Source organism: Camponotus floridanus, unplaced genomic scaffold (assembly GCF_003227725.1).
Source record: "Camponotus floridanus strain SB8 unplaced genomic scaffold, Cflo_v7.5 scaffold6, whole genome shotgun sequence".
Lineage (NCBI taxonomy): Eukaryota > Metazoa > Arthropoda > Insecta > Hymenoptera > Formicidae > Camponotus > Camponotus floridanus.
This window is the reverse complement of record NW_020229769.1, coordinates 194,375-434,808: the sequence shown is the minus strand read 5'-3', so window position 1 is coordinate 434,808 and position 240,434 is coordinate 194,375. Positions and strand designations below refer to the sequence as shown.

The following is a 240,434-nucleotide window of genomic DNA, read 5'->3' as shown; positions in this document are numbered from 1 at the left end:
TAAACATACTCATTGACTGATTTTGCTCGATTTGTCTTCTATACCGTAAAAATTATAAGTAGATATAAGATTTAGTATACTTTAACTGCAACTTCTTTCCTTTTGATTCTTGTGTAATAATATGCAAGTGTTATGCCGATAAATGCTTTTTGTAATTTTTAGATCATTAAGTGTACATATACAGAATGTATCAAAAGGTAAGATCAATCAGTGAAAGAAAATGTATATATGTGTGTGTGTGTGTGTGTGTGTGTGTACATTAATTGAAAAAATATATATATTGTCTATCGAATTTGATTATTATCTTACGCAAAGTATAAACATTTATTAGCATTATAATTTCCGTAATTTGAGACATTGTATTATATTATAATACAAATTCTGTAGAATAAAATTCCAGTATGGAAACATTGATATATTTTTATGAAATATCTTTATTATTATTTATAGAGCTATTAAGCGAGATTATAAAACTTCGATTTGCGCGCTTAATGTACAACCTTGAAAAAAGTCGCAAAAAGTATGTATAATAGCGTCTTATTTTCTAAATTATACGAACATTATTTCATAATGAGCATCGTTTTTATCGTAATAAATCTGATGTAAACAGGAAAAAACGTCAAGAATATGTAAAATACTTTTTTTTAGGAAACAAAGACATTTATAAATCATATTAAATGTCTCTAATGTGTGTATATTCATCGAAATAAAATAAATTTATATGAATTATAAAATAAATTTAGATGAAATAAAAAATGTATATTATTATTATTATTATTATGCTATATGAATGTAAAAAAAAGTAAAACAAAAATGGACGGTTAAAATAAATTTCTGTCATATATATATATATATATATATATATATATATATATATATATATATATATATCATACTATTGATTTAATATGAAATTTTCTGCGAAATATCGAATCATAACAAGTTTTAATACAATAAAAAATAAAGAAATAATAATAATAATGAAATGATCGATGTTAATATCGATTATTTTTCGTTGTATTTACAAGCTCACGTCGAAAATTATAATACAAGCGAATCGAAGATCTGGCGAGGAGATTATATTCGAGCATTGTATAATTAACAATTACATTTTTATATATACGAAAAGATAAAATATAATTAGAACATACATAAAGGATTTTCTTACCTCGCATATAATCTCCAACGAATATTTTTCTGATGATCCTTTTGATTTTTTAATTTATCGAATTCTGCAAGAACTATAGATCATCATTTCGTCTATATAGATCCGTGATACATATTTCATAACATAAGTTCTTTTGGATTCGATTTTTGTGTCCTATTTTAATGCAGCGATAGCTAAAGCACAATTTGAAATTTAAGTAACGTTTAAATTTGAATGGGGGAAGACAATGTCCTCTATGTGTACTACACTGTTGTTTGTTTTGTTTCCGCGTAGGATCAATCTGATATTGTCCTTAGAATTTAAGACGTTCATAGAGATTACAGCGAAATTCTGTGCCTTAGAAGTCTGTGAAATTATTCAGGTGAATTATTTTATATTTTTCTAATCTATTATAATAAAAAATCTAGCATCTCGAGAAACTAGATAATGACGATCTATATCGATTTATACTCGCGAAATTTTCCAGATACACGTGACAAATTCTTTTTCATCCTACTATAGTATATAAATTTTTAGTAGTTTTATTATGTGTCAAATATTAATATATTCTATATCTATATAGGATATCAATGCAATTCTGCAAATAATTGCTTCATATAATCCAATAATCTCAAGTTATGTCATATAAAAGATAGACTTATGTGACTATCTTTCAAATTATGTAACTTTAAATAATATATAATTCTACCTATCTATCTTTGTGTTTCAGTGCTTTTAGATTTCACCCATAAACATGGAATCAGAATATGTAATAGAAGGCAATGCAAGGATCATCGCAAAAAATATGCCAAATTCTAGTGCGTCAAAATGTATTTGTTATAGACCGCATTCCAACATTATATGCAATGGCTGTGGATTTTGGACAAAAGGCAGAGTAAGATATTGTTGTCCTGAACATCCAAAGGTCAGAATAATATTGCTTTAACATTTCTCTTTTTTCTTTTCGTTGAATTCTCTTGAAAGTAAATTTTTATTCTCTGAAAGTAATTTTTTCAATTTACTGAAGATAACAACATTTAAAAAATAGTATTTTTAATATTTTAATTATTAATAGTAATTTTTTGTATTTTATTTTACAGATTGTTTTTCTATATGATTATGCTCAATGTCCACGCTGTAAAAGTTACGATTTCATGCTCACAGAGATCTAAACAAACATTCCATTTCTATCAGGCTAATTAGAGTTATAGGTTTGTTAAAGATAAATATATATAGATAAGTTTCAATAGTTACCAAAAACTATTCACTTTAAGTAAGTTTACAAAGTTTAATAATATAGTAGTTAATATAGCACATAGGTATAGTACTCAGTTAATATAGATAATATAACATCTAAATATAGTACTCAATACAGTAATTAATATAGATATATGAAAAATAGATATATTAAAATACTGTGATGATAGGTTTATTTCAACTTTCAGACCAAAGTATATTTTTATATATCTGTAATAGAGAGATAGTACTGAGAGTTACAATATATATATTGACGTATCTGCTTAGAGTAACTGTCAAAATGTTTAATGTATAAACACTAATAGTAGTGTTCATATTTTTCATAGTAATTAAGAAAATATATTGTGTGATATGATTATAATATAATATTACTACTAATATATAATGCTTAATAATTTGTATTATTATTATTTAAAAAAACTGATACATATTACTTTATATATTACAAATATTACAAGTATTTTTAAATATACTATAAATTTTGACATTTAAACATTTTGACAGTAGACTCGAATAAGAGCAAATGTATTGTGATAAGAATGATTGATAGCTTATTCTTAAAGAGCCTAGTTTTCTTTTTAAAGCTTTAATATTTGATCTATATCAAAAAAGCTCAAGACTGACAAGCGTGAAGTAATGTAACTAACAAGTATATAATATAAGAGCAGTTTGAAACAAAAATAAAAGTATAACTTCATACATGATTGTATGCCATTTATGTATTAAATAAAATATTAATTATATTTAAAAATAAAAGGTTTTTCTTGTTCAAATTATATCCTTAAAGAAAAATTTTTTCATAAAATGCACAGTCTTTATATATTATTTGTTATATGCATGTAAGTGAAAAATTAATTATAAACTTTATAATATAATTATATAATTATAGTATATATAATTATAGTATTGCATTATTTTTCTTAGTTTATTTTTTGATTATTTATATATGTATCATTGATATTGTACTTATGGCTGGATATATTTCGAAAATATTTTTTGGACTTTGAAAATTTATATAAATACATAAATTTCGTACATAAACGAAAATATAAGATGTTTTATAAATAAAGATTTACTATACTTTCTTTAACCTCTATCATAAATCCCGCCAAATATGTCAACTCATATGTTGAGCATTTCATTGGTCAACTTGTACAACCTTTTTACGTCATGTGCCAATCAATGAAGCCTCGTGGACCATTCATTGTAAATAGTAACCGTCATTTCTGAATGCGCAGTTAAAAAGTGAATGAAACTTCATAAATACATAACCAAAAACTTAAAAAGAGCAGAATTCTTTGAAGTTCCGGTAATATTTAATTTTTCTAGAAATAAGTTATATTTTATCATTATATTTTCCATTTAACTCTCTTAAATCTTTAAAATATTAATAATATTACAATATAAATTGACACATCGTATCATGTGATATTTATATAAAAATGTTTTTATAAGAATATTTTACACAATAGTTCTTTATATTTAAATTTTTTGTAGATATATATCTATATATATATTGTAATATTTATAAATATTTTCCATTTTTGTAAATATTTATCAAGCACTTTATTTGAATAACTGGAAAATAATAGGAAATTAAATTGTATGATAGCAAAAATGGCATTCAATATACAAGATTCCAATATGGATAATGAAGAAGATTTACAAGCAAGTCAATGGTATGGAGTAAGAGAAGCTACATTGTTTCTTGTCGATGCCACACACAGAATGTTTGAAGTAGAAAAGAACCAAACTCAGCCAGAAACCGAACGCAGCTACATTCAAAAATTTTTCAAGGTTTGATACACTACAAGTTATTTTTATTAATGACTCGTATTTAAAAAAATAATTATCATTAATCATAATTCTTGCAGCTATATAAGCAGATTCTTCGACAGAAACTTGCATGGAGTATGCAAGATTGGATGGGTGTAGTATTATTTGGTACTGAAGAAAGCGATGCAAATTCAAGCTGGAAACACATTCAAAATTTGCAAGAATTACGAGTTGTTACCTTGGATGACTTACAACGAATCAGAAAATTAAGTAAGGATATTTACAGCCAAGCAGTATATGTAATGTGTTTTAATAATATCACCTATACAATTTTTATCTAATAATTTTATGAATTTCCAATAATTCTCATAGCTAAAAGTGGCATGAAGGGCTATCAGAGTATTAAATCTGAGGATGCTTATCCACTTCACGACGCATTGACATACGCAATCGATATTTTTTTGAAGATAAAAACAGTTCTTACTAAACGCAGGATAGTTCTGATCACTTCTCATGTTGCCAAACTAGCGGATGACGAAAAGCATCGCATCAGATCAACGGCAGCATCTTTGAAGGACTTGGATATTAAATTATATGTAATTGGTTTGGGGAAGAATTGGATACAGGATCAATTCTACAAAGATTTAGAAATTCTATCGAGAAAAACGGATGTAGATGTTTATAGAATGACATCATTGGTAGATTTAGTGCAACAGATTAAAGCACCTTCCAAAAACATTGCACGTTTATGCCTCAAGATAAGCGACGATTTGGAACTTGATTTGGTTGTCCGTACTCTGGGCAGGTAAAGCTTCATATTAATAAGAATAATATAATTTTTATAACACACATCATTATATAATTCTATAGATAACACTGTGAACATTATTTTACAGGAAACGTAGATGCTTACGAACAAAGCCACTAAGTAAAGCTACTAATCAAGTTTTATCGAGATCGACATATTTTAAGGGTGAAGATTCCAATGATGAGGTAATACTTCATGCATAATATGTATCTTAAACATTTTGCTGATTATATATATTGAATATATACCTTGCATTTTTTAATTCTTATTATTATTTTAAGTTATTTAATTAGCTGGATTAATTACAGGAGAATAGTGACAATGAAGAATCTAATTTACCTTTTATGATACCAGAAGAAGTGAACTGGGAAACTAAGGAGTTAATTGGAAATAGAAAATTACGTTTTACACCAAAAGAACGTTCTCGTATGAAGCATATACATCCACCAGCCATCAAGATAATCGGCACAAGACCTATACCCGACGATCTCTTTAGATATCACGTTAAACGGAAATATTTCATCAGAGCGGATTACAGTAGCAGTCGTAAAGGTAAAGCACATAAAATATATGAAGATTTTATGTTTCTTTATACACAATTTTATGTTTTTTTATACACAATAATACATTCAATTTTTATATTGCAACGTTTATTTTATAAAATTCAATTCTTTTGTTTCTTTTTTCCAGATAATCTATTGTTCTTCGGCGCTTTATTGAATAAATGCGCCACTAAAGGAAAAATGATTGTTTGTATGTTCACATTGCGGATGAATACTCAAACTAATCTCTGCTATATGATTCCAAATGCTGATTTAGGCGGCTTTTTCTTATCAAAAATTGCATATAAAGGTATATTTTATTATATTATGTAATAATACACTATGGCTTAAGATGTTTCATATTAATGAATATAATTCACACTCTAGGAGACATTGGAGATAAAAGTGAAGCATTGCATCATTATGATGCACAAAATTGGGTAACTGATGAAGAAGTGATATTATGGAAAAAGACAATTGACAAGCTCAATATGGATTACCATCCCTGCAAATTTAGATCTTACAAATTGGAATGTCAAATACAAATAGTAGAAAAGTTAGCTCTAGATAAGGAACCTGGTCCTCCGCCAATTGATTCAATCGAACAGTCATGTAAGTAATATTAATATTATAATATATATATTAACAAATTGAAAAAATGTATAAAAAAAGGAAAAAAATACAAATCAAGAGAAAATCACTATTCCTAGATACAAAAACAAATTTATATCAAATTATATAAGTTTGTTTATAAATTATTTATAAAGTAACTATAATATACTTTGCAGTTGAGGCAACTCGTAAGAAAACAGCAGATTTAATGTCCGAATTTAAGGATATGTATCCTAATATAAACAAATCTGATGGTCCACCAAAAGCAAAAAGAGCTAAAAAGAGTAAGAAGGAAACATCATAATTATTGTACATAATTATGTGGAATAGCATTCTATAATGAAAGTAACATGATAATATATTTTAAAGAGAATTTACATTTCTACAAAACAAATGATTATATATATATATATATATATATATATATATATATATATATATATATATATATATGGCAAAGAAAAGCTTTTTAAAATAAATGTTGTTTGGTAAATATACAAAAGAAGAAAATATTGTTATTTTTAAGATATAGCTTATATTTTATTTGACAAAATATTGTGGCAAAAGTTGTCTACAAAAATTATATAAGTTAAATTCCTGTTTCTTTTAATAAAGTAGTTGGGAACAAGGAGACACATTGATATTACATTGATATTACATTATTTTATTGTTGTCAGTCTTAGACTTTATGTAGGCACTTAATAAAGGCATTTTAGACATTAATCTGTGATTGATGCAATGTATACTGTAAAAATATGTTGAGCACAGATTAAAAACTAGTATTATTATAATCTTTTAATAAAAATTTTGCATGTTTTTTCTATTATTTGAAACTATTGTCAAATTGCTTTACTAAATTATTTTTATCTTATAATAATACTAGTTTGCTAATTCTTGGTATCCTTGGTAAATTATTTAATAATTATTTTGATAATTTAAATATACATATGAATTTATATAACAATATTTTCTTTTACATATATAAAAATATATTATTTTATTCAAATCTATTATGAAGAAAAAGGCATGTGTAAATTCCTCTATATATAATATAAAATATAATATGAAAAATTTTATATAATTTGAAAATTTTATGTAAAATGTATCCTCTTAATCAACTATTAAGGCCAAAAATTGATTTCACGCTTCTCTAACAATTTTAGACATATAGAATAATTTAAAAATTGCTTAAACCTTATACAATCATGAATATATTTACCGTTACATTAAACCAAGCAATTAGAGGGAGACAAATGTGATTCTCTCACTCATGTTCTCGTTTCAAGCACGCAGGTTTAAAGTAGGATACAGGTGCTTTTCTCACGAAAGGGATTAGACTTTTGCGATGAAAAGCCCAGCAGCAAGCAATCCTCTTGCTCATGCTCTGTGATGTACTTCATAATGTCTTCGACAGCCTTGCTCACCGTGATCCGTTTCAGAGCGGCTTCGCGGCGCAGCTGCTCCGTCACAAGACGCTGCTGTTGCAAATTCGTGATCACCATGTCCATAACAGCTGTGTATGTGCAACAGAAATGAGAGAATCTCTGTGCAAATTTCGTGACAACAGAAAACAAAAGGGGAGAAAAATACACCACAAATTTAAAGGCTACCTGGACGTCCGATGCTGAAACCTTACTTTCGCAGATCGCAAATCTAGGCCTCAACAATTCGATCCTCTTCTTTGTCACGAAAAGCCACTCGTTGACTTTTTTTCTGTCCACGTTCTTTGCTTCAGCCACAATTTTATGAAGATTTAATCTTAAATCTTTCCTGTATGCCAATCCCTCAAGGCAATCTCGCACTTGACGATTACGTCGCATTACATGACGCGATGATTGGCTGACTAATGCATCTTTGTAAAATTCTGCTCCTTTTGTCATGGGCTGCGGTCAAGGAGACCCTGAAAATGCTTTGAAGTGTTTGATTGACCAATCAAGATAAGATATCTTTACTCCTTTTATCCTGATTGATTAATCAAACGCTCCAAAGCATCTTCAGCGTTTGATTGACCAATCATTAAAGATATTTCTACTCCTTTTATCCTGATTGGTCAATCAAACGCTCTAAAGCATCTTCAGCGTCTCATTGATCGCAACCCTGATTAGTCAATTGAAAGCTGTCTTACTTCACGAGTAGGATTTTCGAACGCATCCGAATGGATTCGTTTGAAGTAGCGTCATGCAAGCTAGCCTTAAGAAATTTTGCCGGTGTAAAAATCCCCTAGCTGGAGAACATCGAGAAAAATCGTGGCTGTTTCGCTCCGGACCCGGACCGTGTTATCGTTGTGAAGAGACGACTCAATTTTTAACGTTTCGAAAATGGCTATGCACATACCGAAAGCGCCTGGCATAGCGCAGATGCTCAAGGAGGGGACCCGCGTAAGTGCCATTTTATCACAATATTCGCATGCACGCAACGAATTGTCGCACGAATGATGATGCCTGTTCTCGGAAAGGATATACGAGAAAGGGATCGTATATTCTTGCCTTTTATGGACATTTTGATATATCCTCTCATTTTTGACTCGAGATTTAGAGTTTTGTGCACAAAATGCAATCAATCTTAAATTATGCCGGAAATATATCACATTTTTTTTCTTAAATCAGATTTGATCATTTTATAATAAAAAGATAATAAAAAATTAATAATAATAATAAATTAATAATAAAAATTATCTGATAATTAATCGTTTAACGCTTCAATGAGTTTGTTATTTTGTACTTTCAGTGCTTTTCGGGCCTGGATGAAGCAGTCTACAGAAATATTACAGCCTGTAAACAATTTGCAGATACTGTAAGAAGCGCATACGGTCCTAATGGGATGAATAAGATGATCATTAATCATATTGAAAAACTGTTTGTAACTAATGATGCAGCGACGATTATCAATGAGTTAGAAGTGGAGCATCCAGCTGCAAAGTTGTTGGTTTTTGCATCAAAAATGCAGGAAGCTGAAGTAGGAGATGGAACAAACTTTGTTATTATCTTTGCTGGAGCTTTGCTTCATGCTGCGGAAGAATTGCTTCGTTTAGTAAGTTAATTTTATTTAATGTTTTTTTATACTTTCATATCACTACAAATATATATATATATATATATATATATATATATATATATATATATATGTGTGTGTGTAAAATATTTTATATATATATTATATAAAATATATTAATAAAATATAAGTCTTATATAAAGTATTATATAAAGTTTATTTGTATTCTTATACTTGGGAATATGCTCTAACCATAAATCCAACTATAAATCCGTTAATTTTATCCATTAATCCGTTAATTTTATCTTGTATAAGAAAAATTTATAATTAATACAAGTAATTTTTATATTCTGTTTTTCTAATTGTAGGGAATAACAACTTCAGAGATTGTTGAAGGTTATGAAAGTGCCTTGAACAAAGCACTCGAAATTTTGCCAACATTAGTTGTTCACGAAGTAAAGGATGTACATTCCGAAGACCAAGTGAGGAAGGGGATCAGGACTGCTATTATGAGCAAACAATATGGAAATGAGGATATTCTCGCTTCTCTTGTTACTCAAGCTTGCGTTTCGATTTTACCAGAGAAAACAACATTCAATGTCGATAATGTACGGGTTTGCAAAATACTCGGAGGTGGTTTGAACAATTCCCAAGTTATCCAAGGCATGGTGTTTAAGCGTCATGTAGAAGGAGAAGTCGCAAGAAAAACCAATGCAAAGATCGCGGTTTATACTTGTGCCGTGGACATCACACAGACTGAGACTAAGGGTACTGTGCTGATAAAGACAGCCGATGAGCTTTTGAAATTCTCGCGCGGCGAGGAATCATTTCTGGAAAATCAAATCAAATCAATTGCTGATAGCGGCGCCGAGGTAGTAGTGTCAGGCGGAAAATTTGGAAGCATGGTCTTACACTATATGAACAAATACAATCTGATGGCTGTTCGTATCCCGAGCAAGTTTGATATCAGACGACTTTGCAAAACTGTCGGTGCCACCGCGCTTTCGAAGCTGGTACATTTATTTGATTTAATCATATCTTCTTTAAATAGATATATTGCTTTTTCGCATGCAATAAATTTGTATTTAAAATATAATGGAAAAAAACTATAATTTTCTTTTAAAGATACCTCCATCAAAAGAAGAGTTGGGATATGCCGATACGGTACACATAGACGAATTGGGAGACACTATAGTGGTAGTGTTCAAACTGGATGGAAAGGAAAGTCGCGTCAGTACTGTGCTCGTGCGTGGTTCCACCGAGAATTACATGGACGATATCGAACGCGCGATCGATGACGGTGTCAATACCTTCAAGGGCATCACGAAAGACGGTAGATTTGTCCCGGGGGCGGGTGCCACGGAACTCGAGCTTGCCGCGCAGTTGGCGTTATACGCGGACACGTTACCCGGCCTAGAACAGTACGCAGCGCGCAAATTTGCCACTGCCTTGGAGATATTCTCTAAGACGCTGGCTGAGAGCAGCGGTGTTCATGCTTCTGAGCTTCTGTCAAAGTTATATGCAGCCCACAAGGAGGGAAAGAAGAATTACGGTTTCGATATCGATGTAAGTTCTTATTTTTTCTATTCGATAATCATCTTCAGATAATATATTTGTTTCAAATATGCGGCTGTTATTTCTCGTTTGATTTAACATTTATGGATGATTATTTGAACTGGATATATAATATTCTTTTTTTCAAATAACATATATGTAAATTGTATATCGTTAGGGTGAAGGTGCAGCTTTGATCGATACCGTCGAGGCAGGAATCCTGGATCTATATTTGACAAAGCAATGGGCGATGAAATATGCGGTCGGTGCAGCGTGCACAGTTCTCAAAGTAGATCAAATTATTATGGCAAAGCGGGCAGGCGGCCCAAAGGTTCCATCGGGAGGCGGTCGTGATGAAGATGATTAATAAAACAAATCATAAAATTTTACGTTTAATTTATAACATTATTTGTATTTACAAGTTTCAATATATTTGAAATTCGATGAAAGAGTAGAATGATGAATACTCTTTTGATACTTAATTGTAAAGAAGATTATATATTTCCTATCACCGATCCGGGAATGGAAATTTCTAAATTTTCCATTCAATATATCTGCTGACTTCTATAAGAATATTAAAAATAAACTTATTAGATATATACCCTTTCTCCTTCTTTATTTATCTCTATTAAAATCCTAATAAAATGGAGTATAGAGTAGGTTTTTTATTTACTTTCTCTACTAAAATCTTAATAAATCTTAATAAAATAGAGTAAAATAATAGAAATAAAAACAAAGAAACAAAAAATTACAACTATATCATATATTGACCGCGTTCAATCAAACTACTCAATTATCTTGTCAAAATCTGACATTGACTCTAAAAGTAAGAGCTAATTACAAGTTACATTCAATTATTAGTAAATGATTTGTTCTGCTAAACGCGTCCATTAGCTCAGGTACCTCGGGTTCGCCAAACCCGTATCAGAAAGAGGACTTTAGATTCGAAAGCGCAAATATCGTTTGGGTACTTGGCTTCCCCTTCAGGATAAACCTTCCAGGTACTGAGTCCTCCCACCTACGTCAAGGTGTACCCATTGGGAGGGGAGAGAGGCCTGACTATGAAGGTGCAATTTCATTGACGCTAGAAACCAGCGGCAAATTAAAATCACTATACTTTCTCTAGTATGGCGTCAATAAAATAAAGTTCAAACAGTTTCAACTTTTTCAGTGTGTAAAGCGGCCTTTTCATTGACGCTACTTTTTAGCGTCAATGAAATTGCACCTTAACAGTTGGCAGCCCTACGAGATAGGCTGTGCAGCACTGCGCGTATATAAAATAAATTTGAAATCGCTTCTAGTCTAACCATCTTCACGCGATCGACTTTATTTGAATTGCACGGCATCGCATCGAATTATGATGCGGCGCCGATTTGTTCGAACGTAATTCGGGACATCGCGATGCTGTATAAGCGTCGAATGAGCACGAATTGTCACGCAAATATGATAAATCACATCTACTCACCGTTCGCCGGCTGTTCCACAGGCCGCTCCACTCGCTCGCCTCGGGACGTCCCATTCCGATCTTGATGCACACGATATCATCAACGCGAACGCGCGACACTTTATTCGGCACTTCCGATATTCGCTCGCATCCGATAATCATCATCAAGGGCGCAAATAACGCGACGCGACTTCGCTCCATCTTCGCGATCGCGCTATCACTGAACTGTGAAAAATAGCTGTCGCGCACTTTCACCGACATATTATGAAAGTCGCGCGATCATCCTTGGACACTTTCGACGCTCTTTCACTCGCGATATTCGTTTAAAAACGGTTAAAAGACGCGAAAAATGCGGACGTACGACGATCCGTGTAACTGCGTATAACTCCGATTCACGTATGACGCGTATGACGTAGCAATCACGCGCTAACATGGCGGCCGAACCAGTGCGCATTCATTTCTGCGCACTGGTTCGGCCGCCATGTTAGCGCGTGTTGCTACGTCATACGCGTCACTGCTACGTCATACGCGTCATACGTGAATCGGAATCATACGCAGTTACACGGATCGTCGTACGTCCGCATTTTTCGCGTCTTTTAACCGTTTTTAAACGAATGTCGCGAGTGAAGTGTCCAAGGATGATCGCGTGACTTTCATAATATGTCGGTGAAAGTGCGCGACAGCTATTTTTCACAGTTCAGTGATAGCGCGATCGCGAAGATGGAGCGAAGTCGCGTCGCGTTATTTGCGCCCTTGATGATGATTATCGGATGCGAGCGAATATCGGGAGTGCCGAATAAAGTGTCGCGCGTTCGCGTTGATGATATCGTGTGAGTTTGTGTGCATCAAGATCGGAATGGGACGTCCCGAGGCGAGCGAGTGGAGCGGCCTGTGGAACAGCCGGTGAATGGTGAGTAGATTTGATTTATCATATTTGCGTGACAATTCGTGCTCATTCGACGCTTATACAGCATCGCGATGTCCCGAATTACGTTCGAACAAATCGGCGCCGCATCATAATTTGATGCGATGCCGTGCAATTCAAATAAAGTCGATCGCGTGAAGATGGTTAGGCTAGAAGCGATTTCAAATTTATTTTATATACGCGCAGTGCTGCACAGCCTATCTCGTAGGGCTGCCAATTAAGGTGCAATTTCATTGACGCTAAAAAGTAGCATCAATGAAAAGGCCGCTTTACACACTGAAAAAGTTGAAACTGTTTGAACTTTATTTTATTGACGCCATATCTAGAGAAAGTCTAGTGATTTTAATTTGCCGCTGGTTTCTAGCGTCAATGAAATTGCACCTTGAATGAGAGATGTCATGGCTCATGGCTTTCAGGTGATCCTCTAAAGTCAGTAGATATAGTGACTTTAAGGAATCACTAGAGATAGCGTGTTTTATATGGTACTTTTGCCGCTTTCTACCGCCTACCGCATTCCGTTTATTATAGATCCATTCGTTATTTATTAAAGAAAAGTAATTTATAGTGCAATTGTTATAATGTTTCGTAAAGTATGTATAACCACGTGCGAATAAGATGTAAAATCATTTCTAATCAAAGCATAAATTTCAATTTTACGTGTGGTATGTTTTTAGGTTACTTTAGGAATGCGCAGTCAAATTGGTCGATTAAACAATATGCGATACTCGTCGCAAAATTTTTATCAAGAAGTAAATGATACGACGAAAGTAGAAAAGAGTAAGTATATAATTGCGTCAGAGATTTATTCGATAGATATTTAAGTGTAGTTTGTATATTCTATTTTAAATCATCTCTAACAGAATAAAGTTTATTAACAAGCGTGATTTTTTCTTCTCCTTTTACAAATAAAATATAGAAATTTGTATCCAATAACACTATTTCTAAGTGCAATTTTTTTATTTTACTTGTAGGTATAAATAATGTAACCTTACTTGGAAGGGTTGGAGCAGATCCACAGAAACGTGGAAGCTCGGAACATCCAGTTATAATATTCTCTCTTGCAACACATACAAATTATAAATATGAAACAGGTAACAATTTATATAACTCTAGAAATAAAGAATATTACGTATTAATAATTTATAATTATATTATTTATCTACTTTTTTTTAAGGTAATTATATGCAAAAAACAGAGTGGCATAAAGTATGTGTCTTTAAACCTAATTTAAGGGATGCTGTATATAGCTATTTAAAAAAGGGCCAGCGAGTAATGGTAAATGGTAGGATAAGTTATAGTGAATTTAAAGATGAAGAAGGAAATCCGCGTCCCAGTACAGCTATTATAGCAGATGATGTAATATTTTTCCAATAACAAGCCTTTGATATATCAATATATATTTTAATTTGTTAATAAAATTGATATAAAAATGTACATCTCCTGTCTTGTAATGTCTATATAATTATTTAATTTGATAACGAAAATGTGAGTTGTGCTTGTATAATTTTATAAATTTTGAACATCAAAAATTTTGAAATTAATCACTGTTGGTGCAATTCTCAAAAATTATGTTTATTAAAGCTACATTTATGAGAATTAACACAAAGAATTCAAAATATTAGCGTTCAAATAATAAATTTTAAATACATTATACATGTATATAATAATTTTAAATATATTTTCCATGAAAAGAGTTTATTTTTAGCAGGTTATATTTTGGATTTGAGAGAGAAAGTTATAAGAGAATAGTACACACATATTCTTAATAACTAAATAAGTCTATATTTACACATCCATTTCATATATATTCTTCGTATAACAACTTATATAATAAAACAGCCCTAATTTCTAGGATTTTACATGTTTTATTTTATACACGCGAAACGATATATAAACTTTTTCAACCTTAGATGCATCTTAGAGATGCATTGCTTTGAATATAGTATTATCTGTCTTCATAATATGCTGTTATATAACGTATATATATATATTTATTTATTCATTTATACATAAACTGCCATTTTTTTCTCTGACAATTTGTTCACATGAAAATTATTTACACGACTGTAAACAAAAGAGATGTATAGGTACTAATAATATATTAACATAAAATTTGTCATATTCAAGACTAGTAATAACTTAGACGTATTGCATTAAATTATTCATATATACATCACAATTGTTTGAAAAGAAATCAGTAAATTGTTTTGCAATAGTATTCACAAATATCTGTTTAATAATTCTAAATGCAAAATATATAGGAATAGTTAAAAGATAAATAAGTTATATTTTAAATTTGTAAATTATATACTTTAAGTAGTATAAATTATGTACCAAATATAAATCGAATAAAATACAAAATAATATACACAATATGAAATACACAATATGATTATATATATATAATTTTATATTGTGTGTGTGTATGTATATATTGCTTTCTTTATATTATTTTAACCTATTTGTATTTATATGATTTATATTATATAAATTTATAAGTTATATTATTTATCTTTTAACTACATATATAATTTTTTACAAACTGCATTTAAAGCTATTAGCAGATGTGTATGGACACAATTCCAAAATAATATTGCTGGTTTTTTTATATTAACAATTATGATGCACGAACAACTTAATATATGCGTTTTTTATATTAATAGTCAAATGTGATTAATTTCATATGTTAAAGTATTATTAGTGCCTACTATACACGTATATATCTTTCTCTTATCTCGATAACATCACGCAGCTCCTTCAGATAGACGCCTTGTTTAGATATGCACATCCGTTTCATCTAAATAATAATACCTATTTAACTTGCAATGCTTTTTTTGCGTTCTATAATATAGAGATCACAGAATACAAGAAGCCGAATATATTTCTTAATATGTCATTTAGTCATACGTTTAACGAAACTTACTTTTTCTCTCTCTCTCTCTCTTTCTCTTGCATTCATACTTCAATTCTCTCATACTTTCTCAGTTTTATATTCTCAAGTGCAAAAATACAATTAGTAATTTTCTTAAAATTTGTTTTTCTAATTGTATACGTCTCATTTTCTCACGATTTATTTCGCAGACAATCCTTGAATAAAGGGTCGTGGAATGTGAAGCCACAATCGCAACAAACATAGAAATTTCGAATATAAATTTTGATAGTAAAATATATATATGTATATATACTTTTTTTCTATAGATAAATTTATATACTCTAACTCTGGCCCCGAATTTCCATAAAATTCTTTCGCTATTCTTCTAATAATCCTCTTATATCTTTTATTCGCATTTACAATTCATTAGTTAAATTTATTAGTTCAGTTATGTACATCTACAATGCATAATCGATTATACAGCATTACAATGCGTTTATTTCATATAATGCATATATCGAGCGCGAGTGATACAATAGTTGGTTCCAAAATCGTGATATACCGAGTTTTTTTTGAACGATTGATTAAATATATATATATAACTAAATATCGTTCACTTATTAAACGGCAAATATTCTTGGCACAAATACGTCAAAGTAACGGAGAACCGTTTCAACGCACAAGAGCTTGAGGAAATCCAGTTAAATCTTCCTTCTGGGACTCGTTTTACAGAGTCGACATACATAAAAAATCTTATTGAATCTGCCATGGAAAGATTTTGTCAAGCTCTTTATAACTCTTTGAAAACTTCATGGAAACGTTTGTAACGTAATTTTTCTGTGATGAATTTACACGAATGTCTCAAATCAAATAGTCTCTCTCTCTCTTTGGGATCGACCTTATTCGCGGACTAAGTTTCACCAAAAATAAAGTCACATCACAGAACACAAGCTTAAAATTAAAAAAAGAAAAAGAGAGACGTTAAAGAAAGGAAAGACCTGGTAACAGTTCTCCCTCTGGCATTCTTTGTACATTGAATCATTGTTTGTATGTATGCTGTTAAGCACACCTAAATTCGTACACATCTTGTCGTTGTAAAAGCGGAAAGGAAATTGCCCGACAATTCGCATGGGTAGTTCCCAGTTACGAGGGAAGCGAAAAAGGAGGGTAGGGCGGAATATCCGCAAAGATTCAGCTTCAGATATCGAAGCGTCTATCATTATATCCGGCGCACAACGATTCAACGCGAATCCGTGTGAGGACGGAGAGCGAATTTCGTTATCCGATTTGCACCGTGAGAGGTGATATTGGCAAAACGTGCTTTCTTCTCGCGTTCCTTATCACATTCACACGACGTCACGACGAAAATGGAGAATATTCTTGTGTGATTGCAACTTTGAATTGTCGTCGACAGATAACGAAAAGTATAGCGAATCTAATTTCTTGAGCCCTCAAGGATCATCTTTGGAACGTCAATGTGCCTCTGTGAATTGGATAAACGAGAAAGTTCACTCGTCTATTCTGACGGATATTCTCAAGAAAGTCTTGTACATACGAACCGTCGTGTTTCGAGAGTCTTTTAACTTAATATCGCGATTACATTCGACAAAATTCCGAGTCATTCTCATACTTCTTTCCATCAACCACCACTAATTACCTCGATTAGACCTCATTATTATCTTGTTCTTCAGATTCAGAAGCCTTGTCGATGAGTTTCACTTTTCGGATTCCATCCATTCTCTGTTGTCTTGAAGACTTTTGCGTCTTCGTGCAGATATCTTCTTCTGATCAACAAATCGATGAATCGGACGGAGTGGATACTCACTCAATTTCCAATCTCACCCTGCAATCTGTCGATCGGTTATCGATATGGACGCCTCTGTTACGTGAAGTTCGTTTCATCGGTCCCAGTCTGTCGCGGCACGATTAACGATTACGCGCGATCATAGCTTTCCTGCCATCGCTAAGTCCCGCGTCACTTCCTCTCTTCCGGTTCCTGATTGGTCTTAACGAGATTATACGCGTGACTTCTGTACTTGGCAGGTGGATCGTGCAGTGGCAAGGGCTGTTGCTGCTCGCTCGATGGCGGATTCATACTGGACATCGAGAGATCCGTCGGCATATCCGCTTCCGGTTCCGTCTCGGGACTTCCGGAAAGAGTCCCTTCTTCTTCTGGTTCCGATTTTATTCGCATTTGATGGCGCAATGATGATATATTCTTGATGTTTTTCAATTCAACTGAGTTACGCAGAAATCTGCAAAAAATAAACACCATCGTAACTTTTTATCTGAAAACGAAACAATTTTGATATATTATAAACGTGAAATTTATTTGTATATAAAATTACTACTGTAATAGTAGCAGCTAGAATAAATTTTAATATTTTTACTTTGTTAAATCTCGATTCGAAATTAGTAAATCGTCATATCTATTACTAATGTGTCACTTTATCGCGATTATTTTATATACATGGTGTCTAATTATTTATTATAATAAATACTCACTGGTAACAATGTCGTTCGCCTTGAACTTTTCTAAGTATGTTCACACGATAATAATAACGTAAAGCTCTGCTCATCTTATCGTAATTCATAGAAAGATGATTTTTTTGGATACCCCAGAGCCGTGCCAGACCCGGCGGATCGACAATTTTGAAAACGCCGGTGTCCCGGCTCTTCCACGCGATGAAATTGTGGTATCGTTGCTGAGGGTCATTCAGTAACTGCTGAAGAAAGTCCCAGAGCAATCTTCCATCTAAACAAAACGGTGAAAATTGCTACAAATAAATATAATACTACTATAAATAAATATCGTAAAGCAACATGTCACTTTTTGAAAAATTTTATACTCATTAAAGTGTATATACACACAATATATCAATTAACACGCACACATATTCAAGTAGATAACTAAAAAAATTGTAAATGTGTCTACAAAATATTTTAAAGATTGACACATCTTTAGAAATTTCTATGACGTTTGTGCATTGTCCGAAAAGCAACGACTTACTAATACGATTAATATAAGCTAAACTAATAAACTAAGATAATAGACTAATAAAAAACGTCACGAATACTAACTGGTGTTAGGTTCTGACGAGTCGCTGGGGAAGAACTCTCTGGCCGCATTGGCACTAGTCGATCGGAAAGTACCGGGTGTCAACGGCATCAATTGCGATGATAATGTCGGACTCGGCTGATCCTTGACGCTCACCTCGCTAAGCCTCTGCGCCGTCAAGGCGGTCGGCGTGGGCGGCGGACTGCTATTACCGCTCGACACCTGGTGATTGTTGTCCTCGTCCGAATCACTCTTGTAGACCTGCGTCTGATTCGCGTCGGTCGCGTGACTGGGCGAGCCCGATTGACTGTCCACGGACGGCGCCGGTGACAGCGTCACCGAATTGGCCGACATCAGGGACGCGAGATTCTGGGCATATGCCGGCGTCTCCGTCCACGTGGGTGTGGGCGGATGCGAAAGCGGACTCAGCGGATACGCGGACGGCCTGGTCGGCGTCACCGGGCTGCTCGGCAGACACCTCTGTAACTGGCTGTAATCGCGCACCAGCATGCTGAGGACGTTGTGCAGGACGTCACCGGCGCTTGGACACCTCTCGCCCATATCGGCCTTCGTCAGCAAGCATAGCGCCTTGCCGTTCATCTGGAACACCTCCATGTCGAACGGCGGCAGATCGAATTCTTGCTCGGCCCATCGCAGAAACGCCGCCACATCTTCCCGCGACCATAGTCTAGGATCGGACACTGAAAAGAGAGAAGATATCATTAGTAAATTCATCTCGAAAGAGTCATAACAAAAATTCTATCTATGATCGAAAATCTCCTATCAAAATTAAATATTAATTTTATAAGCTTTCAAAGAGAACGTTGTTGATTGCGACAACACTTACCTAGACTCGTTGGTAGATGAGTCTTGAAATCTAGAAAGGGATTGGGCGGTGGGTGCGACGTGGGCGGAAAATTTAGCGGGAACCCATAACCCTGACAATGAGTTCGCCAGAACAGCTCCGTATTGAAAGGCAACGCTCTACCCGGTGGCAGCCGGGAATCCATTCCGGTCATTCCGCCTGCGGCGGAAGCTACCGGCGATAGCGGAATTGATGGCAACAATTTCATAACACGCCTTCACTGCCGGTGGCTTCTGCAACAGAAGAAACGATCGGATTTATTAATTAATAGGTTCTCGATTTGAGAAAATCGTGTGATTTAGGCAAACCTCAATAATCGCAATAAAGAATAAAAAATCGATTATATATAATTATAATATCGATCATATATATAATTATCGCGCTTTTATGAGCTAATTAGCTAAGTTATTTCGATATCATCTGTATATCATTTTTTATCAAAATTAATCATGACTTCATTAAATTCCACATGCTGCAACGTCATGCTTTACAACCGCTCATAAGTACGTAACGCAAGGAAGGAAAAGTACAGAATTATTTCGGCGCGAAAGTGATCTCTCGATATTTATCCACGATACCATGGACAAGATGCGACAGTGACGTAAAGTGCAATCTTCCGTACATGTCGAAAATTGATCTCTAACGTATAGCGTTCTGTATCTCGTCTAAGCCGGTGACGTAACGATCGCTCGCTTCCCCTCGATGTACAATGACGGAAGATAATAGCTCCAGATTACACGCTGGTTCCTTACGAGACGCGGACGCGAGCGAGGGAACGCGTGCAGAAGGGACCAGACTCGCCGGAAGAGAGGAGAGAAGCGTCGCGACGGCGACGAGGCGTCGGTTCGCAGACTATCATCGACTATTAGCATAGAATGTGAGGGCATAAGCATGAAAGCCGGCAGGAAACGCAGATTTACATAACGCATTTCCATCGACGTCGACGTAGCTATTTCCGTTCCCGACATCGGCTGGCGAAGATCCGACAGGCTGAGCGAAACTTCGCTCGACGACGCGAAACTCTTAAGCCCAAAGCGAGTTGCGCTGTTCATCTCGAAATCTGTTCGGTTAATTGCTTCCGAAAGTTTAGTCCGCCGTCGCTTATAACACCTCGGAATTACGAGCGTACCCGAATCTTAGTCGAGAATATTCCTACTTCGAGGGATCCAGCTTCAAAATTTCAGACCGAATCATCCTGTATGTAAAGTTTATATCGGTTAGTAGGTAGGATAAGAACAACATATCTTGCGGTATGCAATAAAGTTTGCTATAACGGAAGGTTGCAAAAACGAATCGTTATGTTAGAGCATAATAAAAAGAGCTTAATTTGCTATAAAATAGCATAGTTTCCTTACCTCGCTAATGATATTATTTATATGATAATGATTTATATGATATTCATATGCTTGTAATCCTTGTCTAACCAATAAATAATTATTAAAGAGTTGGAGCGATTGCGGTTAATATCGCATATAATAATTTGTTTCGCATTAACTCATAACGGAACAAAAAATTGATTTAATATATCTCTCAACAAGTGGAAATAAAAAATTTTTATTACGTTCGTATCATCGATTTTTATCTACATATAACTATCATTAAAATGGAACATTGTTAATCTACATATTTAGTGTCATCGTTGTTTGACTAATTTGAAGCCATCTTATTTCCTGTACTTTAGAAGAAAACACAACAATTACAAATAGATGCAAAATATCTTCATTTTAATCAAGTTTTTTTTTAAATTTTTATCTATATGTGTTTATTATATCAACTTTAATAAATGTCGGTATAAAATACAGGTATAAAATATAAATATAAAAAACTACGAGCGTAAAGGCGATTATATTAAATCTTCACTGAAAAAAGTTGTTTTTAAATTTTTCCGGAAATAGCCGAATTGTTATTTGGCTCTTTTTAGTCGGAATTGGCAATCGGATGTCGGTATATTTTCAGCAAAAATCTCGTTTATTTAACGCTAAAAAATAATCGCAAGAGGCTCTCAGCGATGTTCGAGAAAAGAGAGACAGAGAGAGAGACAGAAGGAGAGAAGTACCCTGAGGGAAGAAGGCAGAAACCTCGGCATGCGAAGGTCGATGTGCCGTTGTCTCGCACCAGGAAATCCTGGTCTCTTCGGTCTTTTCTCCCCTCCCCCTCTGTTCCTCTTTAAACTGCGAATGGCCTTATACTCAGGTGCTCCTTTCAGTTAGTGATTTTTGCTCGACTAATTAAAACAGCTACTTGAAGCTCGGTATCAAAGAATAAATTCGAGGATCTTCCTTCGCGTCTAAATTTATATCGCGTCTACTTAATATTATTTCTGTGTGTTTTTCAGAGACTTTGCCCCGAAATTTTTGTAAAAACGTCTAGAAGATAGATGTCTTGATCTTTAAATAACTTTAGATTGTTAAATCTTGGAAAAATTTCCCAGAGAGACTTAAAAAAAATGACCCATGAATATGCAAGTTTATGAGAGCGATTTAAAAAATCGAAGATTTAAGAAATAAAATATTTCGAATTTTTGCGATCTCACTCGAGATTAATTTAACGTATCGAGGTACATTTCCAAGAAATAATGAAAGCGATAATATTATGCGAGACACTTTCCTTTCTCTTTCTTTCATTTAGATAAAAAGAAAAATTAATTTTCTTCTTAATAAGAAAACACAGAATCTTGCGATTCGTTTTATGTATTTGTCGCGTTTTTTTTAGCGATAAGAAAGGAGTCGATTGCTTCGCGATTGAATCACGATAGAAGCAAAGTATTGCAACTCTGTTCGCGATTTCCGGTGCGCGATTGAAGGACGGAAACGCGTTCGATCGCGACGAGGAGACGTCGAGATTTCCGCATCGTCTATTTTTACATCACATTACGATGTGATGGTCGTTTAAGAAAACGTGTAAGGAAATCTTTTAAAAACTTGAAGCGTTTCTTTTCTTTGCTAGTTTTCCTTCATTGATCCTTTTCCTTTCTTCCTTATAATAATTATCAATATAAATGAATGGATTAAATAAATTAGTAGAGCAAACAACGAAGAAAGAGAGAGATTTTACATCTTTATATCTTTCTTTCTTTTTTTCATTCTCCTCTTTCCTTTTTATATTTCTTTTGTACAAGATTTTCTTCTTTCTTTCCCTCTTCTTATACTTCATTCTGTTATTTCCTCTTTTCATTTTTTTTGATCTAATAAACTTCATGATGTAAGGATTGCAATGACCTTGATTGCACATCTTGTTTACGATCGATCTTGCCGTCTTTATGACCGGATTTCCCGACGCGAAAAAGCTCTCAGCAAATCATCGCAAATGTGTTTACATTTCGTTGCAAAGCATCGCGTGTCGGGTAGCTTGGAAACGAGCGCGATAATCATTCATGTATAGAGATAGTGTTGTAATTCAATAGTGATTGTCACTCGTCACATTTAATTCAGATGGGCCCGCGTGTTAGCTCGTAAACATTATTAAGAGTGGACCTTTATTTTTCCGGAGGGCATAAATTTCCCACGTGATAACTGAAAAAATAAGTGTTGGAATATTTAAGTGCCCTAAAATGTATCGTTATACGAGAACGTCATTTTATCAGCTGTATTAATGTCTCATCTCAAGATATATAAAGGTAGAAGTATTAAAACTAACAATGCAAGCACTTAATAATTTAATTATTATTGCGTGGTAATATCTTTCTCAATCTAAAAATTACACGTACAGCTACGAGAGGTAACTAGAATGTAGAGTCCCAATGTTTCCGAGAAGTGGATATGTAAATTGGAGATTTCATTGACATTGTAAATAACGCTATTTAAACGACACTCACATACATACACACATATTCACGACTTATTTCTCGTGTCATTAAATTAGCAGCTTTTTCCTGCATTCCTGCGATATGACGCGATTTTAAATCGTGCTAATCGCGATTGAAATGCGTAAGAACGTTACGTGACATTCCGAAACATAATCTGCCTATAAAATGTCATTAACTGGCAACGTTAAGACGGTTTCGAAAAGTACGGTCAATGGGGAATATAAAAAAAATGAAAACCTTTTCCATCGTGGGCGACTATTTAATTTCCTTGCGTCAAACGCAACGCGTTTCATAGGGACCGTAATCAGCTGATGGGATGGTAAAGGATCCGCGTGATTAGACTTTGTCTATCTCGTCGCGTCTCCTTCTGCATCGTCGTCGTCGTCTCCTTAATGTCAGAGGTTCGTTATGCCTTATTCATATCGGCCTGTTGGCAAGCATACGACTGGTTGCGTAACACGCGCATGAAGAAACGACATGTGCGATTTGTTAAGATTAATACGCATACGCACGTACGTATATACGTATATTCGTCCCGCAATATCGCCCAGCCATCATTGTTGCGCGATTCGAGACGAATGATGATCTGACGATGACTCCGACTCTTCCGATGCATGCGCTCCGAAATCTTGGGCTGCGCGCGCGATAAAAGCGAAGCACACTGGGGGAAAATTAAATGTATACAAAATAAACTAATTTACATGTAAAAGAAAATTTGCAAACGTATACAAACAGTGCGCACGTATTTATGGACACGGTCGAGTATTAATAAATCAATTTAATAAATATACTTGTTCTCTTTATATTTGTTTACAAGTTATTTATCGAGGGTGCTTTTCTTATCGATATAGAGTGTGTTTATCGGTATCTAACTTATATTTATAACTGCGCATTAAAGTCACTCTTCACTTTTTCTAAACGACACAAAGATCCATACAAAGGGAGGAAAGAATCTAAATAAAGCATTAATGGACTCGATTGCGGGCGCAGAATTCCGAAGGAACGAATAAATGCCGCGATGATGAGTCGATGATGAGTCGATCGTGCTCGCAAGAAGTCACGGCCTGGAAAGTGTAATCACCTCGGCCGACCATCATCGTTTGACGGCTCCTCGACGGATCGAAAAGGAAGTAGGTAAGTACGCGCATCCGCGCAGCAAAACACATCCGCAGACACGCAAACAGACACGCAACGGATTTAACGGCGTTTCGCAACGTCGTCGGGAGGAAAAGAAGCGCATGAATAGCGAGGGTAATTCGCAAGGCGAGCTTTAATTCGCCTCGCCAACGACGATTAATGTGCATTAATAATACGATGCTGCGCGATAACGATCGCTCTCGCCGATTACGCGATTGATCGTTATTCCTTAGAACGACCTGTATGCATATCGATAATTTAGCGCGAACGACGCCGATGTACGTGTGTCACGCTCTCGACGCGATATAATAATCGCCGGCAAAAAATAATCGCTCGGATTAATCGTTTATTCGGAAAGCGAGTCTAATTGCGAACGATGGTTATTGAAATGGATGGACTTAGATAGCGAACAATAATTCTATCAACATAATATATCGTGATTGCCACTTAATGTGTAACGAATAGAATCATAAGAAATTACGTGCAGCTATTGACGCGATTCAATGTATCGATATTTAAGATATCTCGGTATAAAGCGTACATGTTTATTAAAAATGTCATTTTTTTTAAATTGTTTTTCTTTTGTTATCGTATCTTATTAGTAATTGCGTGGACACGTACATCACATGTAGATAACGTCCGGCAAAGAATGTTGCATGGCAATACAGTAATATCTATATATATTTTATTACAATTAGTTCATTTACATTGAGTAAAAATAACTCTATTAATCTATTTACAATTCGAGTAAAAATAACGAATACGAATGTATACCTAAGGCAATCGCGATATGTCTATCGCAACCTTGTACGTATATGTGTGAGTGGGTGGGTGTGACATCTGAAAATACAACCAGGAAGCGCGGTACGTACAAGGAGGTATGCGTACGCGTGGAATCGGTCCGCGTTTGGTGGGAGGAGGAAACAGGAAGATCCTTGGCGTGCGTTCGCGCGCGCGAACCAGGATTTAAGATTTATCATATATAATGCTCAGGAACGCGCGAAGGGGAACTTTTATCTCCTCTTTCTCTCTCTATCAAACACTCGTGGCGTTTCTTCCTCTTCGCAATATACCCTTCCGGGTTCCTTCACTTCCTGTCTCTTTCTCTTTCGTTCCCGAATCTCTCCTTCTCTCTCTCGCTCGCTCGCTCGCGCGCACACGTGGCCACTTTATCGGTTACCGTCTTTGTCGAGCCGATGTCAAGGTATACCACGTATATTAGTATGCGTGAGTCATTAAATACGGATGTATATACTCTAGACGTGTGTAAACCGAAGCGGTAATTAGCGGACGTTGTAATAGTGATAGGTCTTGAAACAATTTCCTCTTTCATTTTTTTACAATTCTTTATCTCACATAGTTGACATCTATCAACGTTCTTTCGCTTTATCTTTGTTATTTTTCTTTTTCATGTTTATTTTTGGATTAAAGAAATGGACATATATATATTTTCGTTTTTTAAATATTCAATTCTCCATTCCTGACATATATTTATCCATTTCAAATCTGTCATTATTATTTCCTTATACGTATAATTCATTTAAAGTCCACTATTTTATCACTAATTTTCTTTATATTACATTCTAAAATTGTATGATTCAATTCATACTAGAGATATATTGCATATATTGTAATATAATACTTTTAAATGCAGAATTGGCAAAATTAGATTTAAATTTTCTTAAATTTCTTAGATAAAATCTGGAAAAAATCGGCAAAAATTAATTTTTTTATTAAAATGAATAAAAAGACCTTTTTTATCGAATTGCCGCGAGAGTTACAATCAATGATCAATTGACATGAGTGTTTTATAATTTAAATTTTATCCAAATTAAAATTATAATAGGAATTAGCAATTGACATAATAAATAATTTTTTATTAGAAAATGTTGAAAAATAAGCGGAAAATTAAAGATATAACTATATTGATAAACATTTTTAATTGTGTTACTATTTTGTTATTAACGAAAAAAAATTTAATAACATTTATATCTCCAGTTTCTATTTAAAAAATTTTAATATTAATTTGAATTAAAAAAGATTTTATTATTACATTGATTTCATTTTTTTAACTATAATGATTTTTTAAACTAATATCATTTATTAATTATAGCAAAAATATCTTTTTGCATGTAAATATGATACATATTAGTTATTTTTATAGCTTTTGCAGGTTTATTCCATTGGATAAAGTCCGGGACGATAAAAACCGAAATTTACCCCTCTTTCCACTCACTAGACTTTTCTGGCCAACCCTGTTTAAATGTCAACATCCATTGTTTGCTGTCGCAATCGATCTGTCACTCGCGCGCTAGATGTTACTTTGCAGATAACGATGAGTTGTTGATAACATGGCTTCCGGCATCGCCCTGTTTTCATTCGGAATATATCTGCTGTCTTTATAAAATAAATTTGTACGTGTCATATAACATCAATCAACAACAAAATTGGAATTCGATTGAATGGCATTTATATTAAAATTTCGATTCCTTTCCTAATTGACAAGAACTAAAAAGAATGTGTATTGTTGATATCAAATGATATTTCATATCAATGCATATAATGAATGAATCCATTGGAAAACGAAAAGAAAAAGACGTTGACAGTTTTCGTTTCTCTAAAGAGTTTGGAAAACTCGCAGTTTTCTCGTAAAAACTTCCACTCTCTCTTTTCGCGAAGTTCGAATATCAACATATTCTCGCAGATGTGATTGTACGAAGATGAATCGCAATAAGGAAATGCATTCGTGATGCATGACACGTTTTACCAACGTCTCGACGCAGATGACGCCATTGACCCGCCTCTTGACGCACGATTCGTAAGGAAGACAAAAATCATTCGCTATCTCTTTATATTATTTATACAGATAATCGAATAATCTTATCGCGAACGTCTTTCGAACTTTATCGAACAGTGCAAGGACCAGCGAGCCGTGATCGCATTGTCCGCGCAGATTTAAATGTCAAAGATACATGGAAGATCCTTCTCTTTCACAATGTTTCTGTGAAACGAGTATATTATAACAGGTATTTTATTTTTATTTTAACCATAAAGAGCACGTTGTTGAACAGGATATTTACGATATTCCGCTCGTAGCGTGACTGGCATTATCTCGTCTCTTTTCCGGTTTTTGACTTCTAAATTTTTTGAGTGCATTTTCGAAATAATCATAATACGAAGACAGGTCTTTATTAACCATTAATTAACCATTAATTAACGGTGAATGATAAAAAAGAGGAAACACGAGCGCGATATCTCGTCGATCTCCGCGTATCATCGGCGATCCACTGGTGCGTCGCGAGTTACGCACCGACCGCGTAATCGTGCATTATGCGTGCCGGGGGCGTAAATATCGCGGACCTCGGGCTGGACTCTGGAGCGGACAGAGATCAGTCGGAGAAAGTCGAAAGGTGCAACGGAACAAACATGCAACCAATCGCTACCGGTAGGATTCCGTCTCCTTTTATTCCTTATTGTCCGTTTCCTTCTTTTATCGACCTCTCCCTTCACATTCGATACGATAAATATGCCTACATTCCTACGGATATATCGGTTTATATGAACGTTAACTCTTTCAGGACAAAGAGATATAAAATGTGTCGACATGTTGAAATAGTGCTGTTCAATCGAGATACTCTACGTATATTTTTATTGATTAGATTTCACCGATTTGTTCTATACAAGTTGAAAATAACGATTTTACAAAAGGATTAATAAAACAATAATATCTCTCCTTTATTTAATAAATATTTTAGAATATTTTAGAATATTTTAATAATGATTTTTTTATTTTTCTTTCTTTTTTTTTTACTTTTTGACTTATGTAGAAATAAATTCGCAGAGATTATCGCAGGACAAGTTTGTCGATCTTCTAGCGGCGATTATATAAATGATTCATTAAAGATTTGGATACGACACCTGTTGCACTATAAAATTACGTTATTTGTGAAGTTGACTCGTAAACCGTAGATTTTATCAAAAAATCGAAAAAAAAAGATTAGATAGTGTTACGTATTCAATGATAAGAGTTCAGGAAATTACGACAAACAACAATAGACTCCGAGTATCTAAAAGATTCAACGTCTAGGAATTTGTTCTTGATGAATGCTTACTTCACCAACTTCCTGATGACTTTGCGACAACGTGACGCAAAGCGCTAAGCTTGCGACGATCGAGAATACTTGGGTTCGCCGACCAGCTCAAGGTCGCGTGGGAAACCATTCGTTAGACAACTTTTCAATTCCAAGTTCGATCGAGTAACCCCATACCTTCTGAACTTTCAAACTAATGAATGTCGCAATGGCATAAACATGGCGCCAACCCTTCTTCTTTCCTCTCTCGCTTTTTTTTTTCTGCACCCGGATACAGTTAAGGTCATGCGTGAAATGACGACGGTGATAATCAGATAGGCTTCTTTATCTAATCAGAAATCCAAATAACACACTTTCCTGTCACTTCGAGAAGCGATAACATCCGCGTTTCTTCACGGTAGCGACGAGAAATTGTCTTCGCAATAAGCGAATAAAATATTTAAAATTTTTGTAATTTATCAGTCATTTAAAAATCTTTCAAACGAAAATACTGTACGAAAAAAGATAATTACGCAATTTAAAAAAAAACCAATTACAATTTTCTGAAAATATGCTAAATTGTATTTCTCGAGCATGAACAATAAAAAATCTACTCCATATATTGTCACGTTTTTTTTTTTCGTTAATATGTCAAACGCATTTCTTGATATTCTTGACTCCAGCGGACCCTTTATGACGCGTTTCCAAAGATTTATGCATGTTTGACGCACGGAAAGTGTCAAGAAACGTGTATTATCGGCGTATGCTTATCTCGAGCCCGTGCATTTCGCGCAAAACATGAGATGATTTAATCATACGCGGTGCGCCTCGAAACGGAAGCGAATCTTCGCGATCGAAAGATCGCGGCCGGTCTGCTCAAGGTTTTTATCGCCGCTTTCATAACGCAAACGTGCCGTTCTGACACGAAAACCGCGAGATATCTCCGCGGATCGCGACGTTATCGAGATTGGCCGCTTCCCGGAGAAATCGGCGGGATTATATCGTTTATTAAATAAAGATAACGATGGATGTTGAAGCCACGCTCGAGACAAATCGCGTCAAAAAATGCAAATTCTTCAATGACATTTAGAAACATTAATTACATTATTGCGCTTTTATTCTAAAGAATATTTAATCTGTAATGTCGGCAATATTCGCGATAAGATATCAAATTTTTGCAGAGAGAAAAAATCGATCGGTGCGATTTCTCGAGAAATCTATAACAGCTGATTCAAAAAATAATAAATAATCTTCAATATATCTCTGTAAATGTATGATGTAAAATCGTATCTCTTTAGAATTTTGACGATATTTTCTCAGAAAATACCATGATGATAAATCGTACGAGGATTATTTTTTCGTCTTGTATTTTCGGAACGCGTATACGCAATTTGCGTGAATCCGAAGATGCGAGACGCTCGATTTCGGCGCCCGGTGACTTCGGAAATTTTGAAGGTTACGGGAGCAAAAGCGACAAATTACAGATGCGCAGTCGGTGTTTATTGACCGATTTGCCATGTTTGTTTGCAGGATTCCTTAGCGGCCTCGATTTTCCAACATGTTTCATGGCGGCACGATGACGAACGCCGCGAGAGCAACTGTGCTAATAACAAAAGAGATATCGGACGGTAGTTTCTTCGACAAATTTCACCTTCCTTCCGATCGTATATTTTTCAATCCTTCCATTTACTTACTTTTACAAACAAAGGTGAGTTCGTGTAATCTATGTGTCTATCTATCCATTGCCATGGATCTTTCAACTGAATTCGTCGAGGAGTTTTCATGATCGAGATTCTATTGATATTTTCAACTTTCTATATAATCGATTATATAGAATCTTAATCTCGATAATACGAACATTTTTATAGAATATCTTATGTCGACTAACGAATATAGAATTATTTGTGACGATACTTACATCTTATAGAAAAAATCTCTTTATGTATCTATTAAAAAGAATGTACGTAAAAAAAATATATATTGAAAAATAAATTTACAATTTTAAATTTTCTCTTTTATTTTTTATCTTTATATATTCTTAGTGTCATAAGATAATTTAAAAAATTTATTATATATGTATCACTCTATGCATGTATTTTTGGGTCCTCTTTTTTGCGCCTAATTATATATTTCATTATCATATGAATAAGTTACGAAATATTCGATATCGCAGCAATGTTTCACCATATGCATGCGCATAATTTCGCTTACGATGCACATACGTGAGTTCGCAGATAAACCTTTATCGACAAGAAAAGATATCATGTTTTTAAATATGGAAAATCATTTTAATTTCGCAAATGCTTGCCGATTTGCATGATATGGCATCTTCGAAACATTCGGAAGAAAATCGTGTCGCTCTTATTCGTTCATAATTCATGATTCATTGTATAATTTCGATTGCGTAAATAATCTCTATTTTCGAATCTAGAGATTTTTGAAGACTCGTTACAAAATCTCAATAATCGAAAAAAGATACGCGGACATGAAATAATAGCGTTCGATCGAAAAGTGATTTTTGTTTGTAATGACGTTTGTAATCCCGTCTGCGATAACCCGGACTTGTGAGTCGCAGAAATCTCGACGGAGCGCATAAAAGGCTTCGGAAAAATCGCGATTACGACGCTCCGCGGAATTGAATCGCATGTGATTGCCTGACCCGGCGCGACTTAATTAAATACCATCGGGACGACCGTCGACGAACAGTACAAGATGATGTACAATATTGTACACAATGCTAATATGCTACTAATATAATGAAAAATTATAAAATTTTAGAATCTCGCAATTTTTGCGTACCTTTAAAAAAAATTTGATAAATCGACAAATAATTAAATCAGTTGACAAATTATAATTGAACATAAAATGGATACATTTTTGTAAAATAAAAATATTTATTGCAGTGAATCCTTAAAATAAATATCGATAGAACAATATTTTTTGCAGGTTTTTACATGTAATGTCTATTTTTTGTGTATTTTTATTTCGTATATTGCGTTGTATTTACGTATAAGGTATGTCCCGACTGGAATATAACCGATAATTATCGAATTATCGAAGATTAATACTTGAAATTTCGTACACTAGTTGCTCAGCTGCATGAGGTAATGCGCCGAGATAATTTTCAAAAAGATGGGTAAATAAAACTTGAGTAAATAAAACTAAATAAGAAATGAGCGCGAATCGAAGGGATGCCAGTTGTGTCGTCAAATATCGCCAAATATTTTCTTTCTCGTGACGCGCAATATATCTTAAAGATTTCTCGCACATGAATAAAAATAAAAGCGAAAGAAATCGAGGTTAAATTTATCAATTCATTTTTTTATCTTGTAACATATGCAAGACTTATGAAATTTCTTAAGTAATCCGATAAGTTTTAAGAGCATAATTTTATGGAAATTTTTCGATTTCTCATAAAATTTTTAGTATTACAAATTAAAAAACTATAGATTAGATATTATTAATAAAGTGTTTTTCTCTTACAAATGAATTATATTATATTCTATTATAATTAATTATATATTTTCCTGATATTTAATTAAAAATATGTAATTGTCAAGATAAAAAATTTTAAATTGCTGACATTTTTTATGAAATTTATTTGATTAGAAAAAGATCAATTTTTCAAATTTGATCAAAAGATATTTCACATTATTGATGAAACATGATTCCATATTTATTTGATTATCAGTCAATTATTTATTTTACAACATTTTTTTTCTCTCTTTCTCTCATTCTTTCTCTTGCGCGTATTTATATTTAATTTTATTTAACTTTTAAAAGCTAATCTCTCTCTCATATATCTAGGATACTTTTTGTCTTATCGTAAAAGTTGTCTTTTTTTTCGAAGACACGAGACAAAAAATAGCATCTGTAGAATTATCGAATCACCATTCTTTTCTTTCAACTTTTCCTTTATTCGGTTAGAAAATGTTTAGCCAAAATAAGATTTTTATAAGCAAGCAAAATAAAACCGAAGACGAAAATACGAGACATCGAATCTAATGACTATGGTTGTTACTGTCATTTTGATGTATCGAACAAAACATAGAGAACTCAACTCACTAGTTCACCTTGGCAAAAATATAGCATATTTAATATTTCCTTCTTTGTTTCTTGATTTTATAAGCAATTCTGTTTCCTCCCTTGTAACATTTAAAGCTTTCCTAGACTTTTACCTCAGATTTCCCCTTTTTCTAACCGTCATTTTTCAAAACTTCCGTGACTGTTGCTACAATGATCGAATCTTGATGATACGAGCGGAAAGAGAGCGAACGGTATGGATGTAGCTTAACCGTATAGCCTGTTCGTTCGACCGATAAAACGACTCGACTCGACGACGTGTCAGTGACCCTCTCTCGTTCACCACCCTCTCCCTCCTCCCGCTTCCCGCCTTAAGCTTCTTTCCTTCGTGTCCTCAACACTCATCGCTGTCGTTCCCTCCGGCTCCGTTTCCTTCTCTTACTTCCTACTTACAGTTTCGGGGCACCTGTCCACTAATGTTGACATATCAAGTACACTTCGAGATATATTTATTTGATAGAAAGGTCGTACGTGCGATAAATAAAAAATAATGATTGCTCTTCAACTCAGCTTTTCATCAACTTCAAGGGCTTATATTTAAATCTATGATTTTTATTCGTAAAATTGCAGTCTAAAAAATTGTTTAAATAAATTTTTCTATTTTTTTCGTAAAATATCCAGATAAAATATATCGCATTTTTCTTCCCGGTGCTCTATTACCTATTCTTTACAATCATATTTTTAGCTAAAGTTTCTTTAATTGATTATTTCAACATGCAAGTATGTATTTGTGCAACCGAATCACAAACGCGAGCAGTATTCCAAAATGAGAAAATGTCGAGCTTAAATTCCGGGTTCTTATGTAGCGAACGCGTGCACCGTGGCAACTACGATAAATTGCATTGCAATTACGCACGATCGCCGGCAGGTAAGTAGGTAGACATATAAAATCACATGCCGGCGATTACATCGGCAACACCTGTTTCATACGTGTCTGATATTCATCCGTACTCTATGATATTCATCTACTTTGCGCCCTGACTCAAATTTCGGTTTTTACCTAATTTTTATTTATATTAATCTTAATTCAAGATCGTCAAGATTGCAATTTGTTTTCGCGCGTGAAAAAAAAATCTACAGCTCGCTCGTTATCTAAAACTCGTTTCCTCAAGGAAATGATTATTATTAGTTCTGCGACATTACCACACATCGCATATATATCATATTAATGCGATAAACTTGCGTGATTGTGCGATATAAATATCGCTGCACAAACTTATCGCGTGGTAATTTTGTCACTTGCGTTGATAGCTCTCGCTTCTTTTTCGACGATAAAAATGCGCATCACGCCTGTATCTTGCGGATCTCGTCCAAAACGGAAACGATCGCGCTTTCGAGCGAGTGCGTTGCTCGTTTCGAAGATCTCGTGGCAGATACGTCCTGGAACTGGATCTACGTCGCCTCGAGCAGTGTTCCATTTGTAGGTTCGCCGCCAACGATTCGCGTAACGCACTCGCACGAAAGCGAGTTCGATTGAAAGATACACATCGGCACGCATATAGCAATTCAAGTGAGAAACGATCTTTAATAATTAGCGTTTGAATGGCGGGTGAAATTTCCAAAATTACATACTCGAAGTTACATCTCGCGCGACGATCTCTTTTCGAATCTGACATTATTCTTGGATTATCGCGGATTTATCGCGCATGAGTTGCAACCATCTATAGTGGTGTACCAAGAATACTAAAGCAGCCTCCCTCCCTGGGTGTGACGAGAGATCGACAACCTGTTACGCGTTGTTGAGAACCCCTGGCGTTGCGAAGTACAAAGAGAGCAGCGTGAGGTTTCCAATGCACGTGCATGCAAGTAACGCCGACCGGAAGTCGATAAAAAGTCTGCTTTACCCTCGTGTCTCGGCATCGGCTTCTCTCGTCATGGGAAACAGCCTCCTTTTTCTCCTATCTCTTAGAAGGGAGGTTCTTCCGTCTCTCTTTTTTACATTTTCTGCATTTATCTCTCTCTCTCTCTCTCTCTCTCTCTCTCTTTCTTCCGCTCTCTACTACTCTAGTGGTTCAGTAAAACACGAGAGGATTTATCGTCTCCTTTATTCTCTTCATCTCTCATCTTCCATCTTTCTTACAATTCTTCTATGAGACCCTTTTTTCTAGACAAGCTATTCTTTTTCCAGATCAACTCGTATAATAAATAACAAAAAAATCATTTTTTTTCGAATTATAGCTACTTTAAAAAGATTATTACATTATCTCGTATAAAATTGTCTTTTGTCCCTTATAATACCTGTCATGGTAAATAATGCTTAGAAAATCAAATAATCGCGCATATTCTTTTCTTTAAAATCTCAAAATGACAGATAACCTATTTTAAATAGATTGACACTAAATCATATTTTCATATTTCTATCAGGAAAAATGGCAAAGAAATTTCGTTATCTTTATTTTATAAAAGAAAGGATTTTATAAAACATTTCAAATTAGGTACAAGAAAATTAAATGTTCATAAACTCTATCTTTTGTGAAATTTTTAGACAATCTTACGATATAAATATGTATACTGTATAAATTGTCACACAACATTCAATATTATTTCCATCTTATTCCATATCGAGATTCTATTTTTTCCTTATTTAATAAAATGCCATTTTTAAGTATTCTGATAATTTATAATTATTATATTTAATTTAATAAAATAAATAAAATAAATATTCATAAATATTTGGAAGTTTTGATACAATGAGAGATAGAAGAGCTCTTTCATAGCATCTCCTTCGCTATTCATCTCTTGGCAGTTAAAGCATATCTACAGAAAAAAAGGAAGAAGAGGAGAAACTCTAAAGTGGTCATAAGTTCACTTCCGAGAACTTAAATGCAAACATATGCATCCATGGTGAGGAGCTCTTCGAAGTGAAGCGAGAAAGAGAGAAAAAGAGACGTGTTTGTATAACGTGTCGACAAAATACACTCTCTTCGGTTGCCTTTAATGATGAATACATTGAATATACATTACACTCGGTAATAATAAACTTGTAATTATTAGCCGCGAATTTTCCCCAAATTAATATTTTGGCGTTCAATATTTTGCAGTAATTGTTAAATAAGTTATTTTATTAATAGAACCAATTATTGGTACATTTATAAATTCGCGAAATATTACAAGAATAAATGTTTACAATCAAAATATTTCAAAAATAAATTTTTATAGTTTAATTATTGCCTTAAAATTATGGGCTCAAATGTTGGATAATTCTGTTTAATAAATTTGTGCCAGATAGAATCAGGCTTCTGGTCAGTTTAAAGTCAGTTAAAAGGGTCATGTAACTTAATAATTTCTTATCAATAATTTTGAATAGATATCTTGAATAGATATCATAGAAAAGATTATGTTATTAATAAAAAATTTAAGATGAAAAAAGATTTTACAATGCATACATTTTATTATTCTGCTTAGCGGATCATTTCTTTTTTAAATTCTTAAAATAGATAAATCTTCTTTTATTAAAAAAGACATTGTGCTATTTTCCTTTGTATCTCCAGTTCACTACTGTTAAAAATTTTGATTATTCATGCACATTATTTAAACTGCTTTTTCTTTTTCTTTAAACTTATTTATTTTTCTTTTATAACATCGCTTTCAAATTCGCAACAATACGAACTTATTACAGAACTTGTAAGAAAAGGATATTTATATCTTTTCTTATCGCACATATATATGTATCATTCGAATGTGCTAAGTTAAGCGATATTAACATGCGTTCCGAATTTATCGAGTTTACTGGCTCATAGGAGATCCACCTCTAGGTCGCTAAATCGAGATCTCGAGAATTGCGCGTACGGGTCGCGGGGGACGTTCGCGGCTAATAAAAGCCAAGGGAGTTGCGCTCTTACACGGCCGGTGTGTACCAGGAACGCGGATCTGCGTCTGGCAGCGTGTATAAATACGCCACTAGGAAGTGCTTGCCAGCAGGAAGCGTCCGCTGGCCCGATGAGAAACAATAGTCGCGACGCGACGACCGCCCACTCTCGAGTCGCGCTAAAATCGACCGAAATTCTCGCCTGCCCCGTTGCTCCGTTTTATTTAACGACCGCATGTTTTAACTGCGCCCATTTTACTTCTTCTCGCGTGACGTGAAAAATCATGTCGTTGGTCACGCGTGAGGTCGCCGACTCGAAATGTCACCGCACAGGTAAAAATGCAAGAAAATTAATTTCAAAAATAGTAATATAATCTTGCTGCTTGATTCTCGTTGGCTTAATCTTTTTAATCAACTCGACACATTTTTTTCATACAATGTATGATGTGGTTCAACGAAATCTGCGACGAGGGTTGAAAAGATTTGGAATATCCGCGATCTGATTGCGCGATCCTCCGCTCATATGGCTGATGTCGTATTGCTTTCGCAGAGTTTAACGAGAAATATGACGCTACGATACTTCATGCATGTGCGACACTTCTTACTGCGCGCTTGTTCGCGCAATACAACGGGCATGCTTATTGTCAGTCTAATGCACGACTTACACAGACCAAAAGTAATTAGTATGCTAAACTATTTTCTCGGGCGTATATATCGACCCGACGACGCGGATAGCGGAAAGTTTTACGTCAGCCGTATGAATAAACGATGGCCGGCACATCAAAATAGATTCGCGTAAAATTATTCAGTAGGCCACGTGACCGACCGGCCCCGGTATTAATCGATATTATACAAGCATTGAGGGGACATGCCGGATCGACAGTCGCTTTACGCGAGGGAGGGATTATTTAGAGCGCAAAATGAGACGCCCCTTTAAAGCTAGGGAACGAAGTGTCCCACTCGTTCTTCTCTTCTCTTCAAGTTGAAATAATATATTTTCTATTTTATTGGCGACATTCTATTTTACTGGCGAACCAATTATAATTATTTCCATGCAATTTGTTTGATTTCGATATTGCGTCAATTAGTATTTAATTCGATGGAGAGAAAAATCTAATTTTATTAATTATTTAAATAAATCGCGAAAAGTAAATTTTATTAAAGCTAAGAAGATCCTAATTTTATTAATTGTTTAATAAATTAATTATTTAGATAAATAATCGCGAAAAATAAATTTTATTAAAGATTATAGTTTTAAAATTAATTTAGTGAATCTTTCGAAAGAATAGCTTCTAATTAGAGCTAAAAAGATAGATCTTACAAGTAGCCAAAGAAGATAACGAGTAAACGAGGTCACGAGATCACTTCTCGCGGAAGTGTTATTTTCATCGTCTGGGAAACACTGTCCTAGACGTTATGTAAGGACCGCATTACGTGGATCCACGCATTGTTAATGCGTGTGTCGCTACTTTGCCCGTGAGATTGCAAATCGTTAAGTAACATCGATATTATAAATCTGCGAAGAACCGGGGTTTGGCAACAAAAAACTAAATAACCGTAAGAGAAACTGTGATGGACATATATTTTTAGCAGCGATACTTTTTCTTTTTAATTAGTAAAATGTGACTTCAAAATTGACAGCAAATAAAAGATATATCGAGAGATGTTAAAATTAAAATACTCAATAATCTTGAACATGTAATATATAATTTTGCGTCGGGTATTTTTTTCGATATGATAATTTTAAAACATTTGTATTTTTCCGCTTTATAAACATTAATATATTAAAATTTATTATTAAATACATAAAATTAATATTAATACATTAATATTAATGCGCTATTCTCATGATAATTATAAATTGTATGAATATGGGAGAGAAATATTACAAATATTAATTATACATTAATCTTCTCTGGTTCTGCTTTTCATTAGTTTATTATCACATATTTTCTCTTAATTATCATGCATCGATGTTGCATAATATCGATATGTAAAACAATATCAACGATCATCGATACGAACGAAGCATCGATACAATTTATCACGAAGAAAAATCTACCCGGTGATGTCAAGCTTATTAAATTCAAATGTCTCTGGCTCGTGCAAAGAAACCGGTAGAGATACGTCGTCGGCGCCAATATAAATATATCGAAGAGGAAACATGCGACTACAATAATAGAACCGTCAGAGAATTACGCGTCGCGAAAACGCGACGAGAGAGGAAACACGGCGACGACAACTGCTGGTTGCGACGAAGGCAACAAATACGACTCGAGGCCCGAGCGACGACATTACGAGCGTTGATTCGGTTCAACGGAAAAATGTTCCTAATAGTCAGGGAAGGACGATTGGCCGTCCGGTTATTTATTGTAATGGAATAATGCGATTGTAAGTGCGTGCTGGCTGGCCGCGACCGTATCGTCTCGCCGCCACCCATTCTGATAAAAGCCACCCATCTCGTCGTGTTGCAATGACGATAGGACGTTTCTGCTTGTCAGTGAAATATATGCGGATCAATATATAGATGCGAATAAATTAAAAAATAAAAAAAAACCGCATGGAATTAGTAATAAAAGCTAATCAAAGTCGAGGAAAAAAAAATATGAATGATAAAGATCACATGTAGAATTACGATTCTATTTTACATACATGTATCTATAAATTGTAGTTAAATATATATTATCGATAAATTGGATATTTTCCTCCTTCTCGATAAATTAAATGTTTTTTTCTTCTCCTCGACATTACATCAAATATAAAAAAATATATATACAATAGAAAAAATAAAAAAGAATAGAAAATAAAAAAAGAACAAGAAAGGACAGGAAATTAATTAACTCAAAGTTTTGTTGTTTCCGCGAAAAGATTGACGTTACTAATAATATAAAATATATCGATATATTATTATTTATTTATTTAAAAAACCTAGCAATACTCTTTGTGCTCTCTTGCTTTTTCGCCAACGTGGCACGTAAGATGATTTACATCTTGAAAACTGTTATTACACGGCATTCAATATTCGAGCGGAGTTTCACCCACTTTCGCTGTAATTATCACACAGCGGGGGACGGTCGTTCGGGTAAACCACTGAGTGTCCCGATCGAGTGTTCCGTCCGCCAGTTGTAGATAACTCGATACGCGAGGTGAGAATAAAACAAGCCTCACGAATTCTGCGTGAGGTCCACGAGGGACCAGCGAGGGAAGGCTAGGAAGGAGAAGGAAAGAGGAGGCTATCGTCGTCTCTTGTCCCGGATCCGACTCGTAATAATAGTTATTTCGACGGTGAGGAATGCCAGAGTGCGCGCGAGTGTGCACTGTATGCGTGAAACACGAGAAGAGAAGGACGAAGAGAGGGATAGGAAGAGAAGATGATAGAAGGAGAGAGAGAAAGAGAGAAAGAAAAATGCGATCGAGCATAGAATATTAAGTTTTCAGAGACCTTGAAAGGACAATCACTTCCCATGTAATAGATTTTAAAATAGTATATAATGTAAAAGTTGCAGTATTTATGTAAATTTCCTTTTAATGAATTTGGATAAAATTAATAAAAATATTTGTTAGGCATGTGAGATAAATTATAACGTGATGCCAAATATAAATATTTCGGCAGTAAAAGGATTAAATTGCGATTATCAAGTGCGGAAAAAACGCACTCGAATAAAATTACATTCAGAGAATCCAAATGGGAGAATTTTTTATTTTTGTCGTTTCCGCGTAAAAATATCGGAACAAGTGTGTCGGATTTAAAAGCATTCTATCGTTCTTTGTAGCTTTCAAAATGTTCCATAGCGGAGAAAAATTTTGCGGATGATAAAGGCGCGAAAAACTCTCGAGGAGAATTTTTGCGACGCAATTCTCAAAGCGAATCGTTGTGTAACTTCTTTCCTCAATCCCTTCCTCGTTGAGAATAATATCTCTCTTCCGTGATATTCTACGACATCCTGGAAACTAGTCACGGAAGTCTTCTTCCTATAAAATATTTCCTTTCGCTAATGGTAGCGATCGTATTATTTACTGAAAATATTGTTCCTTGAAATTCATTCAACATTATTCCCCACGATTTAATCGTAATAACGGTTTAAAAATTTAATTTCCAGTTGTAAAGGATCTTAGATGTTGGATGCAATTATTTTGTATGACTTTTAATAAGCTTTATTGCATGGTAATATGTTAAATCATATTTGTCAATCAAAAAACGATTATATATTAATTTTATAAAAATTTCTTTTCCGTGATAAATATCATTTAATTTTTTATTACAAGATTATTTCGATAAAGAAATTCACGATATTCTGCTTTTAAATCAAAATTATATTTTTTTTTATTAACTTTGACTTTTTAATATTTTTTTCAACATCTTATTCAATTTATTCTTAATATTCATATATATTTTTTATTTTTAGCTTCCTTTAAAAAAATTTCTATTTGATTTTATCAAGTGCTTTTTCACGCACACTGAGGATCAACATCATATGACCAGAGGGCATTCCAAAGTCTCCGCATAAGTCGCTATAAATTCTTTCCGGTTAACGGAAAGAAGAGACGCTTCTTTTTTTTAAGCCTAAAGCGATCAAAAAAAGAAGCAGCGACGTCAAGAGGAAGAGGCTCACAAATTTTCGTCTTCCATCTCTTTTTCTCTCTGCTTTATTTCTTTCTCTCTTTAAAAGAATTCCCGGAAAAAAGAATCAGAACTGAACAGAGAAAGAAGATGGAAGGACCGGATATCATCCATCGTATCGTGGTATCCTCTTATTGAGTTTCTTCGATGGAAGGAGAAAAAAAGGGGAAGATAAGAAGAAAAAAAGATGGAAGGTCCGCGATTAGTCTAGTCAAAATGTCAAAAAACCTGTTTTTTTAGGTTGACACATATGCGTATGTGACATAACAGCAAAGAATATTGTTATAAACAAAAATCATAAATTTTTTTCGATAAATTTAGCTGCACAAAAATTGTAAATTATTTCTTTACTGTTGCAAAATAACAAATATTATATTAAGTATTTTCTGGCTACAGCTGTTAAAGAAATTAAATATCCTGAGAGATAGCATGCGCATGTACACGAAAACGTTTTTGTATTCTGTGATGCAAAACTTAAAGATAAAGTATATAATCTGACGGAAATCTCTAAAGTATATAAGCTAAACTATATCATCTGATGGAAAGTTAACTCCATAAGGAAACAAAGTGATCCGCTCTGACAGTAAACAAACAACGATAAAAAGAAGAAAGTGCAATATTTTTTGGGATAAATTTTGAATCGAATATAAAAATTGCGACTTTATCGAATTTTAATAAATTTTAAAGTGCGCAAAAATCATCTCAAGTTTCAACGAGTTTCAAAATGTAAATATTGCAAGAATAACAAAGTGTCGTAGACAAAAAGTTTGTGAAACTTGGAATCATCAATAAACATGTTATATCTACATAAAGATAATTTCCGTCAGACAAAAATACTTCTACTTTGTATTACACTAAAAAAAGAAGAATGCTGTCAAGATATTTAACAAAAAAATTAAAAAAAGAATTTTTTACCGTCAAAATATTTTAATGAAAAATTAAAAAATTGCGTCGTATACAAATAATTTTTCTAATATCACGGGAATTAATCCGAAACTCGTCACAAAGAATCCGTCGATAAAATTTAGCGCGCAAATAGTGAGACACCCTATATAAATGTATCCGTTACGTAGCACAGGTGGACGATAAAAAGACATAAAAGAGTAATTAGAGAAACAGGATACCTACAGAGAGACGAAGATGGATGAGCAGGAGACGAGGAAGGAGAGTGGAACAGAGATGAGAGAATAAAAATGCAAAAAAGGAAGAGAAACATGTGAAGAGAAGAGGAAGAAGAGAGATGAGAAGAATGAAGCCTGAGGCGATCGCGCGAGGTGGAGATCCTCCGCTCGCTGCCTCCCAAGAGAGCAGAAAAAGAGAAGGAGAGGTCCAAGGTCCGCGCTTCCGGTCCGGATACCGACCGGTTCTCCCGTTCTCGAGATACAAACGAGGAAGAGGAGAAAGAGGAGAAGGAAGAGAGAGAAGAAAGAGAGATAAAAGGATCTATCTTCCTGCTCCAGCGCGAAAATTCGCATCGCTCAAAATCTACGCGAGCAGTTTTTAATGGCATTTTTATATCACTTTCTAATATCCTGAAAAATATTATATACATATGAATATATACACTGAGAAAAAAGTTATCTTGATTAAATACATTTAGTGAAATATTTTTTTATTTGGCATATTTAAATATTTAATGTGATATATTTCGATTAAATTATATTTCAATTAAAGACACGGATAGCTAAGTGCATTTTTTCTCAATATACGCATATTCGCCTAAATTTTGCACGATACGGAGATTTAAAAAAATATACTCTTCGTTTTATATCATTACATAAGAGAATATTCGAAAGATTATATAGGAATTAAAAAAATACAATGGAATGCGACAAAGATAGATCATTAAACATAATCTTGGCGCAACTTGAAACCGATACTTCTACACTATTCAATTGAATGACACGCTTGCAATTTCGAATAACACGACTAACGATTTAAATGCAATTAAATGAGATTGAAAATCATCGCTTGTCACGTATAAAGATAAAACATTGCTCGCATGAAACGCGTGAAAATCATATCATATCCATGTGCAAGCAACGATATATGTATGTACAATTCCTGTTTACGATTTGCACGCGTGTAAATGACTCGTTCGTTTTTTTTGATAACTTTAATATTAATCAAAAATATATCAATTGAAAATATCCTCTTTGTATCTTTCCCCTGGCTTTGCACATTCTAATTTTATCTTAGGTTTATCACACTGATTTTAATTCTTGAAATTTAGTTTATATCTACTTCGAAAGGTGAAAATTATTTGCGATACTCACTGTCAGCTGATTGTCATCGCCGATAAATGATTATCGACCGACAACGATGACAGAAACGACTAAAATACACTAGGGATTTGCGATAATCGATCAACACGTGACAAACATTGATTATCTCTTGCATAATAACGATTCTTCAAAGAGAAAGACGAGATAAAAATACAAATACACATATTTTAGACAATCTCTAAAAATCTTTCTCAATAAGAAACAAATTGATTATCGAAATCGAAGATTCTGATCCGGAAATTGCTAACATGATGATAAATTAAGAGAAATTTGTAATAAGTTTGTTCTCTCTCTCTCTCTTTCTCTCTTTTTCTCAAGTTTTATAAATTTATAAATTTCTGCTCACAATAGAATCCGAGAGTTAATTACTTGGGAATGAAATGCATAATTTGCGCATGATTTCGCATGTTCCATTTTGTTCGCATGTGCAAGAAAAAGTGTAATCTGGTTATGAATATAAGATTAGGACTTCCCGGAATCGCGCGCACGACACGTTATCCAACTTTGTTCTACTCATTTTATTTCATCACCATTGTATTTATCTCATAGACTATCATTCGTATTTTTATACGCGATATATTTCCTTCGAGAATTGTAACTTTCCTCTCTTTCTCTTTTCACAATATCTTATTCATAAATATTTTTAATAAATTACTGATTTTTAAAAATTACCCAATTTTTAATGAAATACTATAAAGCATTTAATGAAATGCTGTAGAGCAATTTATAGAAATTATAATTATAATTATCATCGAAATATTCAACCTTAAGCATACACAAAAAATTTATTGCACCCTGCCTACTTTCAAAATATTATTTTTTATTGTCAAATGACAATGGTTGTTCATATATAGATCGTCATTGAATGATAGTAAGTTGCGCGATAAATCTCGCTTAAAATAAATAGAAAAAACGCAATTACGAAATAGTGAGACTGACTTTGGTCAAGGTTGAAGAATTTTCTTCGATCGAGTCGACTAAGAAAGTCTCGTCCACGATCTTGGCGATCAATAGAGCCTTGTATGGAGGAGCAGCTCCGGAGAAATTTCCATGCCTTTCTTCCGCCCTTGACCCCCCCCTTCTTTCCTTCCCGCCTGCGCCCTCAATAGCCCACGGTAGTGCTTCCTCCTTTACTTCCGGACTCTTCCGGCGAGACTCGATGCGAATTATGTTAGAAAGGCTTTCTTCTCTCCCTCTCCCTTTTCCCCCGGCCACCTTCTTCCGCTCTATATACCCGTCTTTCGCAGCCAACCTCTCATTTTCCTCTATTCATCCTTTTCCCAACACCCTCTTATCAACATCGACTTCGTCGAACCCTTCGCCGGTCGTTTCCTCTCAACGTTATAGAAAACGAGACTAAAGCCGCTGGCTTCGAATCATTAGCGATTTTTTTCGCGATTTTTATTAAATGACGCTTTAAAATCACTTAAAATTCTGTGGTTTGTGCATAATTCTTTCAACATATTTTATGATTATAGTTAATTATTAATTAATAATATTATTAATATAGTTAGTTAATAATATTATTATAATTAATTTTAACAAACCGATAATCGCTATAACAATAATAAAAATAAAATAAAAATATAGAAAAAGAAAAAATGAAAATGATAAATTAAAATATTGTTAATATGCCTTGCCATATTAATTGAGATAATATTTTTTTCCGATACTTTTACGATTCAGAGAAAGCGCGATACTGCTGATACACCTCTGTGTATCACAGCGGTGATTCGAGCAATTCCGATAATTCGTCGTCTCCTTTATAAATGTTAATGTTCCGCCGACGCGACTTTACTTATAAACCGAGGAGGTCTTCGTGTGCGTTTCTCTATCCATGCTTCCGGGTGACAGGTCTTCCAACAGGACGGAGTCGCGCATTCAAAAGACCGTCCTCTCTCGCGTCTCGGTCACGAATTATTGTCTCGTTTCTGCTCGGCATTCTCCTTTGGAAATTCCACGTTTTTTCGGCACTCGTGTCAGACTCGAAAGCGTATTGTCCATTTGGCACTTTACCTTCCTATATTCTTTCTCTGTCTTTCTATATATCTTATAAATATTTATATATTAATATATTTTTTTCGTGAAAATAATTACTCTAAAAGTGAGATTAAAAATACAAAATTTCAGCAAGAGAGAGATTCAAGCATATTAAATATTTTACAAATAACATAATTCTAATTTTTTGTAGCATGAGATACTCTACGAACCAAAAATAATTAATAATAGTTGAATTTTATTTTATTTTTGCCGTCAGCAGATCGTCTTACTAACTTTTTTAGCGCGTATCGTGAAATTTTGCTGAATTTTGTTTTGGAATTTGATGCATTCACAGCACGAACGTAACTCAAGCGAGTGTGCGAATCAAATCACCAAGTACATATCCATCTATTTATTAATTTAATAATAAATCAATCAATGTGACATCGTCACACATCGCGATCTATATGTTACAACTGGCAAAGGTTCTAATGTAACTATGGGATTAATGTACATGTTTCTATGCTTCGTATTCTGACGTACGTGTAATTTCTAGTAGAAAAATTAACGCTATTAATAATACAGATAAATTCTTAATTATAATTTGTAATTATTCAAATATGCCTCCTTATGCAAATCAAAATTAAAGGAGCTATTTCTTCTGCGATATATAATATGTAATTATTACTTAAATTCGAAATATCTTTAAATATACCTATAACTTTTACATGCAAGTCATCTTTTCAATTATAAACTTGTAATTAAATATTTTAAAGCAGACTTATAGTATTCCAGAATATTAACAAAAATGAAGCATCCTGTCAATACTACATGTATGTCTCACTCATTAGCTATAAATAAAATGATATATACATGATTAAAATAGCTACTAAATGCTTATCTATTTCGGTCAGTCTTAGCTGTCTCGCCATAATATGATACTAATTCTGTATTTTATCCTTTATTTAATTTTCATACCTTGTTTTGTGGGGGAAAAAAATTAAATAAAGATCTATATATATAATAAATACAACCAAAAATATGTCAATATAGCTTAATAGGAGTGATAATAGGAAAATGTGTGTTTCTTGTAAGAGATATCGTCAAATTTAAAGGAGAATTGTGATTCTGTGCGCGAAGCGAACGAACTTCCGGTTTTGTCGTTTGAGCTTCCACCCGCACAGCGTGTCTCTTTTTTTCTTTCTTTCGCTCTTTCTCTCTCGTCTTCTGCCAAGATGGCAGCTCGGGTTGCAGCCGCAATGCAATACGCGTGTATTTGTATCCGACGATGACGACGACGCATCGTATCAAAGTTAAGAATACGACGACGGCCACCCGGACGAGAGAGGGGATTAGGCAACCGCCCGTTCGCCACACTCTTTGTAACCCGTGCATACAGATAATAACCTATGCATATATCGCAGTCGTCTGCCAGCCAGCAGCAATGGCGTCATCACCGGATACCACCGGTGACCAGCGGATATCTTCGTGTCAGCCCGATAGGAATCATCGCGTGGAATCGACAACAAATGACTCCGCGATTTCTCACGCAAATATACCACGTTACAATTTATGTTAAATTCATATACGTTCCTTTGGCTTTGAATTGTTAACCCGAATCGTCCCTAACGTATACTTTAATACATCATTGCGTATTGTCAAGGCACACTTGAAGTGAAGTTGATTGATAAAAAATTAATACACGATCTTACATACGTTAAAAAACTAATAAACATAATTAATAAAAATATATTTCGTGCTACTTGAAGAATTTAAAAAAGAAAAAGATTTGCTTCAGATCTCAGATATCTATGCTGTTTATTTATTAACACGATTAATAATGTTATTAATAATTATATTTCGATCGCGTGATCTCTTGACAGATGTTTTGACAAATGAAATGTCACGTATTTTCCCGAACAGACGTCAGCTGATTACGCCAATGAGCGAGACTCCACGCTTTGTCTTCTTACTATCTACTTACGGAGTTTGTAAACATCTCCACGGCGAGATTCTTCTCGTAGAGAAGATTTAATTGCGCGCGTCTTGTCGGCTGCCGTTCCGCGGTTTCGCAATGAGGAAGTATCGCAGAAAGGATCCGCATTAATCAGAAATCAATCCGCGTCTCGATCGGACAAAGGAGAAAAGCGTAGTTCCGACTCGCGCTTACCGAGGCGAGAAACCGAGAGGATTCTCTCTCATTTATTTAGGAAAAATTTCAATTTTTCATTCTCTCTCATATTTAATTTATTTAGGAAATTTTTTTCCTAGAAATAAATCTCTCGTTATCTGCTTTCGTCGTAAGATTGATTGAAGTAATCACGCGATAATGTACGTAATAAATGTAACGTCATTTTTTTAATGACATTAAAATTAACAGTCGTTATTTTTTTCAAAGATTTATTAGTGAAAAGAATAAACGCGACGTAAATTTTCGCTATCCAATCGATTAAAAGGAAGGAAAAATGGAAAATTTAAATTTCCATTTAAATATTGCATTTTAATATAACATTACAAATATTTCAATAATAATTTTTTTCAACAGAAAACGAGAAATTATCTAAAACTAGAAAGAATTTACTTTTATGAGCAAGAATCAATATTGTCGTAAACAAACGCACATGTTGAAGAATCTATCATAATTCTCTCTTTTAATATATTTTAACACGTATTTCGTGATAGAAATCATATCCAATACAGTTTTTAGGCGAATTCAGGCTTCGATAGCGTGCGCAAACATATAATCCTCATGTACATCTTGATAACGTAACGCAACAATCTCGTTGGCGTGGAAAGCTGAACTCGTCAAAATTACAGCGATTTCGATCTTTGATTCATAACAGCTTTACGGAGGCACGAGCTGCAAATTTGAGGAGGAAAAAGAGAACCAGTTTCGCACAAGGCTCGTGGAAATCTTGCGAAAGCCGCGAGCGGACAGGTATTACGCGCGCGAGTTCGTCCGCTCGCTCGCTCGTTATATAAATGATAACGCGCAACTTCCTCAATAACGATTAAGAAATACGAACGGTTCCTACCGGGCTGGTTTACGTAAAACATTTCCTTATGTGATTGCGGATCGGGTCCCTTCGATTATATCGCGAATAGGGTGATAGAGGCGCCTTAGGCAGGTCTTTTTTATTCCGATAGACATCGCCCGAAGATCCATTTAAAACAAAATCCGAGCGATTGTGGGTCCGTGAATATTTTTCAATATCCGCGAGATATATTTGAAATTCGCGTTTACTTCATTTTTTGCGTAATATGTGCATGTGCGTGATATCTACTCTCACATATATTCGAAATATTTTAATCTTCGGCAAAAAAGATAAAAAAACGTCTATAAAAAAATGTTTCACTATCTGCTTGTATTTAAAATATGTGTGTATGTGTAAAAATCCAAAGCTAAAATCTAAAAATCTAAACATTTCGCGAGAAAATAGCTTTTTAATTTATATTCGTATAAATATATAAAGAAGACGTTTAAAGTTTACATAAATCATGTCGCGCAGGCTATCCTACCAGGAAGCAATTTCAGAAGTAGTTTAAGTATCTTAAAAGAGTAGCCTAAGCACCTCAACTCTCGCCATATGTCAAACATAATTATATACTACACACAACTACGTCTAATTATATATAATCGCACAAATGGCATTTAAAATTGCATCAAGATATGCCACCAATAATCTCCAATTAGCATTTTAAAGTTACCCCTTATACGACGAGATATAATAAATTGCTTTAGTAATATCGAGATTACATATTTATAATTTTGTATTCGTTATGTTGTTTTATATTTCATATATTTATTTTATTTCATTCATTATTTTATATCTCTTACGTTATTAGTATTGTTATATATGTCATGCAGATTTTCGAGAGAAACATTTAATCAATAAAATACGATCTCCCGAGTGATTTCGTTTTATTCGCAACAGAGAATTCGCAATAATAGTCGATTCATTTTGCTCTTATCGAGCCTCCGATGCGTTTACCCTCCGTTTCCAAAGAGACAACAGTCGGCGGACGCGCTTATATTTGCTTACAGCGATGTTTCGCATAACAAAGTCGCGGCCAAGAGGCGGCGATTGACGTCAGCGGTCCGTGTTAATTGGATTCCGCACGACCGGTTATTAACATCGCCGAGCGGATTAAAGCGAGGTCGGGCTTTTAGCGGATTTCCGGGTTCCGCGCCGGAATTAACTCTTCGGATCGTAACGAGCCGCGCGCGCTTCGCTCCGAATCTCTCGAGAGAGATTCGCGGCAACGAGGAGAATCGAGGGAGAACGGAAAATTGACCAGCATCATCGAGTGCTGACCTCTCGAGACTGACGCGGATGCGGGTAAAAACAAGAATAAATTATACATACGAGGATGGATCGTGTCGACATGAGGAAAAGTTTGCGATTAAATTAGAAATTATATAGATAACGATATGCGAAAAAAAAATGATTTGTCAAATTATACGCACTCGAAATGTAAATTGTCAATACGATTAAAAAGGTCTGTTCATGTAAATTTTTTGAACCTCGAGTCCTATTTTTTATTATTAAATGTGTCTATTAGACATATCTATTTGACATATTCATTTTATGTTTTTTTTTTGACATATATATATTTTGACATCCATTTGAAAGTAACAGAGGTAAACAAATCCATTCTTCTTCGTGAAATGAGAATAAAAATATGAGTTAATGCTCCGGACATAATTTATGTTTATAAAAAAATAATTCCGCATTCAATACTATTCAGTGAGATATTTCGCGCTTATGTAAACAATGTCGAAATAACAAGTCAAGCATCGCGAAATCACGTCTCGCGAAAAGAGAAATTACATAATTAAAAAAAAGATTATATAAAAATCACACAAAATGAGGAACCATTTTACAAATTACTCAACTGTCAGATTTAAAAAACCGATCGACTGTATTAAATTCGACTTATGTCCATCCATCGCTAACCTAAGACGCGATAAGAACGATAAGTTTTATTGTAAATTTTCGTAAATCGTGCTCATATATACATAAATACAAAGTTCGCGAATCGCCGACTCCTTATAATTCCGGGAAGAGAAAAAAGAAACGACGTTTCTACGAAACGCGACGGCGGCAGCGGCGACGACGACAACACTACACAACGACATAAACGTCAGTTTGTTTACAACCGAAGGATCGGAAGAATCGTGCGCGGACGCACATATACATACAAACACACACACACACACATGCACGCACTGCAACATCGCGACGTGGCTCGAGACATGGATTACGCGGAAAAAATATGCGTATAATTTACCTTGGGTCGCTGTCTCCGCTTCGATTCGTCCCACTGTCAGTCGTGATGTCTCGTCGATAAAATCCTTTGCCAAAGTCCAGCTGTAATATCACTGGCCGTCGTCGCCGTCGTTCAACCCGACACAAAACGTTTTGACGTTCATCGGACGGCGAATCGTCGCCGTTCCTCGTGCCACGCACGGGGCGACATGCGGCGCGTAATCAGGTCGCGGCGGGCGACATCCGCGCGCGCGAGAGAGAGAGAGATAGACGGCGATAGACAGGCACCGTCCCCCGCGCACGAAACTTTTCGCCGCGGCGGCGCGAACACGTGAGAGGGATTATCTCGCGGTCGCGAGATAGAGGCGACGGCGCTCCTCGTTACGTATCACAGAAGAGAACGGGAGAGAATCCTCGGTCGTTAGCACTCGTCGCGCACTTGTGTGTCACTTCGTCTTTGATCGCGGCGGCACTTGTCTCGTTTCCACCTATCTTCACCGAACTGAAGTCGGCCGATGTACAGACGTGACGCGAAGATCGGAGAAGGTCGAGGCGCGGACGAAGCGATCGCTTCCGACTCGTTGGTGCGGCAACGCGCGGCAATTGCGGTACGACTGCGAGGCGGCTGTCAACTACACATCCCAGACACCGTCGCGCGTTCCGAGGTCAGCGAGCGACTGAGCCCGCAGCTATAGGAAACACAGAGTGGAAGGTTGCCGCCAGACTCGCGCATTCCCCCCTCCCAGCGCCCCTGCGCAGTGACGGAGCGCGAGCGAGACGGCGCGCACTTCGGGGCGAGCAGTCATTGGTAACGGCGCTCGGCCAATCGCGTGCCGGCGTTAGCGACGGCGCCAGCGGAAATAATCGAACCGTTGTCATGGCGATTGAGTGGGGAAGATCACCGCGGAGTCGCGGCGCGCAAAAGTGGTGAGAGAGAGAAAAAAGATATTCCTGCCGACTTCCTCGTAGCTTCCTCGTAATCGCGATCGTGATTGTCGTCGAGTTAACCCCGGCCGATCGTTTCCACATGCGCGCAACGTGCAACAGCTTGATGGAAGCAGCCGAGACAGTAGCCTAACGGACCCTGGACTTTCGATCGACATGCATTTGTTAGGTAAATATTCCTGGAATTTTATGCAATATTCTTGCGCATAAATGTTCACGTACAAAGGTGAAATAAAAGAAAATGTAACGAAATAACATATTTATACATGCTGAATCTTTTTCCCGGGCAAAGAATTACGTAATCATGTAAAAATGTACGTAATTATTTATGAAGATATATTTTTGATTATAAGAGGGCAAATATCACGAGCGCCATCTATGGTTCATAGATCACGGAAAAAGTAAGAAGGTTAACTGCTTCCGCATTGTATTTTTTAGAAAAAATAAATTTTGCGAATAGATTACGAGGCATAGTTTATAAACTTGCTCGAGAAAAGATTGCTTATATACAAATTATATATATGTAAAATATATTACATAAAATCTAATCGTTTCTCAAATTTTTCCTTTTTCTAAAAAAAAATATACAACGGCAATTAATCTTCATATTATTTTTTATCGATCTATGATAAATAGCGCATGCTATTAATATTTTCGTTCATTATAAGAACCTAATTTTTTTCTATATATTCATATATATAATTGCATATGAATTATTACATCTTTGCCGGATTTTTAATTAAAAAATTCAACATTATAAGATACAAATACATCTGCGGATCTAAACGATCTTTTAAAAATACATTTCTTATCTGTGTTTACTAATATTTATATTTTTATTTTAATTTTTCTTCTTATTATCAGTATTTTCTATTATATTTTATTATGCGATTTAATTACGCAAAAATAAGCCACATGATTCTTACAACATCATATAATGGATAGAACCGATGCACATATCATTCTTTAAATTTCTTGCGTGAAGTTAGATTAACGCTATAGCAAAAATTATACTCGGCTAATTAATCGTGAAATAAGATACTTAATCGGACGGGAAATAATTGAATAGTGATTATAGATTAATCGCGTAAGCAATAATAAATTAATATATTAGTTGTCTGTCTTTCTCTAAAATGTAATACATATTATAAGATAGATTGAATAAACAAATTTTCGTCGCTAATGAAAATAAAATTTATGACTTTTTATAAAAAAAGCTGTGTCTTTAAAATAGGCGGCCTCTGCGATAATTGAATTTCCAAATTGAATTATTAATATGATCAATATCTACATTCCATCTTATGTAAACAGATAATAATCCATGGCCAAAATGCAGATCATCGGGCTTTTGCGATATAAAAAGCGATCGCCGTATCAATAACGTTGTATCAACAATAAAAACTCGAATGCAAATATCGGACGTCGCGAAATTTTAATGTTGCTGCTTGTTAAAATTATTTCAGAAAATAAAGATGAGAACAAATGTCTCGATGAGATGCTGTAAAATTATACGCTACTATTTGGAATAATTTTAAATTGTTTTTATTTCAGCTTTTTTGTTCGATAATCGCGCTTTTTGTGAATATGTTCCCTCTTCTATACGTTTTATTATTTACACAGTATGTATAATAGCGCGATGATTGACAACCGGTTATTTTACGTTTCCTTTGCGAAACATAATGAAATGCGTAAATTCAAACTTTGCGAAAAAAGGGATATTAAATTATGAGAGAAAACGCTTATAAGACAACACTTGTAGAGAAATATAAAAGAGAGAATTGAATAAAAGATATCATAAGCGAGATATAAAAATTTTTAATTAATTGGAATATTTATTATTTGCTGTATGATACGGAATAATAATAATCTCTAATATTATTATCTACTATTACTATTAAAACTAATTGTAAGAATACTATGAAATTGATATTAAAACATTTACAATACTTTTATGCTGTCCAATAGCAAAACATAATTAGTACAAGACTTTGCATATTAAATAATTAAATAATTTTTTCCAAATTATCTGCTAAAAGTTTTTTTTTTTCATCTTTAACGACATGAAGTTCCGTATTATTAGCAAAGAACTGTCAAAAAAACGAAAAGATACATGGTCTTGCTTCGATAAATTTCAACCGTGTTGTTGTTGACCTGGTCGAACTCATTAATTCACTATAATCTCAAGCAAACAAGTCCTTCTCTCGTTCTCGTCCCTCCCTTCCGCCTCCCATCAATGGTTCCGCTACCGTCGCTGTTCCCTGGCTTATCTTAATCGCGGCAAAACGCGAAAAGTTGTGTCAATATATCGCCACGCGCAATGCACGTGGTCTGGTCTGCGAGCGATTTCTATCCTCCCTTTATCATATTTTATATTACGATATTAGATAAAATCATCGATTTATATCCGGATAAGATTCTTTAATCGGTTCGGGGGGGGGGGGGATGAATTTTTATTTTCCTTAATTAAAATCATTGGTGATGATACAACTTCCGAGTTTAATCACGAATAAGGAATATTTATTGAATTCAATTTCTAGGAAATCTTATTTGAGAAACGGAAATAAAATGATTGTTCATTTCATATTCTATATATATAACCGTATTACCAGATAGTTAATCAGTATTAAACCTTGACCTTGCCACGATAACAAGTCTAATTTTCGGCTCGAACGAGTGTTATCGAATCTGTTTTGTCTTTTTTTTTTATATATATATATAAATCGCGCAATGCAATTTAGTCAAACTGAAATTATCAGACTCGAATAAACATCCTGAATTATTACCAAGAAAAAACGAAACCGATCAAAATATCATTCTTCTTTTTTATTAATATATGCAAAGTTGATGAATCAACATGTATTTACATATGAATTTTAATGTTTAATATTCGCAATCAAAGGTAACTTCCTAAATTAATCACAGGTCATTGCTTACACACGAGTTATTATGAATAATTGAATCACTTAAAAACATTTTCCAAAGTTCAGTAAAATATCGATAAGTGTTTCGAAAAAAATAGAAGTTGAATTTTATTGTATTTTTAATCGATTTATTTAATTTTATTACGTTGTACAACATGTAGTTTTTGATTTTTATTTGCGTTTTAATGATGCAAATTATATTCAAATTATATTCAAAATTTATATATTTCTTCTTCGAGAAAAAACAAGAATATACGCGGCTGTTTCAGACATGTCTAAAATTCCTACGTTCTCGTGTACGCGCGAATCCATCCCTACTTATACTTACTAAGGCGCGGCGAATGAAGAAAGATCGTCATTGTGGTTAAAAACAGCCGGTTCGGCGCGCGATGCGCCCAAGCATTCCTTGAAAAAAAGCGCGCCAAACACCATGATCATCGGCATCACAGGCCATACAATCGACCGGTACTCATATAAGCCGAGGTCCAAGACAGGTAAAACAGGTTTGTAGGCGTCCTCTGAGAGCTACCTGCACAGTGCTCTTCTTCAAGGGTCTCCTTCCACCAAAGCCCGATCTACTTCTCTCTTCCCTTCTCTTTGGGATCTCTGCTTCCTTCCCGCTCCCTTGATGGCCGCCCACAATCGAGTCCCTGGTTCCTGCGGAAGGGATTGACGAAACAGGAACCTCAAAGGCGAGAGAATGGGAAAGAACTTGTGTGTAGGAATATATATGTGCATCTATGCGCAAACTGTGTTTCTCTCGCGCATTTATTTACAAGACTTCCTCGAAGACTAGGCACTTAATTTTAAAGTAAAAGCGCAGTAAAGTAAAGTAAAGTAAAAAAAAGTAAAGTAAATAATAAAAATAAAAGTATGAGAGATTTTCGCTCTCTTTCTCTCTCATCAAACTTTGAAACTTTAGTAGTTTCCAAAAAATGCGCGCTAAATTTTTAAAATTTTACTTTTTAACGCGATAGGCGAGAAGAATAAAAATATCTAACAATAATTAAACTTTCAATTGCAATATTTCTCGAATATTATGTATTTAATTTCCGAAAACATTTTGTATTGAAAGAGATTTATTTTAAAACTTGCTTATTAACAAGATATCTTAGAGAAAATAAGATCACTTAGAGGAAAAATATTTTAAACGTATTGCAATATAGATTTTATGAAAATTTTGGAAATAAAACATTAATGAACAAAATAATTCTTCGTTTTATTCTTTTTAAAAATAATATATATTAAAATTTTATTTTTTTAATAAAAAAAGAATAAAATAAAAGATTATTTCATTAATGTTTTATTTTGAGAAATTATATATGATATAGATATAAAGAAATTTATCCTAATTTATTTACGATTTACGTCAAACTTTTGACAGTTTACATGTATGCAAAGTACCCGAAAGAAAAAAACGCGCGCGTGATTTTACTCTGCTGTGATTATACAGTTCAAACATAAAATAATTGTGTTTGTATAAATGCAAGAATGAAAATAATCTATAGCTTTTTTCTAAATATGAATCTACAAAGAAACAAATCACAAGTTTAGAGTTAAAATTGTCAAAAAAAGGACTATATTTTAATATAATTTATCATGTTATTGTTATGATATTTAGAAATGTTTTATTTTCTTAAAAATTATATAAATATATTATTAAATTTTTACAATCTATATAAAATTTCTCTGTGATAAAGTTTAAAGTTAATAAGATTTCCATGATTAAACTCATTGGACATTGTTAAAAGGCTATGTTAAATTATTAAAAATCATGCGCATCTACTGAATACAATAATTTTAATTATTTACATATATGTATATCCAAGATGGCAAAAGATAAAAAATTTCAGCATTTATTATATTTAATCATTTTATAGTTGTGACAAATTATGTTAAAATAATCCTTTTTTAAAACTTTAATTTCAAATTTCTTAAAATTATAATATAATAAAGCATTGTGACTTAACAACCGTAGACAGCAGTCGGGAATAAAAATCTATAAAAAATAATTATCTTTCTGTTCTTTTTTTTATTGAGCCATATTATTGATTAATTGCAATTATTTTCGACTGACTGGTAATTATTCTTCGTTAAAATTCGATGAATTCTTGATTTGGTTTATATAATTTATGAAATTTTCTGAAAAAAGAATCCGTTTCTTAAGGATCGATACATTATGTGACATGATTTAAATCTGCCTTTTCAAAAGGCTAAAGGAAGAATGCAGATATAGACATGTTTGCCGCTAGGAAAGTCTACTCTTTGAAGCGTTTTTAAATAAAAAGTTTTTTGGAATTCTTTTTTTTAAGAATATACTTGTCTTTTATATGAAGCCTTTTATGTAAAATTATATATATATATATATATATATATATATATATATATATATTTATATATAAAATATTTAAATTCTCTCTTATTTAAAACGTTTACAAATATTTGTTTTCTATTTGATTGCCTTTATATTATATTGATTGACTGAAAGATAGAAATATTAAAAATAAGCATGCGAAAGATTAGATAGTCAAGTACCATAGTTTTCTAGTTTTGTTTGATTTTAAAAGTATATTTAAAGTATCGATTTTTCGTACGTTAATGTTTGTACGTTAATATTGAAAGCTGTAATTTCTGCGATTTTTTATATTTCTCCTTAGATTAAAATATAATAAAATATTCGCAAAAGATGTATCTATATAAATATGACAAAATTGGAAAACAATTTTTAATGCAACAATTTACAATTTTTAATTCTTTATGCTAATACCTCAAGCGTAAACTCTTGAATTTACCCATATAAAATTTACAAAATATGAAAATTTACAAAATATATTTTATGTATTTTATGTTAAACAATCTTAGCTTAATTATTATTTTAAATTATACAATATATACTACAAGATATATCTCTTGACGTGTCATTCTTTTATTTTTTTTTAGTTCTTCTATTATATTTAGCATTTAAAAAGATCTGATGTTTCAAATTTTCAGGCAAAAACTGATCTTATACCATATTTCCTTCCTTTGGTATAGTCACCGCAGGGAAGAAAGAACCATTTAACATTAAACCTTTTGACTAGTCATAAGGGTCCCCATAAGTCCCCATAAAAATTTAGGACCTGGCCTTAAGTCTATTCTTATTCTTAGATTGAAGAAACAGAAAAATGTTTGGTTTCTAATCTTACTTCTTTTCGAAATGTACTACAATGATTAATGTCACGCTTTTGCTAACAATAAATATACAAGAAAAATATATAGCAAAATTGGATACAATATAAAAATTTTAGAAAAATTCGAGAAGAAAGGGATGAAGGAGAGAAAAACAAAAAGTAATCTGACCTTCTTTTGTGTGTCAAAATCTGCATATGTTATGCGAGAGCATAGTAAGCAAAAATACGAAACATTTTCACATAGTATTTATACATATGTCTGTATATATGTGTGTTTATATACTATATATTAAGAATTATAATCTTAATTATATTTTAAAAATATCAAACCATTTACTATTTTCATAACTTGGAGACTTTATGTTTATAATCGCTCTTTAGAAAAGTATCAATACATCAAAAACCCTTAATAAAAACATAATCAGTTTCATGATCGGTCCGAACAAGAGAAGTTAATTTCCGGTAGAATTATATCGGTCGAGATTCAATATATTCGATAGTTATATTTCATTAATGTATAATCAACAGCACAACCAACTCTGATCTAATTCCATCAAAATTACATTTATTAATTTATAGTCATTATTATTTATAGTCTTTGATTATTCACATTACAAAAACTCAGACATTGATACATATTTAATTGTTTACTCGTCGGAATTACAAATGAAATCACTAAAATGTGGCTGCTGTGCAAATAGCTACAACTTTGTAATGCCCCGTTGTTCCTCTTGACAAGGGATACGAAACAGACAAGAGGAGCATAAGAATTGGAATATCTCCGTTCTTCGCGATGTTACGCGATTGCTGCACGGCGTTGCTGCTGTTTATTGCTGCGACTGCCGGAGCATCGAACGCTGTCAGCGGTTTAGTAATCTGGCGGCGGCAACGCTGGCGTAATCCGGGGAATTTCTCGCGCTAGGCGAAGGAAGGAAATTGCGTTGCCCAATTAGAAATCGCGGGAGACCGCAGAAAGAACGGACCAGAGAAAGGGGGAAGAGGAGGCGGCGGGTGGCAGAAGGGTGAGGGAGGGTTGGAGTAAATCGGGCGAGAGGGAACGAAACGGGGACGCGGCGCCTCGTGTATTTAACCCTAATCTGGCCAATCCCGTTTTCCAGCCGAAAGGAAGACCGCGGCAATGTTTGCTGGAATAATCATTTAATGAAAGTCGCGTCGTTGTGTGTCGTAACGATAATTATATAATAGAAGCGAAGATTTTAGATTTCGAGTGAATTGGAGCGTCGGTTGCACGAACGTCGGTTAGATTACTCAAGTCTTACTTAATAATTCACTTTTCACTTATTAATATTGTATAATTGTTATATTATTTTTCAGTTATACGATTTGCTTAAATTTAACTAAACCTGAAACTAACATTTGAAGAAATTCTCTCAGAACATTGCATATGTATGTGGAATTAATAACGATAAAGCAAATGAAAATAAATTTAATAATTTTTCTCACCGAGAAAGATATATATATATACGTCCGGATTTCCGGATTGAGAGACCGGATAACAGTTTCCTCTTTCTCGTCGGTTCACTGCTCGTATGCGGCAGAAATCACTTTCTGCGACTCGGTGCGGATTCGCGACAAGATGCAAGAGAAAAAGAGGAGCGTAAAAAATATCGGAGATAATATCCGTGCGTTGATTATTATTAAACGTCACTAGTCCGCGTGGATGTCCGCGCTTTTTTCCACGAGCGTGATATAAAAAGGCAGCGCTCGTCCCCGCTGCCACGTAGAATCGCGTCGTTTCTACGAGCGACGATATAAAAAGAGTCCCTTTGCGAGTGATCCTTGCGGATGATCGAGGATTAATAACGACAGGATGAACTTTAACACGCAGCTAGCATTTATCCCGCGGGCGGTTATCATCGGAGCGAAAGAGGGCGAAGCGAGAGTCGGCGGCTCGACTCTCCTCTCGAAAGGCCAGGCCACAAGTAAAGATCGATGGATCGATAGATCACGGTATCTGTGTGTATAGTCCTGCGAGTTTCTTCTCCTCTCCCATCTCTCTGCGTTCGTTAACCGATGCTCCTAGGTGTCGTTTGACGCGAGGATTATTATTTATCGTTCTGTGCGCTTTAGAAATTAATCAGAACTGCGCGAAGCGTGAGAGAGACTGAAAAACTGACCCGCGAAATTGACGTGCCATTTTTGTTAGCCATTTTTACCTCTGATACGAGAGATTTTTACGTTAAATTGCTCTCTCGCGACATTTTTATGAAAATTAAAATTGTAAGTAAAAAATAGTGTTTGTATAATTTAAAAATTAATTACATATATCGGAATTAAAAAGAATATTTTTATTTTGTATTGAATATTATTCTATTCTTTTAAGGATTTATAAACGTCATAGTAGAAACTTTAATGATATTTCTTTACGTTGTTTCTTTAGGAAACAATGGCAAGGATAATAATTTATAATTTTACATGTAATTAAGATCTTTTCATTGTCATCGATTTATCAAAAAATGATTATTTCCATTGATTATTCCTAGATTATTTTTAGATACTAGAATCGTCACGCAATCTTATGCGAATTAATGAGGATGAAAGCTTTAATAAAAGTAATATTGTTCTGAAATTTTTGCATACACGTTTTGTGAGAATTCACTAAAGTCTAAAAGTCGGATCGATACAATTTCCGGTGGAAATATATCACGAGGATTTATGATGGCGTACGCTGATTTACCGTGTCTCGTGTTAATCGGGATATTCTCCCACCGATCGCGGAAGAGATCGCGGGGAGATCCGCGATTTATAGTAGACCTACATTGATTTTACAACCTGATGCACGCGCTTTCGCGGGTCTTGCATCGTTTCCTCATTTAAATTCGCAACCATCTTTCGTTGATATAAAGGATTTAATTATTTATTTTTAAATAAACGAAAAATAATTTAGCTATCATTTATTGTGGTTCTTTCACGATAAAAAATGCGTAAATATCTCTTGTGAAACACATTTATTCACAGTATTATGCGTAAATATCTCTTGTGAAACACACTGATTCACAGTATTAAAGAATAGTCAAAGAAAGCCGATTGAAAAATATGGATGGCTACATAATTCCTTCTCACTTGCACATTTTACACCGTAATTTTTCCCGTGTATACGGTTTACGTAATTTTGATACATGCTCGGTTTGCGCTATCGGTGCTGATAATATAAAACCGAGATTATACACAGCAGAGAAAGTGTCTCCTCCGCCTTAAGGCGCGTTCACACGCGCTTCAAACACCGTGGCGAATGGCGCGGTTCGCTCGCGGGCGCGTAAACGCACTTATATAATCGATTACGGTAATAGCCGGAGTTATGGCAATCTCCGGGCATAGCCGCGACAGCCAGGCAGGCAGGCAGGCAGGCAGGTAACCCAATTCCGCGTTGACCGGACATACTGGTGCTCGAGAGAAAAGCACATCGAGCGAAGGCGGCCAGCTACTCTCGTGGGATATTACCTTCATCGAACTGAGACGCGATCCGGTGCTACCGGATTCCTTTAATTCCGGGTGCGATATTGGTCTCCGAAGATCGTTTCCGCAACATTTTGAATCCGCCTAGATTTCGCTTTAAGTTCGCAATTGTCAAAATTTGGCGAATTAAATATTATATTTGTGTCCCATTATTTAACATATGATTATTTAACGTATGATTATTTAACGTATTATTCACACACACACACACACACGCGCGCATAGGGTGTATATCTTTTTTAAAATATAAAATCGCGAGCTCGATTATTTTATTCGCAGAATAACGCGAAACCCTCCAGCGCTTTTCCGATACGCGCAAAAACGCCCACGTGTGCGCAAAGCAGCGGGAAATAAGTAAAACCGCGGAGTATAATTACGCAACAAGTCAGGCGCAGGTCGAGATGTTTCTAACAAAGCCGTTTATTTTCCGCAGTACTTAATAATATATGAGAATCACGAGTGAGAAAGAAAAAGAGAGAGAGAAAAGAGAATGAAGAACATTTTACGTCATATTTCCTTCATACATGCACACATACACACATATATTGTATAATATTCTACTTTATAATAGTACAAAACTATGTCAATTTTTATAGCTGATAAAAATGAATATTTAATAATATTTAAATTATATGATATAAAATTTTAAAAAATATTTAAAACAAAGACATATTTATTTAATTATTAAACAACATTTAATATGTGAAAATTTTCTGTAGTTTCTAAAGTCCATTCAATACCGATAAGACAACATATTTTTTGCATGTAATTTTATTGTAGAAACTATCACAAGTCATACAAGCGCTAAAATAACGTTTGAAAATCATTAAAAGAAAGAATGAATCATATTTTATAGATTATATATAATCCAAAAGTTTAGTTAAAGTTTCTATTATTTAAGATAGAATAGAAATTCGCGTAATAAACTAATAAAATACATAAATATAGAGAAACTTTGGTAATAAAATCTTAGTTAGTTATAAACAAGACAAGTGTAGCTCATGACAATCAAAAAAATTAGTTTTAATATTGGAAAGCATTTTTTTCTTTCCATATATTATTTACAATAATACTTATTCGTTATAATATTAATTATGCTCTATTGTACACATTTATAAAAGCATGCACAATAAAAATATTTAAATAAATCTTCTATTAAATGCTCGAATAAATCTGCATTAAATCAGAGATAAAAAAATTATCAGATTTTATCTCGATAAATCAAGTTGAATGAGTAAGTCATAAACTATTTTCGAAAATAAATTAGGTAAAAAGGATTTAAATGCGAATCCGCGAAGCAGCAAATTCGTTTAATCGAGTCCATGTTCCCGTTCCAATTAGGCAAGCGCGAAATTAATATTTGGAATGGCTTCTGGTGTCACTTAAACGTAGTACATAGTGATCCACGATAACGATCGAATGTTGTACAACATTGCGCCCCAATAAGTTAGGAAATAACGTTTCCGCGCTGGAAACGTCAAGAACATTATTTTCACGGGGTATATCATGTCCGAGAATCTGCCTTAATCCCAGTAATAATCGTGCGGTAAAAGCGAGCATCGCGAACGAGAAACGGTGGAAAGCGAGCCTAATGAGGACGATATGCAATTTATTGCACCGGCACGTCACGGCGCCATCGCTAAAAAAGGAATGTGATAGAGGAGAAGTAGAGGAAGTTGAGAGAACCGATAGAGATGTAAAGTAAAGATACTTGAATTGTTTCGGAAATTGAAATTTCGCTCAGAACAATTAAGCGCAAATAATAAGGGAAAAATATAAATTATACATTGCCTATTAATAGAGAAAAATAAGCATAAATTAATATTTTGATGGTCATAAAAAATATAAAATAAGAAAAGAAAGAAGGATATAAAAATTAAAAGTAAATAATGTAAAAAATAATTTTGTGTAAAAATAAACATAGTAAACTGATGTGCTGTTATAATTAAAATTTTATTATACTTCCTTACCACACAAAACTAAATAATTTAAATGTCTATCTTTCTCTCTTTTTCTTCGAAGATTTTGATTAATTTTTTTGTGACTCAAGGCTAACTGACTATTTAAAAGAGAAGCAAATAAAAACAAAGCAAAACAGGATGAGAAGGGAGAGTGAGAGATGAACGAGAAAAAAGAATGAAAAGAGCGACGTTGTAAGTAATCGGGGGAAACACGTGGTATATTATCACTGTGGTAATCATGGGCTTATTATGGCTGTCGAGCCAACAAGAACATAGTCTACGAGCGCGTCGATTAGCCTAACTGCGAATCGTTCTCGACAGCGGCAGCGCGCCTCGAGACAGCTAATTTGTGTAATCGAGATGAAAAAAGGGGAAAAAAGGAAACATCATACGCGCGCAACGCGCATTTGACTAAGTGTTGTATATCGTTAAAACGTTTACTTTATTTTGTCATGCGCTTGCAAGTAAATGTTCATCAGTCGATTAGATTAAGTCGCGACACGTGTCATACATACTAAAATAGTCGAATATTGTATTTTTTTCATCTCTTATTTATTCATTATTTCCTTTCTTCACTCTTTCTCCCATTACTTTTGGAATTTATTATATTATTTTTAAATTTATTACTAAAATAATACATTATTAGTGTTTTTTTTCATATTATTATTCTATGAAACTTATGTTTGCAATGTTTAAAAAGTTTTTCTGAGCTTAACAAGCTGTGAAATATCTGCAAATTAATCGCAAGTCGTTTCCTTTATCATTGACGTATTCATGAATTGATTTATCAGTTCATTTTAGCAGCTCTAATTTTTAATGGCAATAATGTTCAATCCTTTCTGAGAATCGATGAAAGAGCAAATAACAAAAATAACTGGCACGGCCTCATCAATGTCGTGGTCGTTGTCGTCTAAGCAGTATTTAGAATCACCCATGGTAAGGGACTATCGCCAATCTATTTGCGCGTTTCTGAGCGTCTCGGAATTTTGGACGGCGGAAATTAAGCGGCGGTATCGTCGCGCAAATTAAATTCCTACGCGCGCCGATCGGCCCAATAGCCAGTCTCTATTCGCGACCGAATATACATTTAATTCGTGTCTCGCTTATATTGATCGTCAGACGATTCGTCGTCAATTGTGGCCGGAATTTCCTTCGAGGAAGAAGCCACGTCCCATGATTTAAAACATTTGTCAGCTGTTGATTTAATATTCGAAGTTTGTCGCGATATCTTATTCCCACAATGATACCAATTAATTCGCGCGACATTGTTAATCTCTACTTTAAGAGAGGATGAAAGATGAATAACCTCACGAGAGAATTCCAGAAAGCTTTCCAAAAAACTTTCCGTATTTTTATCTCGCTATTAATAATTGCTTATTAATATTAATTTTTTATAATTTAAGAGAGAACGAAAAATGAGTAATCTCACGAGAGAATTGCAGAAAGCTTTCCAAAAAACTTTCCGTATTTTTATCTCGTTATTAATAATTACTTATTAATATTAATTTTTTATAGTTTAATTAATTAAGTTTTTATATTTTAAGAGAGGACGAAAAATGAGTAACCTCACAAGAGAATTCCAGAAAGCTTTCGGGAAAGCTTTCTGGAATTCTCTTGTGAGATATTTTTATCTCGCTATTAATAATTGCTTATTAATATTAATTTTTTATAGGTCTCGGACGTTCCGTTTAATCAAACCGGCTGTGGCAAAAAGTTCCTCCTCATCATCGATCGAAGTTCATGTTTCTTCCTTCCCGGCTTTATCATGACGGTGAGTAATTCGTCGAATCTGCTTATGTGTCTCTCTCATTTCTCGCAATCGGTTTTCAGTGTCAGTCGTATAGTTCCGCGGAAATTTTGCACGTGTTTGCATAACATTATCAAGCAATTCATCAATGTATCCGGATGTGGAATTAACAAATTGTCACGCGCGCGTGTCATTATTTCACACTTGTTATTAAGTAAAGGAAACTTGCTAAGTGTCGCCTATTCGACATACGATGATTTGCCGAACGTAATATCTCTCTGTAATTCCATTAATTTGGATTATTTTCCGTCTTTTGAAGATTTCAGACGGACACCAAACAAGAGATATCGATACCTCTAAAATGTCGCAATTACAAATTCAGATACAAATATTTTGCACAATATTTATTATCTTTGCAGACTCTTCGTACGTATCACCGATACGTATTATCGAATATCTTCTTAACCACTGATATTTTTGACAAATTTCGTATCGATATTTTTCAAGGGATTACGATGCTAAGTTTGCATTAATATCATTTATTTAATGACAAGTTATATCTATATTAAGATACAGCTTAATTTGCAATCAAACGCAAAACAGGATTATGTTATCTGTTTACGCGTTTAAAACTCCATTTATCTTTTAAATGCTTGTAAAATATTAATACATTAAAATATTAATACATTCAAACATTGATACGGTGCAACGTATGATAATTTTTCTCGGATTATGCCAAGTGCTAAGCTTTCTAGATTTCTTCTGGATTTTTGTTATTTGACTTTCATGATTTTTGAGGAAAATTATAACTTGTTAGACAAAATATTATTATCGATCAGGGGAATCATTAACTTATAGATCTTTATTTATATCGAGAACTCATTTTTCGAGCATCCTCCTTCATTCTAACATTCTTACGACGCGAAAAGACGCTTATGCGTTCCCGATGAAGGGGATGCCACGAAAATTTCCTCGCGTCTGCGGCCGATTCGATTTTCAAAAGCCCGTCACGTAAGACGAGAACCAGACGAAGTTAGGCAACAAGTGGGAGATGGGACGACAGGAAAAAGAGTCAGGCAGGCAAGCAAGCGAGCGAGCTTCGCCCTCACGACCCTCGTTGAAGTTTCTCCTCTCTCCTGTCGGCTTTTGTTACGGCCTATAGCAACTTTGACGACTACCCCAACTTACTCTCCTAACCCCGCCGCATCTTCTCCCGCGTCATTTTTCATCCCACTGTTCGAACATCGTTATATCCTAACAATATACAACGGATATCCCTCCGAATGTCGAATGTAATTATTGCAAGAATCTTGGAAGAGAACGGCTAATAGCGACTTAATTAGAAGGGTCTACAAGCATTCAATTTCTTATGAAGGAAAATTATTTTTTTTTGGCAGGCAAACAAAAATAATTATTTCACGAGTTGTACACTAATTTAAAGATTACGGAGACATCTTCTTTAAAAAATAATTTCTATCTTAATTAGTGTTTATTCAATTTTTGAATAATAATTTTCATAAATTTTGATGATGATTTTTTCATAACCATAATCAGTGTCAGCTGTGCTTTATGACTTCGATATTTTACGATTATTATCTCGATGCGATTTCGTGTTACAAAGTAAACATGAAAACATTCGGTAATATTCTATTCGATGAACACTTGGGTATGTTTTTGGTGGATATAAAATTTCCATATAAAATCAGTAATGCAACTCACGATAGAATTTATATCTGTAAATATTTGCATTTTGGACGGAACCACTTCCCAGACAATTCTGTTTGATGTAGATTCAAATAAGTGCCAGACACATCAATTCTGAAGTTTTGCATTTCGACCGATGAGTCTCGTATGAATTTTTCTTGCTCATTTTATCAGTGACAACCGGACGAAGAATGTCAAAGAATGTCACTAGACACATCTTAATACGAAAGAAATAAACGATCGCTCTTAAATTATCAAATACAAGGAAAATGAGACCAAAGTTCGAATCGAATTTAAAGAATTTTGTGTCCAGAAAGCAAGATATGAAATTTGCGCAAGATACAGCAAAATTATATTTATTCATCTACAAGTTATTTATATCATAAATCAAAATGTTCCTGTTTAATTATCAGGAACTGCAAAAACTGTCAGACCGAGAATCCACTGAATATTTGATCGAAGAAATTTCTCTCCTACGTATCTGCATCAAAGACAAGACTACAGTTTAAAAACGAACATAATTATAAAGAATAGAAGAATAATATATAATTTATAAAGCTAAAAAAGGATATTAAATTAACTATAAATTCTTTTCATTCTATACGATTTATATCGGCGTTTTCGATCCATGGTAATCGGAACGGACGCGTGCATCCCGCCGATTGTGTGTCGAAAAGTGATGACGAGACCTTTACTGGAATCCGGTCTTTTCCTCTCTCTCTCTTTTTTTTTCTTTACCTCTCGCCCCTCGGCAATGCATCGCGGCCGAAGGAAGAGCAGCCTCTTCTCGAGAGCGATTACGCCACCACGTGCACCTCTCGCCGCTCAGGCCGCGCGGCTTGTGCCACGCCACAGAAGCCATCTCGGAAGCCGAGAAGGATATACAAGGTAGAAAGGACGGAGAGTGGAGAACGCCGACGATGACGGCGGCAACGAGGCAAGGAGCGCGGGGGAGCGCGGAGAAGAGTATTCCAACCGTCGTCCCGGATGTGCAGCATCATTACACGGCATTCTTCGGCGATGCAGGCGTCCGGGATCTCTCTCTCTCTCTCTCTCTCTCTCTCTCTCTCTCTCTCTCTCTTTCTCTTTCTCTTTCTCTCTCTCTCTCTCTCTCTCTTTTTCTCATCTCCGCGACTTACATGAACATGGAAACGCGCGTAAGTGGACTGCCCACACGGAAAGGGTGAAGAGATAGGGACGAGATACCGGGGATGGCGAAAGGAGACTAGACATGAGATCAGACGCGCGAGATGAGGGAGCGATAATCCAATCACACTTGAATATTGAAAGGTCTAGGAATAATCTTATTGGAAGATCATATTCTTGCCAAACTTTGTAATATTAACATATAGATTTTTTTATATTATCTACAGTTTCTAATTTCAGGCTTTTTGATAACCTTTAATATTAAAGTTATATAGATAAATTTTTGAACACGTTATCTTATGACACCGTCGAATATTTCAGCGCGTTATTCTTTGAATGGTTCAAATATTGCCGATTATGATTTTTTTATAAATAGACATTAAATACGTAATTTGCGTGCCAATTAAAATATCCAATTATACTTTTACGACGTAAATGCACGCGCTGAATATCTTGGGCAAGTGTGTCGTATTACCGGGAGTCGAATTACCGATTAAGGAGAAGACCGCGTTCCAGGAAACTATTGCTTCCTCGATTACTATGCGAAAGGCGACATTAGTGTCACGTAGCGTTCGCCCGTTTTCCGGGATGCGGGAAGATCCCTCGATCATTTATGCAAATTAACATTTTCCCGCTTCGGACACGGACGAGATCGCGGTTGAACGCTAAGCAACGATTTGCCGAAGCGTAACACGAGCCGTTTAAAAGTCTCTCGCGAAGAGACGACGCGTATGTCATATCTTCAGAATGTTTCTTAAATAGGATGCATAAGAAATAAACCGTCTCTTGTTCTTGTGTCGTTCTTTAAATTTGAGTTTTTTAAATTATACGCACGCGTTCGGAAAAATCTCAAATATTTATAATACAACTTATTAATTCTGTTGCTGGCATATTAAATTACTTTTTTCGTAATTCTTTAGGAGCAAAGGATCATATTCAAGAATTTTTAACCTTTTTAATTTTTCTCACTTTTGTTCATAATCAATAAATCTTTATATAAAATCATCTCGCTATCATTGGCCAATTAAATAGCGAAGTAACTTTTAATCATCACCAACAAATTGCATAAAAGAGGAAAAGAATCTAAAATAATGATTAACTTTTATTTAACATTTTTTAATTTTTGATACATTTATATAAAAAAAAAACACTTTTAATTCCCATGTTATAAGTATGAGATATCTCGTTGACGATATTGGATCGCGAGATAACTCACCTGTATTACATTTGATGTTACAAATTCTTGGTCTTTAATGAAAAAAAAAGTCTTTGCCTCTTTTATCCTTAATATACCTTAAAAATACTAAGAATTTGGCCCGATTATTAGTCAGCGTTATATTAATAATAGTCAAATCATCGAGGGTCTTTGAGATCTTCTTCCCGAAAAATGTGAAAAATTTCCTTCGAGGCCCGGTTCCAAATCGCCGGACAAACCCATTGGACGCATTCGATCTCCCAAACGAGTCGTCCTCGCGTCCCACGGGGCTGGAGGGAGAAGGTAAGTGGCCTAAGAGAGGTAGCGGAGTGTGTCGCTTCCACAGGCGTGCAACGCGCGCACGTTGTACGCATAACGCACACGTACGCATACACACCCACGCCCTAGCGAACGGCGGTCGTCGTAGTACACTCGGCTTGGAATCAGTGGCTCGTACGAACTCTTACGAAGAAGATGGAGAGAGAAAGAGAGAATCGGATAGGAAGACGAGAACGAGCGGAACTGAGGTCCGCAGAGCTTCCTTTCCTTCGGACATGCCTGGCTGCCTCCTCGTCCTCTCCCACAGATTACGACCGACTTCACCTCTGCCTCTCCGACCCCCGCGCATCTCGTCGACAAACATACATACGTACTCTTTCCTTTCTTCTCCTCTCTTTTAGCATAATATACTTGAGTGTATATTATTTTTATCTTCTTAATTAATTTTGTTGTTAATCGTGGGATTCGTGTGAGAGTATGGAAATATCTTTCAATGGGAAAGGGGTTTAAAAACAAAATTTCAGGAAAGGGATTTAAAAACAAAGTTTCTGCTTGACGATGATTGAATGGAATTGTTTCCCTTTAGAAAAATTTCTTGTTTATTAATTCCTTACTTGTTTAATCTTTTGACAACTTAATTTTTTATTTGAAAATTTATAGGAAATTTGTACGTGAAAGTTATTAAGAAATTAAAATGAGAAATTATGCAAATAATAAATTAAATGTATTATACATATATATTATATGATTTTATATTTTATTTTTTACCTTCAATCTTAATTTTAAAAAATATTTTTTACATAGGACTTTTATTAATATTTCTATTAAAAAAATCCAAAAATCTTGAGACCTTTGAGCCAAGTTTATTTTCGCGCGCGTGTGTTACTAGTATTACAAATTTTCTTCGAAATGAAAAATCCTCAATTATTATATTTATATATTTTTTTATCAGTGTAACTCTTTTTCAAATTTATTCCAAATAACAAATCGCTTTTTTCTTTCTTTCTCTTTTTCGATTTCTTTTTTACACTTGCTTGTCGATGACACGAGAAAGCACGATTGCTAACATCGAGCGCGTAGCGATGACAATGATCGCGAGACTATTAAGAACGTCCCGGTCTCGAAAGGAGGAACTACGTTGGACGCACCTACTTCCGGGACGCGCCATGCCTCGTCGCACCTTCACCTGCGAAGTACCCGTTTCGCGGGCCAGGCCGTGAAGGATCCTCAGATATATCCGGTGACTGTCATACATAAGAATCTTGATTGCACTATAAAAAGAGCTAATCGAGTCGTTAGGCAACACGCCGATGTCAAAATCACATTTTTCTCATTTTAACAAATATAGTTTTGCAAACATATTCGACATAAATAATGGCTTTTATTGTATTATTTAAGAATATATTTTATACATCTATAGTAACGATTTATCGGATTAGATCGAAATTTCCTCCAAATATTCAGTTGTCTATCGAATAAAAAATTAATGAAAGCAAGGACTTCTTCAAATCATACTATATATTTAGATTCTAAATATGCAGGTATATTTTGTAATTTTATTTATGAATATACACATCATTTGTAGTCGCTGGAAGTTAAGAGCCTAGAGTTTAGAATTGGGAAATGAGATTCTGCATACACTCGTTATACGTGTTAAGCCTCTTAAAGCGTATAATAAGCTTGTCCGTACATTTATTGCACGTCGGGAATGGAGTAAGTGCGTGTATCTTTCCCATCATTGCGGCCGATCGGACGGCGAATTAATCGGCGAAGAAGTATGGGTGAGTCGCGACGAAAGTAACGGGGTGATCGTGAGTGGAAACGGATCGTGCGTGCCATACGATAATACGCGATCGGTACGCAACAATGGACTACCGCACTGCAGTGCTCGAAAGTGTCGCTGATGCAATCGGCAAGTTGTGACACGTACACGCATATGCCGCACAATACAACGCAACGTCGCCCGGGCACACATAAATCGCATACTTATCGCTCCCGTAAACAACCTTGAGAGAGAAAGAGAGAGAAAGAGAGAGAGAGAGGGGCACCGTAATGTGTAATGTATATATCGGGTTCAAAGATCACACAATCTCCATCATACCTACCACAAGTCGTTTGTGCTCCTATTACTCGACTTTGTTTCTAAAATCTAAGTTGGACGGGACGCTCTTAACTTATCCTTGTATCCTTGTCGACTGTCACAATTTTCTGAACCCATATATCTGTAAGGATTCCTTAGCTTGAAACTCTCGAGTAACAAACACAACAAGATCTCGTTGATTGATGCGAAGCCCGAGAAAGCCTACGTCAAACCCACCAGATGTGATGTTGTAACGTCACAACAGGAATATTGTGGTTGTCAAGGTTTCATACAAGAGAAAAATCGAATAAGTATGAAAAATTCAAGCTTAAAATGTTTTCACTCTTTTTCAATGAAAATATTAAAAAAAAGATGATAAAAGATAGGTCTTATAAAATTTATATACCTATTTTCTAATAAAATTAATGACACAAAAATGGTCATTTTCGCACGAAAGAACTTTCAAAAATATGAGAATATGCACACCATATTGAGCCATATTCGAGCCAGATGTCCTTTTTCAAATTTCTAGTAGAATTTACTAGCAAATTTATCGAGCGATAAATTTATCTGTTTTGCATAATATATTAGAACTAATGTTTCGTTTGATTTGAATTTTATAGCCGAGCGCTATTCCACAGTAGCGGACCTTTCGATTGAGAAAGAGTCGATATTACCTCGATACATAGTACACGATTTATTAATACACCGCATGGTGCATATCCCCGAAAGACAATAGCATTCTCAGCATGCCCCGCCCGACTCTCGTTTCGTGTTTAAATCGCGTGTCATGATCATATTAGACAAATTGAACTCAAGAACTCAGACAGTCGCATTTAGCACACTAATTATACGGTAAGAGAACGTCATTGCCACATATTCTCACCTTTATTTAGTGGTATTTAGCGGTAATCGCGACTTTCCGATTCCGAGTTTTTATACGAAGATTGTATATACTATAAGATAGTATGATAATATTAACATAAAATGAGAATTGTAATCTCTATTGACAAATAAAATTGTAATTGAATATTTATTATGTTCATTATACAATATTTTTTATTAAAAAATATAGTTAAAAACACAAAGGAAATTAAAAGTTTGTAAAAGATTTTTAAGATTAATACATATATTGTAATTATTAACATTACTAATATTACGTACTTTAATAAATAATCAATACATCAAGTAAATAAATAAATCAAATAAATAAATATTTGTCTTAATAATTTTAAAATTTAGGTATTTGACAATGAAATTTATGAAAAAAATTTTTTTTAGATTGAGGAAAAGATTGTTTACATACACAGACATAGAGAAAGAGATAGAGAGAGAGAGAGAGAAGCTAAAAGAAAGGAATGTGTATGTAACTTTATGAAGGCGAGTGAGACGTAGAGTGATTAATGTTCTCGTTTGACGTTTTGCCACATTTGCAATTCAAATTAGATGTTCCATACAGGGTGTCCCGGAACCAAACGGGTCGATTCGATCGCAAAAACTTGACACCAAGGCAAGAAAAATGTCGGTTGCTTCATTATCAAATGGTTAGTAGGAATAAAATTATTTAATATTGAAGTCAATAAATCTCAGACTAACAATAAGATTCATACATGAAAATAACATAATTTTTCTTTGATGTTCACTTTTGTTATCTCTTTCTACTTACAAGAATTTATTTTTAAATTTCGAGAACATAAAAGTCATTTTTTTAAATTTTAATTTTTTAATTTTTTCATAAAATAACTTTTACATTTATATATGTATTATATAAATTGTCGGAATAGGAAATGTCAAAATTAAAAAATTTTCTCTAGTACTTTTATTAAAGAAAGCGATATCTTTCACAGGTAATTTATGACAAAATGCAGGTTGATGGTATCGTATACATATATTTACGACGTTTCAAGCGAAAAAGGGTTAATCGATCGCCGACTCATCGCGTGCACGCGTCTCACCTTTAGCGCGAGTATACTTTCTCCCACAATCGATTCTGTAAGCTACCTGTTTAACATGTGATAATTAGGTTTTTTCACCACGTATTGCGCAGTACGCCCCCCCGGGAAGAATCCGTTTATGGCGGTACGCGAACGGTGATGTAAAGTTATCGACGAGCGGTCGCCGTCGATCGCGGAAGAAGAAAACTTTGGGCAACTACGTCACATCATCGCGTCCCAGTCTTTACCGAGTTCCTGCACTCCGTGCAGTTAGATAACAGCAGGAAGCCGACTCGGTTGCATAATACAGACGTTGCGCAATCGATACCTTCACCTTATGCACGCCTTATGTCGTCGTGTCGAGAGAGAAAATCCGTTTTGAAGGAAAGGGGATGGTGCGGGATAATGGAGGGAAATACGTATTTTAGAATAGAATTTCATGCAAAATTCAACTTTGCACCGCGATCCTATCTGATGGTTATTAATTAACGAATAAAGGACGCAGGTGAATGAAAGAGAGAAAAATTGAATGATTTAATATTATTTAACCATATGAAAAGTATAACGCGCAAAATAATTATTAATTTTTGTTGTATTTTGTATAACATTAGAAAATTAATTAATCGCCAAATGTAATAAAGTGGCACTGATTTTTATTGACAAGTGAAAAACATCCTCAAAAATATTTCTGTTCTATTAACTACATGTGTATCTTGTAGCTAGCGATTTTTATGCTTCAAACGAACGGATCTTAATTCGCTCTACGACTTCAATTCAGCCAATTGTTGGTCCAGTTATAAATCAAATAGAATTTATTTTTTCTTATAGCGTATTTATCGTGAAATCGCTGCTACCGTTAACTGTATTCGAGAGAGCTCTTATATTTTAATATATATTTCATTTATATGTTTATCTGTTACAGTCAACAGGATAGATTTTAATTTAATATTTAAATGGAAAATAACAGCGAGATACCAGGTGACCGATGGAATGACCAGAATAAATATCTATACTTTGCTTAAAATTCCACTCGTTCTTGACCACTGTACACTCGCGTAAACTAACAAACATTGTAACAGTGACTGCCCTGAATTTTTGATATGAATTTCTACCATGCTCGCGTACGGTTCGATTTATCGTCGCTTTCGTCGACTTAAAATAATACTAGGTGACTCTCAATCGGAAATCCAGATTGCATAAAATTACTTAGATTTTGAATAATAGATTTTCCTGTAAATATTCTTTTTGAATCACACATTAACTAAGAGAAAGAAGCGACGCGGTGAATAAAAATTGATTTTTGAAAAAGGAATCCAATAAAGTACAATACGTATTGTATAAGTAAATATACGTTGAAGATCATTTTATAAAAGAGAAGGATAAATTTTCCGGGTATGAAAGCACAATCCTTTCTCGCGATTGCAACTCGACAACTGGTGTCACACCCGAGCGAGCATTACTGATAGTGCTTTCTCTCTCGCACCGACGCGTCTCGAAGGTGGCACGTGGGCAGCTAGGCGTGTATCGATGTATTTCCGAGATACCGCATTGGAAAAGCCGAACGCGATGAAGTAATCGGTGCGAGAAACAGGGCAACACGCATGCGACATATAATAATAGATTTACGTTTCTTCTTTTTTTTTTTTTTTGTTAAGTGGAACAAGAGCTCCTACCTGGAGCAATTGACAATACAGGTGTCAAAAGTCAATCGCTCCTAATTAAAAAAAAAATGATTTTTTTCTTTCTCTTGCGTAATTAAAGATATAACAAACATCTATGAATCATTATAAACGTCGGAATAATGATGTGTTCGATAAATATACACATACGTGTGTAATAATTATTTATTATGTTCTTAAAAAAACATTGCAAATCTTTGGAAAAATCCTATGCAATTTATATAACACATATAAAGCATTTATGGAAGTATGTTGATCATCGCTAAGAAATCAACGTGCGATATAAAGAGCGCAAAAAGTCAGTAATAATGCAATCGTTTAAAATCATACACGTGATCGCCTCGGAAAATCTCCGCAGGAGCGGAAAAGAAGCTCGAACGCAAAAAACGATAGACGGGCGAGAAAAGAGGGGAAAAAAAGGAAGCAATCGCGCGGGTCAACAGCACACGTCGGGTGATATAAATCAACCTCTCGATTACGCAACGTTGATTTATCGTCGGTGTTGGACGCGCTCATTAGACGTCTCCTCTCTCTTTCTGTCACGTGTGTTGTGCGACGTTCGCAAGTCGCGAACGCATGTATCTGTGTAAATATCGGTTAGTATACGGAATGCATATCGGTGTGTGGATAATTTGCGTGTTGACAGCTAATCGGCGCTATAATATTACCGCGAATAAAAGAAGACTATCAATGGACTCAAATCAGCGTTGTTTATCTAGCGTTCGTTCCGGCGAGCGAACAGTTCGTCGGATAAATTTCCGCATTTAATCGTCATAAGCATGCAATAAGAAATTCGCGAGTGATTATGTAATGGAATTAATATCTGGAATAATAACGAAAAAACGCTGATTGTTTCCATAAAATATATAATATATAACATAAACATGAATATCCTAGTAATATATATCTCATATTTTTCTCACAAGTATTTTTTAGTAATTATGTAATAATGAGAAATAATAGAAATTTTCGATTAAACATTTTAGAGAGTCGAAATATATAATATAATCAAAAGTAGAGAATGATAAAATGATGAAACGTGATGAAATCGCAATATTTAAAAAAAAATTATTTTTAGGTAATAAAATATTTTGTCGAAAAATGATATTCGGCCGCAAGATTGTAATTCCTTGCGTTGTGTTCCTCACACGCATATTAACGCACTTGTTGGAACGAAGTTACAAATAGCCCCGTTGGTTTATGTCTAGCATCGTGTCTAGAATCTGCGAAATGGTTTCTATTTCGGTTCGGCTATTCGTGAGAGAGACGAGAAGCGCTTGTTTGATTTTACTCAAGATTCGTGGCAACGTCCTATTATGTTGCACACATATATTTAATTAATCACGCGCGACATACACCGAATTATACGAGACAAGCGGTGTCATATGATTGTCAAAGCTTGTAAAAATAACCGGTATACGTATACTATTTTTCTCGTCGGGTGTTTCCGCACGCGAGATTGTATTTCTATTCTCATTCCGGCATCTCGTCGTGTTTTCCGAGCGCTCGCGGAAGTTCGCTGCCGGCATTTCCTTTCTATTTTCTACGGTACGTATATATCTGTACATTGTTTCGGAAACTCCTCGGTATTATGCATCCGATACTTGGCAACTGAAAAATCTCTTTGTAAATCTTGCTGCAGAGATCTTGCCGATGTACCAACTCGAAACACCGTCGATGATTTTAGACGTCCCCATCGAAACATGTATTATGAATATAATATTTTTCGTATTTTAAGAAGATGTAAGATATTTTCTCTCGACAATGCATGTATTTTTAAAAGAAGACTCGCACAAATCGCTTTAATTTAAATATATAATAAATTTACATATATAATTTAAATATATAATTTAATAATTATATATGTAATAATTTAATAATTTAAATATATAATTTAAATATATTTTTATACACAAAGAGACTTGTAACAAAGCTAACTCTAAAAGAAACGAACTCGTCAATGAAATCAAATCGTGTAAAAATTAAAATATAATTGCCGAAGATTTTTCCTTTAATTACTTTTTCGCGTGTAATTTTATCGCGTTAGCAGTGCAAATTTAGAAGCACAGGCTGGTGGACACCTATCTACTAACGAATCGCACGTAATAGCGCGAGTATCGATTAATAGGCGAAAAGCGCATGAGAAGCATTAGCGCGGAGTAACGTCGAGGCCGAGTACCGGTTGTAACGGTACGTTACTGTATTGTGCATTATCTATAAATTGCGTTTCTCACTGGTGTGTATGTACGTGCATAGACACCGCGTTTTTCTTCAGCCTTGAGAACGCCGCGGGTCCGTTATGCACACGCGCGCTTATCCGAGACTCGATCGTTATTACTGCCGGTATGAAAGTGCGAGTCCATAGTGAAAAGTATGACACGCTAATGACATAAGACCCCGGACCGGACGGAGAGGGACTCAGGAAATTAACGCGCAGTTAATTAATTCCGTGCTACGAAAGCCGGGAATGTATTGTTTCGAAATGTTAACGGTACGTCCGACAGTTCCGTCTTTCTTGATATCGCCGATACCTGTACATGTTAGGTATGCGTGTGTAAGAATTTCGCCTCTCAGATTTGCAAATATCGCAATGCCGGTATTTATGGGGGAAAAAAGAGAAAGAGAGATATCTATTCAGTTTTCAAAAGAATTTATCGATACATTTAGACATCTTTTTTTAAAGTGCAAATGAGAAAGCTTCCAATTTTTCCCAGTTCTAAGCTTTTTAGAACTAATTTATAATTGAACATTATTTTTTTCATATAATTTAAATCTCATTAAATTTACGAGAATACATTTTAAATTTAAAAACAATTTAAAAATTTATTAATAAGAAATGTGTATACTTTAATGGAAAATAATTAGATATTAAAGGAATTTGATAGAGCTCGAAAGAAATGTATAATTTCGAATATAATTTTCCTGCGAAATCAAGTCTGATTCGAATAAAAATCTAAATTTATTCCTTTCAAATATTTTAATCTTTCTTCATTAACTCCACATGTTTGCCCAGCATGCAAACGTGAACAACCATCATTCTATTTCCAGCTCGACTTTTACTATTCGCGATTGAAAAAGCGACACCATTGGTGCAACCTGTCCCGTTGATTTGTTACGCACTCGATAAGACCCTATCGAACTCGTGTGGAGAAAGTGGGCTTAAATAATAATAATGCAGGCGCAGTTTTTTAAACAAATGCATCGCTTATGCATTACGTCAGGGGTGCAATCGCACACATACTATAATACATCTGTGGAAGCGTGGGAGCTGCGTTGGATCGCTGAGTATGAGTACGATTTCCTCTCACGACGGCATAGCCACGTTTCATCTCGCCGTTTATAAATAAGGCGACCTCTCTTTCTCTCTGTCTCCGTCTCTCTCTTTCTTTCTCCATCTCTCTCCTTCCGAAGCGATAAACGGAGATGGAAGAGAAGGAGGAGGAAGAGAGGTACGCGCTGCTCAGTTCCGGCTTCCAGTCGCCCGAGTCTCTATTAATACTCGATCCCCTTTAGTCTCCGCGTTCTCTCCCTCCTCCTTCTCTCTTTCACCTCGCGTTCGCCGATCCGTTACTCAATCCTTCTGTCTTCCCGCCACTTCGCGCGCGCTTCTCCCATCGGCGATTCCCAAAGAAATTACACGCTCGACAGGCCTGTTCTGAACGAGATTCTGTTTTAGGTCTTGGTCACGCCGAACAAAGGGACCTGGATATCAATTTTTTTTCCCTCTTCTAATATATTGTTCTCTATAATTTTTGTGAGCATTACTCGGAACTATGAACTGTCAAGTCTCATCCAACTTTAAAGTATGAAAATCGAAAGATGCGAATGATTTAGGTTTAAACAAAAAATGACAGAAGAAATTTATTTAATAAAAAATTCATATTTTAATTTAAAATAGAGGAGAGAATACTATTATATATATATATATATATATATATATATATATATAATTTTATTATTAATATTTTATAATACTGAGTAATATCTAAAAAAGAAGGAGACTCAACGGTACTCTCCTAATATTGCTGGAAACTTTCCTTTGCGGTGTCCGATAGAGGTTTAGGGAAACGCATAATCGGGGCTTATGGTCCAACGCACGCACGTACGCACGCACGTACGTACGTCGTCCTGCTGTATAGATAACACTGTTATTCGACACCATTGTAACCAACAGGCATTTGCGTGCGACAGGAATGTCCACGGTCACGTCTAATCACGGTTAATCGGTATTCTAATCACGCGGCCGCAACCAAATCGAGATAATCGATCGCGGTCAACGTAGCGATCCCGCACTTGGAGCACTTGATGCGAGTACTCGCGAACAAAGCATCATAATGTAATTAAATGATTATCATTAGCTACGGGCATCGAATAATTTTCTCCTCCGTGATCCATGGTATAAACACTGCGGTACAACTGCCATATGCTCGTCGCTTGGAAGTCATTGCAAAACAGAGAATCATGAATTGAGAGCATTATTTTTCGGATATAAAAATATATATAGATAATATTTTTGATAATTTCGTTATTTATATTAATTTAATTTGTTTCGTTTGTGTACTACTTTAACAATTTGTCTTTAACAACTATGGATATTTATTTTATTTTACACTAAATTAATTAAATAATTTATTTTAAAAACCTTATTTATTTAATTAAATATTTTTTTATTTTGTTTATAATATTACATATCGAATATGTAATCTCTTATGATTTTTATAATCTACAATTCTTTTTACTGCTATGTTATATCATTAATATATAACACGTAGTTAGTATAATTAAACAGAAGTTCACCTCTATCTTTAGAATTAGAAAAGAATATATTATCATTGTAAATAGTATTGCAATATGTATTACGTGGAATTTAAAATAATATTGAAGAAATTTTAACTGTGGCAAGTGAATAAAAATATACTAGCAAAGTAATCATCTACAGTGCATGTGTGTGTCAAACTATAGCTTTAAATTAAATAATGTCGTTGATGCCACTTGTCTCTAATCTTGAACATTAGAGCTATCCCGCTATTTCTCATCGCTTTACTCTAACAATATTGAAGTATGTTATAATAATATAATGAAGGAAACTGCTGACATCCCAAATATTGATATAAAATTTACATATACACGAATGTTATGATCGCGCATCGTGATATGAAAACAACATTGTCCTAATTTGAGAATGATATGCATAAATATATTTCGTCGCTTGATGGGAAACTTTGCAAAATGACGTCGATTATGATGGAGATAATAAAGTGTGAAAAATGTGCTTATTATAGGACTAAAAGGAAATAAATCACAGGTACCTGATAGTAAATTACGGCTGATTTATGGATTATTAGGATGTCAATAAACTAGTCTTCTCAAATTAACCTTTTCTCTATTAAAGTTTATGTTTCATAGATAAACGAGACAATTTAATTTTAGAAATAACAAATAAAAATTTAAGTCGTAAAATGTCTTTTCTCATAGTTTTATTCTCATAGTTTTATCATCTAACTTATTCCTTCTCTCACTTTTTTCTAGCACTTATGCAATACTAATTTACGGAAATAGTTTATTATAAAATCGTGTGCGCACTAATCAATAAAAGATAATGCACGATTTTGTGTAATATTCTCGACATTAATCGCACACGATGCGCACTTTGTTATATTATAACAGTAAAATAAAAACTGTGATCAAGAAGTTATGATATTCGAAAATCGCGAATTTACTCTATCTCACATTCTAACACAAGTATATATATATATATATATATATATAGATTAAAATATTAAAAATAAATATCCTCTGAGGACACGATATACGATAACATGTCATGTAACTATTTGCCTGATAGATTTTGATCGAATAAATTATATAAAATACATATTTTAATAAATTATTGATGCAGACACTGAATTTTTGTTATGCATTTGACAGATATCAAAATATGGCTCGTTAGATACAGCTATATTTACTAATTAAATGCGCTGCAATGTCGTTCCATTCCTATCCACAACATTTCCGTTAATGATCAAAAAATTCAGAAATGACTATCAACAATTTCTGATATCGTGTGATATTATATAATTCGATGCCAAGTTAAAACGCGATCGATTGCCAGAAAATATATAATATATAAAATAAATATATAAAATATATAATCGCAATTCTCAATATCATAAGCACATAGTATATATTTCCAACGCATGTATAAATTCTATGAAATATACTATTAATAAACATTGTCGATACCATTTCATTATTTGAATCAAATAATTGTCATCGAAATATTCTTACATCGCTTATAACGGGAATTAATTAATTAATTAATTACGAACTGATAAGCATATTAATTGTAATAAATTATAGGGATGATTGCGTTTGGCATCTTCCAATATTTTTTGCGATTGAAAAAGTAAGTAATATACGCAGAATATCTCACGACGTTATGTTTTCACTCAAGTTTTCTCGTTGCACACAACATTGTACGTATTTTCTCTCAGAATATATAATCGTGACAAATATTAGAAATCGCGCAACACGATTATTTTTTATAATTAATAAAAATTATTAATCTTTCACAATTAACTAACTCGCAATTAACGACTAAGTAAGCGTATCGAAGCGATTTATCAAAGCGATATCTCTTGCGATATTCGATTATTTGAAGTAGCAATTAAAGTGTGGTAAAAAATGCAAATTATAAAATATTATATCGCGACATTAAAATAGCTGATATTTTACATTATTCTTAAATATACTAGTATTTATATATATGTAATATATTTTGCGTCGCGATTCGAATTTTTGGATAATTTAAACGTAAGCAATTAATCATTTTCAGACTCTGTGTGTGAAATATATATTATATAAATATATACATATGTGTATATATATATAATTTTTCTCTATTGGCAATTAATTTAAAATTCAAGAAATATGAGAGAATAATATTTTATTCTATTTTGCAATATTTTGTTATTTCACGATAGCAACTAGCTGTAACATATTCAACATTTATTTTTTGTAACCTATAGTACTTACTATATATTGTAGATATGCAGTGGCCTTATTATCATTCACGTGGTTTGAGCGAAGTAAGAGTCGTTCTGGATCGTAGTATCTTTCTGAACACGATCGCGAAAAGACGCAATGATTCTCTCTATAATTAAAATAATTAGTGATTATCGGTCTATGCGTTAACTTTCGCGATGAACGGCGCATAAAGAGGATCGCGCAGTAATAACTATTTGATTTAAGTACCGAATTAATTCGAGTCACGTGTGATATCAGGCAGTGTCAGGACATTAATAATGATATAATTCATCAATAATTTTCTAATTGAGAAAGTGCATAATAATATGTAGAATTGAGTGATTAACGTAAGAAAAAATTGCTGTACATCATTCTGTTATTACCAATTAATTTGAGATTCAAAAAACATGAATTATATATATATTTCTTTCACAATTCTTAGAATTATTTTAAGATAATCATAACTATGTGCAACACATGTGCAATATGCTATATGTTTTCTGTATCCCATAGAGCGCACTATGTTTTGTGTATACACAGTCACCTTGTTGTCATTGGCACGAAGCTCGAGCAAGGTATGAGCCATTCTATGTGTCGCAGTATCTTTTAGAATGCAATCGCGAAAAGACTTTAAATTCTCTAGAATTAGATTCCTAGAATTAGATTAGATTCCCTACAATTATTAATTCACGCAATAATGACTATTTGATTCAAGTAACGAATTAATTCGATTTGCATGATGTCAGAATAAAATTACCAATATCTTCTTCGTATTTTTCGATCATTAATGAAACTTTGCGGACACAGGACACATCGATTTTGAATCGAGTATTATATTTGATTAATAAATATAGTCGTTATTAATCTTGCAATTTAATTTTTTTATAACTACCTAGAATTCGTTGTACATCATTGTAATTTATCAAAACATTATAATTCATGAGATTTACACTTAATCGAAATTTATCGTAATAGTCGTAAACCTGACAATATTTTCAAATATTACAGTCCGCAGAAATTTATATTTATATTAAATTGTGAATTTTACTACCCAATTCTCGAGTGGATTTGCTGATCGCAGGTTTTGCGTTATATTCTCCTATCGTAATATAACAAACTGTATACGTCGCGTGCTATTAATATCGGGAATATCGTGTGTAAAGAATCAAGCAATCATTGTATTTTGCATTATTTTATAATATCATTAGTATGCGCACGAATATAATTAACCGTATTTTTGCGAGTGAAAGTTATTTAAGTGCTACTAAGGAATAGCAAAGGATAAACTAGAGAGAAGGAGGAGGAGAATGCACATGATAATGGCGCAGCAACTCTGAGGCAAGCAATTTATTTAATTTTGTGATAAATATTTAATATGAACGCTTATTCTCCGATTTTTTTAACTTACATATTTTATAAGTTTCGAGACAACTTGAAGTTGAAAAAAGTTGTGAATCTTGTCTTATAATTTTATAAATTTTTTTTCTATAATTATAATTATATATTATTAAGAAAAAGCAATTGTAGCATTAATAAGATCATAATGCTCTAACAAAAATCAAAGAAAATAAAGATGCTTAATTGTTTTCATGTTTCTATCATCCATCTATTATTGTCGCCTAGTATTTTCACGCAGTTATTTATGAGTTATTTAATTATGCATTTTTCAAGACGAAGTAAAGTTCGTTCTCAGCGAAAGTCAAGGTGAAATGTACATGCGTAAACGCAGTAGGTTTTACCTTTCTGTGGAGGGTTCCTCTTCCGGAAAATATACCTAACTCAAACCTTCTAATTTACAACTAAAATTTGGTTTAAATTAGAAGTTAGGTTTGGGTTATTCCTTTCGAAAGTGAGGTCCTCCACAGGGGAGTGGAACCTACTGCGTTCACGCATGCACTTTGCAAGACAAAGCGAAATTCACTCTCAGCGAGGGTCAAGGTGAAATGTACATGCTTGGATTCCGCCCCTGCAGAGGAGGAAATGTACATAGTGTCTAAAAATTGCATATAATTCATGGAAATTCTTTTGTTAGTAACTTTTTAATACAAGCAATAACTAAAATCTTTTGAACATTACTCAGGATACTAGTCTTACAACATATGTCAACACGATACGATCTTGATGTTTTATTCTAAAGTTTTATCTTATATATGATAATTTTGTCAAATAAATTCCATGCAACCGTAGTCCTGAACATTGCATGTGTAACATGTTTTAATAAGAGTACCGAAAAATATTATAAAACGAGAATAAATTAACGGGAATGAATATTTCCAAACAAACATCAAGAATACCAAAAAAATATCACGTTATTATTATTATACGAAATATTACTTCAATAATGGGAACATGAGATAGTTTCGTTAAGTAAACTCTGTACGATATAAGAATTATTTATGAAATAATTATTTTTGACACTATTTTATAATTTGAATATATTTTTGTATGTGTTACAGTTCAATGCGTTGCATGGAGATTTCTGCCATCATATCGGTGAGTGAAACTCATTTAATCTCATTTATTTTACTGTGTCTCTGATTACCAATTAATAATATAATAAATATTTAATACTTATCACACATTGCATTAAAAATCTATTTCAAATATAATTCTAAAGAAGTAATATTTTAGCAATCTATTTAAAAATAATTTTATTAAAAAATATTATTCACAATACAAAAAATTGTAATAGTTAATTAAAACTGCATTAGCAAATGTTTTAGCATTTATATTAAAATATATATACATATAACCACAATATTTGACAAAAATATTACATTTCGTTATTTAGATTCGTTATTTAGATTTCGTTATTTAACTAATCACTCGAAGTCTTTTCGAATCTTATAGAAGTTTCTTAAGTTTTCAAAATATATCTTTTATAAATTTTAATCTGCAGACAGATCATAAAAAGGAAATTTTTTAAAATAAAATAAATTAAAAATATAGAAGGATTATGAGAAAGAGAGATGTAAGCTCTATTATATATAAAATAATCTTTTTGCAAAAATAACGTCAGCATTATCTAAACGAAAAATTATTGCTCTTTAGAGCATTGGTGAAGCTTTTAATCGAAACTGATGATATTTTCCTAACATTATTCAAGTTAACAAAAATTTAGTACCTCACACATATTTTATGGGGTTCCGAAAACACGCGGGTCGCACCTGAATGGTATGCCACGGTAACGGTGAAAGGCAAATAACACGAGTGCCTCCGAAGTCACATAGTTTCCGTCTAATAACAGTGGCAGCCATTGACTCGTTATTATAATTCTTTTAACGCGCGGATCTTATCCGCTTCTCGTCTATTACCATTTATTAGTCTGCCGCGTAATAGTTGTCGGCACGCAAAGAAGGCAGCCTTTCCTTCTCTCACTTTACGTAATGAGACCGATCTACGGACAGTCTGACAGGCTGATCACCGTTATTGTGCGATCTATTAATATAATACAAATCTATTGCGTTAAAATCGGATCTGTTTTATTCCTATTCACGAAATTAATCTCGCTAAACACCGCGAAAATTTTGCCGTCGTAGAATAGCATCGTGAATCCTCGCAATCCTCCAATAATCGTTTCCTGTCTTCTCTCTCCTGTTTAACGGACTCGCCTATTTTCATCGCGTTTTGTATTTATTGCCAGTTATGACATCTGTTCGATGCGGTACGGCATCTTGCCGATATCTCGAAATGCTGTTCGTTGTAAATAAGTTCCGCTGCACAAGCAGTTATCGTTCAGCGAGCAGTTAAAAAATTTCAAAATAATCGTGTAAATGTATTTAAGTTAATTATCTGGCAAATGCTTGATATGTCCTGATGCGTTCTTGAAGCTTGATTGTGACAGTTTTCAATTTTCTGCGCATATCGATTCTACGTAACACTAAGTCCCATCTGCTGCCAAGATTTGATATCGGCCAAATGGATGCATTGTTCTAACTGCGGCTACAATATAAGAGGATTGCATTGGATATTTGATTTATCTGGGATTAAATTTCGAAATTTGTCACGTGAGTCTTTTCAATTTTAGTATTAAACGAAACTAGATTTTCTGTCGACAAAAAATATTGTGATTGCACGAATTGTCAATTATATAGCTTTATTTTAAATTTTACATTTTCTTAAATATTGAACATTAATATTATATATCACAGACGGTGTATTTTTGAATGCGACGCAAAAAGGGTACATGCCATGTTATATTCGAAATAGCAAAGTTTACTGAAATATTAAATATTGGAAAATTTATGTCAGGTTACCAAACAATATTATTAAATAGACGATGTGAAATCAGAGGAAGGTCTAATTTTAAGAGATACATAAAAATTTTATAATTCTTTTTCTGAAAAAACGTGATTCACTTAACTTACAAATATTTAAATGATTTAAAACATACTTGTCAAATATGTACATGTTCTATATCTATCAAATCGGATTGTGAAGACTGTGAATCAGACGCTTCGTGACACTTTGATATTCACATTATCTTGAAAAGGAAAATGGGAAAGGGCAGACTTAGGATCAGTCAAACTCAAATCGAGTCGCAAGACGTTATTAATAGGCTTAATCGTACAGCGTGGGAACTGAACGAATCACTGCTGGAACTAATTGTCACGGGTGTGCTCGGTCAGGGTCGGTGAGCGACGGGATTTCGTCGCGGCCGGAAGTCTCCGCAAGCTTTTCGACGATGTCGAGGAAACCGCGCGCGCTATGACGAATAATATTATCGTGCATCGGCACGTCCGTTTCACGATATCTGACTCTCGTTAATCAGAAAGAAGTAGTTAGCGTACCCGAGATAGAGATCGCGTAGTGCAACTTGACGCTTGTTTGGACAAGAGACTGATTTTATCAATTTTGCAATTGCATAGCCAGCGACTTTGTGGGAGAAAAAGTCAAAAATAACATATCACCTTGCAGTGTCTTTACGTCTATGTTTTTAAAGTCATTTTATTAAAATAAAATATGCAACACGTGAAAATTTAATCAAGTCTGTAACTGCAATATAAATATTATTATATAAATTAATAAACTGTCCGCGATCAAGTATATTGATACTTGATTATGCACGAATCTTATCGATAATCGATTGTGGAATCTTGGTTGTAGAAAATTAATATGATATAATATCGATTAATATTATGATTATAAGTGTTGCAGACTATTATTAGGTAAAATATAGCAATATGCAAGTTTGATTTAAAAAACAAATGATTATTTTATGACATTAACAATAAATCCTTTACGATACGAGTAAAAAAGTAAGATTTATAGATTTGATTATAGACATGATAATTATATGCGCGAAATCACAGAAGAGTCTATAAAACTTTATTTTACCCGTACTTTAACATCATTTATATCGCAGAACGCTCAGAACGAGTTTCTTTTTTTTATGGTCGCTGCCATTCGTTGCGACGAATAATTTACCCATGAAGAGCATTCTCGAATTAACTCATGTTCCCACTTGCTTGCGACGAGCTCGCGCGAAACTATTTTCGCTCGGGTACACGCGCAGGAAGTAGCAACGATTTTCACAAGATGACGTAATTCGGCGCAATGAGTCCGACAATGAGCGTCGAAGAAACGGAGCTGATGCGAAGATTATACATACGAAGAAAAAGACGACGGCGCGAGCGGGGGAGGAAGTGACGCGCGCGGAATCACGCGGACTTACCGGAAATAATCTCATCGGAAAATAACGCGTTATTCACGCTGGCGTGTGCAAGCAACGGCGGATGCACCGTGCACTGGAGTGCGAGTGCGAGTGCGTGTGCGTGTGCATCGCGTGACGTGTTCTTTTCTTCTTTCTTCGCAGTAACGACAGTTCTCCTTTTTTTACGCGTTCAACGTTTTAATGCGCTATTGCTCTTATGTAGTTAATAACGACGTAAATAATCGCCGGTAGCGTGACGGTAATAAATGACAGCTTATTTAGCCGTTATAAACTATGTTTTAATTAAATCATTTAAATTTTTCCCAGATGAGATAAAAGTGCTCCGTTCCATATTTTAAAGCCACAGTCAGGCGTACGTATAAATTCAATTATTAATTTTTAACATTCTGCCGAACTGTAAACTAAAATGTTAATTATAAATGTCCGAAAATAATATAAATGTAAATATTACTTTTATTTACACGCGCGTTATTACATTATAAATAAACGAGTAAAAAGTTTGTTCAATTCGTGCCGAATCAATCAAAATTCACAAAAGGTGAATAATATTATGAAACATCAATACAATTACACTAACGAAAAAAAAAAAGAAAAAGATTGAAAAATACGAATATACTTATATCAACCATCATCATCGACATCAATTTATCGTCATGATTGTCATTAAACGCTAACGACGAGTCATCGACGTTGGTTACTCAGCCCGCAATCGTGTGACTCTGACCAGTCCTTTTTTTTCTTCTTTTCGTGGATGGAATTTGAATGAAGAACTCGATTAACCGGCGTCCAAACTATTCCGGGAAGAAATTCCTGCGCACGAACGGAAGTCGGAATATCTTCGTTTGCCCGCGGCATCATCACGTTCGCCAGGTACACGAGGCTACACGCGTGCATTTACCGAGAAGCAAAGAATCGCGTTTGTAAAGAATGACAATTAAGACGATACTACCTTTCTCTGACAGGTGCGATTCGATTATCGAGTCTAATGAGTCAAGTCCTTGAGAAGCGAGAAACATCTTGTTCAAAAGTTTCGCAGCAAGAGCATATTCGCATTTTACTCAAGAGATCTTTAAACTTTGCTATAAAATTATGTAAACTAATGTAAATTATGATATCAAATCATATTATTATTGGCAATAGTTTTACGAGTGGCAATAATCATCAGACATTTTACGCTCGCACGTTAATAAATGATACGTTGAAATCATTGAACGTGTAATAAGCTTGGCAAAGTAAAACCGCGTAATTTTTTCATCGCACGCACGTTCCTCTTATTTCCGTCTCTTGGAATAAGCGCGAGCGAACGTCTCCCGAGGCCCTTTCCTCGTTTTCCCGTACTTGACGCAAAGTTCGACGCTATCTCGCCGCGACGCCCTTCTCCGGTCGTCGCCGCCGTCTCCGCCACCCCCGCTACGTTCCCTGGAAAGAGGAGAACTCTGGAAATCCTGGCGAGGAACGTCGGTTCCGGTGGGAGGCTGACGGCGGGGGTAGAAACTCCCGGGGGTGGAGGAGGAAGGGCGGCCTCCCCGGCTGGGAGGCATTTCATTTCCTTGGCGACTTCCGGCAAACGCGACGCTTCCGCCATATCGGGGCCGACGCCGACGCCACCGTCGACGTCGAGTCTGTTCGTGTTCCTGCGCTCCCTGGTTCCGGTTCCGGTACCCTCCCCCTCCGGTCCCGCCGTCGTCCTGGCTCGAGCTTCCACCCACGCCCCCGGGCGAACCGAGTCCTTCCGCTCCCTCTCTCCGACATTCTCCTTTCGCTTCCGTTCGTGCCACCCTTTCCGCCTCCCCCTCGCCACCCGGCACTACCCTCTTCCGCCGCCTGCGCCGGTAGCGTTCTTCCTTCCAACTCTCGTCTGCAACGCCCGTCCTGCCGTCGTTAACGTTACCAGTACTGTTACCGTTAATAGTGTCGTCGCTAATGCGGTCGCATTGAAAACGTATCGCTTAAAATACGATTCTTTCCGCGAACAAACGTCATAGGTATCGGTATTAGATATCAGTGGCAACCAGTCTGGTGACTTTTGCATGTTTTAATTATAAATTTGTTATTCGTTACACGGCATGTAATTGAAATAAATATTAAGTTATAGAACTTGGGAGTTAATAGAACTTGGCGGTTTAATTTGCAGTCGATTAATCACTGAATATATGATGTAAATGGCAGACATATTCCCTGATATTCAGTAAACCGAGATCATTTTAGTTTAGCATGTCTAAAATTAATGTTTACATTGAATCTTTATATAGTCTAATATGTCTAAAAATAATCCTTATATTTATTTATAAGAAGATACTTAAATGATCTGAATTAAACACATCAAAGTCGTAGCAATCTCATCCCCTCGATAAGAGACTGGTGAAAGATTGATCGAGAAACTGTCTATATTTCACGGCAAGTTGTCCTTTCGAGACATCTCGATCGAATCGACAGTAGAAGAGGGGAGACTCTCGATCGATGTGCGTCACGCGCGTTCGATTATTTCGAGATCCACTTAAGAGCTGTCGCCGGCGCTGACAAAAGCGCGGATATACCTCGCTCTTCTGTCCTGTTCTTCTCTCTGTCTCTTTCTATCTTTCGGCCGGTATTCTCTCCTGCGATATTTCGTGTAACGGGAGAAATTGGTATGCCCGCGCGTGTCGCGGGATTACGTATTCCCGATGAGAAACCGAGCGGTTCGTGCACTTACCCCGGATGTACGTGTACGCGAGGACGGGCTTTAAGCACCTGTCGCGCAGCGTCTTCCCGACTTCGCGATGCCAACGAACTCGCACGACGATACACTCGGAATACATTTCGTGTCGCGAACAGGGGCGCCTTTTTCCCGCCATAGTATATTCCCGGCTAGACATCGATGGTGGTGAAGTATCTTCCACGACAGAGAGCGTGATTGCCTTCCTAGAGCCTCTTCTTGGAGGAGCAAATCTCGAGCAAGTCTCCGTATATCTCAATTTGGAAGAGTATAAATATATTTTTCATCGCCAAATATGTGTAACTGTAAAATTAAGTGTGTGTGCCACCGCGCTATATTATCTGAATGAGAATTATTGTAGCAATATTTTTTTTTTAAATGATGTGAGAAGAATGTTTTGCGAAAAATAATAGGTCGTATAAATTAAATAAAAATGATATGCATCTCACACACATACACACGTATTATTTATGCTCATTCCGAATCTGCTCAATATAAAATATGTTGGCGATCTTGAAGATAATTTTCATGGACATATTAAATCATTATATTTTGTAAATATAAATTATGCATTTGTATTATATTATACACACACATATACACGTAAGAATGTGTCAGAAAATTAATTAGAAAATATATGTTACGCGTGAAAAAGGGAATACATTTAAACAAGATTCTACTGAGTGGTATAAGCGGCTTCGAATCGAGTAAATAAGGTTCCCTTCATGACGGAATTAACAAGATACGAAGCGATTAAATTATGTCGATACACGCATATGCGTATGCACGCGAAACGAACGGATGCAGTGGGAAATAAACGAGACAAACGAGAACCTGTCGCGAGAAAGTCGTTGTTTTTGTGAGAAGTTGGAGAAGTAATTATCGAGGGACGGCGAGAGCGCGCAAGAACGCACGTGTGTCGCATTCACCCTCGACTCGATGGAGGCAACCTTTCACACGGCCCGAGGAATATAAGTTTCCTCGAGAGTTTCTTCTCCATCCCTTCTCCAGTTCCATAGTGTCCTCCTCTGTAATTCGAGCGAGGGCGACGAGATTGAAGCGTTTATACCCCACGATTAAGAAGTTTCTTAATATTATTTTTTTTTTGCGTCATGTTGTCGATCTCTGTCAGAGTGCTTGCGAAATATCACTAGAGAACCGTATATTAGCGCTCTTTTTATCATCAAACTTTCGCGCGACAGTCGCAATTGCGATTGTATCGAACCTCGATTTTAATATTAGTAGATTTTTGAGCGAATCTATGATTAGACGAATCGTTCTTTCTGATTAAATTATCCAAAAGAAATCTGTCGTCAAAATTAAGGATGGGGAAATTTCTGAAACACTTATTTATATTGTGTGTTTATTATTGGAGCTTGTACTCGCGTGTTGTACATTCTTATAAATATTTTATTCCGCGCCTTTTCATTCCATTAGTTTTTCTTAAATCGATTTCCCGTAAACACCGAGTGTCCTGAAACTTGTCGATCTAGGTGGAAATGAAACAGGGAGCAGCGTATATTTACTTTCGAGACTGAAAGGTTGTCACAGGTGCAAAGAAAGGAACCATCCTCTAGAAGAGGAAACCTTTCAAAAATGTTGGGAGGATTCTTCCGACCCTTTGCAGGAACATTGAGTACGTTTAAATTCCAGCGAATCACTGGAACAGGTATCCCTTCTCGTACGGTCGACGGTCTGGAATTTCTCGATCGAAACACAATGCAAAGATCACATCACCGGTTACATTGCCGTCATTTTTTTTCTGAAGAGATTGAAATATATTAAGGGGAAAAAAACATAGTTATAAAAAATAATCTCTTGTATTCAACAAAAATATTTAATAAGAGGATTGTTATTCTTGTTTTATTGTAATTAAATTGATACGTAATAATATAATAAAAAAATTAATAAATCCCTTTTAAAATATATAAATAGATTTGTAAAGAAATGAGATCTTTCTTAAAGTATCAATTCTTAAAATTATTAGTCATAATTCATACATGTGTTAGTCATAATTCTTACAAGTGGTTATACATGCAATTGATTATTTTTTAAGGTAATTATTTTTAATTTTAGTGACACATAAGTAAAAAGAATATATATAAAACTTGCTATAATTAATAATCATGATCTGAGTTGATTGCCTATTAATATAGTTAACAAGTCTTATTAAAAAGTCTTATCAAAATTTATTAATTATTGAAAAATTTTTCTATTTATATTAATTATATTAATATAGAAATAAAATAATTTTCATGACAAATTTATTTAATTTATTCAAGAAAAATTATTTTACAAATCTACACTGTATCTATTTTTTCTTATGGACATAAATTCTGCATTATTCGGAAGATATCTAGAAAAACAGAAAAAGACTAATTTAAAGATGATGAAATCAATCTTTAGACACTATCGCAATAATCGACATACTTATCGAAGATAGTGAGATTTTTCTTTCATCGTGTTTACGTTAGTCATGTTTCGATAGGCGCAAAAACAGATCATTAAATTATATACAGCATAGTTATAGGCCAAAAGGGTCCCCCGACCGTCGAACATCGAAATCTGGAAAGTATTTTCCGATGATTTACGAGCAACGCATTATATTACTTGCCGGTCTGGTTTTTGAACAGCAAAGAAAGTCCCTTGAAATTTCGACCGGTACTCTCCGTGATGTTATGTCTCGAAACAACTGCCCTAACAGCAGTTAGAAAAGTTAACGGTCAGTCGTGAGTGATAAACGATCTTAAAGTTTTAAGACAGTGAATTGAACAAAAATAAGGTGTAAAAATTTTATGTTTTTCATTGTATCATCACATTATTATATATAAAAAAATACATTATTTTGGATATCAAAAGAAGCTATTTATTTGGAATTAATTTAGCCGATTAAATATTTCTTGATTACATACTTTGAGATCGAATTTTTTAAATAAAGATTGAAATACCATCTTTTCTTAATTAGAACATTCTCTCTGTACGTAAATAATTGCCTTCAATTAAGGTAAAAATTGAAGTAAAGTTTATTTAAAATAAGAAAAATTGTGCTAGAAGAATAATCGAAGATAAACACAAGTTTATAAAAAGTTTATTTAGGGAAACGATTCGCGAATATTCCTGCGAGATAGTTTCGCACGTGGCGGGCTTCGAAAGAGTGGCATTGAATTTTTCGCCGCGACAAGCGCGACATTCTATTTATCGAGACAAGAGAAAGCCAGGAGGGAAGGAGGAGGGTGGCTAACGCGGCAAGTGTATCGACCCTAAGTGCACAACCTGCGACACACTGAGATCAGGATACTTCCTTCCATGGGATCGCCCGTAAAAACGGAGGAGTTTTCCCGCTCTTCCCGAGAGGGGACGGTAGAGTAAACGTCACCCAACACTCTCGCAGGTCCCCAGGGTAGGTTAAACGGTATCATCCCCATATGGAAGGGTCCGCACCACGTCGTAAACCACACGGGGGCACCATCTGCGCACGTTTCAACGTCCCGCCACCGCCTTTTCCATGAACCTGTCCATGTTCGTAAAATGCGTTGACGACGACGAGGGACACGCATGACGTAATACGGATGCGTTCAGTAGCTCGCGCATGCATGGCAGATTTATCCATGCGTACCTAGTTTTCCCTAGTAATTTCCACGTGCAGAAATTTTAGAAGATCAGTCACAAAGACAAGAAAAATGTGATATTTAGTCAAATATATTTGCTAAATACGATAATATTTTTCATAAAAGAATTTTCTACTTATTTACTAGTATACTATCATATATATCTTTTGATCCTATAAATGACAAAACGGGATTTTGGGAATTTATAAAAAATTCATTTCTTTATTTTGATTTATTTTAGACAAATAGGACAAAATTTTATCTCTAACGAGTTAAGAAAATTTGGAGAGAATTGAAAAGAAATTATAAATTTTCGACGAATCTTACTCGTATGTGGAATCATATTACACTTACATGTGCTCTTTCAAACATGTATGCATGTGTAACTTTGCGACAGTCAGTCAACTCCAGGAGGTCCGATGCGTAGACAGGACGTTGCACGGGCTGCACTACACATGGGACCTCCCTGTGCGTTGTTGGAAAAAGGGCGTACAAAAACTACGATTTGTTTAAAGGCCGCTACTTCCTTCGAAGCACTTTACCCGATTTGTTGTCCTTTTTCTCCATGTATTTATATTTTATATTTTGTGATTTCTCGACGTCGTAATCTGTCGATTTTTCTCGTTATATATATCGCAAATTATATTAATTAATTATAATATAACCAACAATTTTCAAGAAAATTTACTTCTTAAATTTAATATATTATAGAAGAATAAATCTAACTTAATTCTATACAATTAATTTGAAATTTAATTTTGTTATTTCTTTGAATACACGGATTGCTGGATAATTTTGATGACGAATAGAATTAGGTGAACATGATTAAATGTGAACATATTTCGAAATAATTGTCCGACGCCCAGTTTCCTGTCTGCGGTCAGAATCCGCCGTGTCCCAAGTATATATTTTAATGTGATTCACGATTGCGGATCGCGATCGCCACTACTGTAACGATGGTTCACACCGACGCGATGTCTCAATCTTCTATTTATATGTCGTGCATAAGCGCTCTTCTCTTATATCTCACCAAATTTTATGGTGTTTAATCATCGCTCGACTCGTGTATTTGTTTTAATAAAGCATAATATTATTGCTGCACAACAATGTTATGTATAGCATACTGTAACAAATATACTAATCAAGAACAAATATAAAAGTATTTTTATATATCTAGGATAATTTTTCATCTAGAAATATTTTCATTTCTTTAAAAACAGAGTAAAAATTAAATAATTATTTAAGAAGATATGTGTGTACGTAACATCTTAAATACATTCTTTCCATTTAATTTCTATGTAACTATTAGTTTGCACACTAATCTGATCTTGCAAAAAAGCGTTTACAAGTTATTATCTCGCAGTATGTATTATACATGTATATGCATCGTGAGAAACATTGTTAATTATATGTATTCCTCTACTTTGATATTTTTATGCAAGACTATGTGTGATTTTTCCATAACTAAGAAATATCACATTATTAGAGAAAGTGGCGTAATTTTATCACGGTAGAGAAAAATTATTTTCCATTAGATCTTTCGGTGCGAATTGAATTGCGTGGAAACGTAACCATACCTCTCTCCCTCCGAAATCCAGTGACGAGATAATGGCAAAACGGAGAGAGACGCCGCACCGGTTTTTCAGCGGCCAGAAAGGGCGTAAGTCCGCCTCTGCCATGTGTTACGCGACACGTGGAGCGGGAGAGATGGTAAAAAAAAGCATCGCACACAGCGCGCACATACAGGGGGAGAGAAGGCAAAATGGATCGAGGGTGGCGCGAGAGGGGTTGAATTATAAAGATGAAAGCCGTTGTCAATAGGGAGGTCCACCGCCACCCTTCTCTTTATCCTCTTTTGCACCCTCCACCGCGAGGCCCCGCGTCCCCGCGTCTCTTTTCGTTCGTCTCTCTTCCTCTGTCTCTTTTCTATTACTCTCGCCGCGTCCGCTTCCACGGATAATAATGCGACCGCATCTCTGAAAACCGACCGGAACCGTCGTCGGTCGGATAGCGATGACTTTTCAGATCTGTCTACTAGAAGATAAGATACGCGCCGCGATAATCAAGCGCGGCTTGTAACTTTGCGATTGCTGGATCAACGTTTCGCTTTATACGCGAAATATTATCCCCCTCCTTCTATGATTTTACATGTATATATATATATGTCGAAGCCCGAATATCTTTTGCTCTCAAGCGGTCTCAAGTATATTAAAAAAGTAAAAATATAAAAATCAAATGATACAAATCGAATGAGAAGCAAAAGAAGGCTAGGTACCAAAGATGCAGATAATGGTGCGTGATATAATAATATATTATGATATGTGATTTCAAATTCCTTCACTTTTCCTATGTTAAATTGCAATCTTAAATTAAAGTAAACTCTAATTCCAATTTGATCTGGAGAATTTATTAATTAATAAACGCATTATATGACAAATTTATTTCTACAAATATATATAACTATTAATTCTTCTCATGTAATAAATTTTTTTTTCTAGTATGAAACTTAAAAGAGAGATTATCTCTGATATCGAATGACTCTTCTCTTTTATATAAAATTAAGATAAAATCGAGCAATAATGGATTAAAAAGAGTCGATGAGATGGACAACAAAATAGGCATAATGTAAGGCGATATTCTCGTTGAGAAATGACTCAACGAGATAATTCTTTTTATGATTTTTCCATCGCACGTTGATCCCAGCAATAGATCGAGCTGCAAAGACTGGTTCTTTCCGTGATGTTCGCGCGATCGTAGATCACAGAAGGATCTCGTTAAGATCGTCGCCATCGTTCCTCGACTACAAACGAATCTCGTTAGAGATCGTTGCCGCGAGGCCAAGTCTGTAATTCCTGGGCCGTAATTTCAGGGCCGCATCTGCCGCGCGCCTTCTCACGATGTGTATATATTTCCAAATTTCTCGTATATTTTTATATTTTTTTAAATTTAATTTGTTTCAAAGAATTGAGGGAAAATAATTAATAATTAATTTTCAAAGGCTGATACATCTAAGTTGAATTTGAAATTACTTTATTACTGCAAACGTTGAAAAATAACGAAATCACGCTCGTAAAAATCGACGCTTTAAATGGCTCAAATTCGAACATAATTCAACGCGAGAAATTGTGACAGTTATTTTAGGATAAAAAAAAACATATATAAAAAAGAAATAAATCTTTCCAAATCGATCCCTTGGTTGACGTTTGCGAGCCGACTCTAGGCGTCAATTTCGCGCGATTTATATTTTTTTTCCCGCCGATACAACAATAGCTAACTGCCCCTTTGAGGGCGCGGCGTGCGCAGGCGGGAGGAGAATCGGCCATCCGTTACAACCCTTGACACCCCAACCGACTCGGAAAACGAGACGCGGATCGCGAGTCGGATCGGTTCGCGACGCGCGTCTCGAAAATCGCCGTGTAATTCTGATTGTCGGTTCGGAGCCGGCCTGTGTTTTCCGGCTACGATGAGGGAGAGGAAGAATGCCTCTTCGGTGGCGGTATTGTGGCGGCGATTATGCATCGTGCGAGGACCCCCCTGTCTCGGGGGTGTGTGAGAGCGACCGGGTGCAGGCCGCGAATCCATGACGAATCCACCATGCGACGTTCGCCCTGCGCAGGGGATATTCGTGAAATCGCTAGTTGATCCGCGAGATTACGATGAAGGCAAGTCAAAAGCGAAGACCGTCATTTCCCTTCTCTGGAGGGTGCTATATAAGTATCGCGACGAATGTGTAACTAGAGCTTTTTCGCATTAATATCAAGTATTTACACATTCTTATAATCATAAATAAATTCAAAAACAGATTAAAATTAGATAATTAAATTAATATTTAGTGGATCTCTGATGTTTCTTGTCATTCGTTTGTATTGTAAAATTTAATTCGAAATAGAAAAAGAAATGAGAGATCGAATTAAATATTAAATATTTTAATTTTATTATTAAATTGGTTTAGTAATTTTTTTCATTTGCTATGCGATTATATTTTTTAATTGTTAGTATTATAAATAGTTTTTAAATATTAAATATTTCTCGAAGCATTTATTTAATTTTCGCTGGAATAAGATGGACAAAAGCAGAGTCTCTCTTCTTCGCAAAACAGTGAAGTAAAACAAGTTTAAAGATATCTTACCGTAAGTGCTTGCATCAAATGTACCATTGAGCGAAAACTGTATCGCCAGCTACGTCAATATTTAATTACTCGGAAAGTCAAATATACTGTCGGGGAAAAAGTTACCAGATCGTACTTGTATCGTCGTGGAAAGAGTCTGGCGAACTTCGTTAAGGAAAAGAGAGGACTCGCGTGGAGAAGAGGGAAGGAAAAAATAAGAGGAAAAAGAGGAAATGAACGACGCGGGTGAAATCTCGCGAGAGAGAATAATGACCCGTCGATCCGATCGACGATTATAAATTGCAGCACGCAGCTGGAACTATCGACGCCGTTGCTCGCATACGGATGGACGAACGATGTACCGGTGTCTTGCCGGATCGATCGATCAGCTGACCGTCATCATGGATCCATCGGCATTTCTTCTTTGTTATTAGACGAAAGATTTTGCGTGAATATCATTCAGCACAGTTTGCTGTAACGTTCTTAACGTTGAATAGGGGATGAATTCTGAAATGGAACGAGGTAATAGTTTGTTTTACTCGTTTTAGCAAGAAATCTTGTATTATTTCTTTTTATATTAGCATTATTAAAATATTAAACATTTTGTTGTCTAGAAAAAAAATACTTGGTTTCCTTCAATTATTAAGCATATGATTTATTTATTTATTCATTCCGTTCTCCTTTGAGAGACAGTATTCGATAGTTTGCAAAGAAGAGTTGAGAGAAAAGAAGTGTTGATCACACTTTAATGCGAAAAATAATTTATAGAAAGAATATAATTATGCATAGACTTTTTATTATCTCTTTGTAAGAAGAGAGAATTAGTAGTTGTATCTTTTTATAAAGTTACTTTTAACGGATTTAAGAGAAAGCGCGTGCTAATTGTCTTTTTACCACCCGCGGTCGACGTATAGGATGTTTACGTCGTGTGTACAAAAATCCCGTGAGACCCCGTTACCCTAATTAGCCAGTTGCATCTCGCGGTCAGAAGATGGTCGCGTCGCGTCGCGCCGGCTCGAAAAACGAGGAGGTGACTCGAGCGGAATCAAGCGTGCGAAGAGATCTCATTCGAAACAATTGCTGCCGGTCCATCAAGCTTCATCAGGGTGATTAGCGAACGACGTACCCCGCGGGTCGTCCCTTTAGATTAGCCACAGCGTGTCCTCCCGTTTCTCCCCCGCCTCCCCCTCTCGTCTTCCATCTGCGCCACGTCGCCGCCACGTCTCCACCTTCTCTCCTCGCCTTCGTCTTCTTCTCATTCTCATCTCGTGCGATCGTGCCGCTCGTTCCAGCCACCAATGAGCGTTGCATGTCGGTCAATGACACGCGCGAACACGCGGACAAAGTGGCACGGCGACGTCACGCAGAGGTTCCTTCTTCCAAGCCCATTCCTCCTTTTTTGTCTCAATATCACCATTGCCTTTTTAACGTCCGTAGTTTAAATTATCAATAGAAATGTCAAAATGAGAGGAAAAGAGGAAGAAAAACTTGCACACTTGTTTGAAATTATACTTCGGGAATCATCAAAATTCACCATACGATAACAAATTTATTGCGTCTTAATAAATTAATTAATTTAATTGCGCTGATATTTATGTGTATTGCAAAATACGCATTACATACAGAATTCCACGATTTATTTAATCATCCTAGATTGATTTAATAAAACTCGATAAGAGCTTATAAAACTCGAATTGAAATACGCGAAGATCGATCTAAGATTGATCTAAGAGAATGATCACATCTCATGCTGGATAGAAATCAATTGTACAATTATGTTATTATTTTTTGGAATAATAATCCGTAATTAGAGAACTGTGTTTGTGATTATCTATAAAACTAAAGACGCATGATACATTTAATTTAACTCGTTTCCTCAAATCATCTCAACTACTATCCGTTTAAGTTAATAACTGTGACTAGCGATGGTAAGATCGGAGGAAACGAAGATATCTTCCGCGTTTAAAAGCAATATAAGTTATTTATATGCATTCTTATTTTTGAACAACTTTTTTATTAATATGTCGTCTTATTCTGTCAATAACGTATTATTAAAGCAAACACATCCGTTTATATATTTCCTTTTCCATTTTTATTTCTATCCATTCGAGTACACATTTAAAATAACTCGATTACAATATACTTATATATGTAATATGCAACTTCAAATTCAACTTTCTTATAATCTTCTTAATATAAGACATAGCAGAATAATTTTCTTCTTTAAAATAAATTTAAATATATTTTTTTATACGCAGTCGATATACGCATATGTAGATAAACGTTTTCCAATTACTGTTTCCGTGAGAAATCAATGAGGAAAATAAAACAAGCATGTCTTCCTTAAAACGCACTGTTTTATTATTTTATTATTTCTTCTTATTTCAAAGAAAGCGAGAGAAAGAAAAAGAAAGTAAAATTCTGAGTCATTCTATAATAAAATGATTCTATACAGTTTTTTTCTTTTGCTGAAAATTTACTTCTTTTCTAGAATTTTATAATCATCAATAATTGCTAATAATTATAATGTATAATTATATAATTGTGGGAAGAAAATCTAATATAAAATATACTAAAAAATTTTATAAAATTTACGCAATATTTTTCAGCATTTAAAAAAAAAATGGTGCAACTTTCTTTAAAAATGAATCTTCCCAAAACCATAAGTAATAAAAAATTTTTCTTGAAGAATGCCACATTTTCATGAAAAAAATAATTATTTTCTTATTATTTATTCTTATATTACAGAGTGATTAAAATTTTCCGTTCGCAGAGTGATTCTTTATCATAGAAAAGCTTTTATATTAATTAATTCTGATGCATAGGTATTTATATTTATAATAATTTTAATACATCAAAATTTTAGATCGATTTCTCTATAGAAGAAAAGTTCTCACATTTTATAATATTATTCTAATATTATAAAATAATGTCGTTATTCAAGAAAAACATCAAAGGTGGAATTTCTTTGAAGAAACCTAAATTGAACTTTATGAGTTTGAAACATCGATTCTTGATGTGGGAAAAATCGCGGTTGCAACGGTCTAGTGATAGCTTTTCCTCTCTCCTTTATGAATGTTCTATAGAACTAGCCGCATTCTATTATGTGAATGCTATTTATCACCTATCAGCTGCTTCTAATTTTATATTTTGTTAGTATATTTAGCTGTAGTTATTTTTATTTTATGTATATTTCTTATATTTATTTCTGTTAAAATAATTATGATATATATAACTTTTGCGATGTACAGTTTTGCAAATAGATAATTCTGTTAACAAATTTTATTAATTAAATTTGTTAAATTTATAGAAATTTAAATAAATTAATTTATTTAAATATAAATTTCGCTGTATATACAATAAATGAAAAATATCTACTTAAGAAAATATAAAAGATTCTAGGTTTTTAATGATCTTTTGCTCAAAATATAATGCCGTTACAACGCGATGTCGTTTCTGGCGATGCTTTAAATGTCTATCGCGTAGACATTACCGATGCACCCCGATCGATTCTAGTGGTTCGATAGTGCGACGCGGTTGCTTCTCGACGGGAGCCCAGTTTCCTGGACCAATGACCACGCACGGGGGGAAATGGCAAAAAAATCCATGGGGTCTCTAGCGACTAGCCGGGAGTAGTCCCGACTACCCTGCTGCAGGATAAGCCGAGATTGATTCGGTCTTGCGAGTAGGAGGGGGACGAGGATCGGCACCCCCGGGGGACCGATCCCAGCTGCGCCAGGAATGACTAATACGTCAAACGCTCTCGGGGTACGCTCAGATTTAGGGGTGTAAGCGGGGGATGCAGTGAAGGGAGGGTGGATGCACCGCGCTCACTGAATCCGAGATCGACGGTTGAACGTTAAAACCTGCCACTCTTTTCTGAATTCTTGTTGTCGATGAAGTTTAGATCTTTTCGAGAATAAATATAAGCCAAGAAAAAATACTCTGGGAATCAAAGTGATTAAGAATATAATTTTACATATTACATACAAAATTCGTTTAATTTTATGATTATTAAAAAACAAAATTACTTCTGAAAAAATCCGGTGGATTTTTTCTATTAGTTCCATTTTATAATGCATATCAAACAAAAGTTTAAAAGATAAAGAATAAATACTTTCTTTAGAAAGGAAAATTACTTGTAAACTTATCAGGATGTAGCCGAAGCAGCGAAACCAAATCGCTTCTGTAGCATCCAAGTAGCAGTACTTTGGCAAGAAGAAAGATATCTATGCAAGAGCGGGCGTGATGCGCCATCGAATATATCAGACTAAGTGGGAACGTCTCTCCCCGGTCATTACTTCACCTCGTACTCGAGCGGATTCTGACTCCACGGGTTAATTCGACGGGATTGCGGTGACGGGGAACGAGAGAGAAGGAGGAAGAGGGAGGAGAGTGAGGGCAATCAAACGGCCGATTGACAGAGAAGAGAACTGGGAATATGTATGCATATATGAGCGACCGAGAGAGAAAGAGAGAGAACGAGACAGAGAGTTAGTTGCCTAGAGCGATCACGGGGAAAGGAGAGGAGTAGAGAGAGGTTTGCTCTCGAGATATGTGGGAGCCACTCGGTCTCCTCGTACACACAGATAGTTTCGAACGACTTTAATTGATTTTAGGGGACACGCGATCGTGCACGGGATGACAGTCGATCGTACTCGTTCTTGACCGTATGCGCTAGTAGATATTTTCAATGAGAGGTCCGATTGCTCCATATAACAGAGATCTTTTGCAGTAATAGCTAGATACATTTTGCGATCAAACTATAATTTATACTATCTTAGTTTCATCTATAACATCTATATTTTGGAATAGTCAGTTTTTAAATTATGTCTTGATTTCATTGGATAAAATTGAATAAATTTATGCTGTCTTAAAATTTGGAGAATTAATGCATAAGAAAAAAATTATAAGCCATTTTGAATATTATTTGTCAGGCTCTTTAACTCGATTTTTCGCAATTTTATTTCGATTACTCGATGATCGAGAATATATATTTATTTTTCTAAAAAAAAAATTAATTTCTTTTTCTTTTTATTTAAAAAATCTTATATTATCAACTCGAGAGTACACATTTTTTTATATCATCGAATCGCGGCACTTATCTTATCCGAGACATGATGAACGTGTATTATATTATCGATGCGAGGAGGGTTCCCGATTTCTCCAGAGACGCTCCAGAGCTCTGAATGGACAGCATCCAAAACTAGAACGGAAGCCGGTGCCCTATGCTTCTCCCCGCAATCGATATGAAGCGACGCGGACCGGACTTCCATCCCCTGGAAACGAGGTCGCGCGACTCCCAAAGGGTGACATAGGGGAAGAGAATGGGATGTCGAGGGGAAAGAGGGGACGGAAGGGGGCCCGATGAAGGTTCGACCGAGGGCTGAACTTGTTTGTCGGAAGCGGAGGTTCCCTGCTAATGCCCTGGTTAGTACTCCGGTTTCCTTTGTGCCACCCCACACGGACAACGGGATCGTCCACCCCGGACCATATCCCAGGTCGGTTTCATCCCCGCGCGCGTTCAAACCATGTGGTGCACCCTTCCGCGCGGCCACCATGGTAACACACCCCCGGTTCTATGCAATCTAAGTCCCGTCCACACGCCCTATTTAAGCGGACCACGTGCCGTCACCAGGGAACAGGGGGGAGGGTGAAAACTCACGAGAAGATCGATTTTTTTTTTAAATGTTACTTAGCACCCATAGTGTGTCTGAATAAATTATATAATTAAAAAATGATCTTAAAATGATACGTGCAACGTATTAAAAAATATTTAATATTTCTAACAATTAAAATGCGAAAAGATGTGTCTTTTATTATATTAATTTAAATTAACTTTTTTTCATTCCGTAGATATTATTTACATTATGATTGTATAATAAAGAAAATGATTGCAATTCGTTAATTTAAGATTAAATCATTGAGCTCATGCCGATTAATGCAAGTATGTGAAAAGATTATCTTGCATATTATTGTTTCGTTTTCCCAAAGAAAAGAATAAATAAATACATATAAATAAAAGGCACTTATGTCAACACTTATTCGTTCGATATTTATTTCATTATACTATATCGTCAATTTATACCTATTGTTTACAACGAAAGGAAAGAAAGAAAGAAAGGAAGAATATCATTTCGAAACAAGACACGCGTGACGCGGTTTCCCGAAGCTGGAAAAGGTCCTCCACCAAGAGGAACATCTTCCTTATCGCTGCTAGCCGCTCGGTATGCTATCCTCATTGTTCGCGAACGGGCCTTCGCACCGACGCGGCGCTTTACATGCCGCACCGAGCCACTCTAAATGATGAGATTTTCGCCGGCGGTCGAAAGAGACGGGGAAACTGAAGGGCCAGAAAGGAAATGGCAGGAGGGGGAAACGAGGGGCACCAAGCCGCATTAAAGTATTGCTCCGGTCCGCTTTTGCCACGGCTTTTGCGTCGCTTTTACGGTCGCGTGGAACAATGACGAATCCCCGACGTCTCATTGTGGCTACCCCCGACGGAGTCTGAGGAAAAGCGCAGGAAAGAGAGGAAAATGTTGAAAGGAATTCGACGGGGGTGAAGAAGAGAAGAGCGGCGGGGGAGAGGGGAGAATGCGCTGAAAGAGTTGGTGTACGCCTCGGGTGACGATCACTCGCCGCTGATTACATGGACCATTGTGCAAGGACAACGGCGTCGGCAGAACACGTAGAAGTGAAAGAGGAAAAGAGTACTTTTGCGCGCGAATCTTTGGGTCGGAAGAGCGGTAAAACGCGAGCAAAGGGATGAGCCTTCCTTACGAGATATTGTCGTTCGCGTAGATTAAAAAAATGCACGAGAACAGGTCGAGATGTAAATCTTGCACAGCGTAATATGTTTGATTAACAGGCCGATATGTTGTTGGATTAATATCTCGAAAATGCACAACGATTTTTTTATTCATTAATTGTGAATCGTTCATGTTTTCTCGCGAACTACGTCATTATAAATCTTACTGTCGAAATGTATTTACGTTTCGTTAATTCTTACGCATAATTTATTGGCTGATGATGTGACTTTATAAAGAAAAAATATGAAAATTACACGCGCGCGCGATTAGCTACGTAATTATTTGCTAGTATTATTAATATCTTCTGAAAAGATATGCTGCATTTCAAATGTGTAATTAATCAGCAAATTGTGGAATATTAAATGAAATTTTCGTCATAATAAATACATATGTTTTCTAGATTTATGCGATTGTAAGTAGATGCGAGTGAGTTTAATTTTTATAAATATGTCATCACGAGGATATATTGCAATCGATGGAATCTTCACGGCGATGTTACATATTAAAATGGCATCGATCGTCGAGCGATAGAAGGAAAAAAATCCTCGATCGAGGATCTTGATTAGGAGGGCGTGGTTTCCGGTATTTAGAGTGTTCCCCGATCCTCGACATGCGTATGCACTTGCGTAACGATGTGGAGGTGGACGGCAAAGACGACATCGACGACGACGACAACGACGATAGATGATGGACGATGGTATCGGCGACATGTTCTTACCGAGCGTGGGAACATTTATGATCGTCGCGTTATGCTAGCTCTCGAGTTAAAATTGGCCAAAGTTAATTAACTTTATCAGTCCGACAATTTTTGCTCGACTACCGGTAGATCAATAACGTCACGTTTTTCTCGTTCTGGAAAACCAGTGAGATTTCCGCCAGAAGTATCTGAGATATTCTGAGATGCAAATATAAAAAAATAGTGACTATAAAATAAAAAGCTATTGCGTTATCTGCAGTTGAGATCGGATAATGTTAATTAACTTTATATTGCGCTATGGCAACGGTAAATTGATATTACCAGCAAGCCGTTCCTGTCAAACTTCCATGAATAGATTGCTGAGATTTGAGATATTCCGAGGAAAATAAATATTGTAAATATCAATTTATATATTTATATTTATTAATACTGATTGATGTTAAATATAATGACGTATGATAATCCGTTGCATTCCGAAATATCGAGTTGAAATCGATCCATTTTATTTAATAATAAGATGCAAACGCATGTAATCAGTTATCAAACACTTAATATTACATAGTCTACATTTATCAAATTATTTTTATTTAATTAATAATTATTACGACTTTTTTTTCTAACATTAGTTTGCGCTTTAACATTTGTTATTTTTTTGTTCAATTTAGATTTTCTTTAAATTCCTATGAATTTTGCTCAAATCCTGCGAATAATAAATATAGTAGTAAACAATATGACATAGAATAATGCAAAGTATCATTTAATATATGATTTAATATATGATGATTTAATTTGCGAATAATTGCATAAGAAAGACAATTAGCTTAAAATTAGAATAATAAAAATTGTGTAAATTTATTTAGTAAAAATGTCACATACGTGTACAGATATAATTACTGTGTGTTTATTTTCATATTTATATATATGTTATTTCAATAAATTGTAGAGAAGATAGATCGGTCCATTTACAAGTGATATGCAAGAAGAAAATAATATTTTACTCGAGCGACACATTCTTAAAATAACCGCTCACGGATTAACTCGTGAAATAACTTCAATAACGATATCGGATATTGATCACACCTGGGAAAGCTAATACTAAGATAACTACCGCTATACCGATGTATCAAACGACAACATCGTGGCCATTCGTAAAACCAGTCGCGAATAAACCGGAAGCGAGGCCGGATTCTTAAGTGGAAACGCCATGATCCAGCGCCGGGCAGGTAGGACAGGTAAAACGGGTGGGGCTTCCGCCGCGAGATCATTGATCGCGATCGATCGCATCGATCATACGCCGGCAGTAAGAAACACACGATAAACCGGACGAGCCATCTCCGGCAACGCAAATATCGAATGTTGCTCGCTTCTCTCTGCGACGTCGCTCGCTGTTTCGTCTCGCGATCGTTACGGACGAAATCGTTACGCGATAAGAGCCGTTCGTAATCCAATTAAGAAAGCGCAAGCCGTGACGTAATCGAATCGCGAAGCGCTGCCGTTTACGTAAACATCGAACGCTCGGCTTTGTTTCCGCGCATCCAACATGCATAGATTCCGAGATAGTGAAACGCCAAATTCGTTACTTCCTTTGACGTGTTTCGCGATATCAAGAAGATGATAAGTCGCTCCGCCAGGTTACATGTGCGGTTTGTGTGCTTTCGATTGCAAGATTGTTTCTGTGCCAATAAGATCGTAACGCAATATGCAATCGAAAATTGCGCGACTGTTATATATAACTTTTACTTGCTTATATATATATATATATTGTATAAAATAAAAAGAATGTCAGTAACATTTGCACATTTCTAATTATCGCATAAGATAAATAATTATATTATTATTATTATTATTGTGCAACACCAATATAATTATTTATTTTTGAGTTGAATTATTAATGAATTTTATACATTATACATATATATAATCCATAAATTTAATTTAATTATATATATGTGTGTGTGTGTGTTTAATCGATATAATATTAGACACTTAAGTACTCAATTTTTAAAAATATTGGTTGGTATTTTAAGGAAACTTTGACTTCTCGAGGCCAGAGTACCCTGGGGAAAAGATTCGATATCATGTAACGGCTTCCTCCAACCAGGTGCCACTTCCTCGTTCCCGAGAATCTCGTATAAATACACCTGCACGCAGGTGGACGCGGAGTCAACGGGGAGAAAAAGGTGCGTCCGCCGTTATTATTCTGACACAGGCACAGGTGAAGAAGGATAAAAGTGCACAATGTACGACGCGACGAAATTTGCGCCTTTTGTATCCCGGAAGTCGTACGCATCGAAATTGAAAGCGGTATATATCGATATGGACCTTTTTTTATAATTGATATACCAAAGCATTTAAAAAACTTTTATCTAAAGTTATTTATTATATGCTTTCGTGCATTTCCGTCTTCTACTCTTTTCAATATATTTGTTAATCTATAAAAAAAAGTATGTGTAATAAAAAATTAATTATTGAATTAATTTTGGGATAATTAAGAGAATATATCCTATTCTACAGAATATATTCTATTTGCATCATCATCTCGATTAATTTAATTCAAAAAAATTATTCATTTATCAAGTGAATAAATTATGTGTAACATTTATTTCTGAATTATTATCTATACTATATGTATAATTTTATTTTGCTTGCACGAGAATATTTCTGCATTCAAGAATAAGCCGCGTGATTACATTGGTGAGTGCGAGGCGAGCGATAATGCCATTTCTCGGCATCTCCGAGAGGCGCGTGAAAGAGTGTGCCCTCATCTGCCTTTTGCAGGCGAACGCGGCGATGTACCGTACACGGGTTTAGGTCGATCGGCAGAAGCGTATAGGAATCCGGAAAGCGGGACCCCGGTGTCCCTCATATCCACGTCGCGGCCGAGGGTTGGCGGCGGAGGAGGGCATCGGGTACCGTTCTGTCCCTCTGGGTTCACCGGGTCGATTCTCCCGGTGTCTTCCTGGCAAAAAAGCCGCCCGTCACCACCACCGTTCCACGTTCGTCGTCGTCGTCGTCGTCGTCATCGTCATCATCGTGCGTCTCTTGGCTCTTCTCTCGCCTCTCGTCCGCCTCTTGGCCGCAGATTTTGCCCCTTGGCGTTTCTCTCCTCTCCTTTCTGATCCTTCCGAAGGAGACTCGCGTAGCACGAACGATTATGAATTCGTAATGAGAACGTGAGAAGAATACCAAATGACTTGCTGTTACGGTCGATCATGTTTCCAACGTGAAATCGGTTCTTAACTGCCGTACTCGCTTGTAACTCGTTTTCATGCATACCTGTGTCTTTTTACAAGTTACATAATACTTTATATAAAAACATGCGTCTTTTTTTTGTTTAATATAAATTTGCATATTATTTTTTTTTAACACAGATATTGAATTTATATTTGCAACATGTGCAACTCTGAAGTGCAATTTTATTATTAAATAAATTGCTTTAATTACTGTTTCAAATAGATTTCAAAATAAATGATATCGTGCAATTTATCTGAAATTAAAAAATATGGATTCGTTATTTATTTATGCATCTACAATTTGATCCAAAAATCTTTCAATATTCAAACACTTCTATTTTAAAAACATTCTTTTTACTAGGACTATCAATAAATTCAGAGGAGCTGCGCAATCTTTGAAAAATATTCTGCATACGTCGTATTTTAAACCGATCAGGATCGGAAAGTACGAAATATTCAACGGAAAAGAATTTCCGCATAGACGATGGAACTAATGGCGGCGACTCGAAAGCCTTACTTAGGAGGATCAGGGGAACGGGGGTCCCGGGTCATTCCAACGGTGTTTCCTCACCTCTCGCAGGACCGTTCGATTCCTATGCTCGGTGAAAGCAACGTACTCCCCGGTAATGACTTCCCCGGTCGACGATGTAACTATACCGTCCACCCGGCGCAGTAATGTCTGGTAACACCGGTAGTGTGGTTACTAGCAATCGTCGTTACGGGACTCCAGACGTACGTACGTAATGTTACCGGCGTGTTACCGAAAGAAGGATTTCTTATCCCTTGCCTCGCCTCGCTTCACCTTGCCTTGTCGCGATCATCGCGTTCTTTATTCGCCGCCAGCTTCCGTGAATCCTCACGACCTAGCCACGTCGCATCTGAGACTTCGTGAGAGTCGCAGATTTTTAGTATGATCAAAAGATCCGTTAGCCATATTCATTAGGCTATAATCGCCAGTTAACGAAGATTTCGTTATAGGAATCCTCACTATCTTGATTTCAAGTTGAAAAGTTTTGCTAATTTAATAGATTTTTATTGTCTGATATAAAACATACATCTATAAAATATTTAAAAATTAAGATATTCTTATGTAGCTGATTTTTTTTAAAATATTCGTCCTGAAAAATTTTTGAGATAATCAAAATTATATCAATTATAACGCGTTTCATAAATATTGAATATAGAAGCAAATAAAGATTTCTCACATGAAAATACCGTTAAATCGGCGTATATTGTGCTTATAGAAAATCGATGACCGAGTCATTTTTACCACAATATTGATTATCTAAAAGCAGCAGCTGGATGCTATTAAAATTACAGAAGAATCAAGACGCGTCATCTCGCAAACCGTGGACATTACTAGCGTCGACAAAAATCGAGCAGTATTTTAGCTGTGATCTATGCGCGATTAAAATATCTTGGCTAGACGGATATTTTCGTAAATATGGAACTGTCACTCTGCGTGAGCTTAATAAAATATCGCGTCTTAATTTTTAGTAAAAACTTGGATGATCAATACTAAATTATCAATGATCTATTTTCTGGACGGTCTGGTTAAAAAAAAAACAGAAGAAAAGATAGATTTATTTTATTTAACTGAAACAAAATCAAATAATGGTGATGGTAGAAAAATAAATTAGATTTTTAAAATACTAAATAAATAGAAACTTTTATGAGAAATATATATACATGAATACTTTTTTTAGAAATACGAGATATATGAACTCTTACATTTTTTTCTCACATATCGCAATGTGTTCTTTACGAATTGATCATCTCGCTCGGCGAGAGCGGCATCTTACCGGAAGTGGCCGCCACTCGATCTACCTTGTAGTACTCGGGAGAGACCACCACTACCACCATCATCATCATCATCACACCATTATCGCCATCTCAGAGAGACGGAAACAAGCGCGTAGCTTTTTACGCAGGTAGGAGCGACAAAGAAACGCACACCCGGGGTTCAGTGAAGTGAGGAGAGGGTCCGAGGAGACCCGAACAAAGTTGTGGGGGAGAGGGAAACGCCACGCGTGATCGAGTTACCTGGAGGAACTGGCGTGGCACAGGTGAGGTAAGGTTGGTACACGGACTTTGTATGTGTACGGGACAAAGAACCGCAAGAAATACCGATACCACCTTACTCTCTGGTTCTATAAAGACATTGTGACGCTTGAAAATCGAGCGTCGCCGAAGAGACGCTCGATGAAGTTATCGGTAAAGTTTTGTAAAATGCGATCGCTTCTCGCGAATATATCAGAGATTTGCGGATTTATCACGAGGGTTTAATTTGATGATACGTTTCAATTTAATCGTTAAGCTAATTGATGCTATTTTCAGTTCAATAAATGTAACGTGAAGAATCATTTTATATATTTATAATAATTTATTAATTATATAAATGAAATATTTTTAAGAAATTTTACCTGGGATATATTTTGTGAAAATTGAGAAATTAACAGCACGCGCGACACAAGCATTACTAGGTAAATTTAATTTAATAATATAAGAAGAGAGAAAGATATATTTATACCTGGCTGACTTTAATTTCATTTTCTAAAACTGGCGAGTCAATATAATTAAAATATAACGGATCGAAATGAGAGTAATGATACGAGACGATATATTTGTGCCGAGATTACGAACGTGCCTTTATTTATGAGCCTGCTGACACGCGAGCCGACGAAGACATCGATACATCGAAACGTTGATACCCTGATGGTGTTCCCTTCTGTGGTTTACATACCAGAGGGGTAGTCTTATATCGTGTCCATTATGTCGCGAAACCTTCGCCATACCGCGATTCAGTGAAACATTATTCTTCCAGAGCTGACAATCCTCGGTGCGATGGAATCTTGAATACTCGAGCGAAATTTGAACGAGTATTCATGCCTTTTTCAATTTTTTGACTTTTGTCAGACAACATAATTGTTTGCAATTTTATATTTTATTCTAAATATGTTTCAAGAGAAGGATATTAAATTAAAATCGTGCCAAGATAAGACTTTCTTTAATCAAAGGGTCTTCATTATTTTAATGCTCTAAAAGATTTTTTAATTTTAAACTTCGAAGAAGAAGAATTAATTTGCAATTGTCTCTATTTAATTTGAACTCTACGATTTTTCTCCTGAGAAAAGATTCAAATTGGATAAGAAAAGAATCTCATTACATATGAAGCATGTCCGCGCGGATAATCTTGTACAAGTAACACCCACGTTCCGTTATCATGTGCAGGACTCTCTGTATTTTTCGTCAGACAACCGAAGGCGGTGGCTCTCCTCGTTACCGATTCCGCGTATCCTGTACGAGCGTCGATCTCTTGTTGCACGCCTTCTCCTTGTTACGAGATCGCATGTACATACTTTGTTGTACCGTGTCCTTCTCGTCACGGCGCCGACAAAGGACCCTTCAATTTTCCCTCAATCACGTAGGAAATTCTTGTTGCGCGCCCGTCTCGCTTATATCTCTCATTGTACCGGATGCGCCTTTTGTGTACCGGGCACAATTATCGCCAGTTACATAAAGTCCCCCATACACACACACGCGATAAAGCCTTTCTTCTTTCGGACGCCCCAGCGTCCAACGAGATGCTCGTTGTTTCTTTTCGTGCCACATCACACTTTGTGAATTTTAGGCAACGTACGCGCTCTTCTTCTTCGTGCTTCTGATGAGATATGCATTGTCGACCGGAGGAATTCATGCCTGTCGCGAGACGATAAATATCACGTGTCAAACAGACGTCTTGACGCAGGATCATTAGGGCTACAAAGATACTTTAATCCTCGCGCAGATGGGCGCGTTATTGCACGAACGCTATCGGCCTCGCACTCGGGGCCCTTTAAAGTGTCTCTTGTTTAATGGCTGTTTACAAGTCTATATCTCTCGTGTGATTCGCGCTGCTCGAAAGTTTTTGAAAAATTCCTCTGGTTTCTGCGGCAACGAAAAGAGAGTTCGCTCTTTTAATAAATAAAATTTGATATCGCGTTCGAATTTGTTAATTAAATTTTATCGAGGCCCAATTCTTTCCCATTAATCGTGGACTCACATTCGAAGATTTCTTGAATAAAATATTCCTGAAATTAATTGATAAAAATATAGTTTTTAACCGATGAAAGCTCGAAACAAATTCAGCTTTTTAATTATGCTCGATTTATTTCAAAAACTCAATCGACATGCAAATCGAAATGACCGGTACTTTAGAACGGGTCGTCGGGAATGGAGGTTGGGAGGCGAGGAAAGAGCCAGAGAGCGAGCTTTAGCGGGGGCGGGAGTAAAGTATGCGATGAGAGAGGAGAGGAGGGACGGTCGCAAATTGTCTGAATTACGGGGTCGTGCGAGGCGCGTGGCGATGAAACTCGACATGCGCGTCGCACCTACGTCACCGATCGGTTCCGTTGCCGTCGCGACGGCGGCCGCGCGGCTCGGCGTCGCGACGCCGACACGCGTCGCGAGTCCCACGACGCGGAAACGCACGCGATTCCGTCGTCCTCGCGGAAACGCCGGACCTCGCGGGTCGCGCCGGCTCGGTCAAAACTTTCGCGGCAACCTCTAGATTGACGCGAACCGAGCCGAAATGATCTCAATTAGAGGAGTCTTCCTTCAACCGACGACGACGACTCGGACGTGTTTGGACGCGACATGCCGGGCTCGAAAGAGGTCGTCGCGTAATTGGGCGGGAAGTTATTTTCAAGCGGGTGCTCTCACACTCGACCCGAGATGCCTCGGTGGCTAGAAACGATCGGATGAAAGAGAAGCGAAGAGAGATGCGGAAAAGTGGATTTCCATCGAACAGACAAGTTTATTTCGGGTTATCGAATGTGAATATCAAAGTGGCGTAAATTTTGAAACTATATCTATATCGAAATTGTGAAATTATAGCCGTGTATCTCACTGCTTCCAGCAGTGTAAAGTACATACTAGGTATATATATTTGACATACATTAGGATATATCTATTCTATATTTAGATATTTTTCGAGTAATTGTGTATCTAGATCTACGAAACGTAACTAAAGTATTCTAATTGTTACAGTTTTTTCTCTTTAGTTTTATCTTTTCAATAATTTTAACGTTTTAATTTTAATATTTATTAGGATGCAGATACAAATGTAAAAAAATGCAAAGCCGAAAGATACGAATGGACTGTTAATTAAAAATTACGAAGTACTGTTAGATAATTACATGTTCCCGGCAAAGATGGTTCAGTGAGTTTACAAACATGGTTAACAAGCGGATGCGCAATTTATAGACGAATACACATGGTGGATGAGGGATATTGATCACAAGTTTTTTTTTAACTACACAAACTACGTGGTAAGATGCGAAACACGGAGAAAAGCGTCACAAGGATCGAGCTTTCGGCCCGTTTAGAAAGTAGGCTATCCTCTAATTGCAGTTAATTGCCCATTTGATGGCACTTGTCTATTCACTAGACTAGCGGTGGTTAAGCGAAGCCACTCGATGATTACATAATGGCTCTCGTGGCCAATCTCTCCAAACAAAATCTCGCGCCACAAAGCAACTCGTTTTAAATTTAACGAAAAAAGTTGTTTACCAGATTTACAAGTTTGCAGAACATCCTACACACTCGTTTTACATCTACCCGAGATTGCAAACTCTCTCTTCCGTTTTCTCTCTCGTGAATCTTCGTTGAATTTTCATACGAGTTTACAAAATCTGTCAACGACATGCGGCGGATTTAATTTCGCTTCAGCAAAAATGCAACGATTTGAGCGAAATTATATGATGTATTGAAGTATATTGACTGCAAATTGCACTAGCCAATCGGAAAATCTTGATTTTTAATAACGAAATCAAATATTAATTAAATTAATTTTAATAAGATGTTATTATAAAGTACAATAATCATCATTTATCGATCATTTCTTGCCTTGAATAAAAATCAAATGAAGGAAGGAACGTGTATTAAATTGATCTCTATCTTAATATATTTAAAATAACCAAGAAATGTGTGAAAGATAAACATTTAATTTTTTATAGGAAATAAATCACACATGTTCTTGTCGTGAATATACACGTTCTCCCTGTTAATATATCTCCGACCTTACAACGCTCGACCGCGGAATGTGAACTGACGTGCCGCAGCTCGGGTTAAATCGCGGGCCTTCATTGATTTTCGCCTCTCCAGGAGGGCGCCGGGGGTGTTAAAGCGCTACAGGCAGTTTTAGAAGCCGGAAGCAAGTTCTAGCCAACCCGGAAATTGCCTCGCGCGGTGGCCTCTGGCGCCGAGATAACCTTCGGAAAATTTCCACCGCTCCTCGTCTCTTTATTCGTTTGCTGTGCCTCTCCTTCTCTCTCTCATTTCCTTTATTTCTTTCTCTCTGCTCAACATGTACATAGATAAGATACCCTAGGGGTTCTAAGTTTCAAACGATTCGTGTTGAGATGATCGAAGCATCGCTTAATGAAGCAAATTTGCAGTATCTGTTATTACGAAAGAGATTTTTCCACCAAGATATTCTGTTTCCTATACAACGCGTTTAATAGAAGATTAAAAATAGACAAATAAACCATAGAATTTTGTAGACGGATCAATCTAGAATTAAAAGTACAACTTTTATCTTAGTAAAGATAATACAGTGATTTGCATCTCAAGAATAAAATTCAATTATGCAATGCAATTAAATTAATCAATGAAATAGTAAGATAAATTATATAGATAAATTTATTTTATCCTACATATGTTCATTTCACATATCGATAAAAATTTATCCAACAATCTTACATTTTTTATCTTTGAGAAGAAAAGAGCAAGGAAAACATATGTAGAAAATTTAAACGCAAATCATCCACTCTCGTTATCGGGGATTTAATCGGATGGATCAATCGGATTTTAATATCGCTGATTATAATCTCGGTAATTGATCAAACCAAATTCTCTTTATTCATACGAGAGAATCCCCATTTCGTGCTACCTTTCTTTCGGCCTTTCGATTTCTATCCTTCGCGTTCTTCTCGACCTCTTCTCTAGAGATTTTTCTGAGAATCGCGGTCGTTATCGAAAATGAAGTAGGGTTGATCAGGTAGACTCCAAACGAGGAAGGTGTGTCCGCACGAAATCCGCATTGCTCTTTCTGTGATTACTTCTTCTAGACAGGAGTTATATATATCTTCTATCAGAAAGATGCGATGAAAACGGGCGAGCAATTCATCATCGGAAGTTATTTGTATGAAACATTTAATACATGTACATCCTATATATTATATAAGAAACTAAAATTATTTTTTAAATTATATAGATGTTTTCAAAGTACTGTACATATTTAGTATCGGGAAACTTTCCGTTAGGTAACAAAATTAATAAAATAGATATTTAACAAACAATTATTAATAATTGACAATAGTCGATTAAATTATCAATTAAATATAATTATAATGCCCTTTCAATATTTATTAACATAAATTGAAGTAATTTGATTTTAATAACGTAGTTGCCAAGTTTTCCAAAGACGATTCTCGGTTGACATAAATCGTTTCTGAAATAAAGGGTGAGTTTATTCGACGGCGAGGGTAAACCGGGAAGAGGGAAGAGGGTAGGTGGGAGATTGAGAAAAGAACGAAGGTGGGAAGACAGAGGAGTGAGCGCGAAGCCCTTGTCGAGGAAGCTTTCAACCGTCCCTTGCTGTTCGTTCTCCAGGGATGCCGGAAATTGAGCAGAGTCCCTCGCGCTTCCTGCTTCCGCATACGTCATCGATTCACCCGTCGCCCCTTCCGCGCCCAACTTCCTCCACCTTCCTGCTACTCTCTCGGATACCTCCGGAGTCTGGATCCCTCTCTTTTCGTCGACGACCCTCCTCGTCGCCCGTGTCTTCGTCGCATTCGTATGAAAGCTTTAGCAACGACCGTCGGAACTTGGCAGGGATCGATAATCATGGCGACGGCGCCGTTCCCCGTTGGATTTTCACCTCCTAAGCTCACCGCCTCGTTTGCACGCAAACACCCCCGACGGGCAAACCCCTCTTTTCCCGCTCCCCCGAATGTGGTTTATGGCAGCGAGAGTACGCGCAACCACCTACGCCGAAATAACAGTATGAGATTTTATCCGAACGAATATCATCAGCTCGCGAGAAAGTTTGGGTAAACATCGTTGATTTCATCTTCGATTAGATAGGATTTCTTTTTCACTAAACTTAAAAGTATCAAAATCGTTCTCTCCCCATCATTGTAAATGTTAATGGCGAGAAAAGTACTTTTTTTATCCATTACAGAAGAGAAATTTGAAAAGAAATTGGGTCTCAGTTTCAAGTTTTATTTCCATTTATAAAAATTAGCAATTAATTTGCACAACTATGACTATGATTATGACATAACAATGTTTTAGCAGCACTACTTTATACTTTATCTATTAATAAATTAAGCTCTTCCAAAATTCAGAAATAATTCGAAAAGAGAATTTATAGATTTATATGCGTGTGTTAATAATTGAAAACTATTTTAATGCATTCTCTGTCGGAAAAGTTACTTATACCAGATGAAACTGCAACTGCCAGAGCTGCGGTTACCACGTTTTCTGTTGTACAAAATCGATCAAATAATATCGTTGCGATAATATCTTATCATGTAACTCATTTCTTTCGCAATCGCGCTGCTCCCAACGGAAGAAATCGACCGCACGATGCGATCGATTGGTCGTGAAATCGCAAGCAATTCGCTCAAGAAACCCGTACGCGGTACTTCCGGTATTTCCGTTTACGTCAAAGCTAGCTATAGCATCCTCTTTTTTAGCGTATAGACACACACACACACACACATGTATATATATTTCCTTGGTTCATTTTCTACCGGCGGCTCTCTTCCATCCTCTCTTCCTTCCATTTTCTCGGCTAACCTTCTTCCGGGTGCCACCCTATCCGTCGCGATCGCTCAAACCATCTGCCTTTGCGTCTGTATTCGTGTCTTTGTGTCTGTCGGAGTGTGGATGTATGCGTGCCGTCATACAATAGCGCGCAAATCTGCTTCAATACGAGACGGCGTGAAATCCTTGGAATATCACGACGGATTAAATTGAACACCTCTCCTGACGCAGCTACAATTACACAATTTACTTTAATTAACGCGCAGACGAAAAATATCGAAGCCACCTCACATAGCGATAAAATATCCATGTGATATTTATGTATAATTATTACAGGGAATAATATATAGCATGTATTTATGTTTACCAAGGGGAATACTTTAATTTTGTTCAATATTACGAGAGAGAAAATAATATCGGAGCTTTTTATATTTTTCTTTTAATATCTAATTTTAATATATATCTTTGATCTAGAGATCTAGAGATCATTTAATAACAAGAGACTTTTTAAACTTTATTTTAGACAATTTATAATTTGCAAAATTTTTGATATAGAATTCTACTTGTAATTTTATGTGTAATGCAAAAAATACATATGTAGATACCTAATCTAACACATATGAGAAAATAAATTATGCAAACGCATAAATTTATAAACAGATTTTTATCTTGAATTCTCGCAGAACGAACAGTGATTTTATTAATTCTAGGACATCTTGGATATATATCTGGGTATTAAATAAGGATCGATGCGATGTCTGCTTATTCCTCGTCCTCTCGCGAAACTTTTCGCGATTATACGTGCCACGCCAATGCACTCGCGCTCGTTTGCACACGCTTCGACCCGCGACTGGTCGCGCGCATATATAATACATACACGACGGGTAATCGATAATAAGTTAATGGTCACGTTCGTGGAGCGAATGTCGGGGCTATCCAATCGTACCGATGACAACTTCCGGTCACCGTAACGACCGTCCGACACGCGATAGCGATCGTGGGGACCCGCGGCTCTCGGCGAGAGATCGCTGGATTACCAAGACGAGCGACCGGTTGCTCCTGACGATGTAAAGTAGCGTTCCAATTGCATGCTGCAGCGTCAGTTTTGTACACAGTGTAATGTATATTCGAGGAAGAGATCTCTCCCGATTAATAGACTCGCTGTTGCGTTTATTGAATTAATTCACCGGCAAAGAAAAAATCATGTAGGTACCTCGAAGAATCTTAAAATTCACAAATTAATTTATTAATAAATTATAAAAGAAAGAATCGGACGAGAGACTAGAATTTTGAAAAGTTTCGCGATATTTTGCACGCCATAAGAATAATGTACAGACAAATTTATAATTTACAAATATTTTATTTAATTATATATATTACTCTGTTAAAATAGTGATAGATTTATTTGTGTTAAACCATATTTGATTTAATCACATAAATACAGCTTTAATAATAGATTAGTAGGAGCTACATAGTACATATAATCGTGGGTAGAGGATTAATTTTAGTACCACTTCCGATGTTTACTTAACGTCCGAGTAACGTAAACATCGCTAAGTGCAAGCAGCGATCCACTTTCGGTCAGGTGACTTTCTTCGCGGTTTCCTACCGTTCGGTATTACCAAAAGTGGTTATGCGCGAGCGAATGTAATGCTGTTTGAGGAGACGAGGATGAAGAAGAAGAAGAAACGGAGACCGGTACAGAGGCAAGAAGAAGAAAAACGATCGGAGGAAGAGAGGAGGACGTTCCGTTATCGTTCACCTCCGCATAACCGTACCTCCGTAACGGAGGGCGCGATCCCAGATCACCTCGTGTCTCCTCGCCGAGGAAGGCCAGGTCATCTAGCCGTAATCAGCGCGGACCGACCGTGTCCGTTGGCTTTTTTTCACCGCTGTCTGCCAATCTTAACTGTCCGTCTCTCTCTCTTTTTTTTTCCTTTCGAAGCGAATCGATTAACAATCGTAATAGCCGGTCGGCGCGCATCTCGAGTATATTTCTATTCGATGTAACAGAGAGGAAAAAAAAATAGAAAGAGAGAGGACCACATTCCTGATGATGACATTTTCCGAATCCCCGGGATGCCTTCGAAGGTGACCGATTCTCTTTAGCGCACGATTCGATTCGTTTCCTTTTGCACGAGCAGCGTTCGTGCGCAGAGATTACGGTACGCGTGATATTTCAATCGCTGGTTTCGAATAGTCCTGATCTCGCTGTTCTTACTGGAACTTTGCGGAACGTGTATGGTTCGAGTTACGAAACGAGAAAATACTTTATTTCCGTTCTAATGAGAATTTCTCCTCATTTTCGGTAAACTCGAGCGACTTTTGACTGTTTCGCTCGACGGCGAGAATCGAATTCGCGCTCTGCGTATTTGTTCCTAGATATATAAAATAGCGCAGGGAATATTAACGGAATGTCACAGAAAGCGTAAACAACTTGCTTCATTCATTTAACGTCTACTTTTCCTCAGAAATGACGATAATAAGAATAATTCAATTGTACGACGCTGTCAAGATATTTCGAAGACAGCGTGATAAAAATTGACATTATGGAATTTGGAAAAAATAAAAGGACGAGTTTTCTTGAAAAGTCTGCCTCTCGCGCTTGTACAAAAGATTCCTCTTCTGCAATACTATAAAACTTTACAAGTGACAATCATCCTCGGCGAGGTAATCGATGTCGTCGCACTCGAGATAGACACTATCGTTTCCGGCCGGTCGTCGTACGAGACGCGACACCCCCGCGATTGCTTTTATGTCCGCGTGTAACGGCTCTCCTCGTGACGTTCGTTTGGCTTCCGGGACAAGCGAGGGTCGCCGAAGACCCGGAAGTTCGTCCGACTCGGCGCATTAACCGGCCTCCCCGTCCCTCCTCTCCTCCTCTTATGCTCTCTCCCTTCTCTCGCACGACGAACGAAGGCGTTATAGCGCCTTTTAAGCCTTCGGGAATCCGTCGGCCTCTAGCACCCGGAAGTGGACGAGAAAACGATCCATAATACCAGACCTGGTACGCTCGTAACCCGAACGTTAAGGAATTTACCGCCGAAATTATTCTCAACCCGCAATTACGCGCGAGCGAGCCGCTTTTGGGCTGTACGCTTGTTCGGTGCACATGTGTATGTGTTCTGCCGATCGCGTTTTAACCTCTCGGGATACCCTGCATATCATGTACAATGCATTAACCGAGATAGCCAGTCGTTTCTCAAACGAGTCAAAGAACCGAACTGATACCTAATCTCGCTAGAAATAACCGCATTCTATAGATGTTTTTTAAACTCGGTCTTTCGATTCTTTGTATTTTTTCGAAGGAAAAGATTATTTGATAATATGCAAGAAAAAAAGAGAGTTCTTGTAATTAATAATAAATTTGACAAATAATAAGTGACATAAATTCGTAAATCTACGTGATGGCTTATAAAATAAATATTGTGTTCAGCCTGTGAAACAGATTTGAATAATTTTAATTTAAATATTGCACATCGGCGCAGTATAAAATTTTCAACGTTTTTTACATTTATCGAAAAATGACATTTTATTCAATCTTGAAATATCCTAGAAACGCTAAAAATTTTTTGTAATCGCAAAAATTTAAATTGATGCCATATCTTTTCTTTCACTTACAAATACAACAAAAAATAGAATGATTTTTTACACAATCTGTTTTTAAATATATATGCAGTCTGAAAATTACACAACAGTACTTTATTTTTGACGTTTATGGATTTCGTTAAATAAACTTTCGCAGACGCGACCTCTTTACCGGGCGTAGAACCGAATCGCGAAGTCGATTATCTGACTTCGAGGGTTTCTTGAACGAGTTATTTTCCTCCGCTCGGTAAATAAATCATGACAATAAGCGGTTGCTGCTATTAGAAGACAATTCAATGCAATGCGACATTAGGTAGTTTTAAATAGAAATCTATCATTAATGCCTCATCGTCAGAATCGATAGCCATTGTTATAATGAATAAGATAATAAGATCAAGAATATATGTATGTCTGTTTTTGACATATGCATTTTTTAGAATAATTTACAATTATCTCTCATTAATAAAAACAGTACATAAAATAGCGTAGCAATAGTTTGTTAAGCGAAAATCTATATTGTAAATTTTAAAAGTAAAATTAGAATATTGCTCCGAGATTTAAAATAGAATTTATTTTAAAAAAATTCCAGTTTGTTAGCTTTTATTTAATCTTTTGTAAAAAAGGATTGTGAAAAGAAATAACGTTCAATCGAATTTTCGTCCAACAAGAATTGACGTGAAATAGATAAATAAATCTATAGATAAAAGGAGTTTTTTATCTGTAGATAAAAGCAAGATTAAATACAAGGATTTTTTTGCATAAATATTTACTTCCTGAGAATCTTTAAATTTTTAATCATTTATGATTCTCAAAAACTGATGCCTATTTTTACTAATAAATAATCTCTGCCCTTCGAGTCGGCTCCTAGAATCCGTATATGGAAGGAAACACCGGTTACTCGGAACGGTATAAAAGTTGATTCGCGGACGATTCCGCAGATTGATCTTGCGCGACCCATGTGTCTAGAGAAACGAAGAATCCGTGACGCTTCCGCGGCGGCGAGCCGAGGAGTCGCGGTGTCGAAAGCCCGAGGAATCGGATTGGCTTACCTACTGGGGAATCCGCCAATCGTGGCGGATCCCGAAGACCTGGTCTTCACCGGGAAAAATCTTTAAGGTCGCTCCGCAGGAGGAACAGTTAGTCGATCTCGAAAGCCGTTATACCTCCCAATACCACTCGTCGACGGCGAGCCTTCGTGTTCGCTTCGGGGAACTTTCCTCGCAGGTGACCTTCGGCTCTCTGCATGCGAACCAGTCGGCGACTAGGCGCAGAATTCCGCACACATCGCTACCACTCAAATTTTCTCATAGTCGCGTACGTGCTGAGAATGTTCGGTTATGACTCGCGGGCGTTCGCGGCGCAATCGAACGGTACGCGATTGAAAGTAGCAAGTCTGCGAAATTCCGAATTTAATCTCGGAAAAAGATAAACGGATCATTGCGTGAAGAAAGAAGATCGATGACTGATTGGATGAACTTGCGGATACGTCTAATTTCGAGATGTCTTATTAAATTCATTTCCCATCATTAATTCGTGAAATTCTTACACCTTCACAAATCACAGAAATCTGAACGTTATGATATTCTTGTTTTACATTTCTTCAATAAGCCACGTCATGCAAGTTAATGATGTCTCATCTTCCTGAAAAGATTGCAAGAATGACGTCGCGTTGCTTTTCGATGTAAAAGTTCCTTTAATTCATAGGCAGCAAGACACAGGTTGTTAAGAAGTTGCAGGAGTCGTTGATTTTATTGATGAAGGACAACATCTGAGCATTCGACTGAGATTCGGATCCGCGATATCTTTTTATACGATCAAGTAAATATCGAGAGACTTTTATGCGTACTTTTTTGCGTGTATTTTTTTCCGTAAGAGATGAAGAGAGTGCAAGTAATCGAGAGAATCCATCGACTTTACTCGATACGACCTTCGAATTCCGCCAACGTCAGCAACGACCCTTTTCCTTTCGATATCCCCGTTAGAATTTATCGAGAGTTTATACACATTATATAAATCATGTACGCGAAAAATCTCATTTTAACAGTTACTTTCCTGTTGAGAACTTTTAACGCACGGCTTGTAATTGCATTATAGGCCAGTCAAGAAAATATCCCGTCGTTATTTAATGTCATTAATTGCAATGGATAATTATTTAACTTATAATGAATGTAAAAATACTAATATCGAATAAAATCTGATACGTAGGGATAAATAAATATAAGGGTAAATAAATATACCAGGGTAAATAAATATAATATAAATAAATATAAACAGGTTTTCTGTTATTAATTGACGGTTATCACAATCGCACATTTGGAAATTGCTATTTTTTGCAGTTCGTAATAACTATGGCAAATCGAAATTCGCGATACTCTGTTTTTATTTTAATGTTCTTGATGTTGTATGTTATAGCTAATCTGAAAGCAGTTGAAACATTTTTCTTTAATTCTTTTCGTTCTGCTGTTATATTAAATAAAAGGACATCTGAGATTTATTATTTATTTTTAAAGCAACGTAAAAGTTGATGGAAGTAGATGTAACAAGCGCGCAAGTCGATAAAATTGTGACAGAAATAACAATAAGATGAATACGAGATGTCATCGTATAAAAAAATTGACTGTGAGACGATGTCACGACTTATCGCATCATTCCATTAAATCTCGCCCGATCGTGAATGTCACGCGTTAATCGCCGGTTGCAGAACCGATAACCGTTGATAACACTATATGCAACGGTTCTTATCACCTTGATTCTCCTTCCAGTTCTTCGGTGCACTTCTATCGTCGTGCCCGAACATAAACATTCCTTTCCCGTATATATCCCAATGCGGGTTGAAGACCCGCGAACACCTTCAGACGTACCACATGAGAATTTGCGTCATCGATCACCGCAGTGTCTGCCAGTTTTTCTTATCGGTGGAATTAATTTGTACATCCTCATTTTATTTTTCTCTATTATTCAAGTATCTTTTTTCTCTCCCTCAGGATCGATAATAATACTATAATAATATAAAGATTAATAATAATAAAATACTAGATTAATAATAATAAAAATAAATAATTATACTATATAAATTCTATTATTAATATTTATTGAAGCCAGAGATACTTTGAATTATTGTTCTTTTTGTATCTCTCAGCGACGTAAGATTTTCACAATTACTTAAAAACACAATGAAAAAATTTCCTTGAAATTCTCATCGTGGAATAAATTTTCGGTACATCTGCATAATAGCTTCATAGAAAAATTAAATAAAAATTTCACACGAGTGTAGAAAAATAGATTTTCCCAACGTTTTATGCTTGTTTAAATTATCATAAGATTCGACAAACCGTCTGCATAAATCAAGGCGCAAGAGACAAATCCGCGTTTCGATGTTTTAAAGATTTAAAGCGCGATTTAAAGGACGAGAGGATTCACCTCGATGGATGGGGACAGTCGCGCACGAGCGCGTGGATAGAGACAGTCGTGGACGGACGAGTCGCGGGTCGCAAGTGGATAGTGGCACCTATGCACGGCCAGCGGCGGCCAAGTGACGCGGCCAAAGTACCTGTTACCGAGCGCGACCGGGCCGCGCTCAGGCGCCTCGGAGGAGAGGACTCCGGGCGTGGGAAGCTGCGTCGGCGTTACGTTATACGTCGGACAATTGGCCCTAACGCGCTAGACGCCGAGCCAATTAAGAGAGGAGAGGCCTCCTCTCTTCTCGTCGATGACGTCACGCAACGCGGCAACGATCGAGGATGCCGGCTCGTCTCACACGCGGATACGCGAAACGCTCCTTTCACTTTCCTCCAAGCGAGACCCGATAGGATTTTACGACTCTCTCACTGTCCTTCAGGGAGGAAGTTTCAACGATCGATGATATGCCGAGGATGAGTTTTCAATCGCGTGAAAATCCGGAAATTTCAAAGAAATATAAAAGAATTGAGAATTATATACCAATTTATATAAAAGAATTGGTTGTTTCCATCATGTGGAAAATTGAGGAATACACTTGTTATCACTTTCTCTATTGAGATCATTAGATTGAAGCGATCCTTTGTGCCCGCGTTGAATTGCTACTTGGAAATGCAAGATACGCACTTCGCTTCTGATAGGGATGCAACCCATAACTCTCTTACAGCACAATGAGGTAATTTTAATACGCCTTCGTGATTTGCGCTTCGTTATTAGCGCAGCGCGTATATACAACTGGATACACAAATGAATTGAAGGAAAAATAATTTCCCACCGGAGGGAGAAAAACTCGCGAACAAAGCGTCCTGCGTACAAAGGACGAAAGAGGGAAAAGATAAAATTCTAGCGTGCAAAAATGGGAAAAAAAGTCCTCTCGGGGAATTCCAGCGAGTTCCTTCCTGGTAGCCTCATCACCTCCCTCGGCCCTCGTTTCTTCCTGTAACGAGGAGAGGACGCGAGAGGGAGAGGATGGCGGTGGCAGAAAGAGAAGAAGGAGGGCCGGGCTCGCCTCGTGGGCGACTCGTGCGTTCCTAAACTGCATTCCAGCCTGCGTTGCCACGTCTCGTTTCACACATGCGAGCACACATATTTACGCAACATACGTACACACATGCTTGCGTACGTACAAAGGAGGACTCAAACCAGGAGCCGACTTTTGGGTGGGGGTGCATCGAGCTCGGCTCCTCGTAAATATTCCGGCCAATATATCCCTCCTTCTTCTCTCGCTCTCTTGTTCCGTTCCTCCTCGTCACCTCCCCGTGTCTCGCTCCTCTCCTTCCGTTTACCGTCCCGTTCTTTCTTTTTTCGCGTCGTCACGTCCGCGAAACTGCGCTCTGAACCGAGCCAATTTCGCGTCGTCTAACGCGAGTGAATTCTGAGACGCTTTTGAGTGGAAAAATTCGGAGCGCGACAAAAATGTCCCCGCGGCCTGTCCTCGGACGATTTTGCAAAAATTCCATCGTCGTTGCGTCGCGCGAATTTTGCCAGGCGACAGAGAAGCTACGCACGTTTGTCCTTTTGGAAAGTGTATAATAAATGTTACATAAGCATACTAGTAGACAATATTATGACAAATTAGGGATTTCTTCTTTCGGTGAATACAAGAAGCCGCTTTCTTTCACAGAAAAAAATGATTTAATGATTTAATGAATCTTCTCTTATAACATAATTAGTATTTTCTTATATTTCTTATATCAAAGAATCGTTTTATTATTAATCACCTTTAATATATTACATTATAGCAAGGTTTCACAGTTTTATCAAGAAAAAAAACGTAAAGAATAATTTGAATATATCGCAATATTTTTTGCAATATAATATATATGTTTGCAATTATTATTATGTATATAAAAAATAGAAGAAAATACGATTGCATGCAATACTTTCCTATTTGTCAGATAAAGACTTTTCGATACTTGCTTCGAAGTAATTTTCAACAGATTCGTACACAGTTTCCGCGTATATCTGTCGAAACTGAATTGCCACATATACTTAATGGATTTCGCCATCGCGGAAATATTTTGAAAGTCGATCGAGCGGAATTTTAATTGCGCCGGTTTTGTCTAGTCGAGACGCGCGAAGCTGAATTGGTCATATTTCCATAAGATTTGCATATGCGCTGTGTGTGCGAACAGAAGAGAAGTCAGCGATATCAAAAGGAAGCAAAATAAACTCGCAGATTGCCGGTAAACAAAAGTCTCTCTTCCTTCGCTGGTAAATCGCGATATTTCGCCGTATCTCAGATCACGGTATATTGAAAGCAAATATCCCTTCTGGTTAGAACCTTTTCCGTTTATTTGCTCCCCTCTCAGCGTATCAAATGTAAATGTTACTTTTTGATAAAGATCAAATCGTTTTTTTCCTGAAATTATAGCAACATAGAAGGCGATTTAATCTCTCGAATTCAGCGCGCAAGAGTGAGAGGAGAAACTCGTCCTTCCTTTTTCTTTTTCAATTGTGAAAAAACCTTGTCGGAGAAGGAGGGATTGTCGCGTTCGCTAATAAATTACGTTTCTTGATTGATTCGCTTCGCAAATGTGAAAGTTCTCGTTGTACTCGTAAGGAACGGCATTTTACGATTCCAAGGATACTATGGAGTGGCAAATGTCTAGCGCGATAATAATCGCAAACACAATCACGTGGTGTGAATCTACTTTCAACGCGCACGTGACGATGACGAATCCCTCGCGCGAATTATTATCCGAGATTCGCCGAGCGTGACAGGATTCGCAGAGACAAAGGCCGAAAGGCGAACGTGGTAAGTACCCGGTAACACGATGAGAAGCGTTTATCACAGGTTCGGAAGGAGGTGGGGCGATAGCGATGGACTCTAAAGTTTTCACGAACGATGAGGGGATTCGATCGATCCGATGATTTCAGCCTGTGTCGATGATGCTCCGAGGTATCGTGGCGATTTCGCGGCGGAAGAATTACTCGGATGGATGGCCGGAGGTCAGAGCGAGTCGCTCGGTCATCGCGCGAGAGGAGCCGTCGAGGATATTACTCGACGGAGAGTTCGTTACACACGAGCTGGCCCTCGGGGTAAAATTATGCCGGAAGAAGTCGGAATCTATCTTTTTTCCCCCCTGTCTCTTATGACTACGAACGCAAGTACCGATGATTGCGTTCGTTTCATTGCGCGAGTCTCGGAAAGAGCGGAACGTCAGTCTCGAAAAGCCCTCTTCTTCTTCTGCCTTTGAAGAGCCGAGGAGATGGTCTTGATTAAAATACAGACGCAAATTGCGCAAATTACGAGCGGGCAGGATTGAAAATATTGTTCACTTTGAACAAATATATATTATCTCATTTGAATGGAAAATCACGTCTTCTTTTATTTTATACCATTTTTGTGTATATTTGAGGCTATTTATTTTGTGTAACTTTATCATGTTTTTTTTGTATTATACGACACGTCGTTTGGTAACTTACTTAATTTATTCTATTAAAATTTTATTTTTGACGACACATACAAAGTTGGAAAAATCCTATGTGAATCAAACTGACGATTGACACGTTGAAAATTCTTGACACGATTTTAAACTAATCTCTTGACATCATTTTAAATTTAGTCTCATCTATTTCAGTTTATCCATCTATATCTATTTTGACGAAACGTTAATGGATCTCCTCTTCCATAAAAAAAAAAGAAACAAAAACTGAAATAATGGTAAAATGCATATGAAAAAAACACCACGAAATTGAGATTCAGTTCATTAGTTAATTAATTATTAATATCTTTAATATTAAATGTGTATGTATTCCAACTTAATATTTATCACTGTATTTAATATACACAAATACAATATAAAAATGCACCAATTGCACATCTTTGTATATAGCATCATATTTTTTGTTATGTTTATTCGTATGATTAAGACTTAAAGTTTGTCGTTGTTTTACCAGTGCTTCCATCTGTCTGCGAGCTTGAATGACTGGTCCTGGAAGAATCTCAATAGAGCGGAATATCAAAATAATTATTAACGCTATTATGACTAAAGCACATTTTCACGCTTGTTAAGAAAAAAGCTAATATTTCTACCTATCTACTGCAATTTTGATGCGCCTGCTTAAACACATTATCTGATAACGTACAGTTTTATAGCAGTCTTAAAGGATATGATTCAGGATTAAACAAAACGTTTCCTCGAATACAAAATAATACATGAAAGATAAATCAGATTATTACAAACCTTTCGTAATGTTTGAGACGAGTACATAAACATGCGTAAATAATCGTAAAATAGACTCGTTAGCATCTTTAGAGAATTAATGAGCAGGTTCCATAAAATTTCCAGTGTTTAATTACACCGCAATAACGATGTTCAGAGATAGCGCAAATTAAAGGGCACGATAATATCTATTCATAGCGTGCAGAGAGATTGATAGATAAAAAAGTTTATTGAAATCCATGGAATTCCGTGGGAGATTCGCGAATAAAAATTCCATAAGGCTCCCCTCGTAACAACAATAACGACGATAACGATGCGCGAGATTAACGAGAGATGCGAGAGATGTGCGTATGACGCACGGATCCCACGTGGCCACTCCACGGATTTGCTTCCGCGATCGCGCTACCGGTGGACTTAATCGATCTCACGATCTGAGATGACGCATCCACGGCCCGCATACGCGTCTGGCGTGTAAAGATCGACGGGTGGTTTTCGATAAGCCGACTTCTCCGGAACTGCGGATATTCGTCACGAGAAATCACCGTGCGTCGATTCCTTGATCGGTTCTCCGACGTGATGATCTCACCGCGTACGTGTGATCTCACTTCCTTTTTTAAATGCACGATTTCACACCGGATTTTTTCTCGCGACAAAATCTAATCGGCCACATCGTACACGCACGCTCACGATTATGCGTCGGGTTGTTGAGTACGCGGAGTCGTGTGTTTAACATTTATCATGTTTTTACTTGTGTGTAGGATATCGCAGTTTAATGTGTTAAGGCGTGTCGCGATTCGTTTTATCAAACGTTCGCGGAGTGACGGAGAGAAATTCTAGTATTTTTACATAATAACGACAAAAAATTGCAAATCGTATATAGTAATTGAAGCACTTTACACTACTTGAAAATAAGATAAGAATAAAGAGAGAGAAATTGTTTCTCATTTATAGAATTAAATATAGAATCTTTGATAGATATTTATACATTTTAAATGTGTTCTATACAAACAAGAATTATTATGCAAACATTCAAAATTTTTATAGCTTTATAAAAAAAAAGATTAAATTCATATTTGTGAAATTTCTTTCTCTCTAATTTTATTTTTTATTATTCTTTAAAAAAATGTTGATATTAAAATGACGTGTATTTAATTAACTTCCCTCTCTTCTCTTTGAAAAACTATATGATACAATTCACTCGCAACAACCTGTAAATCTTGACAAAATTCACAAGAGAATTTAATGTCATACATTTTTTAATATGCTGTATAGCTTCTCAAACGTTTTCTGTATACATATATATAAAATAAGTTAAAAGAAGTAATCTGAAAAAAGTGATTTTGATATCAAATAAAATTACATCTCTCACGCACAATTCCGCAAGTCCGATCAGTCCTTCCTCCCATCAGTCTCTAAGCCAGGATATTTTGTAGAGATCAATGAGACATTAGCACACTTTGCCTCTTGCTTGCGAGGTAGCAAGACATTCAATTAATTTTTATAATTTTATGAAACAAATTTCTATGTTATTTCGTACATTATTCTCTTTTAAAAGATGACGTTTATTTAGTAACTTCTCTCTCCTTTGATTCTCCAAGCCGGAATATCGCGTAGGCATCGGTGGCATTAGTAGGTCGAGCCTTCCGACGCACGCGGACGTGCGTGCGCGGGCGGTTTTGCGTCTTGGTGGTTGCGGGATGCACCGCAAGTGCATCAGAGTGCATGCGCCGTAACGCGGTCTGCGAGCCGCGGTCGACCGTCGACGTCGCGTCGGTCCTCCAACACTGTCGCGCGGCCAGTAGCGATCGCGCATAGCCGCCGCGACCGTTTATTTTGGATCTGCCGCGGGTTCGATGACCGACGACGGGACTCGCGGATGACGGGAGGAAGAAAGGCCGCTGTTCCCCGCGCGTGTGTGCACGCGCTCGCCCGTGAATAACCGCGTACAAGCGCGACGACTGGCATTCGTAATTGTCGTCCGGCAGCGCGGCGTCTTCGCGGCCATCTCCGAGTGCGAGGGAGACGTGGACGAAATTTCGCGGCTCGACGAACGTCCAGTGGACATCTTTTTTCGCAACGCGTGAATGCGATGAAGGATATCCTTCCTTTTGAATTTGAAATATTTTTAATAATATAGTCTAGCTGTCTTGGAATGTTATATTTCTCTAGAATAAAATTTCACTGTAACTTTTTGAATACAAAATAAAAAAAAAATATTTCTTGGTTTATTATTTTGAAAAGTACTTCTTTTCATCATCGCTTTGCGCTTAAGACATTTGCACGCGGTATTTCGTCCAACTCGAAACGAGATGTATCTTCTGGGAGAAGACACAGCCGGGGTCAAGGAAGGGTCCAACATTTTCTTGAAATCTCGAAACGAGATCTCTGCCGCCGGAATCGTTTCAGAGACGGTAATCGTCACCGATGATTTGAATGACCATGTAATTCGATGCCGCACATACAGGCTGGCGTTTGTTCAGGCTCGTCCTGACGTTCCCGCAGCTGCAACTGCGAAATTCAAGAACGGGCGACAGCGACACCACCGACATCGTCGCCGATGGGGGTTGCAGGGGGTGGCAATGACGAGACCTGGACCGGTGGGAAGACGAGAGAGGGTTCTTGCGGGGGTTAGGGAAGAGAAGAGAAGGAGAGGGGAAGGGGCACACGCACTTGCAAGTAACCCAACCGTTGGGAGCGAGACAGTTGGTAGTGAAAGAACAAGACGAGAAGAAAGAGCAGATGCCTCTCTGTTATTACAGGTTTCGTCTTTCGTAACGCTACACCTCCGAGAGTTCTCTATGAATCTTTCGGTATCCCCCGTATATCTTTCGCAGCGCGCCATTTCGCAGTGCCCTTTCTTCTGAATTGACCTAGTGTGTCGGACAAATTGAAGAAATGCTCCGAGAGATCTTTGCTATCGTTAGATTTCTTCGCGATTCCGATCTTTTTCATTCGATTTTATAAATATTATCATTTACAGCTTGAATTTTAATGTTCCTGAAAAAATTCTTTTCTTTTGATAAATTATTTCTATCGATAAAATTATTTGAAGTGTCTCTGAGATAATTAAATTAGATATTTTATGTAATAAGAATGTACAAATAAAGATACGAAATTTTGATTAAAATTGTCTAAGATGAAAAAATCGATACGATAAAAATGCGATAACGAGCGACTCTCATTCGATTCACGTAGCATCAGTATATCGAATATCAATCCAACTGATCAGTCTTGCGATAGCGGAATTTGTTAATCGACCTATCTCTCGCACCGCGTCTTTCTACATCGTGATAGTTCCGGTGGGCCAATGTAACGGAGCAGCTTTCCGTTTAATCTCCGATTCGTAGGCAACCGAGTATCGAACATTGAATTGCCTGGCCGATACCGATCGGACAAAAAGGATCAAGGAAGGGAGAATCGGAAGAGCGGCGAAGGGTATCGGGATTTCGTGGGCATTCAATATTTCGATCGACGGTGGATCGTGGCGGCCTTTGATCTTATGGTACACAGGCCGCCCACGTTTCTTGGTGTGCCTGTGTGTATCTTCATCTTCATTCAAGATGGCAGTTTTTTCTCGTCTCTCCGAATAGCCGAGCCGCCCGACCGCTCCGCCTCTCATCGATATCTCGGACGATCTACGAAGCCGAAAATATGAGCAGTGATCTATAAGTCGAGGAACCGATTCTATGGCTTAATGCCTTCCGCGGCCTTTCCCTTTGCCGAGAGTGCCGTTTTTCGAAGAAACATCGGTCAATATCCGAGAAAAGACTTCACAGCTACAAGAATTTTCAGGAGAGAGAGAAAAATTCAAATTCAAATGTAAATATTTAAAAAAAAATGAGAGAGAGAAATGCACTATACATTAAATAATAATATTTTTTCTGACATACATATATAGGATTTTATAAAAATTATAATAAATTTTTAGGAGAAAAAGAATATATGTTTTTTAAATTAAAAGAATAAAAAATTTAACATAAGCTTTATTTTTAATTCTTTCAATTTAATTTCTTTAACTTTTGCTAAGCAAGAATTCTTCTCGAATTTATCGAGAGATTTATCTGTTTTTATTAAATACTGTTTTTTTTTTACGCGAGCACATTTTTCTCACCAATTTTCATGACAATCAACCCGCGTCCTTTCATTCTCGATTATATCGTTAAAATCTCTCCGAGAGAAACTCGGGAACGTGACTCGGTAGATCGTGATTAACGTACCAGCGCGTCCTGCGGGTCCTTTAAGCCCTAGCGGTAGCGAGCTTCTTCGAGCATGTACCGGTTTCTGAAAGGATCGTAAATAATTTCTGGTCGCGGAATAGAGAAGTACGAAGCGTGGGACGGAGATAGACAACGAAGGGAGAGTAAACCGACAACACGCGGGAAAAGGAGCAAAGGATACGCGTCGAAACTAGGTCCTAGATCCCCCGACACGCCCACAGGATCTCCGCGATACAATCCTGTGTCGGGATAAGGTGGATTACCGTCTCTGGAATCTGCCTTGAATGCAGGTGTCCTAACACTAAACAACATTACCGACGAAGTACGTGGTATTTAGACACACTATAGATCGTTGGTCACAATACACCATAATATTATCACGCTTGATTGAAGAATATTGTCATCTAGTGGGCCAAATTTTTAAATGCTAATAGAATATATATAGTGTCTATAATTTACATAATTATACTACATTTAAACAAGAATAAAATTGATAAGATAAATATCCTATTATAGCAAATTCGAAAATATATTTTTTCCTAGGAAAACTCTTTTAAATTTAAGAAATTAAATTTTAAGTTTCATTTAAATGTTATTCTTATTTTTTATAATTATATTTTTAAATAAAAAAAAAAATATATATTAACTTTTCTTTATATAAAAATTAATCTTTTAAAAATTGATTGTATTAGTCAGGATATTATTATAATTGCTTGCTAAATATTTGAAAGCACAATATACAGGAAAATTGTAGAGTTAAAAATTGGGGGAGTAAATTTATCAAATACATAATGTTTCACAGATTTGTACATATTACAGGCGTATAAAGTTGAAAGATTACAGCCTGAGATTATATGATTTGAACCTACTTTGTACGATTAGCAGTACTCAATCGCCACGTTTTTCTCCGTCTTTTTCCGCGTGTTTATTTTGCGCGAAGCGCAGTTTACGTTGTCACGCGACTCGAAACGTACATCGCGCCGAACATCCTGTCAGTCTGACCGCCCGTTACATCCAGCTCTCGTCCTTGTTTTTCGCCGCGGCAACATCCGCGAAATTGACGTCTTCGTGAGTTTAAGACAGGCCGATAAGACCATGAAAAATGGAAAAACCTGTTCCTCTTCCTGTGTCGAGGATGAGACGGCGATCATTACATGCTCGAACGCACACAGGAGTCTCGAGCGCGGCGGATACCCACCTCCGTTCAAGTATCTCGGGTATACCTATCTACGGACAGAAGATACAAGCGGAATCTTGATGCGTCCGGAAGCGTGTACCGGATTCGTTTTATTTCTTGAGAGCGCTTTTTTGCGCCTCTCGCGCTATGCGGTTGGTCGGAGCCGATCGTTGGCCACGGTGCACAGAGAAGGTAATTTCCTGCAGTTTTCCGAGGGTGTTAGATAAGTTAAAAAGATGAAGGTAAAAAGATGGAGCGCGTAACTCGCTCTGCTTCCCGATATCGGTAAAATTCAATATTTGCGTCAATTATTAAAGTTTTTTCGTCCATGAAAATATGCGCGACATGCACATAAAATCAAATAAAAATGCAGTGAGTAATAAAATTTGAATTAAAACTAGCATCAAGAATGCGTATGCGAATATTCGCCGTGCAAATATTCTCGACAAATTTGCCAGCCTTTCAACGTCCCTCGTATGACAGGAAGTGAAACAGATAAAACGGAACGTTGAATCCAAGGCTAATCTCATACGAACCGACATCAATTGAACGTTCGCAGTAGATAATGATAAATCCACGCGCAACTTTCCCAGCTCCGATATAATCATTAGATTGCCGGCCAGCGGCGTCGAGCGCGATTACGCGATATTAAGCCACCGTTTCCAGTTCGCGGCAATTATTTATAGTCCCGCATCCCTCGCTGGCTTATCTGCATATCGTAAAATGTTGCCAGCGATCCAGTCAGAGACACTTAAACCCGGACCGGATGGCTTTCGCGAAACGGACATTGAAATACGTGAATCCGTGGGTGCACATGTATGCGTAAAGATGAAAATATATTTACGCGAAACGTCAAACCAAGGGAGCAACGGAGTATCTCGTAATTACACTTAGAGATGGTGAGAGACTCTTGAAAAACAACGCGGCGCATTAATTATGATTTCATGGGCTTTGAAGAGCGAGTTATAATTCATGCTACCTGTTGATAGTCTACTGAAATTTACCGAGCTGTTTGCGATTGTTGTCGCGAAGGAATGTTGAGCGGTTATTTTTGAACCGTTATTTTTTCGATGATACTTGACAACAGATACTTTATGAATTCTAAATCAACTCGATATTGTCATTTAAATGAAATTAATTAAATATTTGACATTATGTCAACACATAAAAATATGACTAACGTGGAACGTTTTTTATTTATCCAGCATAATTTTCATTTGGGACTATTTCTATAATTTCGATTACTCTTTTTTTTGTTGTAATAATGAATTCACCGAATGATTTACCACGCTTTGGTAACTCAAAAAATTAGATTCTAAAGATATGGTAAATATTGTAATAAATCAGATAGTATAGATATTATAATATTTCTTGTAAATTACATTTTAATTAATATTATTTTAATTATTATTAATTATCGCAACACTTTATTAATCTGTCATTACTTTGGCAATCTGAATTTTAAGACTACTAAAATGAATAAAAGTCGCATCATAGACGACACAGAGACTGAATTAATGAATGGCCGCAGTTATGCGAGCAAGTTATTCAAAGCGATTAAATCACGAAGGGAAATCGGGGTCGTTTCGAGGGAATATAGAGATATAACGAAAGCGTCTGTGCAGTTTTACGAGATTCTGCGCGGAGTTAATAAAATTGTGATAACGACGATCGCATTTATCAGAGTCAAGCGGCGATCTTATCAACACGCAATTCACGATGCGTAGTTATAAGAAAAAAAAATGAAAGATCACCCGCGAAACAGATTCGCTAATATCTATGCGCAAAACGCTCGATCTGATTTATTCGGCCTCATGAATTATTCAGAAAAATTAAAATAACTTAATGGACGCGGTTTTCATATAACTTGACTTGATATCGATCTATGAAAGTATCATTTATAAAGATAATTTACATGGATTACACTATATACGAACTCTTTATTGATCCAGATTAAAGATGAACAAATTTGTCGTTCTATTCCTCATTTATTTATTATGGATCGTTTCCATAATAAATTGACAAACTAAATTCTGCATATTATTTCTAATAAAATTTGCGTCAAATCGGATTCGACGATTGAAAATGCATCGATGTTTCATATAAATATTTTATCTGTGTGTATTTTTATACAAGTTTATATATATATATATCAGTACTTTTATATATTTATACAAATTTGTTTTTATTTGTATAATAATAATATTATACAATAGTAATAATATTTTATATATGTGGTTATATACGTGTATACGCATACACACAGACAAAGGCCTGCGCAAACGACTTAATATAAGAGGGAAACTTATTGTTCCTATCGCCTCGTTAATCGATGTCAGTTAGCAAAGCCGCTCCGCTTCAGGTGTAATCCAGCGGTTAGCCATCGTCTCGAGGAAAAAGGACGAGGTCGGCGCACCGCGCCTTCGGAGACGTACTGGCTAACGAATGAACCGACGTCGGGCGAACACGCTTTTCCCAGGGCGATTATAGTTCCTGAGCGACAACGTGCGGCCGCACGGTGGCGGCTTTAAAGTATCGTTACGTCGCGGCGACGGTCCTCGATTAAGAATCTCCGCCACCGCCGTCGCTGCATTCCGATCCTCCTTCTCCACTCTTCGTCAAGAGACCCAGCCGGCTTCCCTCGGAACGATCCAGGCGGATCCGGTATTACGAGAGCGCGCATTATCGCGCGTAACAGCTGATATCCGTCATCCAGCGCGATTAATAAACGCGAGACGACGACGCGTCTTTGACGCTCCAGGCGTTCAACTTGCTCCAATCAAGAAGAAGACATAGCGATTGCTTAGAGTAAAAGCAGATATAGTACCGTTTTCTCGTGAGAATTAATATTAAGTTGACTATGTGGTTTAACTAATTTTTTCTCCCTAATTTTCGAAAGAAAACTGGTTCGTTTATATTAAAATAAGGATAAAAAATTATTTATCTAAGGAAATTATCTGCGAATAGCGTTTAAAAGCTTGAGATCGACAACTTTAATCTATCAAAAATTCACTGATAACAAAGACTTTAATAATTTAAATGTCAAATATCTTCATTCGCAATCATTGTCGAGTCTTGCATTTTTAAATCGACGATTGCTCGACCAGAAATCACTTCTTCATCTTCTTCATTTTTATTGCTAATTAACCGCGATCTCGGGGAGAATCACCGCGGGCGCTGCATGCATAGTGAATCTCTGAGTTGAGGACCCTCTTTATATGACACGTGTAAAGTTTACCGGTCTACCTGCGACAGTATGTTTACGGCAACACCCGCAGGCGTATTTCTCCGAGGTGGAATTTATGCCTAAAAGGAAGCGCCGCGGTCGATCGGTCGGTGGCCGCAGATGCTCGGAGGGCTCCGACCGAGACGATCACTTCTAGTCGTCTCCTCGAGATTGACTGGGCGTTGGCTCCAGGCTCCATCCTGCTTCTCCTCGTGTAATCGGTTTTCTTCTCTCTCTCTTTCTCCAAGAAACAAATCTCCGTATCTAAACGAGCCGCACCGACCTGGCTCTTCCGCTTCCTTTTCGTGATCATTACCGATCTAGTTAGAGCAGAAGTTCTAGTACAGGATATTCGAATCGATATCGATATGTATTTATACATGCGGGATATTTAAGAAAAAAATAGGCAGATTATAATATCAATCGTTCTAATAAAAAAAAATTGTGGAGAATTTAGAAGAGAAGTGTCTTATTTCGAATAATCCTGTACTGATCTAAATTGAAATATCGTGTATGTGTGTGTGTGTGTGTGTGTGTGTGATAGTAAAAATAAAATTCGATATTGGAATATTTCGGATATTGAGATAGAGACTTTACTCTTTTTAAATTTTATTAAGCTTGAAGAAAGACTTAGTTCTCAATATTTATTCTGCAACTTTGCATGCGAATTTGGGTTATATTTTATTAACACTCACGAAGTATACTAGTGCTTGCAACAATCTTTGAGGAAAAGTATCAGCTCTGAATTTTGATTCGCGTAAAATATTCATCATGTTCTCTACGCATTGCCTTCGCTACTTTGCTATCCCTTTCGACCTTCGAAAGCGTCTCGCGCAGTTGCTGACGTTAAATTGATAAATCACCCCGGGAATTAGATACTGTCAAGTCGTCGAACAAACTGCTCGGGCGATTTACCGCTTAGATTAATCCTGCGAGTTTAAATAGGGGTTGACCTCGTCTTCTAGAAAGTATGAACGTTACTTTATGATCATTGCGAGTATCATAAAGGACGGGATAATTCTACTATATATACAAATATTTAATCAATCGTTTTACATATGACTAATAGAAAGAAATAGATTTGTCGATCGCTAACGAAACATTGTGTTATTGAAATATATTGCTTTTATATTGAAAAATATTGCTTTTAATAAAAGTAATAATAGAAATAATAAACTATAGATATAAGAGAAAAATCATAGACTGCATATACTGCACATGTTATGTAATTTTTTTCATTGCAAGTAATGTTTGCAATAATGCATTCCACAAAATAATTAAATTTCCGAAAATCACAAAATATATCAATAGATATCCAAATAATTTATAAAGGTTACATAAAGAATTGCTGCCCCGAGATGCATGAAAATTCTTTCAGTCGCAGGTATTTGATCATAATGCGGTCACGTGGCCGAAGCGTTTAGAAGAGGTTTCGAAGGTATATGCACCGTGAACTACCTATAGAAATCGTATCGCCTTCAGAATGGTTCTCTCCGGATCCAAGCAGGTGTTCCATCAGTATGAGAAAATCCGGCAAGATGATCTCTAAGATTAAAAAAAACTAACAAAAACGTTGTCTTAAATCAGACCTCGTATATTTCCGAATTTTAAGCACTCGCTGATAAAAAAAAATTGATAAGTATAAAACAATAATCAAGAAAAAAAAATAAACGCATTAATTTGAAATGTTGCAAAAGGAAGATGTCTATCCGATGCATCAGTATTTTTTATCGCGGGGAGAAAGAAGAGAAAGAGGGTGCGAAAAAAAGCGAACAAGCGAGGCAAACGTTGACGGGAACTTTGCGATTCGGCGAAATTACGTTTCCTTTGAAACGTGATTACGCCATAGAAATCGCGCCCTCAATGCGTCTCCTTCGCAGGACGTACTCGAAATTTCATCCCTGACACCCGGGCTGCTGCATACCGGGTAGCGCAGTTCTTTTTCCAGGGAGGATAGAGAGCTATGCAGACGACATTGCGTGCGACAGCGTAGTCGTGAATAGTGGCTCATTTGCATAAAGTTTCGCGTATAAATGGTAAGCCGTGAAGGGTGCGTGAAACGAGTCCGATATCCTTCGCGAACCAGATTCGCAAGATTAATGACAACGTGGGGTTAGCGAGCTTCGTCAAGCCCAGTGACTTGATATGGTTTGCGTAACCAGCTATAATCAGCGGGGAGTAAAGTATCAAGTAATTGGATATTTAGGAGCGTTTCCATCATTAGTAAGGCGATAATTTTGTGAAAATTCTCGAAAAATGCACATGTATCATTAATATAAAAAAAAATCATATATCATTTTCCTGATGAAATACTTTAGTTCGTCAATCAATTCTTAGTAATTCACACTTACTATTAAACTTTATTCTACCATCTATAATATAAATCCAAAAAAATGACGTGTCAAAAGTTATTTTGGGAGATACATAATATCTTGATATATGATTTTTGAGAATATCGTAAAACATAGATATAACATATTTATACACGAAATGTATAATTATTATTCGTTCACTATATTCATAATTAAATCAAATATTGCAAAAAAGTTAACGCAAAAATTATTTAATTTTTGCTAGAAATTTATCTTATTAAATTATATTCTATTTTAATTATCAGAATCTTTTACATATTCGATATTCGGATTTTTATAATTTATCCCCATTCTTCAAATTCTTTAAACTATATTTATATTTCGCATTTTAAAATATAAATCGTAGATTTCTACAAAAAAAATACGCTATAAAAAGATGCGACTATAAAAGATATAATTATGCTTCATCTTTTAAATGAAAAATTCGAGATTATTATTTCATATAATCTCAAGTATTAAAAATTAATATTTAGTAAAACATATTACAAATTAAATATCAGAATATATTTTATTATTTTATTATATATTAACCGCGCGTCTCTCTTTCAAGTAGCTCTTGCATAAATTACATCAACGAGACATAGACATTGGGGAGGAAGAGGAGAAGGGTGACTTTCGCCTGCCGAGTATCAAAATGCGATAAATCAGACGTATCTCACCCCGGGATGAGAGAAACCCTCTCTTCGTCCCTGCGTCATTGCGGGAATGCGCGAACCGACGGGGCGAAGAAGAGAGGTCGACGAGGGTCGTAAGCAGGGCCATCCCCGGTCGTGTGTCGGACAATGCGCCGAGCTCTCCCTCTCCCTTTCGCCCGCGTAAGCACCATCGGGTGAAAAAGCCTACGAGATCCCGCCGACCGCTTTCCCACGACTCCTCCTACGACCGTTACAGGTTTCCTTTCCAATCCCTTTTTTGCCTCCTCCTCGATCTTTCCTCTTTCCCCTCGCTGCACCGTCGGCCTTCTCTCCTGCTTCCCGTACAAGATTCGAGATGATCTTGTTCGTGCCACGAGACGCACGTGTGCGTACGCATCTCGTTGAACGAGGAAAAGGAGCCGGGGGATGAAGAGGAACGTCGAATTACGAAAGACTCGTTCGACACTTTACATGCGCCCAAACGGCAAAGGGTTGATGCTAATCGTACGTGACATTCAGGGATGATGGGAAGGAAATTTAGAGGAGAAAAGAGAGAGCAATTCTTGATAAATACGTTAATAACCAAATTAATTTTTTTTTTTCGTTACTTTATGTTACAAGTTTTAAACTTTTCATATTAGATTTTGCGACATAATTATCTTGGTATTTTACAATTATGAGTTTTCATGTGCAAGATATCGTTATGAGAATTAATTAATAATCTTCAACTTATTTCTGTGCCAAAAGTACCTGTAATTTAATATATTTAATATAAATTTAATATAATACAAATTCAGTCAGTCTTGTCAGTTTCATGTCTTTTCATGAAGGAAGAGTAATCCATTCACAAAAGTGACATCCATCCGAGATGTTCCTCGCGTAGAAAGAGCGAAAAGAAGTTACGAAGCTCCCGTGACACGCGACATTTCTGAATTTCAACAGCACGCCACTTATTGGACCACTTTCACTCTATTATCAACAAAGAGATTGTTATTATCGTCGGCGTCATTATTCTTCTTAAGGATCGATTAGGGCTCGCAGATGGGCGCCATCATGGAAATTGCTTCTACGAACTTTCTGGGACGCACGTGTGCGCTAATGGCAGTCTCTTTCATTTCTTCACGAATTCGTTCGAAGTTTCGAACGAAGGAGTCTTCGATACACGTAACTCGTAGCTAACGAGAGTGTTGTAGCCCGGAGCGGAATTTCGGTAAAGTACGATATTATCGTAAGTAAAGCATGATAATATCGTAACGTTAATAATGATTGTATCGTCAGATTTCGATGCGAGATAAATATTAAGAATACTTATCTTAATTCTTAATCAAATTTAACTCTTTTTTTTTTAATTTTATCAATACAGAGAGATATAATGAATTAATATACCTGTGCTTGCATATAATTTATATACATTTCATATCGAATTTATTATCAAGTAAAATAAAAAATCTCGTTTTTTACGAGTATTTATTATTAATAAATTTCTATTAATCAAATTATTGCTTATACAATAATTTAATTAATACGATTCAGGAAGAAAATTTCCAGTGTAAAAGAATCTCTCGTTTAAAATAGCTAGAATAATAATAGAAAGTGAAGAAATTAAAATTATGAATAATTTTAATAAATTGAAACAGCAATATAGAATTATTTGGACAATAGGATTTCCGGGGCTGACAGGGGTCAATGATTGCCGTTCAACGACGTGTTTATTACCAACGACCGCAGGTTTTCTCAAATTTTTAGGATCGCGGTCACAGGCAACATGCCCATTGGCAGGACGAAGCCAGCTACCTGGTCGCACGTCGTAACACACCGAAGAAATATACGGCAAGTGTTGCAAAGAAAAAAAAATTCTACAAGGGAGAGAAGCACCATGCGAGATAAAGGAAGGCACGGGGATGAAACGTGCCAGGATACATATATCCTAAGTGTCCTTTGTCCCTCCTGTGGCTTGCGCAAGAGAATTTTCTCACACAGGACTAGTCCCGCGAACGTTGCCCGACTCCAACAATAACAGGAACGAGAAAAACGGTCCTTTCCGAAAGCGTTATTGTCCTGCTTCTTCAGAAATCAGAGGATCGCCGTCTTTTATCCTCTTCCTCGCGTTTCCTACTCCACCCTCTTTTCGGCGACGATAAAACGCTCGTTGTTCGCGTCCGTACACATTGAATTTTTCTCGCGTTTCTTGCAATAAATTTCAAGAAATGATTCTCGCGGATTCGTACTTTGAGATTAGAGCTAAAAATCGAATATATGATTCGTACTTTGAGATGAGAGCTAAAAATCGAACATATGATCGATCTTAATGAACGAAACGAGCAACGGTTGAAATGAGTAGCCGCGAGGCGAGAAATAGCGAGAGGCAAATCAAACGACAAATCGCGAGAGCGTCGTGCTATTAGTATTTACGGAGAAAATGTCAGAGCGACAGCCGATCGCGGAATCTTCGCGCTTCCACCGCACCTTTAAGTCGTATTCACGTCCCTTACGTAACGCGATGAACTCTCGCGAAGCGTCCTTTCTCTTCCTTTCGACTATCTCCGTCCTTCGTCAGTGGCGTATGACGAAGAGACTGCGGTATCGGAAGAAACGGTATATCTCGCAAAAATTTATCTCGGAGATACGCTATCAGATAAGTTATTACGAATCTGCGAAAGCACCATAATATCACATCAAGTGTATATAATTAGTATCGTACACATTTATTATTTATTATTATATCGTTATATTTATAATTAAATCGGTTTAAAAAAATTAAAAAGAAATTATTTATTCGCTGCTTGATCATTACAATTGGTTTATTTTGTTATTTTTGATTTGATTTCTATTTTATATATTGTTTAAATGAGAATTTTTTTAAATATATTTCATTTTCGATTAATTTCGCGATCTCATATGAGAACATCAAATATAAAAAAGTATGGGAAAAGAACACTTCACATATCCTTTGAATCTAAAAAAAAACAGCTGATAAAAAAATATTTGACAGCTGATAAAACGCTCGAGTCAATTTCTCTGTCAAATCTCTGTCGTCTCCGTTGGATTCAAGATTCCTTATTCTACGCGGAAAAATCCGGCAATAAATGGAAGCGTTTTTCCCTATCGATTCTACGCCGTTGCACCGCGTTCTTTCGATTCTCCGGGTACCGTCTTCTCTCACCCACGATGCGGCTTGCGCAACTTTATTCTGTTACTTCACGAGCGGATTTGCTCGCACGAAGCTAACCTATTCCCCTTCCCCCCAGCTCTGTCGGGGCAGAGATCGGCGCGGGTGCTTTGCCGATGTTGGGTAATCCGACAGCAGCAAGAACATCTTAAAGGATGCATCCCGGATAGATTTATTGATAGCGCTATGTAGACGTGCCGTGTTCGACGTGCCTCGGATAGAGTCGCGACGCGATTGAGCAGCGTGAGTCGCTGCTTTTCGTGTTCCGATACGAAGAATCCGACAATGTAGCTGTCGCATTGTATAAAAGCATTGTATCACAGAAAGATGAAGACTTCATACGCGTTGAGAGCTTATACTCCTAATTCTCCAACGATTCATTACGTCTGACTTTTCTCGCTCTTAATTCCAAACATTTAATTGAGGTAGGATATTCTTGCACATGTGTGTATGATTAGATTTTTAATTTATTATATATATAATCAGATAAATTCGCTCATAAATTTCCCTTGATTTCTACAACTTTGATTATACAATCATCTCCACTGAGAAAAAAATGTTTAACTTGACTAAACCATTCAACTAAATTATTATTTTTTTAATTGAAATATTTAACTATCTAAATTAAATAATACATATTAAATCTAACGTAACATCTATTTAATTTAAATATTTATAACTTTTGTTCTCAGTGTACCTTTTCTAGTTTAAGGAGATACAAATACGCTTGCGAGATTGAAAATGTCAATTTCTTTCCGATGGCTGCTGATACATCGAAATGTGTAATTGAAAAACGCATCATTGATTCATTTTAATTTCGATGTCGTTAACACGATGACAATTATGCGAATGACGCGAGCAATGACGCGGGCGCATCCTTGCACACGGCATCCTTTCTCTTTCATCGCGCAGCTCGCCGGGAGGCGTAAACGGATCTTTCGGATCGATCGGGGGATATTCATACCAATCTCCGCGACCGGATTATTTCATAAGCGTTCCCGATACGGAAAAGTTCATCCTACCGCTTGCATGCTCGCGAGGCGATGCGGTTGCGTAAAAGTCAATTACGTCGAGGAAGAACGACGACGATGGAGCACGCGTAAAACCGGAAGTCGGCACCGCGAGACCACGAGAGAGACACAAAAGCTCGAGTGCGGATCGAGAGGCCACACGTGGCGCAACATCGTTCAAGTGACCTTCTTCTTCTTCGTTTTACCTCACGGAGGTCGTTCGTGACGATCTAATTCCTTTGAAAACGAGGAACGAGCGAACGCTCGTCTTTCACGGTATCCGCAGTCGTGGACGTAATTTTTCTTTGTAAACCGAAAAGTGTGGATAATTTTGTGTACGTGGAATTTTTAGATGTACAATTTAAAAAAATTGAAACTTTATATATATTTATGTATAATATTGAATTTTATTTCTCGAGATGATTTTTCAGAATAAACCTAGCGTTTCATGTTCGATTTTATACATTTTTTATCACACGTATACTTGTACTTTGAACTAAACGACAAAGTGCAAAACTGCAGGAACATAATTTTACGATCTGACGGATAAAGATTATTTCTCTTTCATCATTCACTAGATCGATATTTAATTACTGATATCCGATCTCTTTTTCTGTCTCTCTGTTTCCCTCTTTTTGGATTAATTCTGTACGCGAGTGTAGCGTTCGCGGTAGATTCAATTAAAGTTCGTTAGACCACTAATCGATTTTGCCGGAAAAGTCGTTGCTCGCGCGATTCGAGAGAGCCACATTTAACGAATTCGGAACGAAATATCTGTAATCGATGCAATTAGGACTTTAGACTGTAATTCGGTGCAGTCGACCTCGTTACAGACAAAAGACACGTTTTCGCTTATACAACACGTGGAGATAAATCGCTGGCGATGAATATCACCGCTAAATCAGAAATTTCTGATACTGGAAATTGCATACAGATGTTTTTGGATGGCTGTCATCTTTAATTACGAATCGGCAATTACGATTGTCTATAATAAGTAGAAATACAGTTTAAAGTCTTCTTTTGCAATTGATCTTAAATGTGATTTTTAAAAATTTTCGGAAATTTATTTGCTGAGATATTCCGTATTGATAAACAAATAGTTGTAAAAAAGACTGGTATATGAAATATTTAATCTTTGTTTTTTAATTTAAAAACACACCTAAAAAGACTCGGAAATTTTCGGAAATTTATTTATTGAGATATTCCGTATTGATAAATAAATAATTGTAAAAAAGACTGGTATTTGGAATATCTAATCTTTGTTTCTTAATTTAAAAAACACACTTAAGAAGACTCAATTTATGAAAGATTGAAGATTTCGCGAAGAAACATTTCGCGACACAACTGTAATAAGAATATTTACGCATCAACATACGCGTGTGGCTTCTAAGGCGGATTCAACACACTCATCATCGTCATTAGCAACAATCAATCATTATCATCATCATTATCGTGATCGCCGTCATCGCGCGGAGGCGACCTGGACCGATTCGCACGCCATCCACGCGCGGGGAAATACCGAAGGGGACGCGATCTTCTCATCCTCGCTGGCCGCAAATTACTCCTCAAACAGCCTCCTTCTGGATCCCCACCCCTACGTTCGCTTGCATCTCGCCTTTTTCGTCTTCTTCATTTTCAACGCATCCGGCTATTTGCGTTCCGTATCTCTCGCGCATCCTGGATTCGCATCCTTCGATTCCGTGGACCGTTTCGCGCATTCCTTATTATGCGGGAACGGAAATTACGAGATCGTCCTTTTTAAGAATTTTATTCCGATTAAATCGAAGCGATTATTTACAACAAGATCAAATAAGTCTAGATAATATCAGGCTACTGCAATCGTGACTAAATGAACAAATATTAGAAAGATCGTTTCAGTGATTTACGTCCAGTGACATCATTCGATGCATGTAAAAGTAAAACACAACTTGAATTTTTTATTTTCAAATTCTTGATATTTATTGACTTGATATTTATGGGGAAGTTAAAGAGATTAATACGGAAGAATCATTATATAGATAGCAAACAATAAAAGATTGCAACGCGAAAAAGTGGAGAACGCAGGATGCCGGAAGAGGAATAGGGAACGGGAAGAGATGAGGGAGAAAGAAAGAGAGGATAATTGGCGGGAGACGATTATATCTATGAACGACTACAAGCGCGCGATTACGTCAGACGTTGCTTAATATCTTTATGCGAACCGGTACTCGGCGAAGAGGTCTCGCGATTGCACCAGGTGTAGACACGAACTGGCGAACGAGAGTCGTGCCCGTCGTCTTCTCCTCGCCCCCTTCTCGAGAATCCGCGCACGTTTTCTCCGGATGAGTGAGAGAGATCGGCTAAAGGTTCGGCTTCTGCCTCGCGGTGCGCTCCGTGTATTCGTTCTCGGGACATTTATGCGAGAGAGGCGAGATGAATGCATCTCGTCGCGTAGGTGCCGTACGGATTTTATCCTTAAGCGACGTTACGTAAGATCAGCGTGATTAGATGCAATCCGAGGAGATCGACAAAAACGAAGCAAGTGCTAATTATTTTCATGGCGTGAAATTTTTTTGTCGTTATAGAAGGTACCTATTAGTGAAAAATACTTCGATCCATATCTAAAGTGCACATGTAGATTTTTGAAAATTCACGCATCTTTTTATTAAACGCATTTAATAATTCCAGTGTAGCAGAATTATTGTGTGTGTTTGAATAGATCGATATTTATAAATCAATTTTCTTCAACAAAAGTTTAATGTAATCCGACATTTACCATTTAGTTTATTGATTTTCAATACGTTATATAAATTCTGCAAATTTATAATTAAATTCTATTAAAGTAAAATCCATCTAAATTTTCCATCCGTGCGAATCTTTGATTGTTTATAATTGAAAGACGTCACGTCCGTTTAAATCGGCATCATGAGCGAGTCAAGAAATTTAAATTGACGAAATATTTGACGGGACGCTGATGTAATCATTATCAAGGGGGAGAATATGTCTGACGATAAGGAGAAAGGATGCGGTGGGAGATAAAATTCACGGCGGGATCGAGAGAGGAAGCAAAGTTTCTTCGGCTGACCCGGCGGAACGAGTTCGTTCACGCGTTCAATTGCACAAGTCCTCGCGCTTTCCTCGTGACATAATATTATTTAACCCAGAATAATACCGCCGCTCCTTGCGTAACGCGACCGCCGCGTGTTGGTATTTCGCGAGATTGGTGTGTATACGTGTGCGTTTAAAACCATCCCCTTCCCCCTGTCCCCTTCACGTTTCCCCCGCGATTCTTTTATTATATAAACCGACACACCACGCCTCGAGGAAGGGGCCCCTTCGGCGTCTCGCCAAAGGGGGAACTCGCCTCCCTTTCAGATATCAGGAAGTGTCGGGCGAGAGACAGCGATACGCCGCGAGAAAACTCGCGGTTTCTTTCGCTCTAGACTCGGATCGGATCGGCTTGGATCTAATTATAGAAATCGATTTATGTAACCGCGGGACAGGATTGAATTCTGCATATTTTGCCGCGTTCAGAAAGGGATCGATACGGTCAGATAAGATAAAATATTAGCCCGTAAAATATTAGCGTTTTCACAATTGAAGAAAATTTCCTCCCCTATTTTTCTCATTATTATATAGATAATGAAGAGAAAGATTCTCTTCTAATTGGTGCAAAAATATCTCTATTTTAATTAATTATAATTTTCATGCAATTTTACATGATTAATTCAGATATTAAGGTCTGAAAAAAAAATTGAAAAAACCAAATACATAAGATTCAATAATATTAATAGATGGAAGATTCTATGTCTGACATACATATATACATACACTTAAACCTTAGAAAGTGCGCGAAATAAAAATATTTCGTAATGGCAATATTGTGGCAGTAAATAACAGAATATAATAAGCAAGATGCAAAACGCTTGTTAAGTATACTCAAGATAATACCAGCGAGATCATATAGGTGCTTTTCACGTGAAAAGCAATACGTTGTAATCTCCATTCCGCTTCGGGATAAAGATTACGTCAAACGTGTCTGCGTGATGCAGAAATGTTTGACGATAGAAGCGCAAATAACTCGATAATACGGGAACAATCCTGGCAAAGGGTGTGCCACGCGCTAATTTCGATAAAAAGGGTCACGTCCTAAAAAATGGCGGCCCGAAGCGAGAGTTACGTTCAGACGCTTGAGACGTCAAGTTGTCTATCCCACTGTGTTCCCGAAGTAATTCCTGATATTAACGCGTTTATTCGCGTACACGACCGAACAACCGGCGTGACTTTGTAATGGTCGGTCGTATTGAGTTCTTTTAACACAGCCGGCAACAGGCTTGTCTGTATATTGCGCACAAAAGGATCCTGGATCCTTCCTTAGAACCCCCACGGCTGACACGCTCACCCTGCGATCTCTCAATAAGCTAACTAAAAATCATCGTGATTATAGCTTTCATATTATTAATTCGAAATTAATACAACTATATCTTTAATGTCTTGTTTAAAATTTATTTTACATTTTTTCTGTTCTGTTTCGAGAGTGATGAATATTATAATTCAACGATGATTAGAATAATAACGATTATTATATAACAAAATGCAAGAATGATACATTTTATTTTAAATATTGTATGCTATTGCAATTGTAATTCATATTAAAGAAAAGGCCATTGAAATTTCCTCAATAAGATGCTTAAAATCAATAAAAATATTATAATGCTATTGACATAATTATTATTTAAGAGTCATATAACGGGTAAAGATACTCGGTCTATATTGTTAGATAATCCCGGAAGGATTGCGTTAGGTTGTCGTGCTATCACGTAAGACTAGTCAAAAAACGAAGAAGAAAAATGAAGACCGAGAGCAAAGATACAACTAAAAAATGAATAAAAATCTTTGCATTTGATTCAGTTTCTATAGATTCGTTATTAAAAAGGTTTCTCTAACAGTTTATAATATCGGTAATAATTTCCGGCCTCTAGCCATCTAGTTATAAAGTCAACCAGAGATTCCTTGCATCATTCTTACATTATAAAATCTTAATACTAGAACAGCCAAGAACTCTTTCTCATAGAATGTTATTCATCTCGCTTCATCATATTCACATGAGTACACATCAAAGGGTATTCATGAGTTGATTAAAAATTGTTAATATTTGCCAAAAAAAGTACGAGACGAAATAAAAGAATTAAAAATAAAAACAAAAAACATACAAAATCTCGTAAAAAGATATGTATTAATTTAAACAATAGTTATGCATTAAATTAAAATTTACAGTTCTAACTTATTAAAATACTGTTTTTCAACGAAACTCTTCCATCCTCAATCATCAGTCATATCATATGGTATTTATTTCTCATTAACATTAGCTCTCTTTGGATTGTTGTGCGACCGGTGTGTGACCTTACGAAGATAAAAGACGGATTTTACGCGGAGGACCGAGCGTATCCCACAAGACATTAGTATTCCAGCGGGCGTGCATGCCTGGTTGTACGGTGCTAATACTGGCGAGGATACGTGCACGCGTGAGCAGCGTGCGTAAAGCTGTGCGTGCATCGCTAACACGATGCGTGACTCGCCGCGTGTGATTCGGCCCTAAAGGTCGGCGTGGCGATACGAAACGCACGTTTCACGTTACCGCGAACACCTCACGAATTTTCACGAAACTATAAAAGGTCTCTGAATAGAATGTTAAAAGAATAATAAATTGTTTAAATCAATATGAATAGTATAATTACAAGATTAAAAAGGAAAGTATGGTTTAAAATTGTTACTTTATTTATTAAAAAAAAATTCAATTTGGCTTTGCTTTATTTGTTAAATAATATCGTGTCGAATAAGTGCTCGTATCAATTATATTAATACGCGAATTATACTTTTCTCCTTAGATGAATTAGAGAATCTCAGTCAAAATTCCTTAGAAATGTAATTTATTTCGCGGTAAATTATATGCGAAATAAAATAGCTCGATACATAAAATAGTACGCTTGCACATCTCGCTCATATAATTAATATTATATACGCGAATTATACTTTTCTCCTTAGATGAATTAGAGAATCTATCAAAATTCCTTAGAAATGTAATTTATTTCGCGGTAATTATATGCGAAATAAAATAGCCCGATACATAAAATAGTACGCTTGCACATCTCGCTCATATAATTAATATTAAATACGCGAATTATACTTTTCTCCTTAGATGAATTATAAAAGAATCTTAGTCAAAATTCCTTAGGAATCTAATTTATTTCGCGGTAAATTATGTGAAATAAAATAGCGCGATACATGAAACAGTACGCTTGCACATCTCGCGCTCCTTTCATCCCTCGATGATCGATATGGCTAGGACTAGAAGAGATATTTATTCATTAGTCACGCGTAATAACGCGGTGCATCATGATGCTTGCGTCAGAATACGTCGTCGCGACCTTAAGAATCTAGTTTATTTCGTAATAAATTCCTCGCAAGCCGAGTCGAGCGAGCAAGCGAAGATGTACATATGTATGAACGGCGCAATGTGATTTGTGCCTCCTGCCGGTCCTAAAGGTCGAAGTGGAGGTGAGATGCAACGGTGCACGCTTCTTGTGCAACGGTCTTTTCTCAATTTACAGATTTCTGCGAGGATTTCTGCGCCACGAGACGCCCGCGGCGATCCTGCCGTGCAAACAGGTTGTAATACCTATTTTGTCGGAGGGCAAAGATCGTATGACAGAGATAGGACATGGGTGACTTCCTTAATTTAGAATCGCGCTAATATCGGCTCCCGAACTGCCAAATTTATCGCGTAACATACGATTCGGAATCGATAACGAAATCGTGACACGTTAGATGATATATTTACAGACACGTCATTATTCGATAATCTAATATAAATACGAATGGAAGCTCTTCAATCGATAGGATTTCCGCATTGGAGAACATTTACTACAGCGCAACTGATATCTATACCACGTAAGTGGAAATTCCGTGACTTGGAAATATAATCACTTAAAAAATGTAATAACGTAATAATATAATCACTTAAAAAATGTAATACAGAGCTTATGTTTATCATAAACTGTGTAACATATCTTGAATCAAATGAAAATTGAAATGAATTTTAATTCTGTAGAAATAAAATGAAAAATATCTCTTTAAATTACCTCAATTTTGAATAAAAAGTTAATCTCTTTTTTTTGTAATTCCAGTGATTTCCTAGTAATTTATAAATTCGCAGAATAGAATTTCTTTTTAATTTGCTCATTTTCCGCTCATTTTATTCTTGTAATCAAGTTGATTATATGCGAATCTTCTAAAGATGGAGGAAGCAAATTACCATCGAGTTAATATTTGTATTAAATAAAGCTAAAGCTCGAGTAGAATCCTAAGCATACTTAAATTATCGCGTTAATTTCAACCATGTCACAGCTTTTATTTATATTTTAATATTGTATATTTCTATTATCAAAATCAAAGAGATGTTATGTCAAGTAAAATTATTCTTGCTAATATGATTTTTTTTCATTTCGTGGTATATCGAAAAAAGTCAAATTAATGTCTCGAAAACAATTCTGACATATCTAATGTGTGCCGTTACAATTTAAATTGACTGGTATAAAGTTCAGCTGCGACAATTTGAATAGATAGAATTTAATTATTTGAAATATGTTACATCTCGAAATAATCTGATCGATACGTATAGACAGTTATTCTGGAATTTCTCTCTCGGTACGAGTAATTTAATATTAAATATCACGTTTGGCATACGAAGGAATCAAATCGTTGCTCTAATTTCAGTGAACTCGCTGGTTCATCATAGAGATGTACAGGAAAGATATCTTTGGCCAGATCGAATTTAAACCGTATAAGAAAATTATTATCAGAAATAAAATAGCGCGCTGTCCGATCGCGAATACTTGGATGAATTTGAAAAGATGACACAAAAGAAATAATAGCGTTTATCGAATCAAAGCTGAGAATAAAAATTACCTTTAAATACCTTTAATATACTTTAAGAAATAAAATATCTTTTTTTTCAACTGCGTATACGATATTGCAAAATAATATTTATAATATAACAAATGATAAAAAAAGAGTTGCGAAAAAATATGTATATATTTAAGGCGTATAAAATAATTTCGTTATGATGACGTTTGTTCACTTTAAAGAGGGTCTTTAAACGAATGGTCTTGCAATTACGTTGACGCAATCCCGAGGAGCGCACATTCCGGGGTTCGCTTTCTCTCATCTTTCGAACGATCGACTGGAACGTAGGATTTATCAAACGGGAACGCAACACAAAGGATCTTAATCCTTTCTTGCGACTGGTCTTCTCTCCGTTTTTCCTTCTTTCTTCCGTTTTTTTTTTCAGCTCGCACGTCATTTCAGGTGCACGACATCGCGCGATGCATGTCTTCCTCTGGATATGTGCACGCGTTACATAATATTGTATTAACAATGAAATTCTCGGTTTTCACAGTAAGGGTCTGGTAAAGTGCAGTGAATCGCCGAAACACATACAGATATGCAACGTGCTCGTTTTTGCGGTCGTATCATAAAAAAAGAAAAAACCGCGTTGCAAAACCGCATTTCCGGTCAGTCATGTTTTACATTTTGGTGTTAAAAAAAAAATAATAAAAAGGAGCAGATATTTCCGAATAATATCAAACAATTAATTTTGAATAATCGACATATCAGATTTAAGATCATTTTTTCACAAGTTCAAATGAAAAAATAATACGTAACACGTAAAACATTTCAGTCTTAATGTAATGCATATTTCAAATTTTTAGAATTTTTTTATTTCTCTTCTTAAATTTTCACAAAATAAATTCTGATACTTTTAAATATTGTTAAATATCTTATAGATATTTAATATCTTTTGAGAATTTTGAGTCATTTTTTTGATACATTTGAGATTCGATTCTATTCCTTAGAATCATTTTATTTTTATTTCTGCAACTTTTATTGTAAAAGAGAGCTACACATCTATGTTTAAAACTTCATCAATCTAAAATAAATATTGCTTACACAAAAAAAGATCCTTTAAATTTTACTTCCAATAATCTCTCGTTTCTTCTGTTAAAGGTGGATCGGGAACATCGCGGAACACGGGCCTGATTGTTGTTTCATTGCGAGCGGAGCACAGGCAGCACACGTAATGGACACGCCAAACGTATACCGGATGGGGATTGCCCCATGTTCCAAGTATTACAAGAGCGATCTTCTGCGTGCCGAGACTGTCGATGCGGCAAAGAGACCGTACATGGGACGTCCCACGTGAACCCTGCGTTTCTCGTTCGCCCAAGGTGTGGCGCCAAAGAATCCGGAGAACGACCTTAGACGCGACCTCGCCTAGGCTCGACAAAAGTCGCATGCACCCATAGTTTAGGTTTAGGCATAGAAAAGTGAGCGCAGTCTGTTAAGAACCATCTACATTCCGGTTGTCATCTTCCTTCGATCGATATAATCGTATAGCGTTGCACTATTGTAATATTGTAATTTGTTTTTCTTTAAATATCTTTTCATGTGCAAACGTCACGTATTTTAATCTTCCTTTATAAATAACAATATGCATAGAGTCTGTTACTTCATCAACAATAATAACAATGATAGAAAATGTAACGTTATTAGTAATGTATCGACCTGTCAATAACCCACTTTTGTCTCTTATTCAAATTTTATTTCGTATAAAACACGTTTAATAATAGTATTACTTTTTAGATCCTTCAGAGCAATATATATCTATTTTTTTATACGTATATCAAAACTGTAAAAATAATTGTGTGTTGTCTAGAGATTAATTTGGAAGCTTTAAGAATAAAAACCGATTGCGATTTAAATAATTCTTTATAAATATAATTTTTAATGAATTAAACCGACTCCGAGCATGTGATTATAATAAGACTGATTAGCGAGTGCGAATACTCGCTTTTTGCCACAGGACACGTTTCGGTCGCGTAGGCGATCGGCTCGTACAGAGTGTGGGTAGACGAGTTTACATCGCTCCGCATAACAGAGCCGGTGTGTCCTATAAGTGTATCGTCGAACGTAACAGGAAGTAACGCGGTGCGAATATTAACGAGCGTGCGCGGGCGCGCACAACGAAAGCGTTTACGGCTCGTTCTTCGCGCTGCCTTCGCGTTTTGCAACACGTGCACATGCACGCGCGCACTCTTGATGTTTTCGCACCGCGTTAGCCTTTCATGAAACGGACGCAAACAATATACGTAATGTCTCGTCTCGCCTGTACTTGTAACTTAAAAGCTTTAAAGATGAAGATAAATATGTCGTGAGAAAAATTATGTGCATTTAAAAAAATATTCTATAATAATATATATTTTTCTTCTATCCTTTTATCTTTTTTTTCTTCAAAGAAAATACTGTCACAGGATATTGATAGATATGAAAATCGTGGTTTGTAATTAGTAAAAAAAATATCTACAAAAACGTTAAAGTCCACATGTTTATGTTAGATTTTGTAGAATACCATATAAGTTTTAATTATATTTTTTTTAAATACATATTTAATTCAATTTTTAATCTGTCCCTTTCTCATTCTTTCTCTTTTTACCAATTATTATTAATTGGTATCATGCCTGTGTCATCATGTGATACAAAATAATCATTGAAATATTTATTAAAAAATATTACTGTATATATTAATGTATATATTCTAAGGATCATTTTGTAATTTGAAATAAAAATTTTGCATGTTTTTACAGGAATAAGAGCTGACTACCTTATAGTCTGTATTATCCAAAATTTGGATAGGAAAGGCAATATTTTAAAGTAGGTTTGAAATGGAATGTTTACAATCTACAGTATAAATGCACATAGAAGAAATAATTTTATAAGGAATCTTAATAAACCATATAATATTATTTTTACAACTTTTCAATAAACATTGTATCTGAATTTATCTAAAGTAAACAGCATTCCCCCACTTATATGTATATAAAATATAAGGTATATGAAAAAGCATATATAAATATGCATTACATTCACAATCATTATAAATACTGTGGATTTTATACTTGCTCAAGTGATTTATTACTCAGCTCCGCTTGAATTTATTTTGAAAAGGTGGTAAGTCCAAAATTCTAGCCGTGCCAAGCAGTACTAACACTGGAAGAATTATTTTTATATATATATATTGTTGATAAATGAAATTTATCTATATTTAACATTAAAATTTATCAAAATTTATTAATATTTGATTGAATTTTTTTTCAATACAAGCTGTTTTGAGTAATAAAATAATAATATATAATAGTTATGTAATGCAATAAGACTGTTTCTTCTTAGCTAAACTGGCTGCACTAGTTCAGAGTTTTATCTTTTTCTTTCCAATGTGAAGTAAAAAAGATAAACTCTGAACTGGTGCAGCCAGTTTAGCTGAAAGAGACAAATCCAATATTATACTTGCTTATATGGAAACATACCAGAGGCAATCGAATACATTGCTACTTTCCCCATTTGATTCTGATGCTGTTTGGAATGATGACAGACGTATAAACCAGCGGCGACAAGACCACCGCCACTCAATAGTCTACATTCGAGACAATCGCGATTTCTGTTGCTAACGATACTGTTTACTGTATGTATATTTGACATATTGAGCGATTTTAAACAGGAAAGTTTATACGAATTATATCTTATGAATGTTCGCAGAAACGTGATATCTCCTTCGTTTTTATGAAAATGTCTTGCTCCAATTTAAACTTAGCACATGAATTTATTTTGAGCCAGCACTATTGCAAAAGAGCATGACACTTTAAAGAGGTTAGGAGAGAAATTGTCGGCAAGTCACGGAATGTCTCATCTTGACCATGTATAGATATAGTGTCAACAATATTTTATTCAATAATCTATATTATAGATGCAATTAATAGCGAATAATTACATTTAAATTTACAAATTTGACAAAATCACTAGATTTAAAGAGCGAATCCTTTTCCTATTTCTACAACTATTCTTTGGTATTTTTATATTGTGCGCGTGCGCATTGGATAGAAGTCAGTCCGACCAATCAAAATTTAGCGCAATAGATACGTTCTCTGTGGACATCTGACGAGTTCTGTTATCAACTACGAAGGCAGGATCTATGAATATTTTCAGTGGGTAACATGTGTATAATTTCTAGTTGTGTTCCGTGTTATGTGTCGGTAATAATGAGTGCTGTAACGCACATAAAACGTTTATACATATAAATAAATTTATTAAATTTCTTATATAAATAAATTGTGTAGTCTCTCTCTCTACCTCTCTATTCTTAATATTATCTGTATTATATATTAATCATCGTCAACCATTGCCATCGCTGCTGCCATTTATTGTAATAATAATAATGGCAAACATCTTTTAAATATTAAACTTGTCAAATATTTGATTACTGTCACCACCAGAAGTGATGATTTTTATCACACCGACTTATATTTAACCTATCATTGAAAAAATGAAATATAAATATTCTAATTATCTGTTATTTATTTCTAAATATTAAATATTATAAATTTAATAGTTACACATACATTTTTAAAATTGAATTATAAAAGAATCTTTAATATATTCCAAAAGAAACGAAGAATGTTTTTTTATAATTTATACTTGTTTGATGAACAAGTGCAGCTATTAAATCTATACGATATTACTTTAATTCGTTTCAACTTTAATTTTACTTTCTTTTTCTGTTGATTTATATAAATATAATGTAATTACCTGCAAATATGCTGTCATTTTTGTGTGTTTACATTGGTGCAGAAACATTACGAGTACTATATTTACAGATATGTAACATCTGTATATTAAAAAAAGCACCAAAAATACAATGATGAAAAAAGATTAATATTGTAGACCAGTGTATCAATCAATAAGTATCAACCAATTATTCCATTGCTCCGTTTCATTAGATTTGCAATTTTCTTTTATAATATTATAAATAAGATAAAGATTTAGCCACGCTCCAAATAAATTTATACATCTTATGTATGTAATATTGCACATATTATAAGATAATATCGCAGTTGTAATAAGATACAATCCTGATAATGTAGTGATTTTTGGATCCTGAAAATAATGTAATTTGATTTATTTTTGAGAACTGCATGCAATACTTAAGAGCAAATTATTTCTGTGCCATGTATTACCTGCGTAAAATTCCTTGCACAGTATCATATTGTCTGTGATACATGAAAAGCTTCATCGATGAAATAATATGGTTGAATATGATTGAGATATAAAAAAAGTAATATAGTACTCGTAATGTTATTGTGGAATACATAAATATTTTGTATTTTAGTATGTAATTGAGATGAGAGACGACACTCATAATTACTTTAAAAATGTGCCCATAAATGTCATTTAACTTCAATACCTGCACATTCGTCAAATTAATACTATTACGTTAAATGCATCATCACAGTAGCTTGTTTTAATTAATTTAATCTAACTTAACCAATTATATTATATACTTCTCATTAAAACGTGTAAAACTGTACGACTGTTATGTCCCACATTTAATACGATAAAAAAATGTATTACACTAATGAAATTAAATATTATTTTTGAAAGCATGATAAAATTCACGCAGCATATGCTCATGTTTACATTCGACACACGACATAAAAGATATTGAGAGATTAGGTTAGGTTAGGTTAGATCAAAAAAATTATCGTTTAACAGTTGGCATCCCTACAAGATAAACTGCACAGCACTGCGCGCGCGTATATAAAATAAACTTCAAATGGCTTCTAGCCTAGCCATCTTCACGCGATCGACTTTATTTGAATTCGCATCGCGTCGCCTCGAATTATGATGCGGCGTCGATTTACCCGAACGTAATTCGGGACATCGCGATGCTGTATAAGTGACGAATGAGCACGAATTGTCACGCAAATATGATAAATCAAATCAACTCACCGTTCGCCGGCTGTTCCACAGGCTGCTCCATTCGCTCGCCTCGGGATGTCCCATTCCAATCTTGATGCACACAAACTCACACAATATCACCAACGCGAACGCACGACACTTTATTCGACACTCCCGATACTCGCTCGCATCCGATAATCATCGTCAAGGACGCGAAGAATGCGACGCGATTTCGCTCCATCTTCGCGACGACGCCATCACTAAATATCGCTGAATACTGTCCAAAACAGCGGTCGCGCACTTTCATTGACATAATATAACAGTCGCCCGATCATCCTTGGACACTCTCAACGCTCGTCCACTCGCGATATTCGTTTATTTACGGTTAAGAAACGCGAAAAATGCGGAGCTACGACGAACTGCGTATGACTCCGAGTCACGTATGACGTAGACAACGCCAAACTAACATGGCGGCCGGACCGGTGCGCAGTCGTTTCTGCGCATGGCCATTACTACGCTCAACGTCCGCGTAACTTTAATTTCCGAATTTATTGTCTACGAAATCTTTATCGAATCGCAGTCATTATAATTAAAAATTGAAACAGGAGATACAAAAAGGGATAAGAGAATTAATGATGTTATGATCTTTCGATCATTGATACTTATTATAATATTTCTTTAATAATATTATAATTAAATATATTTCGAACAATGCTTTAAATTTTCTCGATCCTTGTAATTTAAACAATTTAATCGAGAATCCATTAAAAAATTAATAATATTAAAAATTAATAATATTAAATGATAAGAATCCAAAATATTAAATAATTATAATTATTTCGATTGTTGCGATCTTTACGGACAATAATTATTATTTAAATACTTAGAGTCACAAATATATTTCATCCGTGTTACTTTATCGATCGACTTGACAATCTAAATATAATTTGGATTATGAGAGAACACGAAGTAAAACAATCGAATTATAGATACAAACAATTAGTATAACGAAAGGCTCCGTGATAAATTGTTTAATAAATAATCAATTTTAATCAATAAATTGTTTTATAGTATATAAAATATTTCGACAACGAATTATCAATAACATTATGTTCGACTTTAATGACATAAACAATAGCGTGTTATTGATATAATTTATACGTTATAGTTTTGCTATCATTTATTCGGTGATATTCAGGAAATAAAGTAACGATGGAAAATGCTTCGTATGTTAATTAATTGTTTAATAAATAATCGTTTAATTAATCTATAAATTGAAAAACTTCTACAATTTAATATTTTCATGTATAAAAGTATAAGTTATAGTACGTAAAATATTTCAGCAACGAATTATCGATAACACGTTGTTCGACTTTGGCAATATAAACAATAGCGCGCTATTGTTAATATGTACTGCTTTATTATCATTCGCACGGTGATACTCGAGCGATAAAGTAGAGGTGCGAAACGCTTCAAATATTGTCGAATTTTTTACAATAATTATTCTTCTTTTAATATTTATAATTAAGAATATTTCGTCCGATGCTTTATCATATAATTATGTGATGATTTAAATATATATAATTCGTCTGAGAACGCGCAGTAAAACGATCGAATGGCAAAATCGAATAATTATCGTAATGGAAAGGCATGTGATGTATATTAATCGTTTAATAAATAATTAATCTGTATGTACATATGTGTGTGACTTTAAAAATATACTTGTATATAAATTCAATTTTCGTATTGTACGTCATAGTACGCGTAAAATATTTCGGCCGCGAGGTCAATAACACGACGTTCGGCCTTGATGACGTAGCGCTGTATTGTTTTCATAGGCGAAGACCTTGTATCATTCGCACGGCGACATTCCAGTAGTAAAGTAGTGATACGGAACACTTCGTATTATTGAATTCTTTTTCTAACAGTGCGATCGCGATTAGTATTGAAATATAATTCGCTACGACTATTGTAGAGCGAATCTTCTTTACTTCTTTATCCCTTATATACGATATATTAATGTACGTTTCTCGTAATTATTTCGCGATCGGGAATGCCGTGCAAAAGTCTCGCGATCGTTTCTATAGTATATGACTAAATATAATTAATTGTTTGTTCGCGAGTGAATATGAGTGCTATGAGGAAACAGCAAAGGTGTATGTATTATTTTCAAAATAGCTATATTGCTTATTATATATATATATATATATATATATATATATATATATATGTTCAAGTACGTAAAATATTTCGATGACAAATATATTAAAAATAAATTAACTTATGATAAAGGTCATGAAAATGTATCGCAACCATATATCTTTATCGAATCGCAATCATTAATTACTGCGAATAAAAATTGAAAAAGGGAACATAAAAGGGGATAAAGAAATTAATTTGATTATGATCTTTCGATTATTGATGCTTATTATAATAATTTCTCTAACGATACTTATTAAAATTGAATAAATTTCGACCAATGCTTTAAATTTTCTTAATCGACAATCATTCATAGAATATTTCAACGACGTTTTATGACTTACGATCATTCGCACAGTAACCTTGAACAATAAAGTAGTGACGTTCCATATATTATCAAATTCTTTCTCTAACAATTATTTTGAACATTGCTTTATATAATAGATTATCTCTTATCTTTTATATTTTTATTTATCGTTTATATTTGCGAATTAAAATTTATATAGTATATTACAAAATTAATTATATACTATATTATATATAAAATTATATATAATATAATATAACCCTCCCATGGGGTACACCTTGTCGCGGTGGGAGGGCTTAGTACCTGGACGGTACCTTGAGGTTTATCTTAAATTTTCCAATTTCTGATAAATCTTAAAGTGCCTGAATGGGAAGCCAAGTACCCTTTCGCGTCGTCGATGCCATCAACGTGCCGCGGATGGCAAGCGCTTCGTTAACGCGTCGCGTTAGGTATATACATATTAGGGAGTGCCGTTAAAGGTATATACATATTAAGTATATACATCGCGCGATCAAATATAAAATTTTTAATCGCATCGAAATTGTGCGGGAGTGCCGCTCAGTATCGCGCGTAAAATAACGAAAATAGCGATATAAAAATATCGCTCGCGAGTGCGGGAGTGTCGCTAAAAGTATCGCGCGTCAACAATATGAGAGGAGGAGCAGGCCTAGGAGAGGCATCCTGCACCGGAAGAACAACCTAATGGTGAATATTATCATTTATATATTAATTGTTATAAATCGTTAACTTGTTATAAACGAATGATAATTCGATCTTATTATGTAAATAAATTGAAGAGAAAGATTTTTATAAAAGTCATATAAAATTTTCTATTTATAAAATAGTTTCAAAAATTTATAAAATTTTTCCGTAATACGTGTTTATCTGCTTATTATTTTACACATCGGATATAAAATTCTGCGTGATAAACATTTTTTAAAATATTAATTGCATTTTGTGAGCATTATTATAAATAAATTTTATATTTGTATGTTACAGACAACTAGCTTCGATAACAACAACTCTGCTGTTGCGCATCAATGTCGGTGAGTGAAAAAAACTTTTATTTAACTTTAAGGTAACGGATTCGTAGAGATTGAAGATGTAGATGTATATATAGATCGTAGATTGTAGATAAATCCGTTGCTTTAAAATGAATGAGCTAGGATGGATTAAATTAAATAAATTTTAATAAGTTTTTTCGAAATGTTTTGCATCTATTACAAAAATATATTGAAATATTAATTTAAAAAAGAAGAAATCAAGAAAAGATTTTTTTGTAAAGATTTTGTCTAATTAATTAAATTAAAATCAAATTCTCAATGTTAAAAAACTTGCTAGTAAATTAATTCAAGGTATAAATAATTATATGTAGAAACGACTAATTAAATTAATTTATTAAATAAAGAACATGCATTAACAATTTTATCAATTTTATTAATTCCTTATGCTAATTTATTCTTATAACGCGCATTTATTTTCTAATTCCTTATAGCTCATCCATCGTAGAATTTGTTTGTAGATACTGTTTTTAAACTTTACTTTAACTTATTATAAAGTCAAATGATTAATTAATTAAATAATTTATAATATGATAAAAATGATACACAAATTAATTTTATACACAAATTAATTTTATTACAAAATATAAAATATATAGAAATTTGTAGTAATTTGGCTTTATTTCAGTTAAAATAAAGTTATATTCACAAATATTTAACGAACGATCGTAAAATGGAACGATCGTTACTAAATGAGCGTAAATATTTCACGCTCATTTGCCAGTAATTATCCTGCAAAAGAAGGAGTGTTTATCTCCTTTTTCGATCTGATTAGAGATCGAGAAAAAAAATAGCCAGGATCAACGAAACATAGATTAAACTGACCTGAAAAGCACACGGTTAGGGTACGCGGTTAGGGTACGCGGTTAGGGTACGCGGTTAGGGTACGCGGTTAGGGCACGCGGTTAGGGCACGCGGTTAGGGCATGTAATTAGGGCGATAATTAAAGTATATACATAATTAGGTTAGGTGATGATTAGAAATAGGTTCCGCAAATCTTGAATAATTTTATTTAATTAGGAAGTAGGATTGTTAGGGCTATATTAAGTAAGATCATTAGAATTCTTCTTTTAATATTAGAGTTGTTAGGGCTATTAGGTAAAATTCAGTCTTTCTTTTAATATTCCAATAATCTTAGGAGTAAATTAAATTTATTTTAATTAAATTGAATTTATTTTATTTTTTTTAATATTGTAAAAATAAATATAACATGTTTTAAAATAAAAATGGTTTAAAAATGAAGTTTGAATTATCAAAATTATCTTCAGGAATATTAAAGAAATTGCATTATTATTAGCGTTTAATAAATATTTTAACATGTTATTTTATTTTAAAACTTAAAAATATATGTGTATCAAGTTAAATATTAAATTCAAATGTTAATGCTACCAATATCAAATTATTGATGTCATTAAATATTTGAATAAATTGAATATTATTATTTGACATTGATAGCATCATAAATTTGTAAATTGTAAATAGCTTTAATTGTATTTTAATTATAATTTAATATTGATATTTTAAATGTAAAATACAATATTTTAAATGTAAAATACAATTATGACTATAATTATATTATATAAAATTGTATTTACAATTGTAAATTATTACGTAAATTACACGAAAAATTATCGAATGAACATTGCATTGAAAGATTAGTATCTTTCGAAAAGAGATGGTATCTCTATACATAGAATATATATAGAGATACATAGAATATGTATATTTACAATTGTAAATTATTACGTAAATTACACGAAAAATTATCGAATGAACATTGCATTGAAAGATTAGTATCTTTCGAAAAGAGATGGTATCTCTATACATAGAATATATATAGAGATACATAGAATATGTATGTATGTAATTCCAATGTATATGTTTCATATAATACTTTAAATTAATATAGTTATTATTTTCAGAGAATAAAATATTAATTAATTAATCGATTGCATTTCTGATCGCTTTTTCGTTCGACATATATAAATATTTAGTTAATTAATCGAACAATCGTGCATCATTAATCAATTAATCGAAAAATTAATTGCATTCTGGCTCGCTTTTTTGGTCGGCATATATACATATTTCTAAAAATAATGCAGATGGTTCAGAACAAAGTTGTAGTCTCACACTATATATATCTCTCGTTGGTGATGTAGATCACTGTACACATTTTATGACAGTAGTTTCGCAGTCATCTGGAGATGCCGCCACTTTGATATTGAAATGACGCCGCAATTCAGAGTAAATGCGTCACTTCCGCCACTCATTTCGCGGCTTTTAACGCAAGTGTAACTTTTTCGTGATGTGTTTCGTAGTGTGAGCAACAATTTCTGATCTGGAAGAGAAGGATGTAGCATCAAAAACAAACGTAATAACGAGTAAGTATAAATTTTGTAAGAAATGAATGTAGAAGAAATTGTTTTTACATAGATTAAGAGGGTAGTTTTCGTAGGTAAGATGGGAATGCTCGGCGGCCAGAATAGCTTTCAAATTCGTGCAACTTCAATGGCAACTAAATTAAAATCAAGTAAGTTAATAGAAGTAAGTTAATAGAAAGTTTTAGAAATACATATAAAATGGAGAAAAAGGTTAGCGGCGTTTGACAAAAGTTAGTCAGCAATTTCTAATCATATAACTAATCATATTCTAATCATATAACCTATAAATACATACATATATATAAATACATACATATATATAATACGATAGCAAAAATTATACAGATTTTCTTAGCGTAGTTTTCAATCGCAATTTTATATTTTCCTGAGAAAAGTCACACATTATCACCTTTCAAAAAATCGCACAATTTAAGGAAAATTAACGATAAAATATCACACAATTTAAAAAAAATTAACGATAAAATGAACGAAAAGAGTTGAAATTTCCTTTACTCTCTGTTTACTTTCTGTTCCCCCTCGTCTCGAATATGTGTAAGCGAACAGAAATTAAATGCCTTTCAATATTTTATCTTCCCTATACATCCTCGCAATGCCAACAATTATCGTTAATTACCGTGAGATCGATACATACAGTTCGAGAAATTCCGTCTCATGAGATATCAGTCAAAGTACCCTTTAAGAAGACCTCCCCGGATGTTTCCCGCGCTATTCCTTGCCTCTTTGATTTTTTTACACTACTCTCTAACATAGATTTAATATCTCGCGTATATAATGTGGCTATTTATGTATATGTATGCGAGAGACCCTTCCACCCTCTCTCCGGAACGATGAAAGAAACGATCGTGTATGAAAGCATCTCGGTGCCCTTCGCGGAATGGAATTCAATTCGCGCTCGTCCGTACAGGCAAGGTTATTATTCAGCAAGGTGTACAAGGATACCTCGAATACGTCAGACTCGGGTCAGTCAATCGCACGTAAGAACCGACAAACAAGAGCTTTGTGCCATGGTGAGCTATTGTGTCCGGAATCATCGCGAGCTGTTTTCGTGGAATTAGAATACGTCTATGAATATCCGTAACAGTACATTTCGAACACGTTCTCCTAGGATTTGCATGTAAATTTAAGGTTGTCTTTGATTAACCGTACTCTCCTTTATGACAAAAGTTAATTTTGGCGTTCAATAGATTTTAATCTTAACCAAAACTGAAGTAGTTAGGATATTCAAAAGAAAGAATCCGTATTTTTTATATTAAGAAAGTCATTAGAAAATTTTCTTCTTGGCATGTTGTTTAGATGTAGAAAAAATACTACTAAATAGTCTTCAAATGAATCAAAAGTTTAAAGAGAATGCGCGCGCGCGATATTATAATATTCAATATTTGATTTCAATAAAATGAGAAAGGATAAAAAGGATTAAAATTGACAATATATAGTAACATTTTATTTAAAAAATTCTCCAGCAGATATATTCCACAAATATAATCGAGCTTCTTTGTTACAAATTCGATTTATCTCTCCTTTACGTCTTCTCGAGAATAGAACGTTTTCTTATTTTTAGATTCGCTCTTCTAATGTGGTTTCACGGTAATAAATCCAAGAGTGTGCGCGCATTTAAAAGCTCACCATTTTAAAAACACTTGTAATTCATGGTCGATAAGCATGAATGTATTTTCTTCTCCGGTCAAACCTACCGCATCGAGGATTCTCAGTCATTGGATAGCTCTCCCTTCGGGTCTCACGGGCGGTGGTGGTGTGCATTGCAGCCACCCCCGCAAATGCAGACCGTCGAATCTGCGTCGATAGAGCAGGAAGGATGAGAAAAAGAAGGAGAATATGAAAGAAGTGAGCGAGGAATAAGGGAGATCCTCCGCGTGCGCGGGAAGAGCGCGTAAAAATATTTCTCAGAAAGCCGAAAACTGAAATACGAGCTATGGCCGGACCTCTCTCTTCTTCTTCTTCGAGAGGGATACCAACGACCCTCTCTGTGACATCGGAGATTGCCGCCGTTTTGACCTCTCTCTTTTCCTGTTCACTGTCTTTCTCCATTTTTATTACTAATTATTCTTATCCATCGAATCCAAGGAATATGGCGTAAATCTTTATGTAATACGAGAGAAAATCATTAAGTATCATTGAAAAAAAAAAAATAAAAAGATTTTATACTCCACTTAAGGAAAGACACTTATTAAGTTAAGATGGATGTCGGATAGTTATGAATGAAATAAATTAGTTTCTGATTGTGACATTAGTTTCCGATTGTGACATTAGTTGTTGACACAGTTTAACAATCAATAAATTTGTGACATATTTAATGACCTTCTGTCGTATTCAGTGATTGAGATGGACATAATTTCTTTTTTTAATAGCTAGATATTTTTTTATATTAATAGTCGATTTAAAAAATTAATAAAAAAATCTCAGGATTGAATCACTCAATTTTCATTATTAGATTTATCAGATGCACCAAATTTCTTAGAAATCCGTTAGAGCTTAAACCATTTGTTCGCCTCTTGAGGCTTTCAAGCACTTTGAGGGTATTGTCGGCAAGCATCGTTCGAAAATCCGTAGATATTCTTAAAGAAAATCTTGGAGACACGTTGCACTTCAGTCAGGTTCCTCTCGTGCCTACCTGAAGATTCCCATAGGTTGAGAATTTCTAGTTGAATGGCGGGAGTAGTATTGAGACAGTGACCTGGTCCATAGGTAAACATATTCAAGGTTTTCAAGGAATGTATTGCCGTCTTTACATACTTCACGGTGTGTCCAGATCAAAACGAGTCGTGCACCTTGTAAAAATATTCTTCCACGAGCAAGTGGCTCTCATTATTCATCGCAATCATTAGCCATTTTCATAAGCATACTTATTATTAACTCGATCAATTGATTTGCGACGAATAGAAAATATTGAAACTTTTAATGAACGAAAGGAAAGAAAGATACATATTGTGTAGAAATATATTATATATAGTTTTACAAAATTTAATGATATTTCTTTTAACTATAGAGATGGAGAGAGTAAAAATAGAAATAAGTATAATTTATGGAATTTTAAAAATCCTGTAAAAAGAATTTAAAAGAATTTCCAATTGATATTTAACCATATTACTCCTTTTAATATTATTCATATATAAAACATAATTTACATTCAGTGGCATAATCAGAAAGAAATTTATAGACCGGTTCTCCGTACACTTTTTAAATATGCAAAAACGACAATGTAGTAATATTCCAATATTAATTAAAAATTCTTCTAAAAAAAAAAATCTCTTCGGGGAATCTTTAAAAATTTTATAAATTATACACGCATTTGTCTTGATCTCTTTTTCTCCGTTCATCATTAACTATCGTTAAAAGAAGTATCGATTAAATTTTTAAATTGCCACCATCATTTTTAAAAACCTAGCGCGTTTTTAAAGACCCAACCGTATCTGATCGTAATTGTATATACGCGCGACCTATTTCCCTTTCTTCTGTTGCGTACGCACTATCGCTGACTTATGATTATTGGTCATCGCTATGATACAAACACCAGCTTGTACAGTCGTAATGTGAGATACGCGCACTCGGTCTTACCTGCCTGCCTGCGCGATAAAGGAAACGCGTCGTGCGCGCGATAAGACGCTTCGAGCGACCAGGTGACAATCATTCGTTGCGTAGTAGTACACCGTATGTATGTAGTGCTTACGTTACGAGTACGAGGAGCGATAGCGCTATTTGTCGTACGCAACCAGCGGGAAGGAAACAGGCCACTATGAAACACCGTCGAGCGTGAGAAATCATTCATGCCGGCGACTAACATAGCTCTTTTCTATAAAGACTAGGTAAATTGGAAGAAATTAGGAGCGTAATTTATTTATCGCGTGCGGGAGGTCCGACTTAAACTTTTACTCTTGTTGCCATAAACTAAATAATTCTAACTTTGCATGATTAATCTTGAGTTAGCAATGTTATTGTTATGATCCGTGATATTGAAATATAACGTAATCAAGTAAATCACGAATTACTAATTAATAATATGTAATATTTTCATCAAAATATTTGGCAGGAATTGAATTTTTTTTGACAGATTTAGATGAGGAATGTAAAATTTATTTAATTAATATAAAAAATACATATTTCTTCAAATACACACACACAAACACACATACTGCACTGTATTTACAGACATATAATACGAGAAAATAAAAAGTACATGTTATATTGAAGATAAAGAGATCTCTGTCTTTTAGCTGTTCATAATAATTTTATCTCCTAATAAGGAGTTTAATTAGAGAATATTATAAATTTTAAAAAATCCTTAAAAATTCTTTTTAAATGAAATATAACCAATTTAATATAAAACAATGTAGCATATCATAAGACGAAAAGAAATATCGAAAGCGAATATCTCACTCGAAAATGCGAATATTTGAATAATATGATTAACGATGGTTTTAGCTTACAATTAGTTTGTCGGACTAAAATAGATTCTCTCTCCACAAATCGATCGGAAAAAATACTTCTCTCGGGTCCGAGGAAAAAAAACATGTTTCTCGATGGGCTTGAATATTTCGGGATCGGCATGTATTCGGTTACCGCACTTCGTCTGGTGAAATCCTGTTTGATCCCACGGTCGGACTGGAAGGAAGAAAGCCTCCGATTCGTACGTGATAAACGAAAAAACTTGCCGCGTAACTGCAGCACCTACGTGACACCCTGCTAAAGAGATTATCGGATTCCTCTCCACTTTCTGCTCTTTCCGCCTTCGCGTTCTCTACCTCAAGCATCAAAATATCGCCGAAATGAATGGATGCGGACCAAACTTCGCACAAACGGGCTCGTCGAGAAGTTCGACATGCGATTGAAAAAAATCCGAGAAATACCGCAGCAAAGAATAAAGAGACGGAAATAACGAAAAAAATATAGTTTTAATGTACTTTATCTTCGCATGAGCTTCAAATTTTCAAAAGAAGAATCAGTATTTGAAATGTATGTATAAAGAATTGTTTAATATATCAATCATCTATTATACTGTTAAATCGAAATTAATGAAAGAAATAAACGTGCGAAGCATTTTTATTCTAAAAATAATAAAAAAATTATTAAATTGCTTATTTAAAGATAAATTTATATATAAAATAAGAGTATATAGTTATTGGATTAAATATTACTTTAATTTAAAAATAAATATAAGAAGACACATTTTTATATATTTTATTTTTATAAATTTATAAAAATGTACAAAATATCTCTCGAGATATTTATATTATATATCGTTGCAAATCGAAATGTGTCAGCTGTTCTTTTTTCCGAATACTTTCCAAGTTTTAAATCTCTCGTGCTCGCTTTTCGCTCGCGTTGAAAACGAAATAGGGTGGGATTTTTCATGACGATCCCTTTTTCCTCGGCCTATTCACTGCGGTCTCGGACGCCCTACGGCTCGTTCGCGCTGTTCAAGATTCCGAAGCGTGCACGCGCCCCCCCGCATCGCCGGATTCCTGTAGATGCATCGGCGCGCCGCACCAAAACAATCGCCCTTGCATTCGGGGCACATCCTGACGGGACGATTTCGCAATTAAATTAATTGTCGACGTGGCGACCTTGCGACGTACCGATCGATAACCCGGAGAACCAACCCTCGCCGTGTTCGTGGCACTTATCGATACCATTACTCATTCGGTGTCGGATGCCCGATATCGTTTCGTTCATTCAAAAATACTTAATGACGAAAGCAAGATATTGATATTGCGGTGCAATCGAATTTCCGAGAATAAATCACCTTTATCGAAATGTCCTCTTCGAAAATTGACATTTTTCAAATTTTTTTTAAACAAGATTGTTTCATTTTCGGCTTAAAATAAAGTTCATAACGTGTAGATTACATGAATAACCATAAGTTTTTGAATGGACCGAGTTACGGTTTAATTTTTCCATTCTTATAAAAATTTTAATTTTTATCCTTATGAAAAATATTTAATCGGACATTGTCTCTGAATCAGTAATTTCGACAAATTTTAGGCAATAATTATTCGCACTTTTTCAAGCAATCTTTTTTTCATTTTCCTTCATCAAGGATTTCTTTTATATTTTTATTAGAATATAAACTTAGACTATTTATCAAACACAAATTTGTATAAACATTTCCCTCTTAAAAGAATTTACGAAATAGATCTCGATGTGCATTGAAAGATTTTCATCGTTTACTCAAATATTATTTTTATATCATGAAATTTTTAATAATTTTTACTAATATTGAAATTCCTAATGATTGCACCTAAAAGTCCTCTAATTGCACGATACGAATCCGATGAAAATAGCGAGAACGAAGAATGATTAGCGAGAAATCGTGCGACAGCAGCAAGCTTGTGCGAAACGTGGGATACCGCAAAGATGCGCTTGCACAAGAGGTCAACACACGTTCGTCCTAATCGCGCTTCTGTGATTACCAGAGACTCGAGAATCATGTTATCGTTAGTAGAATCATGTTACGACGTCAAGCGGTTAGTTTAGCGGCTTTCACGACGAATTTTTTCCTAGCGATTCAGGATTTGCAACCAGGGCAGGAGCGACTGGTTTAACCAGACTGGCCGCGACTGATTTCTAAATTGATCCTCTTGGCGTCCCGAGCTCTTTAAATGCAACGGGTTCAGTTTTCATTCTCGGCTCATAAGCTGCGACGAAGGATCGAATAATTATTTATCAAATATGCCAAGCATGATAGCCAAGCTTGCTTCGAAATCGTAACAAAGATTCAAGGAGAGAATTAATTTACTAAAAAAATGTCTCTCAAAGAACCGAAATATTAATTATTATATATACATATTATCAATAATTAGTAATTAATTATTATCACATATTTAACATAATTTCAAATATTTTAAAAATTGCTGTAGTTATATTCTTTTTATTTAAATGAAATATCACAAAACATTTATAAATCTATAACAATTAAGAAATTTAATCTAAAACATTTAAAGGAGATCATTTCTAAATTATAAACAATATAAAAATTGAAGAATTTTAATAATAATAAATAAATTAAAATGCAAATAGAGAGGCTTAATATAAATAAAATAAATAGGATAAATAAAAGAAGATAAATATTAAAGATTCCAAATAATTCCTTCTCTTGTATTAAAAAATTTTGAAAAGTTTATTCGATATTATTTTGTTTATAATTTAGATTAATTATATTAAAAATTATTACAATCCTTATTAAATAATGGTTAATTTCCATAACACGTCGATGTTGTGTTCCAAAATTCTTCAGCTCTTTACCCCTCCGGTTGTTGATTAACGACCACTATGGGAGGCGCGGGTATTCGGGTACAATGAACCCCCATTAAATCGCTAACATTGTAGCAGCGTCCGAAAGGGATTATTGAGCTCGCCGCGGACAAGATTGATCCCCGACCGGGCGAGGCATTCTTTTGGCAAAAAGCCGCGCGAAAAAGCGGCATTATCTGCGCGAGCGCAAACGCGAGCGTTCTGTAATGATGTTCGTCATGCCGATACTTCCTTGTAATTTTCAAGCAAACCACATACCCGTTTCTCGAACAACGGACATTAATATTTGCTTTAGAATTATTAACATTATCGCGAGTTTCGCAAGAATCTTTTGACGACTATCAAGTTCGTGTCAGTTTAGTTGAATGTGTATGATGCGGATCTTAAAATAAAATTTTCTCTACAATTTTTATAAATATAATTACGCAATTACTTAAGCATTTATCAGTCCTTTTTTTATTATTTCTTATTATATTAAAGAGCTTTTTTGTTCATTTTATTTAAGAATTAATAACGAAAACACTTGCGAAAGATCGATCGAAATCTATCATCAAGAAACACTCATTAAGTTTCGTCTGGCAAGATTGCCATTACTACGCGTTTCACTTTGTAAAACTTACACCTTGACACACCTGCACAGTAAGATTCTTCGCTGCAAATTCCGTGCAAATCGACATGCTTGCGATGTGCGTATATGTGTGTATGTACATAATAATTATAAAAATAGATAAGGGGCGTGTTTAGCGATGTCGAATCGTAAATATGCGTCGTTCCGCGAAAGATATGGGAAACGTGAAATTTTACGGAGCGGAATTTCAAACCGAACCTATCGTGTGATGCTGCAGGGCAAAATGATAATTTCGCACCCTTACACCATGCACATGATAAAAATGCCGAGAGAATGGTTTGCCTCGACCTTGGCTTTCTCGTCGTAAAGCTGACGTCCCAGGCATTGTGTCTCACAGAATAAAGTCTATCATTATCATTCTCTCTCTGAAAAAATTATAAAGAAATTATTAAAAATTTTTTTCTTCAATATTTGGAAACTGAGAGTGACTTAGAGCTATAGAGACAAAAATAGAAAAAGTGGAAAAAACTTTCTAATAATAGTTTATAACATTGGTCATTTGCATCTACCTCCAAGCGGTCTAAGGAAAGCTATCTAAGGAAATATTACGCCAGACTGAAAGAAACGGACGTTGTATATTGTTTATCTTACCTTTTCTGGAAATAGTCCGAATATTGTTAAGACGGCATGTCGCCGGCTATAAATAAAATATGATACTTTCACGCGCCGCGGATGTATTGCATGCAACATAACCGGATGACGTGACTCTGTCTGGGATACTTTGCAACAGAAATCGTGGTCTGATCTCACTCGACTTGTGAATGACAGCTCGCGACGATGGTGATGGTGTGCGGTGGTGATGGTGCATGATCATTGCATAGGACACGACAAAGGAGCTGGCTAATCGAACACACGTGCCGTATCTTTTGCGCCCGCGCGCCGAGAACTCCGTATTCTTTCTCGATCGCGCGATCAACAAACACACGTGCTCGTGCTTGCCAACGAATCGCGAATGTTTGTGAACATTCGATCGAGTGTTGGATACATAGTGACTTTCGTGAATAAAATGTTGTGAGAATGAATGAATGGATGAATGTTGCAATTTTTTTTTTATGAAGAATCGCCTCTCGCGCGATGGAACTTTGGTTTCCGAACTCGCGAGATGCAAATATTGCGAATTTATATTTATTATGCCAAGTAATAGGCATTTGCTAAAGTGTAGTTTTAATATAAGTTAGAAATAGATACACGTGTCTATGAAAATTGACGTGAGATTCCAGTGAGCAAAGATGAGAATCTTTTAGAAACTTTTAAGAATTGGATATTAAATACCTTATTAAATTTTATATCAAAATAAATATATTTTTTTATTCATGTCAATTTTTTTTAAATTAAAAAATAAATTTGTGTTATTCTTTTATTCTTGAATTCTTAAAGTTCTATATTTTTCTTCTTGGAGATTAATTTATTAAAATCTTTCGGTTTTTTAACTTGAACTTTGATTCGTAATTTGAGAGCTGTCAATATTTTAAGGCTTGTTAGGAATAAATTATTTTTGCCTTTGATATAATATTGTTGATTGATAATAAGATTGATGCAAATACATCAATAATATTTATATCAAGAATATTTATAAGAAACCGCATTGATTCATTAAAGCGATTGATAGAATGTGACGAAAGAAAAATAAAGAAACAATGTGTAATATTGACATGATTAAATGAAGTAACGAATGATTGTTGCAATGAAGGGAGGATGCCATAAACGGTACTGCACGCCTACGTCAGCCAGACAACCTCGAACGGTATACTCGCGGTCCAAGGTAATCATACGAAAAGTCGTACACTTATCAGGCCGTTTCCCACGCCCACGTATCTGATGCGAAGATTATTACGATGTGAGAAATATATTTATATGTACAAAGTTTATATTCTCCCGTCAATCTATTTCATACCTTATAAATCAAGATAAATTTGTTACACTTTTCTATTTAAATGCCTTGCATTATATTGAACAAAATAGAATTTTCATAAAAATTATTATGAAATAAGAATCGTAGGAATTTGCTGTTCTTAGGACTTTGGTGCATGTGATTAATATCGCAAAAATTAGTGCAGATTGATTTTAAAAATCTAAAAAAATTATTCTGACAAGAAAAGATTTGTTTATCGCGCAATATTTTTTTTATTTATTTATTTAGATTTATATTAAACATTCGTGGATTCATGTACGCACTGTCGCTCGCAACCGTTGTTCTTTCTCATCAATTTACAACAGACGCATCTTTGTAATTGGTATGCATTCTGCTTCACTCAATCTGTCTGGCACGCTAGTATCACATTGGTGACAACATTTGTTTCTTTCTTTCTTCTTCGTTTACATTTTTGAGCTATGAATATCCTGCCAAGTTAACGGATTTATCATTAGCATTTCAAATTTTTTGCGATTATATATATTTACATTTTTTTATATTATTTATTTGATAACGTGCAGAAAATACATTTCTCCCATTTTCGACAAGATTGTGATTTTTTACAAATCTTCTTCAATAAAAATATATAGACTTATGTAAATGATATTTATAAGCCACTTGTACAATTAACCTTTAACACGCAGTGCGTCAATCATGGAATTGCTCATATTTCTTGTATTTCTGTTGCGAATATTATTTATGAGCACTTACCTCTAAAATTTTTCAAGTCCTACATTATCTAATTTTAACATGTCGCTTTTCAACTAACAGTATTACGATTTTACATTTATTTACAATTAAAGAGTTTAATTCGAGAAAAGAGACGACAATAAAAAATCGCAATTAAAAAGTTAGATTAATTATTTTTCTTTAATAATCTAGAAAAATTCAGTAAACATTACAGAGTGAGAAAGATAAAAATTAGTTCGTTAAAATCAGATTTATAAATCGTATATGCTACAATTTTTCTTTTTATTATTCGCTACAATATACTTTCGAGCTTGACTCTCCTAGAATTTTTGCACATTTAGGGGAGGGGAGGAGTGCTGCCGGATTAATATGTTATTCGTTGCTCGCGCACATTCGTTGTCATTATATAACACCACATCTCTCGCATCCCTCCAGGAATGCGAGCTTCTCGCGTCTACCGGATCCGATGTCGGTTTGCTCTCTCTCTCTCCCTTCCTCTCTCTTCTTCTCTTTCTCCACCGGTTAATACCACGCGCCTCGTGTGTGGCACACGTGATTTACATGTGAGCCAGCGGCCGACGATGGTGCACGGCTTTGTGTGGAACCGAGCACGGACGCGAGCGTGTATAGGGGCCGGCGTCGTCCAGGCTTTTATACGTGGAAAAGGCGTTAGCCGGTGCAGGCAGGATGTTTTGGCGAGACTCGTAAAGGAATTGCCGGTGAAGGAAGAACAGTCCGTTACGAAGGACATGAGGAGAGACAGATATCGAAGAAGATGGGTGAGAGGACGGGGGACAGAGGGGGAAGAATGACCGTGCACAGTTTCGCGAATACCATCTCGGTCGTGCGATTTGCTTAGCAATCGCAATTAATAGCTCCCCGCGTCGGCTCAATGGCCGTCTTTGTTACAAATGCAAACCTTATTTGCAACTAAGACTTCATCTTTGCGAGATTTATAGAGATCTCGAGATCGTAGAGCGAAGATGGGGGAAAGCGGAAATTTATAAATCGGTATTTAATAAGTCTTCCGTCTCTCGATTTCAATCAAATGCATAAAACATTTTGAAGAAAACCGTGTATAATTCGAAAATTGCATTTTGTTAATTTTTTGATACGAAATAATAAATTGAAAGGATCTGTCTTTTTAATTGGAAAAAAATTAAATTCACGCGATAATGCTTCAAAACTTATTGTCTTGTCAGGTGTTTGGAATATCTATACGTTAATTTCGGGAAATTTTTAAAATTTTCTTTTTGCGAGATAATAAATTTTTAATTTTGATGATTTTCTTTTAAATAACATTTAAATCCATTACAGTGCCTCAGAAAATGTTTATTGAATTTCTGCCTTTCCGTGAGAAAATTGTCTCTCATTCCTTGTTCGCTTCTATTGTGAGAGATCGTGAAAAGCCGCAATTAGAAACGCACCGCGCAGCGCGGTGCATTTTACACGTGGACCATGATTTGCAACCGCGGTGCACGTGCAATCGGCATTACGTGCCGCGTCGCGTCGCGTCGCGGAATCCTCGTGCGAAAATCCTGCGCGTCGTATCGGCGTCTTTTTCCATGTCTTTTACCCCTTAGTATTCGCTCGCAAGAGATCGATAATGCGTTAATTACTAGGAAGAAAAGCGAGCGAGTGAGCGTTTCAAGAATAATTTTAATTAGCTATAAATTATAGGTAAATTAAAGACTTTAATGCAACTACTTTGTTCAATTTTTTTTATTCGATAATTATTTAAAATATTAAATGTTTTTTCATTATACGTAGAAACAGCGATACATTTTATTAACTCAGTAATATAAAATTAATAAATTAAATTATTCAAAATCACTCTTAAGCTGTTTTGTGTATGTATGTGTGTGTTCTACATTCTTTATTCTTATTCTAAAATGTTATATGCAGGATATTCCAAAATTCGTAACAAATTATTATTATTATATGACGATGAAATTTTGGAAAAATAAATAATATAAATATTTTAATTTGAGATAACACTTTAAAATAACACTTATAGCATATATTCAAATTTTATTTCTCGCGGGGGTGTCAAGTTGACGGAGATCCCGATATCAATGAATCAAAAAGATGATCCTTGACAGCATCTCTGTGGGAACGGTTCACTCGTTTCCTTCTCGATAGCGGGCCCAAGATTGTGCATGCGTTCGAGTCTCTTGGTTGCAAGTTGAAGGCCATACACACACATCTCGGCATGGTCCCTTGCGCTCACGAAAGTCCTTACGGGTAGCCGCCCGGGTTGCTCCTTGCCGGCCATTAGGCCGAGCAACGGCGGCGGAGACTCCATTCCTGTATAAAAAGCCCCCGCATACCAGACGTTCTCTCAATGAAATGAGAAGATGGTAAAGGGAGAGAGGGGGAGAGTAAGAGAGGCAGAAAGAGAGGCGGCGAGAAAGACAAAGGAGAGAATGGAGGAACGAGGAAGGGCAGTGGAATGACGGAAGAGAGATAGAGAGTCGCGAGAGGGAATGAGAGGGGTGAGGACGAAGGAACAGAAGAGGAGGGTAGATACGAAAGCGGGAAAGAGGAGCGAAAAGAAGATGAGAGATAAAAGAGACTGGGAAGATGTATGGGGAGGGAAGAAAGAAAGCGAGATGTATAAGAACAATTGTTGGAGAAAGTTGAAGAATAGGGAAAGATGAAATAAAAAGGAGAAGAATGAATTGTATCACGCGAATATGAGTTAATTTATCGAAATTTATGGGGTCTGAATAGCTCGGTCGTTAGATGAGCGAAAGACAGGGAGTTCGATTCCAGCGACTTTGCTCCGATATTTTTCTAGACCTATGCTTCTTTAAGAGAGTAGGGATATTTAAAATAAATCTTAAATAAGAGAGTTTACTTAAGTACTTGGTATACCGCACCAAGTAAAATTTGTATCCTGTGCATTATCACTTATTATTAATTTCAAAGAAAAATAATTTTCTTTTACCATCGGCATTTGGCTCTCAATTGCTATTGAGTGTTTTCCTCAAGAGAGTCGTTTTAATTTCTTAATGTATCGAGTAATATAATTTTTCATAAATTAAAAATATGTAGTTATATGAGTTCTATTATTAATTTTAAAATATTTACAAAATAAAAAAAAGTTCTTAGTTATATAATAATTTATATCAGAGTAAGAATTATGAAAGTATCATAAAAACTTTGAAAAAAGAATTAGTAAGTCAATTTTCATCTATAGGTCTTATATAATTCTCATTGCATACCTGAAGAGCATGTGTATAAAACTCAACATGTCCAAAAAATCAAAAATAAACATGGTTTTGAATTATTCTTGATTCACGTTTTTTTTATCTATTTTATGCAGAATATAAAAGATTATTATGAAATATTACTAAAAAAAATAAATACCGATGTTATATTACTAATTTAATCTGTAGAAATAAATCTCCTCTTCTTCTTATTAAACTATAAGAACTTGTTGAGTTGCATATATATGTCTCATCTGATTTCACTCGCGCATCTTTCAAAATATTTATTTATTCATAATACTTATAATTATAAATGATTGCATTTAATGTGCTAAATGAAGAAGAGAAATGACGCGATGATTCTCTCTGAACTCAATGAAAGTCATTTGATACATTTTCGCGGCAGTGATTAACGAAGCGGAACGACTCTTACGCTTCTGATTTGCAGACAATCCAGAAGTGCATTCCGGATCGTCCCTTCTTTTCCAATCTGAGGCCCTTTTACTTATGCGCTCGTTTTCGAAAGAATGTTGTCTGGTCGCGTATGTATGTATCGAGATACACCTGACTTGCGTGCCAACACCGGTTCAACAACCCGCAACCGTCCTCGACAATTCCTTTTTTTCTTTTTTTTTTTACACTTTCTGCTTGATCGGCGACGTGTAATTAAGCGACCGCGACCGATTAACCAAGTACAATTTTATGCTCATTAGGAATTGTACGAATAACAAATTTTAAGAATGTATAAACAAATTTAACCATATCAGATCTCTATACATTATACATAAATCTTACTAATAATTAATTTTTAATTTATCATTTTTTTATTAATTTATATATATGAAAAGTTTCAATGAAACTTTTCATGTATATAAATAGACATACGCCCACTAAATTTTATCAATACTGTGAAATGACATTATCAAATACATTTAAAAATTTGTATAATATATTTTTTTCTATTTTTCAATTTGTGAATTTTTATTAGAGACAGAGTGAGAATCTAATTTTTCATTTTATTTATATAATAAAATCTTTATTAATAATAATTTATAATATTTAAATAATAATATTTGTTTATTACATTTGTTAAAAATTAATAATTGGTGGTTATTAATATAAATCAAATGATTGTATATAGTAATTATATAGTAATTATATAGTAATTATAATTTATAATATAATTTATAATTGCAATTATAATTTATAATTTATAATATAATTTATAATATAATTTATAATTGCAATTATAATTTATAGTTATATAGTAATTATAATTTATAATTTATAATTTATATTATAGTAATTATATAGTAATTATATAGTAATTATAATTTATAATTGATATAATAATTATAATTAAACTTGTAATATCTTGACATCTCATAAGATTGCATTTGCAATGGAAAAAAAAATATTTAATTATGAAAGACTACGAGAATGCGCGATATAAATTGACATCTTATTCTTACTTCAACAATATTGAAACTCGTCGTTGACTCAAAAAGGGCGGAGTTATCACTTAGAGTAAATTCGCTTGCGAACGATCGCTCGTATCGCGACTCGACATGTGGCATTGTATCGACACGAGCACTGTCGCGAGCATGTAAGCGTACTCAGGGGAACAGCCTGAGTCTTACTTCGTAATGGTTTTCATATGTCGCTGATGCCGACAAATGACTTTTCAATTTAAAATAGTTATCGCTAAAAGCCAGAGAGTCTGGCTGGTTTCCTCCCCCTCGTTATGCATTATATTCACCGATCATCGAGCGAAATACCCATCGAATCGATGATAATATCGGCATGAATGGTAACGATCAACTTTTTCACGACAACAGAGCCCTGAATCAGCATTTAAATAATTTAATTTTATTTTCAGCCTATAAATTGCGATTTAACTTTAATTTTATATAGTATAGATTACAAAGTTTTACGAACAACGTATCATTAATATTCTTCGGAAAATTAATGCTGATCTTAGGCTGTTTTTAATAAAAGTCTTTCACTGCAGAACTAATTACGGCGCTCTTTAACAGATAATTTAATAAGACGGAGCACCTCGCGTGTTTCAATGATAAAATTAATATTACTTTGCAATTGAACAGTATGAGAATCACATAACTGAGAGAGTTTGCGCGGACGAAACGATAGCCGCGAGTCAATACAAACTTTATAGGAGGCTTATTTAAGGATAAAGTTTGATACGAGGATGCATAACATAATAAGTGTGATTAAAGAAATTTTAAAATAAATAAAAAATATTGATTCAGATCGATCTCGGTTAAAATTTACAAAGTAATAATAATATTTTCCTTTTACATCCAATATATCGATTATGTTTAATAAATTTATCATATAAAAAAATGATTAATTTTATAGAAAATTTAAATTTAAATTTAAATTTCGTAGCAAATAGGACCGCCAGATGCAGTAGTGCGAAAATTAACTTTTCGATGAAACTGATATACGGGATACAAATTTTCTTGAGTCATATATCAAGTATGTTGATTAAAAATTTCAATTCGAGATTTTTAATAAACTTCTCTTTATCTCCACCTGAAAAAATGTAGGAAAAAAATATCGGAGCTAAATGGATTTTTCGTTTGTCGGATAACTGCTCTTACTACTGACAATGAGTTATTCAGCCTCTACCCTAACATAAAATTTAATCCTTTTTTATAGAAAATAATGGAAGTTATAAAATTTAGTTGACACATCTCTCTACGTTCAACACTTAAAAGTCTTATTAATATCATTTACTATTGTCAATATACGTGTATAGGCACTTGTAATAAGACATGTTACTTTTTCACAATAAGAATAAGTCACCCCATAAAGTACTGGTATAATTAATTTCTTGACTGATTGTGCAAGTAGTGTGAGGGTAGTCATTGATGAAAAAGTAAAGTTTTACATCGAGAGGCGTTTCAGCCAGCGTACAACCCGCGTAAGCCGAATATTGCTGTCTATTATAAGCATTCGCTGCAATTTAAAATCTTGCGGAGCCGTTTGAATGCTGGCGTACAGTGATCCCCGGTGAGCAGGATGTGGTGCACCACAAAACTTTATTGCTCGTTAAATTGTAACTTACGCTTTACGCCCTGACGCATATAATCAGTATTATGTCCTTCTCCAAGTTTCTGAGCCGAATATTACGCGAGCGAATCATAAAGCCATTGTAAAGCGTGCTCCTCTTGTCCGCTACTGAAAGTATCTGACCACTTGCCACATATTTTGCGACGTTATCTCTGTAACAAATTTACAATGTTATTATATTATATTTGTATTTATTACATTGCAGCATATATTTCCGTAATTTGTTCTGATTAAGTAGCATAAACGAATTAATTTGCGATAGGCAACTTAGGCTCTTATTTCTCCTTGGAAAATTCAAAAATAGTCCAACTCGATTCTTTAAGAATTGAAAAAAATATTAATCTTGAAGCTGCAAGAGAAAAGAAAAATTAAATTTGAATTAATTTCTTCAAATTAGAAAAAGTTATTGTAGATTTTGTAGGCTTAAAATATTGTTGAACTTTCTACTTTTTACTTTATTTTATACATTTTTGTAATTTGTCAAATAATTTTAATATTGATGTGCATTTGACTTATAAATTCTGACTATGAAATTTCTCTCTCTTTCATCGGTAACAGAATTATTTTACTCAGATTATCAATTATGGAATCTTTGATTCAAATTTTTTTACTCTAGTCGAGAACTTGAATTATTGAATATGTACGATGCTAGTCAAAATTGACAGTCATTTAAACTTCTTCGGATGTATCATATATTGAGAAGAAAGTGAAGATTTTTACAAGAAAGAATGTTGCAATTTCCATCGAGCAGGCGTCATCGACCCGAACAGAAGAATAAGAATGCCAAGCCTAGGATATGCTCCTGCATGGCAAACAGATGTATTCACAGAAATCTTCACTTCCTCTGCAAATAAAATATACGCGTGTAGACGAGCGCCATAGTAGACACAGGCACATGGCGCAGGAAGTCCACAAGCATAACTTTGAACGATTCCACTTCTGACTAGGCGATCGCAAACGTTGTTCACCGCTTGCATAACTATCAGGGAAAACGCTACAACGTCAAAATGCAACGTGAATCGTTAGTTTGTAGACTTGACACAAAAAGGACTGCGTATCTCTCGCATATGCGCATAATTAGCTATTATTAGCTAGAAGTGCTGTCTTGAGGGATTTTTAGTTTTATATTACAAGTTTTATATTTTTATGTTTCATCAAATTTTTGTACAAGCCTAATACATATATTATTTTCGAAGTTATACATATATATGTATATGTAAAATTCCTTCCCTAAATTAAAAAAAAATAGGCATTTTAAAATTTGTTATTTATGATATACTTATAATTATTTTTACATTTAATATTTTAAATTTTTAATGATTTTGAGAATATATTAAAATGCATTACGCTTTTGACTATTTTCGTGTATTTTTCTAATTAATATGCGATATACAAAAGATAACGGAAGGCTTATTTACTGTAAAAACTGCGCATTTCTTCGTTTCTCTTTAAACCAACTGACGTCGCGCAACATGTGCTTCCGGTGTCATCGTGTTTCCTGCGAGGATAATCATGAAATTAGTGGTGTATCGGGTCATGAGTACGATAACCGCAGGGTGGAGACGAGGAAGTCGTCAAAGATCAAATCCAAGACACAGGGGCAGTCTTGTGTGACCCCTTCTCTGACCGAAAATACATCCGTATTCGTAGATTACGGGAAGGAAATTGAGCACTATGTCCACGAGACGAACTTCCGCTTGCGTAGATAACTTTCTAATAAAAGGGTTTCATCATTTTCTTATCATGTAATAGCGTCTTTAGTAGGAGAGGGTCTTTCACAATATTTATAGATATTCTTTAATAATCGTAATAATGTCTGAAAACTCTGAAAAATTGTTTCATTTATCGTAAATATATTTTTAACAATATCAAATATTTTTATCTAAAAAATAATTATTTTGTAGAACTTTATTGTCTCTTTTATATTTTCTCTCTCTTATGTATCTTTAAAGTCACATAAACGTTAAAAATGAGAAAATATCGAATCAATCCTAATAACTATTCATTCGCTCGCAAGAACTTTGATCGAACTATTCATCGAACAGACAATTTAATAACTCGTGAGCTGTCATTCTTAGATACGAACTTCCTTCTTCTCGATACCCCTTCTCTTTAAAAAGACAAGAGTCTTCAACGCAATAGCCCAGACTTCCGCAGGTAATGTAATAAATGACCTCGCCGCCTCTCCCCTATTCGCCATTTCCTCGGCGGAACAAAAAGACGGACATATAGTGCTTAACTATGCGCATACGAGAAACGATAAGCATCGAAGGAAAGGGGAATATTTCGCTTTCTGCAAGAGGATGCGCCCGGTATAATTCTAATGTCGGATTACAGAAAACATATTTTGGCACGTGACGATAAACCATTTACTTGAATTGACATAATAAATCAAAAATATATGAGTCAACAATTATTAAATCAGACGGTGAACGCACAATGTTTCTAAAAAAATTGCATCAATAGTTTAAAATTGTCTTAATTGTTCGATCATCTCATAATCCGCACAAGATTTCTAAATAATAATTGTACAATGACATGCAAATGAGAAAGAGACTTAAAATTAAAATTGCAAATGCAAATTAAATGCAAATAACAATTAAAAAGATAAGTCAATGCATTATAATCTGTATTAAAATTGTTTTCTTTCCTCATAATTAAAAGTGCACGATACAAAGTTGCAAGATCTTGAAACTCTATAAATTAATGGTACATCTCAAAAAATTAAAGTAAGAATATAGAAGTAAGAAGAATATAAATATATTTCATATATTTATATAAACATTATATATATATATATATATATATATATATATACATATACATAAAATTGGTAAAGCTTTACATTAACTTCACAGCATGAATTATTTTCATTTTGACATATGTATATTGTAGAAAGGGTACTTTCTGTTAACTATACCTCGAAATTCCTAACGAAACTAAAGAATAATCCGCAAAAAAATTTTAAAGCGTATTGTAGGAACACAATGATATGCAAAAGTAAACAAAAAAAATGTGACTACTAGATGGAATGAAAAGAATACAAGAATAACGAAAAGATACAAGAGAAAAAAGTATGAAAATTATGATTCGAAATCACAAATCGTAGGAACCAAAAGACAGCACCACAAATTTAAAGCGTGTATTATTTAAGAGAATATATTCTCTACAATATATATGTCAAAATAAAAATCAATTATAAATTATATATTTAATTCTCTTTTATGTTAATTTGGATTATTCATTACATGTAAAATTTGTTTAAAAATAGTACGGACTTTTTTTCTCTTCTTTACGATAATGAATATATATTCGAAAGAAACTGATATTTTTCCAATGCATTGTTTCTTTCTTAATACATCATTATTTTTTTTTACTTTTTAAAGGATTTTTAATATTTTTTAAAATATTTTTGTGTCATCACAAAAAGTAGCTTTCTCTAACTTCTTGTTTTCCTCAAGGATTTCGAGTCCTTGTAACGGTACGACATCATCCGTGGGAACTAAAATCGTTTTATGACACTACTATCCGCCCATTTGGTTTCTGTTTACATACTGTAGAAACAACAAAATTCTTAGAAACTTTTTCCTATCTTTAGCCAGACACGAAGGTAGAGCTTTTTTCTTTTTGAAAAGAAAATTTTTGACATAAATCTTCCGTGCAAGAAAGATTTATGTCAAAATAAGAAAAAACAGCGGATGATTGTCTTTTTACCTGCGTGATATAACCTGCGTGGTATCACATTGCTTTTAATGGAAATCATCCGTTACTACATCGTAAGAAGTTTCGGGTGACTTTCACTCTAATATTCCGTCATAAATTACTTGCAGGAATGCGTGGAGGGAACGATGTTTGCTTAATCTTAAAACTTCTCATCCAATCAAGCGAACATAACGCATTCGCAGGATCTGGTCGTGTATTACTTTCTGCAATCCTGACAAATCATATGCAATAACGCAACAATTATATAGAATGTTCGATAATGGGCATATGCATTTGATGAACGGATTCCTTATATCGAACACTGAATAACTTTTTTTTCACGAATGTAATCCGATATTCGTGCGTGAGTTTTCTGACGACAAACGAGACCGGATAAGATATCCGACTGGCCGACTTCCGACATTAAAAGAGAATCAAATTCATTATTCTAACGCGACACAAAGTTATCGTATGTTATACATGCACGTGTATAAACCATTGCGTCGGATTCTGAAGGAGGTGCTATAATAAAGGACACGAATCTCTCCCTCGGCGCTTTTTTTGTGACGCGCGCGATCGCAGAATTTGTGGCTTCAGAGAGATAAAAGACCGGAAGAAGAAAGTTCAATGCCTGATCGTCCCGAAGGACTCTCCCACGGTTCGGCAAGGAGTTCCTATCTGTTCGCAGTGATTTTTTTTTACGTGCCCTCCCTCCGCGCAAGTAGGTCATACGAGATTCACCTTCATCGAGCCCATCGACCAAGGAGTTTTCGTCATCCGGGTGTCACCTGGTGACTCCTCGACGTTCATCGACATCATCGCAGGAAGACCGTGAAGTACGTGGGAAAACTTTTTACCCCTCGGTTCGGTTCCTCGAAAGTTTTTTCGCGATTGCACGAGCATCTTTTTTAATATCAAGTCTCACATTTTAGATCGCTCTCTGTCCGTAAATAATTAAAGATAAACCAATCAGTGCAATAAATTAATCTGACACTCGGAGATTATAATATTAATTTTTCTTTTTAATAAATTAAAATTTTTTCTTGAAGCTAAATTAAAAATTTCAAAGATAGAGACTTCATTTTTTATTTCATTAAAAAATTAGCTTTGTAATGTGTATTGAAATTCTAATCATTTATTCATATTTCGCCACAGTGTAGAATTAATTCGTAATATCGATTTGATGGATGCAAGCATTCTTTGCTTGCAATTTCGAACGTCGCATTCGTGTCAGCACGAGTCGAATGAATTTTTATGCCACAATCTGCATATAATGATACGGTTTATTACACCGGATGTGGCACTCCCATAACGCGCGCGAATCTTTATCTAAATATTCGATTAAAGAGTGCGCCCAGGTTGCTCGAAAAGCGCAACCCTGTAGAAAGAAGGCGGACTTTATTATTGCCTGCCGGAAGTGACGTATTACTAGCCACCGAATTATCTCGTATAATACGTCAATATCCCGGCCGGAGGATTCTTTCTTAGTAAAGTACGCTGTTTCGAAATTGTCTTGTCAGGACCTCCTTCAACAGGATGAGAGCACCCGCGTATCGCTTTTAACGAAGTCGAACGACAGCTAAAAGCTCACGTCACTTGCTTCCGCTACTCGTAAATATTATAATAATATTTAATTTCACATTTTATGACGTCTCGGAGCATTTTTCGAAAGAAACATGTGCGATGTACGATTAACTAGCTTCCACCAGCTGCTTATGCGGTTCACGAAAAGGGTTCTTTTTCATTGTTTAATATAGACAGCGCAACTTATGCCTTCTAAAGATGGAGGAATTAATTTGAATGCGCCCCTTTCGTGCCTCGTAAAACTCGATTTTTAAGATTACAAAGTATATGGTAAACACAGGCGATATAATCGATAAATATGCGAACCGCATTGACATGGGGGTCGGAAGTCGCAAGACCACTTCGAAGCGCATATGTACTCATGGATTGGATGTCGCGTGCGAACCTCTTACAGGAACATACCGGCGCGATGCCACGATGAATAAAACCCCATGAGGGATAGAGATAAAGATATAGATACAGAAAGAGAAGGAGAGGAGTGGAGAAAGAAAGAAAGGGAGAATCAAGGCGACACAGAATCGTCTCTTCGGGTACCACGGGACGAGTCGATGCATTGCATCGGCACACAATGCCAGTTTCGCTCGTAATTGCGCATGGAGGTAGGCAGATGTGCATCACCGGCCCGCCCCTATATTTTAATGGGCCGCCGGTGAGAATCTTTTTTTCACTCACTATAATGACGCTCGCGCAGGTATGTAGTATGGGAATTCGAATTGCTGATAAAGCATCGATGAGTCAATCGCAATGAGAATAGGTGGCCAGATGTTGTTTTCCCCGTCGATTATTACAATTTAGTGACCGCGAGTTCAGTCGATATGCGCTAATTACATTATCTTATCGTTTCAGAGTGCAGGCACTCGGCACAGAAAAGATCGTAAATATATATAGGGTAACTCGGGAGGGGGGACACCATGCCCAACTTTGATAATGTTTTTATAATTACAAGCGAAAGAAAATAAAATAAATCGAAAGTATTATCGTCATTATATTTATATTTGATTGTAATAAAAAATTCGAATTCTTTTTAATTATTCTAATTCTTCCTAATTATTTTAATAGTAACAAAAAAATTTTAGTAACACTTTGACAATTAAATAGATTGGTGATACTCTTTATCAAAAAACTTAAAAAAATTAAGGATAAATGACATCTTATCCAACATGGCGTCTTCCCTCGAGTTATTCTACTCCACGTTAGCAGAAAATTACAAACTTTATCTGAAATACTATTAAAATATATATTTTAATTATAATGTATGGAAAAAATATTGAAATTATAATCTCAATTTTTGCTCGAAGCGAGCATTTGTAGAACGAAGGGCAACCATTATTATCGATCAAGAGTTCGATATCTCGATCCATTCCGATTCCGTTGGATAAACGAGAAGTAGTGCAATTGCTACACTTCTCTACACCGGTAAAACATGAAACCGCTTCGTTCGATGTGCGCGGATCCGTGCGGATCGTTTGATGAGTGCCGACCATAACAGCTCCTCACGTACAATCTAAGTCGGGTCAAACCGGACTGACAACCGTTCTGCCTGTGAACGGAAGACGCTCTGGCATAGCCAATGAATTCGTCTGCGACCGAATGGTAATGTTACTGCGTGCGGTCCTTATGTCGACGATAGAGAAAGGGAAAGGGAAGCGAGATAAGGACAGGAGAGAGACGAGGGGCGAAAGGTCGATGTAGGGAAAGAGAAGGGAAGAGAAAGCGAAGATAGAAGAAGGAAGAGAGAGAAGGGAAAAACGCGCTCGCGTCTCTCGTGAACGTGCGTGTGTAGTGCGCGTACGCACGCGTACGACACATCGTACGTGCGGTACCGTAGCATATACGACAGTTTGCAATTTATTGTCTGGACTTCAATTTGCCAAGTGAGTGGCCGTGGGCGCTACCGCCGCTTCCGACGGATATTCGGCGTCGAAAATTGCCAATTGTCTCAATGGAACTCGATTCGTATTGTGCACCAACGTTTATGCCGCAACTGCGTGCGCTCGCGCGCGCGCGCGAGCGCGCAAGCGAGCCTGCGTGCATGCACGCATGTATTATAACAATACGCGTGAGGTCCTTCGGTAAGCCGACGACGCCGCGGACCCCTCCGGCTTTCGCAGAAGCGTCAATCAGCGGGGATTTCTACGATAAGTCGTTTCTGCCGTCGCGCGCATAGCCGCCATGGCAAATTTATGTTGTGGAGGATGATTGCATTGACACAGGAGAGAAGGGTTGACTCCAAGGGAGGAGAAAAATTAAATTCAAATAAAAATTAGCTCAAAATGATAATTATAAAATTGGCGAGTAAAAGCCAAAGAGCGCGATAATTGGAGGGAAGAAAAAAAGAACACCATCTTTTTTTTATTTATTGACACATTTTAAAATATTCGTTTTCTAAAATATGTACATCAAATAAGAACATTTCGAACAAATTACTAAATTTTTCTTTTCTTGAAAAAAAGAAAGGTTAAACATTGACCAGAGAAAGAATTAGAAATATTATTTAGTTAAGGTTAACGAAAAATTATTATAATAATAATAAAATATGTTGACGCAGAAAAAGAGGGATTAATTTCACGGGAGAGAAAGAAGAATTATTAATTTCCTTATTTTTCTTCAACAAAGAAAGTTTAAATATTATCGAGAAAGAAAATTAGAAATATTATTTGATTATCATGATAAGAGGAGATTATTATAATATAAATAATAAAATGTGTATGTAATATAATGATAACGTTAATAATATATTTTGAAAAACAAATGCGAAAAATAAGAATTAAATATTTTTAAAATAACTATAGAGATTCGGAGATCGGACATCGTTTACAGAAAGATGTTGTATTATTGCAAATTTTGGTGCAATTTATATATATATACACTTTAGAAACTTTTAATTCAATCTATAAATAATTGCTGTTACATCCAAGTCTTCGAGCCAAAAGAATCGAACATTTCCGAGTGTACGTACGTATCCCTTGCCACGGTGAAACTGTAAGAAAGTAAAAAAAAGAATCGCTTGGTCACGAAATCGTACTGCCTATCTCTTAGACGATGCAAAGACGGCCGATTCTGCCGGCTGTTAATCCGCGCGATTCCATCGACTTATCCTCTCCCGATAGCGATTTACGTCTGGATCCCCCGTGTGCTGTCCATGTCGAAATTAGCTAGTCAGCGCCCAGATTGATGAGGCGAGGACCGCCTCGCCGACGTCGAGGTCTTATGATACGCGCGGATCAGGCCCCGTCCAATTAACCGCGGACATACTCGTCGAGGTGATATTCTTCGAGGGATTTCGTTCCCCGTGTCCTCGAATGACGTTGTCATCGTCATCGTGATCGTGTTCCCTCGAGATGTTTCCTCCCAGGATCCATCATATAAATAATACATTCTAGTGCGCATCTTAATGCAAATATAAATATTTACTGAAGAAACTACTAAGAAACCACTTAGATATCTATATAAGCATTTAAATAGATATTATATAGAAATATATATATATATATATATATATATATATATATATATATATATAAACTGTAAAATAAGAAAAATAGCACGCTGCAAATTTTGAATTTCGTCTATTAATTCTTTCGAATTAATTTTAGATTTTGATAGCAGTAATTGCATTTAATTGTATTTTTAATCACGTAAAATAATGCATATTTTTCGTTTATAATGAATGATTTGATTTATCTTATTTGATACTGTAGAGAAATCTTTTCTATTTCAATATATAAAATATATTTATAGATTAATATAGAAATTGTATATTTTAATATAGAAGTTTTTTCTATATATATATTTCATTTTTATCTTCTCTCTCTCTCTCTCTCTCTCTCTCTCTCTCTCTCTCATTTACTTGAAATTGCTTGCCCGCTTTCATGAATAAGCCGATAATCGCGCACGAAATTTTGATTCGAATGATGGAAGTGCCAATACGCAATGAAAGGGAAGATGCTCATGGAAGAAGAAAAAGAAGACGAAGAGAAGAAGAAAGAAAAAATGGCAGAAGAGAGTAGACGGTGGGAAGGAAGTGCCGGGAAGGATAAAAGGCAACACACACACACACACACACACACACACACACACACACACGTACAAAGCAGAAAGAAACGAGTACTACCGTCTGGTGGGTCTTTGTACTGATCGAGTCTCCATCTCTCTCTTTCTTCACGTCTTCCCCTTCTTCTCTTTCTCTTCATCTTTCCGAAAGCAGCGTCAGTAGGACAGGAACCGTCGCTGGATTGTCTGGGACCAAGCTGGACCAGCTCTTCTTCTCTTTCTCTTTCTTCCTCTCCGTGTAGTACGGTTAACGCGATGATAATGTCCGCGCTAGGACCAACAGGAGATGGGGTCGCGGGATTTCGATAGAATTCCTGGGTAATTCCGTTTGTGGTGAGGTTGCTTAAAAAAAGAAAAAGAGAGAGAGAGAAAGAGAACTCTCGAAAGATGTCTCTAAGAAGATAACGACCGCATGCAAAATCGCGTTTTGCATCGATGAATGTCCACAGAATCACCCCTTTTCTCATTATCTTCCTCATTCCCTGCAGAGCGCCTTCCTTTTCGTTTCTTGCGGCCCGATCGTCGATTTTAGAAATTTGGTAAATTCGTTAATGCCACAACGAAACGATCATGTGGTCGCCAAAAAACGCCAGTCTGAGGAGATTCATTATGAAATGTACAGGCGCCACCTCGACTTCCACGCACACTCTTCTAAACAGGAGCAAAGCCTTATTTGCGGTAATGCGAATGTCGGTCGAAGTGTATAAAAGATGCTCTTCGCGAAAATAAGCGCTCTCCGAGCCGAGGAACGATTAAGCGCAGCCAGCACGAAGCGATAATGATTACTTACTCGGGCAATCGGTGGAAGGAATGGAAGTCTAACTTGTTAATCACTGCTATTTGTACTTATAACAGGCAATATGCATATGTAATATAATATAGTAGTTGTATAATAGTACTTGAGAAATACTCATGACGTCAACAATTAATTTTCAAGACGAGAAAAATATTTAATATTTAATAATTTAAGCTGTAATAAGAGGCTCGTGAAAAATGCATCTAGATAGATTATAATCGATATTTATTTTTTACGTAATTATTGATCCTTTTATTATAGTGATTTATAAATATTCATCTTTTCTTCATAATTAGATCTGGAAACAAATATTGAGTTGTAGAAATAAAATGGAGTAGTTTTGTTTTTTATCGTAACAAATGCTTAAAAAAGTGCGGATAAAAAAAATTTAAGTATTTAATATTTGTGAAATTAAAAAATTTTTATATAAATAAGAACTTTTATAGAAAAAAAAGTTAATTAAAAGCTTGTACAAGATATCAAAATTTATTTCAAATTACATATATTATAGTTTCATACAAATTACATATATTATGGTTTCATATACATATGATTTTATACATAATATGTTTTTTGTTAAAAATATGAATACGCTACAGAAAAATTAAGGCTAAAAGTCAATTAAAAATAGTTATAAAACACACATATCACGAAAATAGTAAAATTGATCTCTTTTACAAATAGAGATGCGAACGCATTTAACGTGTGAAATGTTTTGATATGTACCATGGTACCATATGCATCCCAGGGATCGAAACAGGTCGCTCTTTTGGCATAACAGGCGGCTCGCATCCTGTATATTTTTATGAGGCCCTTCTGAGAATCGGAATGCATCGCGTGGGGCGAACAGCTGAGACCGAATGATAAGATGACGATGAAATCAGTTGCTGAGGTTTTAGTAGGATCGCTATCCCACTTATCGATTTCTCTTGTCAAAATGTATTTTCTCCATTTTATTCATGCATTTGTGCTAACATTTTAGATTATGTTAAAATGTTAGAACATCGATATATCATTTTTCTTCATTAAATAAAGCTACCCTATTTATATACATAATTAAGATATAATTATGGAAATATTTATTATTTTAAGTTATGTATCCATTTAATTATATTTATTTTGATGAGATTATCATGCAACCAATAATCTCATATGCATTTGACGTTAGAAAATAGAAGACTCGGCAATCTCTTCTCGAAGGAATTATAGATAGACGAGAGGATCGGGAAAACAATATATCTTAATTTAATCACTTATCTTAATTTCGATTCGCTTGTCATCGATGATTACGCCTGTTCTTTTAAAAACCGAAAAATGTTTACGTGCGTACTTCTTCGGTATTTATATGCACAATGATTTTATGGGATATGCACGCGTTATGCGGTAAGAACAAGTATTCCTTCGCGGCGGTAATGCCTTTTCGAAAAAGCTCTATAATTATGCTGTTCGTGTCGATATACTGCGTGACTTGAGGTTAGCCGGTGGCACCACAAAACGCTCTTTATTATACATGGCTACTCTTGGAAATGCTTCGTTATCACGAACATCGAGACTGTATCTTGCGCGAACACGCATTTACATCAAGTGCAAACACCAAAAATGAAAGGAACCTTGAAATTAAAGATTTGACGTTTTCGATTTAATCGCGTAATATGTTGAATGATTTTTTTACATTAGAGATATGTGCGTATATGGGAAGAATATTAGATATACTGAACATTTTAAAAATGATGTGGCACATAAGAGGAGAGAAAGAGAGAAAATATTGTCTGTTTTTTAATTATTTCTTGCGCTTAGAATTTTATTAATAAATTTGAAGTTTTTTCAGTAAGTATTGAACGATTGATGAATTTCTATATTCTTTGTATTATAATTTTTTTTAGGTATAACTGCAAAATTGATTTATAAAACTTATTTAAAGAGATTAAAATGTTTTTATTAATTAAATTACAATTTAAATTCAAGAGTTTTTAACTGTATTTTCAAAATTTTTATTAAAGTTTAAAGCAATGATTTTCCAAAGTGAGCGCTCCAAAATCGCCTTCTTAGAAGTGCTAGAAGATTAAGGAGGGGCACTAAATAATAAAAAGACAGCAGCAAAGACAGTAGCTGTATTTACAATGGAGCTATTTGAAATTCAAATATTTTTAAGTTACATATTTTCATAATTTTAATAGATAAATAAATCAGAATTAAATTAACAAAAATTTAAATTTTAACAAAACATATGTATTGCATATATGTGTTAAAGATCAATTTTTAAAATAGGAGAAGATCAGGTGTCCTGTCTAATTCCTGAGAAGAAGATATAAACTTTAACATATATTTATAGAAATATGTGACTTCTTAATTAATACATTATTTATATATCTACTTAATATTTTTGTGCAATTGTACTTTGTTTAAAAATAATTACTTGATTAATTTCTTATCTCATTTCTGACTACCTTTATAGAGGTATGCCGATAAAATATTTAAAATATCAAAAGGAAGGTATTAGTTGGAAGAAATTTAGGAATCGCTTTAAAGAATAGATTTATTTTGTTGAAAAATCTATAACTTAAACAATCGCCATATAAATAAAAGGAATTAGATGATAATGTTCCATTATTGTTTATATTCATAAGAAGGGCGCAACGAATACACTTGTATCTATCTATAGAAATAACGCGGTACAGGCATAAGAAATGAAGCTTGTGCTCGCACTTGGAATATCGAATTGCTCGCGCTCGATCAAACTTCAATCTCGTTTCTGTTAAACTACCTTGGCTTGGATTACGGACATTCGATATTAACATACGATCGCACGGTAGCGACCACGACAATGTAACCGTTTTGACACCTAGTTCCACCGATCGGGACGCCTTCGGCCGTGACTTCGGGCTCCGGTAATTACGGTAATTTAATTAGAAGTCATCTGGCGAGACGTCAGCCACGCGTATAGCACGTGCGCCTTATGCCATGTCTTATTGAAATAGCCTACTTTCCATTCGCGCCGGATTCGGAAAACGGACGGTCGCCTTATGTTCAAGACGGTTATCACCGCGGGACGTGCAGTCTGTCGCTCATTAGATGTTGTCTTGATGATATGCATTAACCAGCCGGGTATTATTTTGCAAAAATTAACTCTAAGATATATCAATTCTTTTTCCTTTTTATTTTTTTATTTTTTTCTAACTTCTTTTAGCACCTTTTTATATAAGTACACATTTGTATTTGTCTACCCTTTATCACGTTTTTGTGAAAAATCGAGAGATACTCTTTTATATGTGTAACCGAAAAGAAAATACTTTTGCTAAGAGCTTTATGTGTAACTAGAGAACTTTAATCTTCTTCTTTAAGGAGCGAAATTCTTGAATGTCGCTCTTTAAAGAAGAAGATTAAAGTTCTCCAGTTACACATACATACGAATGTATGAATTTACGTACGAAATTACTGTACTTATTGCCTTTGACACTTTTCTCTCTCAAAAGCCCTCGTGCGCACGCGTTTCTTATGTCTAGCACCTTCTTATCGACGAAAGCGAGAAAAGGGAGAGAGAAAACGGTTTGCGAGAAAGATGCAGAAGACGGTGTGCGCGTGCCGAAGCACACCTGCATATTAGAGTAGGGGGTTTAACACGGGGTACACACTTCGGGACACCTGGCGATCGTCTATCGTCTATAACGTAATAGTATTTCGTGATATAAGGAACGTGTGCGCGACAGGAGGGGAAGGAAAAAGAGAGAAGGGAAAAGAGAGGTGAAGGAAAACGAGCGAGCAGAAAAGAAGGCAGTGAAATAACGCGTGGTTAAACGCACCAGGGAACGCGAAGAGGGTGAGTAGTACGACGCAGTTGACGTCTCGAATCGATAAAATCGGCACTGTGAACGTAACGATCGTTCTCTGCTGAAATGCCCTCGCGGCACCTGGTCTTGGTCTCGAAGCAACGCTACGGGGAGGCTTGATTTCAGACCTCGAAAGTGACTTATGCAACGAGACTTTGCGTATTTGAAGACTCGACGAAAATAAATTCGCCGAATACGTAATCTCAGCTCACAAGTGGCTCTCCTTGAATCGTACAATTAAAACAAGCAAATCCGTATTTAAATTCTTTTTTAATATTTATTTTTCATCTAAAGAAATCCTTAGGTTAATATAAGAAAATGTTATTTTTATAAATATATAAACATGTATTTTATATATTTTAATTTTATTCATATTAAACTAAAATTTAATATCACTGCGATATTTAATGTTTAAAATTCAATATAATCTTTTTATTATAAAAAAAATCGCTTGAAATTCGGAAGCAAATATCGAATTTCTGAGATGGCCTATACAAACTGATCATTTACAATCTGCTGGCTGTGTGTGTCGCTTTTATTGAAGTATGGTCCGATAAATTTCTCGATCAAGAGTCACTCGTACGATATGGACTAACGGCGACAAAAGCGTGGAATAACAAAAGTCCGCGTAGCCCGTGCCCGCGAAATACAAAGGCCGATGGCAGCTGCCGATTTTATTCGAGATCGCCTTCTTGGGGTGAAATTGAAAGCTAAGAAAGTCTTTTGGGGTTTGAAAACGCGACGCTGATGATGAGTGTCGCGGATAGAATCGCGAATGCGCTCGCAATCTGTAATCGACGATCGGACATTAGCTATAAAAATCTAATCTACATGATTGAAACAATATTTTAGGAGACGTTTGTATCATAGATTTAATTGAATTTAATAAATTTCTTTAATAATAAATTTTTTTCTTGAAACAGTATATTTAATACATTATTTAATCATAATTATTCATAGCAATATTTAATTGTGGCAATAATTATATTTTATTTTGAAAATATAATCGAAACCAAATGTCGAAAAAATTGAGAATTGATCCATAGTTATATTTTGTTATTGTTGGACAAAAATAAATAAACGTCCGATTATATAATAGACAAAATTAATGTAAAATAATTAGAAAACATGCGCGGTAAACTGTCGCATATTGTACCTTAAGTCGTAGGTTTTTAAAGAGGCCCTGAAGGGGATGCATTGCATACGTCACAAGGACCGACTCTTTAAACTTCATGCTACGATTAATCGCCTAATTTGTATGACGATCTGTACTTGCCGCATGGCATATTGCGTACTTCAGCAAGGCGGACCTCCCTCTCCCCGCCAGGATACGTTACGCGTTCCAACCCCCTGGCTGCTGAAAAAATAATTTCAAACAAGTAGAAACCGACGGCGAAAGCGACAAGCCGAAAGACGTTACATATCGCATAAGGGTGATCCCTTAGCATGACAATAAGACATCTGCTTGGCACGAGCTCGTCGCGAAGGGTGCAAGCAAGTGGCAGCCAGCTCCGGCTAACCATCCTTAACGAAATCGGGTCCCGCGCGCCCCTTACTCGGGATAATCTTCGACGTTATTGCGCCGCCGGGGGAAGTATGTACAAGAGAGGGTCCTCCGGTGACGACTCTCCTCTGCTCGCTGCTAACATCTGGCAGATTCTAAGTTCATCCATCTTAAACGCCGTAACGACGTGACGTATCGATCGGGCCTACCAAAGACACGCACACACGTACACATGTACGAGAATCTTATGCTCGAGTACCACTTGCAATTTATCTGTGGTTTTTACAGCGGTATATTCTATATGTGGAGTATCTTACAGAACAACAACACGATATTATTTAGATATTTTTTAATTGCTATTATTTTGAAAATAGCTTTCCCATGATAAATTTCGATAAATTTTTAAGTAATACAACACGATCAATTTTCGATATATTGTAGACGTTCTTGAGTAATTTATACTATTTGAATTTTATGGCGTTCTATTTTGGTTCCTAAGATATGCGAGTTTGAGATTTTAATTTTGGAGTAAATATTTTTGATATTGAATTCTCTTAAATATTGTGTCTCTTTGAAAGTTTATTTTTGGAAAAATATTCTATATTATAATAAATGGAGAGTGTAGATCTTTACATATCACATGATTGTATTTTGATACTTGTATTTGTATAATAATTTTTTATTATCTTATATTGGGAAAAGACATATAAAATATATTTTCACTCTCTCTAGATACATAATATCAGAATTAATTAAGAGAGTAATGAATGCGATGTGTCTCCCGATGGGAACCGAGCCTAACAATTTATTCAATGATGGTTTATAAAAATCGCGTCGATAAAAAATCGCTGCGATACATCACGGTATTCGAGGCTGTCGTCGAAAGTGCTTGAGAAAGCAATAGGAATGAGGAGTGGCATTTTTCGACACGTCGATGCACTACCGAACGCGGGGGATGATGATGAAGCGATGCGGTTTATTTGGACCGCGGCAAAAGGAGAAGAAGCTGCATGTAAAGTAGCGAGGCAATTCGTCTCCGGGATAATAACATTTCGCGTGTTCGCGATGTCGTGCGCGCGCGTGCGTACGCACACGCACACGCACGTACAATTAATCAAATCCACGCCATATGGCCGGCCCGCGGCAAAGCGAGGATTCGAATTTTTCAATTTGTCGAAGAAACGTCTCGGGAACTTCTCATTGGCCGAAGACCGATGTTCAATGCTCGTACGGAGATATTCTCCCTCGCATCCGTCACGAGGATGAAACGGGCGCGAGTACGATCTCGTCGTAGGTTGCCGCGACGAGATACTCCGCGATATAAATTATCCCTCGCGAAAGAGAAGCTAATGTTGCGAAATTAAAGGCATAATACTTACACGATGTTGTCAGAAATTCGCCATAAATCGCAACTTCAGTCGTATGATTCCCTCTCGTTTTGAGATTCTTCAGGATTCTTACGAGAGCCGAGTAGAATTTATCATGGAATTTATGTATTCGTGATTTTATGCGAGATATTTATATCTCGATTTTTAAATATATTAGTAATTAATTTTCACCCCGGTGTAATATTGTGTATAAATATGTAGAATATATGTAAATTTTTTTTCTGAAAGATTTACATATTAATGATTTTAATTTCTCCTTTTTCTTGTTGTTTCGTGCACCTAATTGTTCCATCATTTGGTTATCGCCGATGACTTATCAGTTTTTATTCATCGTGACTTATGCATTAGTTATTTATATGCTTATCTTTATATATTAACTGTAACCTTATTATTTCTTCCTTTATCATATTTTATCGATGTCTCCTTTATCCATTTGTTGTATGGATGGATCCTATATAAACAGACAATCGAAACACGAATAAAATATAAAAAAATAAACTTCGTCGACGCGGTGAATAGACAAAGAATTTTACAAACTTGTAAAAACTTGGTAATCTTATCCATAACCAAATCATTCAGTTGGCTATTCATATTTAAAGCTAGATTTTCAAGACGACCGTGGACGCTCTACGAGCTGAGGCGGATATTATAAAGTATGGCGCCTTTTGAGAGGCGGACATTGAAGCGAGTACCGCGTGAAATTCTTTCCAAGAAACAGGATACGGCCGAAACAGAAGGAGCGGCTCGGCTTCGACACAAAGCGGTTCGGTTTCGTCGAGGAATGAATTGCTAGCAGAGCTCTTTTTGGCCTTGAAATGGGAATTTCTTGAATAATTCAAACTCTAACATAAAAACTCGATTTGGCAAGACGAATCAAGGTGATACTTGTACGCTGCAATTATACGAGAATGAAAAACATAAATCTATCTGTTGTAGACGCGTCTCAAATTAAACCACTTATTTAGAACGATTATAAATTTTTTATAAGCCGCATTGCGTTTCTCGTGATATCTTACAACAGGATTGCATTCGCAACAAGCTAGAGTAACATACGAGTATTTAATTAAATAACAAGTAGCCACGATAATTGTGTAGACTTGTGTATATATCATATAATATCATTAATTATGCATTTTATTTTTTGTATTTAAAATGCACCCTTTCCACTCTTTATAATTGATTTTTTATGCATAGTAATATTTGTATGGTCTACTCTAGTATAATATATTAGAATATACTTTTTCATGAAATATTTACTCATATCTTTGACATACACACAATTTATTAACAACGTACAATTATATCATATAGAGTACAATATAATATCCAAAGAAATAAAAAATAAAAATATATTAAATATATACTAAATAACATATTAAATAAAAAAATAATAAAATAAATATAATAGAATAAAAATAAACAAGTATATAGAATAAATATAATATATGTAAAAAATATATATAAATTGAATAAAATAAAACAAAAAAACAAGTAATATCAAATATGAGAGATTAGACACATTCTAAATTAAATATTATTTTAATTTTATTCTCTTTTAATTATCTTAATTATCAAATCTATGGGGAATCTTTATTAAATCCGTCCTATGTTATAATGTGGAGACATAAGATGGACAATATGTATTATCGAGGTGCACAATGTAATAAATTTTACTCGACAGATTATCTCGCATTACATAAATCAGTAATGAAGGTGCTGAAAATAAAAGTTAGATATTCATATTACGATTTTTTCGGTTAAGATATGATCGCATTATCATTAAATATAAGCATGTATTTCACAATATCTCTTTTATGTACACTTTTGTTTTACATTCAATAACCAGTTTCATAAGCCTTGAAAATGAAAAACTTTCAATATGTATTCACTATACATTTACTTGAAGCCGAAACACCTAATTTGAACGAATTGACCTTAAGCGGAGTGCTTCTTCTGTGATATCTGTATCCGTTGAAGAAAATCTACATGATATTGCGATATTGAGTCCTTCAGAGACGCGCGATATGAATTTTAATGAGTCAAATGCAATCAGCGAATATATTTAGAGAAACCAATTAAAATCGTTCACGCTCGGAATCCACGACAATCAGATCTACGGATTACACGTAAAGTGTGTTCTCATTTAATTTTAATTAATCTTTGTTCTCAAATCAGAGTACTATTGACGCAATGTACGTTTATGTGGATATTCATGTACATTTCTTCAACATATATTTACTTTTGTAATAATCCTTATCATTTTATTTAAATCATACACAAGACGTGATAAAAATATTTGCGATGTAATTTAAAGTCAAATTTTATTGCGATAATTAAATTTTGAAAAATATTTTTATAATCTCTCTTTCATACTTTAAAATTTATTTATAAAAATCTTCGTCGTCAATTTCTTTCATCATAGAAAATATAATTTTTTTCTTATCTTTCACGACTTTATTGTATTCACTTTTGTTTGGTCTTGTTTTGTCTTTTTATATATATTGTTATATAATTTCTTATCAAAGTTTGCACTCCGCATTTTTTTTTAACGTTTGATCGATGACAAGTCGATGGCAAAGTATAATTCGAACGTGCGACGCCCTGCTAGTCTTCGATTTCCGCTGGGAACGAGGAGAAGTGAAACATTCGTTAACGAGATAAGCAAAGGACAGACAAATCATTAAGAAAGCGAAAGCCAGGCTACCCTGTTTTGCTCGAACCATTCGCTCGATTACGCGCTGTGATTGAAGATTTATTATATTCGAGAGAGAAGCGATCAAACGCGCGCGTGGCCGCAACTGTGATTCGATAATTTAATCTTCGGAGCTCAACAAGAACCCATGATAAGAGAATATTAATCGTCCTCCCTATTCCCGAGCCGCATCGCTTTATCAGCCGGAAGTATTGCTTTTTACCGGCCAAATTTATAATCCAATTTCAAGATCATATGTTATATGATGTCGTATAAAAATAATCAGTAAAAATAAACAGTTTTATAATTTAATAATATTTTTCACGATGTATGTGTCAATGTTTACGAATAAACATATATGTAAAAATATAATAACCGGAAATAGCGTAGTATGATTTCTCATAGAAAATATTATAAGAAACAAAATGAGAAGAAAGTTAGTATGACAACAATTATAATTATATAATTTAAAATTTAAAAAAATTTTTATTTGTATTGCAAAATTTTAAATATTTTTAAAATAACAATTTTGCAATAATAAATATATAACATTAAAAGCCTTAAATAATATAATATAATATTATTAATATTTAATTAATATATATAGTACATTTATGTACATTAATTATAATATTAATAATCTATTTTTGTGAATTGTATTTTAATGCATAATCTCTATTTTCATATATTGTTTAAATTAACCAGAATTCTTTGATCGATGAGAATTGTTTATTCAACAAAAATTATTTGTTCAACAAAAATTGTTTGTTCAACAAAAATTGTTTCTTCAACAAAAATTTAAATGCCTGGCAGAATATGCGATTGCACGTGCATACATAGTCAAGTCGAGTCGGCGTTTCCGCGATTTCTGCCTCCCAAACAAGATGCGTTTTGCGAGTTATATAAATGCGTAAGCAGAAAAAAAGTCCAGCCGGCATCGGGAACGCGTAGCAGCTTAAATTCACGCGACACTCACTTACGATCGACGTCGTGTGTCGTGCACACGTATATCGTCGGGGAATGTGCACTTCGTTACACATTCTAGCCACTCGTGTCACCATCAGGCCAGCTGCTTCTTTTATTTTGTCATTGAAGCAGGTCGTTCTTCGGTGATCGATTTAAATAAGTGCTTTGAAGAAGTCGTTAGACTATCGATAATTAATTTTATACTCTATGTATGCAGGGTATTTCATTTATATCGCAAATAAAATTTTAATATTTGCTATTATTAAAAATATTTATTATTATTAATTCTATATGCAATATGTTTATTTATTAAATTTTATTTACATATTGTAGCTGTATTAATGCTATTGTAAGAGCTTAAGTAGGATTTTAAAATAAACAATCTAATAATGAAAATTATCGTAATATAACTGTTATTGCAGTTAATCATTTAAATTTTAATTGAAAAAGCTTCGATAATCAGTTTCATGATTTTTCAAATATTTTGTTGTAATGTCAAAAAAAAGAGAGAAAGAGAGTTAAAAGAAATTATTATATATTGATATTTTGAAATAGATCTACAAAAATTTATTGCATGATTAGCATAAGTAAATAATGATTATCTATAATTTAATAATTACAAACAAACGTAATAAATTAATAATGCGTGAAACATTAATCTTATTCGGCACAAGTACTCAGAGTGAATTGCCGCAAAGTACCATAGTAGTGCCATAGCACTTTCCTCTCTCTTTTTCTCTCTCGCTTTCGCTCTTTATCGTTCTTCATTTATCCTTGCTCAGCAATATATTCGCGAGACTCGCGGAATTTCAAGCTTCCAAGTACCTGCCACGAGCCCGAGCTCCGAGAATTTATACGCCATGAGATCGCGGGTTCGCAACCCTCGGTATCCTTAACCCCCGCGTCGCTTTAACTCGCGCCGGCTTATTACGTCTTTTACGTGACAGCGCGCGTGTGTTCACACGTGTGCGTGACGTTTGTTAAATGACGCTTAAGTTACGAATCGTCCGTAGGCGACGTGGAATGCAACACAAGACAATTCGCAGCTGATACAAATAAATCCCGGCGAAGTCTCGTTGCGCTTTATGTAGCTTTAAATGCTTACATTGTATCGAAGTATCGAGATGGTTTTATAATTACTACTTAAATAGTTTAAAAATATGTATGCATTTTATCACATAATTTTTATCACATAATTCCTTTGTGTCAAGTATAGGAATGAAAATATAGGAGTGAAAAAAAGTGGAATGAGTAATTTGAAAAGAATTTAAAAAGAACCCTTGATTCCAATTTCATGTCAAATCATGATATTAAAACAAGTATTTGTCTCCCTCAATTCGACTTCTATCTAGGGTTCAACGACTTCTGAAATATCCTGTATGCAGAGGTCTTCCGCTGTTCCCGTTTCGTGCTTTAAGAGGAATATGTTGTACTGTGTTTATAGAGTTAAATGCGCCCACGGCACGGTTTATCTTGCCTTTTGATTTATGTTAACGACTATTTGCCGAATGTAAGATAAGAAGATGGTAAAAGGGCAGGATAGTCGTATCATTATTATAAAAAGCAATGGGACTTGGATGCATTGTAACTAACGAGCTAACACTTTACATCTCGCATCACGAATAACAATCGAGTGAATGTTCAAATAATTGAAATTCATCACATCGTTTGTTAATAATGTCTCCATCAAAATATGTATTCGGCATATATATTTTATATAATTTTAACAAAATATATAAAATATATATCTTATAATTATTTTATATAAAAAAATAATTTAAAAATATTTCTAGCGGCTAAGAAAATCGATTCTTTTTCCACCGATGAAACCCTCTCAATATCTTGATGTTAATGGGAGGGCTCAGTAATCGAAAGATTTATCTTGAAGGGGAAGCTAAGTATCCAAACTCGGGAATACCATGTAAAATGTCGTGCGTTTAGTTTTTATTGTCCCATGGACGGTTTGTCGTGTCTTAATTAGTTTGGGAGTGCCGTACAAAGTATCGCGCGTTCGTTTTTATCGTGCCGTGCAAAAAAAACATAATAAGTTACATTTTCGCAAATGAGTGCAATGAACCGTGACAACCTGAGAGCAGGACGTGACCTGGGAGACATCGGGTGACACCGGAGCAATCCTAAGATAGACGATTTAAACAAAATTAAATAGAATTGGAGAAAATTTTTTTTTTATGAAAGTTTATATTTAGAAAGAAAAAAATGATTGTGTTTATTTAGAAATTACATATAATTATTCCATTAATTTCTTTCTTCTATTATTGTACACATCAAATTTTTATGCTCGTACAATGTAATGTTTCCTTCAAATAATGTAATAATTAATTATTTTGATATAAATTAAATTCTATATTTGTATGTTTTACAGATCAATGCATGGTTTCAACGTAATCAACTCCGTTATTACGCCTCAATCGGTGAGTGACAATTTTTTATATTAAAAGAAGCGAGTATACACACATAAATATATATGTGTGTCTTAATATTTTATCTTTTTAAATTTCTTTGTTGCATAAAAAAATTAAATATTTGTGTTTTAAATTTTTATGTACTTATTGTTTTTTACTAAAAAAATTTTTTTAATTAACAGAGAGATTTAAAAATAATTTTATATTTAAAAATAACTTTCTTAGATATAAGTCAAACAACTTTTTCAACTACAAGATACAAAGTAAGCCGATATGACAATACTTTAATTGATCTGATCTATTCTGTAATCTCTTCCTCCCTCTGTGCCTTGTATTACTTGCTCCATTCATGCCTTTGAGACTAACACGAACAGACGAGAGATAGTTAATCGACTTTGTTACTCGTACATCCATTGAATTCCATATCAGGGTAACAAGGCACGATGCCGACCTCTAATCATCCGTAGAGATTTACTGCCTATGAGCAGCTTCATCCTCTCGGATCTCCCCCTTGTTCTGACCTGAGTATAATCAGAGACTTTGGCGAACAGCCTCATTTTGCGATAGTATTGGTCCAGATTTCAAGAGACCCTGAAACAATTTTTTTTGCGAGCCTAATTCTCTTCATTTTTTAGTCACGTCGCACGCGTGTACAATTTCATTTCACAAATAAAAATATAAAATTTTATATATTTAATGTTTATATATAAATAAATGTATAGATATCATAAATTAATTTTATTAGTGATTAAGTAATATTCTCATTCGAATATTTTATGATTATTCCGATTTGATTAATAATCCAGAGTAGAGTAGAGTAATCATATTTAAAAAATAATATAGTCGTATGCATGAATGTGCATTACCGATTTAACATTAATTCGAGGAAATTAACCGCAAATGCCGCCTTCGAAACGAAACTAAAATATACATATTCGCCAAAAAATTATAATATTGTACATACTAACAAAAAAAAGTGTACACAATAGAAGTAGATAAAACATCGACTTATCGTACAAGGTTTTCGTTCTCTGGGCCTTTCGTGCGCCTGGGAAACATAATCGTGAGATTAATAAAAGAGAGCAACAAAATGTGCGAAGGTCGTCGATGCGATATTTTAAAGTCCGGATTATGCGGCGTTAATTCGAGCCGAATCCCGAGGTGTTCTTATAGCGGTCGGCCATGTCGACCAGCCGGTCGGCCAGACGATTTGTCCAGGTGGCTTTATCGAGGCCGCGTTGCGCGTCGTTTGAATTATGACAGGACAAAATAAAGATATCGGTGGACCATGGCGAAGGAGAGAGATCTTGCATAGCGAGAAACGATGAGAGAAGAATGCGGTCTGTCCCGAGTCCCGGTGGGCCCGATAGTTGCGCGTGATGATGCACTGATGATGCTCATGTATATCCGTGTGCATGTGTTCATATAGCACCGCGTTGTGTCATCCATTTTTTTGACGTTCCTTAAAATTGATCGGCCTAAGCGGGCTGCTATAACGAATCCGTTTGGCGACGACACCTAACGAATCTCGATTCATTTTTGAGTCCTGATCGTCTGGAGCGTGTCCTCTGCAATGGGCGTGTCCGAATTGCGAAGGATAAGCTCGGACGTTTTTTATGCAATTTTATACAAGAAAACTTAGATTGGAAAGGATTGACCGAAGTTACATTAATTCTCTTATTTGAATTTTAATTAATTTATAATTACAGCTTTTTTCTCTGAATTACGAAAACAAATTAAAATATCCGTAGGAATTATAAAAAGCATTTTTTAAATTAGAAAAATCATTATTTCCTGTCAGAAAGAGATGCAATTCTCGATTAAAATCGATTATTTTTGAAGATCAAAAAACAGCAAGAGGAGTATGCGCGTACATAATTACTTCGCAAGCTGCAAATCGCGGGTTACGAATGAAAGGAATTTCTCGGCTACTCCCATTAGTTTCTCTTTTTCTTCCTTCTGCCTCTTCTCTTCTTCTCTTTCTCAGTGAGTGTGGCTATAGTACGCCACGAATGCACCACCGGTAGAAACGAAATCGAAAGGTTGAGGGGTCAGAGCAGGAGACTCCACCTCCGACTATATTTACGTACACCTACGCATAGTACGCACGTATTCAACGTTGTATACGCATTCGCTCGCGCGCACGTGACACATCTACATGTGAAAATAAAACTGCTACTCTACTTTACTTGCTAGTATAGTTATTGCTCTATATGTTATTAGAGATATGTAACTAAATTTATAAATACTAAAGATGTCAAGAAAAAATTTATCTACTTACATTTTATCTAATTACAATTTTTCACGATTATATACGGTGTGTAAAATGTGGAATATTATTTTTTGATTACAAAGTGACAGAGAGCTTTCAATTTATAATTTTTTAGCGATAAAGATTAAAACGCGACAAATGATACGTTTTATCGATTACATTGAAAAATCAGCGCGCAAGCAAAGTGAGATCGATGTATGATACGAAGATTCCAATCATAAAATACGGTCGCGATTATTGGATAAATACCTGCATCGAAGCTCGTTAAGCATTTTTAGTTCACGAATGCGCGCGAAACACCTCTTACGGAAACGAGCAAACTGCCACTATAAATCGGATGTAAGCCGATTAAAATTCCATCCGGAGAATATTAATGAAATGATGATAGCCATGCAAACAAGACACAAATTGAATTCATTGCAATTATTTCGAGTCTGCATAATATGCATTTCGTGGCATGCAACAAGTGTTACTTAAGATCGACGGCACCACCGGTATCGTCAATCGAATTCTTTTCACACTCTCTTCTTGCTTCCATTCAAAATTAATATTATGCCTCGCATGTTCATAAAATATTAGATGATTTTAACAGATTTCTTTCACACTTCTGTGTCATTGCTTTTTTTAAAAATTCGATCGCTAAATTATATCGCGCCTCCCCGTCCGATATTATTTAATGCGAGGGATGAAAGATGAAGGGTGAGGGCCGTTCGACAATAAAATAGCGCGGCAAGAGGAATCATTGCGCCGACAATAACATTGAATCGATTTCGCACGCTGGTGTCAAAGTGCTACGACTAGAGAGCAAGCAGCAAATGCAACAAGAAGCAATAGAAGTGATTACCAACAACAACCACCACCACCACCAGCACCTTCACCACCACCGTCGCCGTCGCCACCACTACCATAACCGACGTGGTCGCGACTGCCAGCAAGCGAACCAGCAACACAATAAGGGAGCACGAGAGGAGTGCGAAAGCACGAGCGAGCAGACTCGACAATGCGGCAGGTACCTATCTACCTACCTACCTACCTATCCCGCAGGCATTCCATCAAGATGCTATCGAGAGAGCGCTCGGGCCGAGAGGTGGACACGAGAAGGAGAGGTGATCCGGAGAGAGAATCCGAGAAGAGAGGGGATCCGAGGAGAATGAGAGCCGGCGAGCTCTTCGAGGAGGAGGCCGGCGAGAGATATTAAAGGATGCTGCGCCGCCGCGTCGACGGGGAAGAGAGACGGAGAAGAGGCATCCCGTGGCGTGGTGGGTCCCAAGGTACGAAGGGATCAGGGCCGACCGGCGCGGCAAGGCGCGGTGAAACGAGATGGGGCGAAGCGAGGCGCGAGGGGTGCGCGTTCGGGCGGAGGAGCCCCCGCTCGCGTCCAAACCGAGGGCCCGGGCGCGAACTGTGCGCTTCGAAAACGTGACTCTCTTCGAGACTGGACTTGGACCGCACTCATAGGCGTTGACTTCTTTGTCGGCGCAACGGCCCGCGTTGCTCTCTCGCCCTGGAAATCGGCCCGTATTAACCCGTCATCGCGATAACATCACGTTGCACCGCGGATAACGCGTTTTCGCCGTTCCATGAGGGATCCGCCCGACTTCCCTTCCGATTCCGCAGAGAGGAACGCTCGTGAAAATATGATATGGGTGGCCTCCGAATCTGTAAAGCGCATTTGCATTTTATGACTTGCCTTTGTATCCTGTAAGTTTGTTTCATAATTTTTATTTATTTTATTTAAGATTATGGGGATTTTAGATGTATTATTTATAGTTATTCACACAATTAGAAGAAAATAAGTATAGAAATAATCATATTAAAAAATTATTAATATTTTTAATTAGATTAATAATTTTAGTTATTTTCCTAATCAATAAATTTGATAATATTTTATTTAATATTTGAATTAAGATTAATTCGCGACATTTATTATAATTGTTTATTGAGGTATAAATTTTGAATGATTAACAGCTTCTTATTTAATGATATACATAAGATTTACTTCATACCTTTATTAAATTATTAAATTATAATTTAAATAAATCATTTTTTATTTGGATTTATTAATAATAATAACAAGAATAAGTACGGGCTTTTGAAATTATCTAATTTTATTTTAAACATTTTTAGTAAAAATGCCAATTTATATACTGTATATTTGGTTATCTAAAACTTACGTTAAAAGGACTAGGAAATTTGTAAAAATATCATACGATTCGGTGGAAAAATGTAAATTTAATGTTACATCTCTCATATAGTGAAGGTCATCTCACAGCACAGTCATTAACGTGCCATTAACATTATTCTTCGCAATTCTTTAGAACAATCATAATTTTAGAACAATAACACATCGAAGTCGGTTTTGCTTGCATAACCACGTCCAATTGACATATTACGCGAGTCGCACGCAACGGCGAGCGCACCCCGTCAAACTTCTTGGCGGCGGCAAGCGGCAGCCATACATATTCGTTTAAAGCCCGACGGACTACGGACGAAGAAGAAAAAAGCCGCGGCCGAAGAAAAAGTTCGGTAGTGGAGGTCGTGGATGGCTTCCCGCCATTCCCGGCTTGCTTTAAAGGGCAACACTTATATACTCAGATTGGATTAAAGGTCTGCTGCGCGTCCGAGAGGAGTGGTGAACGGCGGCGTGGGGTCGGGGGTAAAGGGAGAGAAGACGGTTTAGGTTGAGACAAGGAGGAGGTGAGGGAGAGGAGGCAAAGGTATGCGACACGACAGTGTGCGTGCGTGCGTGCGCGCGGGCACGTCACACACGCGTGCAACTCGAGTGCAGTATGTCGTATGTGCACTTATACAGGTAAGAGAGTAAGTGTACACGTGTATACCGGTACATATATATACCTATGGACCCGCCGCCGGCCCACCTTCACAAGGTGATTCACTGGCGATCCTGGAGTGCAGTGCGCTCAACCATTACGTACTCGCGAATCGCTGTAGAAATATTCGACACACTTTAGGTCAAATCATTGTCAACTGCTCCGAGGACAAGTTAATTTGACATCTTTAGAGATATTGAAAAATGTGAAACATTTATATCCGACATTAATATTTAATATTATAAGATTTCATTAGCGCTTTTCTTACAATTAATAACTTTGAAGATTAATTCTTTAATTTATGGAAAAAGTTACACAGGTTTATCTAAATTTTTAAAAAGATAAACGTATTTAATAAATGTGCGAAAATTATTTATAATTTTATGTATCTATTACTCGCGTTTGAAAGTAAGACATATTTCGTACCGTGGACATTCACGGTTGAAAAAACGACAAATCGCCTTTATGAAGTATCGTCATGAGAATTCAAGATGCAAATAGCGAGCTATAACATATCACCATTGCTGCTCGCAGCGATAAAAAGGATACTCTGTCGCGATGTGTATACCGTATATATACATGTTGCTGGCGTCGCGCGAGAATGCGCTGTAATCTGTCGGCTGAACGCGAAGAAAGTGCACGAAGATGTTTACAGAGCCTCTGGATCTCGTGCGTCTTTCGACGGTGCGAGGTCTCCCTCTTCTTCTCTCTTTCGCGGCGTCGAATAACGAATGTGTGTTGGCGTCCGAAATGCCGATGCAATGGGAACCGCCCGGGGCGTGCCGGTGCACCCAGCAAAGGCTCTCAATCGCAAAGAACTCAACGGCCGGGCTTGATTTTCATCGGGAACTTCTTTCGGGAATACGAATACGAGATGCAATCGTAAGCGCCGTTAGGTCGCCACAAAACGAAACACTTATGTATCTGGCTTTTTGGGAAAGAAAGGCAGTTGAAAACAAAAATGAAGTAGCAGTTTATTTAGAACTTCCTTTGGAATAATTGCGAAGATATAATTTTTTTTGTAAAATAATTTACAATATTTTTTAAATATCATTTATTGAAATTATATTGTTTTATGAATAAATTTAAAAAATTAGATTTATAATTTAAAAACGTAAAAAAATAGGTAAATTTAGTATAAATGATATATATAGGAATCTATTAAATTTAAAATGAATTTATTTGAAATTAATCTTCAAAAGTAAAGAAAAATACTTAAATTAATTAAAATAAGCCTTTAAGTATAAAATTGTTTATACTATATTTCTGACATTATCCAATAAAAAGTTCTCCAATTGTCCATACACATGTTTGCGCGCATATATATATAATAAACAACCTGCCAACAAATTCTCACAGATTAGCGTCTTATGTAATGTAGCGGGAAAAAAAAGAAAAAGTGATTAAAAATCTGTCGCCTTAAAAAGCTTTAAACTCTGTTAGCGAGAATTTCATAAAATCCTGGCTATCCCCATAAAATCCGACGTAGTGTCCTGTGTCGAATAGACTACGTAATCACTTGTCGCGGAGTCGTGGAACGTCATATAAAAAGGCGCGTGCGAAAGTATAATTCGACATTAAGAGATATGCAAATATTTGTAGAGCGAATTTTTGATAAAGATTTTATTTATTTTTCCTCAATTTTTATTTTTCTTTTTATTGAGGACACAGCGATTTAAATGGTCAAGAGAAGCGCCGTGCACGAGACAAAATAAATAATCGACGCGCTATTAATCCTCGTTAGGGTCCAGTGATATCAAGATCGATAATTATAATGTAAGTAAGCTGACGTTTCTCTGCTCGTGAGAGTATATTACGCATCCAATTTAAGCAGGCGTTATTATCATCTTTATTGGTGTCGAGTAGAAACGGCGTCTCGCTTTGAGAGACCTACAACATAAGCGTATTAGTAGAATGAACGCGATTGCGTGATACGCTAGAAAATTGCTCGAGATTGATCGTTACAACGAGTGAGTAAATTGCAATATACGGTCGCAAGAATAATATGCGTGTAATTACATTGCTTTATTAACATTATGTTGTAAAATAAGAATTATATATACATCATTTTTCCAGGCACTTTACTAGGTATTAATATTAAATATTATTAAACATTTAAAAAAATTAGTAAATATTATAATATTATAATATTAGTACAATATATATATAAATATTATATTATTATTTAATAATATTATTATAATATATATAAATATTATTAAATATTATATTATTAAACATCTAAAGAAGTAAATTATTGATATACATAAGAGTATGCATATCAGGATGCACATATATTAGGATACATAAAAATTTCTGTCTTGAATTTCGTCATAAATTATGAATCTTATAATATAGATTATCATTGATATTTTTAAATTCGTAATTTTTTTCAAAATTTATAGTCTATTATTATTAATTTATCTTTTTATTTTATTATTATGTATGACATGCATATGGATTGTACATACATATGTATTATACATATATATATATATATATATATATATATATATATAGTAAGTATTAAATGGGAAAATGATTTCAAAGAACCATTGCCATCATCACGGTCTTTGTGTCATAAAAGTGCGTGACATTGCTCTATTTGTACCCTGTTCGACAACATTTTATTGAACACGTTGGTATGTCGACAGAAAGAAAAGCCACGATTGCTCGACGGCTCGGTCTCTCGCACGCATCTCGCTGCGGCAATTGCGCGGAACATATCGCATTGTTCGCATATCGAATCACCTGTTCAATATCGCGTCACCTGCTATCGACGATCTCGTCGTGAAGCGCGGCGCATTCAGCACACATCTCGGGACGCACGGGAATGCATTTTACTCGCGGGAGGCGATGCGATTTCGATACTGAATTATTAATATATTTTTCACGCGAGAACTCTGAGAATATTGTTATGTATCAACTATATTATTAAGAAATATTTCTATTAATTTAATATTAAATTCAAAATAAATTTAAAATAAATTCAAAATATATATTATTAAAATATTAAAAATGCATTTTTCACATTTGTAAAGGAAACTAAATTATAATCGCGCCAGATAGTTTGATGAAAAGTATAAATAGTTACGAAATGTTTTCCTAAATTTCGATTGTCAAGTTTCTTCTTTTTCGAGTCCTTTCTATTTTGTTAGATTTGTACATCAAAAAAATTGCTATTCTCTAATCTGTTTCTGTCCGCTTGTCGCCCTGCCTCCCCATGTTTCACGGTTTTGGTGATAATTATCACCGTGAGAAACGCCATGTATCACCGAGGGCGACCTACCTCGCGCGAGATGACGGTGGAGATGTTGATGGTGGTGGTTGCCTGTTTTCAAAGGGAAGCCTCTACCTCCTCATGAGAGAGAAAAAGGGACTAAACGAGGAACAAGCCGCTGCCGCCGACGCGGATTGTCGAAAGAGCGAGAATAAGAAAGGGAGATAGTGAGAAAGAGAGGAAGCGAAGAAGGACGAGAGTGAAAGGAGAATCGAGAATGAAAGAGGGAGGGACGAGAGTAAAGGGAGGAAGACGGAACGTTTGATTTACGCAACGGGTCATTAAATCGGATGTATTGGGTGATAGAACTTTGTGGCGGAATGACTCTTCAAGATTTTCTTAATAAGCTCTTAATTATTCCGTCTTAAATCGCTGATTGCTAGTTAACAATCAAAACCTTGCGAATCGCATATCATTAAGTGAACGTTGGGTATTTTTTTAGTAAAAAAAAAAACACATTTAGATTATTATCACAATGACAGGATAGTTAGTTACAAACAGTATGAACGTAAGTAATCGATAAAAAAATAGCTGGAAAAATAGATGGATATCGATATATAATATATGTTATTTTGTGTAGCTACATATGTTAATAAAAGTAATAAATATAAAAATAAAGAATAGAGAGAGAAAGGAAGAAGGGGAAAAATTTAATATTTAATTTAATATAAGAGATATCAAAAATAAAATATCGTTTTTTATAATATATAAAATTCGATTAAATCTTTACAAAATATTTACAATTGTCAAATACACATTATCATAAAAGAAAACGATTACAAGAGATTTCTTGAGAAATTAAAAAAAATGGACAAGCAGGACTTAATAATTCAAACTGGTTAAATTTTTATTTTAGTTTGATGTAAAAGAGGAAGAAGAAGAACTACGTTATAAAAGTTTTAAATTTATATATTTTATTACATTGCTGAGAGAGAAATTAAATATATATATATATATATATATATATATATATATATATATACCGGGTGTTTCAGACCACCCGTACACCCCATTTTAAAGCAAAGGAAGTGGTTATTTTGAAAAATGTTTCAGACAAAAGTTGTTGAAGATAAAGTAATGCATTACATGGGTAAATTTGATTGACCTTGGGTGGCGTCGTGAAGGTCATGTCAAGGTCGACTTGAATTTTTTAAATGGGAACCCCTATTTTTCATTGCATATTCTTGTAGCTTATCTCGAGAGCTTTCCAAAACACTATAATTAAGTACCTTTTTATTAAGTACTTTTTGAGTTATAAGGCTTGAAATAATTTCTTAATTTTATATAAACCATAAAATATCTAGTAAACCATTCATTTTTCGATTATCTTACCTTCATACTTTTATGTACAAAATAATGAGAGGAATCAATTGGTGTAAAGAAAACACATAGTTGTTTCTAAGAAAAAATATGTAATTTGCAATTAACAATTCCATATTTTTTCTTAGAAACAACTATGTGTTTTCTTTACACCAATTGATTCCTCTCATTATTTTGTACATAAAAGTATGAAGGTAAGATAATCGAAAAATGAATGGTTTACTAGATATTTTATGGTTTATATAAAATTAAGAAATTATTTCAAGCCTTATAACTCAAAAAGTACTTAATAAAAAGGTACTTAATTATAGTGTTTTGGAAAGCTCTCGAGATAAGCTACAAGAATATGCAATGAAAAATAGGGATTCCCATTTAAAAAATTCAAGTCGACCTTGACATGACCTTCACGACGCCACCCAAGGTCAATCAAATTTACCCATGTAATGCATTACTTTATCTTCAACAACTTTTGTCTGAAACATTTTTCAAAATAACCACTTCCTTTGCTTTAAAATGGGGTGTACGGGTGGTCTGAAACACCCGGTATATGAAATATTTGAAATATACATCTCTTCCGTGTCTTTATTACTGTTGAGAGATATATTCAAAAAAGAATTAAATAAAAATATTCTCCTTACTTTGTTGAAAAATGTGTTTGCTTATCTTCCGAAGGCGATCGTTGAGAAGTATTCGCATCATTTATTCTACCTGTTTGAGACGACGGTTCTCAACTTTTTAAAAATATGTAATAAAATTCCGTGGCAAACAGGTTTAGCACAAATGAAGACTTCTGTTTGTTGACAAAGAATAGTTCTTTTAAAATCTCGCGGAAGCGATAGAACAGATTCACCTATCTAAAAAGTATCCTAGTGACAGTCTAGTATAAGTCGCATCACTCCCATTAAAGGTACAGATATTTCGAAGGACTATTAAAAAGGTGATGGATTATTGCGAGAGCTGTCATGCGGACGTACTCGCCCACCATTGTCGAAAACATTGAAGAAACATTCCACAATATATATTGTTGTATTATGTAATTTTCCTTGAACTAGATTTTGTGGACCGTCTGACTTCTAAAGAGCAAAACAGAAAATGAAAGAGGAACTATTAATCATACAGTTGAAAAATTAGAAAATAAAGAATAAGAAGATACTTTATGTAAATACAGTTTTAATATAAATTTCTCAAATTTATTAATCTTCAGATCCAGATAAAATCATGCAATATATGTTGAATTTTTTTATATAGTCCAATCTTTTTTTTAGTATTATTTTATAAAATCAAAACAATGTGTTAAAAATTATTTTTCAAAAATTTATGTTTTATTTATTTTTTAATATTGTATACTTTAAACTTTCATTTAACTATTTATTAATTTCAAATGCTTTTAGTAAAGACTTTAAATCTTTTTTAATCCCTCATTTAAATCTCACTTTAACTTTAACAAAAATATTTAAGATAATATCTCTACATATATTATGACATATTATTATAATGAGAGATTAAATACCCTACTCGTCATTCATCATCCGATCATTTTCAATCCCTTATAATCCTCCTAGTTCTCCAAAAATTATGATCCATCATCAGTTCCTCCCTCTTCTGCTGCCACAATCACACCCAAAGCAAGTTACATAGTAATACATTCCGATCGCGATTTACGCGTCCAGGAAGATGGATCTCGATCTCGTATATGGTTCACACGACGGAAGAATGAAACTATGAGGAAGAAGGTAAAAGTTCGCGCATGTAATAAGAACGCGGCGAAAGTACACGAGGACCCGCGGCGGAACTCATTTTAATTAGAAGGAGTCCTTCGCTTTATCGAGTTATTCCCGAGTTCTCTTTCCCCTTCCTCTTTTCCCCATCTCTCTTTCTCTCTCCTGTTATCCAGACCGACCTCTCCGCTTTCTTCTCCTTCTTCATGTTCCTCTTCGTCTTTTCTTCGCCGACCGCCTCTAACGCCATCGCGGGCCACATCCATGGAGCCGCCTTGGAATGCGGTTCTACGGACCCATGGGGTTTGCACGACGACGGTCTGTGGTGTGTAGTGCACAGGGGTCTCCTTCTCTCTATCACGCGACCGTTTCTTCACGTACGCCTCGTTCCACACAGACGCACATGTATGTATATACACACGTTTGTGCGCCGGTGAGAGAACGAAGTGTGCGCGATGCCGCACCGCCTCGTGGAAAGGTTACTCTCCTCCCGACTGAATCTCGGGAGGAGAGTAAAAGGAGACCTTGTCCTCTCCAGACCCTCGGCTCCTCCCGTTTCTACTCTGATTCTCTCTCCCTCTTTCCCTCTCTCTCTTTCTCTCCGCCTCTCTTCTCTCTCTTTCTCTCTCTTGTCTTCTTCCTCTGAAACTAGGCCCTCGGCTGGATCCTTTGACTGGCGCATGAGAACAGGAGAAGAGAAGAAAGAGATAGAAAGAATGAAAGAGAGAAGATTGAGAGGGAAGGAGAGAGAAGAACGGGACCTCCGTGGAGCCGGCGAAGTCCAGGGAGGTCCTTCCTTCCGAGGCACCGTACGAAACGGATAACCAGAGAGAAGAAAGGAAACGGCTCCTTCGTCGAGGATCAAAAGGATATATCGAGAGCCTTTTTGCTCCTAAGGGATGCGGAGAGTCGGGCGCCGAAACTGCCCAGGTCGGGTTTCGGGATTCTAGGGTAGAACAGGGAATGAGTGCGCTCTCATTCGTATGTGTGTGCGTGCCTTGGAAGAAAATATCCCCGCATATTATACCGCGATTACAGCCGAATTTCCGATGAAATTACGTTTTTATTCTGTTAAAAACTTGCATCTCAAGCTCATTATTATTAATCATATACAAATAATACTGTCTGTATAATTAACCATCGACATAGATCCTTCTACTATTAGTATCTTTTTCAGGGATTACTGAGGCGTACCTAGTACATCTGTTTCCACTTGATCTGTATACTGAATACAAACTATGCGTAAAGGATAGAATCGAGGGGAGGTTTATAAAAAAACTAAAGTTAGTTTTTATTGATGTATATAAAATGTTTATTACTCACATAAAAAAATTGTTTTAATAGTAATTAAATAAAAATATTGTTTTCCTAAGTAATAGATAATAGATTCTATTATATCTTGAAATTTAAAGCGTTCTTGGAGCATAAATTTTAAATTTATTAATATTAAGCAGGTCTATAAAAATAAATCTGATTGTAAGCTAAATTTTTTTTATAATTAAGTATTATACACTTGCATTTTTTGCCACAATTCACATAGACAATATATATGCGTATTGAGCTAAAAATTTTTCTGAATTCTTTTATTAAATTATTTTTTTTAATCATAAGATGTAATATAATTTAATTTTTGTAAACATTTTAAAATCTTGATATTTTTACATTTTTTTTGTATATTAATATTAGAATTTGTGTTCTATTTTTACAATAATTTTACACATATATATAATAATTTTTCTGCAGATTTATTCGATATTAGAAATTTTAAATTTATACTCCAAACTCGAATAAGATATTTCACTTATGCATTGAAAGAAAAGAATGCGTAGATTCCATCGAGCGTGTAGATTAGGATATGTGATGGATGTGTGAATTAGGGTAGGGAAAGAGAGGTAGTTAGCATCTAGTACCACAAGGATACAGGTTCATCTGCTTGCATTCCCGACAGTGACTCTTCAGAATTTTACTCCGCCCTGTTGGTTGAAAGAAATTCTTAATGATTATAACAATTATATATGGTTACACCGATACTCATATATGCACATACATATATATCACCTAAACAATTATAGGCATCATTGATATATGGATGCTTATGTCCATGACCAAGTATGTGTATGGAAGTCGAAGTCTCGAATCAATCACGCTGTTAATCCCGTGGGCATCTCATTCCCAGCCAAGGTTCTCCAGGTTCTTCGCTCGTGGTGAGTCGAAATAGGACAAGGATATCGCTCGACGAGACGAGAGGAGAACGTGGCGAGGATTCGCGTGTTTCGCCTGCTGGCTACGCCAGTTCGTTTTGGCCGCAACGAACGCGGCGGTGGCGGCGGCGCGTTTGGGACCATCGGACCCCCTACACTTTTGGTTCCCCTCTTCCCTCCGCTTCACCCTCGGCTGGCTCCTCCGCCGCCCTTTTATCCGTCGACCGTGCCTTTCCACGCACGTCTCGTCGGCGATTCCCGCGGGCGCGCCTTCTCCTCACTCATATCCCTCTTCGGCCCACCTTCGGTTCCTTTTCATTTTTGTTTCTGCGTTGGGTATGCATCTACGAGCGTGGATACCCGCAATACTTGGATGCTATCGATCGATAGTATCTTCGTCGAAAATCGAGACCAATACACTTTCATATTTATTGATGGATTTAACGTCGAAATAAATATATCAAAATATTTTTCGATAAATTCAAATAATAGTTATTTAAAGTCGTTGAAATAGATGATCACTTTATCCATAAGTTATTTGGAAGCTTGATGGCATCTATCATTTTTTTAATTGCGCTCAAACATATGTACAAATAAATAAAAAATTATGTAGTAAAATAGTTATAAAGTGATAGATAATCTAAATAAAATAAATAAAAATTATATAGTATAATATTTATAAAGTGATCGATAATCTAAGATATAAATTATTGATAATTTTCTTCAAAAGAAGAAAGTCAATGAAAAAAATTATGTATCGAAACATATTATGATAATATAATTATATGATATAATTATCTCAACATTGCAATTAATTTTATATAACATTTAATATAAAAATGATAAATATTAAATATTAATGATAATTCTTTTAAAATAAAAAAATTAAGAGACGAAAAATTTTACCAATTTTGACTTTGACCATAAGAGAAATCGTTTAAGTTAAATTGAGCGCAATCGAAATATGCATAAGCTTTGGCACAAGCTTTCGCCGATTTTCCGGTGAATTGACAACAGTTGTTCATTGTACGCGAAGACGTTGCCGATATGATATCGCGCGTTCGCATCGATAGCGAGGAAGTTTACGATGACGCGGTCCGACGTAACTCGCATAAATAGGAAGGCCCGGCAACTGGAGCTAAACGGACCTGTTTGCCTCGACGACGCGAGCGGCCGTGTGAAAGTCTCGCCGCCTCGTTAACGCCACCCTTAGAGACTCCTTGGTTCTGTCGTACTGTGACGGAGATGAGAATAGAGATGAGAAAGAGAGAGAAAGCGAGCACGTAGGAGAAAGCGAGCAGGCTTCTTAAGTTGGACCGAAGAAAGCTGCGAAAGACGAACAGACAGTCAGATGCGAGACGAAAAAGGGAAGAACAAACCGCACGATGGGAAAAGCAAAGCTCTGGGTCCATCCACGAGACACGGAGAAAAATAAACGGACTACGTTGTCTCGGCAAATTAACTGTCGCCCCGCGGATGGTTTCAGTAGCTCTTTGTTTCAGCGCAAAAGTATGTCCTATGAATTCTTTAAAAAAACGTTGGATCTCTCGATTCACGAGCTCATGTAACAATTATAGCGCGCATAATTAAAAATCGAATCAATATAAGAATTTCAAGATACGGAATTAATGATGATGTTAAAATTAACTATTGCGATATCTCGTAGTGGGTCGTAAAAAAATTTTATGTATACGTCAAAAATATTCTTTTAGAATATTTTTTTCTTGGCCTTTCGCTTGATTCAAAGGTGGCAACTTATTCGGCAACTTCGATAGCCCAACGGTCGCATATCCAATCGCATTTATGTCATACCCATGACCAAGGTCTACGATATTTCTGCGGCATCTCGACGGCGAACGAAACGACGTTTGATATCGCTTATTCGCGGCTTCCGTCGGAGAATAAACGGCGGATGAAAAAGAAAAGAAGGAAAAAAAATGCGAGGAAAGAGAGAAGCGAGAGAGCAATATATTCGCGCGCAAGGCGAGACGATATAGCGAGAGAGAAGTGACAGACAGAAATGGCTGGCCGGCAAGGGGAATGAGTCAGAGACTAATAAAATCGACCGGACCCGAAGAGAGTCGCGCGCGTTGCCGGGGCACTCTCGTCGTCTTCGCGAGCATGGGAAAAGGCCAGCAGATTCATTGACCGCGAGAGACTCCAGTTAGCACCGAGGTCTCCCCCAGGTCTCCCCTCCTGTCCCCTTTCGTCCCCGCGAACGGCCTCTGCCATTGTTTCATTAAGACCGAGCCAAGGCCCGACACCCGCGCGCGCACGCGGACCTTACGTGCATTGCCTTTGGCTGGCGAGTTGCTTTCCCTCCAACGCGATTACGCGTCGCTGTCAAATTGAAACGAATTGCTTCGTAAATGTATCAGTATGAAATTCGACGACGATCGATCGATCGACAGGTGACGGACAAAAAAAGATTGTCATAACTTTCAATGGATGATTATTCATGCTTATTTTTGTATGATATATACAGGGTGTCCCAAAACTCATAATCAATCTTTCAAAGACAGATTCCTGGGATCATCTGAAGACGATTTTTTCTCAACGAAAATGTGGCATTAATAATTTTCGAATTATAAGTGATTGAAAATAAGGGGTTTTTCATAAACTAAGCTTTGCAGAAATAAAATATTAACAAAACCATATTCTTCGATTAATTTTAAATAGAGTTTACTTTAGTTGAGTTTTAATTTAAGGCTTAATTGTAAAGATATATGATGACAAAGATCGGGAACATGCAAAAAATAATGGTCTTCATCGACATTTTCGCTGAGGAAAAATCGTCTCCAAATGATCCCAGGAATCTGTCTTTGAAAGATTGATTATGTGTTTTGGGACACTGTATATGGTATGAAAGTAATCATATATTCTAATTATTAAATATTATTATGTATTATTATGTAATAATATCTATACAAAGTATATAGCGCTATATTAAGTATAAGTAATTGATTATATTACTATATTAGTAATTCTATGGAAAATTTTTTGGATATGTATATTCAATGAGTGTTATCAATTCTTAATCGTAAAGTTATCGTAAAATAATTATTGGAACTAGATATTTTTTTTATATTTAATTTCCATATGTCATCTGTTATCTATGAGATAAATATAATAATATAGGAAATTTTTTAAATAAATAGAATTTAAATTATCTAATAATATTTCCTGATTATTTGTTAATATATTTACACTACTTTTTTTTATTTTTTTACTTTTCTATTATTTTTTACAGATGAGATATAATAAAGATGAATAATAAAGAAAGAATAAAGACCATTATCTAATTATTTATATAATCTTATATTTATCTACCTATAAAAAAGTAATAAAACAAAAAAATAACATAAACATTTTATTTTTAATGATATTTATTTCATAATTTATATTTCTTATGTACATAAATATAAATTGATGAATAATTGATGACATAAAGGAAATAGATATTAGTAAAAACAAATTATAAAGATAAAACAGACATGTAAAGTAACTTAATAATTTTCAACTAACAATTCCATTTACGTTGTCTTTTATTCTACAGTGTTATTTATAACTCTCTTTAAGGAAGAAATGCGAAGTTATATAACAGATTTCTCCTCATCTTCTAGAGGAAGATCTCGATATGGAAAACGTAACTATTTGAAATGCGTAATGCTTGCTCCTATCCCATGTCTTCTCCGTCTCTCTTTTTCTCTCTCTCTTGAAAGTGTCTTCTTAGCGAGTAGCTTATTTTAAGCGATTACGTACTTCTGGATTGCCTGAACCCATAAAGATGGAATCGCTTTCTCGGCAATGGCATACACATGCGTGCCTATCTCCGTAAATGAAATGGATGATGAGTCGAAATATCTCGACGTACGATACTAAAGTGCTTATTGCGTTTTCGATAACAATTATGATTGCTGAGAAGGCAATCTTCAGAGAAATACATTCGTATGTTAGACATTTTCGGATCAGACAACTGATATAAGGTATCGTGTGATTGAAGTCGGCAATTTTTATTGATATATCCTCCTATTATATAAAATACTTAATTTCCATCAAATTATTTCTTTATTTCTGCCAAAATCTCTATTTCCCTTTCTCTTCAAATAAATTCATCGATATTAAGAATTGATGTTAAAGAAGAATAAAAGAACAGCTAATTTCAAAATTAATTATACATAAAAAGAATTTGTGACTTAAATTTAGAATACACATTAAAAAAGAGATATTTCTTTATAAAGAAAATAAAAAAAATATTTTTACAATAAATTAAACTTTTAGAATGATAATGTATGCAATCCGGTTTAATTCTTCGATTGATTTTAAATCGCGAATATATTTTAAGATTATTTTGACATTTGATTAGCAAGATATTTAATATTCGAAATAAAATAATTGTGTGCAAATGCAAATTTCTCGCCAAACGAAGAATATAAATATGTCGAGGAAGCCGTTACTAACACTTGACAACCGGACACTCTGTATATTATGTCATAGATCAAACCTCGTTTCATGAGAGCGCGTTTGATATGTACATTCGCAAAGAATGTTTGACCCACAATGAGACAAAGAATGGCCGGCGGACAACGTTAGGCAGACACGATTATTAAGCTAAAGTATGTGCGGGGTGAGCCGTTCACTTTGGCAGGAAGTACTGCTATTCTCATCACTTTTACGGTCGTTAAAACAATTCTCCCGACGTTATTTGTTGTGTCTTACGTCTACTGCGTTAATCCGTCATCTTTTTTCATCACGCAAAAATTCGCTGATAAAAGACAACTTTTTCGAGCAATTAATTGCGCAAAAAATTGTTGCAAATTGTGCCATCACATGTGGAATTATGTGCAAATCTCGATACAAATCGAGAATTCATAGTTATTTTCTTCTACATTATATCGTGATTAGAAAAAAATATCGATACAAAAGAAATTCTTACAAGAATTCAGTGAATTTAGATTTTGCAAACACGAGATAGTTTGCCTCATTTTTTTGTACTAAATATGTATTATATATAAAAAAATGAATCATTCTCTTTACCGTAAAAACGTATAATTATACTCTCGTTTCTACGCGGTTTTCTCTCAAAAAGTCGATAACACAATCAGAGACGGGCGTTTTCGGGTTCGAGACAAGATCAGCATGCGAAAAACACGCATAGTTATTTATGCTCCTCGATCACGCGTTTTACGCGGACCAGCGAATTATGCACGGTACATTCCAATTAACTTTTCGATTTAATTAAAGACGGCGGAAAGAAACGTGCGGGTCTTTTCGTGTGTGATGGAGGATGATGCGCCAAAGAGAGATGCTGCCGCTGCTTTTACAACCTGTTTCTTGAAGGGAACGAAGAGTCCAAACGAAAGGATCATTTCCATGTTTTCGAACGAACTTTATTTTCCTTCCTAGCCTCTCTCTCTCTAGATTTTACATATTTTTTCTCTTATATAGTTTTTCATTCCGCGACAGCACCTAATAATGATTAGTGTTATATTTAATTGTATGATATATATATATATATATATATATATATATATATATTTGAGAATTTATTACTTTATAATAATATGAAAAATTGACATCTCTGAAAGTATCATTTTGGAAAAGAAATAATTTTATTTCATATAAAATTTATATATAACCGAGAAAGAGAAACAAGAAAAGGCTGATTAAAGAGTTTATTACTGTTTTAGAACAAGAGAAAAAAATATTTCTAAAAATGAATAAAAAATATACAAATGTAAGAGTGAAAAAGTATACTTTAATCAGCCTTTTCTTGTTTCTTTTTCTCGGTTATATATAAATTTTATATGAAATAAAATTATTTCTTTTCCAAAACGATACTTTCAGAGATGTCAGTTTTTCATATTATTATAAAATAATAAATTCTCAAATATCAAGAATATATTGTTATCATTTTCTATTTGTTAATCATTAAAAAAGAAAAAATAATTATTGCATTAAAATTTTGCCTATCCGAAAATTTTCGAGCTATTCGAAATTATCGATTGAATTAAATACAATTGGAATTGAATCGAATTAAACAGCGAATTTCCGAAAATATCGAATATTCGTGCATGTTTATTTTACCTTCGCTTCGAATGTTAAACATTTAGTTATGGTATGCACGATAAAATCTTAAAGTGCGCTTAAAATATTGAAATAAGACAATCGCGTATGCCGTTCCTTAGACCCTACGGCAGGCTTTCGATCCTCCTGGTCATCTCGTCTCTGCCTTCCCTCTTCTTCCCTTGTTCCTCACGCCACCAGGGAAGTTTTCGTGTACCGCGTTTCCCTTTTGGCCCTTCTCTTCCTGTCTCTCGTTCTCTCGTCATTCTCTCTCATCGGCATTCCTCTCAGCAACGTAGGATCCGCATGGAACTTGCCTTTTACATCATGAGATATGGTTATTAGCATCGTTAATATGGAGTATTTTTTATTACAGATGATATTAAAATCTTATGAATATAGCATTTATCTTTTCATAGTCTTTTGTCTACATTTTTGATTAATTTCTTCTTCTTTTTAGATAATTCTAAAAATAATTTTTATTAAAAATAAATACGAGCAGTATCAAAGCAAAAATAACAAAATATATTTCATTATACTTCTTGAAGAATTATATAATATATTCTTTTAGTATACATGACTTGTAAATCTGGCATCATATGTAAATCTAGCATCATATGTAAATCTAATCACAATATAATGCGATCATCTTTGATACATAAATTACAAGTTTTTATTGCACATATTTGCTAGAAAAATAATAATTGTTCCTATTTTAAATCTTCTTTTTGCACAAATATTTTTTATTTTATTACAAAATTATGCATTCTAAAATTATAATATTATTACTCTAATAAAAAATACTCCATATATATTATATATTTATCATATGTAAGGATTTCACTAAAATAGTTTAAAATAATTTTAGCAGAAAAGATATACGTGATTATACTAAATAATATAGATACAACAAATTGCACTAATGAGTAGTATAAATACTTATCTTTTAAGATAATAAACAATTAACGATTAACTATTGTCAACGGTTACAAAAAACTTAGAAATCATTAATTTAATATATAAAAATGATAAAGAGAAAAAACCTGAGGAGATCATATGCAATTCTTATATTGTATGTAGTGTAAATTAACATGCACTCCAAAAATTTGATGCAAAAATATTATAATTTGATGGATATAAGATAAAAGATAGATTTTTTGACAAATAAAAAGTAATAAAGATATTAATACGAATATTATAATAACAATTTATTTAAATATTATTAACAACAGTAATATAATAATTATTAATAATTATAATTTATAACATACAGACATGCATAATATAATAAAATTTATGTATGTTTTAATAGAAGGGTGAACACATATAATTTTTATCATGTTAGAAGTTAATAAGAAGAAAATAATGGATATAAATACAATTACTTTAAATTGACTTAAAAATAATGAACTCTCATAGATGCAACACGTGTTAAGTAAACGTAAGTTTTATGCGAGACGATAAATCGATAGCGATATGAGAAAAATAACGATGAAGCGCATACGCGCGCCGGAGCCCAACAAGCGCATCTGCTCGCATGTAGAATGCCGCGCGACAAACGGGGACCAACGCGAAGCAGGCCGCGATTATTCATTCCGAAACACGTGTCCAGACTAACAAAAATGCGCCCGTCGATTTTTTATTAATCCAAAGAAGTTTCGGCGAGAAGCGAGAATTGCAGCGCGTTTCCGCTGCTAAGGGCAAAAAGATCCTGGCGGAGGACGTGCTTTTTCTCCGGAAAAAGGGGGCACGTGCAGCATGTTCGTCACAGACTTTCGGGTATGGCAAATTTTTGTGCTGATACTGATACATTAATTCGGCCATCATTTAAAGCACACAAGATAAAAATGAATATTATAAAAAATAATTAATATGATATGTTATAATCTCGGCATCATATACGATCATGCATTAAGTACGATATTTACAAAGCAAGAAATCTGTTTTATTAATTTTTATCATGTGTATAGTTTAATATATATATATATATATATATATATATATATAGATATATATATATATATATATATATATATATATATGTGAAAATTTAATAAGATGCATCCTATATTCATTAATTTTTTTATATCTCTCATCAATTAATAGCCTCTCGTGATTGACTTTAATACAAAATTATATATATCACTTATATAATTAACAAATATTAAGATCTTAAATGTGACACCTTACTTGGAATCATCTCATGATTAACATGACATCTTTTACTTGGAATAGATCTTAATATTCTTTCTTGTGCATCTTTAACCTTCCGTTGTGAGTCATTCTATACACGTGTTTATCTTTTTTATGAGGAAGCACATTATATAGAAGATTTCTTTGCAACATCAATTTTAAACATGTAAGAAACACCTCACAGCGAGGGGCTACATTGAAATTCTGTATTTAGGGCGGTTTCTGATTGCTTTATGCAATCCATATTCTGGGATTGCTACATCTTGCATATTGTTGCACCATGCGCGAGATAATCTCGACCGAGCGTAATTTTTTGCAAGACCGTTTCGCGAGAACAATCGTGACGCGCGAACCGATTTGCACGTAGAACGATGTTACGTAAACACACAGCGCGCTGCAATTTGCAACCGGAGAGTCGCATTCCCACTGCACACCGAGTCGCGCTAATGTATTTCTTGCGGAGTCGATATTATTGCTGCCGATTCGAGACGAGAGACGTCCCGTGAAGACGATGTCTTTGCGCGCGCTAGTTGCCGCGGTAACGTGCATTTTTCATCGGGCGGGCTTTTATGAGGTTTTTGCGAGCATTAAGACAACGCGTAAACGCTCTCTCACCACCGTCGACAATCGTGGAATTTCGCAAGCGGTCCCTTTCGATTGTTTAATCGCAAGCGGTCCGCACGCTCGAATCTTATCTCATCGTATTTTCGTGAAATAATCTTACAACGAATATTGCGCTAAAGATAAAATTTATAGCGGGACATCAATCGTCAAAGTTTCACGAGAGAAACTTGCTTTAGTTGCGCTGAAATTTTTTAATCCTTTTTACACACACATGTAACCATTCATATTTAAGTCTCTTTCTAATGTATTCTGTTGAATACAAAAATATATAATATACACTATTAAAAAAAAAGATATAATATTTCTCATGCGCTAAAAATTGACTATTTTTAAACCATAGGACATCTTAGACAAAAAATTGAAAAAATATTTTGAATTTCCACAACTTTAATTTTTTAATTATTAGTAATTTCTTTTTAAATTATTTTATTTTCTTTGTTCGGTGTTTAAAAAAATAACACATTGTTTTGTTCCTTAAAATTAAATATTTTGTAGGTCAATAAAAAAATTTTGAAATCAAGTTAAGTGAAGTTTCATAAACTGCAACATTTTGTATACACAATGCTTTTTTTTTAAAAAGGAAAATCATCGCAGACAAAAAAATTAAACAAAGCATATGAAAGTTTCATCTTTAAGATGCTATTGATAGTATTAAAAATTTTTTTATCTTCTCAGTTCAGTGCCTCGGACACACGTATGAAAAATGAACATACGTATTTTCTTTAAAATTATATATTTTTGACATTCTGCAGCTCAATAAAAAATTCTTGAAGAATAACACGAGTGCCAAAAAGAATAACATTTTATCTATAAAACCTTTTTTTTAATTTTTCTTATTTTTTTGACTGAATTACTTGTCAGACAAGTTTACATTTTTTGAAAAGTGACGTTTGCTGCCAGTATTATTATTGCTTAAAGTGCACCACATGCAGATTGTCGATCGATTTTGCAAATCGTGTGTATATATGTGTGTCACATGAGTATATAAAAGTATATATATTTTTTATTTTTTTTTTAATAGTGAATTTCTATTTTATAATTTAAAGAAATACATTCAGTCTTGTGCAAAATTACATGTGGAAGAAAGTTGTACAATAAAAAACAAATAAATTAAAACAATTAAAAACAAACAATGATATTAAAATAAATTTTTGAATTAAAGAGAAATTACGCTAAAAATTATTGCATATGACCGTGATTTATTTTCTAAATCATTAATTAATTGTCTTCTAAAATTTATTCAAAAAATACCAAGTATTTTAGCTTAAGTACTTTATTCATTCATGTAGTTTTAAAAATTTCATAATATATCACCGTATGTATTAATCATGAAAAGCGCTATCTTTTAGCCAGGTATTATATAATCATTTGTGTACTTTTAATAATTACTTCGTCGGATCTTGTAATGAATGAATTTTCGAGATGCTTTTCATGCGGTGCAAGTACGCGCGCGCGCAATCCCAGGGCGAGCGAGCAGCGTCAGGCGGGAAGGATACGACGCCAGCCGGAGTAGGGGAGTTCATTCATAAATGCTCGAGTGAAGGCGTCAATGGATGCGCCTGCAAACGAACGAGCGAGACAGTATCCGCGTTTCCCTCGCCGCCTCGACCAACCGTTCATCGTCAGCTCTCTGTCTCTTTCTCTCCAGTGTATTATTCCTTCTCTCTCTCTTTCTCTCTTTCTTACTCTTTCTCTCGGTTCCTCCTCTAGCGCCTTTACGACGCGACACGGTCTCCTTCCTGTCGTGCATAGAATGCAACAGTTGATCTGTGAAGATTTTACGTAGCAGGTGTGTTCTCTTGATATATTATTGTCGAGAAGTATTACTGCTATCTATGTAGATTAAAAACTTTTAAATATAAAGATAAAAAAGTTTTTTATAACTAACGTTTTGTGTTATATAAGAGAAGGACATCTGAGGAAAATGTTTTGAATTTTTTTATCAAATTTGACTGCACAGAAAAAATGATAGGATTTTTTTATGGTATATTTAATTGTAAAAGTAACTTGTTGAAATTATAAATGTTATTATGTTTTTATTTAATTCCAATTTTTTTTAAATTAATTTTCTTCAATTGTCTTGTCTTATCTCTCCTCGTACTTATAATAATAAATTAACAACAATATATGAAAATCATATAATTTTTAATAATAATTCAGATTTTCGCAATAGTATACAATATTTCTAGAAAATGACACAATGCAACAACGATAACTTCTTATTATTTGAAATGCTCGTTATTTCGCTCTGTTTACTTTCTCATATATCAGTAGCTATTCACAATCAGTAGCTATTCACGGTTCATTTCTCAATCAATCTTATCGATAATTGATTTATAAAAATCGATAATTGATTTATAAAAATAATGATGAGAAGACATTTAAACTTTATTTATTATTGTGAAATATCGATTAAAATATACGGTGACTTACAAACAACAAAGAAAATCAATCCGTCAGGTACGTTGATACTCGAATAATGCATAACAGCGTGATAAGCATTCTTCTGCTATATACATATATCATAAGTACACATGCAGATACATATAACTTGTATGTCTCGAAATTATGCATAGCCATCGCATGAAATCATTTCGCATTTCGAAACGCGAAAACAAGTTTGATTTGCATATCTCTTTTCTCTATTACGAAATATTTTATATATCTTTGCTCGCAATGAATTTAATTCTCGAATAAATATGTATTTTTTAAACGCAATTGAGGGCATTAATTTAACAGGTGCAAAATCCTTTCCTCTGGTTAGAGCTAAGAAAACTAATTATGATTTATTACTGTTATATCTACAATATTTACAAATTTTTACGAGATATATAATGTATTTATAAGAAAGATTAACTGCAATTTCTTATATTTTACGAATATAAAATTTTAAGCTTTGTACAAGATATAATCAATATTAATTCATCTGAAAAAATTGCAGTCATATAAAATATCTCATGAGAAACATAAACTTAACTTAAAGAAGCGTTTCAACTTACAAACAGGTTCCAGAGAACGCATAATGCATCAAGCATTTGGAGTTCACCTGTATTTACCGACACATTTTTGGAGGAGTCAAATACCTCAAGTCCCCGGTATACCTATGTATCCCCGGTATGTTGGTCGTTCACCCTACAGTCGGTTCAAACGCACACGGACTCAAAAACTTTGCCGAGCACGATAACCGCGGATCCGTGCACGCACACGCGACAGATCGTAATTACGCGTGTCGCTGCTCCGCTATCGGAGGTGATGGTACCGGCATTCGCCGAAACGCATCTCACGTTCCACTCGTATTCCCTCGCGATCACATCTGTCGTGTGTATATACCCGACTACGCGACATAAATGTACGTACACGCCAAACACACGCGCACACACGTGTACGCGCAGCAACGGCGACTGCAGCGTAGGCGTGCCAAGGCACGACCCCTCTCTCGTTCTTCCTCTCTCCTTCTTTCTCCTTATCCCCTGCTGCTCGTTTTTCTCCCTGGGCGCCCGGTGATAAGTGCATACCGCGAAAAACGAAACGCCGGATATGACGTCACCGCGCCCTGGCATATTTGCGTGCGCGACGACGGTAACGCGGCTCGCAGCTGCAACTGCGACTGCGGCGGCGCGATGAAACGCGGCCCGTGAGATTAGGCACGTAAAAATCATCGACGACGCGGACGGTCCTTTCATCTCGAATTTTTTTGTGTTTTCGCTCGCCCGATTAAACGTAATCTGGGCGATGTGGCGTAGGTCGCGTGCACAGATAAACGATGTGTAATTTGATTGTGTAATTTGAATGAAGATGTAACGCAGGACGAATTCTGTATTAATATTATAATTAAAGATCAATTATCTATAAATTGTCAAAATTTTTTAAATTAAAAATCAAGGTTTAAGAGAAACACACATTTTTTTTATAAGAGACATATTTTAAAAATAAAATTAATTTCTATAAAATTTATCTCTTTATAGCTTTTATTAATATTATATATATGTATATTTATCGAAATGAAAATTGAGATATATTGACGTCGTTTTGGCTAATATTGCAGCGATCAAAATATTAATAATATCAAAATTTCTCTTAATTATTTTTATTCTAATGGAATGGAATGCGCGATATTAAAAGAGACAAATATAAAATGATATAAGTAAAATTACCTTCGAGGAACTGACTCAAGGAAACGACTTCCACGTCGTTTCTAAGAAAGGCAATCGACAGACATCTCAGTATGAATCGCAGAAACGCATTCCGTTTCCGTTAAAAATGCAGTTAGGAACTCAGCGTAACGCACGTACGATTATCCTAGAACTTTCACTCCTTCACAAAGGACACAAAACTACAGCGTGAACGTAGAGCCGTATAATCCTGTTAAAAGTTCAAGTTCTTACAAATCTGAAAATTAGAATCGTGGAATGTAAATTGATTTGCATGTAGAAAATAAAACTCATGACGAATCTGCTTCATTATAATAATAATATCCAAAAATATAAATTTCTCATTCAAAATTAAAATTTTAAATGATAAATCAAAGATTAAGAGAAATACATCTTTTATGTAGATATAAATAAGTTTCTATAATTCTTATTAATATTATATATATTTAAATTTTATTCCATTATTGTATATTTATCTTTTTATCTGACTATAAACGATGTATATTCACACATTATTGCATAACTAATGCACAAAATATATTCAATGTATTTACTTTAAAAAGCGATTTCAAAAATTCTCGTTCTCAAAAGATCGCTATAATTTGTAAGATCTCATGATGGCATTTTTACATGTTATTCGAAAGAATCTAAAAGCACCGAAATTCCCTCACAAGACCTTTCGAATGATCTGAAGACGCCACTGCATACCTGTGAATGCATTAGAATTCCATGCGAGAGCCGAGACGAAATGAATACTAGAAGCAAGGAACGCAGCGTGAATCGAAGGAAAAAACACATTTCTAATTGTGTAACATAGAGTTTCCTGGAATAAATGTGACACCCAAAAATCTCTAAATATATTTCTTTTCACATTAAAATTTTTTTTTATTATAACATTTTAATATATCTTATCTTTATAATTTTATAATAATAATATTTTTTTAAATCTAAAATAGAAACTGTTTGATAAAAGTAATGGCATTTATTATGAATATGCTGCTCATAATTTTTATATAATATGAAAATGGGAAAATAAAAAGGCCCTATTTACATTTTTCATTCAAATTATATAAATCATACTATATAAATTTTTCTTTTACGTTTTATACAATACTTTCGAGATGTAACTTGTTGGCACAATTATCTCTATTCTTTAATGATTCTTCCAAAAAATCTATATTAGGAAACTCTAATATTATGCATCTTTATGAAGCAAGGATCTGAAATAGACAGCATCCGAATGAAGTGAGCAAGGAGTGGCTTGAACCGCAAGAGCGCAATTTCCTGCTCACCGCGTTGAACATAAATGATCCATTGAATAGAAGAGTATTTTACGTCATATTGTTCTTACTTAGAGGAATAGATGATCCCATAAAAGAGTACAATATAAAATTCGACTTCATTATAGTATTTTTCTAGAGTTACATTAGATCATTGCATGCAAAATGCTGTCATTTTATATCAATAATTCAAGTTATTTTCATAGAAATATATTAAGTCAATATATGTTAATCGAAGATATATTTAATAAGTCGTAAAAAATTTTATTGATTCAGAAATAAATTTAAGAATAAAAAATTTTTAATGTGATATATCGGAGAGAGAAAGTATAAACACAAATGAAAAAAAAATAATAATTAAATATACATTCTAAAATGTATGACATCATTGCTGAATGATATCATTGTTGTTTTCACTCATTCGCTCGACTCGGAAACCACACTTCTTCCCGTCCGATTGCCCAGAATCCGCGGTCCAGCGGATCGCCAAGTTCCGCGACAGAAGAGCGATTGCACGAGAAAAAATGTCGAGAGAAAGAAAGAGAAAGAGAGAGAGGTACATTTTCCTGGGCGAGTCGTATACGGTAAGTGTGGGAGCGAACGCGATATCCCGCACCCACGTGCAACAACGCTAAGCCTGTAACTCACGGTCGGCATTGTTAAGTATCTGGATGCAAATATATGGACACGGTATTCGGATGCTCATAGTATATAACATCAAATATGTGTGTGTGTATATATAGACGGATTTCCTCTCGTGTGATGATTGACGCGTGTCTTTTAATAGCTATATCTCTGCCATATGTATGTCTTGTATGGATATTAATTGTAAGACATATCTCTTCAAGGCTTAATTTAATTATACATTGCGTTTAGCATGGATAGAGGAAAAGATTAAGCATCTCAATGTCTTTATTTGACGGCGCTTGAATTAAGTTGCCAACGCCACTTATACATGTATGTAATTATGTTATAAACCACCTTATTGTCGCACAATTCGTTTCTCGTAAGTTGAATAATGTAAATCCTGTTCACGTAATCAAGATTGTTGATTGTTCCTCGACTTAGGGTAACCACTTCCTAGAATGTTAATTACCATTATCGTTATCGTTTGTTATCGTTTATCGAGGAGACGTTTGCTCACGTGACGTCGTCGTTGCATCAAATGCAAAATTGCGTGACGAATTGTTGCAGAAATATATATATTAGTTGACATATTTTTTAGCTGTGTGTATGTGTATGTGATATCGAGTGCAATAATATGTCGGCTTGTCAATCGAATGTTATCTCTCCGATTAATTATCTATTATCTAAATTGTTTTATTTTACAAGATAGAAAGAAGGTTTATTTTTTCATATTTTAAAATATTGATTTTTAATTAAAGTTTAGAAATATTTATATAAAAAATTTAAAAAAAGAAAGCGCTGTATTTATAATTGATGATTTAATTTCTAATCTAATAACAATAAATATATTAATTTAACATCTCATCGAAAAATTTTAAATTGCAGTGAAAGAGAAAGTAGTAAAAAATAATTACAATTTAACATCTCGTGCGAAGGATTTTAAATTCCAATAAGAGAAAAAAATTGTTCTGTTAAGTAAAAAAAAAGCAGACTTATAGATATAAATTATCTTCATGGAGAAAAATGTCATATTTTTTTGCTGGAAAAAAAATTTTATGTCTTTTCTCATCAAATTAAACTTATATTACATATAGTTTTACTCGTTTTAAAAATGATATCAAAATATTTAAGAGACAATTCCTTCTTTAAAAAAATTATATTAACAGTCCCCATTGACTTTTCAAAAATCCAAAGCATTGTTAATTTATATTCTACATAAACCAACATTTTTCCGCGATGGAAATAAAGTTCATATTTGTTCAGGAGAGAATTTAAGAATAATTCAGAAGCACATGTGTTGCACGTTCAAGCTGCATACATTTTGATATCCATTCCATTGTATACTTTTTCCGCTGTGCTATGCTATATGATTCTCGTTGGCAGTGGCAACAATGCGTGCTTATGGTATCCAAAACCTAAATAATCTGGTTATATGTATATATCGATAACGATCACGTACACCGCAACTGGTTTCATTCACAAAACTCGTGTATTATGTCACGCATTGTGATTTGAGATTAGAATATATAGATTCAATTAATATATTTAACTTATATAAAATATACTAACTTATATATTTTGACATAGTCATATTTCTCAATTTCTCAGTAGTTAAAATATAAGCTATTTTTATAAACTATTTTATTTGTATAAATATCGATTGATTCTGTGTCCATTTTTAATGCAGTAATTATATTCTATCCAATTGTAAATGGCTACCCTTCATGGATAATATGGCTATTAACGATCTAAGTACAATATATAAAAATTTTTGATTTCAGTAATATACGAATTGATAAAAATATAATATAATGTATTAAGATATTGATTTAATATAATTAATGAAATTTCTTTGATTCATTACTTGATACTTGTTTAATTATCTATGCATTTTTGCAAGAAATGGCGCGTACGATTAATATTTCCTTGCGTGGGCTAATATGACCGCCATGTTATCAACTAAAGATTAGAACTTTAGACCATACATACACATACACATACATTTCATTACGTATTTTCTCGTATGCTCTAATTAATGTAATCGTCAGCACATGTTTCAAGATGTGAAGGGCGGATATAAAAAAATGTACGCGACGAACATGTGTTTTTGAATCTCCGTTGATCCTTTAAATATTTTAACTTTTTACGCGGGCCACTCGAGATCTCGAGGGACCACCCGATGATGCCGATGATGCGGCTGAGAAACATTCGATGCACCTGATCTTTCATGTCACATTTTCAAATAAATAATGATACTCGAGGTCTCATGTTAACGACTGGTTTATCAAGTTCTCTGAATTTGTGAACTCATAACGTTGTCAGGAAATTCTTGAAAAAAATGCAAAATTAAGAAACTTTTTCACAAAAAGAAAAACTATATCTTAGAATTAAATGTTGCAATATTAATGTTACAAATTAGTATTTAGATAATAAAAATTATAATTTAAAAAGAAAGTTGATGTAAGACTTTGATTTTGATATTAAAGTATATTGTCTTGTATCTTGAAGACCTAGAAAGTCGAAACCGCCGATATTATACCAGTTTTAACGGTTGATTCAGAGTTACACACGCAATACGTGATGTAATATGCTAGAACGCTAATACGAAAGACGATGGACGCGATTTCTATCGGTGAACGGTCAAGTTGAAATGGAGGGGAGGTTTCGGAAAACTGGGCTTTCAAGATTGAAAGCCGAGACTAAGAATAGCTCGATTGGGATAGGTTTGGAACGAGTCCCGAGGCCGCGCGCACACACCGGGCCTTAAATCTAGTTAGATTAAGTCAGAGGGGAGAGGAGGACCGCTACTCTCTCTAATGTGACCGCGTCTTGGCAAAGGAATTCCAGTCCCACAGGCAAAGTGAAGATGTATATCCATTTTCCGAAACGGAAAAGAATGTCAAGCTACGGCGCTTGTACGTGACAAGATGAGACGGACATTTAATTTGTCACCATCTTTATGGGCCGGTCACCTTTTCCGAGCTGTAATGAACGATTTTTAAGCGCAATCTGATCGTCGCGATAGTATTTTTTTTCTTTATCACATTAAAACTTTCGTAAATGGGATAAGTGTAATTAGATGATCATTTCTTTAGTTCGGTAAATTAAATCGATGCCGCGTCTCGAGTAACGAACCTTAAAAAATATCGTATTCCACGGGAATATTTATCGAGCATCAAAATTATTTATTATATAAGGTGCATTCACAATCTTGAATATCTACTACTGCGGAAAGGTCATTTTGAGACTGTCAGTAATATCTCTCACACCCTTCGTTCAAATTAATTAGTCAATCAATCCTACGTTCGGAGGAGACGGCGTTTAAATCTAATTCGTCAGACACGACAGGCGGGATAGAGGAAGGACGGCAAGCGAGATAAAGCACGGCGTCGAGCGATCTAAGATTATTTTCTCCACTATGGGTTAGTTGTGCGTGTTCCTGTGCGTGAATGGATTCTGAGAAGGCGCGACCACGTCGTCGGCTCTCTTTCGTAAAGCGCTCAAGTGACCGTGGACCAACCACGCTTGGCCTATGTTAGGATAGATCGTTTCCACGTTGGCCCTCGTGCGACCCAACGAGGACCCACGGGGGTGATGCGCCGTCTTCCTAGGTTGGGCTGGGGAGCTCGAGGCCCCCCTTTTAACCTGCCCGCATCAACGACCGCCCGTCGTTTTAAGTTCCTCTATTTCTCTCTTTTTATTGCTCTCAGTCCCAGACTCTCTCTCTTTCTTCATCCGTTCATCTCCTCTCACCCACTCTTATTCGTACCATGTAGTAAATAGGAAACGTCACGATGGAAGGAGTGCGCGCGTTTTAACTCATGCGGGCATGAAATCGTGCGTGCACGTTGCTGTTTGCTCTCGTGTTATCGAGCACCGGGTTGCTGTTTGACTTTAATGTAGGGGCGAGCTAATGGGAGGGCATTTTCTTCGGTGGTGGTATCACTCATCAAATTAGCAATAACGCCGACTCCGAGTTTTTATCCTTAATACCTTGAAAACAAATCAAAGATTTAATTTTTATCTGGACAAGCCAATATATTTCCGACTAATGATTGATTATTTCCATAATTATTTTATTAAATGCAACTGACATTTTAAAATCTATACACTTAGAAGGTATTTAGAGAATTCTTACTGGAAACGAAATATTTATTGTAGAAAATCATGTTGAATTAAATCTTAAGATTAGAACTAACAAATTGGCATTTCAGTTGTAGATATCTTATCCAATGTAATTTTCTATTTGAAACGTGTCAGACGATATTTCATGCGCTTTGTTCGCGCAATAGGTACGTTTGCACATGATTACGTTGAGAGATTTCTCTTAGAAGATAAGAAAAACATCTGGATGAAAGATAAGCGGCTGATTCAGATTGTTTCCTTGAATGGAAGCAACGTACATATGTAGATTCGTCGTTAACGTGCGAGACACGTCGTGCATAAAAAATTCGTGGCGCTGAGAGCCATCGGGAATGTGAAAATACGAATGAAATCCACACCAGAACATTAAATATATATATATATATATATATATTTCCGTGAAAATATCTATCAGATTATCTATCAGATTGGAATTATCTATCAGATGTTTCCTGATTAATGATAAACTAAAGTTATTTTCGGAAAAACAATTAATCGCGCATTGAAAATGAATTTTTACTTCTTTGTGCTTCTTTTGGAGAATATGTTATTTAAATAATAAAAATACTCTCTCATAAAGAGAGAGAAAGAAACAGAGAAATATTCAGAAATATGACATGTATTTAATTGATTATTTACAGTTGCTAATAATAACAAAATTCTTTATACTTTATCGAGTATACATCATTAAGATGAATATAAAAATCAATTTATTGTTACTATTATCATATATTTATTAGTAATATTGATTTATTATTGATTTGTATCACCAGAATATAATCCTGACGAATCTATGTCTCCTGACGAATCTATGTCAATTGATATGAATCAAAAATAACTATTGCAAGTATGAAAAACTATAAGGCATATTCGCATTTTTTATACATAATTTTGAGAATAATTTTTGCAGATTTAAAAGTAAAATAAGTTATATAAACAAAATAAGTTATATAAATTTCCGCAGATATATATTTTAAATAAACTTGTTACATTTTTTAAGAGAGTTGTGCAAAGTCTGTAAAATCTTGCTCGTAAAATGCAAATACAATCAGCAAATACGAGGATATATGCAGTTTGTTGAGCGGAATCTATATAATGAAATGTTGAGACGGAAAAAAAAGAAAAACCTAGACAGAGTGAGAGGCATATGTGAGATCGAGACAATGATTTACGACTGACGATAGCAGGCGATGATCGGCGCCAGTGCCTCCATTATCATTACGAACACGATGCAGTCTTGATATATTTGTATGCAATAAAAATTATGTAAGTTTTCGATGAACTTATATCAGAACTAATTAGATTCAGCACGATAATTATATTCTAATAGTAAAATCGAATTGCATTTGCATACATAGCACACACATAAGTAAAAATCGACTGTTGAGTTTTCGTTTAATTTAAAGTTGATGAAATCTTATCTAATCTAATCTACAAATTTGTTGGAATTTTATCTAATCTAATCTACAAACTAAACAAGCACATTATTTAAAAAAACTATAATTTTACTACAAACAAAAAAAAAGCAATTAATTTTTTTTTATAAACTAAAAATAGAAATTAAATTTGCTTTATAATTATTTTCATAATTATAATCTGACATTTAATTATTAGAACATAATTTATTCTCATAAAACTATTTAAAATAGTCATCTTTCACATAAAAGTTAATATTTTATCACAATATCAGACTAGATTTTCGTTTTACATGCCATGCTTTATCATCGTAAGTTGTAAATAAAAACGTATATTAATATTTGTTGTACGAAGAGAGGGAATGATGCCGTACGCGATAAGTAGTGTCCTGTCATATGTTCGATAATCTGGGATCCCTTCATACGTTCATAAGCGTTGAATGTATCTTCGTATCCGAGCATTCCTTTATCGGGGAGGGACGGAAGCCGTTATCTCTTTGCTGTTATATAGATAAAAACATAGTATTTGATATACTTAGTTACAAGATTCATTAGAAAGGGTGTGACCATTTAAAAAATGTCGTATCGTTATCGCTAATCATCTCCGTTAGACAGAAAAATTACTGTTTACTCTATACATAAATAGTGTTTACATATTAGATTGCACACATATATACGATACTATTGAAATCCGATAGTTTGTACAACAAAGTTGCATTATATACTTCCGAAATATTGATCCAATGTACAATTTAAAAGAAAATACAAACACAACTTGATTTTAACAAAAACGCATTTTTTCATAGGATATTTAGCCGTTTTTAATAATTATTTAATAATCAATATAGAAGAGAGAATAAATTCTCTTGTGTGTACATCATGATATTGATACTTCTGAGGTACTTCAATTTCCAATTTATCGAAGCATTGATCAAAAAATAAAAAACGATTAGAAATTTCGAGTATATATATATATATATATATATATATATATATATATATTTTTTTTTTTTATTTCTCGAAATTCTTCTTGGCATCAAAAGATAAAATGTCTGTCACAGCAGGGCTCTTCTTTAAAACGCTAACATTTAAGAAAATCTTTGGTAGAGATTTTGCATTAAATTCCAACAGTAAATCTCCGATTCTTCAGCTGTTATAGATGAATAGATATGCCAAGCAATCGACAGAAACGTATTGTTCATTTTATCGTCGGCACTTTCTTGTGACTCGAAAAAAGAACTGTAGTTCGAAAATCGAAGTTTCAGGGATTTTTTCGGGCGAAAAAACAGCGATGACGAGCGATTCTTCCCTGAGGGATACCAAACAGGTATCGGATCCGTCCTCGATCATTAACGGCTCTTCGGCAGGTACACCCGAATCTTAAAGCATTCCGAACTTCGTCTGGGCCGCCTAGTGCTATGTCGTTTCTTCTACGAATATATCACCTAAACCTAATGGATCATCCGTACTTAAGCAGCAATACATTGTGACATTTACGTAAATATTGTAACAAAAACATCATTTATAATATATAACATAAATTTATGGGTCTGTAAAAAATTTCGTTCAACTTCATAAAAAACTAAAAAAGAAAGAAGTTACATGTTACAGATGTTTTTAAAGTAAAAAGTAAACATTACCATAAAAAGGAGAGAGAGAGAAGGGAGAGAAAAGAAACACAGAAAATATAACTATGAAATAATATAGTAGAATCGAAAAAGAGTGAAGTATACGAATCAAATACACTGCGGTAGGTAGTTCGAGCACAAAAGAGCATTTCATGTTATTGTTATGCGGTGCAGTATGAGCGAGGAATGCTTCCAAATAATATCGGGTATCGTTTATCCGCGAATCGAATTCGTGGCACGTAGTATTCAGCAACGATTCGGCCTTTCGCGTGCGCCAAGAGGCATTCGCCGAAGAAAGCGCGTAATTATCCGTGCAATCGTG

At 35.1% G+C, this 240,434-nt stretch overlaps 7 protein-coding genes and 1 long non-coding RNA gene across 10 annotated transcripts; 5 read left to right on the top strand and 3 right to left on the bottom strand.

Moving 5' to 3' along the window:
• The first annotated feature begins 1,410 nt into the window (after nt 1-1,410).
• LOC105248353 lies at nt 1,411-2,502 on the top strand. Its single transcript, XM_025413043.1, has 3 exons — nt 1,411-1,529; nt 1,878-2,072; nt 2,248-2,502. The coding sequence occupies exons 2-3, from the start codon at nt 1,902-1,904 to the stop codon at nt 2,317-2,319; spliced, it is 243 nt and encodes an 80-aa protein (XP_025268828.1). The 5' UTR covers nt 1,411-1,529; nt 1,878-1,901; the 3' UTR covers nt 2,320-2,502.
• A 1,091-nt stretch (nt 2,503-3,593) lies between these two features.
• On the top strand, nt 3,594-6,522 carry LOC105248351 (ATP-dependent DNA helicase 2 subunit 1). Its single transcript, XM_025413064.1, has 9 exons — nt 3,594-3,713; nt 4,017-4,201; nt 4,279-4,450; nt 4,553-4,985; nt 5,077-5,173; nt 5,297-5,540; nt 5,679-5,840; nt 5,918-6,142; nt 6,319-6,522. The coding sequence occupies exons 2-9, from the start codon at nt 4,022-4,024 to the stop codon at nt 6,444-6,446; spliced, it is 1,641 nt and encodes a 546-aa protein (XP_025268849.1). The 5' UTR covers nt 3,594-3,713; nt 4,017-4,021; the 3' UTR covers nt 6,447-6,522.
• Nucleotides 6,523-7,227: 705 nt separating this feature from the next.
• On the bottom strand, nt 7,228-7,992 carry LOC105248350 (guanine nucleotide-binding protein subunit gamma-1). The gene is made up of 2 exons (XM_011253105.3): nt 7,753-7,992; nt 7,228-7,655 (listed from the first exon to the last, which is right to left on the bottom strand). The coding sequence occupies exon 2, from the start codon at nt 7,648-7,650 to the stop codon at nt 7,438-7,440; it is 213 nt and encodes a 70-aa protein (XP_011251407.1). The 5' UTR covers nt 7,651-7,655; nt 7,753-7,992; the 3' UTR covers nt 7,228-7,437.
• Nucleotides 7,993-8,322: 330 nt separating this feature from the next.
• On the top strand, nt 8,323-11,063 carry LOC105248349 (T-complex protein 1 subunit theta). The gene is made up of 5 exons (XM_011253104.3): nt 8,323-8,520; nt 8,870-9,172; nt 9,502-10,146; nt 10,259-10,699; nt 10,866-11,063. Exons 1-5 carry the CDS (start codon nt 8,461-8,463, stop codon nt 11,052-11,054), a joined length of 1,638 nt encoding a protein of 545 aa, XP_011251406.2. The 5' UTR covers nt 8,323-8,460; the 3' UTR covers nt 11,055-11,063.
• Nucleotides 11,064-13,003: 1,940 nt separating this feature from the next.
• Nucleotides 13,004-14,441, top strand: LOC105248355 (single-stranded DNA-binding protein, mitochondrial). 2 transcript variants are annotated; one of them, XM_025413031.1, is made up of 4 exons: nt 13,004-13,041; nt 13,731-13,833; nt 14,028-14,147; nt 14,231-14,441. In XM_025413031.1, exons 1-4 carry the CDS (start codon nt 13,039-13,041, stop codon nt 14,428-14,430), a joined length of 426 nt encoding a protein of 141 aa, XP_025268816.1. In that variant the 5' UTR covers nt 13,004-13,038; the 3' UTR covers nt 14,431-14,441. The 2 variants fall into 2 exon arrangements, with proteins under 2 accessions (XP_025268816.1, XP_011251410.1); XM_011253108.3 differs by lacking the exon at nt 13,004-13,041 and adding an exon at nt 13,479-13,646.
• A 1,133-nt stretch (nt 14,442-15,574) lies between these two features.
• LOC105248356 (ets DNA-binding protein pokkuri) lies at nt 15,575-51,593 on the bottom strand. Of its 2 annotated transcripts, XM_011253111.3 has the most exons (5): nt 50,933-51,593; nt 19,834-20,084; nt 19,010-19,687; nt 18,434-18,683; nt 17,904-18,183 (listed from the first exon to the last, which is right to left on the bottom strand). In XM_011253111.3, the coding sequence occupies exons 2-5, from the start codon at nt 20,057-20,059 to the stop codon at nt 17,904-17,906; spliced, it is 1,434 nt and encodes a 477-aa protein (XP_011251413.1). In that variant the 5' UTR covers nt 20,060-20,084; nt 50,933-51,593. The 2 variants fall into 2 exon arrangements, with proteins under 2 accessions (XP_025268897.1, XP_011251413.1); XM_025413112.1 differs by lacking the exon at nt 50,933-51,593 and having other exon boundaries at nt 15,575-18,183; nt 19,834-20,059.
• Nucleotides 51,594-51,783: 190 nt separating this feature from the next.
• LOC112639370 lies at nt 51,784-155,090 on the top strand. The gene is made up of 4 exons (XR_003123478.1): nt 51,784-52,024; nt 65,057-65,155; nt 84,631-84,667; nt 153,874-155,090. It is a non-coding gene; the product is annotated as an uncharacterized LOC112639370 (long non-coding RNA).
• Nucleotides 155,091-155,676: 586 nt separating this feature from the next.
• LOC112639357 lies at nt 155,677-156,801 on the bottom strand. Its single transcript, XM_025413024.1, has 2 exons — nt 156,231-156,801; nt 155,677-155,913 (listed from the first exon to the last, which is right to left on the bottom strand). Exons 1-2 carry the CDS (start codon nt 156,400-156,402, stop codon nt 155,843-155,845), a joined length of 243 nt encoding a protein of 80 aa, XP_025268809.1. The 5' UTR covers nt 156,403-156,801; the 3' UTR covers nt 155,677-155,842.
• Between the last annotated feature and the right edge of the window lie 83,633 nt (nt 156,802-240,434).

Coding starts and splice junctions, on each gene's coding strand:
- LOC105248353 (XM_025413043.1), top strand. CDS start 1,902: ATGGAATCAGAATATGTAATAGAAGGCAATGCAAGGATCATCGCAAAA. Junction 2,073..2,247: donor GTTGTCCTGAACATCCAAAG/GTCAGAATAATA, acceptor TTTATTTTACAG/ATTGTTTTTCTATATGATTA.
- LOC105248351 (XM_025413064.1), top strand. CDS start 4,022: ATGGCATTCAATATACAAGATTCCAATATGGATAATGAAGAAGATTTA. Junction 4,986..5,076: donor GTTGTCCGTACTCTGGGCAG/GTAAAGCTTCAT, acceptor ATTATTTTACAG/GAAACGTAGATGCTTACGAA. Junction 6,143..6,318: donor TGATTCAATCGAACAGTCAT/GTAAGTAATATT, acceptor TATACTTTGCAG/TTGAGGCAACTCGTAAGAAA.
- LOC105248350 (XM_011253105.3), bottom strand. CDS start 7,650: ATGGACATGGTGATCACGAATTTGCAACAGCAGCGTCTTGTGACGGAG.
- LOC105248349 (XM_011253104.3), top strand. CDS start 8,461: ATGGCTATGCACATACCGAAAGCGCCTGGCATAGCGCAGATGCTCAAG. Junction 10,147..10,258: donor CCACCGCGCTTTCGAAGCTG/GTACATTTATTT, acceptor TTTCTTTTAAAG/ATACCTCCATCAAAAGAAGA. Junction 10,700..10,865: donor ATTACGGTTTCGATATCGAT/GTAAGTTCTTAT, acceptor GTATATCGTTAG/GGTGAAGGTGCAGCTTTGAT.
- LOC105248355 (XM_011253108.3), top strand. Junction 13,834..14,027: donor TACGACGAAAGTAGAAAAGA/GTAAGTATATAA, acceptor TTTTACTTGTAG/GTATAAATAATGTAACCTTA. Junction 14,148..14,230: donor AAATTATAAATATGAAACAG/GTAACAATTTAT, acceptor CTTTTTTTTAAG/GTAATTATATGCAAAAAACA.
- LOC105248356 (XM_011253111.3), bottom strand. CDS start 20,059: ATGAAATTGTTGCCATCAATTCCGCTATCGCCGGTAGCTTCCGCCGCA. Junction 19,688..19,833: donor TCATCTACCAACGAGTCTAG/GTAAGTGTTGTC, acceptor CTCTCTTTTCAG/TGTCCGATCCTAGACTATGG. Junction 18,684..19,009: donor CTCGTCAGAACCTAACACCA/GTTAGTATTCGT, acceptor CGTTTTGTTTAG/ATGGAAGATTGCTCTGGGAC.
- LOC112639357 (XM_025413024.1), bottom strand. CDS start 156,402: ATGTCAAATATACATACAGTAAACAGTATCGTTAGCAACAGAAATCGC. Junction 155,914..156,230: donor AATGTATTCGATTGCCTCTG/GTATGTTTCCAT, acceptor TAATTCTTCCAG/TGTTAGTACTGCTTGGCACG.